The sequence below is a fragment of the Schistosoma haematobium genome, chromosome 3 (assembly GCF_000699445.3).
Source record: "Schistosoma haematobium chromosome 3, whole genome shotgun sequence".
Lineage (NCBI taxonomy): Eukaryota > Metazoa > Platyhelminthes > Trematoda > Strigeidida > Schistosomatidae > Schistosoma > Schistosoma haematobium.
The window spans coordinates 8206384-8494741 of NC_067198.1; the positions used below are offsets into that span (position 1 = coordinate 8206384).

At 34.8% G+C, this 288358-nt stretch overlaps 8 protein-coding genes across 15 annotated transcripts; 4 read left to right on the forward strand and 4 right to left on the reverse strand.

The window, feature by feature from the left end:
* Positions 1 to 40091: 40091 nt before the first annotated feature.
* On the forward strand, positions 40092 to 50544 carry MS3_00004931 (uncharacterized protein). 2 transcript variants are annotated; one of them, XM_051212921.1, is made up of 6 exons: positions 40151 to 40269; positions 40305 to 40372; positions 40406 to 40462; positions 40828 to 40918; positions 41908 to 42135; positions 44047 to 44316. In XM_051212921.1, the coding sequence occupies exons 3-6, from the start codon at positions 40425 to 40427 to the stop codon at positions 44278 to 44280; spliced, it is 591 nt and encodes a 196-aa protein (XP_051068845.1). In that variant the 5' UTR covers positions 40151 to 40269; positions 40305 to 40372; positions 40406 to 40424; the 3' UTR covers positions 44281 to 44316. The 2 variants fall into 2 exon arrangements, with proteins under 2 accessions (XP_051068844.1, XP_051068845.1); XM_051212920.1 differs by adding an exon at positions 44345 to 50544 and having other exon boundaries at positions 40092 to 40269; positions 40305 to 40364; positions 40828 to 44316.
* A 7720-nt stretch (positions 50545 to 58264) lies between these two features.
* Positions 58265 to 59568, reverse strand: MS3_00000029 (uncharacterized protein; the record flags this gene model as incomplete). Its single annotated transcript, XM_051207963.1, has 1 exon — positions 58265 to 59568. A coding segment is annotated over exon 1 (312 nt), but the record flags the coding sequence as incomplete, so codon positions are not given.
* A 5120-nt stretch (positions 59569 to 64688) lies between these two features.
* Positions 64689 to 171873, forward strand: ADAMTS9 (A disintegrin and metalloproteinase with thrombospondin motifs 9; the record flags this gene model as incomplete). The annotated part of the gene is made up of 32 exons (XM_035734055.2): positions 64689 to 65145; positions 75051 to 75217; positions 85061 to 85172; positions 86330 to 86841; positions 91316 to 91402; positions 92665 to 92792; positions 94344 to 94366; positions 95409 to 95514; positions 98456 to 98746; positions 103211 to 103379; positions 106605 to 106706; positions 115665 to 115810; positions 117828 to 117891; positions 120576 to 120666; positions 125486 to 125616; positions 126636 to 126777; positions 126883 to 126993; positions 127695 to 127840; positions 134805 to 135120; positions 137913 to 138373; positions 138943 to 139569; positions 142885 to 143232; positions 144785 to 145027; positions 146625 to 146912; positions 148039 to 148320; positions 151324 to 151500; positions 152728 to 152866; positions 154697 to 154788; positions 156614 to 156705; positions 160530 to 160768; positions 166040 to 166131; positions 171784 to 171873. The coding sequence occupies exons 1-32, from the start codon at positions 64749 to 64751 to the stop codon at positions 171871 to 171873; spliced, it is 6411 nt and encodes a 2136-aa protein (XP_035590096.2). The 5' UTR covers positions 64689 to 64748.
* WDR85_1 (Diphthine methyltransferase) lies at positions 170020 to 194173 on the reverse strand. Of its 2 annotated transcripts, XM_051212922.1 has the most exons (6): positions 190925 to 194173; positions 188568 to 188824; positions 188292 to 188516; positions 185855 to 185920; positions 171738 to 178435; positions 170020 to 170446 (listed from the first exon to the last, which is right to left on the reverse strand). In XM_051212922.1, the coding sequence occupies exons 1-5, from the start codon at positions 191036 to 191038 to the stop codon at positions 178042 to 178044; spliced, it is 1056 nt and encodes a 351-aa protein (XP_051068847.1). In that variant the 5' UTR covers positions 191039 to 194173; the 3' UTR covers positions 170020 to 170446; positions 171738 to 178041. The 2 variants fall into 2 exon arrangements, with proteins under 2 accessions (XP_051068847.1, XP_051068848.1); XM_051212923.1 differs by lacking the exon at positions 170020 to 170446 and having other exon boundaries at positions 177917 to 178435; positions 188292 to 188724; positions 188766 to 194173.
* A 10403-nt stretch (positions 194174 to 204576) lies between these two features.
* On the reverse strand, positions 204577 to 209883 carry MS3_00004935 (uncharacterized protein). The gene is made up of 4 exons (XM_051212925.1): positions 209542 to 209883; positions 209183 to 209504; positions 208854 to 209149; positions 204577 to 206506 (listed from the first exon to the last, which is right to left on the reverse strand). The coding sequence occupies exons 2-4, from the start codon at positions 209336 to 209338 to the stop codon at positions 206305 to 206307; spliced, it is 654 nt and encodes a 217-aa protein (XP_051068849.1). The 5' UTR covers positions 209339 to 209504; positions 209542 to 209883; the 3' UTR covers positions 204577 to 206304.
* MS3_00004936 (uncharacterized protein) lies at positions 206298 to 208695 on the forward strand. Its single transcript, XM_051212926.1, has one exon. It carries the CDS (start codon positions 206653 to 206655, stop codon positions 206962 to 206964), a length of 312 nt encoding a protein of 103 aa, XP_051068850.1. The 5' UTR covers positions 206298 to 206652; the 3' UTR covers positions 206965 to 208695.
* Positions 209884 to 232338: 22455 nt separating the features above from the next.
* Positions 232339 to 243710, forward strand: ABCE1_1 (ATP-binding cassette sub- E member 1). Of its 3 annotated transcripts, XM_051212927.1 has the most exons (8): positions 232339 to 232500; positions 232535 to 232836; positions 234549 to 234756; positions 234806 to 234984; positions 235031 to 235234; positions 238091 to 238468; positions 241011 to 241276; positions 242875 to 243710. In XM_051212927.1, the coding sequence occupies exons 1-8, from the start codon at positions 232383 to 232385 to the stop codon at positions 243032 to 243034; spliced, it is 1815 nt and encodes a 604-aa protein (XP_051068851.1). In that variant the 5' UTR covers positions 232339 to 232382; the 3' UTR covers positions 243035 to 243710. The 3 variants fall into 3 exon arrangements, with proteins under 3 accessions (XP_051068851.1, XP_051068852.1, XP_051068853.1); XM_051212928.1 differs by having other exon boundaries at positions 232339 to 232534; positions 232570 to 232836; positions 232887 to 234756; positions 241011 to 243710; XM_051212929.1 differs by having other exon boundaries at positions 232339 to 232836; positions 234790 to 234984; positions 241011 to 243710.
* A 4232-nt stretch (positions 243711 to 247942) lies between these two features.
* On the reverse strand, positions 247943 to 257804 carry UBE2L3_1 (Ubiquitin-conjugating enzyme E2 L3). 4 transcript variants are annotated; one of them, XM_051212931.1, is made up of 4 exons: positions 257682 to 257804; positions 256040 to 256138; positions 254613 to 254799; positions 247943 to 251305 (listed from the first exon to the last, which is right to left on the reverse strand). In XM_051212931.1, exons 1-4 carry the CDS (start codon positions 257709 to 257711, stop codon positions 251205 to 251207), a joined length of 417 nt encoding a protein of 138 aa, XP_051068855.1. In that variant the 5' UTR covers positions 257712 to 257804; the 3' UTR covers positions 247943 to 251204. The 4 variants fall into 4 exon arrangements, with proteins under 4 accessions (XP_051068855.1, XP_051068854.1, XP_051068856.1 ...); XM_051212930.1 differs by having other exon boundaries at positions 247943 to 253769; XM_051212932.1 differs by lacking the exon at positions 247943 to 251305 and adding an exon at positions 253111 to 253769 and having other exon boundaries at positions 254613 to 254721.
* Positions 257805 to 288358: the final 30554 nt, after the last annotated feature.

The following is a 288358-nucleotide window of genomic DNA, read 5'->3' on the forward strand; positions in this document are numbered from 1 at the left end:
AATTTTGCGATACACTGCAGCCAATCGTCGAAAAGTGTCCAACAAAGGACTTGACCATTCTGACGGGAGACCTAAATGCCAAGATTGGAATGGACAACACCGGATATTAAGGAATCATGGGACGACAAGGACTGGGAGAAAGAAACGAGAGCGGCAAGAGATTTGCAAACCCATATGCCTTCAACAAACTGGTCATAAGCAGCACTATATTCCAACACAAACGCACACACAAAGCCACATTAACTTCACCGGATCACACTACACAAAACCAGATCGACCATATCTGCATCAATAAAAAGTTCAGGAGGGCGATGGAGGACGTGAGAACCAAGAAGGGAGCTGATATAGCATCAGATCATCACTTGCTGGTCGCCAAGATGAAATTGAAACTCAAGAAGCACTGGACAATGGGGCGGACAACAGCACAAAAGTTTAATACGACCTTTCTTCAGGATACTGCTAAACTCAAAAAATTCAAGGTAGTCCTCAGTAATAAGTTTCAGGCCTTTCATGATCTACTCAACGAAGAAGGAACTACTATGGAGAGCAACTGGAAGGGGATCAAAGAAGCAATCACTTCAACATGTCATGAGGTTCTGAGCTACAAGAGGCACCATCACAAGGAATGGATCACTGTTGATACACTGGATAAGATTCAAGAAAGGAGTAAACAAACAAGTGAAGAGGAGCATCAGAACTGACAAACGTAAATATGTGGAAGATCTAGCAATGACGGCGGAAAAGGCTGTAAGAGGAGGAAACATGAGACAACTGTATGACACGACAAAGAAACTCTCTGGAAATCGCCGCAAACCAGAACGACCAGTGAAAAGCAAGGAAGGCAAGGTAATCACCAACATTGAAGAGCAACAAAACAGGTGGGTGGAACACTTCAAAGAACTCTTGAATCGACCAGCTTCACTGAACCCACCAAACATCGAAACAGCACCGACAGACCTCTCAATCAATGTTGTCTCACCAACAATTGAAGAAATCAACATGGCCATCAGACAAATCAAGAGTGGCAAAGCAGCAGGACCAGACAACATTCTAGCAGAGGCACTAAAAGCAGACGTAGCGGCAACTGCAAGGATACTCCACATTCTCTTCAGAAAAATTTGACATGAGGAACAAGTACAAACAGACTGGGAAGAAGGACTTCTAGTCAAAATCTCAAAGAAAGGCGATCTCAGCAAGTTTGATAACTGCAGGGGCATCACTCTTCTCTCAATACCAGAAAAAGTCTTCAACAGGGTATTGTTAAACAGGATGAAGGACTGAGTAGACACCCGACTTCGTGACCAACAGGCAGGATTCCGTAAGGATAGATCGTGTACAGACCAAATCGCAACTCTACGGATCATTGTGGAACAATCAATTGAATGGAATTCATCACTCTACATCAACTTCATTGACTACGAAAAGGCATTTGATAGCGTGAACAGAACAACACTATGGAAACTTCTTCGACACTACGGCGTGCCCCAGAAGATAGCCAATATCATACAGAACTCATATGATGGATTACACTGCAAAATCGTGCATGGAGGACAGTTGACAAAGTCGTTCGAAGTGAAGACCGGTGTTAGGCAAGGTTGCTTACTCTCACCCTTTCTCTTTCTCCTGGTGATCGACTGGATCATGAAGACATCAACATCTGAAGGGAAGCACGGGATACAGTGAACATTTAGGATGCAGTTGGACGATCTAGACTTCGCAGATGATCTGGCTCTTCTATCCCAAACGCAACAACAAATACAGGAGAAGACGAACAGTGTGGCAGCAGCCTCAGCAGCAGTAGGTCTCATTATACACAAAGGGAAAGGCAAGATTCTCAGAAACAACACAGCATGCACCAGTCCAGTCACAATTGACAGAGAAGATTTGGAAGATGTAAAAACCTTTACATAACTAGGCAACATCATTGATGAACAGGGTGGATCTGATGCAGATGTGAAGGCGCGGATCGGCAAAGCAATAGCAGCATATTTACAACTGAGGAACATCTGGAACTCAAAGCAACTGTCAACCAACACCAAGGTCAGGATTTTCAATGCAAATGTCAAGACAGTTATACTGTATGGGGCAGAAACCTAGAGAACTATGAAAGCCATCATCCAGAAAATACAGGTGTTTATTAACAGTTGTCTACGCGAAATACTTCAGATCCATTGGCTGGACACTATTAGCAACAACGTACTGTGGGAGAGAACAAACCAGATTCCAGCGGAGGAGGAAATCAGAAAGAAGCTCTGGAAGTGGATAGGACACACATTGAAGAAAGCACCCAACTGCGTCACAAGACAAGCCCTCACATGGAATCCTCAAGGCCAAAGGAAAAGAGGAAGACCAAAGAACACATTACGCCGGGAAACGGAAATAGACATGAAAAAAATGAACGAGAATTGGATGGAACTGGAAAAGCAGGCGCAGGACAGAGTGGGTTGGAGAATGCCGGTCGGCAGCCTATGATCCATTAGGAGTAACAGGCGTAAGTAAGTAAATATGTAAGTAATGGATGATTTTTTAGAATTTCTTGTGATCGACAAAAGAATCTTCAATTAAATCAAGAGGAACTTTCTGGTTTTAGGAATAATTTGATTTTTAGTAGTTTACAATTCAGAATAATCTTTCAATGTGTATTCTGAATTTCTGCAGGATTAATTTGAATCTTACTAAGAGTTACAATGAATTATATTTTGTGACATATAAACTCAATATGATCAGTAAGGTTAACAATTATAAATCCGATAGATATTTCTTGACATGAAAGTGAATGGACGAAATAAGCCGAAGTTCTAGAGTTACCAACAAGAAATTATCATTGAGTGGAATTGATGAAACTAAAATTACTGGATAACTCACTACGAATTTTATAAATACCATTTATTGAGGCCTACAGAGCTAATAATGGGTCAACAATCTCGGGCAAAGTTTACTTCTGGAAATAAGAAGTGGTATTCACGTTAACCTACCCCAGAAACGTTGCTTGGAAAAAGTAGTTAAATTGTCAGTAGTAAATAATAAAACAACTGGTCAGGTTTAGTTGAATGAATGAACTGTTCACTAGAATTCCTAATTGATCATATGTGATTTTTATGAATTAAGGATGTTAATTTTTATTCATATTAATGAAAACCAGTTAAAAAAATATCTTTTCAGGATAAGACAGAATGGTAAGTAGTAGAAAGCTTTGAAACTTGGTCTCCAGCTAATTTGCACTGATGCTCTTCGTGAGAATCCGGCAGATCAAAAAGTGACTGGTAAACGTTTCCGTGAGTCCTGCATTTGATTCACAGACAAGCTGTGCAGGGATTCATGCACTAAACCATAGAGGTATTTCAAGTACCAATAATCCCCTGAAATTAAAATAGCCTATGAAAAATTATTGCATGTTTACATTGTAGTGTTTGCTGGTTTACTAAATCGCCTATTCGGTTTATTATTTTCCATTTACGCATTATTAATGAAATGTAATTCTCTAACGACTGTTGTTATCCCTTTTGAGGAACTTTCAACAAGATTCAATGTCAGCTTAAATGCAAATGAAGACCAGGATACATTGGATAGGCGTTTCCTTATAGACTGAGACTCTTCACCATTCAGTGATTGTATCAAACAAGGTGCATTTAAATCAGCTAATACTTTATGTAGAATATATTTCAAATGATTTACTACTTATGGTACTCATGATATAAGTAAAACCACACTAAAACAAATAATGATGCATAAGAATTTTAATTTTGTCTTACCTAACAATTCGTAATATAATTCCACATAGTCCGAAATATTCATTAAGAGACAAGGTCATATTAGTATTTAGATAACTGTCATTTGTTGCGAGCTGTTGCATTTTATAAAATTGAATTTCTCATAAGTATCAGATAAGCGTAGGAAAGGCCATTGGTTACATTTCATTTAGTTAAAATCAATAAAAATCTTAGCATTTTATTTAAACTTCATTACCTAGAAGTAAGAAGCGCACCGGCTCTAAACAGTGCTATAGCTCAGCACTTAATACCAGGGTTATTGTTGACATTACACAATCCTTCAAAATAACCAGAAGGCATAAAATCCAGCTTCTCTCCGGTTTGTCGAAGCAGTGGCAATGAAGAAACTCAAACCTAATTTATGTATCCAGAAAGAGACAACCATCAACTTATCACACCCGTGGCAGCTTAGTATTTTTTTAAAGTCAATCTAAACTAGACCACCATAGAAAACCTGAAAGCAATGATTAATATTATTTTTTTGTTATATGTTACTGTTATAATCATTTTACCAGTTTTTATTTATTTTGTCTTCGCTAAACTAATTCTTACTTTGTGTACACCTAAATCACTCCTTCATTCATCGGTTTTCATCCATTTATTTCTCTAAACATATGTAAACTCTTCGGATCCTGTTCAGTTAATACGAAACCCATCCTATCAGTCTCTGATTCCAGTAATCTTATGTAAAAGCCTAACAACCTCTAGAATTATCTCAGTTTATTCGATCCGATTCCTGACTTTACATAAATATTGCCTCACCCAACCATTATGTTTTTTTAACTCTTCAAATAACCTCACACCTGTTCTTACACAGAAATATATATATATATATATAATCCTTATTAATCGTTATTATTCTAATTCTTTCCTCAATTTCTACCTCAACTGTCGTTTGAGCTTCAAATTCATAAAAGGAACCAACTGCATGTCACATAACTTAATTGCTATAAAGCAAACGTACTAAATTAGGCCTATTACACTTCGAGGAGGGACATAGGCCACTGACCAGCAATCTCCAACCAACTCGTTTACAGATTTTTCCATTTGCCATTCATACTTTTGAGGTTTGCTTCCAATTTCTGATGCAATGTGTTCTTAAATCTTCCTCTTTTCCTTTCACCTTCAAATTATCGCTTACTTCGTGATATACTTTCACGATGTTTATATTGTGTCCCTCATCCGCCCCCAGTGTCCCTTTTGAATTTCATTACTAGGTGAAAGCTGGTTTAATCGCTCCAAAATCGTCTGATACTGATAATATTCAGACATTTCATATAGTGAATTTTGCTCAAACAACTGTTGAAAATTATCTGTACTATTTTGATAACGATTGTGTTAGTTTCAGCTCTGATTAATCGAACTGTCTTGACATTCGTATTGAAGATTCTGACTTTGATATTTGTTGACACTTGTTTTGGGTTCCATATATTCTTCAAATGTAGAAATGCTCCACTTACCCTGACAATCCTCGCCTTTACGTCTACATCAGACACTCTTCATTCATCGGTGATTCTGTCCAGGTACTTGTGGGTTTCCACCTCTTACAGAGTTTCTCCATCAAATGTGATTCATTTGGTGTTCTCCGTGTTGTATTTGAGGATGTTCCTTTATCCCTTGTGTATGTTGAGGCCGACTGATGCAGATGCTACTGCTGCTATACTGACTGTCGTGACCTGCATTTGTTGATATGTATAAGATAGAAGGGTCAGGTCATCTGAGAAGTCCAAATCATCTAATCGTATCCAAGCAGTTCATTTCATTCGGTGCTTCCTGTCAGGTGTATAGGTCTTCGTGATCCAGTCAATCAACAGAAGAGAAAGAGAAATGGGGAGAGAAAGCAGCCTTGTTTGAGACCGATCTTTACTCGGAATACATCTGTGAGCTCCATTCAATACACGGGTTTTCAGTCTGATCCGTCGAATGAATCGCATATGATAGTGGCAACCTACTCATGTACACTATAGTGTCAGAGAAGGTCCCATAACGTTCTCCTATCCATGATGTCAAATGCTTTCACGTACACAGGAAAGTTGATGTATTGTGACGAGTTGCATTCAATTGATTGTTCAACAATGATCCGTTGTGTCATGATTTTGTGTGTGCACGACCGATACTTACGAGATCCAGCCTGTTGATCTCAAAGTTTAGAGTCTAGTGAATCTTTCATCTGGTTCAGCAACACTCTGTCGAAAATGTTTTCTGATACTGATTATATTGTGATGCCTCTGTGTTTCCCAAACTTCCTCTCAATTCGGTATCTTGATGAGGTGTCCTTCTTTCCAGTTCATCAGAACCTCTTCTCCCTCCCAAATCGTCCAGAATAGAACGTGAAGCATACTTGCAGTTGCTTCTATGTCTGACTTCAGAGCTTCAGCTGGTATATTGTCAGGTCCTGTTGTTTTCCCACTGTTGATTAGTCTAGTGGCCATCCTGATTTCTTTGGTCTTTAGTGGAGTGCCAACTATAGTAACGTCTGTAGGTCCTGCTTCAATGTCCGGCTACATTGAACCTTTGTAATGCTGTTTGTCCAGTTATCCAATTCATCTTTAGGTATAATTTCAACTTTGTCACAACCCGATCGTGATCTGAAGCTATGTCAGTTCCTCTCCTTGTTCTCACGTCTTCCATTGTCTTTCTGAAATTTTTATTGATACAAATATGATCTATCTGGTTCTCTGTGATGTGGTCCGGTGAAACCCATGTAGCTTTGTGTATGTGTTTGTGTGGAAATATTGAGCCACCTATAACCGATTTGTTGAATGCACATACATTTGCAAATCTCTTCCCATTTTCGTTTCTTTCTCCCATCCAGTCCATGTTGACCCATGATATCTTCATATCCAGTGTTGTCCATCCCAACTTTGGCGTTTAGATTTCCCATCAGGATTTTCAGGTCGTTTCCTGAGTACTTTGCTATGATGGATTGCAGCCTCTCGTAGATCTTTGTTACTATCATTGATGGGTGCATAACATTGGATAACATTCATTGTGGCTCTCTCCTTGTTTGTTTTGAATGACATTGTGATGATCCTGGATCTGTGAGGTTCCCATCTTATGAGTTCGTTTCGTGTATCATTGGACAGCATCAGATCAACTCCTTAAGTGTGTGGAGCATTTACCTCTTTGTGACCGTAGTACAGCAGCATCTCTCTCTTACTTAGCCCTTGCTGTCGAGCTTGAGTGCAAAGGGTTTCGCTGTTTCTCCCCATTTCCGTTGCTATTCGACTGGTCCTCCCGGTCTCCTACATTGTCAGGATTTTCCATGTACCTATAAACATTATTGCTTTGGTTGTTAGAGGGGGAATCGGTTTCGTTACTCTGAATTAATCTTGGCTTCCATCGTGAGGCGTCATACTTCTTCCGCTAACTACCAGGTCAGATTTTAAATGGTTTAATTTGTTTATTCTGACTAGCGCCTTTTTTTTAGCAAGTTTGTTTTACAAGTTATAGTTCTGCCTACCACGCGCTCAACCCTCCTCATTCACGTGTGCTTGGAACCGGCAGTAACTGTAGAAGAGCTATAGGCGAATTGTTTCCGTTAAATACGCTCTTATTCACAGGATCTCATTGCCAATCTTCGTATAATGTTTATTCCATATACGGGAACATTTCGAAAACTTGTATCATGAAAGTTCAATACATACCTCTGTACCCAAATAAAAATTTTCTTAACTGTACGAAGTCAAGATAAATTTTATGCAACTTTGACAATTATAACACGGCCTTAGTTACAAAATTACCCTGAAATAATTCTGTTTGTGATATCTCTTTGAAGCCAGATTTCTTTTAATTTTGACAGTTTAATCAATCAATCGAATTTTAGGTGTAAAGTAAGCATACATACCATTCAACGTCCACTCGAAATTTACAGTAAGATAATGTTAGTTACACTATTAACATAGTGAAGTATTTATGAGCTCAAGGAATACTTGATGAAATTTTGATTAGTAAAAATAATATTTCAACGAAATCAGTAGCGTCGCGATGATAACAGCTGTATATTACAGTATGATATGTATGCTATACATCAAATATTAACCTGAAACCAGTTTATATCTACGTACGAAAATAAAATAAATTGATTCTTATGGGATATAAATATGTTATTTTTATAGGTTTATTTGTATACTCTGTTATATCTAGCTGTCGACATTCATATTCGTCTGTCATGCATTATCTACTGAATTTATTATCAGCATATCAGAAAAGAACCTTTTTGTTTACGTTGAATGATCAATAAATTTAGTTCCAAAATGTCATCTCAATTGACTGAAATGCGTTCATTTCCAAAAAAATAAATAAAACAGCGTAACAATTGGATTTTTGTCAAATGACGAAATACTTTGAGGCTTAATGAATTTTCCTCCAGCTTTGATATATTACTATCAGCAATATGATAAGCCGAAAATTTAGTAAAACTACGCAAGTGCTCACTGCTGATGAATACATACCGGTATCTTTAAATTTTTGAAAATGTCATTTTAGTAAAACGTCACAAAAAAGTTTTAGAAAATATCATTATAATGCTTTTGCTCTATTTTTTGGACAAGGAACTGTATTGATTCAAATTTGGCAATACACAAGCTTCTAATTATTATTGAAAACTTGAATGTGTATGCCGGCTGTAAATGTTGCCTTAGAAAATTATTTTATATATAATACCAATAATATATATTTCTTTGATTTTCGATAATTCAGGAAGAATATTACAAATTAATGTCCTTATTTTGAAGTTAAGTTTCATTAGATACTAAGTTCGCATGAAGAAGTATTTTTTTAAACTAAGAATCAACGAACGACTATTTTTTCTTTATGTGAGATTCCTCAGTAAAATTCACCTACAATCTAAATACAATTGTACCAAGATTATTCAAATCTATTACGTTTGGACTACTTGGTGTGAAACATTTAGCCGTCACACAGAACGTCAGTCTGTTTGCTATATTCTGTCAGAATAGTCCAGCGGAACGATAGATGCTTAAATCAGTTGAAATTTAGGGCTATCCCACTGGTGTTTGCTTTTCATAAGAACTTTAGAGAGATACGTCGAAGTTAGTTCATATTGGGCACACGATCACAAACCCTTGGATTTGAACGAAATAGTTTTTAAACCACAAACTCGTCAACAGACCTGAAGAGGTTCACTGCTTTGTGTGAGTACTGTGTGCACTTTCCTAAACAGTCTCAAATTAGGATGAATTAAATAATAAATACTTGACAATTTTTAATAGTTCTTCAATTGATGTAAGTTCGTGTTGAAAATTAGCTATTAAGTAAATTCATCCATCAAACTTAAAAATAATTTCAATTCAAATCAAATATGATGGACGTACTGGTATATAATTATTAATGACTAGTTCATAGAAATAGTTTTTTTCAAGAAGTTACTTGCTACTTATAAGTAGGATTTGTAGATCATTCCACTTAAAAAGATCATCTCCAAGATCCATCGCTTTACCTCTAATTCTGTTTATAATATAACTTCAATTAATTTATAGACCTTAATAAGCATAAATTTTGTATATTTAAGACAACACTGAATGGGTTATGGATTATTGAATGGTTGTTATTTTTGAATTATATATGGGAAGCCAGGATCAATGGAGTTCATACTGCAGTCCAGAAAAGTCTCAATATTGGCCTCAGATGAATGGCCAAAACTTTAAATACTGACCAGGGAATACCAGCTCAGTGTTCAGTTGGTCACCGAGATTCTTCAGAAATTTTCAGTTTTAATTTAATTAAAGCGTCAAATTAGAACACGATAGTTGTACGTCATGCTCGTTAACTTTAGTTCATGGTGCAAATTAAAAATATGATGAAAAATGCCCACAATAAACAGGCACAAGAAATTACACCGCTGAATACATAAAGATTTTCCTTGAAACTAGTTATTAAATGTTTTTTTAAATAGACATACAGACGATAAATAAACACTAAACACTAATTTATGTGTTTTATATTCCTTTTTCAGTATTATAGAAATTTTAGAACTCATATCAAGCCTCAGTGTGTAGAAACTAACAGTTGTTTATTTTGTTTATTAGTTAACGATCAAATGTACTATGCAGAAAACGCCTGGCCGTGTAACAGTGTTTCGAGAGGGTAAATTGACTCATTTGAATATCGGCATTAAGAGTGAATTTAGGTCTTCCAATATATCCTGAACTAGTTATATGTTTCATATACTCTTTAGACTCAAACAGTTAAACGCACTGCAATAAGCCAGTAACTCTTCAAAAATTACATTCTCAGGTTCATAAAAAATGACGGATTAGTATTCTCTTTTATATCACTTACTTGGAGAATAGGGACCTGATAATCTATGTTTTATCCTACCTGAAACTCATCAAAAAAGTGTGATTTCTTAAATGATTAACGAAAACGCAAACCTCCTTCAAAACGTTAATTCATTTTAATATTGCTACCTTATACCTATCAAATAATTCACAGTCTATAGTCAATATTTCTTGGTTATTCCCTGTTATAATTTGATGTAGAATAAATTACACAGGAATACTGTTCTGTTGCAATTTGATTAACTAAAAAAGCCGACAATAAGATAATGATTACTATTAGAGCAAACGTTGAGTATATAATCTACGAAATTATTTTAATAAAGTTTATAATTTATCTTTACTTCGGTTTTATAATTGTTCGGTAAATAACAGAGACTGAAGAATTCTGTGAGGTGTGTAATTGCGTTTAAAAATTATACACTAAGTATCATATAAGTTATTAATATAGATATTAATGACTGGGTTCAGATCCGAAACTCATCATTTCAAAATAAGATTCAGTCTTTCGTAACGTCAATAAGTAAGTAGGCTACTTCACGACTTCAGAAGTGGTTTCAAGCTTTCATTATTCATCCGAATAGTATTCTACTTTACTATAATCTATTCTTTTCAGCAGTCCAAATTTTATGGCTCTTTTTCCCAAACTCCTAATCACCAACTGTTATATATTGAGGACTGCTGATCAATTTTACGTGCTAATTCGCCAATCGGAATCCTGATTTGAAATTGGTTGGCTACTCTATAGTTCGGTGTTCCCAACTTGACTAATTACACGTCCGTCTAGCACTGTCAACCTAGAGTCAACAATTAAATCTATATTTTGACACTATGCACAAGCTTCTCTCTACCCTTGCCTTGAGTACAGAAGTTAGCAACCAGCCTCTTTTACATTTATATTTCAGTTGACGTTGTTTATGTGCAGACATATCGAGCCGCAACATACCGTAAAATAAAATGTAACAATTATACAGAATCAGGCCAAAACGCAGACTGTAAATTACAGGAAAGTAGCAAAATCGAAACAGGAAATTGTCTAACCGTACCTAAAGAGTTAACCGACATCTTATGTTAGGAAGAATACACATATATAATATTCTATTTACTTAGTAATTATACAGCAAGATTATAATTAATAGTGATTTGAAAAACCAATTTCAACTTCTACAATATTCCTTCTGTTATCATCCAGTTAGTTGTGATTTTTTTCAAATACACAAAACACTTTAATTGTACTTTAAGAAAATTGTTTTGTTTTCTTGACTACTTTTCTTCTGAAATTAATTACCAAATCCTCAGAAATTCAACATGAAAGGTCAAATTATAATTTGATGTAGTTATTCAAGATGGATTTATGATTCGAACAGAAAAATAGAATAGTGAATTGTTCTGACCCGAATAGCTTGTTATTTACTATTCTAGTTGTTTTGTGCCTAAATGAAGTTAATTGATACCATTTCCAACCACATATTTTTGTATGTAAATAGCTTTAGTGCTTAATCAGTGATAATTATTTACAATGTTAATCCATATTCAGAAACTTGACGAACTAACCGATTAGATTACATATAATGGCTGAAGAAACCAATGTAGAACTTAGTAAATTAACTGCGAATAAGTAGTATTTTTGAATCGCTTCTTGCTTATAAAAAATACCAATTGTCAGATAATTTGATGTGTATGAAAAGTAAGATGTAGCTGAATAAAAAACCTACTAAAACCCAAATAAATGGAAAATGGAACCGCTAATTTGAAAGTTAACAATAGAAATAATATGATTTAAAAAAACAAGGTTAGAACTACAATTTTATTTGCTCTGTGATGATAAAAAACTTCCGTTTACAAAGCGATATATTATAACTATCAGGTTGTTGAAAACAGTTTTGCATTTCAAGTGAATTCTTCCATTATCGTGAACTTCTACATGGTGTATTCGATAATAATGTTGCCAAGATAGATAATAGTAACACCGTAATTAAATCATCTAGCCCAACGAAATCAAAAACACTAAATGAAGACAATTTTACGAATTAATACTAGTGTAAAGTATTTTATCGTAGATGACATTAAAACAGTTGATATCCATTCATGAATTACGAAGATCAAGCTTATTTAAATTATCATTATCAGGTAATTTTCCGCCATGAACAATGAACAGTTTACTTCAGTTAAGGTAAATTTAACTTCCGCTTGTTAAGAAATTTATTTTTTTAATTTTAGTAATGATACACCATATTTTATATTGAATAAACATAGATTGTCTGAAATAATATTGTACGAAAATCTATGAAGAAATTTAACCAAATTGGGAAATTCTTATAATGAATTAACATTATCAAAAAAGATTTACATCTTCAAATGTACGTCTGATAATGATTAAGATTTACGAAACAACAACAACCTTTGGTTTTCTAAGTTCATGTATTTAGACGTGAAATGCAGACGTTTTTTGCCATCTACTACACAACTCGATAAGTACGCGAAAAAAAGTAATCAAGCCTTTATCTTACAGAATTCACAGGTGTATAAATTATGTTCAATTGGAAATACTCTTGAAAATACACTTGTTTCATTTATGTTCTTATTGTTTAAAACATCCTTGGAAGTTATAAAATATCAGGCTGGGTATCATGTTCGCAGACCGATGTTACTCTACTAGTGGTAACTGTTTTAAAGAGGATTCTGCGAAAATTTTTGTCAGATATTTGATAAAATTTCGTGCATAGACAATTAGCATAAGTTGAGCTCATCAGAGTTCAGAAAAGACGATAATTTCCTCAACACACGAGAACAATGGTCGTTCAAAATTAACATTCCAACTATCTCACGCCTAAAATTCGTTGGACAATTTTTGCATGTTCTATTTTATTGTTATTGCGTATGATGATAATAATTAATGTTACTAAGGTATAGAATTCCAATTAATTCAAGATTTAATTTGTTGCTTTTTTAAACACGATATTTAAATATTCACCAATTTCAATTTGTTATTTTGTTAATTAATGTCTTTAAACTGGATGTTTAAGTCTCATGATAAAGATTTGTCAATCAGAATGTAGACAATTCTGATATTTGTTTATGTATTTAGCATTTGTGTGTAGGTGGTCGGAATTGTTGAAAGCACAAAATTTAAAAGTACCCATTTTGGATTAAAATTATTTAATACAAGATTGTCTATCTTGAAAAGTTATTATTTAAATATTATTCTACTTAATACTAGTTAGTTAAAGGCAGCTGAACTGAGGTTCTTATAAATTGACAGATATCCTAAGTAGATTAATAATTATCACAGCATTCAAAGTCATATCATTCACTGTCAAACAGAAAATACTACTATGCGGCTAACTGAAAGGATGACCATTTAATCGGTAAATGTTTAATACGATTTAATTTTATTAAATACCTGACACTTGCTTTACACATCAGCAATAAATTCACAATGTTTTGCCAACGTTAAGCAGACATATCTCGTGATAACAGACATGCGTTGACTAATCCAACTAATTTTTTTTTTAAAACAAATGGTAAAGACCATTCATTAGCATACAAAATGTTTTAAACTTAAATATTTACTGACATATGTCCAAACAATACCGGTCCCTTCTCAGCACTGATAAAAAATATCTGTTGTCGTTCATTGCTGACTTCTTTACCCAACTCACTGCATAAGATAATAAATGTGTAATCCGAATTCACATCATAAAGCATAACTGTAGTTCCTTGTACATTTCTCGTGTGTAGATGATTGTCATACATAATAAAATCAAGCCCTTTATCACGCTTATTTAGTGCAATACAATTTTACATAGCAGCCTCATTCCAGTCATATGATGAATATCAAAACATTTGTTTTCGACATCTACAAAGATTGACCGGATTAGTTCCAGCTAATTTGTAACAATATTGCCTAATGTCTTGCAAAACATAATGGCTAATTTTATTTTAAACTGAACGACCTACATTGCGAAAGCCGTTAAACAAAACTGTTCTTTAGAAACTACTACTGGTCATTGAATAGTTATTTCCTCGTAGTATGGAATTACTCAGTATTTTGCTTGCATTTACCAAAATGAGGTGAGATCCTGAAGATATGCGCCTCTCAACGAGCACTTAGCTTTTAGATCATTAAATCGTCAACTAATAGTTTACATATCTAATCTTAAGATAATTGCACAATATATAAAGTTAGGAATATCAAATGTATCCCGACTTAGTGGTTTAGAGTTCAACCGCTCAAGAAATAATGTTTACAGGTTCTTTGCCAGGTGAAGTCTTGGTTACCGGCTACTGAAGATGAAATAGCTGACTAATACGTTTTATTTTTCAATGATTATTTATGATTATTCGTGGTGTAAACTATGAAACTCGAATATCTTCACAGCAACCCTACAGTTATAATATTAATAATTATCTTTACTTCTATAATGTATAAAGAATATTTTGAGTTTGTTTTTTTAGCAAAACAAACAGAATTGTAATCATTAATCTATCAAGTAAGTTATTACAAATAGAAAACTCTAACGTTCATACCTTTTGTGGGATTAGCACTAATACGACTGTTATTACTATTATCACTATTATTATTATTATTATTATTATTAGTATTAGTATTAGTATTATTATTATCAAGCAGTGAGTATCATAAAGCGGCGTCTGTCTTTATCGTGATTATTGGAGCCATTTGAAACAGGAACATGATTACTTATCTTGTAATTATATAACTTGAATAGATTTCGTAATGAATTATGTATCCAATCATCCTCTCTAGCAGTTAGTACATTATATTTCAAGCTAGTATAAATTATGTTGAAAAGAATTTACTTAACATTTTTGCATAGAACATAAACTTATAGTGTGTAGTGATCAAATTAATATGATAAGGTATATTTAATTATTATTATTATTATTATTTTATTTACTAATTAAAATTATGCAAGCAGTTTAGTGGATAAAAGAGTAGGATGGTAACCATTTATCTAGTTTAGTTTAAACAGTTAGTTAAACTCGAACAACTTCAGATTAATTGAGAAACAATCAGATTGAATGTATTTTTATTTTGCTTGTGTGATTTAAGTAGTAATAACTGACAGAAATGACACTTTATTATTGGTACCATTATTATTAACATTAGTCGTACAATAATAATAATAATAATAATAATTATTATTATTATTATTATCATTATTATTATTATTATTCACGCTAACATTTCGACTTAACAATCATTATATTTTCAAGTTAAAATATACCTTTAAAATGTAACTTGTAAATCAGTTATTTTCTATGCACACATCTAACTATAGAATTAAATTAAATCATGTAAAGAATGATCCCTTTACATGATATTCAATTCTAATGGAGTGGATTGTGTTTCAGATGTGAATGTATTGTTATACAAGAACTATTTTGAAACTAAGGTACTGAAATTTAAAAACAGAAATTATTTTATTCTGAAGTTAATTATTCTTTCTTTACCGTCAATTTAAAATAGCAAAAATCATTGATCTGTTGAAATGGATCTGAACTATTGATCAATTTGTATAGAAGAGTGTAATAATTGAGGAACTGTCATGTATTAATTCATAAAATGATCGTAACAAGATTTACAATGAAAATTGGAAAGCTATCCGGTTCTAATATGAGACTCCTAATCAGTACTTATTCACAATTCCAACGCAGAACAATCTGTCTAGTGTGTGAAAAATTAACCTCAAGACCACTGGGCAAGAATTCGAAGGTGTACATGTACGAATTCACGGTGTTGTACAATCACGTAAATAGGACTCCAAGAATTGCATCCTTAAACCAATCAATGGTGAATACATGAATAATATTAGTACAAAGTAGTTTGTGGAGAATGAATAACTGTCAGAGTTAAATCACGAACTGATCTCAGCTGCGCTACCGTTTAAAATAGTGATGTACACTGCTTAGAATGAAACAGCTTACTAATGCTTTCTTGCTTTCACTGATAATCTACCTATGATCAGTTCACCATATAGATCATGAATAATTATTTTCTAATTGAATAAATGAAAAGACTTCTTATAATAATACATAAATTGGATAGACTTCGATTCGGTATATTAATTCTTCAAATATATATAATGATCCACATGTAGAAACCATTTCTGGAAAAAATACACTCAAATTACTAATGTACATATTCACCCTGCTGACACATTAAATATCAGACATATTTGTTTTGTAACTGATTATCATGGATTTTCAACCTCGAATTCCCAACAACGATCATTTGTACAAACAGTTTAGGAACATCTGGTATTGATATTTCTTACATCTATATATTGACATCTGGATTAAATAATGACTCATCTTATTCATCAAAAGAGAGAAACTGTAGAGATATTATATGTATTTCTAATAAGATATTTATACAGGAAGGTGAATGTACAACAACAAAATATCAAAGAAAGCTATATGCTTGTGTTTGTGTTTGTATATATGTGCGTGTGAGTGAGTGAGTGAGTGAGTGAGTGAGTGAGTGAGTGAGTGAAAAGAATAGAAGATAGGAAGATCAAGAAGTGACTGAGTGAAATAAGAAACAAATATATGGCGCCTAAATTACAGATTGAAAATTCAAATCAATTATTACAAAATAGGAATATATAATCATATATCTGAACGTGCAACGTTCATTCAGATAATATAGATGATCCTTTTAAATAGTTTCATTAAAATTATTAATTTTTTTAAGGTTTTATGGTTTTGTGTTTGATGGAATGAAACGGTGAAATTACGTAATAGGGAATGACATAACTCGTAGTGCTTGTAGATATAAAAAAACATACAATGAACTTAGTTGAAGGAGCATATTTCAGGTTTAAAAATTAGATAAAGATACATCTAGACCAGTAGAATTAATAACCACGTATATATACACTTAAATTGCACGGATTTAAATTACATTCAGCCCATGCGTCTAGTCCATCTAAATCAATAACAGTTCGGTTTAATACACCTTTAGTGAAGGCAAATCGGAAACTCAATGAACCGATATAATTTCATGGTATTTTTTTACACTAAAAGAGTGAAAGTAGTCAATGAAAGAACACAAGGTTGACATCAAGTCAGCATCTGCAGCGTTATACAAAAGCCTTGAAGGACGTATATTATGGTTTATTGAAGCCTTGGCTATACGGAAATTGAAACCTACCCTAGAAATACTGATTTATTATCCAGAGTGGTAATCACATAGTTTTTGTGTACTTTATTATTATTTTTTTCTTTGTTATGGTTTACATTAAACCTGTCTAGTTGACCTTTAATTTCCATATAAAATTGTCTTAACAAGTATATGTGTGATCAGATTGTTCGAAATGTATTGCGCAAATATATCACATAATTTTGATAAACTTCGTTATTTTCGAAAGAACTTATGATTAGTTCTTAGAACAAAATGCCTAATTGCGTAAATTATTATTTGCTTGATTATTAAAGCAAGGTTTGTTAAAATAAGTCAAACAGGCAACAGGCATATTATTATACTGGATTGAATATGAGTAGTTACGTTCTTACCCATCGTCGAGAAGCATAGGTTGCCTACTAGCACTCTTCATCAACACTCTCCCAGACAATCACTTACACTTGTTTCCGGTCGCTATTCAACCTTTTGATGGCTGCCTCCAAGTCTCCACGAAGTGAGTTCTTTGACCTTCATCTTTTCCATTTCCCTACAGGATTCCAAGTTAGCGTTTGCCTTGCAATGCAGTTTGATGATTTCCTCAATGTGTGTTCTATCCACTTCCAATGTCTTTTCCTAATACCCTCTTGAGATGGTAGATGATTTGTTCTCTCCCATAGTAGACTGTTGCAGATGGTATCCGGTCTATTGATATTGAGTATCTTACGTAGAAAACCGTTTATAAATACTCATAAATTCTTGATGATCTTTGCAGTAGTTCTCCAGGTTTCAGCTCTGCAAAACAGAACTAGAACTGTCTTGACATTCGTATTGAAGATTCTGACTTTGATATTTGTTGACACTTGTTTTGGGTTCCATATATTCTTCAAATGTAGAAATGCTCCACTTACCCTGACAATCCTCGCCTTTACGTCTACATCAGACACTCTTCATTCATCGGTGATTCTGTCCAGGTACTTGTGGGTTTCCACCTCTTACAGAGTTTCTCCATCAAATGTGATTCATTTGGTGTTCTCCGTGTTGTATTTGAGGATGTTCCTTTATCCCTTGTGTATGTTGAGGCCGACTGATGCAGATGCTACTGCTGCTATACTGACTGTCGTGACCTGCATTTGTTGATATGTATAAGATAGAAGGGTCAGGTCATCTGAGAAGTCCAAATCATCTAATCGTATCCAAGCAGTTCATTTCATTCGGTGCTTCCTGTCAGGTGTATAGGTCTTCGTGATCCAGTCAATCAACAGAAGAGAAAGAGAAATGGGGAGAGAAAGCAGCCTTGTTTGAGACCGATCTTTACTCGGAATACATCTGTGAGCTCCATTCAATACACGGGTTTTCAGTCTGATCCGTCGAATGAATCGCATATGATAGTGGCAACCTACTCATGTACACTATAGTGTCAGAGAAGGTCCCATAACGTTCTCCTATCCATGATGTCAAATGCTTTCACGTACACAGGAAAGTTGATGTATTGTGACGAGTTGCATTCAATTGATTGTTCAACAATGATCCGTTGTGTCATGATTTTGTGTGTGCACGACCGATACTTACGAGATCCAGCCTGTTGATCTCAAAGTTTAGAGTCTAGTGAATCTTTCATCTGGTTCAGCAACACTCTGTCGAAAATGTTTTCTGATACTGATTATATTGTGATGCCTCTGTGTTTCCCAAACTTCCTCTCAATTCGGTATCTTGATGAGGTGTCCTTCTTTCCAGTTCATCAGAACCTCTTCTCCCTCCCAAATCGTCCAGAATAGAACGTGAAGCATACTTGCAGTTGCTTCTATGTCTGACTTCAGAGCTTCAGCTGGTATATTGTCAGGTCCTGTTGTTTTCCCACTGTTGATTAGTCTAGTGGCCATCCTGATTTCTTTGGTCTTTAGTGGAGTGCCAACTATAGTAACGTCTGTAGGTCCTGCTTCAATGTCCGGCTACATTGAACCTTTGTAATGCTGTTTGTCCAGTTATCCAATTCATCTTTAGGTATAATTTCAACTTTGTCACAACCCGATCGTGATCTGAAGCTATGTCAGTTCCTCTCCTTGTTCTCACGTCTTCCATTGTCTTTCTGAAATTTTTATTGATACAAATATGATCTATCTGGTTCTCTGTGATGTGGTCCGGTGAAACCCATGTAGCTTTGTGTATGTGTTTGTGTGGAAATATTGAGCCACCTATAACCGATTTGTTGAATGCACATACATTTGCAAATCTCTTCCCATTTTCGTTTCTTTCTCCCATCCAGTCCATGTTGACCCATGATATCTTCATATCCAGTGTTGTCCATCCCAACTTTGGCGTTTAGATTTCCCATCAGGATTTTCAGGTCGTTTCCTGAGTACTTTGCTATGATGGATTGCAGCCTCTCGTAGATCTTTGTTACTATCATTGATGGGTGCATAACATTGGATAACATTCATTGTGGCTCTCTCCTTGTTTGTTTTGAATGACATTGTGATGATCCTGGATCTGTGAGGTTCCCATCTTATGAGTTCGTTTCGTGTATCATTGGACAGTGTGTGGAGTACTGGTTATTGAAGTACGTCGTCAATCGTTGTCTACAAAATTTTCTCAACAAACCATTGCAGTATTGAATGTTAGTATAACTAACGTGGTATCAGTATTTTACTAGTGTATATGATCGTAATTATCCATCAACAGACTTCATTGAGGTGGAAGAAAGTGGTCCAGCGAAGAAAACCTTTTCGACGATTTCGTTTACTTAGGTTGAACAATCATATTTATTATTAGTTTTTCATAAACAATTCATGACAAGATATCAATTCAACTTTTTTTAATTCTTCAGTTATTTTTTTTTACCATGGACTACTATTTTAACCAAAAGAGATTAACTACCCAACACGATTGTACTGTGGAGATAGGCCTGACAAGCTTATTTTGTAAATAGTTTTCAATGTCATTTGTATTTATTTTGTCAACCTTCCACTGTATTTATATTTAACTTTAAATGACTGTAACTGTTGTTTTAGTAAATGACCTTGAACACACTTTCCGTTGTGATTCTAACATAGCGTGACATATTCCTGCTGGCTAACAAATACATTACTACTCACACATCCCTCGTTCTATTTTCGTTTGTGATTGAGTTAGCTGAAGTCTAATCAAATATTATCATTATTTATAGACTGTAATTGGAAAATATCACATTCTACGTGGGGTTATATCACTAGAGAGTTCGCCAACCTGCTCAGAATCACCAAGTATTTATAATTGTGGTTTTACATTACCGGACCCAATCAGAACACGCAACGTTTGGTCAATTTAAGTAACGTCCCAAATTTTTATTGTATTTGTAACAATTAACTGTATATATTAATATTACTATTGATCTTTCGTAACTTTGTTTATACTTTTCGCGTTCATATCTGTCTGGTCCACCACAGTACAGTCTAAATAAATGAATTTTCTAAAAAGAAAAAAACTATTTACTTAATCGCTCTCATTCTTTCATATCTCACAAGGGTTGTTGAAGGTCACTTCAATTTCTAAATGTCCATTACATCTTTTGGTCAGCCATTTTCCGAAAATTATTTTGCTTATAATTTTCACATCGACAAGTGGATCAAGGCATTAAACAAATATATATTCCTCAAATAATTACAGAGTTCATGCTATCTGGATACCGATAACGTAATGGGTCGATGCATGATATTGGATTTTTTGACCTCTTATGATCCAAAAATTGTTTGATAGTACATCTTTCGCATGTATTCCAACAATGCAAGGTACCAGTCGAGTGCCATTAATTTTTGTCTAAGTAGACATCCTGTTGATGTCTGAACAGTGCTTACAAGATCATCCTCAGTGTCATGACAAATTGGTAATCTACAACGATAACAGAGAGCACAGAAGAACAATACAGCGAACAAAAACAGTGAATGATTTTATTTCATGGATTGATTGTGACAAATTAATCTAGAGTTTCGAAACTTTACGGGTAAAGTAATTTATATGGAGAAAAGATTAGGAATGAGATCATTTCACTAATGATGAACAGTTACGGATGATATAAATATAGGTTTCCGCATGTTGAATTACATCATTGGGTGTAAAAGTTAGTTCATTAAGTATTCTGATGAAAAAGATTAGATTTAGTTTAAGTCTTATTCTATAAATGATTGGTTCCAAGTTTAATGTATCGGGATTCTTACTTTAGGGTACAATCAGTCCAACAGCTCAAAGTGCAAACAGCTTCTGAAATGATTTCAGCCTTAGTTTATTCTTTATTTGAAGACCACTTTGAATGAACGTGAAATATTCTAGGAGTAGTCGGGTCTATAATTTGTACATGACTTGTTGTCATATTTGCTTTGAAGTATAAAACCCAGACGTCGTTGACAATTGGAAGTTCGTTCGTATACCAGCTCTGAGAAAGACAATTTGTGGGAATACATGAGTCCCAAGTTCACTGCTGTATGACACTTGGATAACACTTTATTGTTTATAGTAAATTCCAGGTTAGTAGCGTTAAACACCAACTTCCGTTTTGAGCACCAGTGGGCTATCTTACTGAGCTCCTAATTAATTCAGTTTTGTGAATTCATCGTATGAGGAGAGAATGAAAACACTACTCAAGACCATCTGCATACGGAAGACGCTTACCTATTCAAAAGAGTTTGCAAAAGACCTCAGACACTAACTTAAACTACTACACTTTTGACCGGAACACAGTTCGACAAGAAGCAATTTATTTTGAAAATATGGTATCAGCGACTGAGTAGAGAATTAAGCATAGCAAGAAGCAGGATTCTAACTCCTTAAGATGTTGATATACTATTAGGAGCCGGTGAGTTATCATGTAAGAAGCTTTAGAAATGTCAAAATATAGCATGAAGACTCAGTTTCCTCGATTACGTTGAGTAAAGAATAAATCAAAGAATTCAAACTGACATCTCATACAAGACCTAATGTTTCAGGGAAACCATATTAAGAATCGATGATAAGTTTCTCATAAGTTAGATAGTTGGAAAGTTCATTATCAACAATTTTTTCTGTGTATAGTTCATAAGATAATTTCTTGGATAAATGTGAATTGCATCTTGTTTTGTTTAACAAAATATGCATATTATAGGAAATCAAAAATGATTTTTGAAGTCAAAGATAAACTGTAGGCATAACTAAATACTTTAATATCTTAGTGCTTGAACCACATTATGAAATAACATAGGGCGGATAATCAACGGAAATCAGAGAATGCCTGAGAGCCCATTCAACCAAGCACAGAACTTTTCAGGACTGAGCAACCACTATTTCAGAACTTTCGTTGCTCTAGGTGAGAAAATTATCCTAATGCCAATAGGTTGGCTTTTAACGGTCTATATTTGTAAAATTGATTCAGTAATTAAAAAGTAAGTCGTTAGCTGTGATAAATGATTTTTTGTATTCGAACACTTGACATAATTGTGGGTAAAACTGGTGATCATACCATTAGTGAAGAGAATTATCTAAACAACGTTTACTTTGTTAGAGCTATTATTAAGTTAAAAATATCTATAACTAAGACAATATTCATGTTGAACTGCTATAGTTTTAGAGTAATCAGCACTGTTTAATATAATTTATAAATAATAATCCTATTAAATTCCCATATAGACTAACGTACTATAATTTTAGATAATGTAATTGCCTATTGATCAACATTTAGCTCACTACATTCAGTATTCACTGAGACAGACAAACTATTATTACTATCATATTATAGCCATTAGTGAGTTTAGATAGATATATTAAAAATCAGAGTTTGCACGCAAACAAGTCGAAAGTGATAGAGAACAGACTAAACAATGAGTAATTAATTAATTTATAGTAATCGTTAATGAATCCAATAATTACGCAATAGAAATATATGTAATAATTATCCGTAGAATAGTATTAATAATTACAACTTCAACAATATTAACTTTGTTGTAACAAGCACATTCTACATGAACCTTTTATCAAAATAATTTGAATTTACATTCTTCTTACTTGTTACATAATATATCCATAAGTGAATTATGTACAAACTAACAAACCCTAAATAAAGTTACAGGTTATGTTTACTTTAAAAACGGGTTGTTTTTTTCATAATTATTTATAACTTGTTCGGTAAAAGCATTTTTCATAATAAAAACCCCTTGAAAATTGGAAAAAGGAAAAAAAACCATATTTAACCGAAATTCCATTTACACAGAGCCTTGACAGGAAAACCTCCTTTCATGTTGATATTTATTCAAAGTAAATCTCTTGATGTTATTGTAAACAAAATTTGTTATTAATAATTTGTTCTTGCCAATGATAACATTTTAAATTTCATATCTATCTAGATATATTAGTATAGAACAGAAAGCATAGACAACATGATAAATTATTCTGATCAGAAATATGTTTAGAGTACGATGGAAACTTCATTTTGTTTATCGAATTTGTGATAATGTACAGAATGGTAAGTAAATATATCCCATGATTGTCTAGACAATTTTACTCATATTCAACGTTATTTGATGAAAATAGAAACAAGTTTTTTTGTTTTTTAATTTATTTAATGGAGTGATTTAATGTTGAACTAAATTAAAACATTATGTCTGAATATCTTTCATTGATAAATACAATATAAATGATTATCATTTCTATTTTGGGTAGTATTAAACTAACCGTATCTAAGTAAAACGATATATTTAATTATTCCAAATTATTTGTTGTTGTTGTTGTGCTAATTTACTCGATTTCCTAGTTATCTTATTTGAAGATAGCGAATAAATGAAGGATAGTTGGAGGCCATATGAACTGTGAACCTCGTTGTTTGAAAGCAAATAATTGTCCCACTTTTTTTCAAAACTAGTCCAAATGATAACATCTGTCTTTTATCTACTTTTTTAGTCAACTAGAATAGTTGTTTGATGTTACTGATCATTGATGTCTTTTCCAAGGTTTTAATTTTGTTGTTCAATACTACCCATCATCATTGGGTAGACTTTTCCTAGTACACATCCGAATTATAGTCACTCATCATCAATCTCAATACCTTTCAGAATACGTTTACGAGTATATATCAAATCATTTTATTGTTATTCTCAATACATTGTTTTGATTCTTTTCCTATTCATTTTGTTAATTTCATCTCATCATGATATTGTGGTGTGGCAATTTGAGCATTGTACGTCTTTACCAGTCTCTACGATGTTTATGGCAGATTGATTTACTTAACAAAAGTAGTTATTTGTTCCAAATCAACTTTTGACATTATACAAACCGTAAATAGACACTTTCTCTAATGAAAATTAAAATTTGTATCAATATTTAAGTGAACGTTTATGTTAACTATCACATTTCTTAAAAATATTATTGATCAATTTGAAATTGCAGCAACCTTGTCTACAATCAACATTTACCAGGTTATTTGTTGTATAAATATCGAAACTTGATTATTCTCATGAAATAAAACACAACCAAATGCAGTAAATTCAGTATTTACATAGAACATGATAACTTTAAATAATGAATCGGTGAGACTATAATTTATATAGGACGTTTGAACGACGCTAAAGTGACCTTGAGAGTGTTCGCCTAATAACTAGGACCAAGTGAGGGTTATAAAGCAGAATGAGGAATTAGAATTATGATTTACAGTTGATGGTTAGCCTTAGGAATTAGATTTAGGGTTTTCATCACGAACTGATATCAGCTATAATGCCAAAACTCTATTCAGCCAAATGGATGAGCGAATCTCGCGCCAAAACCCGAGACCTGTTATCTTATACCTGATTATAGTCTGGCCAATGAATTTTCTTATAACAATAATAATCTTTCATGATTTTAAGTACCAAATTATTACGCGCAAACTTAGTCAGACATTTTCGGAAACTAGGTACTAGGTTAGACAGTTGTGAAAAATGATATAGACATTCTGATATAAGGATTTAAAGTTATTTCGGTCTTTACAACTCGTAGATACGAAATTCAGTCCAACCATCTTAAATATTATTAATCTTGTTTATTAAGAACTTTGGCAGGAAAAATTTCAAGATAGTTTTTTTATTCAGTCTGATATTAAAAAATATTTTAAGATGGATTAAAGCTTAGAAGTCGCCAACTAATGGGAGATTCAGCATAAAAGAGAATCTTAGAAATAAAAAACTAACTAGCTATTTAAAACCTAAGTATTATAAGCATTTTAATAAATTGCGAATCTTTCATAAGATTAAAATTAAGACAACATCTATAAATGTTATTCTTGGTAGTCCTTTTTCCACGTACATGTATTTATTAAAGAGAATGTCGAACATATTTCTGACTAAAAATATATAATTTCACTTTTCAGTGATAATTTAAAACAGTTCACAAATATCATTTTGGATGCCGGCTCAGTGGTCTAGTTGGTTAAGCGCCTGGAACGACACTGGTAGCTCCTGAGTTCGAATCTCGCGGGATGCGGGATCGTGGGTGCGGACCGCCGAGGAGTCCAATACCAGGACGAAACGGCCGTCCAGTGCTTCTAGGTTTTCCATGGTAGTCTAGCTTCAACTGACTCATGATTTCAATCAGTGAAATATCATTTTATATGAAATTTTGAAAGTAGTTATGTTTTTTTCAAGTACTAATGGTTGCCTCGTTTTGTGTAATCAGTAGGATTTAATCACCATATGGTCATTGCAAATAAAGAAAAACAGACTACAAGTGACGCTTGATTAAGAAACAAATATCGATAACATTTCAACCCATTTGTGAATGAGACAGTTCACTTATCAATGATGTTAAATAAGAATTGCACGTTTTTACAAATAAACTTTGATTCAACCTGTGAACTACCGGATCGCAACTGAGTAATTTAAATTCATTGTGTATGTTTATCAGGTATTTTTCAGATAATATTTCAAATTAGCTACTTATATCAATAAATATTAAAACAATCTACTCATGGAGTTAATGTTAATTAGAGATTATTCTTTACGATGTATCTAACGCATTCAAATTTATTGTATAAAATGTCGACAATTTACGCCACTCAATGAAAGTGAAGAAAATTATATATGACACTACTAAATCTCTTTCTATCTTTTATCTTCATATATCTACATTTATTTCGTGTAATTTAATAATTTAGCAATTAACACGACATAATAAATGATAAGTCAGATCACTGATAAAATGGGTTTTTTCTTTCTTTTTTCTACACATCTATCAATATTTCACATGCAAAACAATCATTCTATCATGTACAATGTAAAGTGAATTAAAATTTACGAGTAGTTCTGATTGCTTGATTCCAGATTTAAAAAAGAAACATGTTAATCTTAATCATCGCAGTAATAATAATAATAATGGAATAAATAGCATTAATAATTATGCCAGAATGATTTCATGCATTATTTAGTGAGCACATCAAACAGACCCTGCATCATTAGACCTCAACATACACAAGGGATAAAGGAACATCCTCAAATACAACACGGAGAACACCAAATGAATCACATTTGATGGAGAAACTCTGTAAGAGGTGGAAACCCACAAGTACCTGGACAGAATCACCGATGAATGAAGAGTGTCTGATGTAGACGTAAAGGCGAGGATTGTCAGGGTAAGTGGAGCATTTCTACATTTGAAGAATATATGGAACCCAAAACAAGTGTCAACAAATATCAAAGTCAGAATCTTCAATACGAATGTCAAGACAGTTCTAGTTCTGTTTTGCAGAGCTGAAACCTGGAGAACTACTGCAAAGATCATCAAGAATTTATGAGTATTTATAAACGGTTTTCTACGTAAGATACTCAATATCAATAGACCGGATACCATCTGCAACAGTCTACTATGGGAGAGAACAAATCATCTACCATCTCAAGAGGGTATTAGGAAAAGACATTGGAAGTGGATAGAACACACATTGAGGAAATCATCAAACTGCATTGCAAGGCAAACGCTAACTTGGAATCCTGTAGGGAAATGGAAAAGATGAAGGTCAAAGAACTCACTTCGTGGAGACTTGGAGGCAGCCATCAAAAGGTTGAATAGCGACCGGAAACAAGTGTAAGTGATTGTCTGGGAGAGTGTTGATGAAGAGTGCTAGTAGGCAACCTATGCTTCTCGACGAGGGTTGACAGGTATAATAAGTAATTTAGCATTTATGGGTTTACACAGATAGTAAACGATAACGTTTATGTGAAATAATCTGAATGGCAAGATTCATATGCTCTGATGCAAATCAGTTTAAATTTTGATTATTACTATGTTGAATTTAACTGGAGTTCCAGTGTAGTTAAATATAATATAGTTTATTTTCGATTTTCCAATGTATGATGTTTTTAATTTTCATTGACGATAAACAAATATCTTCATAGGTATTATGTTTATTTAAATACATAAAACTATGAACCAAATATGCTCCCTATTTCGTTGAAATAAACTTTACACATTGGATTTCGCCATCGGATTTCTTTACATATCATCGTCATCAGTTATATTTTACCTGTTATTATTATTTTTTATTATTTTTATATTCGACCGCTCGTATACAGTCAGGTACATGAACTAAATAGAAGAACAATTATTTTCTCAATATACGTTCAATGCACAAAACAATTTGTGGAATACATGATGACGAACCTACGTCATATGTAACAAAATTTCTTTAACAAGTGAGAGTAAAACTATTGTACATCAGTTAACCTAATGTATTCGGGTTCTTTAAATTGAAAATATACTTAGTTTATCACAAATTTAAGGCTAGGAGAAAATTCTAATAAATGATGTGTAATAAATCCAGTTACAAACAAGAAATCACGTATTAATTACCATTTGAATTCATGCTGAAGTTGGTTTACTGACAGTGTCTTTTCTACCTAAATATTATCATTGTTCCTAATCATGTCATCTGAACTATTTAGAGTGTTAACGCACTACGGCGTTACTTCAACATCTTAGGGACACATTTTTATGAATGAAAATGTACATCGTGTTTAGGCAAAATGTTGGCCCTGAATTTTAATTTTTCGCAATTTACTGATAACTATTTATGTTATATTTAATGCTGATAAATTGTTTTAATAAGTATTATGCATTGTAAGATATTTTCCAAATTAAATGTACTAATTAGGCTGAATAAAACTGAATTTAAAAAAAGATCTATTATAGTTAAGTCAATTTATGTTTTTGAAAATATTCTAGTAACAAAATGGCGATCGTCATTTATAATTCTTAAAAGAAAATTAATAAACTTTTGATGCCATATGCCAATAAGAGACTGATCAATCACAGTCCTAAACATTAATCAGAAGATTTAAACAAATAATGCAAAAACGAATTAAAACTTCACACCATTGCACAAGCTGACGGCTTTCTGAACTCAGTAGCTAAGTGGATAACGTGATGACGTTTGAAGCGAACAGTACTGGATTCGAGTTATGGAGTAAACATCAACCCTGGGACTCAGCTTCTTCCGGCTGACGAGTCCCAAATAGGATGAAACAAGTATTTTGGATTGCACTACTAGCCACATTTCAATCACTGTTGTTGACTGCTTATTTTGTTAACTAGATGAACCACAACCTGGTCATCTAAAACTGCTAACACAACTAAATTCAAACGTTAGTGATTTCACTATCGGATTCTGCAGCTTTATTTATGTAATTTCTAGTTTTCTTTCAACCTGTTCCTACTGCGGCCAGCAACGGTGATTGACAAATTGATGGTTATATATATAACAGATATTTAAAGCAATTAATATGGACCAGTTTGCATACTTTTTCTAACATCTAATATCGAATCTCAATATTATATGATCGATTGTTCCACAACACTCCTAAAATATTTCGGAGATACATATATTCTAAGATCGTCAACATAACTAAACGTGTTATCTTGTATATATGTGAATATGTATCATTGTATGTTGCAATTATTGTTTTAACTTATTTCGTTAAATGTGTTCAGAGAATAGATTACGTGAATGCAAAATTCTGTGGCAAATGTGGCTGGATAAATAAACTATAGGATATCCAACTACAGTAAGGAATAATTTAATAATAATCATTACATGTAAGAGAAAAGTATCACGAACAGTTGGCAATAAACTTTGCAACAGAGTTTAAATAAACATCTCAAAGTAATTGGATAAAAAATGGTGTTGAATAAACACATTAATTCTTGCCCTTGTTTGTTGGATATTTTGTTTAATGATAAGGTAAATATTTTTAAATACATCCGATAAAACATTTCATTGCTCATTAAATTATAGAATCACATGGAGGTGATTAACTTATAGAGATTACCAAAGTGGTGGAGTTTATGTCACAGACTAACATTGCTACTTGTAATGAAAATTAAGGAGATAATTTTATTTTAAAAAATCAATATGTTTTTAATCATTCATTGTTTTGTTATTAGGTTAGCATTTTTTTTTAGCGAGTTAGTTTTCTACGGGATGGGGTCGCTAACTTCATGCCCAACAATCCTCCTTTACCCGGGTTTGGGACCGGCAGCCACTGTAGAAGAGCTACAGGCGGAGTTGTTTTGTTCTACGTTTTCTAAATAAAATTTCATTAAATCGTGTGAAATAACGAAGTAAAAATTGAGAGGAAATATTCGTGGTATTTAACTAGTAATAATCAATTTATGATGAAGCTAAATATTGAAACAAAGTAAACCTACCTTGATACAATCTCAAATGATATCATATATGTGTAACGAATTTTTTTTGAAAATTTAACCTACTTATAAATGATTAGCATCATTCTGTGAACTTGAATTGATGATAAACTACTTTTCATTATATTCGGAAGAACTGTTTGCAATACGACACTTAAACTTTTGTTAAGTGCATTAAATTTATTTTACAAAACATAAGTAAGTCCTAGTAAACTTCCTTCAACTGCCTCCTATTTATTTCATGTATTTGTATGCAGATGTTACGATGGTGGTTTAGTAAGTAATAATGCTTAGTAGTTGTTTATAAATATTTTGGCTGAAATCAAGTTTTAATGAGTGTGAAACAATATAATTTGAACCCTATAGGAACCAAACTAGTTCATACTACAAATGAACGAAACTGAAGATGGATTGATAACTGATAATAATAGATTTATTCAATAACATAAATCTTGTTAGTGTAAAAACTTCTGATCATCAACCATGAATTATTACAAGAACTATCTTTTTAAGATCAATTTGAATTATTATTATTTAAGGCATATTTGAAAACGTTTTTGATAGTGAATGTCTGCTTGTTGGGAGTTATGTTAATCGCAATACTTAAGTGGTCGAAAAGTAACTATCCAGACGTGAATGAGCGTTATTGTGCAAGAAAATAAAAGTCACCTCATATAAATAGTAATATATAGTTTAAGCAATGAAGGTAGTACCTTCAGGAAACGTAATAGCAACTGGCATTTCTAATTCTGCTTTATTTCAGTGATGCACATACTCCTTGGATAGTTTTATTCATCACAATAGACGGATTCTTCATGAAAATACTGATATAGCAAGGTTAATGACTAAAGGGAACATAGTTTCTTAAGACGAGGTTGAAACTGAATTGCATAACATTGTAATGAACAGTGAGTGTGTATGTAATGTCGCTATAAAATATTTGGTACAATGGTTTAGATGATATCTCGTTTTCCTATTGCCTTTGTTAACAAAATTCTTCTGAGACCTCTATTATTTAATCACTCTTTAGTACACATATCTAGCTTTGCCAAGTAATGAAAAACAGGTGCTTCAACACTTATAACGACCGAAATTCGAACTAATTTCGTTGAATAGTCTTATCATCAAATAATTTCTTAAATTATTTGACCGCTTTAAACAAAATTATGTGAAGGACAATTTGGTATCATATAACGTTGTTATTTATTACTATGGCAGCACTAGTCGATCTACACTATATTTCAATCTTTTTGAAGTCGTTTTACATAGTCTATAGAGTAAAATTAAACAATTTTAAAATTTTGATAAGAATCTTTGATCATAAGAAACTATTTACTGTGTCACGATTGAGATCATGAGTGGATCAATGTTAGTCAAACATAGAAAACCTGGAAGAACTGGATGGCCGTCTTGTCCCACTATGGGACTCCTCAACAGTGCGCATCCACGACCTCACCTCACGAGATTCGAACCTATGACTTGTCGGTGACCGCTTTCACGAGGTATTTTCTGGAGTTCTACTGAGAAGCAGTGACTAGTGGCGTTCAACCGAGTATGTTGTGAGATAGTAACTCACTGAAGACAATGGTGGGTGTGTCGCTCAATTCCGTGGATTAGTTAAAGTTAGACATTAACACCATTCGATACCAGCCAACCCAGTGGTCTAGAGGTTAGGCGTTGGCGTGCGAGACTGATTTGTCTTGGATTCGAATCTCGCGAGCGTGATCGTGAATGCGGACCGCCGAGGACTCACACAATAGAACTAAATGGTCGTCCAGTGCTTCCGAGTTTTCCATGATGTTCTAGCTTCAATTGACTCATGATCTCAGCTATTGAGATTACTATAATGTCCACAAAAACCTCTTCTGATATTTATCTTTTAACTCATTAAGAATCTGAAAAAAATGTCTTAGTTCTTGTCTCTTATATATAAGTGAATTCCATACATTAATACTGTTAGATAGAGATATTATTTGATCATCTAGTAGTCCATTTTCACTTTCTGAATTGAAAATCGTTAAACACAGATGGTTTGATAAAAGAGCAAGATAAAGAAAGAAGTGTATTATCAGTGTATCTTTATTTATACGATTAGATAAGAACTGAAATATTGTAAAATGTTAAGTCGAACGTAAAGTGATAAGTTACCATTCAAAAGAATAACAATAATAATAAGTAAAACAATCATTAATACAATGTGAGATATAAACGAGTAAGATCTAAGAGCGTATTTCAAGTATGCATACGATGTTATAATAAAACTAGAAATTATTTGATATATATAGAGTGCAACGGAAGTAAGTATCTTTCGAAAGTATTTCCTTGTAATAGCACTATGATTATTACAATTGAACATTTAAGGTATTTCTAAAAATAAACAGTTCCTTTCGATTATACGTATTATGGTATTATATGTTATTGTAGTTACATGTTTTACAATGATTTGTTGAATTTATTTTCATTTAATTATTGTATAGTAACTAGCGTTTCGTCGCAAATCGATTTGAGATGTTACGCAATATTTAAACAAACGACATTTTGTTACCAAAATTAGGATACAATTTTTGTCCAGCACTTTCTTAAAGTACAGTTGATGTCCTACAAAACTTTTATTACTTTGTAGTAGCTGTACTTCGTTAACCAATCACACTCGTAACTGTTACAATATAAACTTCAACGGTGTTAGAAATCAGAAGGCAAAGTGAAGCAGCGACTACAGTTTACTAGCAGATATATATATATATATATATATAGAGAGAGAGAGAGAGAGAGAGAGAAATGAATGGATCGTCGAACCGATTAGGCAGTTAATAATAAAGCAAACAGAATGAATATATGCGTAGGAAGTAAGCAATGCCCAAGCATACATGTTCATACATTCGCAACAGTAATAAAGTTACAGTGATATAGATAAGTTGTATTGTACGAATGACTCAGTCCGTTAAATAAGTTAACAAAAGGGCTTAACCAAATTAAATGTGAACAAACTCAATTGCACGTGAGTTGCTATAACAGTTCCCTTTGCAAACAAAGATATATGAAAAAATGTCTGTGTTTGGGCAAAGAATGTTAAACTGAGTAGTGTAGTTACGATCGTTTGAAGAAATCGGCTTATACAAAATTCAAATGAAGTTAGTGTGTGCTATATATTTGGTTCGTGCCTATTCGTGAGGTTATTTAAAAGAATAGTAAGAAATGGAAGGAATGTAGTATCTTTTTTTTCCAAAATCTACACATAAGCGTAAGAGTACATAAGATATGTCGAGTTTTATAGTGTATAACATGAGCTTAGTAATCCGTATGTATACAATGAAGGGGAAGAGTTATGATTAATATTCAAAATAGTAGAAAATTATCAATGGAAAATTGTAGCGACATATACATTTCAACAGCAATCATTCAATGACAATCATTTATACGATCTACTTGGAGTCAGAACTTGGGCCACTAAAGCTTTTAGCCTTGAGCCTGTTGTATCTTCATAACGAAAGCACGTAATTATTATGATTTTAACCAGTTCCATTCACTTCACATGACACTCACTAATCTCATATTTACATCATTTATTGGAATATTAAATTGGCTCTATTGCTATAATGAATGTGATTGATGCTTCATCGAAACGTTTTGTAATTCATTACTTCAGCAAAATTGACGAGTTTGTTTTAATTTTAGTAAGGTAAAATTATGGCTGTTTTCTTGTCACTAGCTTTCCACTAAGTATCATGGAATTAAAAGTTGAAAATATCATCGAAACAATAATACGTTCTTTTAATCTACTGTCAGAAAAATTTCAAAATTTGTGATGTCATGGATTTATAGAAGAATTAACAGTGACTGATAAAGCATAACACTATAACAAAATTTTATGATAAACTTAGACATTTGATGATAGATCGAGTTTGATAATAGGTCTTTCATATCGTATAAGTATTTTGATGGATGTTTATTTTGTTGACTTTGTCACTGTTTTGCAGCTATTTTTCTCATTCAATACTCAAACTTGATTACAGTTTTAACATAATTAAATGATGGATTACAAGATATCTGCTCTTATTAACACCGTGTCCTTAATTTTATTCATTCTCGAAACTCTTTAAATAAACTATTGGTGGACGTTTAGTAAACCCAAAAATGTATTCATGTGGCCACCTAAAAGTGAATGCAACCTATCCCCACCATTGACTCTGGAAAAAAAATGATTTAGCTAGTAAACTACATTCCCATCGGTAAACGTCGTGCTCGGTTTATCGAAGTATAATTATCCTTTAAATAAATTCACTAAAGGCATTAATCAATATTCAAAAATTTAAACATTTATTTTTTGCGTGATTAGAGAATTGAATTTATATTCAAGATCTGTGTTTACAAACAAAGTATTAGAGATAAGTTACCGCTTTCAAGCAACGTTAATTTGATATATAGTGAGTTTTGAAAATTTAATATTCAGGTGTATTACATAATCATAACACCTAAATTAGCTTTATAGGCTTACTAATGTGAGAATGTTTTCGGTATTTTCAACTAAATAACTGAAGTATTTCGAACTATTGGAATCAACGATCAGTTGACAGTTTAAAATATTTTACTGAGTTTAAATTTCGTTGTTTTTCAATCAAAATTCAAACACTATTGACATCTCAATGCTTTTTCACTTAAATGAATTTATTTTTGAAGATTTCAGTGTTAATATTAAATACAAATGAGAAATTCAATCATTATTTTTAAATAAACTAAATATTATTTTGTGTACAGAATGTTTCCCAAATGGTCACTGTGTCAATTTACAACGATCTTAATTTAGAAGTTTGTTTTCTAATAATTCCTGTTGAATATTTTAAATGTTCTGAAACGACTGTTAGTTATAGTAATATGTTTTAGTGCCTTTGTGTCACTGAAGATTTATTCAAAGGCATTATTCAGGAACAATGAAATTAAATGTTATTCGTCAACAGTTAATTACAGAATGTTATATTTATATGTGACGTGTTGATTGTAACTTTACTTACTTACTTACGCCTGCAACTCCTCGTGGAGGAGCATAGGCCGTCCACCAGCATTCTCCATCCATCCCTGTCGTGGGCAATCCTTTCCACTTCTTTCTAGTTGTTATTCATCCTTTTCATATCCGGTTTATTTCCCGACCTGATGTGTTCTTTGACCTTTCTCTTTTCCGTTTCACTTCAAGATTCCAAGTTAGCGCTTGCCTAGTGGTGCACTTTGGTGATTTCCGTAATGTATGTTCTATCCACTTCCATCGTCCTTTCCTAATTTTCTCTTCAGCTGGAAGCTAGTTTGTTCTCTTTCATAGTAGGCTGTTGCTGATAGTATCCGGTCAATGGATGTTGAGTATCTTGCGTAGACAACTGTTTATAAATACTTGCACCTTCTTCATGATGGTTGTAGTAGTTCTCAAAGTTCCAGCTCTGCAAAACAGAACTAGAACTGTCTTGACATTTGTATTGAAGATTCCTACTTTGATATTGCTTCACAGACAGTTGTTTTGAGTTCCATGTGTTCTTCAATTGTAGGAATGCGACCCTTGTTTTACCAATCCTCGCCTTTACGTCTGCATCCGATCCTCCTTGTTCGTCGATGATGCTTCCCAGGTACGTGGAAGATTTCACATCTTCCAGAGTTTTGTGATTCGGTCGGTGTTCTCCGTGTTTTATTTGAGGATCTTGGTTTTTTCTTTGTGTATGTTGAGGCCTACGGATACTGATGCTGCTGCTACACTAGTTGTTTTCATCTGCATTTGTTCGTGTATGATTATAACCTGTCCATTTAAAATACTTTCAGCGGTAATTCTTATGACAAATGATCAAAAAAACTGTTTGAAGAACTTCGCAAGTCAATGAAATGAATATGATTTAAAATATGATCATGAAATCCAAAAGAATGCAAACGTAAAATATTCTCATTTTCTATTACTCTAAACAGCAGCATATTTTTATATTTGTTGTTCAAAGTTTGATCGTACAATAATATGAACTACTATCGGTAGTTGTATATGATAATTCATTTATTGGATTGAACTGATTAAAGTTTTATCTTTTACAGGAATAAACCTCTCAATATCTAAGTATTTAAACTATTTCATTTGTTATTTAGAAATTCTAATAAAAATCTAAAGAAATAATATCGTGAATATTATAACTATTCAGTTCAAGTATTCTAATAGAATTAATAGTTTCTTTCTTTAACAGTGATGCCTATAAATCTACCGTTCTGAATTTGGTAATAAAGTGAACGAATGAAGTAAGTATTTACTTGTCATCTATGTACATCTATGTTCATCACAAAGTATGTTTGAAACAAAAACGAGAAAAAAAGTGCAGAATTTTTTAAAAAAAGAGATTGGTTTTCTGGATAAAATTAGATTTTGTCAACGTGTGATTGATCAGCTGAAAGAGAAGTATGCTCAATAATCATTATCTTTGGATTGTAAGCAGTTTTATGAACTGGGATAACTCACCAATATAAGTTCACAAATTATAATTACTACTTTTTAGCAGATTATATTTACAAACAAATAACAGTTCATATAAATTATATATTCCAATTCGAGATTGTTTTATACAGGTTTCTCTTTTAATAAATGTTAAAAAGACTATTTATCATTAATGTCATCAATATCACTGTTAATGGTATAATTTGTTATCTTATCTCAATGATTCACTAAAATAATATCATGTAATCTTTTGAAACATTCTATGGATGAAGTAAACACAAGTGATATACTTTATAATACATTTCTGCACTGATCTTCATTACAAGGGCAAGTTGGTGATGTCTAACATTTTTTTCTCATTTTTACCTCAGCAGGTTTATGTTTTAAGCGTATCATTTAGAAATACGCATCAGGTGTATCATGAAGTGCCGTTGAAAGTAAACATGACTGTTCAGCAAACGAAGATTGAAACAAAATAGTGGTTGATAATAATCAACGTTGTTATGATCACATATCTCAATTCAGATAATAAAATGTTGGCTATTTTGTTAATATTTAACTGTAATTTTGATTAATTTTTTTAAAAAAACTCGAAGTGATACTCGATGAAATGAAATAGAATATGATTTTACTAGATATCAGGCTATGTTACTGATATTTTTCTGTTTCAGTGTATTAAATATATAAATCGTAGTCTTACTCATGGTTATGGTAACGTTACTTTAAAACGTTCCGGCAAATGTTGCAATTTTATTTTTATATAAGTCTTTGATATACATTATTCATTGTACATGATCAGATTCGTAACCTCCGAAGGAACTCGGCTTTCACCATGAGGCGACATAACTCTTCTAGATGAAGACCTTCTAACTTCCAGAGCAGTGTTTAAATGTTTTGAATTATTTTCTCTGGCTAGCGTTTTTTCATGGAGTTAGTTTTCTACGGGATAGATTTATTAACCTCATGCCCAACCCTCGTCCGTTATCCGGGATCAGGATCGGCAGCAGCCACATAGGTTCTTCAGGAGGAGTTATAGAAATAAGTAAAAAATTCATTTTCTTATATATTTTATTTATGTTCCGAATAGAAACGCCTTTTACTCTAATATGTTGATAATACATTTGTTATCAGTAAAACACTATCTCTAGAAAATTTTTTCAGTTTACAGAGTCACATTAATTAATGAAAATATGTGAAGTAAACTTGAACAAGTTTAATAAAAAGAAACTTAAACATAATTCTAAATTTAACTACTTACTGTAAGTTAACACATCCGATTCAGTGAATAAATATTTAATTGCGTACGTGCATTTAGTGCATTTAGTCTAGAATTAGGTTCGTTGATTAGATTTATCAAAATTATTACATCGAAAAAAGGTGAATTAAAGGGTCAAAAAACGTGATAAACAATTTACAACAGTTTTCCTTTGTATGCTAATAAAAACGCTCACGACACCGATAGGTCGGGAGGCGGGTCAGTGGATGCCCACTGCTCCGAAGTCCTATACTAGGACGAAACAGCAGTCCATTACTTCTAGGTTTTCCATGGTGGTCTAGCTTCAATTGACTCATGAATTCAACTACTAAATTTTTCAAAAAAACTAAAAGATTCTACTAAGTTTAAAGTCCTATTGCTGGGTAAACACCAATAAATATTTAGTAATTCAAAGTGAAAAATTATATTATGCAACATCAGGTTTGTAAATCACAAAGTTTACGTTTATTTTTACAGGCGTTTGACTTGTTGATCTCAAAAAAACTGAGCGTAAGATGAAGTGTTAACAATTAAAATTAATGCTTTGCGAAAAGGATATTCAATTTGATGTCATAATATTGTGGGTTTTAACATTAAAATAGCAACTAAGATTTTCAAAGGAGTTACCTTGTACCTTGTGAGCTATCAGTAATTCATTACCTGATAGAACATCAACATGTGATCTGTGTATATTTAGTACGTGTAAAAATTTTATCATTTATTGTGAAACCACTTCAAATAGTTTGTGAAATGCACTTTATTCGAAATACACATACTATCAAAAACTTATAAAAATTAAGTTTTGTCTATGCTCCGTTACTCTAGAGACAAAGGTACTTTGATTTTTAACATTTAGTCATAGACATGTATAAACCACCATTGATAAGTGTGTGTTATAAATCGTTCAATATTTTTGGCTAATCAAAGTTTTCGTTGTTTACGTAAACATATACCTCAGGATATAAATATATGAATTCTGGCATGAGCTTTACAGACTCAATTCCAAGTAAGTATATTTCCCCTTAATGTTTTAATGTGAAATAATGTTATTATTTTTGACATTTCACAAAAGAAGCATTCCTCAACAATCAATAACTCCTTATTACATATGTATTGTGTCATCGAATCTTGTATTGAGCCATTGTTCTACAACGTTGTGTTAACAACAATTTTGGGGATAGCTCATATTTATTAACAACACTTTTTTGAATCAGATCAGTCTTTAGTTTACAGCAATATTCATATGCATAAAGAAAAAAATATTAAAGCAATTGAGGCAGTTAGGAAGTCAGTGATGAAAATGAAACAGATTACATAACTAGACATGATAAGTATAAAGTAAAAATGAATAGTGAGATGACAGGTGTTTTATTAGTGATAAAAATAAAATGAGCTTAATTTGATTTCTTAGCATAGGAACTAGGTCGGAGACTTGGAAAAAAATTGACATTGGAATAATGTTGATTAAAAATGATTAAAATTACGTAATACTTACTTACTTACGCCTGTTACTCCCAATGGAGCATAGGCCACCGATCAGCATTCTCCAACCCACTCTGTTCTGGGTCTTCCTTTCTACTTCTATCCAAATGTTGTTCATTCTTCACATGTTTTGGTTCAAGTACCTCCAGGTTGTATTTCTTCATTTCTGCAGCAATTTGGAAGACTCTCCCGGTCTCCAACATTTCACAAGCATCCCATGTACCTAAAATAATGGTTGATCTGGTTGTCATAAGGGTCATCATACGCGTGACTTCAGAAGGAACTCGGCTTTCACCATGAGGCGACATAACTCTTCTAAATGAAGACCTTCTAACTTCCAGAGCAGTGTTTACATGTTTTGAATTATTTTCTCTGGCTAGCGTTTTTTATGGAGTTAGTTTTCTACGGGATGGTGTTACTAACCTCATGCTTGACTCTCCTCCTTTATCCGGGCTTGAGACCGGCAGTAGCCCTAGAAGGGCTCCAGGCGGAGTTACTTAGTAAGAAGAATACAAATATTGAGATAGTGAAGAATCGCAAAGCTAAAACAAAAGGGATTGGCATATGATAGCAACAACTATAATTGATAAAACCATTTGTCAAGCCTTATTCTGCCTAGAAGCGGACAGACGTGAAATAAATTTCATCAGAACAAATAGACAAGGACTGTATATCCAAACCTCTATACACTCTACTACAGGCATGAGACTACATTTAACGACGATCAGAAATGGCAAAACGTTATGGTAGATTAGCTGTAAACTGACTTCGTTTTATCTCATACATTACAATACCCAATTCATAGCCAATACATAACAACCAGATGTGATAAGATATAGGTATGTATTCGTCTTACCGTTTTCCAACCACTTAATGTGATGTTCACTTACCTGATTTCCTGTATCATCATAAAATAATCTCACTGTTACACGTTATTTTTTTCTGTCATTTATTTTACTTTTCAAATTATTCTGAAAGATTTAAAGGGTAGTGTTTCATATTCGTAACATACTAAATAAAAACTAATAGTATTTTATCAATAATTATCTTTCTAAAACTACAATCTTTTCGCTGAAATTATAATAGATGAACAAAACGAGGTAACAGTGATATAACGTTTGTCTGGATTTGCATAATTTTCACAAAGAAGGCTCAACGCAGAGAATAAGGAACTTTTTCCATACGATCCAAGATATTGGAAACAAGTGAGCGCAAAGCACCGGAAATCGAAATGTTTCAGGTACTGGTTCTTTTTGGAATTCAAATAGTCCTATCAATCGGAATAACACTTGGTTTGACGGTAATCAAGTACATAAAATTAAATTTATCACCTATTAACAGAATAAATGATAAACCATACATGACTTTAGTCCTGATACTTATTGAGACAGTGCTGGCGTAAGTTTATTTTCTTTAGTAAATGCTTCGAACTAACAACATCACTTCTGTCGTGTGTAATGTTCCTCAATGCATTACGCAAACAAATACAAAAACTAATATTTTTCAGTAATTTGAAACATGACTCTTTGAATAGGGTGAACACTCTCAGTATCATCAATGAGTAGAAACATTGGTTTCTGTTTGTTATTTATGGTTACTATTAAAGATTGTCTTGAAACTGAAATATGTATGATAGTAAATGATTTCAATCAGTGTTATATTTTTTTAAACTTGCAAATGAAGTTTAAGTACATCAACCACCTTATAGATTTACCGAGATGCATCAGGTTGAGTTAATGACGTATTTTCATGATTCTTTTCAGAATATTAAATGATGGGATATTAGTGTTGCTTTTGGTTTCAACAACAGTGCGAAAAAAGTATCCAGTAAATATTGTCCTTTTGATGTTATATGTAAGTCTGTGATATGCAGTTTTCGAGTTATAACAAACTTCCGCATCCGCTTAATTATATAGTCCGCTAATGAAAAAATTCATTCATATTCACATCACCTTTATTGATAAAGGTAAATATTCTAGAAGGAATAAAGGTCTTTCAAATTCACACACTTTCTGGTTACACTGCATGCTACAAATTCACTTAGATTCACTTGGTATTGTTTTGCTTGTATCTTCCTATTGAGGTCTAAGACTGCAAATGATCAGTCTGTCATTGGCATATGTGAATACTGTGCGTATGCCTCGATATTGCCTTAATTCACAAGCTTTTATAAGCAAAGATGGATAGTGGCTAGTAGTGGAATCCAGGACACGCGTTTCGTCCTATTTGGGACTCGTTAGCTGCATGTGCCTGCATCTCAGAGTTGATGTTCACTCTGGGACTCAAAAACAGTACCATTCGCTTGAAACGCCATCGCGTTATCTACTCAGCTACTGAGACCTGATAGCTACTTGCTTGTGCAATGGGGTGAATTTAAATTCACTTGGTATTGTTTTGCTTGTACATTCCCATTGAGGTTTAAGACTGCAATTGATCAACTCTGAGATTCAGGCACATCAAGCTGATGAGTCCCAAGTAGGACGAAACGCGTGTCCTGGATTCCGTTGCTAGCCAGTATCCATCTTTGCTTATAAAATTCACTTAGACTTTTCAACATACACATTTTAATCCTGTTCAAAGAAGCTAATTTTAGTTCTCACTTAGTAAATTTGTGTTAGATCTCGATATTGAGAGTTTGATAATTGTGACATTATTCACAGTTTTAAAGATCGTATATCAGATTAATCTACTGAATAATTTACTATAAACTGATTTAATTATTAAAAAAACCACATGGTTCTAAGTAAGTTTGAGGATATTACAAAGAAATATGAAATTGTACAAACGGTTGGCTTCAATTATTATTAAATATATTCAACTCTTGACTTTTTTCTACGTCTTAGACGGTACTTACTTCAATGATGGTTGCTCTTCCATTCACAAGTTTGGAAATTAAATGGCAACTTACAGCATGGGCAGTTACTTTGTTATCGTTTGTAGTATTTACATTATTAGGAGCATCTATTCGAATACGTTTATTATATACAAATTTATGGTTTATTGTAATCTACACCGCAGCGTTTATTGTTATCATAGTTGCTGTATTTGTCTCAAGATATTTACAACTAAAGGTATGTTTTGAAAAGCTAACTGTGGTTAAAGATTTTGAGTAATTTTTTTCATAATATTTCATATATATATTAGGTACGAAGATTTTATGCGCTCACTTATACAGAGCTTACTATTTCGTTTTAAATGGTGTGATTTAAGAAAATATAACTTTGATGATGCAGAATGTTTTTATTAGCTGACGCTCAAAGTAGAATTTCTGAAAAGTAATACCATATCTACATATCTACACAACACTCAAATTAGATGTATATACATCTGAATTATCAAGTGTTGTATCGTATTATCCATATAACGTTCTTTTCAGATCATAATGATCGTTTGTGCTGTATATTCAGCTATGTTTTTAATCATAGTAAGTTGAATTCACAATATCTCCATTGTTGTATTATGTATTTTCACGTTTTTCATACTGTCATAGATGTTTTTCTGTAATCTATTTTGTAAATTATTGAAACATGAATTATTTTAGAATTCACATTACTAATTGAGCTCACTTAGATAAATGAAGAAAGCAAAAAGGATTTACACCATATAGGACTCTTCAGCTACGCAAATCAATGACAGCACCGATAATCGAACTTAGAAACTTTAGTTAATGAAAGTCGGCTGAGGTAAGATATATAAGATATTTAATATAGCCTTAATGAATTAAAAGACAAGCATTTCATGCTCATCAGAACTCTCATATAATAAAAGACGTTTTGGCCTGACATTAAGCAGATATCCTCAGTGAAATGTTTCAATATATTAAATGGCATAATTTAATAACACGGACAAGTGTATGTCCATTACAACATAATCCGATTGAATATAGATTTTTGTTTAGAGAGTATATTTACAGAAGGCATCAAATAAAAATTGTCCGATATTGCAATCATGAAGTTCATCATACATTCGATTCTTCACTTATTCTAACGTGTACTAAGTACTTAAGCATTAGCTTAGATTGTGGTCGGTAATTAGAGGATTTTTTAAATAGTTTCTTTCAAAAAGATGCAATTCAAATCCATGCAGTTACTTTCTTACTCAAGTTTAACTTGAGAAAGAACATTATTTTAAGAATACAACGAATTCATTGTATTCCATTGATTTATCATCAACTACTTACAAACGTGTTCCTTTAGTTAGATCCTTGACCAAGTGTCCACAGATGGTAAAATAAGGATTGTGTGACACTGCGTTTCGGTAGTTTGTTCTATACAAGTTAAGGGCCTTGTTCAAGAATCTTTATGGATCAACATTTTTCGGTTCAGACAATAAATGTGGTTAATAATCGGCGAGTGGTTAAGTGAAATTTATTCAAAGCAGTCACACTGGCGTAGATTCATGTTAGTTTGTACATTTGATAGTTTATTTACAATTATATAATATATCGTCGAACCGTATATTTGACGTACAAAATATCTCATTTTCGTCATTGCTTGTATCATTTAGGCATTGTGATGCTCACTGTGTTAATTTCATCTGGTCCCAGTCGTGAGATATAGATATTTGAGTTATTGAAATTATGTATATCACTCTGTATTGATTTTACCTGAATGATAAAGTGACATTGCCGAAATTCAATAAAATGATTTATCTATCAAAGAAATACTATTCGACGAGTCTCATGTAACTCACATCCAAATTGAATCGTATCTCTACGATAGTGAGTCGATGACAGACTTAAGTAGTATAAAGAAGTTTGATTAACATGTTACGAGATAACTCAAATTAGTAGTGTACAGTTGTCTGTTACACGTTATACCAGATAGACCGTTCAGTCATTCGTTTCTTTCTGCATGATTTGAAATATTTTCATCCAGACATTACTTTATCAAAAATGCAACTTAGGGGAAGAAATATTTTGCATACTTATATGTTTATATGAAACTATTTAATAATAAAATAAATCTTGCATTTTCTTACAGTTAATGCTGAGTGTAGGACAGGCAACATTTGGTAGACAAGACGTTCGAATTGCCGGTGATGATTACTGTTTAGCTGCATTGATTTTGTACACCGTATTGATGATGGATTGGTTAACAGCCATTCAAAATTTTCAATATTTCACAAACAACACACTGAATGAAACACAAACCAATAATTACAGACAAGTTTCATTCGAAGTGTTGAGATCTAATAGAATGCTATCGTTATATTAGAAACATCATTCAGATTTTACTATACGACTTAATGGTTATATATATATATATATATATATATATATATATATATATATATATAACAATCTTCATGTCCTCATTAGTAACATGGTTCGATAGGAAACTTTCACATTCTGTTGAGAAGTCATGACCAGTGGAGATAAACCATATCGTGTGTAGAGCAGTTCCCCACTGAAGACCATGAGAGATAGTCACATGATATCGTGAACTGATTAAAATTGGACGTCAGTACTATTGGATAATGGCTCAATGATCTGAGTTTAAGCGTCCACAAGCAAGACAGAAAATCATAGGATCATTCCTGCATGTGAGGTCGTGAATGCATGTTTTGTGGAGATCATAGAACTAAGTGAATGTAATCTTTTGGACATGCAACAAGAAAATTCGATTCTAGAACTACCACAAATTTTGAATCGCGAGCTGACCTTTATAAGACTATAATGGGAGTCTTATACTAGGACGAAACGACCGTCAAGTGCTTCCAGTTTTTCAATAGTGGTCCAAATTAGATTAACTCATGACTTCAATGCAATTCGACAATCTCAAAAACTTCTTACTGACAATATTAATGTTTATCAAAAATAATTTAAATTACTCTTGATGTAAAAGAGATCAGATGTGGCTAGTAGTAAAATGTAGGACACGCGTTTCGTCCTGTCTTGAACATGGGAGTTGGATGTACCTGAATGGGATCAAATGACTTTTGATTTCAGGAAGTAGGAATATATCGTTTGATGGTCTTATCATTTTCAGTAGCTACAATTGTGAACCCAGAATACGATTTCACGTAGAAGCGCTCTTATTTTTTAGAATAACTTTAGTACAGGTACAGTAATAAGAATGAGTCAGTTAGCTATGAGTAATATTTACTGACTACCTTTTACAAAATTAGTAATATCTCAACACTTAATAACTATTATAGTGCCTAAGTTCTGCTCAAACCTGAAGTTTCATAAATGTCTAAATAACAATTGCCAAAAAGTTTGATTAGCATTTATTATCTTGACATTATCTTCATGATAAATTTATTACGTAAAATTTCAAGAAATAATTGTCCTTGTCTGTGCACTTACCAACACACTGAAAGTTTGACAAGATATCTGCAGGTCATGTAGTACATCCCACTCAGTTTAAATAAAAAAGTTTCAAATTAAGTAGATGTCAATTGGCAACACGGTAGACATACTAATAGCTGTACATGTTAGTTAGTTATCTTGTTTAATTACCAGATTATTAAAAAACTACGAATAAATGTAACACAATATCAACGAAAATATGTTTATTCTGGTGATAAGTCACCTTTTATATGACAAGCGTTATTGAAATTTACACAAACTATTGACGAGAAGTGTGTTTTGTCGATCATAGTTAAGAGTTTGATCTTGAATAATTCCTTAGTAAATCGAATGTTTTTTCGCGAACATTAACTGATTGTACAAATAACATCTTCATCAACCAGATGAATTCATTCACAATGTATACATATACATATGTATGTACTTATGAAGTACTGCCGCATATTAGTTTTTAAATGATTCGATTTCAGTGATAAAAGTTTATTTATTTCATAATGTTAGGGGTGAAGTTGTGTCACCACTCATCTGTTAAAAATGCTGGGTGGGAGTATAATCTGAAAATCAGAAGGATTATAAGTTGTTCTGATTAGGTTGGTCATATATACGTCATGCTCATCACCTCATGAGTATTTGCCGATTTTATTAAAGAAGGCTTTATTTTGTTTAAAAATGAAGATTGTGACGAAACTATTGAGAAAGTAAAATGTCTTTTTATCCCACAAATATCTCATATATAACGCCTGTAGCTCTTATAGGGTTGCTGCCAGTCCCAAGCCCGGGTAAAGGAGGAGGGTTGTGCATGGGGTTAGCGAATTCATCCCGTAGAAAACTAACTCGCTAAAAAAACGCTTACCAGAAAAAATAATCCAAACCATTTTAACTCTGCCCTGGGAGTTAGAAGGTCTTCATTTAGAAGAATTATGACGCTTCATGGTGAAAGCCGAGTTCCTTCGGAAGCCACGAGGCCGATTCCCCTTCTAACAACCAGAGCAAAAATTTTTATAGGTACATGGAACGTTCGAACAATGTGGGAAACCGGGAAGACCAGTCAAATATCAATGGAAATGAGGAGATACAACTTAGCAGTACTGGGAATCAGCGAAACCCACTGGACCCAAGCTGGACAGAAAAGGCTAGCTACGGGAGAGATGCTGCTATACTCCAGTCACGAAGAGGAAAATGTTCCACACACTCAGGGAGTCGCTCTTACGCTGTCCAAAGTAGCTCGAAATGCACTTGTAGGATGGGAATCTCACGGATCCAGAATCATCAAAGCATCATTGAAAACAAAGAAGGAGGGGTTCTTAATGAATATTATCCAATGTTATGTACCCACCAATGATAGCAACAACGACATTAAAGATCAATTCTACGAGCGGCTGCAGTCAATCATTGAGAAATGCCCAAGGAAGGACCTAACTATTCTGATGGGAGATCTAAATGCCAAAGTCGGAATAGATAACACTGGATATGAAGATATTATGGGACGACATGGACTGGGAGAAAGAAACGAAAATGGAGAAAGATTTGCAAATCTATATGCATTCAACAAATTGGTCATAGGAGGCACAATATTTCCACACAAGCGTATACACAAGGCTGCATGGATCTCACCGGATCACACTACAGAGAACCAAATAGATCATATTTGCATCAACAAAAAATTCCGAAGGACAATGGAAGATGTGAGAACCAGGAGAGCTGCTGACGTAGCTTCAGATCACCACCTAGTTGTAGCCAATTTAAAACTGAAGCTAAAAAAGAACTGGACAAGTGGACAAACAGCAATACAAAGGTTCAATACAGCCTTCCTTTGAGATACTGACAAACTCAATGAATTCAAGATAGCTCTCAACAACAGGTTCCAAGCCTTACGAGATCTACTGAAAGAAGAAGAAACTACTATGAAGGACAACTGGAAAGGCATCAAGGAAGCATTAACTTCAACGTGTCAAGAGGTTCTCGGTCTAAAGAAATACCATCATAAGGAATGGATCTCTACAGAAAAACTGGACAAGATCAAAGAAAGGAAGAACAAGAAGGCAGTAATAAACAACAGCCGAACACGAGCAGAGAAAGTCCAAGCACAAGCTGAATACATAGAAGCAAACAAACAAGTGAAGAGGAGCATTAGAGCCGACATGAAGAAATACGTGGAAGAACTAGCAACGACGGCAGAGAAAGCTGCTAGAGAAGGAAATATGAAATAGCTTCACGATACAACGAAGAAACTAGCAGGGAAATACAGTAAACCAGAGAGGCCGGTCAAAGACAAAGAAGGCAGGAAGATCACTGAAATCCAACAACAGCGGAACAGATGGGTAGAATACTTCGCGGAACTCCTGAATAGGCCGGCTCCAATGAATCCACCGGACATCGAAGCAGCACACATAGATCTTCCTATAGATGTCAATCCACCAACTACGGAAGAAATTAGAATGGCCGTCAGACAAATCAAGAACGGGAAAGCAGCAGGACCCGACAACATACCAGCTGAAGCACTGAAATCAGACATCGAAGCAACCACAAGCATGCTTTATCTTCTATTCAAAAAGATTTGGGAGGAGGAACAAGTGCCGATGGACTGGAAAGAAGGACACCTCATCAAGATTCCAAAGAAAGGAGATCTGAGCAAGTGTGAAAACTACAGAGGCATTACACTACTGTCAATACCAGGGAAAGTCTTCAACACATTGTTGCTGAACTGGATGAAGGATGCAGTAGACGCCCAACTTCGGGATCAACAAGCTGGATTCCGTAAGGATCGGTCGTGCACAGACCAAATCGCAACACTACGGATCATCGTCGAACAATCAGTTGAGTGGAACTCATCACTATACATCAACTTCATTGATTATGAAAAGGCATTCGACAGTGTAGATAGGAGGACATTATGGAAACTTCTTCGACACCACGGAGTTCCTGAGAAGATTGTCAATATTATCCGGAACTCATACGACGGACTACAGTGCAAAGTAGTGCATGGAGGACAGCTGACAGATGCATTCCAAGTAAGGACCGGAGTCAGACAAGACTGTTTACTCTCTCCCTTCCTCTTTCTTCTGGTGGTCGACTGGATTATGAAGACCTCAACATCTGAAGGAAAACACGGAATACAATGGACAGCTCAGAACCAATTAGACGATTTGGACTTCGCAGATGACCTAGCCCTCCTATCACGTACACACGAACAGATGCAGATGAAGACAGCCAGTGTAGCAGCAGTCTCTGCATCAGTAGGCCTCAGTATACACAAAGTGAAAACCAAGGTCCTCAAATTCAAAGCGGAGAACAGCAATCCAATCACCCTCGATGGCGAAACTCTGGAAGATGTAGAATCCTTCACATATCTGGGAAGCATCGTCGATAGACATGGAGGTTCAGATGCAGACGTAAAGGCGAGGATCGGCAAAGCAAGGACAGCATTCCTACAATTGAAGAACATATGGAACTCAAAACAACTTTCAACCAGTATCAAAGTGAGAATCTTCAATACGAACGTCAAGGCAGTTCTACTGTATGGAGCTGAAACTTGGAGAACTACAACAACCATCATCAAGAAGGTGCAAGTATTTATAAACAGTTGTCTACGCAAGATACTCAACATCCATTGGCCGGATACCATCAGCAATAGCCTTCTCTGAGAGATAACAAACCAGCTTCCAGCCAAAGAAGCAATTAGGAAAAGACGATGGAAATGGATAGGACATACATTACGCAAATCGTCAAACTGCATCACGAGGCAAGCCCTAACTTGGAATCCTGAAGGGAAGCGAAAAAGAGGAAGGCCAAAGAACACATTACGTCGGATAATAGAAGCAAATATGAAAACGATGAATTACAACTGGACGGAGCTAGAAAGGATTGCCTAGGACAGGGTTGGATGGAGAATGCTGGTGAGCGGCCTATGCTCCTTCACGAGGAGTAACAGGCCTAAGTAAGTAAGTAAGTCATATGCATCTACCTAGTCGATAAATGATTCATGTTCATTGGCTCATCCATCATCGACCATTCTCGTATCTCATCATTCTAATAACTCAATGACTATAGGTAATATTTACTGATAATTACATGAGTCACATCCACTGACCTGACTGTCGTTATGTATACAATATAAATAAACATATGGTTTTAACATACATGTAATGAGTGAATATAGACCTTTTTTTCTCAAGTGCTTGATCACAGAAATCATTATGATCTGCTCAAAACCATTAAATCTACTCATATGGCAGAAAGTGTCACCTTGCCTTACAAATTTATAAACAAATATAAATACATGATGAATTCTATAATAAATATGGAGGTAGGCTTTGACTACATGACTTGAAATTACACTTACAAGATTGAACAGAATTACTGAATCTTGCTTTTCTAGTTTCCAGTTTTTCACCCTTAAAAATTAAAAATATACTTCTCTAGGCTAACTCAACTATATGGTTTTCTGAAATATAAGTTTGATATAGCGTCAGAAATAAGTGCCCTTTTCTTGAATAGAATCTACATTATCTCAATCTCGTGTTAGCTCATTTGAAGAGCCCTAGAACAGAAAAAAGTAACTGTCGACTGCTTCATATTTTTGACTGCGTGGAAATGGCTCCTGGTGAACTCAAGGATGCTTTAAGAAGCTCTACAAGAGCTGAAGACATTCCATCCAATCATCATTTGGAGAAACGTCTCAATGTGTAGTTTCTCGATTAAACAAATGCTAAAAACTACTTCACTCGAATCGGATGATTGTAATGATTTTATTTTTACTAAAAACTATAAATACCCATTTGAAGTAAGTGGCACTGAATTCAAGTCCTTGAGTGAACATTGACTCAGGAGTACAGTTACATTTAACCGATGAGCCCAATCTTTTCACTTATATTAAAATACATGAACAAAACAAGAGAACATTTGTGTGAATTTATTTGAACTTAAGTATTGTCTATAAAATATGTTTTATGCACAACACAAAACAAATCTCAAATTAATGGAGAATCACTTTTCACCATGCGCTTCTATGTATTGGAAACAAATACGTACAAATCACGGGAAATCCAATTAATTCAGGTACTATTATTTCTTGGATTTCAAATAATTCTAACAATGGGAATCACACTTGGTTTGTCAGTAATTCAAGTTCACTAGATAATATTATCCATCTACAAATAGAATAAAGGATACAAGTATACTTCTCTTGATAATTGTAATCCTATTGATATAAGTTTAAGAATATTTTAAACGAACATTATCATTTATTGTTGCTACTATTCTTATCAAGCTCACTATCTGTCAAAAGATTAACTAGATGATTGAATAAAATGTTATCATTCTGTACTTTGATACACTACACTATAAATAGTGTAAATAATGCTTGTTCAAATTATCTAACATTTGTCCAATTACTTTTAAAATGATCAAACTTTGAAGAAAAGATAAGTAGATAAAATGTACTATAATCCTGCTCTAACTTATTGGTCAATTTACTAAACATGAACTGAGTAAATTTGTTACGTAAATGCGTAGTGTAAAGTGATATATTTTAATATTAAGTGTAGTCCTTGAGAAAATCATGATCTGTCATGATCAGTAGATCGGTAAATGTGTAGTTATTTTAAACAAGTGTACAAATCATATTCCATACTTGTCAGCAAAATGATTTTTTTTAGTTATCTGAGATTAAGTTTGAAGGTTAGTATGAAACCGAAATATGTGGGACGCTGATTGATTTAAGTTCATATAATATATTTTATTGTACATATTGACCACCTTATTGTTTTACTGAAATATATCAGACTAAGTCAGTGATGCATTTTTATAATTCTTTTAAAATTTCTAAACAATGGGATAATAACAATGCTGTTGATTTCTCAAACTATAAGACGAATGTATCCAATCAATGTTGTTCTTTTGATGTTTTACATAAGTCAATGATACTCAGCATTATGCTTTAAAACAACTTACACTCATTTACGTAGTATTGTAATCTCATAACTATACACAATTATTAGCATCTAGCCTACGTTCTATGTAAAACTCAAGTTATAAAGGGCGGATGTTTTTGGAATTCACTTACATCCTTGGGACTTTACATACTAAAGTATTAACACTTATTTCTGTATCATTTTGTAAGAGGTTTACCTTGGTTCTAACATTTTAATTTTGTAATAGATCGCGATATTAAAGGCTACCTAATTTTCACAATTTTACAAAAAATGAATAATAATCGAATTAAAGAAGGAATGAATGTCAAAATGGGAATTTTCACAATAATGGAATTTGTTGAGATACTCACTTTATTGATACTTCATGGTTCAGTTGAATAGGTGCTTTTTATGATTGTAAAAACGATGTATTTCAGGCACAACCTACAAGTATGGTGACACATTTTCAGTTTGTAGAAAATGGTTGACTATATCTAGAACCATTATATTCACAAAATAACTTGCATCTACTTTTTAGGCAATATTTACACCCTTGATGGTTGTACTTCTTTTCACGAGTTTGGAAAATGAATGGCAACTTATGGCATGGGATTTTGCATTGGTATCGCTTGTCATATTTACATTAATAGGAGCACCTATTGGAAAACGTTTATTATGGTTTCTTGTATTGGAAAATATGGCGCGTATTGTAACCATAGTTGCTGCGTTCATCTCAAGCAACTTTGGGCAAACGGCATGTTTTGAAGATCAAACTTTATGTAATTTGCTATTTCTTTTCGCACAATGTGATTTGACAAGAATTTAACTCATACATTGTAAAATGATTTTATTCATTGAAATGTTGCTCATACATAAGTGCTGAGTAATTAAATTCAATGTGATTTATTTAATCGATGTTTTGAGAAATATTTGAATGTTTGTAAGATTTGCAATCTATTATGTACTTCACTTTTGTTTCAGGAAACTATGACCGCATGGTTCGTATGTTAAGTTATATTGTTAATCATTGAAAGCTGAGTATATAATATATCCATTTTGTTATCAGAAGGGGTTTTGTGGATATAATAGTAATTTTTATAGTTGAATTAATGCTTCAGGTCAAGCTAGACAACCATGGAAAACCCGGAAGCACTGGACGGCCGTTTCGTCCCACTGTGGGTGTGCTCAACGGTGCTCATCCACGATCCCGCCTCCCGAGATTCGAATCCAGGACCAATCGGTATCGCGCGCAAACGCCGAACCTCCAGACCACTGAGCGGGATCGTGGATGCGCACCGTTGAGTACTCCCACAGTGCTTCCGGGTTTTCCATGGTTGTCTAGCTTCAAATGATGCGTGAATTCAACTATAAAAATTACTATTATATCCATAAAACTCCTTCTGATACTAATTTTATTTTATTTTGCAATCCTAAATTCACATGCTATAACTTTGAACAATATATTTTGCCTTAATCCTGGTCGCATTTTACATTACTATTGGGGGTTTATAAATAAGAAATCTTAAGAGATTTTACTGTAAAGAATTATTCGTTCATATAAGAGTGTTTTGATTGGTCGTTCAATGATATTACAATAATATTCTACGTTAAATTAGCCGATAACTATTTCATTTCCCCAATTTTTTTCTCAACTCATGAGAATACAGCAGGCAGACGAATGTTTACTTTGATTATACCGCTCTTCTGTGATAATGCATTGTGGTAAAATATATAGTTGTGTGTTTACAAACAAAAAGTATATGCAAAACCAGGGCATTGAACACAATCATTTTTTCAAAACAAGTAGTCCATATTACGTGGTATTTTAATTGTGAAAACCATTTGATAATGTGTTTGATTAACAAAAGCAGTTAAAAATCTAGTTGTTTTTTTTGTAATTTCTTTATATCCAACACCTGTTAAAGTCATTTAAGAAATGAAAGATATAGATCTAAGACGTACGATATATTGTCGAGTAAGCTAGGAAAGAAAATGGCTTCTGTTAATCCAATCAATTTTTCAATCAAGATTTCCTACGTATTCTCAGTACTATGAATAAAGATCAAAACAGCCTAGTAAATATTTGTATCGGATTATATGGGATAAAAAGTAACCGTATACTTAATTCATGGAACCTGAGTTTTAGCCGTTTTTAGATGCATGGTATGAAATTGACAAATACAAGTTTTCTAAACAAAGCATTAAATAATCTTTGAACTCAATAACAAATAAGTTTCAAACTAATACATACATCATCCGATTGGTAGATCCACCAACGTACGGTTCATTTTGCCTTTAGTCATAATTATCATATTTAGTTGTATTCAGCAAACTGTGTTGAAAATACGTGAACAATATGGAAATCAGAATATTAGTTTCCTGTGAAATCGTTGATGCCATTTCTAAAACACATTACATTCATTTGTTTGAATCGTACATTCATATCACCGAAAAATTGATACTGAGCAAATTTTACATACAATATGAGTAATTTACGTAAGATACGGTAGGCTTAAAAAAATAGACGATTGTGTACCTTATTCTATACTTATTTAAATATGAGAGCAACATTAGTTGTAGAATTGAATTGTATATTATTGTATTCTATTGATGCATTTCCATCTTCGTACAATTCGGTGTATTTTATTGTGATTTTTGATAATCTGGGTCTCCGAAGTAGTATTGGCGTAACATGGGTCACCCAGCTGAGTATCACTGGAACTAGACAATAGGTATATGACAGTTTTTGTATCAGCTGGTGATTCTGTTCGAATTTATCAAACTACGTGGCTGAATCATTGGTGAAATGTGAAAAAACATCAACGATTTCAGACTGAAACGTTGACTAGAATGTTTATACGTTGAATAAAGAGCAGGAGTGGTCAAACATTATTAGTATAATTATAAAAATGAATTAAACATCGATGACAGATTTAAATAGTGCATTTCCTATCATGAATACAAAACTATACATCTGAAACCTAAAACATACGAATATCCATCACTTGTAACTATTTCGTTTTCTGTGAACATTTTCAACAATATCCAACCATCTTAAAAGTGCAAAGTCTTACCAAACTTCCAGATCTTATGAGTTATCTCTATTAAATACATTTTTTATCTATAAATACCTGAATTAAATGATATTAGCTCAAAACATGACAGATGTGAGTGAATGACTTACAAACGAGACGTTATGACAGCCTATTGAACTATTGTTACTTATTCTCAATAATTGATTGTGTCACACTAAATTTTAAATGTAAGCCGTTTGACTGTAACTCAGGAGTCTGAATGTAGTACCTAATTTGAAGAGCTAAGTGTACTTAGATTTCTCATAGACGAAGTGATGTTGAGCACGTGACTGAAGTCTCCATTAGAAGAAAGAATTATCTATCTAAAAAATTCATACTTTCAAAGGTTATTTCAGTTGAGTTAATTCTTGACGAAAAACAAACCATATATCTTTCTGTAAACACAGTTGAATCCTAAAATATATGCATGAACTGCATACATGACGATAATCACTATGATACCCAAACTGTTAACTACAATCACTGTTTAGGTAAATAATGTCAGCAAGGCAATGTAGACATTCACTGTATAGTCGTCTCCAACAGTGCTGTCTGTAAATTTTCAATAAACCTTCAAAACATAGTTATATTTAATTACACCAGAAGAACTTGTTGTTTAACATTTCATTCTTATTTAAAAAGATCCGTACTGTTCAGTTAACTTTCAACGGTTTTTTAAATTATTTTCAAACTGGCCACGTTACATAACTTTCCGAGTTTCATTTGAAATAAATTACTGGTGGTTTTTATGATTATGTGTTAAGTTGACGTGATAAATAATTTAATGTCAAAGATTTTGTTGATATACAAAGACTTTCAGACTTTTCTTTATTTATCACCAGTTACGTAACATAGTGTATGTCTAACACCAAGAAAAGGATGAACACGAAACTCACATCGTATTGAATTACATGAAATTTTATAACTCATCCGCATAATGTAGATCACTAAATTAAACAGACGCACTTCACTGAATTGGATAAACATTTCGTTTCACATACTAATTGAAGTGGAAAAGTACTAAACAAAAATTATGAATTCATTTCATCTTCTACCGCAAACTTTATGTCGGTCATTAATAATTGACAGACTTCAAGACATCCACTAATTTCATACAGTTTCCCCATAATTTACAATGCGATGACATCTTGAAACCATGTCATTAGGTCATTTCATGATGAAAAGTTAGAATAATTATAATATCATTCATCATCTTTAGTGTCAATCAAATGTCTTCTTGAAGACAGTTGTGAAATTTCAAGAATTGTTTTCATTACAGAAATATCTACAAGAACTATGAACTTCAAAGTAGCTGTTGAAAGTTGCTCTGTCTTTGTTTGATATTCACTCTTCAGAAGTGTTTGCACATATATGATTTGACATGAGATGAAGATATTGAGCTGAGTCTATAAAATGTGGATGATTATTTCAATCACTAAATAAAACTCGTATTTTTAAACTGAATAATCGATAATTCATTTTCACTCAAAATCTACAGTCCTAAATTTCTAAATCTGTCTGTTATACGGCTGCCTTTTTAGATCAAACATATTTGAAGTACCTCATTACGGAAAACAATAATGTTTGATCCTTATAAATGACTCTATAAAATGAACCATTTGTTGAGTAGTTATGTTTATTTCAACAGATTTATTTCTAATCTTCGAATGCTATGTATAATAAGGATAAGTATGCAGATCAACCACGTAATAGTCGAACAAAACATTTTGCATTGAACGAACTTATTTTAATTTTCAGATGGATTCTGAAAGCTTCAGAAAGAAGTGAGGTCACCAACATGAAACATTTTAAAGAAATAATCGATTTTGTTTTAAACTTCTAATGTTATAAATATGAACTACTGGGTTCTGACTGTTATTGAAATATTGTAAAAAATGAAACAAATATCAGTAATCTCTGGTTGTTGACAGTCATCTAAAATAGACCACTTTGCGACTTCGACAAATTTCAAACTATGTTAAATGTAACAACCCGTCTTTCAACTCAATCGTCTAAATCTCCCTATCGTGTTGTGGGAAGAATGTAAAAGGTTCAATTCATTTCAAAGTCATGTGTGTAGGAATCTTCAGAATCAAAAATTAATACAGTGTATACAATATCTTATATGAATTTGGGTAAGATCATGAAACAAAACATTTGTTCTGGTTAAATTTTTATGTAGAAAAACTTTCTCGTACCCTCATAAAGCATGATCCGCTGATGGCGAGTAAACTCTGTCTTGACCTCTACATCTCATTTCCTAACAAGTGCTATTCAGTGTTTTGTCTACTCCCAATTACCAGAGCGATGTGTTTCCGGTTTCTTTCTTTTTCTTTCATCTTGACTTAGAGCTTGCTTTGTTATGCAGTTTGATGATTTCCGTAAATTGTGACCTATTGACTTCCAATATCTTTTTCAAGTTTCCTCCCTGAATGGAAGTTGGTTTGTTCTCTGCCTCAGTAGGTTATCGCTGATGGGCTCGGGTCACTTGATGTGGACTATTGTGCATAAATAACAGTTTGTGAATGACTGCTTTTCTATGGAAGGAGTTGGCAACCTTATCCCAATTGATCGATCACTGGGTGGTGATCAATGTCATGTTTATCGGGTCATTCTTAGTGTAGATCGAATGCCGTCGACCAAGTTGCAATGTGGCCAGTAGTCTAAGTAACTGGACATTGTGTGCACTGTGTTGAGATAAGAATGTGGTTAGAGGTTTTTTGACAAAGTTTTAGACCTGTTGATAAATCAATTTTACAATACGATCATTCATACGTTTGGAAACCTTCAATATTTTGTGGATTTAATTCGATAGTATTTTCTAGAAGAATGAACCATTTATTGTGTAGGCCATGAATATCACGATTGAATTGTACGTTAGTACCTTTGAGGATATTTTGCTTACTACGTTACACAGTTTAGAATTAAAACATTCGATAAATCATGTATTTATTGAAATAGTAAAGCGTCTATCAGTACGAATTTAGATAATCCTAAGCATGGGATGTTAATTGTATATGACATTATATGACTAAACTTTAAAAAGTAAGTAAACTACCACTTTTTGGTACAGAGTTAATAAACGTAAATATATTTATTATCACGTGTTTATTTTAATCGGAGTTTATTTGACTGACTTTGATGTTTTTACGTCGATGAATTTTTCGTTTTACATGAAGTCTGTCTGCAATATAAGCTTAATCTAAACTTATTTAATCTTGCCTGTTCTTTTTAAGATTAGCATAAGAAATAGAACATACTTTTCTGCATCTTAATGGCACAAATTATCTAGTTGTAACCAATTACTATTGTGTCACATGTAAATTACATTCAAATTTGTTTGGATGCTGAATTCATTCATATATAAGGCGGCCTGCTTGAGCATCTGGGCTACCTGTTCCTGCCATCTAGATATTTCAACAAGTTATCTATTTTTGTTTGTTTTAATATATCATTATGTCTATTAATCGCACAACCTATTCTGCTGAGTTTCTGAAAAGTGTACAACCTTTCGATGTCAAAGTTACAAAAAGCTCAAAAAGAGAGAATGTGGTTGCTGGCAATATACAACGAAAAGAATGTACAATATTCAGATGTTTATTTACTGAACTGATAACATCTAACTGGCGATCACTCAATATTTATCGCGAGGACCGACCAAGAAGAAAGAAACGGAAACTTGTTTAAACACTTTGTGCTGAGAATTCTATATTGTACCAATAATATAACATTGAATAAAGCTAACAATAATAATAATAATTCATTTTTCAAACATCCAGTCAGAAAAGTAGCCGATAGGCTAACACATAGTTCGTATTTTTGACTGATACAACTATATAATTAAGACCTAAGGAAAAACAGAGAAAGGTAACATGAGATTTTATAAAAAAAAAAGTGATACATTCATAATGTTATCATTCACCTTTATGGACAATAAAATACCGAACAATAATTTGTGGAAGAAAAAAGATCTCACTCTTAATGTCGTTGAAAGATTCACAAAAGCTATTGGATAAGTGTTCGTCAAAAACTTACAAGATTTCCAAAATGTACTCTTTTTCTTAGATATTTCAAATGCTTCGCTATTGTGTTTACTCTCTGTCGTCAAATTAGTACACAAATCCATTGAATTAAAAAAACTTGTGACGCGAAAATGCATCTTTTGTTTCTGGAGTTCATCAATACCCGATTCTCTAGCAACAACGGCATTCATAATATTCACAGGCAAACTAAACGAATAGAAAAATGCTTGAACATGATGACTACCATACACTTTTTGAAGACCAAAACACAAATGAACAGCTTTATATTAAGCCTACATTTAGGGGAATAAATTTACGTGTGAGTATCAGCCTACTGTAAATAGTATAACCCATTCATTTTAAAATTAATGACATACAATGAAAAGAGACAAAAGGAATAAAAACGTTCTATAAGCACTTTGAAATAAATAATTCAATATTGCAAAAATCGTAGAGCCGAAATTTTAGCAGAATAAAATTTCGAAATAAGATATTTCACCTTATATAATGTGTATATTGAATGAGTGATTTTTAAAATGTCTATTACCTGGAACTTATTACGTAGAAGTCTTTAGTTTTACAAAGTGTAAAACTGTATATGTAATGATTTATTTGACAAATTTAGGTTAATACTATGCTTAGTTGTCCATTGGCTACAATAAATCTTAGCCACCAACGACTGGGTAACTTTTTAATTATAAACGGTATCTACAAAAACTAGATAAAACGAAGAACACAGAACACCACAACAACAGGTTCGTACTCATTGGAAGGAAGTGATGTGTCAGGACTTTTTGAAACTTACGATGTTTTAAAAGTCGTAATTAAAGTAGGTGCGCTTATGAAGAATTTCAATCACAGGCGTTTAGTGATATTCATGGAATTCATTTTAACTTCAATTAAACATTTCATTTAGCCTGTAGTTGCTGCATATGTTCGGATATTTCCAAACAGCATAAGATGACGGTTTGAAATGCATTAATGTTAGAAAATACAAAATAAGAACGACTGATTAAGTAACAGCGCTCCTAACTTTGCGCGTCATAATGATCAATTATCAACAAAAATGTATGAAAGCCTAAGTTTATTCTAGCATATCAATTACATACCGCAAATAGGTGGCAACGAGTCTAAAACATTTAAGATAAATGAAAACATATACAAAAATTTGGGTAAGAAAACAGTTATTTATCTAACGAATATCAAATCTTGTACTTTCAGCGTGGGACTGAACATCTTTCTTTTTCAATTAAATGGATGTTAGAAGATGAATATCACACATAAAACACTAAATCTCCTTTCAAAATGCTGTTTTCATACTTTTTAATACAATAATTCCTACAGTGTTCAGAATACTTATTAATAGAGATATAAGTAAAAAGTTAACTATCTCATGAATTACCGGAATGGTGTAACACTGATTCAGTTCAAAATAAATGATCTATTTTATTGTATTGTGTATTAAAATCTTCCTCGTATTTGAGCATTTTTCTTAAATTCTAAATAAACACATCAACCCTTCTTCATTTAATAACCATTTATAAGTTCTCCAAGTGAATGTATCCTGAATCCTTTGCTGTTGCAAGTCTTCAGTCAATATTTTGTAAATTTTCATAGTAGAGTGAAATGTTCTATTTCATTGTTCATTGTCCTATGTTCAAAAAAATGTGACTTGGTTTCCATAGAGTATCGTTTTCTTAAGAATTTCTTGATAAGAATAAATATTAGTGTAGAGGATTTTTGGAGATTTTAGGATTTTCTCAGTTTTCTTGACCATTATGGGAAACCTGGAAGCATTGGACGGTCTTTTCGTCTTAGCATGGGCATTCCTTCATTTACACCATTGATCTAGTATTTAAATGTTTTTTATTACGCCACCATGATTATTTACTGCTTGTATTTCTTCACAGAACTTGGGTTTTAAATGTCATCTACACAGAAAAACTGCTTGTGTATCATGATAATATAAGTTCATTTAAAAGAGAGCTAATTCTAATAAATATTTGTAAATCATGAACTAACTTGTCACTAATCTGAATTGAGGATAGATAAAAAAAATATCTTCCGTACTTAAAATATTCATTGTTAGACCTTATTCTGTAATCAAAGTAATATGTAACTTGAAAAAAGACTCTTGATTAGGAAAAAATATTAGTTTTAAATACGAAACAATGACCAATGACTAATCAGTGACCAAAGACAACCCTCCGCATCTATCAATAATGGTCCAATGTTTGATCCCTAGTTACATAGTAGATGCACATCTTTCAAATAGTTAGGACGAAACAGTCATTCATTGTTCTCAGAATTTCAAAATAAAATATAATTATTGTGTAAACTATTTTAAAAGATGTTTCATTGTCTATATGATACTTAACGTTCAATCGTCTCACCTATCTAACGGGGCAAAAAAATTCTGAGGCCTCAATCTACAAAATAAAGAACCAAGGTCAGCCAGTAATCGGACGAAGATTACTGTAATTATTACGAACAATCAGCAAACGGAAATTTCGTCTGTGTTCTCGAACGACATTGTTTGTCAAATAGTCATACAGCATTTTCTGTAACCGTGCTGATTCATTCAAAAACAGAAAATGGCTCTCCTTTCGGAACAATTGCAATTGTTATTTCAGCGACAACAGCAGCGTTTTAAAAAGAATCGGTTAAAATTTAGAGACAAATTACACACATGGTTGCTGAATCATCCATGCGTTGAAGATGTGACGGAACTTAGTGAATTAATTTCTAAATCGCGTACAGAGTTAGAAAATGATTGCAGAATGAATGAATGTGTCAGTGAAGGCCTCCATGAATCAGTAATTAAAAGAAAACAGTATCAGTCATACATGATCCGCTCAGTGGTCAATTTGTTCAGGAGTTCCACATTAAGACAAGTCTTCTATCTAATGCTTCTTGGTTTCCGGCGGTTTTCTTAAAAAGATCAGTTCGTGATATTCATTATTTCAAAATATGCGTTGTAGGATACAAACATCCGCAGTTACACTAGAAAATATTTAACATGTGGATGATTGATCAAACGGCTTCTAAGTTCCAGAAGTGAAGTATAATAAAGCGGAAAGGAACTTCTTTCTAGCTGTTACTGTAATTCAAATCTATTGCATATTATTCATAGTGTTAAAGACTTCATTATGACTACACGATGCAGTTACTGAATAGTAATAACATTCGAATACCATGTAGCAGCGAGTATTTATCAGATTCTCACAGGATGCCAATTGTGGCAAAAAAAGCCCAATAACAATATCTACGGATGTACAAGCAAGCGATATAGCCGACAGATTTTTTCATAAACTGCAAATATACCTTGATGACAAGTGATGACTACCACGAAGACTATTTTGAATAGAGCTTACTGCATATTACCTCCAAATATCTAACATTCTTCTTATATATCTGCAAACATTTTATTGATCAGTTATTGTGTACAAAATATGTCACGAGCAAAAATTTCAAATAACTAAGGGGGTGGATGGTATTTTTATCTTTATTCACCATGTATGGTCTCTGAGAACGGCATCTGCCGTGATATAACCACTATATTTTGAAGAATAAATAAAAGTATATCCGATATTCGTGCTTTAAACATTTGAATCTCATCAAAAATCTTGGATTTCCTATGTTTTGTACATATTTTAGTGGAACATAATAGCTTTTTATCAATACAGAACATTCGGAATGGTTAACCACTTTAGAATTCAATAAAAGTCGATTGATTTAGGCCTGCGACATGTATTACCAATGGTAATGGATGAAGGTTGCGAATTATGGCGAACTGGCTGAAATCATACACACAAACCATTGGATGCTAACATCGTCGCAAAAGTGTAACGTGCAACTAGATCTTGAAATTTGGTAGTGCAACTGATTTCCACATTTGAAAAGCATCATTTTAGAACAAATCAGCTATGCAGTTTATTCTGGTGTTCTGTAATTGTCAACTTCAAGTCATTTAATGATGCAAATACTGCGTCTTTAATTTATTATCGCATACCTGAATGTGGCATATAGTGAGAAAATAATATTGCTGAAGTTTTGCTCCAAATCCAATCACGAACAATTCACGCCATTTGACAACATCCCTATGTTGAAACTATGATTTTTTATTTGTTGAAATTTAAATCAAATTTAAAGCAATACTAGAAGTGTCATAAATATGGCTTATTGAAATCAAATTAATAATGGGAGAATTATACAGATACTTCAATTTAAATCAAAGAACGGAAATGTATTGGAAAATTATTCATAGAAGGTTGCTATACAAAATAAAGCTTGGCTCATTGGTGACAAGAGAACCTATACTTTAGTTTCTACATAACTGGAATCTTTCAACAGTTGTAAATTTTTGCTTAAATGGTTTCAATGTTCTTTCAGGCTGAATATTTTGCAGTAGTTAAGCTCAAAGTATATTCATTTAATATTGATTTTATGCAATTATTTAAACATCCTACCTGCCTAATATTGTCTATGAAAACGGGTGAGTTGAATAAAAGCATAATAATCCACATACTGTGAATTCATATACACTTTTATGAACAACCAATTGTATACGAACTAACGATAATAGTGAACCAAACTTTGCATATCAAAGTTCAAACCTATGTCGTTTTGACTGGAAACCAATGACTATAAACTAGAACTAACCGTCCAGTTTTAAAAAAAGTTGAATTATGACGAGCTAACGGTAAAGTTTAGAAAAAAACACGTTATTTGATCCAAATAATCCTGGAGATAAATGGTCAAGGTTTACACCTTGAGATATAAAGCAAGTATTCAGTATTCCTTGATTGTGCTCTAAATAATCCTCATTTGTACTGATAACACAATATGAAAACAAATAAGTTCTCCTTGAAGTATGTTGTTTTGATTAAGTTTGTGTAAACAGAATTATTTTCAGTCTGAACTGGATTGGATTAAATTTAATCCATAGGGTTTATATGTAATATGTAATATATATACGTATAATATATAGTAGTAATCTGTAGAATAGGTATACAAACTTTTATACCTGTATTTGCTAACGATTGTGCATGGCTGTAAGAAATCAATGCACACACGTATTAGCCAATGAATGTCTGTGTACAAATGGCAAGTAATAAGCTATTTTGATGACTGTACCTGTGTTGGCTTACTTTATATAGGTTGCACTATTGCCTGTACGTAAATGTGTACATGTCTAGATTTAATACACTAAAGTAAACATGATCGTCTAACAAGAAGCCGGCCGGCCGGCCGGTTGCTTTCGTTTACCGGTTAGATATGATCACTATTTACAGGCAGAGGTTGCCTAAATGTCTGCTTATTTTCTGATATAAGTCTGTCACGGATTATTTAAAGGAACGAGTGAAATTTATTGTTAACAAGAACTTGTTTTCTTTATAATCATTTAATTACAAATATATTTGATAACCTTCTTTTTGATTTTTAAGCAAATAAGGACGAACATCTATGTATTGCAGTCACAAAGGATACATTTCAATATTCAACGCTTGAAGCATACCGTTGATATCGATGTTCAATGATAACTAAAGAATAATTACTCAAAATTAAAAAAATTTCACCAAACTATTAATAATCTTTGTAAACGATCTTTAGATTATTATTCTATATGAATTATCTAGAATCTGTAATATTATAGTAAACAAAAATATTATCTCTTCGCCACATTTTAAGAATATCACCATTAAAAACAAATGAGTAATTACGTACAGCTGGCTATACACAAAAAAAACAAGAAAACAAAACAAAAAATGAGTTGATGAAATAAATAAAACTATAGAATGATCATAGAAACCTTTTTCTTTAAATAAAATACAAGTGAATGAAATTCATGCACATGACTAAATCACATGGAGACTTATCAATCTGTCTATCAGTTACTTCAAATTCTCAGTTTACTTCATACAACTTTATTGACAATCTCTAATTATATTTTGCATAGTTGTATTGCCATTAATCATCCATTTGAAAGTACCATTCATTTTTAACACTGAAATTCTTTGTTTATTTCTTTTTGAATTTAAAAACAATGTTATTCACACGTATTGTGAACAATCTTTCCGGAAATAAAAATATAACCGTGTATAAATACTACTATGCTTAAGGACAATTTATTAATTAATTCGTTACTTAGAAAATAAACAGTCAAATTATTTACAGCTGATCATCCAATTATTTTGAGCTTTTTTGATTTCTCCTTCCATCATATGGATGCATAGAATCAGTTCAAGAAATACATTGACATTTTTTACTAACTATTACCTCCATCAGTTTTACAATTCATTATCATAATTGTTGAGAAGAAAACGTCTAATTTGAGCTGAGAATATTTGTTTTTTTAACATTATGATGAAGTACTGTTGGCTTTATAGGAATATTTTACATTTCTTTTGTTTTTCGCAATTATCCACAAAAATTGCATCTATCACAACCCTCCTAACGTACACGGTGTTGACACTAACCAATAACTGTATACATTTAGAATATTTACGTAGAGACTTCAAAACATTTCAATATCCATTTTACAATAGCAATCAAATCATCAATCTGTCACAATCGTATAACATGGTAGAATTTTGTATAAATCCTGTAAAAGTAGTAGAATATTTTCAACTAGAGCATTCTGATATTATATGTAAAACTGAAGGTATCGATAATGCGACTAAATGGAGGAATACTCAATATTTACTTTCACAAAATAATTACTTAATTAATTCAAATTATGATTGCAATAATTTTCAAGGTAAGTTATTTGTTTGTGTTAAATATCCCATCACTGCTCAATATTATGAAGTATTGTAGTATGTAGCAACTCATATTTCTATGTTAATGATGCTATCTAGATAATATGTACTACAATTTTCTAGAGCACGGTGCAGCTAAATACATGTGTTTTATCAATTCACTACACTGTGGTTAAAATATATATCTATTTGAATCAAATGCATTCGTACTCAAATTCCTTACTTATTGTTGGTCACTCACACTAGTATTCAGTATTGTCATCGTTTTATTTGTTAAACAATTAATGACAGTGCTTAACTGTAATATACTTTATTTGCCGAAATTAGGTTTGCAAGCCGAAACATTTTATGAGCAGCCAGAACGGTTATCTTTATTTGCAGCTAACAATGGAGGCCGAGTTGAAACTGGTGTTGTGATGTTTATTTGGTTGCGGATTCATTGTTAACTATTGTATGATCATGCGTTTGTTCAAACATAAAATTTTAGATCAATTTATTACAATATTAACCAGTGATTCTAACGAAATTCACTTAAATGTTGAATAATGAGGTCTGATAGTAATCCGTCCGAAAGCGATTAAGTGCATCAAACTACTAATCGAATGTTACATATATATATATTGCTTTTATATATGTATCCGTCGTATGTAGATTCATTTAAATCAGAATTGATTGACTGCATTTGTGAAAAAGACCTAGTTATTTATTACGCAATCGTATTCGAATAGCAGAAGTACACATCTATTTCTAGATAGATATCCATTTTATTCTTACACACATAACCAGATGTTTATATTTGCGTATAATCTAAAAGAATATAAAGTGAATAACCCTTATTGATTATTTTACAATTACAAGAACTAGTTTGTTGCATGCATTAGTTTATCTAGTCAGTTTCCTTTATTTTAAATTTAATCATCACCCTGGAAAAAACCTAGATATAAATATGAATATATTTCTATATAGTTACTAATTATTTGAAAGTATATGCAAAGACAAGTAGGTATGCTTAAATAAAAGCATGTAGGCTTTTGCGATACGTTATTTTACAAGCATAAATATATAGAAAAATGCAAACTAGAAAAAATGTACATGAAACATACAGAAAATTACCTTGCGTACAAACTAACTATCAAAAATATCATAAGTTAATTTATAGTCAATGTAAGATGTTAACTTTAAAAAATTATGCAAAGTTAATGCATTGCGACTCTGTTGAGAAAGCTAATTAAATTTATAAAGAATGGAAATCGGTTTTTCATACGAAATTCTAATCCGACTTGTGATGATTCTGATAATACTGTTATTGATATTTTAACTGAATTTTGATTAGTCTTTGTTAGAATATGTGGAAGCTGTGCCGATTGCCTTGATATAGACATTATGACAAGTTTTTATATAATAAATGGAATATGGCTGGGGTCAGAAAGCAGGGTACTCATTTCGTCTCATTCGGGTCTCGTCAGCTGGGTGTGGCTGTATCATAGTGTTGATTTTTATTACGGTATTTGAATGGGGTGGCTGTCACTTCACATATCAGTGAGTTATCTACTTAGCTACTGAATCCAGATAACAATTTATTTGTGCAACGGATATGAATTCTAGTTTTATCTGTACTGGTTTCGATTATCCCAAAATTAAGAGTGATAATCCGAATCACATACATTTCAAATAATGGTTTTTGTAAAACCATAAACGCCGGAATCCAAGTACACTAAACCGGGTTTCGAAAGAGACAAACTGTAAACCATCTTTTCTAAGATTAAAGATAATTTTAATTTTCAAAACGTCTATCCAGAAACGAGAAATAATATTTAAATATTCACTTGAGAACCTTACAATCCAGTATGAACCGAAAAATGTAATCCTGGATATCAGTAAAATATGATCAGATCACTTTGTGTGTACGAAATGTTTTCTGACGTAGAAAGAATAAAAAGCTATTGCTTCACGTATTTTTGATGTGTATGAATTTGTTCTGCCAATTATACCTATGAAATATTTGGGAATCGATCATCCCTCATGAAAAACTAGCTGAGAAACAGTAAGATAATTCTAAAAAGAATAGTGTAATTGAAATATATCTACAATGATGCAGTATGAAAATCATGCTAATATTCATATTGCTTCCACCTTTCACATTTAAACAGCAGTGCACTGATAACTAAAAAGTAATATTATGATAAACATGAAGACGATGCTTTGAGTAAATTTACCTATGAAGTTTCTAATTCCTTCAGAACCTTCGGTGCATTTCACACAATTAGTATCCATTCATGGTTATTAGATATCACTATAGTGTACTGAATCCCAGCAATTATACAAAAAGTGAATTCTCTGACACTTTATTATTACTTTTGTTGGAGGTTTCATTTATAAGCGTCCTTTATCACCAGCTAACATTGTCTACAGTACAACTGAAAACTAAGGAGCACTGGATATCCAAGTGAATGCCAAATCAGTTGAACCGTTTACAACAAAATCTCGTTATTCTGGGTTCAGAAAAATTGTCAAAGCCATGTGGGTGCATATTGTTCAAGTATTTCGTTCTAAAATGAAACGATGTTTTCGAAACCCTGTTATTTTTAATTTCTATTCCAATGGATCTCAATATATGACACAAACATTCTACAAACCCACTCATCGATTTAAACATTCTTCTTATTGAATAAAAAGCAATTCGCATGATAAATGATTAACATCATAACGACTGCTATAACATGTAACAGGTTCTAACTACTTTTTTTCTATCAATAGAATGTACCTTAAATTTATAAGTCAAATAACGAAAAGGTCAAATGCTTATTTATATCATTAATAACCTAAACGAAAAAATTTCCAAAAATATTTATTATTTCTATCATTATTATTACAATCAATATTATAAGAATGAAATATTCTAAATAAGTTCTGTAAAAAATAATTAAACAGACATAAATTTTATTGAGATCATTCATCGAGCTAAATTTGGTAATTATTTAAGACCGGGAAGGGCTGTACATCCATTTACGCCTAGCTTCAGACTCTTTTCTAGTACACAACCATAACTTTGATCAAATTCAGTATCTTACTCCTCGTGTTTGCGAACGTTCAACTTCTAGACCACTGAGACAATATATATTTCATTGCATCGTAATTAGCTTTTTGATGAACTATTACAAATAACAAACGTAATACTAGTTTTACATTATAGAATCTCTTGTTTTCAAAGTGCGTTTACTTTCAGCCCCTAAAAACTGAATAAATTATGTGATATTACATGAAAACGTAGAAGTTTTAGTGCCAATTTTGTTGTTAACAATTTTTATTTTGTTTGAGAAAGAGGCCTGAATAAATTATATGATCATTCAATCATTGATAACTTTTATACACACTATATTCAATTTTTTTAATACCCCTTCATTTATTCTATCCACATTTAATCCACTGCAAAAGCTGGTACCTATCTGAACATAGTAGCTAGGTGGATAACACTATGGAGTTTAAAGTGAAAGGTACTGGCTTCGAGTCTAGGAGTGAACATCAAATCTGAGATGCAGATACATCCAGCTTACATGTTTCAAATAGGAAAAGACGCACGTCCTGGATTCCACTGCTAGCCACCATCACCGCATATCTATTTATGTTGCGAAAGAGAACTAAATTACTGAATGTGTTGTAAAAATTAAATTCACATTATTATAACCATGAAAACCATTTTTATGGTGACCAGATGTTTACTTATAGGAATCCCGCAATCTGATACATACATACATGATTAAAATTACTGAGTCATGATTGAAAAATTTACATTTTTGGTCCTAGTTAATTTATCACGATGGTGAGTAAGCCAACTCTGCTTGGCTTCGCTTCTTATTGTGAATGTCTTCAAACGAAACTTGTATTTGGCTTCTTATTAACGTCGTCACATGAACGAGATTAGCCTATGTAATAAATGTAGTTAAATAGAAGATTTATGTTTATAAAATATTCCGACGTTTATCCAAATCGGAGTCAGATTAGTGGGCCACAAAACTGTAAATATACATTTAATGAGATCAGAAATAGACTTGATTTTTCAAAACCCTTAATCAATATGTTTTATTCTTGATAGTAAATTACATTAAAAGATCATCAGTTTAATGATCTATTAGTTATTCAATTAATATATATATATATATATATATATATGAATATGATGGATTTTCATTACGAAGTTAACAAATGAATGTGATTTTGTTTTCATATGAATACAATTTGGATTGACATTAATCTTATACAAATATGCCGGTTACAAACTTAACGTTGTTTTCATTAGTCTTGTTTACATGAGTTGTAATGGTTAATATCTCCTTGAAAATCCATATTCAGTTGGCATTCTCTGGCTGATACTTTTCTTAAACTTTAGAAATGAATGTAAACAAAAGCTTTCTCATAGCTGTAATGAAATTGAATAAAATTACATTCCAAGTTCATCATTTGATACAGTTACCATTGTCACTAGTATGTGATACGCAAAAGCTGAGTCAAAAAATTCAGTTGTTAGTGCGACTGACTAACAAAAGATTAAACATTTCATTTTAATTATACTCTAACACATTCCACCCATAGTAAGGTAAATTACAAGTACTTGATAAAATAAAAAATGACTAGCTATTATTAACGTGTAATAAAATAGATGTAAAAATTCCCAGTACAAGATTCTTAATAGAACTTTTCAAATTTAGAATCAGTATGTAGAAAATATAAATAAAGTGAAAACGTATACATAGTACATAAGCGTGTGGTTATGCACCCGTTCTTCAGGGTTCGACAAATGTACCATGTACATCATTTTCAGGGATTTAATGTGATTTTTATCTGCTTATTATCAGGCATTTTGGGATACTTCACACTCACTTGTTAATAGCAGACAGATGCAAATAACTTCAGATACTCAAAATAATATTTCCAGTAAAAATTACACAAAATTACTCAAAAGCAAAATTCATAAAGCCAGTGGATGCTGTACATTAATTTAACCTTGGAAAACGGATGGACAACTTCACATTTATCTATAATTAAAAAGATTTTAGAAGAAATTCTACGAGATTTTGAATTGATAGTCTATTAAAGGGAACGTATCAGTCTGTTGTTTAGCTCTTTATTGCCGGATCACAGTTGAGAAATCAGAGGATAACATTAGAGCAAATTTGTGTTTATTTAAGACTTTGGAAATTTGTTCAATTATGATTTCATTATAGTAAAATTCAGCTTTCTGTCTAACGAAAAGTTTGCACTTTATTAATCTGATGTACATGTATTCACATATATACATTTACGCAACAATTTCCCACTTGTTACCATAACAATAACACCTGTAAATACATTTATACAATTTAATTATACAGATACTGTAATTTTATTGAATATAATAAGATAAAAATCAATTTCACAGAGAATCAAATTGTACTTTACATGGTGTTATCTTTTTTTATATTGAATATGTAAGCAGTACACATATGTATAATTAAAATTTATTAACTGGAAAATATACCAGGTTGAAATGGAAGTAAAAATATCTTCAAGTTACTACAAGTCTTTATTGGTCAAAAAAGTTTGTGCATGTATAATAATTGTACTGTAAATAGGATTTTGATAGCGGGTAATTATAGCAGATGAGGTCAAAAGTAAAGTGCAATTATTACAAACTTAGTAATTGCCTGATAACTATGTGACCTAACTGTTTACCGAAGTTTAATTTCATGTTACTTACTATGTTAATATAAGATACAACTTGATTTTCAATCTCTGTCAATTCGTATGAAATTATGTAGGCAAATGATATCATACTCTTGGAGTTTTCTAACGTTGATATAAATTTTTAAGCATACAAATAAGTTGTATCTACAGAATATATGGGGTGTGGTCAGCGGTTATATTCACGGTTCACGTATCGTTTTATTTAATACTCGTCGAATGAATGTACCGTCATCCCAGTTTTGATGCTCACGCTGGAACTCAAACCAAATACTTTTCATATTAGACGCCACATCATTACTAACTTACTTGGTGAATATGAAATTTATATTATTAAGTCATTTCTGTTCAAATAAATGATGTAAATAACATTTTCAGATTCGTGATCAGATCTGGATGTACTACACATTAAAAACAAACCTGAATGATAAATTAACTTTTGTTGGTAGCATTCTAAACACAAATTATTTTCATTAAACTACTATTAAAAACCTTTGCCGATAGAATTTGCAGGACAAAAGGAGTTTCAAATAATAATCTACTGAAGGAAATCATGAGATCACGTTCATTTAAATGTATAATAAATTCATTCAAACGGTATATATATAGGGTTTTTAAATCTTAGCTGATAACTTTATTGTACCATGAATATCAGACAATTCTCTATATATTTTGACAATTCTCACCAATAAATCACAGGTTTAATTTGTCAATTTTTATTTGAGTAGGAGTTTTGTGCTAATTTGATAGTCAACACTTAAATCATACAATCTTGTTTTATCCTACTGGCAATTCTATGCTACTTATAAACATATCGAATTAATATGAAATTTTTAATCATTCTCTTTAATCAAATTAACCATTTGCGATTTGCACATTTATGTTTCATTTGCTTACTGGTCATTTAACATCTACAATTCTCAGCTTTACCAACTTGAGTTGAAAGCATTTTTGTATTCTCTGTTTTAATGATCATTTAGTTTTATGTCATTGAAATGTTAACCATTAGGGTGAATATTAATTTACTGTCTACACAAATCAATACAGTCCTTCAACAGATAAACATGATGCTTCGTCAAGTACACGTTTTCTAGCTAATATAATTCCTTCGAACTACTTGATTCATTTTCATGCAGGCGTAAAAGTATGTCAATTTGTTAGCATACATCGTAACCAATGTCAATTCAACAGTTCTATGGTGAATGAATATGAAATACAGTATAAAATATTAACATGCTGAATATAAATTCAAGCAATGTATGGCTATGGCGGATACAAGAAGTATTATGAAATATTCCAATTCAATATATTAAGTGACTTAATGATACTATAAAGGCATGTGCTAGATAAGTCATGTGTATTTAGTTGTAAACTAAGATATTCATGAATTACATGTTAGTTATCAGGGAGAATTTATTTTTAAGATTATACTTTAGATAAACAGTAGATAGGTAGTAGACATTTTAAGGTGTATGTTCTAATTTACAGCATACATTAATAATGATAATAATGAAGGCTATTTTTTGATGCCATATGTTTCCTCAGTAGAAAATAAACAATGTTTCAGCGAATTTATCTTTTATCTTTTGCTAACCTGTGAATATTTAAAAATATCAATGTATAAAGCAACATTTTAACAGTGGTTAGATACCATTCATGTTCTGCAATTATTTTCTGCCTGTTTTACTTCTAAACTTTTTTCACAGAAAAATGTATCTGATATGTGAATTCTTTTTCAAGCGGCTGTTATTACACTAAGAAGTAGTGAAATGGTGATGTAAGGCAACTATCAAAATAGTTCTTCTTGATGCTCGAAGTAAATAGCTTAGTGATAGGTTGTAGTCTTCTTATAACAGCTCGTAATTTGGAAATTTGTGACATTATATACACAGTTGGCTATTAGGTGCTCCCAGAAGATTGAAGTGGCTGCTCAGTGTCAATCAATATAGCACATGGAATTGTCTGAATATTAAACTAATGACATCGAAAACAACTGAACTCATTATTGTGTAGCGAAACTAAATGTTTCAACTTTGTCCAGTAAATTCAGAGATATGTATCAAAATATCTATTTCAAGATTATTTATTGTAGAAATTTCTGAATTTCCAGTTGTTGATAATGATAAAGGTTGTGATTGAACAGTCTCTATGTTGTAAACTGGATATGCTCATTCTGAAACTTTCTGTTAGTCAATAATCAACTGTAGAATAAATTCTTTTTCAATAGGAAGGATTTCAATGCATATTATGAATACCTCATCAAATTGTTTAAATATTATAAACTTTTGACTTGTTATGTCTATTTATTTTTTGTTTACAAGTAGTGCATTTTTGACAGGTTATTATTATTGTTATTCCTTATTCCATTGATATTTTTATATCGGTATGATGTTTTTTCTTGCTGCTGTTTGGATTATTTCATGGAAAGAAACATTTGAGGAAATAAATAACAAAATGAACTGTTTTTGAACTTCAGAATGTTCCTGAAAAAAAGTAAAATAAGTAGGTTTATTTTAGTCTAGAAGAATATCATAGTATCATGTAACTGGTTTGCTTTTAGAAAAGCGATAATATATCTAACTTGTTTAAATAATACTACTAATAATTAATGTAAATACATATATGGTCAAAAAATTATATTATTTGTGGTCATCTGAGCATATTACGTTTTCTGCTTGTTGATTTATCTGTTTAGAATTGTGTAAGGACGTTAATTAATTTGTAAACCTTTATATTCTACCGTTATTTATGCTAAAGTCTGTAATTAACAGGTCTGTACTGATATCCATATACTTCTATTGAACTTCCTCGATAGTTATATTACGTTATATGTTATATGTTGGTTAGCAATATAACCTAGGATGCACGTTTAGTCCTGTTCTGGAATAATGAACTAGACTTAGCTGATCACCAGTGGTAATATTCATATTGGGACGCAAAATCAGTATCTTTCGCCTTAGAGCGTTATTCACTAAATTATCATGTTTAAATAGTCACAAACTTTTTAAATGACTATGAACTTAATTTTTAAGAATGTATAATTCTTCGTTGTTAATATTAGCATATGTACAACCTGAACGGATTGTGTTAACGATGTCATTTAGTTACAAACTTTTTCACGGTTTATTGCATATAAGTCGAAAAAATGAACATTTGTAATTCACTTCCAAACTAAAATGTTGTCAGTTCAAATGAAGAAATAAACAATGATCATTTAAAATAACAGGAACAAATAAAATTTCGTTATAAAAATAGATGCTACTTACTACTGGATTTTACGAGTAGTAATTGTAAATCAATAGAAATTAGATTATACTAAATAACTAATATGACAAGAAATTCCATTGATTTACTTATTACGAATTTTATTCAACATTACATTCGTTTTGTGAGGATTACTCAATGTAGTATTTCCTTACCTTTCTCGTATGATATTTTATTCTGTATATTATACGATATTCTTTTATTAAAAGTTAACATCAACTATACTCAGCATATGATTTGTTATAATTATAAGGATTTTTTATATACCTGATTTTAATGTAATTATTTATCAAAAAATGTGTGGATGAATTAATATAAAAATGAGTGTATTTTCGACTAGACTAGTCGTGGTTGTTCATACTTCTGGCTGATTGTGGGTTATATTTCCCTCTTCCGAACTTGGACTTCTCTCTCTCTACTTAGCGGGCCTGGGACGCGTTGGAATAGCTAGCTTATCTGTCATTATGTCACAGTGTCTTTGTTCCGTTCTCAGATTAAGTGAACTCATAATCGCTTCAGGACTTTTCCAATAACATCATTTAATAATCAGTGAGGTTTCAATATAGAAAATGCCGCTGACAGTATTAAAAACTCAGTCCAAAGATTTTTGTACATAGTCCAAGCATTGATAAGGAGCCTCAAATCAGGAATAAGTATCTGTCCGACGTATCTTACTCTCCACTAATTGTCTGTTTGAAGTCAGTTCACGATACAAGTTGAATAAAAATCAACAATTCAGGTATTATTGTCTAATATTACATTTTATAACATATTGCCGAATGTCATTTTTTCAGTAATAACCGACTAACGATGAATTAACTAGATTAGTTTATATATATATATATATATATATATATATATATAATAAATGAACAAATAATGCATATTATATAAATATATTTATATTTATTTTCCATTTCAGATTGTTACATATGGAATGAACAATCTTCCCTACACTATGACATTAAAATTGATTATCAATTAAAACAAAGTATATTATCACACAATCAACATATGACAACTTTGTTATCACTGATATATCAAGTTTGTCAACCACTTGAACATTCAAACGAGTATCACAATAAAATGGTAAGTTGTTTTTGCTTAAATATATTTACATGTATTCTTAATTTAAACTGAGAAATTAGAAATAATCAGTGATAGAATCAGTGTTCATTGGCTTAGAATGTAGTGTGAACTAATTAAAGTAAATGCTTACATTTGATGTTATCATAGATTATTTGTACAATCGCTAAATTCAGAGAGGGTGTCCCTTTTCACTGAATTTTGTTTACTTTCCTACTTTAATGCTTATATGAGAACAGTAAATCTATTCATGAAATCACTTTATATTACTGTTAGATGAAATGTTCGTTTTTAAGTGTGATAAGAATTCAGATAGATTGGAATTTTCATCTTATGAAGTAGTTTAGTTCCATCTAGCAATTACTCATTTAATAAATGTGAAATTGACGTTCTGAGGTCACTTCAGTTTAAAATACGTGTTTTTATTATAATAAAAGAAGTATAATCAAAAGCCTTGAAGCGTTTTTTTAATATTTTCACCAGGTTTTAGCACCTAAAGCTTCTCACAACTTGTATAAAAGTGATACATATACAGGCACCAATTTTCCAGACTTGGAAAAATTTATGTTATGTATAACTTCTCACTATTTGTCTTAATAGAGGAGATAGATGAATATTCTAAAAGCGTCTTAGTATTCAGACAAGAGTAAATCAATTAAACCACATAAATCATTAGTTAGGACATAAAGTCATAAATCTAATTTCCTTTCATCCATTTTTCCTCATGTCATTTCTTTTGATATTTATTGCAAACTGTCTGAATTTTACTTGTTTGTATAAGTTTTTAATAGGATTATGGTTAGTAAATCCCTAAATTGATCACTATACAATGTTAGTGTATCACAAGATACTATACATAGTTGCTCTAAAAACCTTTTGCTGTAGATGACGAGTCTATAAATAAATTTCATTTAAGTAAATGCAATAAAGCACTTCAAGTGTGGATTTTCATCTATCACTGAAGTACACATTTTGATTTGTTCCTCTCTTGTTTACCATGGTATCAAAATTTGTGGTAATATAAATGAACTTATAAACAGATGTACTTATCTAGCGTATTTCACTTCAATGTAAAATACAAGTTACAAATAAGATCCATTACCTTTAAAAAAATTACGTTCATTTCGTTTATTGGGACTATGATTTGGAGACGATATGTTTGAACAGCTCTTCAAGTAATTTGACTGTAAAATTGGGTAAAAATCCACCTCCAATTTATTAAATGAGTTGTCTTCGTAGATTATATGAGTTTGTCGGTTAACAGAATATTTAGGCTAATTCCCTTTAATCAAACCGGCAATAAAACTTTCAGTGATTATACGCGTGTTTAGGAAGCGTTAGTCCGTTCAATATTATAGATCCCGTCATAGTGACGAGTACTAATTACCACAAATGATAGGTTTAAAACATCATGCTGATTAACTCCAAATACCTATTGTCATTGAATAACAATAACAAAAAGATGTTTGGTATCAGTAATATTTGGATTTTGAAAGTTACCGCCAGTGATGAATTTGCAGGATATATAAACTTAATCTAAGACTAGAATAATTTCTATGGAAAGAGATAAAGTAAAATTCCATTGATTTGTAATTTTGAATTTTGTATATATATATATATAATTTCAGTTTCACGCACGAACATTTAGCAGCTAGACCAATGTATCAGAATCCAAAAGTGAATATTTCCAGCTTCACCAACGAGAACCGATCAATTCAAGCACTGGATAATGTTCCAGTAAAATACTGAGTCATGATAAACATTAATCTTTTTAACCAATTATGACTCTTTGACTAATGTATTGTTTCTGTTCTAACATGGACATCAGCACTAAAACACAAATAAATCCTCAAAAACTAGACCAGGGTAGGATATCACTGTTTGATTGATTTATAGACGTTTCTAAATTGGTTGATTTATTGGAAAACGTAATGCATATCAGTCGTCAAGTATTGGAGGAAAAAAAATGAGTTGCTGACATTTACACCTTAATTTGGGTGGAAAGTATTCTTCAAAGCTTATTAGTATCAAATGTTTAACACGGCTTAAAATAAGAATGCTTCATAGTCACTGATCACCAGTATTCAGAACAACTAAGATTTTATTGATTCGAATTACCAGTTTCCACAACAATAAATTTGTTATTTGTTCCATAATGTATAACCTAACAAAAGTAGGGACCATTGTCACCAAGTAAATGCCAATTCTCTTATCGGATCCATGGACACGCATTTTGATTCAATTTAGATCGCATCAGATGAACTTAAGTTCATCCCACAGGTGATTTTTACTCTGAAATTTTAACTTGGTACTATTCGCTTAAAACGCACATGCGTTGCCCGCTTGGCTATTGTCCAGATAGTTACTCACTTGTGCAACGGCTATGAATTTTTATTTAGTTTTTAGAGACTGCCACTAAGATAGAGATCTTAATAGGTTGTCAATTCTAGGCTGCAGGTATATGCAGATGACGAGTCTAAAATGAGACGAAACGCTGGTCCTGGATTCCACTTATTTTATTAGAACTTGCATCATAATGGTTATATCAAGATGATCCGCACAGTATACACACATGACAACCAAGACTGACCAAATTCCAGTCAAAATATTAGCAACAGAATTGAATTAAGATACCCTTCATTTCTCTGTGTCATAACAATCTGCTAGAAACTTTTACTGTCATTACTGGAAGCTACAACATCAACCTTGATACCAGGATTTAAATATATTCAGTCACCTAATATTAAGGCAAAACTGTTTTGCCGATATCCAGAATCTGGTATTTTACAGTTAACTTTTGTCCAAAAAAAGAGCTTTATTTTAGACATTGACAATATATATGTATGTATAAACATAGCTTATGTGTGATTACGATGTGAAGTTATTAGAAATGTAATGAGTTAGAGTAATAAATATTCAATATTATGCTGTCAGCCAATTATTGTATTTGTTTATGCATATTTACACGAGCAGGCGTTTAGTTCTACTTCTGTCTTGCAAAAAACATGGGTAAATTTTTATTACTGTTCTGTTTTCTTTGGCGCTCTAAGTCTATACAGTTGTTTATTTATTACTTTTTCACTAATCGTTCCTTCCTACTTCATGTTTTTGTTTGAATCTAATTTTGATAACTAGTTCATAATTTGCTGTTGTTGTTTTTCGTGTTCATGTTAAATCTCCAGTTCCATTTAAACTCGTAAACTTTTCTCTATTTATTTCTCAGTTGACTTGCTAAGTTTTTAGTTCGTTAATGATGGACATTTTATAAATTTACATGTATGCATGTATATTTTGTCAAGGTTTCATGAATCATCTTCAGTCAATCGTTTATATAAGTAATTGAAACTTTGTTTTTCTCAGAATTTCGTTTCTTCACTCTATGAATTGTGTGTAGTTTTGTTTTAAAATAATTTTCCAGATACGAATTTTTGCAACCACATGTGATATGATATGTATATGGATACCTAGACATAACATTTTTCAAACTGATTACGACTTTTTTAATAAACAAAGGGCAATCACCATTGAAATGTTCACATTGATCGTTAAGGTTTGGTTTTTCTTAATTCAATTATTGCATGAAACCTTTTGAACTTAAGTTAAAACAAATAAACCATTTTAGTAAGAATACAACAATAACTTTTCCTTTGCACAGAAATCTCAGTAAATTTCGAGATATTTTCATAATACTTTATGATATTTTGTAGTATGCTTTTTTAAACAGGTATATATTTAGAAAATATATAATTCATACATTGTTTTCAAACAACAATATACTTATGAGTATGCTACTTGAATAAAATAGCCTTAATATATAATGAGATCAATACAAACCTCTTTTTCCATCTGGCCAAAATTCTCATCTAAAAGCCTTTGGAATCTTAGTAGAATTTGTGTTAGTGAAAATGTTGTAGCTGTGTCAATACCATAGCGTTTCTGCTAAATTATTCAAACCTATGATTATCCCCATGTAATATTTTACACTATTCCGTCAACTGTGTAGCTTCCTGTTTAGATAATGATGCTAATGGCATCTCATCATCATCAGGAGTTATACGGTAAATCACTATCAAAGCTAAGAAGGTAATGAACTGTCAATCGTTTATTTGGCACTATGTTATAACTTGTGACCTGCGTGTCCTGTTAATGTATAACGTGTTAATACCGCTAATTAGAGGGCAGTGAATTATCGATCGGACCAGTGACAAGTAAACCCGTATGAGCAGTCTAGAGTACCTATCGGTCCTGCTTCCTGTCTAGCCCAGCCACTTAAGTTCATAACACCAATCCGAGCCTCTGCGATATGAATCATTTATTTCAAACATACCGTGTTTATATACCAATTAAACAGACCACATCGTACCATAAAATAGGAAACAACGTTTGTACAAGATTTAGCCAAATGTCACTGTGAATGTGGGAGGTAATGATTAATAGACAGGGAATAATTCAAGAATGGAAAATCGTACAATAATAGTTCATAGGTTAAAATAAAGCTTAGGATAAGAGAGACATGAATATGAATAGTTTAGTTAATTAACAATTATACGATAAAAATACACGTATAGTATTGGTTCATAAATGGATCCCAAAAATTACCAATCATTATTCTTATCGGGATATAACACACTAAATTTTCAGTATATTTATATTATGATCAGAATGGATGTACAGTATTCCTTATTAAATAATTTAAACAAAATGATATTGCATACTGAAGTTTATCTTTTACCATCATTTTGCATTCTATTTTCTGTAGAGAACAATTCTTTAAATTATAAGATGATCAAGATAATTTATTAAATAATCTAAAGATACAATAAAATCCCAATTTTCTTTTTTCCATTTCATCCTCAAGGTTAAATCGATCGACTACTAAAAAAAACATTTATTCACTTATTGATTTTAGCACGTTGGTTAATTATTCTATCTAAATATTAATGTAAGAATATTATTTGATAAATAATAGAAATGTGTAAAGATGAACCAAACATTTCAGACACTTTTTGTTACTTTTAACGTTTTCAATTTGAAAAACACGATCCACCGCAAAATTATCGATAAGTTGGAATTAAACACAAATCTATGGTCAAAAAATCTTTAGGCAAAAATTAAAAACAAAAAGAATCAAGGAAAAGATTATTCACTATTACAAACATACCATACTTATCATAATGTCAAGATATTTAAAAATGATAAATAATGAATTTTTGTGTATATAGTTTATCAATAATATGCAGTCACCTTTATATGATAATATCTTTACTGTTTTTAATTATTTCTATATGGAATACCAGTAAAGTACATGTACTTTACAACAAATCTGTTTTTCACTAAACATAACATATTTTTCATACTTAAACATTTCACTCAAATTGTTCTTTGTTTAGAACTGATGTTTAGAGTTCAATGCTTATACATATTCGGTGAGACTATAATTTATGGACGAACCAATCAGGTGTATAAGACAACAGATCTAGGATTTTGGCGCGAAATGCACTCATCCATTTGGCTAAATAGAGTTTTGGTATTATTGCTGACGTCAGTTTGTGATGAAAACCATAAATCTAATTCCTAACCTTAACCATCAACTATGAATCATAATTCTAATTCCTCACACAGGTTTAAAACACTCATTTGGTCCTGGTTATTAAGTGGACACTCTCAAGGTCAGTCTAGCATTGCTCAAAGGTCGTCCATAAATTATAGTCACACCATATATTCTCTTATTTTGAAACGAGTTATTAACTAACCAATTTGAAACAGATTAAAAGTAGTTATGAAATAGCCTTTATCCAGACATCGAATTATAGTTTTTTGTAAAATTATTTGAGGCATTTCAGTAATACATAACTACCATAATCCAAAGTAAATGAAATCAAATGTATAATTCAAAATGACGCTTTGAACGTAGATTAATTAATTATACAAGATGATTGTCACTTTTTTTTAAAAATGACGACGATTTTGAGCATTGAAGATTGCATTTTTTTCCCATAAAACAAATTATTTTTGTACTTTACGAAATTTTTAAAATGCTACTCTCCTAAACAGTTTCATGAAAATTTCTGCATTTTAACAGTCCCACTGTTTATTTAACTAGAAGTTACGTGAAATCAAATATGACACTACTGTTAGTATTGCAAATATTATGAAACACTATTAAGAAACTTTTTTACATGATTGCTTTAGCACTTCAAATCTCAGATTTCCAACATCACTATTGACACTGATTGATTTACAGTAGAAAAGAAAATATCCTGTAATTTAATGTGTAATTTATATTCAGTGTGAAAATCCTGTTCATTTTGTTCTACCTTACTAATTATATAATATCGTCTTACTAATGTTAGTATTTCAATCCCAATCAAAACAGTGTTTTTAAGGTACGTCAGAAGATCGAAAGTAGTTGTATGTTCTAGGCCAATCCCTTAGCTTAAGAGGGATACACTGATGAACTCCCAAATCACTTCAAGGTCACGGTGTATGCATCATATTGGAACGTTACCTAACTCATGTAGATCATCAGTTTCAGTAGCGAAATCATAATTATATAGCTAGATATACGGTTTTGGTTTAAAATCAATATTATGTTTCAAGATTAAACTGTACAATTCACAATTTATGATTTACATTTAGGATTTAGGTTTAGGTTAAACATTTAGTCTCTAATTGCCTCAAATCCTTATACTTATGTCATTTTCATTTTATTTCCTTTATTACGAAACTTTTATTCGGCACTCATAAATACTTTTGATAAAATGTTAGTGAAATAAAAACTTTCTTTGCTTTTCATATACAAACAGTTTTGTAGATTTATTAAACGGCAGTCGGAAAACAAAATTTTCTTGACTGATCTATTCTTTGTATACTTTACGATTGTTGTTTGGTAATTGCTATCCCGTTCATCAGTTTTGTCTATCGTAAGCTTAACAATTTGCACATATTTTTTGTACTTGGTTACGTCATAACCTCCCTCTCCCTTGTTTTTTCATTTTTAAATTGAACCTGTATAAATATGAAAAAATGTGTATGATCGTTTTTTCATTTATGAACCAAATGACAGAATATGTTATACAAAAAAGATATATTTGATAAACATTTTATTTATTCGTACAAATCGGTGCAGTTGTAAAGGGGTTTTAGAGCTCATTGGATGGATCGAGTTCACCTCAGTTCGCAATGTTTGCCGTTGTTACTTTTCAAAATCTTATTACAAAAGAGTGTCAAATACAAAAAATCATTATTTTTTTTATTCTAATAGCCTAAGCAACTTACTCGTAAATTAATACTTAAAAGAACGGTTGGCACTCAATGTTTTTCATTTGGTGAAATTTTTATTTAATCTAAGGGGAGAAAGTTGAATAACTTAAAAAAACCACAACAAATTTTGGTCTAATGTCAATCAATCAGATATCACATTCTAAACGAAATGTTTATGAAGAAAAAAACGACAAAGGGCATAAAGATGGTCCCAAGTATAATCATTTTCCTAATTATAGATATGCTTTTATGATTTATTCACTTTTTGAACGTGAGTTCTAGCGAGTGATCTATCCCGTTCCTCTTGTACGTTACTTCTCTGGTTGTATTTGTGTTTCCTGATGGATATCCTAAACATTTCTACACTTGGAAAAACTTGAAAACCACACAGTATATTGGAACGATAATAATGATACCACTGAACTGCAATTATTTTGATTACATCCACTGAGCCAATTTACCTGATATAGAGTGATTCATAAGCCGATCTACTGCTAATACTATTGTTTATCTAAAATTTAGCCTCTAACCAATTAAAGGTAGGCCTGTTTTAAGTGAATCACTTCCACAAATAACAGTGATATCTTAAAACATCCATATTCATTTATTATTCACGGTCCCATTATATACCTTTGAATTGAAGAAGCTTATAGCTTATAAGTGTTCATCAAAATTACGCATTACTAGTTCACATATGCTGCTTCGAAATCACCATTTCGAGACTAATGGGCTTGTCTTTATGCCATACATTTACCTTGGTAAACCCATAATCTAAAAAAACTGAACAGCTATAGATTGTAAGTAATTGTGGTAGTTCTATTATCTTTTTTATTCTTTTCTTGATTCTCGTTCGAAACCTGGCCGATGAGAAGTAATTCATATGACATTTTGTATGTTTAGAAACCAATAGCAAACTACTTTCGGAAATACACTTCCATCCTTGTCCATAACGTTCTGATTATCTAGTAGAACGTCTTTTTAACAGAGATTCATTATACATGTACTCTTAAGTCAGTAAAGTTATAGTGAACTATCTCTTAAGTAAATTTTCTCCGATTATATTTGTACCTACTTATCAATTTCTAAATAGACGACTGGTAGTGTACTGATATGACCATAACTTCGGTGAAGTTGTTTCTTTTGAATTTCTCTGATAAAATATAGGTGGTTAATTTTTACTTAAAATTACGTAGGAAATAATGAAAACCTATGTTCATGAGATCAATTTCACCGTAAATTTCTTTCATATACAAAGTCTATTTTTGTGCTACATCGGGTAAACGCCCGACGGAAAGCTGTACCTTTTGTAAGAGCTTTGCAGACAAAATAATTGCATAGAAAGATACTAGTTGATGATGTTTTTTCCTGAATCTTTCCAAGCTAAATTGATTAGTTATAGGGTTCAGTACACAAAAAGATGCTTGAAATCCCTAAACCTGAAACCTCTAGAAAAATTTCTTGAGCGTGTTTTACCTCACATTTTATAATGCTTGAAAATCCTATATGAAGTTGAAGTAAACCACTCTCTATCTCACTAATAAAGAAAATATATTTGCACTGTGTAAAGTTTACTATGCACATTAGATTTGACTTAGCTGACCGTCTGATATGTAGACCGAAGTGAGACGTTAAACTTTTTTAATCAACTGTACTTTGACAAACATATTGCAATACCTATATCCCAAAAACTGTCTATAAATAACATCGTTTTACTCACTGTAAGGAAGATATGTCTTCAGCACGTATAGAATTGTCTTTTTCAGCTCACAATGCCTGATTTAACTGCTGCTGTTTCTTTTGATGTTCTACGGAATGCTTTGCATCATATTTGACTATATATATCAAAAATCCCATTTATAAATGTTTTTAAAGATAACATTTATAACAGTGTAACGTTAATTTAACATCAGAGACACTTTTATCCTAGCTCGAGAGTTTGCAATAATGGGTACTTGCTAAGTTTCAAAGCAAGTAAACCTCCAATGGTATTTCCAACTTAATTGTATTTAGGAAACAACATTATACCAATCTATTCCCATAATTAGTCAATGTCACATCACATACATAGTTAAAATTCACAGACCGAAGCTTTTCACTAAAACACCAGTAATCCATCCCGAAGTAAGTCTCTAATGAATATAATATTGAGATTTGGATGGATAATTTGTGAAGAACGTTGCACGTCTGAATGATCAACTAATGATTAACGTCACATTTATTGAGTCCTTATAATCGAATTCTATTAACCTAGTTGTAATCTATTCACCAATCATAATGACTCCAGAAAACATGAATTGTTTTAAGATGTTAAGCAGCTGGAAACAGCTGGTAGGAAATCCTGGTTACCTCAAACGTTTTACCAGTTTACACTTATAATCTTAAGGAAAGTGATATTCTCTTACAGGTTCGATCCACTACTAAACAGCCTGACAATTATTATTTAGCTATTCAGGCAGCGACTAATCAAGATATTTAGTTAATAAATCAAATAACATAAATTTACGCAAATAATAATTAATTTGTATTTTTTTTTCTCAGACAACTCATAATACGTTTCTTATTTTATTAATTTTTAATTTCTAGTCTCCTGACAAATCTATAAATGTTTCTATAGAAAGTAATGAAGAACAACATACTCCGCATATTCATAATACAAATTTTAATCAAATGAATTCATTTTATACTTCCTATTCATGTAAGTTAATAATATAATTACACTGAAGAACAAATCAGTTTATTTTAATTTTTTTTATTTTCATGGGCAAACTTGCTGTTTGCAAGAATGTGTTATGATGAAATAATCATCAGGTATTATTATTTCAAGTACACATTTTCAACTATAAAAACTATTACGGTTAATAAGTAATAACAATTATAATGCCCCTGGATACTAAAATCTAGTTTCAAAGAAGAAGAATGTTCCCCTGGATCTTTGTCATTTTAATTTGGAAAAGTTAAATTACTGCTTTTTTTTGAAAAAAAATGTCTGTTGATTTGTACATTGTCTGACAATCATGTTTCTTAGTCATCTAAGGTAAAGAAAATTACTACATCATATTTTCTGACCGAAAATGCTCAGTTTGTAACAATTAAGTATGTTTTAACTAATTTTACTGACATATTTTTTTCTCACCGTTGTAAGCTTACTTCCATAGTGCATGCATCCGGAGACAATTCACATAAAAAATATCAGTTAAATCAACCAATATTCTAATAATTATTCATGTAGAAAATACTCTGTTTCAACAACTAACATAAGTTTTATCATAAACTGGAAAACTTAAAACCCCCTCGTATAAAATTCTACCCGTTTTATATGCTAGTGGCTTTCTAGACTCAACAGACCAGTTGATAACATATTGGTACTCAGATGTGGAAAGTACTGTTAATGAGCCTCAGTGGAAACATCAACACAGGGATGCAGGTATGCAGAGCTAGTGAACCCAAAATAGGATAAAATGTATGTCCCAAACGCATTTACTATTCATAATTCAACTTCCCTAAGACTCGTAATTGAAGGCAATGTAGAAACAACTCGTTCACTATGTACGTATACCGAAAGAGATTGATCCAAGTTCAATTTACAATAATAAACCTACGTATATATATATATATATATATATATATATATATATATATATATATATATAAGCAGTTTTTAAACATGGGTCTTCTAAACCAATGTTTGTTTCAGTGTATATTGGTACCAAGTATAATGAATGTATTGATACACCATGAACAATGCTATAGATTCTAAACATTTCTATTAAATCATCATGCGTGATATTTTACAAAACTATCATTGAAGAGATTTGATTTTTTACGCAGATTTTATCTATATTCTGTATATAGCATATCATCCAGAGGAACGCGTTGACACTGAGAGTCATATGATGCTCATATCACATCTTAGTAAACATCAATTGAAACAATTCAGAGACAATCATGATAAACATACCAGATTACAGAAAACTAACTGTAAGCAAACGATTAGAAATCGTACTGCTAGTAATTATAACAATATCTCAAATTACACAATGAATGTATATGGACATAGTCAGTCAGTTCGTGTGGATCAAAAAAGTATTTTCGTTATAGATCGTCCATCATCGTTGTTAAACGTATCATCACCAACAACAATCTACAGGTCGGCCACGTCGATTCATCATGTTCCACACTCATTAAAAAATGAATTATCAGTAAATAATGAAACGAAGAAAGGCAATCAACAAAATAATAATCCAATATTAAGTTTTCAATATGTTGAACCACATACAGTCGAGTTACTTGTAGTTGTTACTGAAAGTATGAAACAACAATTTGGTCCATTAATTAATGAATATCTTCTTTCTACTATGACAACGGTAAGATTGCATAATGATATTGTTTTTTTCTAGAAGAATTTATCTACGATTGTATTGATCCTCTTATAATCATCATATATACTCAACTAACCACAAGTTCGCCCAACCTTCGTCAGACCAGTGACCTTCACTATGGCCAATAAAATGACTTAACTAAAAACAAATGGGCAACGATGTCAAAAATCATTATACCTATTTGTTTAAAACACTGATTTATCAAACCCCAATAACCAGAGTCGGATCACAAACACATCAGGTCAATAAAATTTCTGTTATGATAACCATAAACGCATAAAATTATTTACAATAATTAAGTGATTACAACACATCAATAAGAAGTCATAATGCGCACACTTAAGTCGTAGCTAGTATAAAATGGAGCAATAAGTAGATAAATATTTGACAGTAATTCTGGAATGTGACAATTACCAAGTCGAGTAAAGGCTTTTAAATAGGACAGTATAAAAACCAATAGGCCATATATGTAATATCTATACGATAAAGTGGACGTAAAATATTTCACCATCAAATATTTCGTCTTCCTCAAATACCCATTATGCTCTAACAGATTGTTTGTTAGTAAATAAGTAATGTTTATGTTAGTAAAAAGAGAGTTTATATATATTTTTGAATTCTCCGCTTTACACATCACAAATCAACATTTCCTGGGTAACCACTGAAATCATAGTTATATCCAATCGAGATAAACCATTGGATCTAGATTTCATGCCAGCTGATAGTCACTATCAAGCTGCAATCGTAGTTACTCAACAATCATTGGTCTATGTCAGTATAGAACCTGTCTTACTCACTATCACAGTCAAATTTCATCACTCAGCTATTCAAGTTAGAAGACTGACATAGTGTAGGAATGATATTCTTTTAACGCCGATTGGTTATTAAGTAGAAACCAACGTCATGCTTGTCGAGATTTTAGTACTGATCAAACTGCAATAAAGTCACTATTCTAAACTATTTGAGATCTCTTGTTGTTTAGTGATTGTACGCAATATTTATTGATCGGAAAACCTTGTAAACACACTTTTTTATTTGGTACTAGTCCTTAATATCAGACAATTTTTCATTTTCGTTTCCTCAGATTTTGTGGTAAATCTTTCACATTAATGTATGAGGTAATTTTATTCTAGAGTTAAACGTTTAATCTTATTGTCAGAGGGACGAAAAAAGTTTGAGTCATATTCAGTACAATAAAAACTTAGAATCTTTAGAATGAATTATTCATTGTCATTTTCTTTTCAAATGTAAACCTAATAGTAGTAATATGTTTGTGGTAACCAGTTGAAAGATCATGCGTTTTAAAACAAAATAGAAAACAAATATAACATTTCAATCATTTGAAACTGCGATTCTTTTCACAGGGCATTCTACTTATCATTTTTCTATTCTTTTTGATTAAGATATTAAATCCATGTGGTTCTCGGAAAGCAGTTATTCTTTTTCTAATTCAAAGTATTGATTGTTCAGTACTTTTTATTGACGAATTGTCAAACATCAGTAAGATCTATATTAGAAAAGAATGCATTTAATTAATAAGTCGTTTGGTTGTTGAAAGGTGAATTAAATGTGATTCCATAATCAATTCAGTATTCTTTTGTGTCTCAAGAACCGCAGCGTTCTTCTGTGACAAGTATACGGTATTGCAGTAATAATTAATATCTAAAAAATGGTAAACGTCAAAAACAATAAGAAAGACAGGTTTTTGCAGGAACTTGACAGAAATAACTTAGAAATTTTATCACGTCAAATGCCCAAACGAAACACGTTTATACAGCGCTCAGGATGTTACAAATGGTAAAGAAAAAAATATTTTTTTCATCTTACAGTCAAAACGATGTTAAGTCCATCAAGTAAACGAAACATTCTTCGCAGAACGTGTGTAACTCTAATTCCTAGCAGTAAATCCTCTGCTGCGATCTGAACATAGGGTTTCCAAGCCTAAACTACTGACTCTAGCCTAAAATCCCCAACCTCACTCATTGTCTATAGACTTTCAATTTTAACTGTAAACACTTACCCTCATCTTAACTATAAATCCATAACCCTGACCACAGATTATTTAGACCAGGATTTAGAAAAAACTTTTTCGAAGTAGTAAGCTTAAACACTGATCACCATCTTCATTAATAGTACTATTATTATTATTACCAGTACGCCATGTTGGAACAGTGATATCATACTCATTAACAAATAAATTGGAAGCTAATCACTTATATAGATACTTTGATCTGTAACGTAAAACAGTTAATGTATATCTAAATGTTATAAAGAGCTCTGACAACATAAATTCTCTGATCTTGAATGTATGCACACTTTCAACGTCACAGTTTATTCTGACTAGTTCAAGTATTAAATCGTACAATTATCATTTTTATTTTTCCAGGACAATGATAGTGAAGCAAATAATTTTCACATACACAAGTCTATGTTTATTGCATACATTCATCTACACAGCACATATGTCTACTTGCAACAACATATATACGCTCATTACGTACATACTTTCATTATCGTACACTTGGGCAAACGTATATCAGTATGCGTGTATTTTATGTGAATATATATATATGTTGACACTTAAAACCTGCGCATTTCAGTATATGCGAAATAGATATTATATATCAAGAAGAAAATATACAAACAAGCTATTTGATCTTATTTCATGACAGTTGATGAATATTTCATTATCTTTAATTAAAAATCCATGTACTTCGGTTAAACATTAATGAAAGATCAAGACTGTGAAAACGGAAATCAGCAAAACCAACCATGAAATATCTTTTTCATACGAATCAAAATCGATTTGATAAAACTTAAACAAACAATAATAACTACAGTGATTTTGTTTAAAAATTCTCTATTACTAAATTAAAGAGTTAGGGATTTGAATTCTATTTCATTTACTTTGAGTTGGACAAAGTGTTAGTTTTGTTTGAAGTTAGGTTATATGGTCTTGGTCACGTGAATGGTTTTGGTAAGTGCATTGAATTTTATATTTTACATCACTGACTAACTATAGTTTGACAGCTGTTAAGAAACAGGAAATACCAGACAGCTATTTTTGTCATGGTTTTGGAATCGCCCTTAGATCAGGTGGTTTTGGGTAAAATTCTTTGTTGGATCATAGATATACACTGGAATAAAATGTCTGTTTATTGCTTCCTGGACTACGGTGGTTGTCTAAATAAAGTCATTTTTAATTTAAACCGTAATATGAACGAACACTGTGTAAATAAACTACAGTCCTATTCTCAAGTTTTTATTCATCCAGTATGGTGATTTATTAACGTCTAAATTTCTGTAGTTAGCTTTAAATCTGTCCTCAGAAGTACTTAAAAATTAATTTACACCATTGTAGGTTGCTAGAATAGTCAGTAATTAGAGTTACTTAAAAACATTATTCACTTCTATCATAAACAATGAAGATTGTATTGTAAAATAGTTTCAATATTAATTTTATTGATACAAGTTGGTGATCTTTAGTGTTTGATCTGCATCGCAAAAACAAAAACTATATAATTCTTTAACATGATTCATTTAGATGAAACATAACTATTTTCCATAAAGAATTTCGTCCTTCTGTTGTAATTTGATGGTAATTTTCATCATAAAATGACAATAGCCGGTAAATCATTAAAAACCCGAAAGAAGTTGACAGCTGTTTTATTCTACATCAGAATTCGTTGATGGATTGTCAACTATAACCCTGCATCAGCTATCCAGTTTGGAACCTTTGTGGTATCATTTCTATAATTATAGTTGATTTGTGTACATCACAATCCACTTTCAGTCTTCTCAGTGAGTTACTGTTTTATTCTAAACTATCTTTGGACCATAAGTTATAACTTCCACTTAGAACTTCGAAATATTTTGGAATACTACTCAATCGTCATCTCGACCCTAGCAAAATAGCAGACTTGACCTACTTTTTAAATTCCTTAAGTACCAAAGGTTTAAAGAGAAGTAAACTAATCCAAATCTTGTTAAAATTTCTATTTATCAATATTTTTATCGGTTCATTTTATAAAGATGGGTTAATTTGATCAAACCTATCGATGTTTAGTTAAAAACAAACAGCCTAATAATACAGCCACAAATTAATTATATTTCGTACGCCTTAATTATTCAGCTGGTCATCTAACAGGAATATTTAAAATATGGATATTGCAAAAATGTATCCAACATATTTTTCAAGGAAATAAATTCTTATGTTTGAAATCAACCTGATGTGGATCACAACGACTTAAAGACGAAAATTTGATTAGTAGTTTCCAGTCACATTACAAAGTTATAAACCTTTCACCATTATTCCATGGTAGCATCGAATGTTCGATAGAATTCAAGTAGTTACCCTCTTTGCAAAAAAATATCATGAAAAGCTATATATTTTAACTTTTACATGGAATCAGGTTAAGTATTACAAAATTTAATAAGACTTCTGTTCTTTCCTATTTAGGTTTCAACGCTTCTTCGGCATCCAAGTTTGAAAAATTCAATACAGCTAAATGTTGTGGATATTATACTTTTGGATCCTGTTTACGCAGTAAGTCCAACATATTTTTACGAATTAATAGAACTATCGGCATATAGAATTTATCGCTCAAGACAATGGTAATGATTGGTAGCTCATGGCAAAACCATCAAGATTCGTCCTCGATTTGATTTATTTGGGTTCGTTATAGATTTTTAGTAACGTGACATTCGCTGAGCCGGATGATATAATCATGAATATTTCACTGAGTTCAGTAAAAACGTCTGACATGAGTTGGGTTTGGCGATATTGTCTAGAAACACAATGAAGGCTTTTCAGTCAGATCATCTATCTAAATGAACTTAATACCACATAAGTTATCCTACTAAGCTACAAACTAATGTCACTGTCTGAGGACTTACTTGAGACTTTTACATTCAGTATTTACTTTTTTAACACTTTCCGTTTGTTACTGAAATGACACAGACATATCAAGTTTCATATGGTTTTATATTATTTTAAAGGATGCAGTAGTCAGAAAAGTCTTCTAAACATACTGCTCATGTAAATCTTTTTAAAAAAATGAAAATCTTTAAACGAACTCTGTTAGTAGTTATAAACCCGTCTGGTATCAGATTGTTTCTCAATGTCATTATTCAAGAAGGTAGTTCTGAATAATTGCAATATTTTGACCTTGTTAATAGAACTGTAAGCAGTGGTTTGTCAATTTTTTTTATAACCCAAAGTGAACTTTCATTGCAAAATGGCATTGGTGAGTAAATAGTTAAAAAGCTTTGAAGTACTGTCTTGCTGTCTAGGATTCTAAATTTTCGAATTACATCCATGAAATACACAGTTGGAACTCATCATGAATATTTTCAATTCCAAATACGATTGCATTCAATGTCTGCTAAGTGACACCGTGTTATTGCTAAAGTGGTTAAAACTGTAGGCCGTAACATCCAACAGTAATTTATTTCATTGGATCTTGGGTTAATTCATTAATCGACAGACGCTTATTACTTGGTTAGAGTGCTTATTTTTCTTATTTAGAGATACGTTTTTTATGGCAAAAATACGTTTTTTCTCATAGAACGATATATTACCCCATTTACTAATCCAAATTGTCTGATTCGTGCACATTTAAAGTCGTATTCACTTCAAAATTAATAGATAACCCAATACTAGTCAACATCATAATGCAGTCAACTTTTGGCTGATCAGTTCTTATGAATGAAAGTCTCTCAAAGTACAACTTGTTACCTAATATTATTTCTTGCTATTAATTTTGCTAGTAGTTTATCGCTCCGCCCAATTTATTATTATTTTTTTAGCGCAGACATAATCTTGAGGACTGGTTAAACAGCAAACAAGAACAAGTTATGGCCAGATTTTGCAAATGGGTTAATCGACTAAGAACGCCGACGTACACTTGGGATTCAGCGATTTTATTGAATGTTGGGTGAGGTTTTGGAAAATTAGTTATTTTTTTTCTCAAATGTTGTTAAGAACATGAATACACGCTATCATTTCATACTAATTTAGACAGTAATACCACGATGATAAGTCTTATGATATTTTAATACAATAAACGACATTATTGCAATGTATCACTAATGAATGGCTACGATGAATATTTACGATATGCTTTTATCACATTATTCTGAATAACGTTTATTTGCAAACAATTAGATACTCATGATTTCTTCATCTCAGTGACAGTTTCAATTTTGAGTATAAAATATTGCTATTCAAAACCTCTCTAAGGACTTATCCATTAGTCTAATGGTCAAGTTAACCTATTTACATCAACATTTCTTACACCGCATTGGCACCAAGTCCCTTGTATATATAACTAGAATATATAACTAGAATGTTTTTTAGACATAGTTGGGAAAGAAATTAATAGTCAATCAATCTTAATTTCAGATGGTGGAATAATACCTACTCACGTTTCTGACTTCTCTTTTCTTATATCTTCATGGAAAAGCAATCTACTGCAGTCTGCTGCGCTAATCTCAAGCTCTATAAAGTGTGTATGATGATTTAAAGTTTATAAATCTACATATAGGACAGTCTTTACCTACTTCTTTTTCTCCGATTATAAATAAAGTGAAATTGAGAAATAATCATTACAAAGCTCATTGACTAACTAAAATTATTAGATTAACTCGCTGTACTAGGCTATATTTTATTTTCAGTTATGTTACAAACATTAGTGTCATAGTTGAACGTAAACCTAATTAATTAGCTGTCAGCAAGAAGAATAATATTCCAAATTGATGATGAATACCTTTGCTTATATTTATGGTTTATAATGATGATCCAAAGTTTGATTTTCTTTCCTCGAAAATCAATGACAACTACAGTATTTAGCGTAACAACTTCGGTTTTGAAAATAAATTTTCTTGAACATGTTACTATTCAGACCATGTATTTAATAATAAACTACCAGAGTTTAGGATTTATGCAAATCATCATATAACACAAGGATCATTTAATATTGCTCGAAAAACCTATCGTGAATTGTGGTTTTTAACGATGACAAGAGTGATGACTGTATCTCAGGTGATGCTTAATCATTATCTCACCAAATCAAATCACTCATTCAGTTAGATTGCCTGCCGAGATGCCCGATTGTCTTGAATTTAATACCATATCGGATAGCCGATCCTCACTGTAGTTTTTGTCCTTCAGTTTTCAGAGGACGTTATTTAGTAACGTAAATTATTTTTAAGTGGTATGAATCTTCATAAACCATCCAAAAATTGGTGATAAAGCCCAAATATCATATGAATATGAAATATGTATCTTAGGTAACGTATTTTAGCAGTTACATAGTAATGTTTTTGCTGACCACAATCCTCAGTACAATCGATAATATTTACTTGGGTGAAGCATGTTAATGTTCTTGTAGGACAGAAAATATGTCAGACGTATTTTCTAAAAACCCCTCCATTACCTCTAGTACACGAAAATAATTTTACTAAACAATGTACAATTTCTATTTTAGACATTTCAAATCTACAGCGCTGGGTAAGTTGAGCTGTGCATGAATTTTCTAATGACAAATGTTTATCCAATCTATTATGATCTGATTTTCAGCAACTTGTTGATAACTTTTCCGACATTAAATTCAAAAGGCTTTTAATTCGAGTTTTTAGAAGTTTGATAATTTTTGTTTATAGAACTTCTTAAGTCAGAACAAAGTAGCAGTTAAATTTACTTTTTAACACTGAAAGAAAATTTTTGAACGACATCAGCTCGTGGAAAAATGCTCTATGAAATGTGACAGAAGATCGAGATTGATCAGAAAGGCGTAGGATAGTTGCGACATTTGAAATACTCAAAAGAATGTCTATACAAATAACTGTAAATTTTATCGGCCTTAATATTGTCATAAACAGTTCCGATTTTCATAGCAAAATCAATCAAAGCTATACTGTAATTCCCTATTGGGGGTCAATTACACTTCCAATACCTCATGGATAATGCCTCTGTCTGTTAAATAGAGTGATTCAGGTTCGAACTTTTCAGTGAATATGAATTCTTTCGACATTTTAGGTACACTCTGCGATAACTAACATGAAAACTAGGTTAAGCGTTTTCTCTTGGTTACCTTTAACCACCCAGTATCTCAGCATAGTGCACATGATCCTGAGTCACTCAGACTAGTGGCCACATAGCAACGTTATCCATAGAAGCCACTCAGCATTAAAGAACAAGACAAACTTAACAATGGTCACAGTTCAGTGATCAATCAATTTTGAATTCCTAACTAATGATGAAATTCTGTTTGAGTTCGAAAATAACTTATACCAGCTCTCTAAACAAATCCTCAAAAAAATCCATTCCACCACTTTTTAAAAGTATTCACTGTTGCTTTAAAATAGCAGTTTATGTGCACATCTTTAAACGTGCATACTTACATCTAAGGAGTTCCTGTTGAATATCTTCTATCATTAAATGTATGTTTACCATACTTAAAACATTTTTCCGCTTTCAACAAATTACCTAAAAATGTGTACGGTTTTCGTTTTTAATTTTGATCGTTATTACTTCACACATATTGATGCAGGAGTCGCACACTATCGATCAATGTGTAACCCAGAAAGTTCATGTCTAGCTGTTCTTGATCGCGGATTTGGAACAGGATATATAATAGCACACGAACTGGGACATCAGTAAGTTAAAATATTGTCATTATTACTATATTATGTAGCGATAATTTGACACCCATTAAAACATTTTATAAGAAAACAGTTGTGTTTTGGATAGATAAGAGAGAAATAATTTGGGGTATTTAGGATGAAAAATAGCTCCTGTCGTGTACTTTTGAAAGACAAAGTGGCCGATATAGATGCTGAAAAATATGATAATTAAGACCTCTGCATGAGTGATTGATCTCAACAACACAAGTTATGAAATTATAGTCAGATTATTAGAATAACTGCGACGAATACTAAAAAATTGTCTATTGCTTGCCAAACTATTTTCGAAAGGTTAACTTTTTGTGACCTTAATCTTAAATACATCTACATATCTACCGTACCACTCATTCATCCAAATCTACAATGAACTACATAATTAGGGACTAATTAAGGAATTATGCACAAATGTTATGGGTTACTATGTCACAACAGATGAAAAATTACAAACTATATAATTGACATATTAAGTCTATCCCTCTTGATCTTTTAGATAATATTTTCCACACATCCATAAGGCAGTATATCACTCTCTTACGCTTTTAAATGTATTTACTAGTTATGTTTGGATAGTTATCAAAACTGTATTTAGCTTTTGGAAGGAACTGTTTACTGCATTACCATTATTAATATTTTAAGAGACCTCTGTGCTGACCAAACTCCATTTCGAATACCTTTATCAGTTTTAATACTGATATTTATTGAAAACTGATGCTAGATACTCGGAAATAAACTCAGATAACCGATTGCAATAAATATCAAGTTTAACTAGGGTTTACCAATATAGAGCTACTTTGGGAAAATCTTCAATACGAATGTCGAGACAGTCCTACTGTATGGAGCTGAAACGTGAAGAACTGCTACAACCATCATCATGAAGGTGCAAGTATTTAAAAATAGTTGTCTACCCAACATACTCAACATCCATTGGCTGGTGGGCAGCCTATGCTCCTCAAATAGGAGTAACAGGCGTAAGTAAGCTACTTTGGCTAAGAAAATTGTAAAGACAGATTGAAAAAGATCATAACATTTATCATTATAATCCCAAGCACTGGTCATACTCTAACCAAAATCATTCGTATAATCCATTGACGAAATTTCGCTTTATGTAAACTAAACGAAGTAAAGTGTTAAAGGTTTGGAATGAAAATACAAATTGAAGTATTTTAAAGAAGACTAACAATCGCTGTATTTCAACTACCAAAATGAGTGAGGTGTTGACAATTTTCAGTGATATTTTCATCGGTCAGGGAATTCACAGGACGGTTCTTAAACAGCCAAAAGCGAAAGGCTGAATAGAATTAAAGAGCATAACTGGAACAACAGCTTTTTACATTCAGATTAAAATCAATCAAATTTATGCGAGTAAATCTGATCATTGATCTAAATCACTTATAACTGTTTAACGCAATCAATAATGCAGTAAGTCAAGGATCATAAGGAATGTACAGCTTTAGTTTAACGTGATAATGACTGGATAATCACAGTTTTAAATAGGAATAAATTCGTAAGTGATAATACATGCGCACACAGAAATCCAAGTCATTAGCTGGGTCAATGTATATTTAGTTTGATTTAAAATGGATTGTATTATCACGTTAGTGATATTTGTGTCTGAAAGTTGATAAATCTTACTTAGCACCAACTTTCGGTCAACCGAAAAATCCAGTCCATTTCAAAATGAACTAAAACTCACACACGTCACACAAACGAGTGAGTAACTAAACTCAGTGGTTAAGTGAATAAGCCGCTGAGATTAAAGCTCACGGTACAGGACTCGTTTCCCGGAGTGAACATCAATCCCGAGATGCACATGCATCCAGCTGACGAGTTCCAAGCAGGATGAAACGCGCGTCCTAAACTTCACTGCTTGCCACATTACATCTTTTCTAAAATACGGTTTACTATTCATTATTACAGCTAGAATATACTTAGAGTACATTGATATAAATTAGGTATAAATGTGTTTTACTACTAGTAATATAACATTTAAAACAACAAGTTTTCTGAATTTATCAGACGTTATATAGATATCAAGCTGCTAATTGACTCATTCATCAAACTAAATGAAACACTGTTAAATAAACCTACTAGCCAAAGATATCATTATTACCTTATAAGAAACTTAAAATTTTCAGTAATAATAAACGTGACAAAAAATAACCTATCAGCACTGAATTTAAGAGCCGTTTGAACAAATGCATCAAAACATTTTCTGATGATATTAAAACTTATTTGTATTTAAAGTTTATCAATAAAAAGGTTATTCAGAAAATAATTAATGTAATTTTAATAAACCCATACAAATGGATGGAAAGTGACGCAAGTTTAAACTCTTATGCTTCATTCATTAAGCTATCTAACTACGATGAACAACTCCTTTTCAATAGCTCTCAATTTCGACCATTACAATCCAATAAATTGACAAAAGCCTGTCAGGTCGATCTTAATTCTAAAGCATAGAAAAAGTGATTGCTTGAGACATTCTTGATTGCAAAGTTGGATTGCTGCTAGCGATAGACTGCAACAAGCTCATTTAGTACTACTTGACGGTCGGTAATCAAATATGCTTACATCACACTGTTGTTGTTGCTTTACCAACTAACACTTTACAAATGATCAGATCGCAGCATTGAGACAAGCCATTCAGGATACACATATACCAATCGAGACTGATCATTTGAAGGCATGAATACATACAAAAGGAAATTAATTCTTGTGTATCTTTTCAAAAATGTGTTTGTGCGTAATAAATTAATAAAATAAAGTAGGTTGTATCATTTTCGGATCTAGTTGAATAAACCCTTCAAAGATTTATTAACTTCTTGAATTAAATAATAGAATGATAGTGAATATATTACTTCTTTCAGATACTGTTGTAATATTTCAATCGTCATGTTTATACACGATTTTCTAGGCTTGGAGCCAAACATGACTTTGAATTAAACTCTAGCTGTGGATTGGAAGAACAGAATCATCATATGGTTGATCCTCAAACAAGAAGTAGCGCTCACGATTTAAACTTAGGTACATATCCTTATTATCAATCTGGTGATGAATGGAACTACAGAGAAGACTATCGTAATTCAGATGTTCATCAATACGAATTTGTTCGACGAGATACCATCATGTCTGGTACATTATACTTTGATCAATTTCCTTTAAGATGGTCTGCATGTAGTCGACAAGCTATACACTTATTTATAGAGTGAGTTACAAATAGATTTTTTGAAAATTCTTTCATTTTAATATTTATCTACATTTTTGTTGTTTTCATTTTGTGTGTAAATTGAATTAAATGTCTTGAACATCTACTCTTGGATAAAGGCCATCATACAATATATTTAATTATTATCTGATACAACCTAACATATCTCCGAATTTTGTTCGCTTTTATAAAAATTTAACTAACATATCTATTTATAATGAAACGTGTTCTCTTCCAAAATCACGAGTGGGCACTTTTCTCCTTTTTAAACTCAACACTAAAACTTCAAACTTAATACGTTATCGTATTGAATCTGATTTATCTAAATCTGATTTATATATACAACATTTTAAATAGTTTATGAAACGTACACTCCAGATTCAGTGATTTTGGATGTTATATCATATATTTATTACATTGTTTTAGAAGATCATTATGATAAAACCATGATATAACTTGTCATTGTCTGATGGTAAATTGCACATTTCAACGATCGATAAAGTGTTTAGGCACTTACAATAATTAAAGTTGTGCAATAAAACATTTTGTATAAAAGCTGAACGATCCTAATAACAGTTAAGGTAAGATAAAAATAGGATTCTAAAGTTTGCGGAAGCGATAGACTGAAAATGTAATTCAGACGACCAATATTGTCAAATAAACACTATCATGCCATAGTGAATTAGCTTAGACAATGTGACTATGATTATTAATCACATGAGAATAAATATATCCCCAATTGTAACACACACGAATAATTAGAATGAAATATTAACTGAGCACACTTACACTTTAGACATACTATATTGGTCAAAATAATTATACAAATGAATATTTACTCGAGTGATTCTTTTTTTCAAATAACAAACTGAGAGTAATTCGAAGAAAATCAGTCAAAATGTTAAACAGGATAATATAACCAGCAAGTGAAATTCACAGGCAGGTAATTATATTAAATATATTTGGTATGTAGTTAGCAGTGAAATCCGAGAAGTCAGATTTTTTCTTTTATGGAACTCATCTGTTGCTCTGGCCTTTATCTCACTTTTGATTTTCACTCTGAGATGCGCTTACCACTTAGCTATTGATACTAAATATCCATAATTTAGTCAACAAGTACGAAGGTACTACTAGCAGCATGTAATTGCCCGTTCGTGATACTCAAGACTAAAATTTATCAATCTATTTTGTTTCGAGACGATCCATATGACAACAGATGAGGAGTAGTTGTAGTCTTAAATATTACCAACTGGAAATTAAAAATCCCTACTTACATTTACATTTAACCCATGAGACCGAAACGAAGATGATTATTTTTTTCAAGTGACCGTTTCCAATGTTATATTTCGATTTTAGAAACTGTAAAGCAGAACTCAGATTTAGCTTGTTAATACTGATGAAATGATCTTATTACCATATTCCCATAATTAATGTAAAGTATCTACAACTAATCACTTTTATAAAATCTTTTTTTCCTACACATTTGTATTTAATAATCGTGTTACAGTGGTTTCTAAACTTTATTTATGTGTTTTGTGATTTGTTCATCCTTTTTGTGAAAGAAAATATCTGTTTCATTAGAATAAACAATGTCACATATCTTTCGTGTGAATCACATGTGAACAATCAGATGTAAATTAAGTAAATTTATTTAATAATTTCATAACTGTTTAATGTAGTTAGTATTGTACAAGCACTAGTACGATAGATAAGGTTGATTAATAATCATTACTGATACAAGAAGCTCATCAATATATGATAGTGTGCATTATCAAAACGGTCTTATAATTTCTAAAATGAAAATTATATAATTTTACCTATTTTGATGATATTACTGAAATATTCTGAAAAGAAAAGGCTTATCAATCGATTAAAAAATAATCTCATACACATAGTTCCCTTTGTCATTTTGAAAAGAGCAAGAACAAACATTCTAGCAGAATAGCATGAATTCATTTTATTTTGTTGGTTCTCGTCAGCTGCTTACAACCTCTAATATTTAAAATCACAATTACATAAATCGTTTAAATTACTTACATGAGAGGGTTTGGTTGGAAGTTATAATGATGACATATTCGTATAGTATATCAAGGGTGTAAATAAATTTAATAGACTGAATATTGTAAATATATACCTTATGTAAAAGAACATTCTGCAACATTGATTGTGACAACAGTTCAAACGGCCAAAAACAAGTGATGATATAATGAGTAAACGCTGATAGGAATAAAATTGGTAAAGCTCAGCGAATAAAATTAGATTACTAATGTGGTAGACAATCGAAATTAAAGCACAATGATGTAATAAATGCAAGATAGAGTTAAATAAAGGTTTTAAGATGCAATGAAGGAATATTTGTCATCAAGGCAAGGAATGATTAATAACCATCTCCTTTTGAACACATAAATCAGTTTCTGATGTCGGAGAACAACGGCTTCAGCAAACTTCAGAAGACTGGAGTTTGGCTGCTTACTGATTACCTTGAATGATTGCAGGGTATCGACCGGATTTCCTGTATCAAGGAGATGTTTGGTGATTGCACTGTTTAGAGTCTTGGAGTCTTGTTCTGAGGCTTGTTGGAACATGTTCGAAAAATCTAAGATATGGCCTCCTTTCTGTTCGGCCAATCCAGATTCTTTGGCAGGTACACGTAAATTTATAAATGCAATTGGAGGTAACATAAAAAAGATGCTTATCAACCTTTGATTGAGTTACTGAATATGTTGTTTTGTACAGGATTAGAAGTTTGGCCGTCGGATGAGTTCTGGCTAGTGCAGTATTCAGTCTCCTATTGGTTGTGTTTGCAACGTCATCGCCTTTGGAGTTAAGATTTATAGTTATTGGTTTCTTATTGACCTTAATTACTTCAGTATTGTTTTTTTAGGCTTTTTATATTTGTCAATAAACTTTTGTGGGTAAAAGTTGTCTCGTAAGCATTTTTCCACGTCCATCAATTCTTCTTCAAGGTTGTCAGTGGTACATATCTTTTCTGCCCTATAAAATAGTGTTTTAACTAATGCCTTCTTGTAACTGAGTGGACAAAAACTATTGAAATTCAGGTAAAGGCCATTCCATGTACTTTTTCGATAAACCAAACGTTGGACTGTCCCGTCTCTCCTACGTTTTATGGCAATATCAAGAAAGTGGAACGTGTCATTCTGTTCGTGTTTCATAGTGAATTGTATGTTAGGATGAGCATTATTGAAGAGTTTTAGCAGGAGGATTGCATGCTGTTTATTGTCACAGACAATAAACGTGTCATCAACATATCTGGAGTATTCTGTCGTTTCGTTAATCGCCTGTTTAAGCGCTGTCTTTCCAAGATACGCCATAAAAATATCCGCTAGAATTGGACCTAGTGGACTTCCCATTGCTACGCCATCGATTTGACGATATATGGTGTTATTAAACTGGAAATGAACGTCTTTTGTGCATATTAATGGTAGTTTTTTTGAATTCTGCGGCTAGTAAAGGTAGGAGATCATAATTCGGACAAATTATATCAATAGTCTCAAAAAGTGGTATATTAGTGAACAAGGATGTTATATCAAAAGAAACATTGAACTTATCGGTAACATACGTACGATTTAGTCTTTCAGCAAACTGGAATGAATCTTTTAACGTATATGTTGCTAATCTCCAACGAACCAGTTCTAACTTTTCTGCTAACCAGCGTGCAACTTTATGATACGGTGAGTTGATCATTGATTGGATAGGTCTAAGGGGAAAAATAATCATTGAATTTATTTTAGTACTCAGTTATTGTTGACTGCTTTCCTTGGCTTCATTTTGTTTCAAAAAACATTTTTAAAGATTAGTGTTTAGTCATAATTTAAACCAATTCTTTATTGAATATGATGTGTTGTAACCATTATTTTTTATTCTTTCTGGGATTTTCCATTTTGATTACTGTTATAATTTTGGTTTAATTGATACTACTCAGTAAGATTCACCAATCAGAATTAGAATTAGTATTCACCACTCTATAGACGAATATCATATCATGTAAACATTCACACAATTCGACTGACAAAGATTCCCCATGAGATATGAATTGGATAATCAAACACCTATTGGATCAAGGGGATTTCGTTTCTCTATACCCCAGTCTTCTGTCTCATAAGTAATCACAGAAAGCAGATCTCTATTTCGTTTGTAATAGCCTCTTATAACTCAAACTCATACAATAATAATTACAGTGAAAGCGAGCTAAGCAAAACGTTTGCAACCAATTAAAAAAATAACTCAAACAAGGGAAATTTTACAACAAAACTTTATAAACCAAAAGAAGAAAATATGTAAGCATATAATAACTCAAGTGCCGAATAGCTATCCAACAAAAATGTAAACATTAAGATAACTCCGAAATCTACAATTCTTTCAGCATCCTTTTAATTATGACAATTACTTTTCATTTTTGGTAACAATATCTGTTGTCATTTTTTTAAATTTTAAAATGATTAGATCAAATGCTGCTAATTGTTTAAGACATTTAAACTCTGAAACAACATTTTATTCAGCTGAAAAGTTAGCTAGTCAATCTATGGATAATCGTCCTGGGCAAATATTCTCACTTAATCAACAATGTGAATTTGTGTTAAAAATTAAAGGAACACAATTCTGTGGTCAGATGGTAAGTTAAAAATGTGATATTTTAATTATATAATTGTTTTGTTATAAAATTGTGATATCGTAGGCTGAAAGCAATTCATAATCTATTGAAAGCTTAATATGAACTTAATTTAGCAGTACAGTATCTAGTCTGAAAATTTCCAGCTTTCTATATACCTTGTCTTGGTAAGATATTTCAACGTTATTCCATATGTTATTCAAATATCAAGTCAAGGGTTTTACCTAATAATTTTAACTAGATTTAGCATCTGCTAAATGGATTGTGATAACAAATATATTCATATATTTTTTAAACTGGTTGTTTGAATCTTCCCATTGATGTTTACGTCTGCAAATGACCAATCTCTTATTGGAGTATGTGCATCTTATGCGGACTGCCTCGATATTACCTTAAGTCACAAGTATAATAAGCAGATATGGATGATGGGTGACAGTGGAATCCAGGATATGCGTTTCGTTATATTTGCGACCCGTCAGCTGGATGTACCTGCGTCTCAGAGTTAATGTTCACTCTGGAACTCATATATATTAAACGTGTTTGAACTTCACCATTAACAACATCTCACTGGTACTCTGAGAATATCTTAGTGAGCTAACTACTGAAGCTTATTTGAGGGTATTTTGTAAAGGCCACTTTACTTTGTAGGCACTATTCGTCATAGGTTGATTTCATATGGGTTTTAATTAAATTCTAAGGGCAACTGTTTCACCCCACTATGCAAATCATCAGCAGCAAGCATCCACGACCCCTAATAATTGTAGATTATTTGAACAGATTAGATTAGTAGTGACTTACTTTGGGATGTTCCCCAAGTTCGCCTACACGGTTGTAATGAATGAAATTCAAGAACGCCGGGAATAAAATAGTTGTCATCATTAATAATGTGTGTTCGCAATGCTATATGGCTTACTGACCAGGCTTGAAATTTTACTGTAGGAAGCCAGCCTACAAAATTTACACAACTGAAGAGAGAGAGCTGAAGTTCAATCTGCATTTAGTTCATAAGTACCAATTGTTAACGAATCCTATACTAGAACAAAATACCTATCCAATTCTGCTTGGTTTCATGAGCACCTCAAATAAGATAAATCTAGGTCAAGTGCTACCTATAACTTAAACTGAACGCCATAAAACCTCTTCAATAAAACTAACTACTGTGATATCAGCAGTTTTGCAATTATGGCTAAGATTAGCATCAGTTCTTCGACTTATCACAAATGGATATACATGCACCCCACTGTAGGTATTCCCACCTCCAATGAAACACAGTATTATTTGCTTTTAAAACGACAATACGTTATCTACTTATCTGCTGAGACCAAATAATCACAACGTTTTCAACGTATGTGAAAATACTTTTGAGAAAATAAACCATGTGCTAAATTTAAACAATTATAAAATACCTGGAAACATTGGACAGCCGTTTCATCCTAGTATAGGACTCTTGAGCAGGACAAAACGGCCGTCCAGTGCTTCTAGGTTTTCCATGGTGGTCTAGCTTCAATTGATTCGTGAATTCAACTATTAAATTACTATAATATCTACAAAAACCTTTTTTGACTATTATTATAAAAAGCTTACAAAATATAAACGTCAAATGTTTTTCAGAACTGTTATGGCAAAATACCGAAAAGGATAATCACTTGAAAACATAAACAACACTTACAATTAATAAGTAGTGTTTTCTGATATTCATAAACTGAATACCATAGTAAACAGAAAAATAATACTTGTAAAAAAATGTTCCACATTTGTACAGTATTTACGTTTTATTTTGAAGAACATAAAATGATCAATTTTAATGTAAGTAATATGCATCTTCTACATTCATTCACAATATTAGGTCTGCATTTGTCGGTTACTTATATGACTTCATGACAAATTAATAGGTACCAGAATAATTTTAAATACGTTACAATAAATTTGTGCGCTAGCTGAGCCGTGCCATTTTTAACAATTATAATTACTGGATTCAAAAACTGAGGTGAAACATTTAGGCTGGTTTACAATCTTAGCTAACTATCCTATTAGTATTCAAAAAGTCTAGGATGCCTACTGGTTAAAAAACCTGTGTCTTCTCCCCATGATCTAAACGAGTGAACAGGCTCATCTCAGTATATAATATAACACATCACTGATGAAAACTATTATGAGCTTTTAGTAACTGCTTAGTAACAACCAGTTGGAAAAATCTAAAAACCTATTGCTGCTTGATGCTTAAAAGGTCTAGTCTTTAAATTCCAAAAAAATCCTACTCATGAATTTATTCTTAAAATAGATGGAGATTAAGTTTGCTTGAGCGGATACAATATACTTAGCTAACTGAAACTAAGAATGAACCATTTTAACGTCAAATGATTAAAATCAATCAGATGAAAACCCAGTAAATATCTTCATATCACAAACTTGAAATTCGCACAGTCAGTGAATAATGTTACTCGGTGAGGATACCATTACTTTCGCAACATATTTATATGAGTGAATTATCTGTCAATGAAAACTGAAAAAATGATTTGTACAAAAATAGTTCATATCATTAGCTAGAAAAAATATTAGAAATCAAGAAGCACTGTAGAGTCATCCTATTCTAACCCAAACCTAAATATTATGCAACAACGACATTCGAAAAGATTCAAACCATGCAGTGATTGTCTTTGAGATCGTTTGTCACGTATGAACCGACGCTACCGGACAAATCATTTCATCAACCAGGAGACTCTGAAGAGCTATTTCGTCTTACTTTAAAACTCTCCAGTGACAAAGTCCACCTACTACTTTACTCAGAATAAAAAACGGAATCTTTTAAACTTTATGACAAAGGCGACAGTTTAAAGCTACTTAGTCAAGATTGCTGGTATAATTAATACGAATATATCTAGCTGATATTTCAGTTGAGCACCTGTATTATATTCAATTACAAAAACTACCATAAATCACTAAGATTTCATATGGTGAACTAACAAAAAAAAATAATAATCCATGAATTTTAATGACAGTCAACATAAATATTTGACTTTATTTGTGATTTCAAAAGTTTGTTAGACGATATTCCATTTCGCATTATTTTGAACTTTTTGTAAGCCCTTGAAAATGTTATTGACTATTGATGACTTTGAAGAAACACGATTTCACTTTTTTTCCTTGGCTTGTAAAGATTTGATCTATGTACGGAAATTATGATTTACTTGACTACGTACTAATAGTAACTTTTATCTTAATAATTAGCTTCCGGCTTGTCGCCAGCTATATTGTCAAGATAGTGAACATAGGTCATGTTTACCAATGGAAACGGCTTGGGCTGAGGGAACACCATGCGGGAGCAGTAAAGTAAGTGTTATTTTTTAAATTTTGCAATTCATAATGAATAACGTGATTTTCTCATTGTAAATGAACTAAGCTATGAAAATATCCTTTCTACCTCTCAAGTACGACACCTTAGGCGACACTGAAATTCTTGTGATACCGCCGAAATGGTGAAAACATTGGTGTATACAGTGACTTTATGTGTTTAACAAGTTTTCTTATGTGTTTTGTCACAAATAAATATATGCACGTTGATTGAAAGTTGATAAAAAGCTGGTGACACAAAGGTCTCTTAACCATTTGTTTGTAAATTTTGGGATACATTAAGCCTTTGAATTGAAGCAACTGAAAACCATTATTCATTCGATAATTACTTCACTATAGAATGAAACTGCTTAACAAGAAGCACCCACGACCATAAAAGGGATCAAGGGCTTTTATAATACAGTTTTGTTTAATATACCATGCATCACTAACAACATGGTATCATAGAGAAGTCGCCCTAACCAAGAGAAACTGAAACGAGTTCTGACTGATTTATGTTTCATATGAAATGGCTACAGCAATCGGTAAAGATGTGTTTATGAATAACACATGCTGAAAACTTCATAAAGAAGATCACTTATCAACTTAACTACTAAAACCATCCTGGATGTGTCAAAATTATTCATGAGTCATTAACATAATCTTTACCAGTATATATTAAATTTAGTTATACTCTTTGTATATTTTACTCCATAAGCTAACACAAAGTGAGAACTGTGAACTAGAAGGCATGAGTAAACCAATTAGATTCAAACCTAGTGTATATTGCGTCGTATAGAGACGCTGTGTAACTTCAAATTGATTATTAACCGCTTAGATAATGATTTTTGATTACCGAGTATCATATAGAAATTTGATTCAGTGATTTTAGAACATAAGTAATGCGTGACTATGTATCCTTTATATCAGCTAGTGAAAAAAATAAAATTATACCTGAAGGTGGTGAATTTTAATCAGTGGTATCATTGTAAACGTTTTGTAAGGAGCACCTTAAATTGAAGGAGATATTTTCCACAAACTGTCCTCAATGAAAACAAGGGATATGTGTCAGCTAAAGTGATTGAACGCTTAAGTTAACTCACCAATTTATTGCATAAAATTAATTTATCATGTGACGGCTCATTTTAGTTTAGCCAGTTGCATGCCTCTTAGTATCAAACCAAGAGTATATTTTTTATGTATCCGTTTTTGAAAAAAAATTCATTGATAAACATGAAGTATATGTTCCAAGTCTATTAAAGCAAATGCCGCTTCATTTTGCCTACTTCCATCGATATATCCATTTTCCTTTATACTATTTATTTGCATTTGCAGCCAACGTTTCCCGTCGGTAGAATATGAGTAAATAATCATGTTATTTCAGAAAACACCGCATGTTTGACTGCTATGTATGTATATGCTGTCATTCCAACAAATTCAAATCCACTTTTTACGTTGATGTATTTACTGATTTTATCACACATTTATCTTTTGATTGGTACAATGAGAATGTGTCAAGAATCAAGCGTAATGATACACGTAGTTTATGAGCATATTATCGTAATGTGTTTATTCCAGAGTGTTAAGATACTAGAATATATTGCTATTTTCACAAATTTATGTCAGGCCGTGACATAATTAGTTTTAAGAATTATTACTTAGAACTTCAATAGAAATTCTGCTACTACTACTTCCGAATTCATCTGAATTCTGGTATCTCGTCCCATAAATAATAGTATATCACCTCAGCTGCTAATGAAAGGCTTGGTACTTAAGTTGGTCGTCAAGGCCACATTTCCATCGCATTCTGAAATATCTACTTGTGTAGTTCAGCAAAATTGAACACGTTATTTACATAATCGATTCTACAATATGTAGTAGGCGCAGGATTATTAAAAATAACTTACAGAATTCAATCAAAAATATTAATAGATTCAATACCTTCCACATATATTTACTTCAACTTCACGATACTAACAGTTCCATTATTTTACCTTATTGATTATCTATTTCATATGTTCTATAAATTTCCTCCTTTATTTAAAATAGTGTAATCAGATCTCAACAATCAGTTAATCAAATTCTTATAGACATAATATTTATTTGTTCGACTATAATCTACTACATATACGTAAAGTTGTACGACATTGAAATTGAACTTATCGAAGAAGTTCCCATCGCTGAATAAATTATTTTATGCTTCAATACGTTTAGTTTTATCAATTATTTTGATTTAATTACAAGATTTCGGGAAAATATAATTATCTATAATTAAGCCAAAATATATTTTATAGTATGTTACCCATAATAAAATTATGTTATAAACTACCCCACAAACCAAGAAACAAGATTCATAATTCACTTAGAAACAAAAATACATACTAACTAGTTATACCATTATTTATGAGTGTTATGTACAATATTAATTCACATGATTTACTTTCTTGTTTATGTAGTAAGTCAAATTTCTGCAAAAATTGGTGACTGTCGTCAGTGACAATTATTCATTTATTTTCCAACTTACATTAGAAATTGACCTTGAACAAATATTTGAAGCCAGCATTTGCTGAATAGCAGTTTTGCTCTAGTATAGGACTCTAATAATGCACATTCATGACCCCATTGGGGATCGAACACAAAACATTCGAGCCCTATGGTAGACACTTTAACTTCAAACTACTGAGTAGGTATCGAATGATTGACATTTTAGACACTGTTGTAGTTGTGAATGAGAATTTCTGGAAAGTTCAGTATTAGAATGTAACAATGGTCTAGTGCTTCCTGTTATTTAATGGTTGTCTGATTCAGATTAGTCCATGACATTAGCTGAAAAATTCAATACTCTCAACAAACGCCACTCATATATATTTGACAATATTTGACAACTTGAAATAGGCTACGAGTCAAATAAAACTATGGGAATAATAAGTGACATGAGACGATAGCGATTACTTAATACGTGAATCACGTAATAGATTATGAAAATGAAGCCAGCACATAGTAAGAAAGAAAAATAACCAAAAAGAATGAATCTAATTGTATTGAGTTACTTTATCAAAAGAATGATTATCAACTGACTAAATGTGATGCCTCCAAGAGTTTAACTGTGCTTCTTTTGTATTCAGTGCTTCAGGTCATTGATTCAAATGACAACATAAAGCATTTGAGAAGTGACTGTTTATGGCATACCATTTTTCACACTAGACCTGACTAAGATGCATAAATATCTTCTTCAATATGGTCAGCCTGAAATAGATGAATCATGATCACTATACGGAGGGTTTGTAGAGATTGTCGAACTTTTTATAGTTAAAATCAAGGATTAACCTAAAGTAAGTAGCCGTTGTAAACCGGGAAGCATTGTAGAGCTAATTTACTGTAGATTGGGATTCTTTGGCAGTGCCCATTCAGTACACACTGGTTTTCAGAGGTCATTTAACCAAGATCGCGATGTAAATTATAATAACTTGTTCGAGGTCATAATCATACTTCTGGTTCATCACTCACTTGGTTGTTGATAACCCTTACAAATTGAAATCCTTAAACATTTCATCAAGCATTTTAATAATTAATTCAAGTTAATAAACAAAGAACTCTATGATAATTCTCTAAAAATTTTTTTAAAAATCTTTATAAACCTAAAATGAAAAAAAGGAAGTTTAACAATCTATTTATCAAACACAATGTCATGTGCATCAATGGTGGTCTTTAGTAAACATGATTCACTTTCTAATATTACCACAGACTATGACATAGGTTTGAAAGGGCAAACACATAAGCGGTTAGTTTAATTTAAAAAATTGATTTTAGCATACTACTGTAGTTGACGTACAATACACAAACCTGTTTCCAAGTTCCTTTGATAAAAGGAATAATTCCCTACTGTGTATATAGATAGATGATATATATACATATATATGGATATTTCAACTTACAACAGATTTCACCAAACAGCTTCGTGTTAATTCATGATCTTGGGTTCTCTTTAGAAAGTTAACTTAGGTAAGTTGGGCAGGACATGTATAGTACAATGAACATGTGGCACTTTATTCATTTCTACATATAAATACGTGCAAACGATTAGTTTTGTCCTATTCAAAATATTAACGTTTAAATATTTGGTGAATAATCCATTTATTAGTGAAGAACAAATTATTTTGAAGGTGTGTTCTTTTGCAATATAATCAAACTGGATGTTTGACTGAGGATAAACTACATACTTGCTCTCAATTTCGACCTTACACCTGAAAACCTACCAGGATGAAGTTGGAATTATTATTTACGCTAATGTAAACCATGATTTTTTCTACTTAGCGTTCTTTTAGCGACTGAGTTTTCTGCGGGATAGGGTCGAAACCCCATGCCCAACCTTACTCCCCAATCCGAGCTTAGGACTGGTAGTAGCCCCGGGAGGCTCCAGGCGGAATTTAAACTCTACCCTGGGAGTTACAAGGTCTTCATTCAGAAGAGCTATGACGCCTCACGTTGAAAGCCGAGTTCCTTCGGAATTCACGAGGCTGATACCCCTTCTGACAACCAGAGCAGCCATTAATTTGGATACATGGAATGCTTGTACAATGTAGGAGACCGGGAGAGTCTTCCAAATTGCTGCAGAAATGAAGAGATACAATATGGAGATGCTTGTAATCAGTGAAACACATTGGACGCAGATAGAACAGCAACGAATAGCTTCAAAGAGTCCTTTGTTATGCTCCGGCCATGAAGAAGAAAATGCTCAACATATACAAGGAGATGCACTGATGCTATACAAACAAGTACGAAATGCACTTATAGGATGGGAATCTCATGGACCAAGGATCATCAAAGTCTCCTCCAAAACAAAGAAAGAGGGCATTTCAATGAACGTCATTCAATGCTATGCGCCTAACTACGACTACAATGAAGACGCTAAAGATCAATTTTGCGATACACTGCAGCCAATCGTCGAAAAGTGTCCAACAAAGGACTTGACCATTCTGATGGGAGACCTAAATGCCAAGATTGGAATGGACAACACCGGATATTAAGGAATCATGGGATGACAAGGACTGGGAGAAAGAAACGAGAGCGGCAAGAGATTTGCAAACCTATGTGCCTTCAACAAACTGGCCATAAGCGGCACTATATTCCAACACAAACGCACACACAAAGCCACATTAACTTCACCGGATCACACTACACAAAACCAGATCGACCATATCTGCATCAATAAAAAGTTCAGGAGGGCGATGGAGGACGTGAGAACCAAGAAGGGAGCTGATATAGCATCAGATCATCACTTGCTGGTCGCCAAGATGAAATTGAAACTCAAGAAGCACTGGACAATGGGGCGGACAACAGCACAAAAGTTTAATACGACCTTTCTTCAGGATACTGCTAATTTCAACAAATTCAAGGTAGTCCTCAGTAATAAGTTTCAGGCCTTTCATGATCTACTCAACAAAGAAGGAACTACTATGGAGAGCAACTGGAAGGGGATCAAAGAAGCAATCACTTCAACATGTCATGAGGTTCTGAGCTACAAGAGGCACCATCACAAGGAATGGATCACTGTTGATACACTGGATAAGATTCAAGAAAGGAGTAAACAAACAAGTGAAGAGGAGCATCAGAACTGACAAACGTAAATATGTGGAAGATCTAGCAATGACGGCGGAAAAGGCTGTAAGAGGAGGAAACATGAGACAACTGTATGATACGACAAAGAAACTCTCTGGAAATCGCCGCAAACCAGAACGACCAGTGAAAAGCAAGGAAGGCGAGGTAATCACCAACATTGAAGAGCAATAAAACAGGTGGGTAGACCACTTCAAAGAACTCTTGAATCGACCAGCTTCACTGAACCCACCAAACATCGAAACAGCACCGACAGACCTCTCAATCAATGTTGTCTCACCAACAGTTGAAGAAATCAGCATGGCCATCAGATAAATCAAGAGTGGCAAAGCAGCAGGACCAGACAACATTCCAGCAGAGGCACTAAAAGCAGACGTAGCGGCAACTGCAAGGATACTCCACACTCTCTTCAATAAGATTTTGGATGAGGAACAAGTACCAAAAGACTGGAAAGAAGGACTCCTGATCAAAATACCGAAGAAAGGCGATCTCAGCAAGTGTGATAACTACAGGGGCATCACTCTTCTTTCAATACCGGGAAAAGTCTTCAACAGGGTATTGTTAAACAGGATGAAGGACTGAGTAGACGCCCGACTTCGTGACCAACAGGCAGGATTCCATAAGGATAGATCGTGTACAGACCAAATCGCAACTCTACGGATCATTGTGGAACAATCAATTGAATGGAATTCATCACTCTACATCAACTTCATTGACTACGAAAAGGCATTTGATAGCGTGGACAGAACAACACTATGGAAACTTCTTCGACACTACGGCGTGCCCCAGAAGATAGTCAATATCATACAGAACTCATATGATGGATTACACTGCAAAATCGTGCATGGAGGACAGTTGACAAAGTCGTTCGAAGTGAAGACCGGTGTTAGGCAAGGTTGCTTACTCTCACCCTTTCTCTTTCTCCTGGTGATCGACTGGATCATGAAGACGTCAACATCTGAAGGGATGCACGGGATACAATGGACACCTAGGATGCAGTTAGACTATCTAGACTTCGCAGATGATCTGGCTCTTCTATCCCAAACGCAATGACAAATACAGGAGAAGACGAACAGTGTGGCAGCAGCCTCAGCAGCAGTAGGTCTCAATATACACAAAGGGAAAAGCAGGATTCTCCGATACAACACAGAATGCACCAATCCAATCACAATTGACGGAGAAGATTTGGAAGATGTAAAAACCTTTACATATCTGGGCAGCATCATTGATGAGCACGGTGGATTTGATGCAAATGTGAAGGCGCAGACCAACGGAGCAAGAACAGTGTCCCTACAACTGAAGAACACCTAGAACTCAAAACAAATGTCTGTCAACCAACATCAAGGTCAGAATTTTCAATACAAATATCAAGACACTTCTACTGTATGTGGCGGAAACTTGGAGAACTACGTAAACCATCATCCAGAAAATACAGGTGTTTATTAACAGCTGTCTACGCAAAATACTTCGGGTGTGTTGGCTAGACACTATCAGCATCAACCGGATTCCAGCGGAGGAAGAAATCAGGAACAATCGCTGGAAGTGGATTGGACGCACATTGAGGAAAGCACCCAACCACGTCACAAGGCAAGCCCTCACTTGGAATCGCCAAGGCGATATGAATAGAGGAAGACCAAAGAACAGATTACGCCGACAAATGGAGACAGACATGAAAAGAATGAACAACACTTGGATAAAAATAGAAAGGAATACCCAGGACAGAGTGGGTTGGAGAATGCTGGTCGGTGGCCTATGCTCCATTGGGAGTAACAGGCATAAGTAAGTAAGTAACGCATGATGGTGTGTCTCACTCTTTATCGTTTTAGCTTGCTTACATGAAAAACGTAATGTTTCTCACTACGAAATTACCACTCTATTGTACTACGGAGTTGTCAATTTTAGCGCCGTCAGTTAAGATTGAAGAAAAATTACAAGATTGTAAAGGTCATAACTTTAATTAACTCTCTAATAAAATACATTTCAAAATATCTAATATTACGTGACTAAATAAATGAAAACACGACCGTAATTGCTGACTACGATATACTTGGATGACTTAACACTGTGGATTCTATACCCAACCCAACGTTTTAATGGCGTTTTCATTTATAACCAAGAAGTACCAATTCGATTAATTGCGTTTACAAGCATGGGTATATAGGTAAGAGTAATCCAACAATACAATCAAAGTGTATAGAACATATACCTTAATATACCTTGAGATTCAAATAGTATAAAATGCTCTGATAAAAATGGGAAGTAGTAAGCCCTGTATCATTAACACACAATCATTACAGACCATTGAATTGACACCAACACAGTTCTTAAAAAGTTGTAAAGGAGTTGTTAAGGTCCAATCCTTGAGATTATGGAAAACTTAGCCACTCGGAAATTTAAAGATTAATGAACAATGAATAAGATTGATAATCAGTATTCATTTATGTTACCTAAGTAATTTAAGGTTAATTGTTGAAGTATTTATGATAAAGGTCAATTCTAAGCCCCATGATTATTATATCCTGTTCAAATTTCAACAAAACGGAACTAGATTGTTAATCTATTCTAAGTGTGTACAATGAGGGTCCAAGGTCTCTTATTTTAAAGTATTATCCCAAACACTGAGTAGTAAACGAGCACAAACATAATTTGGTCAGTCTATTTTTATTTTAATTATCTCATGCAGTCAATTTCCGTTGATATAAAATGCTGATTATTAAAAACTGTATAGTAGATGTTTACTCCTAAAATTCGTAAATAATTTGTTTAAATGACATTGAAATTCCTCAGACTTCATAATGAATTTAGATTATTGTAATTTCCATCAAAGTTTAATCTTAAAATTGTTAACGTATATTTATATAATGGATAATTCTGTATTTAGTCGTTGATCACTTATTGTTTTAAGAGAAAAAATCCCCTTTAATAACTAGATGATATCCGATATCGAGGGTTGAGACTGGTCTATATTTCTTATTGTCAAAAGTACTGAGAATCAGGACTGAAATTTACATATCTTTATCGTAAGTTGCGAAACGTAACATGCTAAGAACTTCAACTAAATACAAATTGCTATAGTTTAAAGAAACGTATCATTCTTTTCATCACGAAACCATAAAATTGCAAAATGATGATCGTTTTTGAATGACTTCAGCCAAGTATCATTGTATAAAACACAGTGACAGTGCCAAATACTAATCGCTTTTTCTAATCATTTTTCAAAGTAACTTTACAATAAAAATTACTTCAGATTTTAAATTATTTTGTCTAAACATTTAAGTTCTTGTCATACGTAGAATTTACCAATTTCTCCAGATTATCAGCACTACTTTTTTTCATTTTTAGTGGTGTATTCAGGGACGATGTGTATCAACTAATGAAAATCCAACTCCATTACATGGAAATTGGGGTGAATGGGGATCATGGTCAAAATGTTCACGTAGTTGTGGTGGTGGAGTACAATTTTCCGAACGTGAATGCAATAATCCTGAGTAAGACAGTAATATTTTTGCCAATTTATGTTAGAATTTACCTTATAACTATAATGAGTATGACTAAAAAATTTCTAAATTCGATAAGCTATTTATTCTCACGTCTATGAATAATGTTTACACAAACATCGTTGAGGAAATAATTAAATATTTGCGCTTCAGTATGTTATGGTTTAATGAATTTTTCTTCACCAAGTCTCTATAGGCTCAGACAAATAATGAAAACATTTTATCCAATCACGAGTGAATAAAAGACATCTAGAAAACCGTCAAGTTTCATTGTACAATTACTAATATTGCTATTATATTTAGTATGTTTCGAGGAGTTTCCAGATTATCAGTCATTTGAAAACCAATAAATATACTCTAGTTCCCGTATAAAAATTAACCTTGAGGTAAAACATTAACTCACATTTTGCTCCTTTACTCTGTTGTCCGAGTTCATGTTAACAAGTAGTCTTGGGTTATAGGAAGCAACTAAGATGTCTGCAACAAGTGTTCATGTAACAGACATTTTGAAATGAAGTTATAAACTTTTTCCACAAACAAATGATAACTATCACTGATTAAGGATAACTGAAGATCAAAGTTTACTTCAGAAAATCATTTTCTTGTCTAGCCTGAAACTTTATATTGACGAATACACGAAATCTACTTATCATTGGTGACAAGATTTGCGATGGTGTAGGCTTTTACTTTTAGATGACTAAACATTTGCATAAGTATGAATACACTTATTTTAATAAGTGTCAGCAAACCTCTAATTCAGATCGATCTGCATTTTCTAATGGTTACTTTAAAATTTACAGCTCAAATATTTGAAGCACTATGCACAACCCTAAAAACTAGAGACCATTGTTGTCATATTATAATTAATTGTTTAGATGGACTGGTAATGTTGAAAGCATTAAGCCCAAAGGTGAATTATAAATGCACAACACTGAAGAGTTCTGAAATAGGACCAACAGTTATTCAGTGCTCCCTGACTTTACAATTGTTCTTGAACTGACTTTAGACTCATAAAAATCAAGTCCAGATTAGACAACCTTCTGGTTGTAGTGGAATATGCGTTTCATACGGTCCAGGAATCGTCAGCTGGGCAAACCTTGTTTTCGGTGTTGATATTTATTCTGAGACTAAAATCTAATACTTTTGTCATGAAATGCTAACGTGTTATGCGTTGATCTATCAAGTCTAGTCAACCACTAAACTATCTAACGGGTATAATGTTTATGTCATTATAAGTAGCGATTTGAATTACCTTGTTGTTGATATTCGGGACTGAATTTTGATTGGTCTTCGCCGGTTTATATCAATCGCGTTGATATGGCATTTCTGTGGATGCTAGCCACAATCCATCTATTCTAAAATACTTGTTATAAAATGACCATATCTATTCTATTCATACATGTTTCACATATCAAAAACTGATCAGAATCCAATCCTGAATATTAACAACCGGATAATTCAAGTCTATTCTAAAGATTATACAACTTTAGACTGTTGAAAAAGAAGCGATTTCTGTAAGATTTACATTTATCACAACTTTATTTCTTATTAATCAATGAATTCGTTAGTCGAAATATGAATTCACTGACTATAAATGATAGTTTTTATGGTTGATTAAGATTATGCAGTATGGAAGAAGAAATAATTACCTAGGCAACCAGTATTAAATTATGAGCTTTAATACAAGAAACATAATTTAAAAAATTTTGTTAAAACATTTTCTTATCGACTATACGGTTGTAAGTAAAATTTTCTTAGTGGACTCAGTGAAAACTCCACCGTGTCAGGAGGTTTTCAAATTAGAAATGTAATTAGTTGGAACTAATACGCATGAGTACATTTTCATCACTACTGTTATTTTGACATTCATCAATGAAATGTGTATCAATGAACTCCAACATTAAACATGCTATTTCGTTATAATCAACTGGTACCTAATCACTAAGAAAATTTAATTCATCAAATTTGCTTTTTTTTACCACACATTCTTCTATACGTCCTATTCTAGACCTCAGAATGGTGGTAATTTTTGTCATGGAACACGAACTCGAATGAGGTCATGTGGAACTGAGGTAAAGTTTATGCTAATTCACTGATTTTATACATGTATTACACAGATTTTGACTTTTTACAGAATTCATAGTATCTTTGGTGTAACAGGTTTGAGGTTATCGAGTTTCGTAGTTTACATCATAAAGTGATCATACTCAGACAGTTGTTGAAAATTAGCGCTTCTTGATTTTCAACAGTTGTTTAACTCAGGTCAGTTAGTCATGTAAACAATGAAAATTCGAAAATATCCTCAAAACGATTGCACTATTGGTAACCAATCGCTCACTAATGAATAACTTCGAGATTCGATTTCAGAAGTTCTAGTGAGGAGCTGTGACCAATAGAGTTCAACCTTATCAGCTATGAAACAGTTATTCACCAGTGCATTTGTAATATTATTGCGTAATAACGCTAATCGACTGAAGTTAGATATGCACAATGGTGAGTGCCGTGTTAGTGGTCTAGGGACTAAGCACTCTACATGAAACCGGAAAGTCTCGCGTTCCATCTCTGTAGAGATCGTAGGCACATACCATTGAGAAGAAAACCGGAGAAAAACATCAGACCAACGCTTTCTTATGTTAAGTAGTTTTTTTACGTCAAGTCATTTCGTGATGTAAACTATGAATCGCATTTTGCTCTAAAAATGCATCATATGATATTTAAGTAGTTTATCATGTTGAAATCAGAATAAAATGACTAAACATTGATAAACTATATTACCAGTCACAATAACTGAAACAAAGGATTAAAAAATTATAGATTTTTTTCATGAAAAGGATGCTGTATTTAAAATACTATAAAAACTCAAAAACTCACCCTTTTTGAAACATGTTATCCTTGTCAGATATCATTTTTGATAATGGTAAAAACATTCTAGAGAGGAAATTAAATGGTCTATGAAGTAAATCAAATAAAACAAAGGGGAAATATTCAATCCAAATTTAAAATTCTATAAAAGTTTGTCGAATAAAATGTTTTCAATATTATATAATCCATTGAGAGGTTAGGCTTTCAAAGAGCTCTGAACCAATCAGATTTAAGAACATGACTTGGGGTTTTTCCGGAGGTTTTATAAAGCAGTACTGGTTATCATTCAATTTTTGAGTGATTTCAAAAACGATATCTTCTTGCAGTCAATAAAACTCTGTGAACTAATGAGAATCAGCTAATTGTACCACCATACAGTATAACTGACATTGGACCAATGTAAAGATCCTCGAAATCTATTTGTTATTATGAAACAAATCTGTGGTAAAGTTTGAACAATTAAAAACCCATGTAAAATGTTGTAGGTATTCTATACTCATCATTCATTATTACCATATTATTTGTTCAATCTATCTACATGATCATAAGTTAAGAAAATATACAAGGGAATTATACTCAGTGAGTCATTCATCTTCAGCAGTATGGTACAATTGTACCTTTTGTATAAATAAACTTAACATAAGGCAAATTTTGGGAAATATGGGTTTTAGATTTGAAGAAAACGAACTTAGAATCAATTCCTTCAATAATTAAACTACCTACCCAAACTATTTGTCTTTTAATTGCCTAACTTGGTATAAGATAGGCAATGAAACGGAAAATTCTTTGGTGGCAAATAAACGAACAAACAGTTTAATTTGTCTCATGCAGTTAGTACCCTTTATGAATTTAAATAAAACCAGAACGAATATTGATGCAGAATAATATGAATTCATTATATTTCATGGGGTTTTTTCAGCTGCTTACAACCAAATATGTATTAGAATTTAACATAGAGATAAGAAATAGTAATGGTTTCGAGTTTTCCTCTTGTTCGTCTCCTTGAATCAATTTCTATCAATCGTTGTTGGTATATGTGCATTCTGTGTTACCCAACTTAATATGGCCGTTTTGTCGCAACTTTTATAGAAGAGATAAATTATGGCTAGTAGGGGAATTTATCATAAGTATTTCGTTTCCTTTGGGGCTTGTCAACTGAATGTACTTATATCTTCAAGTTGATGTATATTAAGGTCTCGACTGATCAAAATTTGATGGAGAATATCATTAACAAGAAAACTCCAATGCTTTTGTAAATCAAATTGAATTCATACCCGTTGCACAATTAGATGGATACATGAACTCAGTAGGCTAGTGGATAATTCACAAGGTACTTGAAACGAAAAGCATTTCATTTAAATCTTCGTGTGAACATTAGTACTGAGAATCAGGTGCATCCTGACAAGTCCCAAATAGGTCGAAACGCACATTCCAGTTTTAACTCTTAGCCAAATTCTATCGGTTCTATACTATTTTCGCTGGTTTCCTTCACATACCAAATCGATAAGTTCAACATACGAATTATTGTTTTCTTAAGATAAGTGCTCATTACGAAACACGAAATCATGATTTTGATTGTATGTGGGATAATGCATGTACACTGTTCCAATCAGTTTCCGATGCTCTCTAATTTTCAACGATTTTCCAGATAATGTTCGTGTGTGGTAGAGATTATGTGGAAGTTGAAATAAATCTTCACAAAACACTCAACTAAACAATAATTTCTCAACAATATTAAAGAATCCTTACTATTGTATAGATATTCGTTACAATTGTTTTTCCGTTTACACAATTAAGTTAACTTTCTATGTTTTGTAATTGACAGCTTTTGTTATCAGCAATATAACAATTACCCTGTTATCTTTTATTTTATATATACTGCTAATATATGAAGCCTTGTGAGAAGCAACTTAATATTCGCCAAACGTTATGTGATAAAATAGATGGACAATACAAAGGTCAATTACGAGCTTACTTTCCGAAACGTAAGTTAAAATTTTTTTTAAGACGGATAATAACAATAAAGTAGATGAATTGTAACTATCAGTAGTAGAATTCAGGACTCATGTTTCGCCCATTATTTCAGTTGGATGTAACTGAATCCCGGAGTTGATTCTTCCATTGGGACTCAAACCTAGTACCTTTCTCTTTAAACGCAAACTTTTCATCCACTGATCTACCTTATACAGACACCCGCCAACGTAGTGCGTATGTACCGAAAGTGACTGATAAAACATCAGTATAGGATTTCATCAAATAAATAATTCAAGCCCTCACTAATAAGGATATTTTAATGCTTACTCATTTATTTTGAAATCACTTTATACACATTTTTTTCTTTTAACTAATAATAATAATAACAACTAGACATAAATATGGGATTCCATTGATTGCTAGTGAACAGAAATAACAAAACAATGATCGTCATAGTCTAGCTGAAAAGGTTTTTAGGAAACTTATATAATATGTGAGTTGTGTGTCACTGTAAATTGATATCATTAAGGGTACTGTTAAAAACCAGGGAGCACTGGACATATGTTTCATTATAGTGTAGGATCACAGCACTAGAAACCTGTGGCCCCACCAGGGATAAAGTTTAGGACCTTCAAGGCTGGTTATGAACTCTTAGAAGTCTTATACAAGGATCCAACACTCCGTGGTTTTAAAATGTACTCCGACTGAAATCAATCCTTGATGAATATAACCAACAAAATAGTTGTTTAGCCTGTTTATATTATTAACATTATGCCATATTACAATGAGCTACATTAAATTTTCACCCTTGATTCATTGACTAATCAACTCCTCATTAGAAGTGTTTACCGACAGTTTAAATTTGAAAAGCTTTAAGCATTTTGTTAGTATTTATAACATATTAATATCATACACAGCTTTCATATTATTTCTTTTAACATTACTGGAAATGTCGTTTACTTGTAAGATTTTACGATAAAAATAGTAAACATTGAGACATAAGAGTGATTTCGTTTACACCTTTTCTACTCCTAGGGAATTGAATAACTTATGTTCTTTACTAATAATATGTTTTAATTGTCGATTTTTAGTTGTTTTAACTAAAAGTAGTTTCAGGAGTAGTAAAACATTTGATCATACTCAAAAAATGAATTGAAAACTGATGTATCAAAACTGTGCTGGAGACGCACATGTCAACCAAATCATGTTTGGGAAAAGTTAAGTGTAAAAATCAAAGTGATAAAGATCAAAATTTACTAATCATTTTACTTATCAACATCGGAAGAAAGTTGACCAATGTCATGAATTGAATAAAGTTAGGAATATGAACTACTGGAAGCAAACTCAGCGCTCTTAAAGGTGGTGGGTTTGATCCCAGGTGAGGTTTTGAATGTGTAGTATTGAAGAGTCACATACTAAAAAATGACAGCCAGCCCACTCTTTCCTTGTTTTTAGTAGTTCTCTAACTAAGGTCAGTCTGTGGAGTAAATTATAAAAATCAAAAGTTATCAAATATAAATATATCTCATTCCTTTTATGGAACGTTCACTTATAATATTGGTTAAAGTATCCTGATCAATATTTATAATTTTATGAACAACTGTACAAATTTGTCAACGACAGACTTTTTCCTAAAATAATTTAGAAAATGTTAATCAGTGTGTTAGGATGAAGTGGTTTGAGTACAAAAGCGATAAGTTCACCTCAAGACAAGTAAATACTTTGCCATTACCCTCATTTCGGTAAAAGAAATATAGTCCACATATACGTTATTTCTAACCATCTAATTGATGCAGCTTCACTATCCTCATCTAGTATACCGCCTTTCCTGTTACGTGAACATCCGAAAGTAATACGTTTTATCATTCAGTACGTTTTCAAGAAAAATAAAAGTATTACATAGCTCATATACTAGATTAAGTTTTAAGAAACGATTTTAAAAAGAAACTATCAGGGCAGAAGCTCTAAGCCTTTATCTTCAATACCAAATGACTAAAAATAATCTAAATATTATTAATTTTTTTGTTACAAAGTCCTACATCTATGTTAAGTTTTTAAATGTCATACGCTCAGTATGTCACAGCAAGCGTAGAACAAATTAGTAATCAGTTTAATAATCAGCCATTCAATGAATGTCTCTCAGCATCATCTTACTTAGTCGATGTTATTGGACACATTTTGTTGATTAAATCCGTAATTTGATCACTAAATCAATTGAATAAATGTTGTGTTGCACAATGGTTGATACAGTATTACAAAGTGACGAAATCTACTTACTTGTCTTCTATCACCTGTAGAAAAACTACTGTTCACCATATTGCTAGTAAAGAGTGATTTCTCTATATGATACAATTTCTGAAATAGTTGCAATCGACAACGAAAAATTTCGTGTTTTCGACTTTTTTTCTATTTCTTTGTGAAGCCCTTTTTTAAATTTCTGTAGCTTACAGAATTAACTTCTCAAGTACTTGACACAGTTTACATAAATTTAGTTACAATCTTTTCAAAACAAGTAACTATGACAGTAAAGTATCCATTCAAACCTTGTTTCTCCTATTTCACTTGAAGCAACCGCGTCTCATTACTATCTATCTCACAAGCAACCAGAACCTAACTGTATATATAAATTTGATTTTGGTAAATGAATTACATTGTTATCACTTCTTGTTACGATGAATCAGACATCCAATTATAAATTCAGATCACTCCTGCAAATGTAATTCACTAAGCAACAATTTTCAAGTACATTATAATAAATACAATAACTTCGTAGTCTCTAAATTATTTAAAATCGTGTATTTTGATTTAACGCAAAACAATATAAAGGATTTGTTAGAGTGTATCTAAAATAGTTCAAACCTGGAATTCGTCAATTTTCTTTCTCAGATCCGACACACAATAAGCTAAGAGTGGATATTGACGACCCTGGTATTGAATTACTTTTTGCACCAAAACTATGTAGAAAATAAGAAATTGAAATGAAATAACGTATATGCTGATAGAGACATAAAAACGGTACGAGCGACCAAAACAAGATATGTATATATCTAATTAATCTAACTATACATTGTTCAGATAGACATTTATAATGCTGTGTGGTTGTGTCCATAAAATATACAAGTATACATTGACAGTAAGTAATATTACGCAACGAATTAATTCATAGGTTTATTCAATGATTATTGTGAGAAAATGTTATCTGATGATAACAACTGAACGGACAGTGGATATTTTGTGACCAACATATTATGTTTTTTATCTATAAAATGAATATCATTATGTAATACATAGAAATGACAAATCTAAACAGTGTCCTTTGTAATTTTATTTGATAAACAATTTATTTAAAACTCCTCTGAAGGAATTTAGCTGACAGAATAAACGTACATAAAATATTTGTGCAAAAATTAATATTCCATCATTTCCTTAATTGATTAGATAAAATCATTCACTGGATAAGAATGAAATACATTTAATGGTAGAGTGAAGGAAATAAGTATAAAATATACTCCACAAGGTAGTATATGAAATAAATAGACTGAGTTATCGAGCTCCATATGACTTGAAAAAGTATTGAAGTTGAACAGTTGTTTCCATGGTGGTTCAATAAGGACCACTTTGTGGTCAAACCTATGGAGATTCTACATTCTTGACAAATCTTGCTTTACCAAAATTTATAATGTGAGAACTATTGGCTAGTTTCAACATGTAACTCCTGGAACTCTTGGGAGAATTCATGACTAGTGAAGTTCGACCATGTCAGATATGAGACGGCTATCCACCACAAACAAGGGCTGATGGGTGGTTGTCCAATATCATGAATTGATTGAAGTTATTCTTGTAACCAGTAGATTCCGGCCCAGTGGTATAGAGGTTAAACATTTTCCCGCAAGAGAGAAGGTTCACTTTCTGGATGTGGGTCGTGTATGCACACAGATGAGGAGTTCTGTATTTGGATGAAATGGATGTCAACTGCCCCCAAGTTTTCAGTGGTAACCTAACTAAGACCAGTTCATGATTTAAACTAAGAAAACTATATAAGCCTTAAAAGTCCAGAATTAATTATTTTGCTTCTCAGCAAACGTAGTGAGTTTTATAATATTGTATTGTTGAGATGTTAAAAAATTTAATGTAATAGAGCAATCTTGACTGTATGATAAGTACTAAAATGGTTTAATAAGCATCTCAGATACTTTATTCATTAACACAATGAGGGTTTATTCCCCAAGACAGCTAATTAACTAATCAATTCAACTTAATTGACTGCCATACGATTAACTATTATCCCGACAAGCCTTGTATTTTTGCCCTGTGTCCTGAAATCACATGTTTTTTAGGTGGAGTAATCAAAATACGTAAGTTTAGCCTGAGGTAAACTATTTCTAAAGCAATGGAAAGTTTGAAACGTTGAATGTTAGTCGGTCACTACTCAGTGATTGATAAATTACATACATTTCAATCCTACAGTTGTTCAGTCGCAGCCCCAATAACTCAGTGTTAATGCCCCGTACTATGAAGCCAAATAACACTGATGTCAATACTTTACTAGCCATCATTTACCTCAATGTCACTGATATACCTTGCTGATGAGTATCAACTTTCACGAACTCCATGTTCAAGGTTTCCTAACCACTACCTCTAACAAATCTAACCAATTTTTATTATGATCGTTACGACAGAGAATTTGGTTTAGATCACTCATAAAGTTAGATTATAAACTACTAGGTCATGAAAATAATATTTATAGCAGACTTTTTTAAATTATCTGTGATGAATGAAGTTTTATCTATTTTCTTTTTTCTTTAACAACTTTCATTTTCTTCATCGTAGTTGGTGAGCCTACATCATGCAATTTGATCTGTTTGTATAATTCCCATTCTGTATCCCATGGTTTCAGCTTACCAGATGGAACACCATGTTATACACAAAGAGATGATATATGCATAAAAGGCAAATGTTGGGTAAGTTGATAATTAAGCATAAAAAATAAATTTCCGATTTCATCTATAGTAGGATTTTTTTATAACTAAATATCGTTTTTTAATAATAAATATATTTTTTTATATCCCAACCTTGATATAGATACCTGGAAATGTAGTTTTGTTTTTTCTCCATTATTAAACAAAAGTGATAAAGTGTACAGTGTTTTCAGGGTGAAAATTGTATTTAAGTGATCGTGCAGCATATCTTAAAAGTGAAACTTTATTTAGTTACCTACAATCCAGAAACACTTCCATTAATTATTAAAAACAGGTGTAAATGCTTTATATTATTTTTACAGAAATATTTTGATCATGGTGTAAGAAGAAACAAGGATCATTCAAATATAGTTAACACCACAACATTATCTCAGTTGGACAACTACTGCAAACCAGGGAGCACCGGATAGTTGTTTCGTCCTAGTGTGCGACTCCTCAGAAATATACATTCACAACCCCGGACTTAATTCATCGCTTTTGGGCACTCAACCTCTAGAATCTACATAAGACTTAAGAAATTAATGAATGACTGAGTAGCGGTTGAGTAATACTGTTAATTAATTACAGTTAGAAATGTAAATCATTTGATATCAGGTTAGCAGTCACGTTGATACAAGGTCTGAAAGTGATGAATCTCCGATCCCTGGTACAGTGGTCCTGGACACACACGGCTGAAGAGTCTAATACTAGAGTGAAACAGATGCGTAATCTTTCCTGCCTTGTAATAGTTGTTTAATTAAGGTCAATCTGTGATATAAACTCTCCACTTTTTGTTTGTTACACTGCATCCTTCAGTTTGTAGACATAAGTGACTCTGAGTCTACTACTAAAATGTATACACCCTTTAGATTTATTCGATAATGAATATGAATGTTTATATGAGAAAATCGGCAAAGCGAAATCTTAAATAAAAACCTTCTACGTTTTCATCTTTCCCATCTGTGTGAACATAAGGCTGTAGATATATCATTAAAGTATTATTTTATTATATTTTCTTGCAGGAAACTGGCTGTGATGGTATTTTGGGCTCTCGATTACGTTTTGATCGTTGTCGTGTATGCGGTGGAGATAATAGTACTTGTGAGGAAATTAAAGGCGTTTTCAATGGAAATACATTAACTCCACCTGGTACTTATCCACGTGGTATGTTTGATTTATAAATTAACAAATTTAATTAGGCAGAGAAGCTTTATTTGTTTAAAATAAAAAATCAATTTTGTTTTTCAAAAAATCGTATTGTTTTTTCAGGTTTAATTACAGCTGTACGTATTCCGAGAGGAGTTACAAATGCGTTTGTCAGAAAAGTTTCTGATCGTATTATTCCCTACTCCTCAGATTCGTATGACGATTTTATGTTGTGTAAGTTGAAAAATTTAACTATTTATAAAAAATAGATCATTTCGTTCCTTTACTTTCTAAGGTATATTGCTATTTTATCAACTATGTGAAGTAATGTATGAAATTCATCAGTGTTAGATTTCAATTTAGTGATTCATAGATGGTTCCTGATCTAATATTTGTGTAGATTTCTTATCCATGGATTAAATTTCAAACGCGTGTACACATGTTGATTACCAACTTGCCATTAATCTTATGTATAAGATTTTATCGTTGGCCAAAATTTTAGATCAAAGAGATCTAATGTTACTTTTTAGATAATTAGCACACTTAATAGAAAGAATCAACACTTTAGCAACCCATGATTTTCGAAACCACAAGAACTAAAGGTATCAACAAAATATGTCAATGAAAAGTCAATTTGAGCATTTAACTACTCACCATTTCTACCAACATGTATCATTAATTAACTTATTCAACACAAAATTGATTATATTTACTTACAACTAATATCTTATATTGTATCTCATTTAAGTTTACCAAACTTTCCCGACAGTAATCGATAATTCATATTGAACTGTATAGACAGGTATCTGAACCGTAAGAAAGGATCAGCCGTTAGATATTTATTCAAATACTGAAATGAAAATGCGTTATACTTTCTAAAACAAATGAATCTATCTCCTTGCATAAACGAATTTTATTATTTCTCTTCAATCAAGTGATATTTGAGGAATTAAAAACTCAAATACGTAGAGGTGAAACACATGAACCATTTGCTGGAGCCGAGCTTTACTACAGTGGTAGTCGTAGTCGTGAAGAAATTGTTTCAATTACTGGAAGGCTCAATAAAGATGTGAATATTGTTGTAAGTAAAGTTTATGTTCATACTCATTTTTATATCCCTCCTATAGTTCAAGACAAACATAAAGAATATAAATCTATTTTGAATTCCATCCATTTTTCGATAATAAAAGAACTAGAACCAGAATTCTGTTGGGAAACGCATAATGTCTTAAAAATTCGACCTATATCAACGAATTATTTTATAATTAGGTAATAGTATTTATAGGGACAATCTACAAAAGTATCTTCGATAAGCCTACTACCACTTTTGAGGCAATTAGAGAACAATATATATAAATTAATACTTAGAAACGAAGAATATTTGAACAAATATTTGTGTTTATTAACTCCGTCACCAGGCTCTACAGTTATAAGTCCTTAATTATTGTGTGGTGTTTTAAAATTCAAAATAAAACCTCTTAGTACGTTAAATAATTTTATAAGTTAAAAATTCTTTTTGTGTTTTTATCTTCCCTGCCTTTTTCTAAATTTACATGTTAGTGTTTCCAAATCTACATGGATTTATTAGCGTAGTTACCTTGACATACCTTACATAATATATCCCCACGACATTATTATTATCATTATTATCATTACTGATATCCCCATTAACCCGTCAGAAGTCTCCTACTTTACACTTTATTAGCATGATTTATTTTATTATCATCATATCGATTATAACCAGATACCTTACAACGAAACATTCTGATCTATTTTAAATTAACCATTCTAATTTACAAATAAGTTCTGTATCAGAGTATTTCGAGTTGCATTGACTTTTGTTCTGATATATTGATTTGCACAATAACAAGCAAGTCTATAACAACATGACAAATTTCAAATTTTCGCACATATTTTCAACATACTAAAATTGTATCGGTAGAAAAATCAAACAAACCAGACCAAACCTCATATGTTAAATAAGTAAAATGAAAATAAAATTGTTCATGATGATTAAATCACCACAACTAATTCCAGGGCAGTTTTTTAATCTGTCACAGGCAAGATAAATGCTTCATTTTACATTCTTTCAAGCACATAAGAAGTGAGGGATTTCATTTCTAAAAAATTCCTTTTTAATGAAGCCATGTATTATAAAATTAGTTTATAGAAAAATTCAACCCAACATGTAATAGATTTGTCTAATTTCCCAAGTCATCATAAACCTGACTAATGTGAACTTCAATACTAAACTTATACGACCTTATCAACTGAAATAAACCGTTTTGAACAGGAAACCTTCAGAAAATAGGAAGTTAATATAACTTCATATCCACTGAATCATATGTTGAACGGTATGACAGAAGAAATAATTTGATACCATCGATATTAGTTAGCGTAGCACTGTACAATTCATACAACCTCTGTGTGGGAATATAATGCCGCCTATAACCAGTTTGTTGAAGGCACATAGGTTTGCAAATCTCTTGCCGCTCTCGTTTCTTTCTCCCAGTCCTTGTCATCCCATGATTCCTTAATATCCGGTGTTGTCCATTCCAATCTTGGCATTTAGGTCTCCCATCAGAATGGTCAAGTCCTTTGTTGGACACTTTTCGACGATTGGCTGCAGTGTATCGCAAAATTGATCTTTAGCGTCTTCATTGTAGTCGTAGTTAGGCGCATAGCATTGAATGACGTTCATTGAAATGCCCTCTTTCTTTGTTTTGGAGGAGACTTTGATGATCCTTGGTCCATGAGATTCCCATCCTATAAGTGCATTTCGTACTTGTTTGTATAGCATCAGTGCATCTCCTTGTATATGTTGAGCATTTTCTTCTTCATGGCCGGAGCATAACAAAGGACTCTTTGAAGCTATTCGTTGCTGTTCTATCTGCGTCCAATGTGTTTCACTGATTACAAGCATCTCCATATTGTATCTCTTCATTTCTGCAGCAATTTGGAAGACTCTCCCGGTCTCCCACATTGTACAAGCATTCCATGTATCCAAATTAATGGCTGCTCTGGTTGTCAGAAGGGTATCAGCCTCGTGAATTCCGAAGGAACTCGGCTTTCAACGTGAGGCGTCATAGCTCTTCTGAATGAAGAACTTGTAACTCCCAGGGCAGAGTTTAAATGGTTTGAATTATTTTTTCTAGTTAGCGTTTTTTTGTCGAGTTAGTTTTCTACTGGATGGGGTTGCTAACCTCATGTTCAACCCTCCTCCTTTATCCAGGCTTGGAACCAACAGTAGCATCAGGGGGTCTTCAGGCGGAGTTACAGAGTTTAACCAACGTCAGTAAAAGTTTAATTAAGAATCACCCATTTGTTTATATCATTAAAACTAGTCGGTAAAGTACAAATCCTATTGACTGTATTAAATTTGATCATTATGTACAATAGCACAATATCTTCAAATTTGTTGATGAATGATCATACTTACTAAACTATAAATTTTTTTATCATACAACTGAGTTTATAGGTCTGAGAAATAATCCTGTCAATATATGTATATCGTCTTGCTGATGGTAAGAAAGGCTTTATAATAACTTAGGTATTAAAGAAAATTGTCAAGATGAGCTTGTGGAGACTGCGGAATTTCATTGAAATCACGAATTGATCAAAGTTAGACAACCTTTAAGAACATGGAAGCACTGAATGCGAGACTCGTTTATTGACAGCTAAAGTTCAACCCTGTTGAATGTGAAGAGAATGCCGATCAAAGACAGTAGAAGGTCGTGCTATCGTGGATTGATGAATGTTAGACTTGTGCATTATTGAGTACTGGCACGACAGGCTAAAGATTGAGGATTCTCGAGCCCAACCGATGTTCTTGGATTCTCAATGCTGACAAATCGGCCACCCAATGTTTCCAGGTTCTTAATGGTTGTGTAACTTAGATCAGTTCGTGGTTTTATTAATATAAGGATATGTTAACTTACAATTTGTTAGATATACACCGTATAACAGTAACGTCATTTTTCATCGTAGTTTAGTAGTTTAAAAAACATCTTTATTGAGATCATAGAATTGATCAATCGGTACTCTAGTATTCTCATAGTTTAACTAGTAAATGTTTGAAATCATAGAGTTAATAAACTAAAAGGTAACTTTTATTCCGAAATATACAAAAGTTCTATCTCTCCATTCTAATGTTTTTTGTCACGGAGTAATTAATATTCAGAGTTTTGTATAAGTTATTTAATAGTTCATAAACACTATTAGATTTCTTAGCTTGAATTTTTCATTAATATATATGAAAGGAATATTGTGCAGGCTACAGTTTCAAGGTACGTTCAATACTATATAAACACTACTTTACTGTTTCCTCTATCCTCCATTCACACAAGATAAATGCAAAATTTGTTCAGTAAAATGAACTATTGAGTTCTGATTCACTAGTCGAATGATAACGACTTTTCATCAATACCTGAAGATCCAGAGTTCGATGAGTAGTAGAGTAGTAAGTGTGAACGGTTGAAGTAGATTAAACTAGGAAAAAATATGTTCAATACTTCCCAATCTAAAAACAGCATCTCAGTTGATAGTCATCCCTTAAAAAATGGAGCTCCAACTAATCCTCATTTAGCTCTCAAAATCACACTTACTAAATATTCTTAAAAAATTGTATCAGTCTTTTATTAAATTAATAAGGTTTATAGATGGGATTTGTTGAGTTTTTGAAGAAAATAGTTAGTTGAACAAAACAAGTAAATATAAATGATTCGAATATCCCCATTTGGGTATTAAAAATACGAACTGAGTGGAGAAGTACTGCTTACCAATGACCTCTTTATTATCATAATCTCAAAATTTAAAAAAAATGCATTTGAATGTAAAATTAAAATTAGATTATGTGAAGTGAACTAACATAGTATTGATAATGATAAAATGAAATACAAACTGACGAATTATTGCAATCTATTATACACGACAGATGTATAAAACGTCAGTTTAAGTTTGGATTCAAGAATCAGTTTTAAATATCTTCAAAGGTGGGATAGTATGAAACTTTATAAATCGATTATTTACCCAGATTGATTACATAAGAATAAATGGGGGGATGAGCATTGGACAGAGAAAAATACTGAGAAGCTTCAAGTCTAATTAACACGGGATATTACGTCAATATAATATTTGGAATTCAAAGAATAAACGCTGTATTATTCAGTTCACTTTATTTTGTTAGATATCGTTCACTACACACAATGAATGTCACATGGAACCATTTAAATAAACCTGAAGTTTGTATTCAAAAATCCAACTCTAGTCATAAAATTAGTTATCATTTTTAATCATTTCTAATAATTGGCTGATTAGCGATTTATAGGTTGCTTTCATCACAAACTGATGCAAACAACTGAACTCCGAATCTCTAGTCCAAAGATTAAGCGCTAACAGTAAAATCTAAAGGTCTTGATTTTGATCCCTGATAGGGTATTAAGTAAACACTTTCAAATAGTCCCATACTCGAATAAAACTGTGCAACATAGTTTTCAATGGTTACATAGTGTTTGATTCAAGCTTAAAACAAAAGACGTTTATTGTTCCAGCATAATTGAAAAGTTTTGTTATCTAATTTATTAAGCTGTCGAAATCAACGATTAAAATCAATTCAATTCTGGATATTTGTTTCTCTAAAAAAGAAAAAGTTAACCTATATAACCAAACTTTTACAAAATAAATTTATATCCATAGGGTCGACATCTTTAAATATCATATATTTTACAACAAGTAAACATTACAAAACGATAATAAAGTCTGAAAAAATATAACAGATTAACTATAAAATGCCAACTGTCAATGGAGTATAGAGAATAGACGAAAGACTGGTTAAATGTCATTCCAGATGAAAAAATAACTGGCCTTGTGTATACAAACATAAAGCAAAACATCTTAGTTTAGATCACGACCACTTCTGAAAACCTGACAGTACTGAATAGCCGTTTTTTCCTACCACAGAACTCCTCAAAGGTTAGCATCGGCGACCTTGCACCCAAGAATTGAACTCAAGATATTCGGTTTCGAGCACGAATGCCAAAACTGTATACCACTGAGCTGGTATCCAATGATTTACAAGAATAACTTCAATTAACTTACTATACTGAGCGACCACATTCCATTGTCTGTGGCAAATAACTGCCTCACATCCTACATAGCTGAATTTCATTGGTCATGGCTTTTCACTAGAACTTCAAGAGTTGCATCTAGATGATGGAGAAGATTTGTAGCTCAGGTGGATGATTTTGATGGAGTTTTGTTCTCTGAGTTGGATAGCTTGGTCGTGGAGCTTTCGTCGTTCTTCTAAACGACATCATCAGCACAAACGCTTGAGAATTTTTATAAGCCTGGCACTCAGGTCAACCAACAATCAACAACCACATTGAAATCGATCCAATTTATCAACCAATCAGGAAAATTATGCACAAATATAGGAACAAAAATCAAAGGAATGGGAGACACACCCAAAACAAAGGAGTAAACAATGACAAATTTAAGGTCAATAAGAACCAATCAACGTCGAAGTGTACAGAACAAGCTGTGAAACGCATATGGAGAAATTCGAACACTTCACTGTTATCTGAATTTTGTGCTGATGATGTCGTTCAGAATAACGATGAAAGCTCCACGACCAAACCATTCAGCTCAGAGAACAAAACCCCATCGAAAATTTACATCTAGAAGCTGCCCACTAACAAGCACATAATTATTAATTGTCTTTAGAGTTTCAAGGTTTTCTAATAGTGGTCTAGCTAAGATCACTTCAGGATTCAAACTACGAAAATTCTGTAGTCTCCATCAATTCCACCATACTAAAAATAAGGAATAATTAATCTGACTTTCATAACGTTAATGGTAGTCCCTAAAAATTTCTTATGTCAGTTGATAAAAACGTTTTTAACATGATAACTAAATGAGGTAATGACTTTGTACGCATTTAAAACTAGTTATTTACTTATTAAGAATACAATGTCAGTCACATGTAATTCAGTGAATGTAGTCTTTTCAATGAAATCATAATCAAATTATACATTCATGCCCAGTCAGTGAGTTAATCATAATGAACATTAGAGTTTAGCACAAATTAGTATCGAGCCAAATAATTATAACGTATTAGCACAATGAGATGAATAACTAAAGAATTGAAATAATGTAGTAGTTATAATGATGAGAGATTAATTATTGAGAATGCAGTTGGAAAAGACAGAATGAAAGTTTATGTGTGAAGGAATGCTGAAATTCAAGATATAGAGTACGAGTGCATTTGTACCATTCCTGCCGATCTGAGTCATATCACCCAACGTCTTGAACCACTGATCATTGCTATTAAGCCGACTCCTACCAGATGATTTGCATCTGCCAACAAATCTCAGACCACCCGCCAATAGTTTCACAGACTAATGCCACGTTTTAATTTGGACGCTTTTAGAAATTATCTGACTTAACCTTACACCAATTAACATTGTCCGTCGAGGTGGGCACTTGTAAGATATATGAAACATTTATCCCAAGAAACCTCAACATACAACGATTCACTACTTACTCACTTACTTACACCCGTTACCCCCATGGAGGAGCATAGACTACAAACCAGCATTCTCCATCGAACTCTGTCGTGGGCAGTCTTTTCCAGTTGCTATTCCCTACATGCTATTTACATTTTTACTTCATATGGTTCACACTATCGTTTTCTACAACAGAAACAAGTAATTTTTCGGCGTTATTCCTTATGTTCCCTTTACGTGATGTAATAAAAACGTCGATTACTTTCAAATTCCACGTAAAAGCCTGATAGTGTTTTTCCTAATACTGGTTGGTTGGTCTTCAAGCATACTTTCACTGTTAGACGAACGGAATTTCTCTGAAATATCTTTCGTTGTAACCAAATACAGTATTATGATTTCAATAGTCTATCAAAGCCATGTAAATATCCTTGTGTTAGCTAATAAGACATCATTAGTTGCATACAACGAACGACTTCATTTCTTCAGAAATGTTGCAAGATTATCATAAATAATTTTCTAATTTTACTTATTATATTTTATTAGATTCGTGTCGAAAACTCGCATACAACTCAATCTTTACCAAGAGTGGAATACAGTTACTTTATTGATAAATCACAAAAAAATAATTCACTATATTTCATTGCGGAAAGTGAAGCACGATTAGCTGAAGATAGAATTAATCGTCGTACCGGAAGATCACAAGATACTCACTCATCATATGAAACAGTTGATAAATTAATTAATCCTGTACAGCATAAACCAAGTGAATTGGATAATCGTAAAATTAAGAATGAGAAACCAAAAATATATTTCGTCTGGAGAATTAGTGAACTACCCACAGGTTGTACTACGTGTGCAGGTAACTGATGTCAATAATTTTTTTAAAAATTCTGATTACGGAAGATTTAGTAAATATTAGACATTTTAAATATAAATTTATTAGAACACTAAAGGACACATAAGTTAGATTTTTTTATATGGAAATAAAATAATTCATATTTATTGTGAAGATTACCATTTCTTTAGTTAATAAATATTGTATATTAATCTTCAACAACCAGATTGATTTTAGTATAGGAGATTTGTAGAGATTGTTAAATTTATAGTTTACATCACAGATTAAATTTGGCTAGAGAAAGTGAAAGCGTGGTACAGAGGTTTCGACAAACCATGGGATTCCGCAGGAGTACATATACCTTCTGTAGTAAAAGTATAGACATTCTACTAACTCTGTATGAGCAACACCGAAAGTAGTTTAGCCAATAAACATACATCTAGTTTTCATTAGGAAGATGACCTAAATATTTTTACGTTCTTTTAATCAATTAACTGACTGTACGAAAAACTCACTCATTTTTAGACAATACTATTATTGGTTCGAACTATTAAACAGTGTTTACTCCCAAACTCATACAATATTAGCAACAGGACATTTACATTATTCATTTGTTATCTCTTAAAACCGTATCACATAACTACAGTTACTACAACTGATATTCTATGATAAAACTAAGTTATTTTGTCTTCTTTCAGCTTCATATGAGTAGAACGAAAAAAAGCAGAAAATCCTTCAATCCATAATATTCACTCATTTTATCAATTACTTTGAATATTAACTGACTTTCATTGTTTACTTATTCTGAGCAACTAAAAGTCTCAAAACATTTGGATTTAAACTATTTGTATACATAAAATTACCAGATTAATCAGATGTTATTTGCTGACTATATATATTGTTTGTTTCTGTATATTAGGCAAAGTGACACTTTCAATCATTAACTGGGTGTGGATAATAAAATGTAGTGTTAACAAATCCAAGACAATTTTACTGAATGATTTAAACACCTGTAGTCCAGTTCTGTCGTTCGTTCACTCATTCATACATTTTGTTGTTTTGTTTTTCTTCGATTTTTACATAAACATTTCTGTTTTATGTTCACAATTCAAGTATTTTTGTGATTTAAAACTAGAAAACGTTAATCTAATTATTCTTGCTTCCTTTACTTAGTGACTTATTTTCTCTTTATTGATCTAGTCCATATGTCTACTTAATTAAGGTAATACATTATACATATATATCACATTCCCTACTAAAACAATTATAATAATATCGGAATGGATTTTCCGGAGATTGTAGTAGTGTTCTAGCGATTGTGTTCGCGCACGAGACTGGTAGTTCCTGGGTTCGAATCCCGTGGGTGGGATCGTCAATGCGTACTGCTGGGGAGTCCAATGCTAAGACGAAACTGCCGTCCAGTGCTTCCAGGTTTTACATGGTGGTCTAGCTTCACTTGACTCATAATCTCAACTATTAAGATTATAATAATGTAAATTAGCAAATTTCAATTACTAAACCAACAAAGATGTCATGTTTATAAGACAAATGATCATCTTTAGAAGAGATACACCACAAATATTTGATTTAGTTGAAAAATTTGTAGACAACGATTTGATTTTTAAGATTGCACTTGTCACTGACATCATCTGTGGGGACCTATACTAGGTCAACACAGCTGTTTAATGTTCTGTGATTTCTAACGATTCTCTAGCTGATTTCAATACATAAAGTAAACCACCTCAATAATTAAAATAATTTCGACAAATCTATTAGCCAAGCAGGAATCACGTACTCATTATGAACTCTCTTCTAGAAGGATTCCTAGGACTTTGATTAAAATTAGTAACTGATCAAGCCTAGAATTGTTGCAGGTTAGGGAATTACCTTAGAATGGTGTTAGATGACTAATGTTCTGTAAGACCGATTGATTGAAATAGAAAGTGAGGAAGGTTGGATGACATAACACATTGCTCTACAGGTTAAGGAATAAATTTTGAGGTCCATGGTTCAATTTTTAACAACTTGGTATGTATGCACCGTTAGATTGGTTTTCGATCAGAAGACATAATATATGACGAAATTATAATCACTTATCATTTGAAAGAGTTTGAGTGATATTATACTTAAATAATATCAGTTACTTTTGTGAATGTTATCAATAAGCAAACAAAAATACGTTACAGAAATGCAGAAGGTTATCAGATTCATACCATCTTCGACTTTCGTTCTAATTCATATGATGAGCAGTGAAACTAGTACTTAGTTAAACTGCGAAAGTCAAGGAACAGTGACTAATGAGGGATTATATGAAAGGGAAGACCACTCAGTAAGTCACGCCCATTCACATCAACTATAATATTGTGATGAACCAGAACACAGGTTGGAACAACCGATTTTATCACAAAGTTACGGAGTGCCTTGATAAAATATGAGAACTAAACATTGAATACTTCATTTGCAAATTTCCATCATTTGTCTTTCATATTCTGTATCCTTCTTCCTATTTACAATTCCTTTCCATTTCCCATTCTATTCTCTTCAACTTGATCTTCTTAGCCTTCTGCTGACAGGGCTTCCACTTCCGACTGGTGTTAAATAATACTTATATTGACAGGCTTAAGTAGTAAACACCACAATATTCCCGTTTTAATCTACGTTACTACACTGAGTTTTAGATTACTTTTCTAAGAATTGTTGAGTCTGGCCGTTCACTGTGTGTGCTGTACAGAAACTAAGCACCAAAAGTATTTGCCTGAAAAACTATTTTATTCACAAGTTCACATCACAAATAACACAATTTTTTGCTTCCACAGGAAACGTCACAACACCTGCAGAATGTTATCCATTAGTTCCGAAAGATACTGAGCAAAGTCAATTTTCACAGTTTGATCTATTGCGACCAGTAGCTGATTATCTATGCGCCTCTATGCCAAAGCCTCCATCAGTTTTCAGACGTTGTTCCGACTATTGTGGTGTACGATGGTCAGCTAAACCAGTTCTAACAGGAAAAACATCAAATGGTATTCATAACTTTTATACTAGTAGCTGTTCAGCACGATGTAATGAAGGTCATGAAGCTGTCGAGTATGTGTGTGAAGAATATATTGTACCTGCTGAACAAAAAGATAAGTCAAAAGGAATTTGGAGAGTTGCTCAACTAGGAGAACTTGTATGCCATAAAGCAGGCTTGGGAAAAGCTCCACCAAAACCAGCTTATGTTACATGTAAAGGTTCATGTTATCCTGTGTATTGGATTTTATCGAATTGGACAGAAGTAAGCTTAGTTTACAACTTCATCAGACTAACTTTCCAACTAAACTTTAGGTCGTTTGATCATTAGATTTTTTTAGTAAAACTGTCTACATTTTTGCCCACTTAGCAAGCCCTTCTATGAAAATATTAGTCCAATCGCTCTTACTACACAAATGGAGTTTAGCTAATCTACCTCCCTATACTAGTTATTGTTTATAAGAAGTCTTCGTTCCACAGCCAATTTATGATATGAGTGTTGATGTTCAGTTGCTTGTCCATAAACTCAGGCTGGTTTCTAATTAACTTCATGATATTTGGTAAGGAAATATCACTGAATGGTTTTATAAATGTGCAATGATGAATCGTGACAATTTCATCGTCCTGTGCTAATGGGGCATGACAGCCCAAACTAATATACACGTGTGCCATGTTCTACTTTGTGTCTAACTGACTAACTACATTGCCGCTTTGCAAAGTTTCTAACTCAGCTTATTATTATACAACATTTCTATAAAAGCTTTTGGCTAAAATACATGAGCAAACACTGTATTGAAGTGTCAATTATCCTAAATAACTTTTTATTTGTTTTAGTGCAACAGTTCTTGTGGAGATGGAACACGTAAAAGAATTCTTTACTGTCAAGATGAAATTGGGCAAAATTGGCCTCTCAATGAATGTATGACTTACGGTGAATCAATGATTTACCATTCAAAAGCTCCAAAACAATCTGTCACTATTCATTCAGCTCAAGAAATCATTCTACTTTATCAACAAAATAACAATTTCCAACTATCGCTTGAACACAATTTATATATTGAACAATATGATGAATGCTTTTCTTTATCTAAATGTCAAAATGATATTAATTGGTCTACAACTAAATGGTCCGAATGTGAACCGTTGGATGAACAGATGAAGTCCAATTGTCGTCTAGTTGATAACATTACGGATCGAAAAGATTTAATCAATAAAATTATTGGTGTTCGTTACCGGAATGTTTCATGTATCATTGATAATAATGATAATTATCATAATTCACTAAACAAATATATAATGCCTAATCAATTGACGTCGAGTTATTTTATGAAAAGAATACAATTAGATTTAAATTTTTGTCGTAAAGCTAGTATGCTTGGGGAGCTAGTGGAAGAACCATATGGTAGAGAAGCCTGTACTCAACCAAAATGTTACAGATGGGGAAATGGACAATTGTCAGCGGTAAATAAAGCAAATTTAGCTATTTTTCAACTACTATGCACTTTAAATTCACTTGGTGTTGTTTTACCTGTATCTTCCAATCGTTATTTAGGACTGCAATTGATCAGTCTCTTGTTGGCGTATGTGCGTCCTGTGCGAATTGCCTCGATATAGCCTTACGTGACAAGCTTTTTAAGTAAAGATGGATGGTTAAAATAATTTAAGGATAAAATAAAATACTTCTAAAGATAACGATCCGCAATAAGCGAGCTCAGTGGATATGAGTACATAGAACAGTAATTAACCTTTTCTGGATTCTTGGAATACAAGCTTCAAGAAACAAATTATGATCTCAATGTCTGCAGTTTATAAAGTCTTGTCTAATTACATGTAGAGCATCTAGATAAATTACAGTTATAACATAATTGTTATGATAGAGTTAATAATATACTACTAACTTATGGTTAATTTAAAGTACTAGAATGAACAAAATCATCAATTTACTTGGGAAAGTACATAAAGTAGGTATGGGATAAATTGATATTGAGTCAGTCAAAGCTGTAACAAATTATCAAACTATGTTAACATTTTTTATTAAAATTAGGTAGTAGATAACAGCGGAATCCAGAACGTGCGTTTTTGTTCCTATTTGAGACTCGTAGGCAGGATGTACCTGCACTCCAGCGTTGATGCTTACACCGTGATATTGCTACTATTGTTGTCTTTCTAATTACGTGTTATTACAGTGTCCTGGATACTAATTGCTATTTTTTTATATATGGGACGATAATGACAAGTAAAAAAAGAGGAACTAAGCTTTTATAAACCAAGGTGTGAGCATGTAAGCCATGGTTTTACCACCTTATGATGAATTCATAAATCAACGTTAATGTTATAATTTATTAACTTAAATAACACTAATTAGTAAAATCTCATAACACAAACAAGTATATGTCATTTTAGATCATTTTAAAAACTCTACATTTCACAGTATATCTCATTCTGTCAAAACAATAAACACTAAAATGGTACCTTTACATAAAATAATTAGCATTTAATTGTAAACTATTGATAAAGTTTGATATATTATAAATCTTAATAAACAGAAAATAACTGCGTATTGTACTGATCTATAATTTTCAGAATGAGTTAACTTACATTTGTTTAAATGAGGAAAGAATATTTAAATACTAATTCCAAGCTAATCGACATATGCTATCTAACTTGGGAATTTTCCTCGTAAGTTAACCAGTTGATTATAATCAGCGTAGGATCAGAAACAAATGTTTCTCACCATAAAATATTACACTTTACACTACCATAGTAGAAAAGGACATTTAAAGAATGTGTCAACAAATTAAAAATACCTATGTTAGTAAAAGGAGTTAAATATTGAGGATATACTATCTATTTATCACTAACGCTTCAGGTGTTAAAGATGTTACTCATCAGAAGACCTTAAATTAATATAAAATCTGGGTGGGATGAGCTAAGTTCACCAAACTTTCAAGAATTGGTAATTTGTATGTCACTGATCTTCAAAGACTAATATTTGAACAAAGAATATTCTTTTCGATAAATTTTCTTCAGGTTCTACAATTTCATATCCAAATTATTTATCCGAAAAATGGCCATGCTAAGGGCACAGTGCATCGTTTAAAGTTAAACCATGTGAATTTAGGATTGCCAAACAAAATAGAATAAAATGCTAATGTTGATATAACTCGAATGGAATGTTAACTTGTTAAGTGAAAATTTAAGATGTAACTTCATTACTCACAAATGTTCCACTCATAGAGACAGTAGTACATATATGTGAACAGCTGAGTGAAAAAGAAATCGAAACTACAGTTCTTATCAAGGTCGTAAAAGAGTTCTTACTGAAATGCAGAATGAATATGAAATTCAAGTTCAACGGAGAAATCTATAGACAAACGGATGGTGTTGCAAAGGGTTCACCATTGAGCCCTATGCTAGCTGACATTTTTTCGAGCCAAACTAGAAAATGGTCCACTCAGAAAGATTATTCAAAAATTCACATTTTACTATCGATATATGGATGATACGTTCATCCTCCGTAAAGATAACACATCACAGTAAGAGGTTCTTAGGCAGTTTAATGAAGTACATCTAGCCATTCTATTTCCATCTGAAAAAGAGAGTGATGGTAGAGTAGCCTTTTTGGACGTTCTTTTGACTAAGAAAGCGGATGAATTATTAAAAAGGAAGTTAAACAGAAAAAATACCCGGACAGGGCAGTAATTAAAACTCTTAGTTACGGAATACACACAGTATGTTCTATGGACATAGTTGAAGAAGAGCTGAACACCTTGTGTTATACTCTCAGGGAGAACAGATACCCTAGAAAGATTATAATTAAATACGCAGTTATTTTCCGTTTATTAGGATCTAAATTTAATTAAAAGATTTTCATATAGGTAGTACGCGTATATATTAATCCCCAGTTTAACGTGTTTTAACTGATAAGTCGATTGTTATATCTGCCTCACCACTGTTTTATGCACATTGCCATCTGCTATATCTGAAAGAGACATCTCCGCTATGTTAGTATCAACTTTGTTGAGTTCATTCATCTGTAGTGGTAAAAGGAACATAATTGCCGCATTGAGTAATAGGTCATATTTGTCATATAGAGCAGAGTTTATACTGCATTGATACAAGGAAATATTGACCTGAAAATGTCACACTGAAAAATGTTCACACCTGTCAACCTGGCCGAAATTCATAACAAAACACTGGCCTAATTAATGTCATCCTCTTATCTAGTCTTCTCACAATCAAAAAATTTCAACATAGTGTACTCGATCTTCAGTCACTTTGACTAGTAATCATATTTATTTCTTGATCGGAGGGATTTAACCAGCACCAGAGAAGTAAACAGACATGACATTTATCAATACTCAGTGAATAATCATCCATATATATATCTTCATCCTACAAGAGAATAATCGTCGCCCCAAAATGTCATATAAGCTTTAGTCCGTGAGGCTAGGTGATATAGTCTCGAGTCTCACAATGCTAATCAGTTCCCTCGAGATTAAGGATACGCCTTTATAACGTGTGCCGATTAGAATAAAATCAAAGCCCTAGATTTCCCATCGATTACATTTAACTGCCTAATGTTTGTCAAAATCACTTTAATTTAATACACTATTGACATTTATTAATCAATCTATAAACTATGTTAACCTGAAATTATTAGTTTCACAAGATTTCGATCGATAAATGTCCTTAAGATTCCCCTCAATCTTTATGTTTTATCTACTTTTTTAAATATAACACATATTTTGGTTCCTTTTACGTCTGCTTCTTTAGTGTTCTGTAAATTGCGGAAGCGGAGTGAAACAAACTCGAATATCATGTGAAAGTGTTATATTAAAAGATGATTTGGATACAAGCTCTAATGAAAAAAATGTTGTTTTACAAGGAATACATATTGTTGACAATGATAAGTGTTTGCAAAATCTTCAGTATATGCCACGTTTATTTACTGATAAAACAAACGATACTATATTTGTGGAAACTGTTGAACGACGGATAAATAATGATCAAGAGATGATACCTATAAAAGTTGACAATATAAACGAGCCTGTTGTGCTGACTTGCAATGAAGCTCCATGTGATTTGCGTGTACCAGCTTGGAGAACAACATCATGGAGTGCAGTTAGTATACATTTGTTATTTTGCCTAACTTGAATGATTCTCTAAATCATTTTATGCCGACTTTAAGTCGTTTATTTTTCATAGTTTTAAATTGGAAAGGAATATTCAGGTGGACTATCTCGATCCATTTAAGTTAATTAAACTATAGATAACTGACAAAATTAAGAACACCCGAAACGTTGGTATGAATTCTTAAAGATGTAGAAATAAGCAAATCAAACTACTGAATATATATATATATATATATATATATCATAGTACACTATAGTAGTGTTTGTGAAGATAATAGAGAGAAAATGAGTTCAGTAAAATAAAGCGAAATATTAAAATAAAAACTCATTCTTTGATGTTAAATCTATGTTTCTAAAACATAATAGTAAATTTATCAACATGTACCATACTACTTTAGTGGATTTAATGTTCTGATAAATAAACCGACTACTCAGTTATATAAACTGGTGTCAAGTACTAGACAATAGTTCACCGTCAAATTAGTGATTACTGTATAAACATAAATTACAGGTCCTATTGTATTATTCAACTTCTGAAATGTATATATATTATTCTCCTAACAAGAAGTTCTTTACCATGTTAAAATAAATTCACAAATCAACTGATAAGATAAAGATTAAATTACATAAATACATAATACTCTTCACAAAAGTTAAAATACCTAAGGACATTTTAGATCAAAAATCAATAATTGACGAAAACGTGTCACAGTAAGTTTTAATCTGATTGAGCTTATTGTTTAGTAGGCATCGGATAACATTTTAAGTAGTATAAAGTGGTAAAAAAAATTCTTTTTTAGATTGTACTGAATTTTTGTAAAATATTTTAAATTATTTGACTATAGATTTGCTTGTCAAAATATTTTAAATACAAACTAGAATATTGAAATGAATAGATCCATAAGAAAGCCTAATATTAAAAGACTAAAAGAGTTATCATAGAGATTATTTGGTCAAATTCTTGTAAGTTTCTAAAGAAGGTTTAAATACATTTATTCTAAATATTACTGCAGATTTAGGAATTTACCCCAATACTTTCTGTATAAAGATTTGCAAGTTGTTTTATGATGAATCATATAACAGTTGATACCATTCATTAAATTTATCTCATACGATAGTTCATGTTCATTAAATAATTGCATGTTTACATCAAAAACATTCGGATTTTCATAGATCGAGTGTAAATTTTATCACTGTAACAACTTGGATTAACCCATTTCAAATAGTGTCAAACGCATAAATGAGACTTAATATCTCATTGGCAACATCTTTGATTCCCAATCACACGGGTTCGAATCCCATGAGAGGTTCCCCCAAGAGTGAAGACAAGTAACGAGTTGCATAAAATCTCAGCCCGTAACATCTTGTCAACCGCCTTTAACATCAGTGTATAAGTTACTTTAGGATAATTGAGTTACTTCATTGATAGTTGCTGAATGTAGCTCATATCTTAGCTCTTCTATTGACAATTTTAGATTATTTGACATTGACATACGATATTCATCCACTTTTATTGGTGCTTACTTTCTACTACATTTCAGTGCTCCAGTTCTTGTGGGCTAGGTGTTAGACAAAGAAACGTTATGTGTGTAGTCGAAACACAAAATGCGAATCTACATAAACGTCATTCAGTATCATATACTTCTATATTTACGGCGAGTCGATCCAATATTGAAGTAGTTGATTCACAAATATGTTATAATGCATTATTGCCTGTGCCAACGGAACAAGAAACGTGTCTTGAAGCTCCGTGTCCTATATGGCATGCTGAAGAATGGCAAGAAGTAAGTTTACATTACAATAATTAATTGAATAGATGTTTTCTAAAATCTCACTGTTCCAATTTAGAAGAGAGGGAATAATTAGCTTCAACACATTCTTCAGTTCAAAACAAAACCTTCAGTTATTGTGAGTGTTAAGAGCAAAAAATTGAAACATCAACAAAGAATACGTCTGTCAGTATATGAAAATTTTATCCTTACATAGTAATACTGTTCTAATCGTTCAGTCACATCAATAGGACTTCATTTCATGAAGTGAATATGAACTATCTGATTAACCAGTCCATAATGATATCACACGGTACTTACCATTTAGCATTAGGTATAGCCAGTTTAAAAACTTTGTTAATCTGTAAACAGGACAAAGTGATGATCACTTAAGTGTTCAAAGTTTAAATGCTGACAAGTTAGGAATGAACTACCTGCAGCTTTGATATTCAAGAGTTCTGATTACTAAATTCTTTGAGTAGGAACCCGACACTTTTATATGTAACAAATTCATAACGTCAACATTTATGAACTAGTTAAATATTTTACTTTTTTAATCTGCTCTTATTCTAGACAAAATAGTACGTCGAATAGATTAAGACTAGAAATAGGTGACATTTGTCACAGACATTTCAGTCAGTGCTCTATTGAAACTTTGTTGATTAAATCATTACTCTTTTAGCAAAACTTTAGTTCGAACTCAAAGTAATTCATTCAGTAATTCGATTATACTCAATATGTTTATCTTTGGTATATTGCCATACGACAGTGAACTTTACATGCCTCCACTTTCCAAAGTAGGATCAATAAAGTATTTCGACCAGAATACTTAGCGATTTCATCTATTTCCTCTGTATTAATCCTCTGATTTATGAAAACTAAAATAGATCGTATACAGAGAAAAAAATATACTTTTGCTCAATAAGTATTCATTGAGCTAGAATCAACTTGACTTCAATATAATTATATTCAACCATTATTTTTAATTATGTATACTGAGATTTAAACTAAAAATATTTTCAGCATGAGATTGTGGAGATGATTGAATTCCATTGAAATCAAGAGTTGATCCAAGTTAGAAGGAAGTCGCCCATTATCATGGATTGACTGAAGCTAAACTTCTACACCACTAGATTCCGGTTCAGTGGTTTAGAGACTAGGCGTTCGCTGAGAGATGGAGGACCCTGTGTTTGATTCTTGGTTATGGATTCGTGGATATGCTCTGTTGAGGAGTCCCATACTAGAACCACTCGGTGGTCTAGTGCATCCAGTTTCCCAACAGCTGTCTAACCTTTATTGGGTTTGTGATCGCAAGAAAAATGTTTTTAAGAATTGATGAATTGTTGAGCAGGAGTATACTGTCTTATGTGGAACTTGACAGCTGGACGTACTTAGATCCTAGTTTTTAAGCTCACATCAGGACTAGAACCCATTGCACTTTGCTTCAAACACCAGCGCACTATCCACTGAGCTACCGAATAACCACTTACTTGTTCAATGGGGATGAGGTTTAGATAATTATTAATAAAATTTTGGTTGATCCTGCCGTTGATTTTCAGGACGATTTTGTCAATAATGAATGACACGCATTTTATCATGCTTTTTATTACAGTGTATAGGTGAGTGTGAGTACGGAATACAACATCGAAAAATTAGATGTATCATTGAATTGGCCTCTTCACAACAAATAAATAATCATTTACAAAAGTCGGAAGATGATAGTTCATTACGTCCATCGATAAATCATCTTGATTCTTCTTTAATTCGTCGATCACGTTCAGCAAATGTAATGGATGTTGATCATGAGCGTTGTCGAAATGCCGGTGCCAAACCAATATTAGAAAGACCATGTTTAATAAACCTAAGTTGTCCTTATTGGTATAAAAGTGAATGGTCAAAAGTAAGTTCAGTTCTTTAAAAAAAAACTTAACTAACAATCATTCAATTACATTGAAAATTACTCACTGTCAATTGTGTATTCTGATTCACTTAGTTATGTAACTCAGCTGAGATGCATTAGTTTATGCAGTGAATTTAAAACTGTCAGATTGTAATTCTGAAACTACAGTGGATCTACTTGTATTTAGATATCCAAGTACAATATTTAACCTTTATATATAAATCGTCACTTCACACTTTGATAAATAGACTTACACTGATTACCGAGTATTGACTGTATTTTTGAAGTGTACTATACTGTCGATTCGGATCATAATACAGAATGTGTACTTTTGAGTAAATAGCGTATTCACAATACACTGAATTGATAGGAATCATTCATTTGTGTGATTGAAAAAAGAGATGATATTACATAAATCCAAATATATTGGAGTCAAAAATTATGTTTAAAGCGTCAGTTAATAAAGAGTTATTTGATTTTCGTTTGCTCATAGTTTACTTTTACACAGTTGATGATATAAGTAATTCATTGTGTAGTAGACATTCTTGTGAAGTATAGATATCTTAACAGTTTTTCATGTATTCAAAAATCCTTCCTCCTGAATAAAGCTATTTCAATGACCCATTTTTCATGTATACACAAAACAGCGAAGTAGCTTTATGAAGTCATTCTGTAAATTAACTACAACTATAAGGTATCAAGAGAAAGATAGGACTGAAATGAAAATGGACTGGTTCCTGTGTCACTGCTTTGTTAGCCTTAACGTGAGGAATTAACTGTGAACACGATAATATTTATATAAAAACACCGCACAAGTTTTATTTTCCTTTGTGTTTTACAGTAAAGTCTGAGTATTACTGATAGATATTCGTTAGCTGATACGGAGTATTAAAAATCTTATTTTTACGCTGAGGCAGTAGCATGGTTTACTTTCACTGGTGAAACCTAGTTATTCACAAGCTACTAAGTAAGAATAAAGTTATTCCTCATACAATTTATCTCAAAACTGTTTCCATAAATTAGATCTACTCATGAGTTCAACTGTTCATTAATATTTTAGAATTAGAATTTTTTATAATCCCTCATTAACATTTGTACTAGTAGTATATAAACACTTTTATTTCAGTGTTCAGTAAATTGTGGCATGGGAGTACGATCACGTCAAGTTGTTTGCCGATCTTCAAATGGGACTGTAATTAATGTTGAGACAACAGATGATAAACAAGTATTTTATTACAACACAGAGACATCTCATGTAAATTCACTTCAATATGCCATACAGACTATAAAAAAGAGTGCCACAACAAGACGCAAATGTCTAAGTCCACGTCCTATTGATAAAGTTTCATGCAGAACGCGTCCATGTACAGGATTAGAAGTATTCTGGTGGCCCGTTACATCATCTGAGGTATGTCAGACCTAAACATACATTCAGCTAAACAGAAATCTGAAACTATTTGATTACTTTTTACCAACTTTTGGTTTCAATTGATACCTTATTCTCATTTATTTCTTTATTTCAATGTGTAGGGGATGCTAAATAAACTGTCTTTATTCAACCCTATACTGGTCTAATTGCAATATTTCAAGCACTGAAAATAGACTAATATTCAAATATAATAGCTAGCATACTAGTGACTTAATTCAAAAATGTACCTCATGTTCTAGTAAAAAATCCCGACTGTGAGAGTTCGGAAACATCACGTATGTAACACTTTCCACCAGTGACATTGGTTCATTAAATATGGTATTGGACTACTGAAAGCCAACCCAGTGGTTCTAACAGTTAAGTGTTCTCCACGCGACCCAAAAGCCCTAGTTCCAATCCCTTATTGTGCCGTGGATGTGTACTGTTGAGGAGTTCTATGCTAGAATAAATCAACTTTTTAGTAATCCCTCCTTTCCAATGATCGTCTAACTGAGACCAATAGTTGATGTAAGCTACAAACTAACAAGATCATTAGTTGAGTAAAATTTAAACATGTTTGAGTTTTGAGCTCTTTATTCAAGCACCATGTGTTTGCATATTATTTAGTTTAGCGTCCGAGATTGACTAAACTATAGAACTAACATTCAGCTGTAGAATAAGAATATTGCTTGATTGTTGAATTCCCTCACATACGCCAGTGATCATATCAAAAATGTAAGGTGGACATGAATATTTAAAAAATCTAAATAATAAAAATCATCCGAAGCTATTCTCTATAATAATTCTGGCCATAATTTTTATTTTTCTACGACTTTATAAACATGTGAAATTTTTTTTAGTTTCATGTCTATTTTCAAATGTGTTAATTCAAAAACGAGAACCCTTTATTGACAATAGACTAACACATTTCACTGGTATAAATCGAACAAATACTAATTGTCAGAAAATTACATGACATATTTTTGAATGGATATTCATATTTCTTATTGTTAATTTATGAGAACTCAGTGATTAAGTACTGATTATACTACTTACTAAATATAGTACAACAGGTTCTACCAATATAGTGGGTCACGATATATTTAACACTTCGTTCTTCAAATAATCCGGTAATACAAAACACTAAAATTTGAATCGCTTAGACAAACTGGTTTGTTCTTTTTTATAAATAAACCAACAGAGTTTAGGCAACTAGAGAAAGCAACTTCTTCAGCAACGAATTATGATCATCAAAATATGTCTTTCATATTAAAACTCAAAACAATTGACTTGTAAGTGTACATTATGAGTAGTGAGATTTTTGGGAATCCGTTATCATAGTTGTTTACTTAAGAAGAAGTCTCGTATAAGAAATATTTATCCTATCTAATTTCATGAATCTGTATACAATAATCATTTGTCAAGTGATATCTAATAACACTTTTCATATAATTAAGATTTGTGGTTTGAAGGTAGTAAATATAATTAACTAACTTAAGTAAGACAACCATTGGAAATGAAGAACCAATTGACATTTGTTTCATTCTATTTCGAGACTACGCGGCAGCTATTAACCACGAACACATCCGAGATAAAACACAGAATATTTCGTTGTCGAGAATAATATATTATTGTAGCACCACATGATCTCAATTCAATTATCTAAGTTTCTAATGCAAATAAATTCTTACAATACTGATCAGTTATTAGTCACTATCACCAATGATATTTATCTCAAAGATAATTATTAGTGAATACATGTTTATTATTAATATAGTTCATCAATGAAACTTGTTCACTATGAAGATTTCATATGAATGATTGTAGTTGGCCATAGTAACTGAATATAACAGATCACTAGATATTTATTAGTAAGCTCCAGCAATTTGGATAAGCCTCCCGGTCTCCCAAATTGTACAAGCATTCTATGTACCTACATTAATGGCTACTATGGTTGTCAGAAGGAGTATCAGCCTCGTGAATTCCGGAGGAACTCGGCTTTCAATGTGAGATGTCATGACTCTTCTGAATGAAGAACTTGTAACTCCCAGGGCAGAGTTTAAATGGTTTGAATTACTTTTTCTGGTTAGCGTTTTTTTATCGAGTTAGTTTTCTACTGGATGGGGCTGCTAACCGCATGTCCAACCCTCCTCCTTTATCCGGGCTTGGGACCGGCAGTAGTCTCAGAGGGGCTCCAGGTGGAGTTTTATTAGTAGGCTAGAAAATGTTAATATTAAAATAAAACATATTCTATGGAAGGATATTTACTTAAATCGCCTTTAAATTTGATCTAAAACTAATTTTTGCATCGATCAAAAATAAATTCAGAATTTCTCAGTATATTGATCATAAATAACGGTCACTCTTCACTGTTATACTGCCGTGATGAATAATTTTGCATTTTTCGGTATGATGTATTTGAATTATTGCTTGTTTTTACCTCACATGGCATACTGATGTGTAAAATAAATCCGAAATTATTCAACAAATGATAGACCCATATTAGAACTACTAAACTTCTAAAGTCCTGTTCTTGAATTTTGATCATCTAACGTCATTCTGGATAAATTGACAAGCGTATTCTTTATCATTTCATTAGAAAATGTCGTCGAAACATAATTTATACGGTAACCATCACTTTCAATGATGGCTTTTTGATAGTTATTAACTTTTATGAATAAATGCATAGGCTGAAACCGATTTATCCTTCGATAAATTGGTTGATTACTCTGCGTGAGTCGTTTGAAACTCTCCCATTAGCCCTTAGAAAAATAGGTGAGATAATATGATTTACGTGAAAATAATCCGTCCATCAGAAGCATAGATAACGAATCGTCTGACCAAAAAGTCTTTTAATTTAGTAAGCACTTGAAATATACTTGCTGAAGTTGAAGTGTGAAAACCTTTAGTTTTACAACTGAAAATTACTAATAACTTTTCTGACTTTTAAGAAGTTCCGTGTTGATCTCATATGATCTTCAAATCATTTTTTCTATCTTTCAGTGCAATATAACGGGATGCGAATTGACCAAACGTGAAAGAATAATCAAATGTATCAGTCCAAGACGTGGTCCAGTTCATGATGCGGTTTGTAATCATTTAGAAAAACCATTGAACTGGACCATTTGTGAATTGTTCAAATGCAAACGATTTGAATGGAGTACAGGATCTTGGAGTTTAGTAAGTCAGAAAATCAACTCTTCTATGTAGTACTTAATTGTTTTATGTTGACTTGGTCTAAATAAAGGTATTGCGTCATAGGAAAATGGTACTAATTAATAGTTCCTTGCAAACTACACAATATTTTTATTTAACCTAATAAGACTCACTAAATTTCTAAATATATATTTATCTTTTAGTTACTTATAACTGATTGTAATATTTGTCTGGTTGAATTGCTAACTAGGTATATGAATACAATTCTACTACTGCTCTAGTCCTCACAGTTCATATGTCTATGTAAATATGATAAGTAATTGCTACAATGTTCATAGCACTTAAACAAAGATATCGTTATTGACTGTCATGAAACATTAAAAGTATCATATACGCAAACATGATGTTAACTTGGAAATAGAATTTACTTATAAATACGAAGCAATTTAAAAAATTTGTAGTTACAATTCCGTTTCAATTAGGGAATAACAGAACAGGTAAAAGTATGATAAACGAACAAGCCAATTAGAAAAGATCTTTTGAGCTCAATTTAAGTATCATGTTCAACGAGTGATAGAAATATTTTTATGATCTCAAAACGTTCAAAATAATAGGAAAACATTACGGTTTGTAACAACAGAGTAAAAATGTTAGTGTCGTTGTAGATTGTATATAACAGGCAAGTCAAAACCATTAAATCCTAAACCCTTAATCTTGAAACAAACCCTAACTCTCGTTCATTCATATGGCTACCGAGCATTTTTACACTATAGCTGATGTCATTACGGGATGAAAACCTAAACCATCAATACTTAATTTTTCCCTAAATATCTAACTTTAATAAGGAACAGTATAAAGACCCACAAACCTGATCGAGTGCTTATATAGGTTCGACAATATAGACAATCTACATCCGTAAGAATGAGTTTACATTATCGTTGTTGCTTTGGTTTACAGGTAGAGTAACTTGCAGAAAACACTGATGGGATTACTAATTACGTAAAATCGGTTTACTCCGTCCAGTTTTATCGTTTCCTTTTTGGCAAACTATCTATTTACAAAAGCTGTTTTCTTGTTGGCTAGAAACCAGTTGGAATTCTTTTTAAGCTCGTCCCTATCTATACTTTTACCACCGTCTTTTTTCAATCAGTTAGCTAAAATAATCAAACTTTACCAAGTTCGTCTAACTTACAACATTTTTAAAGCTAATCATTTTTCCTCTCTTTATTTTGTTTCATTTTTTAATCTTAGTGTCCAGATACTTGTGAATCAAGAATGAGATCTCGTCAAGTAAAATGTGTAGATGATTTAGGTAATGAATATTCAGAGACTTTATGTCCAGCGAATCTGAAACCCAGTAATCGTGGTGTATGTCCAAATTTATGTGCAGGTATGTGTACAGATAATTTGAATATTTATAGTTGATATTGATAAACTAAGAAACTTAAATCTACTTTGAAGATAATTGATAACACGAATTGATTCTGGTTAGATAAGAATCAAAAACCAGAGAGTGTTTGGATAGTTATTTTGTCATAGTTTGGAGCTTCACAACAATGCTCGTCATTAATATTGTCATAGGGAGAGCCCAGAATCTTCAGGCTTGAAACAAAGGATTTGTAGTAGCTTAGCTTCGCTAGTCAATCACCTTGATAACCGTTATTATATAAACTTCAACGGTGTTCGATATCAGAAATCAATAAGAAGCGGCGACTACAATTTATCAGCGGATAGCACAGATTACAAAGCTATAAGCACGCCGAGCGAGTTTAAATCAGAGAGGCGAATAGGTGTATGCGAGCAAATGCAGAGCCGAATTTATGGTCAGATCGAATAAGGGCACAGTAAGGGAAAGGCTAATAATAGAATTCGAGTATATATATAGAGAGAGAAGAGAATGGCTCATCGAGCGATATTTAAGCTATAAACATTTAAGCTTGAGAGATATATGCATAGGCTGTCATGTGATCAAGCGTACACGTTTGTACGGACAAGATAGTGATCATAATAGTACAAAGAAATACATGAGTTGTTATTGCTCAAATAAAATTGTCTGTTAAGTTAGTAAAAGGGCTTAACAAAAATTAAAAATAATCGAAATTGATTGCAGGAGGGCTGCGATAGATTCTTAGACAAAACCGTAGACCAACTTTCTATAGTGTTCATTGTTTGTCTCAGTTAAATTTGATCCGTAAGAGAAACTGTTTAAGAACTGTTCAATCCTTACAAAATTACCATTCTAGTAAAATTACATTAATGACCTATGAATTATGCAATCACACATCAAGCAATCAAACACAAAGCAGAGCTTGAGTTTCTAGACACGAAATGTTAAAATTTTCACATCATATTGGATGCATGTAAACCTATAGGTGATAGAACAATTTAATTTGTGTAAATAGTCAAAAAATGGCTTTAAACAGATCATCTTCATTATTTGTAAGGGTTTGAGTCTTTCCGTTGATCGGTATTTACTGACATATGCATAACATCAGCACCGAAATGAAGGTATCACTACTTAAAGAGTTCCAAATAGAATGAAACGTACATCCTATATCCCATTTCTTACCAATACTCAATTTTAATAAAAAGGATTTTTATTACTGTTCAAAACACACAACTTATTCTATCTCTAATGGGAATTAATCATTGTTTTGTCTCGAGAGACATTAATTTACTAAATATATTGAATAGTCACAAAAATCATGATCAACAAAGAAAACATAATAATAGTGTGTAAAGTTTGATGCTAAAACGGAATTGTCAATGTGAGATATGTCAGATTTTATTAATGTTTAACTCTTCTACTCATTTAGGGACATATTAACAACAGATACATTTCGAATTAACTGTATTATCTCAATAATATTTTACACTGGAGGTTATATGGCATCCGTTGTTAAACTCATAAAATATATATAACAAGGCATTGATCTCCACAGATCATCGAGTCATTCTTATTTATCTATGAGTTCATTTACGTTCCGTTTTTGTAAAGGTAGCGAAATCGAACACCATTACTTTTAATTCATATCAAGTTATTTAGTTAATTTTGCACAGGTTACCTTAATAAAAGTTTACAAGTTCGTAAAGAAGATTTATCTATCACTTCTAACAAATGTGGTGAATAACATTACAATTTTATGAGTTTACTCATTTAATGTTTAGAAAGCTTAAGAAAGAAACTGTTTTGTACTCATTTTTTCTCTTATTAATACAGATGTCCCTAAAAGTTGTCGTGAGTTAAAATATCGTTATCCTTCAGCTGATGATGGCACATATCAATTATTAATTGAACAATCCTTAGTTTATGTAAGCTGAATCTTTCCCTTATTGTCAATGCTTGCTTGTAATATGTATAGATTCCTACCTAATTTTAGTATACTTTTTCAATTGTTAATTGAATGTTTAAAATGATAAGTTTTGGTAAGTTTAGTTTGATTAATATTTACTTCTTTAATTTATCAATCTGTATGTATATCGTACTCTTTACTAGGACTAAGACTAAAAATCTATTAACACACAGATTATAATGAATCTCAAATTCTGTATAATAATGGTATAACACTGAATTATTTTCATTTATTTAAACTAATATGATTCGTTTATGATTGACTGGTCACTGAATAGTGACCAACGTCATATTTGTCTAGTCTTTTGGTGCCTCAGGTTTCAGTGTAGCCATCAATCTACATCACTCGACTTTTCTTGCACTCATTGTGTGAAATGCAATGTAATTTAGAACAGTCCATAGAAAACTCTGAATCTGTGTTTCGTTCTGGTCAACATTTATCAGTCAGGTGTACCTCTAATCTTTAGGGAACTGGTACTCTATAGACGAGAAATATTATCCAGTCGACTGTCTAGAGAGCTTTGAAATGTATCTGAGTGATATTGGCTTATACAAAATCAAATTTTTATGACAAAGTTAATAAGTGGACATTTATTAAAATTAGAACTGGACGATCAGCCAGTGAAGAGAAATTGCTTACATTTACTCAGTACTAAATATAAATATATGAGATATGGGGACAACTAGAAATGATCGAAACCGGTAAACGATTTGATCTATTGGCAAACAGTTGTAGCCAAATTTCAGAGAACACCCAGTAAACATGACTCCAACTATTTGTCAAGGTCATATAACTAAGTATACTTTTCTTATAAGTGTATCTCACACATGTTGTTTAATGTATTATGCATAATTTATTTTCATTACGGAAATTATCTCGAATCGATAAAATTCGCAAGAATCACAGATGGTGAGTATTTGAGGAGTTAGTCTAAAAAAAAGAATAAATCCCCATTTACGACCAATGATTAGCTTCGAAAAATTTTTCGAAGTTTAAGTAAGAAATTATGACCAATAAAGTTCAACTGCGAGACAAATGTTGCCAATAATGGTGGACGATTTTTGCAAAATATCACAAATTGATTGAATTCCGACTCAGTGTATCAATATTTATCCTCTTACAAAGAAATTTAAAGGTCTTAGGCTGGTCCCTAATGTTGTCATGGCTTTATGTCGTTGAAGAGTTACGGGTTAAGAAGAAAGAAATATTTAGTACTCCCTACTTCATAATGAATCACCCACTAACATCGGTTTGTAACGATTTCAGCTTTGATCTTAGTGTTGATTTTCACATAGAGGCTTGAAAATAGTGGTTTTAGCAACAAACCTCCTTTGTGTGATCTAGTGATTTATTAAGTCCAGATAATCAGTAACTCGTTCAAAAGTCTGCAATTTCTCGTTGCTGATATTCATGACTCCTGTTGATCAGTCTCTGTTGCCATACGTACATCCTGAGTAAATAGCCTTAATTCACATTATATATTAAAGCTATATTTCATTGACGTATATATAAATTCAATTTACAACCGAGAACTTATTTTTTAATAAATCAAACAATTAAAACCATACTAGTGATTTTACTAGTATAAATGTGTATTCGCAATATAGACTGACTGATTGCTATTTCATACAGTTGAAATAGTGAATATCAATGCAGAAAATGTATTAAAAAAAAAAAAACAACTGAACTAGTGAAGACCATCAACGGTTGAATTTTAATAACAGAATTTCATAGTCTTTTACTGAAATTTATTGAAATTCAATGTTTTTCTCCATATTTTGTAGATTTATTGTGCAAACATGGAATCTTCAAATCCATCTGAATACATCACTTTACGTCAGATTAACTATGCTGCATCATCAGAATTCTTACAACCGTAAGTAATAAATTCTTATTTATATTTTTTAAGAGAAAAATCCTTGGAATATTTTTTCAATGACTCTAGGTTTATTAGTGGAAGTTTAAGTTGGGAATTTGAGACGAATCCCATTGGGGACCTCTACACTGAGACTGAGGTATGTCAAGCTGAGGAGTTCCAGTTAGAACAAAACGCATATATTGTATTCCAGTTTTAGCCAAAATTCATCAACTCTATAAATCTCGTGATAGAGTTGAAATGTCGAGACACTTCTAACAGGAGGCAGTATGTTAGAGAAGGCTGATCGAAATTCAATTCTGAATATCAACTACGGGATAACTCAAACTACTACTAATAATAATGCAAATTGGATTCAGATTAATCCTTGGACCCGTTTTAAATACATATTTAACATTGGAGGAGAGAGTGTTTACTAACTGTTCTTAATGTTTTACTAGGGTTTATTTGTAAAATACTGCCTTACATCGGACTTTGTTTAGCAATTTACATGATGATGTGTGTAATGATATGCATTATATGGAGAGGATTAGTAGTGATTTACATAAAATTATGAATGAGCGTGCACCTGGATGGTTTCAGGAATGGAAAACTCACAGTTAGAGAATCTGAATACTGTTTAATGTAACTGTGTGTTACTCTTCCTCTAAATATATTATTGAAATTTGTTATTGGATTGATATATAATTTACCCTCTGTAGTGTTGTTATAAAAGTAGTAATTTGCGACAAATAATTATATTAGAACAACACATATAGGCGAACAATTGTTTTCAATTAGATCGTCATCAGGCTTTACTCTAATATACATGAGTAGTTATGCGAAAATGTTAAACCAATCATAATGAAATAGAATAGGTCACCACACATAATACGTAAAAATAGTAGGGAGACAGGTGTACTGATAGTAGTAAGAATAATAAAATACGATAAGTCTTATCAATAGTTAAACATTGGAAATAGAAGGTCAAACGTGGGTAAATCTCCCAGGGGGCGAGGTCGTGAATGCGCACTGCCGAGGAGTCCCACGATAGGACGAAACGGCCGTCCAGTGCTTCCAGGTTTTCCATGGTGGCCTAGCTTCAACTGACTCATGATTCCAACTATTGAAATTTCCAAAAAAATCTCCACGAAACCCCTTCAAATAAATAATAATAAAATAGGTCGTTTGTTAAGTTATAACTGGCCATAAAAGGGATACGGGGGTTACGAATTTCTTCTGTACACATAACCTGGGGTTATATGTACTAATTCCTATGGCTTCGGCGACATGTAGGAGGAGGGATCGGACTCCGTTGTGAAATGATGGAGCTATACGATAGATCACTCGAAATGCTTACGATTTATCTACAGTATAACCGCTATCGATAAGATGTGCCAAGATAGAACTGCATATTGTATTATCTGGCCATTTATAAACCAAGCTGATAGATGTTCACTCATTCGACATCTCGACAGGAGCAGCTGTCCATGAGTTCCGTACTCTAGCGAAAAAACTGTGTCACTGGTCAATGGTTTTCAATTGATAATTAGTTAATATCAATTTGTGACTAAAGCCTCCATCATACTAAACAATGTACATAATACACTCAACTAAATTCTTACTGATGTGAAAACAAATAAATTGGAAAACGTCGATAATCCACATGTTAGAACAGAGTACCAAATCATAACTGTACAGTCGTTATAATCCTTATGTAATTTACGGAAAATTGACTAGTTTATTTTCAAAATAAATCCATGATAGCTTATGGAACCATATTCATTTGTACACTGTGTATTAGAAGTACGAATATATTTTCCCTTATAATTTTCAATTAATCTTCTAACTTTGCTTTAATGTTTGAATTAAAACTGTGGTTACCCGTATTATTGATCAGCAAAACTGAAAATAAATTACTTTAAAACATTTCAAATAAATTATACAGTAAAATTCCAACACTTTACACTCCTATCCTGATTTCGATTGAAATTTTCGCTTATGTTTAGGATATTTTTACGATATATATTTGTTAGAATACTATTGAAAATCGTGTGTAATAGGGTAACCAACCACTACTTTGAAACATCAACCATTGAATTCGATGAATGAATAAGTAATTCCAGTTCAAGTAATAATTCTCGCAACCTCACTAGTGATTTTATTTGTGGTGAGTTCCTGAAGTTCCAGTAAGAAGTCATTACTGTCGTTATTGATGGCGTTTGGTAATTGCCCCTCTATACGGTGAATCGATTGAAGCTTAAAATATGTGCCGCTGGACCTCAACTCAATGGTTTTGTAATGAAGAATCTGAGTTTAATCCCTGTTAGGGTTGTGAGTGACCACTACTGAAGAGTCATATTCTGACACAAACTGGCTATTTATAGGTCTGTTTTAAACATTAGCACTAATATAAGGAATGGTATATACCTATGTTATAATGAAAGATAACTGTAAGAATAGTGTCGATTGCAGTTCATCAGTTGACTGATGAGAATGGTGTGTTAGTGATAGTTCGTCAGTAACGTCGAATTACTAGTTCCGAAACCTTAATAAAATGATGACAAATGTGATTAACTCCGATGAAAATTACACTACTGTATGCAGCACTCATCGACTAAATGAGAGGAAAACTCCTCAAAATTGCTAAATGTTGGATTTTTGTTGAATATCGGAGAAAAAGATGTTTAGCCTCACGTATTAAATTATTGAAAAAATAAAAAACTAAACATATTTAATGTGAAAAGCTTTCGGTTCATACTCAGATTACTTATCACATGAAAACTGGGAATTGTATTCCATCGATTTTGCTGTGAATCTTAAAGTTTTTATTTTACAAGAATTAAAAATTGCCTTTTGGATATTGTGATTATTCAGCCTACAAATACTTACACTTTTTTCACTTACACATCTTAAACTTGACTTAATTTGGATTATATACAGTAACTCACTTCTTGAAAATATAATTTTCAAAAACTAATACAAAGATTTTTCTCCTGTCTTCACGCCAAACTAATATTAAAGGTTTAGACTACCTAAGCAATTTTTAAAGCAAATTAAGAATTTCTTTCAAAACAGTGTGTCTATAATGATGAATGTTGCCACCATAAATATCAAGACTAATCGTACAAATACTTAAATCAAGTGGTAAACTCAGCTGCATTTATCATATAAAAGAGTCAGTGAAGGTGATCTATAAACTATCGAGTAATTAACTACTGATCTCTTGCACGCCTAACTCGAATGAGTCTCATCACACCACAAACAGCTAATTCCGCAACCTGTTTGTTACAGAACGCCATATCATAAGTACGAAATTGTTATGTTTCGTTAACTTGAATGCTACTACTGATGCGTCTTACTCGAACAGAACGAAGGATCAATGATTCAGAGACTCGATAGCTATCCTGGTCCGTTGTCCCCAATTCTGCTAACTCGATCAAGAAGTCTGGGTAAGGTATAGAAAGTATATTCTACAGACAAACAGCAGATAACAAGTCAAGCCAAGCATACAAATCAAGCGTATTTATACAAATATTTACAATCGATATTGTCATGGAAAATTTTTAAACATTAATCAATAAGTTCATCAATTGACCTATTTGCACATTTAATCGATAGGTTCATCGATTGACTGCCATTCAAACATTTAATCGATAAGTTAATCGATAAGATGAAATTACAAAATGTGAGTTTTGGGGATCTATCGTCCCCAACAGAAATATTAGTAATTTATATTTATTCTGTAATGAGAATTGACATTCGTCTCATATAGATATATTGATGATAATAGTATTATTTCAAAATGGTTGACGCATAATTTGATTTCTTATTTATATACAAAGGTATCCTGATTTAAAATGGTGTCCTTCAGTCAATCAAAACACCTCAATGTTCAATATATCTAAAAATATTTACCAACCAAATTCAAATTTTGATTCATCAAAAGATATTCCTGAATCACTTCTAACTAGTATGGAAGTTAACAACGTCAACTGTCCGAATTGTCCAACAGTGTCGAATTTAGCATCAAAAACATTCTATAACAAAATCCGATTGGATATATACAGTTTAGAAGTAAAAAGTTAGTTGATACACTATTTTCTTACTTTAATGATGTTTGGAGATACATAGATGTATAGATAAATAATTAAAAGACTTACTATGTTTGAACTCCACCTGTAGCTCTTCTAGAGCTACTGCCAGTCCCAAACCCGGGAAATGAGTAGAGTTGGGTGGGTGGTCGGCCATCCGGTCCCGTAGAAAACAACCTTGCTAAAAAACGCTAATCAGATTAAACAAATTGAACAATTTAAACTCTGCCCCTCCCCCCAGTTGAAAGAAGAATTATGACGCCTCATGATAAAATCCGAGATTCTCCCAAAGTCATGAGGCCGTCACCCCATATAACAACTAGAGCAACAACTTATATGGGTAAATGGAATGTCCAAACAATGTGGGAGACCGGGAGGACCAGTCAAATATCAACGAAAATGAGTAGATACAACTTAGCAGTACTCGGAATAATTGAAACTCATTGGACCCAATCTGGACAGCAAAGGTTAGGTACGAGAAAGATGCTGCTGTACTCTAGTCGCAAAGAGGAAGATACTGCGCAAACTCAGGCAGTTGCTCTGACGCTGTCCAAATATGCACGAAACACATTTAAAGGATGGGCATCTCATGGATCCAGGATTATCAAAGCACCATTCAAAACAAAGAAGGAGGGGATCACAATGAATGTTGTCCCGTGTTATGCACTCACCAATGATAGAAACAACGACGTCAAAGATCAGTTCTGCGAGAGGCTGCAATCGATCATAGCAAAGTGCCCAGGAAAAAAACTGACAATCCTGATGGGAGATCTAAACGCCAAAGTCGAGATGGATAACATCGGGTAAGAAAATATCATGAGACGACATGGACTGACTGAGAGAAACGAGCGAGAATAGTGAGAGACTTGCCAATTTATGTGCATCCAACAAAATGGCTATAGGTGGCACAATATTCTCCCCCAAACGCATACACTAAGCTACATGGGTCTCACCAGATCACACTACAAAGAACCAGATCAATCATATTTGCATTAGTAAAAACTTCACATGGTCAGTGGACGACGTGAGAACCAGGAGAGTAGCTGACATAGCTCCAGATCATCACCTGGTGGTTTCCAAGATGAAACAGGCTAAAGAAGCATTGGACAGCTGAACAAACAGCATTATAAATGTTCAACACAGTCTTCCTTCAACAGACTGACAAACTCAACCAATTCAAGATAACTCTCAATAACAGGTTCCAAGCCTTACAGGATTTGCTGAAAGAACAAAACACTAATATGGAGGACAACTGAAACGGGATCAAAGAAACATTACCTTCGTCGTGCCAGGAGATAACGGGCCCCTAGAAGCATCATCACAGCAAATGGATCTCTATGGAAACCCTGGGCAGGATTCAAAAAAGAAAGAACAAGTAAACAGCAATAAACAACAGCCGAACAAGAACAGAGAAAGTCAAGTCACAAGCCCAATACACGAAAGCAAACAGGCAAGTGAAGAAGAATATTAGAGCTGATAAGCAGAAATATGTGGAAGACATAGCAACGACAGTGGAAAAAGTTTCAAGATAAGGAAACATGAGACGATCATATGACTCGACGGAGAAACTAACAGGGAAATATAGTAAGCCAGAGGGACCAGTCAGTCACTGAGATTCGTGAACAGAGAAACTGATGGGTAGAATACTTTGAGGAACTCTTGAATCGGCCAGCTCCATTGAATCCACAGGATATCAAAGCATTACCTACAGGCCTTCCTATAGATGTAACTACACCAACGATCGAAGAGATCAAGATGGCCATCAAACATATCAAAAGTGGGAAAGTAGCAGGACCTGACAATATACCAGCCGAAACACTAAAGTGGGACATAGAAGTAAATACAAACATTCTTCGCGTTCTATTCAGGAAGATTTGGGAAAAAGAAAAAATGCCGATGGACTGGAAAAAGGACATCTCATCAAGATACCAAAGAAAGGAGATCTGAGCAATTGTGAGAACTACAGAGGTATCACACTACTATCAATACCAGGAAAGGTTTTCAACAGAGTGTTGCCAAACCGGTTGAAAAACTCAGTAGACGCACAACTTCGAGATCGACAAGCTGGATTCCGTAAGGATCGGTTATGCACAAACCAAATCAATTGAATGGAACTTCTTTCTATACACCAACTTCCTTGGTTATGAGAAAGCATTTGACAGTGTAGATAGGAGAAGACCGGAGTCAGACAAGGCTGCTTACTCTCCCCCTTTCTCTTTTGTTAGTTGACTGGATTATGAAGACCTCCACATCTGACGGAAGGCACGGAATACAATGGACTGCCTGGATGCAACTAGACGATTTGAACTCCGCAAATGACCTGACCTTTCTATCCCAAACACATCAACAAATGCAGGTCAAGAAAAAAAGTGTAGCAACAGCCTCTGCAACTGAAGGCCTCAACATACATAAGGGAAAAAGCAATATTCTCAAATACAACACAGAGAACAACAACCTAATCACACTTGATGGAGAAACTCTGAAAGAAGTGGAATCTTTCACGCACCTGGACAGCATCATCGATAAACAAGAAGGACCTGATGCAGATGTGAAGGCGAGGACCTCATTCCTACAGCTGAAGAACAATTGGAACTAAAAACAACTGTCAACCAATATCAAAGAGAGAATCTTCTATACGAATATCAAAACAGTTCTACTGTACGGAGCTGAAACTTGGAGAACTACCACAACCATCAACAAACACGTACAAGCGTTTATAAATAATTGTCTTAACAAGATACTCAATGTCCGTTGGCCGGATACCATCCGCAACAGCCTACTGTGGGAGAGAACAAACTAGCTTCCACTTGAAGAGGAAATTAAGAAAGACAGTGGAAGTGGATAGAACACATATTGAGGAAATCATCAAACTGCATCATGAAGCAAGCGCTAACTTGGAATCCTGAAGAGAAACGGAAATGAGGAAGGCCAAAGTACACAATGCGCCGAGAATAAGAAGCAGACATGAAAAAGATGAATAGCAACTGGAAGAACTGGAAAGGATTGCCCGGGGTAGTCAGTCAGTCAGTAACAACGGAGAACTTCGTACGTACGTACGTACATCAGTTCGAGTTGCCACACCACCTTAGCACAGAGATGCAGTTGTCGATTCAAATCCCGTAGTGGTAGAGGTAGCAAGAGTATAAGCAGTAATAGGGAAGATTAGGGTTTGGAGATGTTATTTAAAGAGTATAATCCAGTGAAATAAATTTGGAAAGAGGAAAAAAGGGACATGGAGAATTCAGAAGATTAGAATCTGGGAGAACACAAAGAGTGGATGCACCTGCGCCATTGCAAACGATTTTGAGCCATGTCATTCAGGGTGACCTATGCTCCTCCACGATGAGTAACAGGCGTAAGTAAGTTAGTAAGTAAGTACTTCTGATGAATTGCACGAAGAACAACTCGATGCTTTCATAAAACAAAAAGTTTGAAATAAAATGCTATTCAATTCTTTTTAAGATATCGAATCTCTTCTCTTGCCACGACGCATTCCACACCAATGACTCATTTTTACACGCATTTGAATAGACTTAAAATTCAATAAATAAATAATATATTTGTAATATCCCAATGAGTAGAAAAATTAGATTTTCTGACGTTTCGTGACTTAGTGTAAGTCACTTCTTCAGAGAATAAATAACCAAATTAAAATTAATCCAAGTTTAAACTTGGAAGAAGTGACTTACACTAAGTCACGAAACGTCAGAAAATCTAATTTTTCTACTCACTGGGATATTACAAATATATTATTTATTTATTCATTTATAACAATCTACCGAATGCTCAACTTATTCGAAATTATCAAATCAAACCTTGGTAATGATACTTAAAATTCAATATTCTGAAAATGACTGGTTGCTTCATGAACCTATTTAAGTTTTTGATAATTTTGATTTTTGATGATTTTCCTGAAAATGCTCGGGACAGACTCCCGAGCAATACATGGAGGTCATTTTTCAATTACAACAGTTGAGATTATCACAAAAATAGATTCCTTTCTGCTGCTTACTAAACATTACAAATAGTCGTATATGAAATTTTATAACAATCTATTCTCCATCACTCTTATAAAGGTTGATGAATTTGGCCCATCTAAGTTTTGCGTTTTATACATAAATGCAGATTCCATTCAACAATAGCAGTGTTCATTATTTTTTGAGAAAGAAAGCCCTTCCAAATCTGCAGTTTTTCAAGAATTAAAGTTTTTCTTTCAATTACAGTCCGATTACTGGTTATTCATTAAACAGATGTTTATCAGTGTGGAGACCATCATAAACCATCATGGAAGCACCGGACAAGTTTTCCATTCTAGTATGGAGACGCTTCACCAGTGCACATCCACGATCCAGGTTTTCAGTGGTGGTCTATCTTAGACTGATTCGTGATGTCAACTGTGAATATGTATGTAAGGCAAATATAGATGAGAAAAATAACCAAAAGTATGTCTTAAGAATTTCTGCAGGATTTTGTTGTAGAAACTTTTAAGAGGAAATTTTAAACGCAATATCTGAAGCCCGTCAAATAAAAGACAATTCCTTAAAAGTGGTAATAACAAAAAATATTTTAACACAATGAAGGATAGCTGAAATAAATAGACAAGGGGCATGAAATAGTTGTTTTTATATGCTCAATGTGCACACATAATCACGTACATGATATTTTCGCTTTCTGAGCTAAATTAAGTGGATCATCAAATCTAGCCGGATCGTCTCACTAGACTTTTCTTATGTTTAAATACCAAAGCACAACTCCATGAAAGATAATTTTAAATGTTTGACATCAACAACCACTACTATTATTATTTGATCACATTTTGTTGACTGACATGATAGGCAAGGTTCTGATTGGTCGGAATGGGAGTGACCTATGATACTGATTTTCTCTATTTGCCTATGATATTCAATCATGTTTGCTTTTCTGTTAATATTTTGTAAGATACGCATGTTATTTTTGATTAGAAAAATGACCTATTCTACAAGGCAGCTGTTTTGTTTCCTGGCAGTACTTCAGCTAAGCAGAGGATATATCAATTATTCAATCTCTTGACTGACCATCATCCGACCAAATCGTAGTATTGCATAATGTCTGTCGATTCTTTTATTTCGTTTCAACAGTCGGAGATTCTTTCATAAAATCATATTACGTAGAATTAAATCAGTAAAAATATCATCTACCACTTGAACTATGTCTTTTTTCTGAGTTGTTGCACATAATAAAACTGATTTGTTTGATGATTTAAATTTTCTTAACCATTTTAGTTGATGATGGACGATTTTCACATACTCTCGGTTCATCAGTGATGCCGTACGGGACTGCAAAAGATTGTTTCTCATCAACCGTTTGTCCTCAGGTTAGAAGTGTAATATTTATTAACTAGCTATGAACAATATCGTGATAAATCTGTTTAAAATCATGATTTCATATTCACTCTTGATAAACTATATGATTGTAAACACACTATGAGAAAGACTCTGAATTACTTGAAACAAAGGCTATAACGGTAGGTATTTACGGTTATGAAAAATAATCATTTAGTGTAACTACGTGACAGAAACGAACCAACAGTGATTTTTTAAAGACCATTTGATTATGAAGCTAATTTTCAGCCAGTAAGTAGAAAGTCTAGAAATCAAAAGTATTTTACCACTGAAATAGCAGTGGTTGATAGAGTTTAATGTCTTAAAGAAGTCTAATTTTCCAATCCTTACCATCACTTTTCCAATTTAAATATCTTGGAGATATCTCTACACAACCTCATTTATCTGAGGGTGAATATATTCATATTAAATAAAGTCTTTGTAAAATCGTTTTTATGCTTTAATTAGATTTATAGGAAACTAGCTAAACAGTTGGATAAATGGACTGTTAAGATAACGATGTAGATAAGTCATCCATTTAAATCGCATCAGTCTTAGTATTTCTAGTTTACCAGCTCGCCAATTATTCGTTGGACCATTTTGACTTGAAGACGACCGTTTTTAATATTTTAAGCACTACAAAATGGTTTTTTTGATGTTATATAAAATTTATTACTGAATTCCAGGTAGAACTTCATAGTGGTTTTCTCCCCTCTGTGAGCTCACTCAATGATCTTTCCAAGGTTATTTAGATATCAGATATATTCTCATAATTCAGATTACAAATTGATCTCGGCTAAACTACTATTGAAAACCTGATAGCACTGGGTGCCCGTTTCTTCCGAGCATCAGACTCCTCACCCGTGCCCATTCACGATTCCATACCTGGGAATCAAATTCGGGACCCTCGGTCTCGCGCACAAACACTGAACTTCTATAACAATAATCATCATGTACTCATTAATGAACAGCTTCAACATGAGACTCCTGGAGTTCTACTGAGGGGCCATGATCAGTGAAGTTAAGCCACGTCAAAATTGAGATAGTTATGCACCTCGGTCAATAGATGAGGATTGTGAAATATTACGCATTGGTTGAAGTTAGACATTAACACCGTTGGATACTGGCATATAGGTTTAAAGGTCAGTTGTTCTCGTGAGAAACCTTAGGTCCTCAGTTTGACTCCATGTGGTGAGGTCGTCGATATACATTGCTGAGGAATCCCACACTGGGACGAACTGTGTCTTCAGTGGCTCCAGATTTTTAATGGTGGTCTGGCCAATATCAATTCGTGATTTAAACAATAGAAGTTCTACAATCTGACCAAATCCTCTAATGATAATAGTATCAGGTATATGCTATATAACATTTTCATTACCCGATTGCCATCAGTTTAGTGTACTATAATATCACATACACTGTTCTGTTAGTTAGGCAGACCATATTTTACTGAAGATATCCTTTTTAGTCATCATCTCTTAACTCACTCCTCAACCAATTGAACAAACCAATTGGGCGGTGTTATGTAAATCTCAGATGTATGTAGGCATTTATTCACAGAATAATTTAATGTTTTGTTGATTAATTTAAGAGAGTAATTCAATTTTGAGGTTATTTTTATCATTCGCTTAATGAGGCTTGAGGACCGTTGAAAACTAGAAAGCATTGGATTGATGTTCCGTTTTAATCTGAAACTCCTCAGTAGTACCCAACACAACATCGTCAGAAATGGAATACAGGACCCCCGGGTATCCTGGTGACCGTATTGCCATCCAGATGACTGATTATAAATCTAATATTCCACACTTTTCACTTCAGACAATTTTCGGCACTTTCCCGAGGTCAGTTCATGTTGTAAGACCAACTCAAAATTATTTATCAGTATAGGGCTGTGGAGATTGCTGATTTTCACTGAAATCATGAACCGATCAATTTTAGACCATCATTAAAAACCTGGAGGCGCCAGACACCCGTTTCGTCCCAGTACGGGACTTCAGTGCTTCCAGGTTTTCAATGATGATCTAACACTGATCGATTCATGATTTCACTGAAACTCCAAGTGATATAACGTTTCTAATGAACTGATACAAACTATTAGTTCAGAAATATACTTTAGTTAATCCATGAAATTTTTATTACTATTCCTCCCTAGTCCTTGAAGTCGGAGCATTCCATTTCCCCAACACTTTAGACATAGTTTTACATTAGAAAAGCAACATATTACTCTTGTTGGAGGTAGTATTAAGGTTTGGAAAAGTATTCTACTATGAGAAAATTAATTAAATACCATCATTTGATTATAATTTATTTGTAATCATCATAAAAAACTATGACAAAGTACTATCATATCTAATTGTCACGGATAAGTCACAGTTGAGTTACATCCCCTGACTTTTAGTTATGAATTATCAATGCCGGTTGAAACAGAGCATCCAGACAATTGTTTCCAACAAGTGTATCATTACATGTTTAACCGTATAGAATAATGGCTATATTTCACTTGAAATGATTGAATTCAGTTAACAGTTAGCATAAAACAGAAAAATTGACAATATACATTAATAAACGACGAATTTGTATCAATAAATAACTAAAGGAAAACAGTATAGTGACCAGTTTAGCCATTTTAAATCAATGTTCATCAACAGCGTTTTTAATGTGTGTCACATTTCAAAAAAGAATATTGTAAATTGTGAGATCAGTTATTGAAAATTCATTATTAATAAATGCTGATTTGTAATTACTAGTTAACACTGGCGCCTTTGAACATTTAACACTTGATTTTTTCATAAATTCATCTTAATCAGGGGCAATTTCAAATCGATTTGAGAGGTACAAATTTCAAGGTGAGCGTTAAAACACGTTGGATCATTAATAAAATTAATGACGGTGTATCTCATATTCATCGATTACAAGTACGTCCATTTGAATATAAAAAAATATATGAAATGATGAAATTATGTATGTTAAATGTTTCAGTCTTATGTTTGATTTCTTTTGAAAGAAGACAATTTTTTCACCTTAAGTCGGTATCGATAACGTAAATCTAAAGTAGTTCAGCTTCTATTCAAGAACAGAAAGGGATATTTGGGAAGTTAACTGATTCGCAGGAATTCAAACCATAAGTTATCGTCCAATCACAAGAAGTGATCTTGACTATTATTGTTATAATTACTAAACCTAAGTTCAAAATAAAAGAAAGTTCACCTGATAAGATATTGCTTTAAATGATAACATTTACTAAAAATGCACAATAATATCTATAGGTATCCAGTGATAATCATTTTACTCAGAACCATGTATATTTATTTGATTGCACTAAAGAATTGATGATATAAAATATTCTATATTATAACACTTATCTTGTAAATATATGTATAAAAAGTTTCTCAACAGTGATTAGCTGCCATTTATCTTCATTTCCAAGCATTCTGCTTCTGTGACACTATTTTCTCAGAACAATGTGGTGATTTCTCAAGACTTTTCCAGTAATTAGAACAATAATATGTGAGCAGCTCAGAGAACGTCTAAATACATTTGGTTAACATGTACAGTTAACCAGCTAGAACAAATCTTAAGAAAAAGCTTTATTGCTACATTTTTCTGGTCCGAAAATGTACGACCTAAAAGCTTGGACACATAGTCTTCTACTATATATATAATTAACAATCTGTTCAATAATTTTAAGTTAAACATTAACACCGTTAGATCCTGGTTTAGTGGTCTAGAGGTTAAACGTTCGTGAGCGAGACCGAAGTACGTGGACTAGACTCCCACTTACAGAGTCGCGGGTGTGACTTGCTGAAAAGTACCATACTAGAGTAAAAACAGATGTCCATCGCTCTAGAATGTAATTATTAGCATTAAAATTAACAACAAGGGGGTACAGACTCACCTGGGTCATTGTAACGTGTTCGATTGTTCCAACTGACTAGTATATGAATCATTGATTTATCAACCTTTTTTAGCAGACGTTTCGTGGATTGTGAGAAATCAGTTCCTCGATAGTACGTAATATTAGCAGACTGTAAACCTTCCATATTTGGACGAACATGTTTCTTCGTACGGTTTAGCGATACTGTACTGAAAGACTATCCTTTCTCTTCTCCGGATCTTTGAATTTTACAGCAATAATAAAACTGATGTTCGTTTCAAGGTCTTGACATTTTCTGCTTGAGCATCAGCATAAGAGAGCTTTGAAGTTTTGCATAAATTTCCGCACTTCGATTAACAAGATATCGAGGACTTCACTTGAACCGTGCTCAGTGATCAATAAGGAAAGCTGCACGCTAATCATTGTTAAATTCTCTAGACCCAGGATAAACGTTCCACAATCAATGATAAGGAATTCACAATGTAAGATTTATCATTTCTAATCAGCAAATTACAACACTCAAGAATTGAAAGTTTATGACCAGTAGTACTCGAAATATAAACTTTAGTAGGCCTAATTACAGCATCGGGATTTAATGGTTTTAACTTACCAACTGACATGATGGATTTGATACTACTAGTGTCAACAAAAAATCGTGAAAAGCACCACTAGACAAATATAATCGTTTATGAATATGAAAAGAACTATTGCATGTTGTAAATAAGGATTTTATATGACAATTAGATAACCCAAATTATTAGGATTTGAATTACAAAGTTTAGTATTACTTTTGGCGAAATGAAGAGTAGTTTTACAAACCGAATCTATGTGACCCATTTTATCACACTTAAAGCATTCGGCAGGATGAGACACACGAAATACGTAATTGAAATTAAGCACAGGATAAACATTTACCGAATTTGTGCTCAACCACATAACCTGCTTTGAAATCCTTTTTTGAGTAGTTTTTCATATTTTTCACTAGAATAGGAACCATCATTTAACAAACTCGAGCTTGAGAGACCCTGAGAATGTTGTCCATCACGACGACTAAGCAAAGTATTAGAGACTTTTACTAACTGAAAATCAAGCTCATATACTGCCTCATAGTTAATAAATGTTGTTTTAATTCCCTGAAATGAACTTTTGAATTTCTGAATAAATTCTTTTCTAAAATGATGAATACTTGTAGCAACAATCAACCAATCACGATGTTGAGTTTTCAATTGACCTCCACAATTGTACTTCGCGGCCTGTTTCTATGATTCAAGTATAAAGTCTTTAAATTTCTGATCACTCTATCGCATCATCTTATGAAACGCAGATCTTTATTCATTCAAAGCTACCACAATCGACATGACTAAGTAGTAATTCCTTGAGAGATTTGTAAGACAATGAAATTGGTTTCTCTGGAGAAGCCATATTCTTTCAGTTAGACACTTTTTTCCAATGAATGTCACCAAATTAGCTGTAAATTTATCTTCTCTAATATCTTTTCTAGTTATGCACCAGATTTCGAACCGCTCCATGCAGTGTTCGGAGATATTTCCACAAGATTTGACACCATGGTGACGCCAATATGATAATTAGAAGTATTCGACTAAAGTCAATATCTAGTGAAAATATTGTAATTTAAGTTCTGCAGGCAACTAGTGAAGCCTATTGTGATAAAAGGAAATATTTGAGTAATATAAGAAGTAATCGTATATATACATACATACATACATTTGTATTTATATATTCGTGATACTTGTTCTATTCTCTGCTTTAGGATGGTCAATTAATATATGGTCGCTGTGGAGGACACTGTACAGGATGTTGGCCTCAAACTGGATTATTTCTTGAAGTCAAGCCAGATTAAAACTCAAGTTATTCATTGAAGTACGCACAACTGGATAATTCTCATAAGATAATTCAATAATTTGTACACACACAGACAAAAATATTCATAAATTAGGCAGCTTTGGGACACTGAAAACAAACCACATTGGGATAAACAAACTCAATGAACAAATTATATTTTAAACGATACAAGAATAGGAAATGAATCCTTTTTTTATTGTAAATTAAACTATTGGCAATCAATAGTCATTAAATTCATTGTCGATTAAGAGTTAATATAGTTCTAATTTCATTTGTCTATTTAGTTGCATATTGTTGAAGTTCTTCTCCTTCTGTCTAGTTTTATTTTAATGAATTAATATATTTGAACAAATAAGACAATGAATTAGGTAGCATAAAATATAGTTTCTTTTTTTTCTTTATTTCATAAAATTGACTTTTCCGGCTGGGTATAGTTATCTTCTCCTATTCTCAAATGATTCATATAAATTTTATTGTTTTTTTGAAGATTTCATAGTGCATTATTAAATTAAATATTTATTCATGGTTAGATTTAAAACAAAATATTATAAACATAAAACTACCTCTTTTCTTGTTGAATTGAATTTTAGACAATCATATTCAATTTATTCATTAAAACAAAAATAAAATTTTATCTTATCCTTAATTAATTCTCTATTTCATATTAGGTTTAAATGAAAGCATTAATATACAATAACATTTTATAAAGCTCACTAAACTAACCTAAAGCATAAGAAAAGTTTTAGTTGATTAAAAGTTACAAACTTTCATATTTACAAAGCTTTAAATAATATTTTGAAACAAATCAATTGTTCCAATCGAACAATGGTCCCTAGACAAATGAAACATGATAATGAACATTATTATTATTGTCTAATAAAAAAATGTTACATTCCAATCCCATGGGACTTGATCAATTGAATGTTCAGTTGTTTTCAAACTATTTAATCGATGTCAATATAACACACAAACATATTTTCTTTAAAGAAATAATCAAAACTGATGAACATTTAAAAAATAGTACAACTAGAAAAGTATTCAAATTGTCTTTATGAAAGCAATAAATAAAAGTGATCAGGATTATAAATACTATAATTATTATTAATTGTTTATATTATGGGGCTTGATAATGTTTTTGTCATATTCGTTACTGTTTATTCTGTATTCCTTACTATCACTCCATTTAATCAGTTTCTTTTCACCTTAATATGAATACTCTTTGTTGTTAATGTGTCTTATTTACTACGAATTATGAAACTGGTTGAAGGACTGCCGTCGAAATAATTTATGTAAACACTAATTCAATACAACTATACTATGATTACGTTACTCGTTTTTATTGTCCTATTTACACTGATCTTTTCCTACTGTCACAAACCGATACAACAATTCAGTGGTGCAAAATAAAACATTTCCAAATTTAGGTGTTATCTTCCGCGTTACCTTTGTCCTAATTTTCATTTTGGAGTGTTGAATTTTTACTAAAACAATTTTGTTGCTCTTTTTCAGTTTTTTTTTATCAAGAAAACAAAGTAAAAAGCTTGTTTTGATCATTAGGAATATTCACTTTTCTAAATGTTCAATGTGAAATTATTGAACGTTGAACCTATGACTAGTGGAAACCTTTTATGTTTTTATTCATAATGTACGGTTTTACATATTTGTATGTTAATAGATATATTTCTTCTATTTCACTGTGTGTGCAACATAGGTTTATATGTATTGAATAACGAATATTAATTATATTCTGTATACATATTCTACTGTGTACTATGAATATATATATATATATAAATATAAGTGGACGATAAACTGACACTTGCTTTTGCTATTTACCTGATATGAGTATTGTTAATAAACCTAATAAATGTTTTATTCGTTTTAAACAGTTATAACATCATAGGAAGAGATCAAATGACCTGTAACGACTAGAAGACTAAAAGAACTCAGATGACCGTTATTTGGTGACTAGTTAAAGTAAAGTTATTTCATAACACTAAAAATACCTTATCTTTAGTCAAGTGCATATAGGATTCTTACGAAAATGCTAAAGTTTGTCTAAGGGTACCGTAAAGATAAAAATGATATCGTATCACAGTTCATTAGTGTGCCGACTGCACTACTACTTAGTTCTAACAATATTTAAATGCTATCAAGAACCAACTACGTATTTTTAAACATAATGCTAGAGACAGGTCGTTTCATGGTGTAAAGCACCAGAAACAATGGTTCGGATAATTCTAAAATTTACTAATATGTACTGACCGATATATCCCTTTTAAAGAAGGGCAATGAAAAGATTGACAGTACTTTACAATTACCCCATTTAAAGAGTAGTATTTGTTTGTTGCAACAAAATAATAAACAATCTTAGAGGAGAATCATATAAATGAATTCGTGATTATTCACAATCTACAATGAACAAGATATTTAGTCTAAACAGCATTCCAGTTCAACCCGATATGGCAGCTAAACTAGGCACAGAGATGAATGGAAGTGAGGTTGGATTGATCCACCAATTACAACTCACACCGAATGAACAAGGTAAACGAGTAGATAATTTCATGAAATGTGTGCTCCTTCATGATTGGCTAAATCATTATTTTGCATAAATTAACATACTGTAAGAGCATAAACACAAAAGATTATCATCAGTTACAAATAGTTTATGTACTAACAAACTTTATTACCCGAACCTCACATTTTTATCTTAATAATCGAAAGGTAGGAGAATTGTTGATCAGATTAGGGAAATTACATGGAAGCGTATAATATGTATACCCGATGGGTATAGGTGGTCACACAAAAGTCAGCGTTATAATCGCAAACAACACCCAAAAAGGATCCCACTTATAAGCATCCTGCAAAATAAATATTGGTCATTCATACAAAATTATCAGTAACACCGTAATGGCAACAAATCAAGGAAGTATTGCCTAGATAATTAAAGATTTCATTTAACTTTATCTGTTCGATCCCAGAATTAACCCTAAACGAGCCGACTGTAGGTGATAATCATTATATCCATCAAAAGCTTTGAATGATTTACAAATACCAAATATTCTCTTTTTGTCAGATCTCAGGGCATAGGCATACTTCGCGACCGATGATTGCTGTATTCATTAACCTTAAGGCGCGAATCGACGCTATTATTCGGGAGACTGTGTGGCAGTGTATGTCACTAAAATACGTCAGTCAGCTACAAAGTAGGACCAGGCACATATACACGTCGGCCCATGTTGCCACACCTCATTAGCACAAGATGAACATCGAATTCATAGAAGTAGTTACTTCAGTGGTGGTAATATATAAAAAAAGATAACATATAAGGATATAACACAGAAAGGATTAATTCGTAGAAAGTAAGGTACCAAGTAATTCTAATCTCACGGTTTAATAAAAGACAAGAGTGTATACACCTAAACCGTTGTGATAGATTCTGAACCATGTCACCAAGAGTCTCCAACCATTGGTCACGATAGTCGCGCGGACCACAACCAAGTAGTGTGCATCTACCAACATGGCTCAGGCCAGAAGTTAGTGACCTCAAGTACTGATTGGACGTTTTGGTTTGGCCACCCCTAACTTCCTTCCAACCGTCTCCAACACTAGTCAGCATTGTGGTAATCAGTGTTCAGGCATACGTAACACGTGACCCAACCATCTCAGTCGATGAAGATTCAATCTCATCAACTGATTTAACATCGTTCCCTAATACTCTGCGTCTAACCTCACTTTTACTTACACGTTGATACCAGCTGATGCTAGCATTACTTCTAAGATATATTTGATCAAATAATAGTAACTTAAGAGTATCTTATACTTTAAATGGCCACGTTTCGCATCCGTAGATTAGAACAGAACGAATTGCCGTGCAGTATACCTTTTGCTTACGTTGTTGCTCCTCGTGGAGGAGCATAGGCCGCTCACTAGTACTCTCCATCCAACCCTGTCCTGGGCAATCCTTCCCATTTGTTATTCATCCTTTTAAGATCTGCTTCTATTTCCTGACGTAATGTGTCCTTTGACCTTCCCGTTTTCCGCTTCCCTTAAGGATTCCGAGTTAGGGTTTGCCTCGTGATGCAGTTTGATGATTTGCGTAATGTCCTATCCATTTCCATCGTCTTTTCCTAATGTCCTCTTCAGCTGGAAGCTGGTTTGTTCTCTTCCACAGTAGGCTGTTACTGATGGTATCCGGTCAATGGATGTTGAGTATCTTGCATAGACAACCATTTATAAATACTTGTACCTTCTTGATGATGGTAGTGGTAGTTCTCCAAGTTTCAGCTCCGTATAGAACTGTCTTTACGTTCGTATTGAAGATCCTGACTTTGATATTGATTGGATGTTGTTTTGAGTTCCGGCGGAAACTTGCCGCGCAATATGCTCATCCCTTAATTGATGAATGGAGATCTCGCCTTCGCCATAGGTGACGTAATTTGGCAAAAGCCAAATGAGCTTTTTCAGTCCATGCAGATTTCGTCAGACATCAACCCGTTAGGGCTCACTAAAAATATACACCAAACGTGTACACTCTCCAGATGGAAAGTACTGGCCAGGTCACAGCTTATGGCAAACTGTTATCAGGATTATCTATTTTAAGATGTGGTCGTCACTGCTGTATCCACTCATATTTAACTTCGTCACAAGTATTGTTGTAGAGAAAAATCTCATATCACTTTTCAGGGTTTAATCCATTACCGGTAGACTCATTGATTTAGAATACTCAGACAATATAATTCTATTTGGCGAAGACGCTGACAAAATGCAGCAGTCCTAACATGTCTGACATGCGATTCTCCACTTCAGGTCTGAGCGCCTGAATTAATGATAGAGTGAAATAGCTGAGTTCGTCAACCACTCCACTTATCTTGGGAGTTTCATCAGTCTTGATGGTCTAGTCTGACGAAATCAGGGCACGGATCCAAAACGTTAGACTGGTTTTTGCAAACATGCACTACTCGTGGCGTAGGAGACATGTCTGCCAACCAAAGTTTACTGCACCGCAGTTCGTTTTCTTTCAGTTTTATGGATGTAAAACATGGCCATTAAGAGTAGAAGATATTCGCAGGTTATTAGTATTCGATCACACGTGTCTTTGAAGCATCGCCCGCATAATTTGAGACGACTGAGTAAGCAATCCCAAAGTTAGGAATATGGTACTAGGTAGAGGCGGTAAATCGATTGAAGGTAGTAAATCTTCATTAACTGAGGTGATTGGAGCACGAATTACGTATGCTTGCCCCCCTCACAACCTCGACGGGGGATGCTATCTGATGCAGGAGTAGACTGAAAGAAAGCCAGGTGCACCCAAGTCCATGACGTCACTGACAACCGAACTGAGCCATGTCAGTAGATGCAGACTACTTGGTTGTGGTTCATGTGATTATCGTAACCAATGGTTAGAGGCTTCGTGTGACTTGGTTCAGGATTGTTTGAAGTGACACAGGTGTGTTCACTCTTTATATTCCTCCAGTCCATGAATCCCAAAATTTCCTTATATATTTTCTTCCTTTCTCCATACCTGATCTTTTCCACTACTACTGCTCTGAAATTTTTCTTGATAACTTTATCTCGCTGTGCTAATGTGGTGTGGCAACCTGAACCGATACACTGATGGGTTAAATTCTAGTTTCACATGGCTGACTGACAGAAATCAAACACAAATCCAATCCGTAACCCTAACCAAGAACAATGTGGGAAACTCTTTTGTGTTCTTACAAGAACTCAGGAAGACAGATTTTCCATAGACAATCATCTTTGTCATTTTTTCTTAAAAATCTATGGAAGACTTCAGTAGATTCATTATGTAAAATCATCCTAACATTCTTGTTCTTCCCTATAGACTATTCAACTGAAACAAATGTTAGCTGATTAGCTAGAAACGAGCTAAAATTCGTCCCGATTATTTCAAGAATTGCCAAGCCCATCACTCACTAAATTCTTATGAAATATCATTTATACTTCACATAAAATTTGGACAGTCATCCAACACTTACAAATTAAAATACCTTTTGGTATAAGATCAGAACACAAAACAATTAATTAACATGAAGAAATAGCTATACACAAAGAATAATATGAAATATAAATACAAATACCCAGCTATCAGTTTACTTTGTACACAAACACAATATTTGATTGGGTTCAGATAAATATTAGTGATTTATAACTTAATAATAAGTTCACCGAATTCTATAGTATTGTCATAAAATGAACAACAAACTACAGTTGATTTCATAAAATTACTTTCCAACTGGTTAATTTTATGATTGAATGACCAGTCAATACCATAGGCTAATTGTCCATTGGTCGAACGAAATTTATATACAGAATCCTCTTCATCTGCTTTGTGATTAAAAGGTGAACGTAATGATAGGTGTGCAACAGCGAAACCATCATGTATTGCACTGACTATAACATAATTTTGTGGACCCCATTTATGACGCCAAACTCCACCATTGAACTGACATTTCTGTAAAGGAGTAGTGGTAGTATTGGTGACCTTGTCAGAAGAATGAATCATACGTAAATCCCATAAATACAAAGTATCATCGTAACTGTGAAAGTGTACATATATATTGGAAAACAAAGCGAAAATTAGTTAATGATATTGATAATAATATCTGATTAAATATAATATTGATATTAGCTACAAGAAAAAGATAATCCTTTAAACTATGGAGTTTATTATCATTGTCTAAGTTCAAAAAACATCGATACTTCAGACTGACAAAACTGAAATGTACCGTAACTAAATGTAATCATTAGTAGAGTTCAGGTAGAAATTTTTAATACATAGTATTGACAGATAAGGTGGAATTATTCTATTAATTCATGTACCAGGCTTTTGGTCACACTCTAAATATGTGAGCTAGATGATACCAAGTGGTCATCTAAACAGAAATAAGTGGAGTTGAATTTAAACCTGCGACTCAGTGTCAGAGAATTGAACCTATGAACCAGTGATTTAATATTCCATATTATGATGAAACACGAATCGTGCAAGTACGAGTTTGATTGTTTTGTATCATGAAATAATTAAATTCGGAAAGTTCTACTTACACGAAAGTCCAACCTAGTAGTTAGACAGGAATGTGATAACCCTAGAAATCCAATCTGATCTCGGAAAGTCCAGTTTGTTAGAACATAATAATATACATACATATATTCAAGAGTATTGTAAGTTCTAAAGTTATTATCTTCGTCAATTCAGACCAGAGAGAAACTTTATCTATAAATCAACTAAAAACATAATTTCATAAAATAACACTTTTTTTTTCTTTGACAGATAACTCCTGTCCGTTCGGAGAATGTAATAATCACAAAGAACATTTATTACTTATGTTTAACAATAACATGGTCAGAATTTTTAATTTTCTATTCAATTTGCCGAAAAATTTAATGTTTGGCTGAATTTAATCAACTGTTTTATAATATTATCATACAATAATGATACTCATAATGTAGAAATGTTTATCATGTTTCTCCTTTCAAATAAACATGTTTCAATAAGAATTAATAAAAATAATGTATCCCAATGAGTAGAAAAATTAAATTTTCCGACGTTTCGTGACTCAGTGTAAGCCACTTCTTCAGAGAATGAATAATCAAATCCAATTAACCGAAGTTTCAATAGTACAAAGGAATATTCAGTGCGATCAAAAAAGTTCTAACCAAGTCAATGTCACGTCATTTCGGTCAAGGTGATTTATGTGAGGCATGTTTTTACATTTCTATATGTTAAAGGATGAAAAATATGACTTTTTGGTGTGAAAAGATAGAGTTGAATTTGTGTGATAATGCCGTGAGAAGTGAGTAGAATCAGATATTGTAGCTCGAACAGATGGTCCAAGTCGGATGAATAGTGAGGCCTTCTTTTCTATTGAAAGGAGTAGGGTTAAGCAATATACGGAGAGCTTCAGTTACTCGTCTTTCATTGTAGTTGGGAAAGCCTTTTTATATTGTTTTGATGTTTTTAATATCGACTTGGTTGTTGAAAATTGCATGAACTGCTATTGCCGATTTAATTTGGAGTCTTTCCAGCTCTACGGGATTATTATTTGATTTCCTTGTGTACCTAAGATGTTGTTTGTCTCGAGTGAAGATCTCACGAGATGACTACTTAATAAAGACTGCGTCACAATCGACACATCTTAATTTGTAGATATAATTCTGAGTTGAAATAAAGGGGACTTTTTCCTTTAGGCGAACTAAAGCGTTTCGAAGGGTGTTTTATCTATTTATTTATTTGAACACAAAGATTGGTACAAAGGGGCACCGAATACATATGCGCCACACGAGTCACTTGATTTGTGTGTATGCTGTGATATTGCCCGGGTGCACAGATAGAAGCAGGTGGTTTTCTGTGGTGTCTTAAGACTTATGGAGTTTTTCTGTTGTACCACGGCGATATGGTAAAACTACAGTACCAATTAGTCAGCCAGCCAGTAACAACGTAGAACTTCGTACGTACGTACATCAGTTCGAGTTGCCACACCACATTAGCACAGAGATGCAGTGGTCGATTGAAACTCCGTAGTGCTAGATGTAGTAAAATTATAAGCTGTGATCAGAAAAATTAGGGTTTGAAGATGCTATTCAGGGAGTATAATCCAGAGAAATGAATTTGGAAAGAGAAAAAAGAAAGGGACATGAAGAATTCAGAAGATTAGAGTTTGGGAGAACACAAAGAGTGGATGCACCTGCGCCATTGCAAACGATTTTGAGCCATGTCATTCAGGGTCTCTAACCATCGGTTGCTATCATCTCGCGGTCCCCAACCAGGTAGTCTACACCTACCGACATGACTCAGACCACTTGTCAGTGACTTCATGGACTTGTGCCATATTTTGGTCTGGCCGCCCCTAGCTTTCTTCCAACCTACTCCTATACCACTGAACATTGCACGTCGAGGCAGTCGGTCGTTGCGCATACGTAACACGTGTCCAAGCCATCTCAACTGATGAAGTTTCACTACGTCATCAATTGATTTGCCATCCTTACCTGGTACCCGTTTCCTAACAACTGCATTACTTACTCGATGGTCCCATGATATACGAGCAATATTTCGAAGACACCTATGATCAAATACTAGTAACCTACGAATATCCTCTACTCTTACCGACCATGTTTCACTGCCATAAAGTAGGATGGAACGAACTGCTGCGCAGTAAACACGTCCTTTGTTCGATAGATGGATATCTCGCCTACGCCATAAATGACGCAAGTTGGCAAAAGCTAGTCGAGCCTTCCGTATCCACGCTGAGATTTTGTCACACACCAGACCACAAGGGCTGATGAGACTTCCAAGATAAGTGAAGCGGTCGACACGCTCAATTACTTCACTCCCTATCATTAGTTCGGGTGTCAATGCAACCCAATCCTGAAGCAACATTTTGCATTTCGAGGGGGAGAATCGCATCCCGAACATGCTTGCATTGTTGCTTAGTGTGGTCAGAAGACTGCATTTTGTCAGAGTCTTCACCAAATAAAACTATGTCATCAGCATATTCTAAGTCAACAAGTGAATCACCTGGTAGAAGTTCAACCCCTGGAAATTTAGATGAGGAAAGTGTTATCCTTAAAGGTACGTCAATGACAAAGTTAAACAAAAATGGATAGAGTGGGCAGCCCTGACGAACACCACTTGAGGTAATCAATTCTGATGACAGTTCGCCATAAGCTCTCACTCGACCAGTTGTGTTCGAGTAGAGAGCCTTTACAACGTTGATGTACTTCTTTGGTACTCCTTTCAATGACAAACACTGCCATAGAACCTCACGATCAACAGAGTCGAATGCCGCCTTAAGGTCGAGAAATACTATGATTGTGGGGCGCCTGAACGAGTGTCTGTGTTCTAGAACCTAACGTAGTGTGAATATCTGGTCTACACAACCACGTCCAGGTCGAAAACCAGCCCGATTTTCTCTAGTCTGCTCTTCACGAGCTTTAGTTAGGAGTCGAAGTATTATTGAAGCTAATATTTTAGACACTGTATTAGTCAAACTGATTCCTGTGTGATTGTCACAAGAGGACTTTTGTCCTTTCTTATAGACTGGCACAATCAGTGAATGAGACCAGTCAGATGGGATTACGTCCAGTTCCCAAATTCTACCTAAGACCTCAGTCAATCTCGCTGCTAATACTGAACCACCATCCTTAAAAATCTCAGGAGTAAACCTGTCAGGGCCTGCTGCTCTCCCTCGCTTCAGATTTCCTATGGCTTTTTCAACTTCTTAAAGAGTCGGAGGACCTACACTAACTTGCCATTCAGGTTAACTGGAGATCGTGGGAAACAGAAGTGGGGCTGAAGGCCAGTTGAACTGATCCCTAAAGTGTTCTGCCCATCGATCCAATCTCCTGGATTGAGAATGTATAATATGTCCATCTTTCTCTAAGATTGTTTCGCTAACAGTCGGGTTCCTAATGCCGGTTTCCCTAACGACTTTGAACAATTGTCTGCTATTACCTATTGCCGCTGCCTTTTCCATCTCTCTTGCTTTCGTTACCCACCACTGTTTACGATCATTGCGTAGGCTTCTTGTCAGCTTGCGCTTAAGCTGACTCCGCTCTTTGCTATGCTCAGAGCCAGATGGAATGAGTTTTTGAGCATCTATCAGTGCGGTAGATGCTGCTGAGATTCAGTGTTTCTCCCTAACCTTACGGGTTACCGTACTAGCAGATATCACTGCTGTTTCCACAGCTTTTCGGATATCATTCCATGCTGCCTCGGGGTGGGTATCACATACATGGCTGCCTAACAGTTTTCCTAGTTGTTCCTGAACTATACTCTCAGCATGACTATCATTAAGTAGGGTCCTAAGAGGTTTCCTTGCAGCGTCTTTCCTACATCCAGCAAGACGCAGACAAATACTCACCCGAGCATAATCTGAATCTAAGCATGTCCTCCAGAATGAGCGGTAGTCTTCTATTGAGCCCCTCCATCGGTGGCTGATAGCGATGTGATCTATTTGGGTCCAACGTTGGGACGAATTAGGGGGTCGCCATGTTAAAAGATGTTTTTCTTTATGCTTAAAGTTATTATTTGCAAGAAACAGGCGGTTATCTGAGCATAGCTGCAACAGACGGTCATCATTATCTGTTCTTTGAGCCACGACGCTATAAGATCCACCTAGGTGTCTTTCCCTTTTGCTTAGTTTACCTACTTGAGCATTAAAGTCACCAGCCACTATTACTACATCAGAGCACCTAGATTTTCGAAGATCAGAGAGCTTTCTGTAAAACTCATCTTTTACATCATCCGAGCTGCAGTCAGTGGGAGAATAGGTAGAGGCAACGACGAGTGTCCCTATCTTTCCGAGTCCTTACTGTTCCGTTTAGTTGGACAGCGCACAAACTACTGTCTACTGGGATCCAGTCTAAGAGAGCTAGTTCTGCCCTAGGACTCAATGCTATACCTACGCCGGCCAGTCCACGAGAAGCAGCATCTGGGCTTCCAGATACACGAATTGTGAATCGAGTTGGTTCTTTGTTTTGACATGATGATGTCAAATGAATGATGCTACTCGGATCCTGTATGCGCGTTTCGGAGATGCAGTACACATCGATGGCGCGAGATTCTAAAGTTCTAGCTAAGGAAGCCTGCTGTCCTATTTGGCAAAGTGTTCGTATGTTAAAAGCTGCTACACGTAGTTTAGAGCGTGGTATCAGGAGACCAGGAATAACGTTCCGCGTACTCGAATCGCTTGCCCTAGCGGTGCGAGGTGAAAAAAGGACGTGAGAAGGTTTAGTCGTGGAGATAACAGAGTTATTAGGAGGTGTAGGAAGGATTTGAATGTGACCAACTTGGTCTCGTGTGCTGTTACGGGTATGAGGGCTGATATCACTTCCCGGCTGCCCACACTGTGGAAGGGTATTTCTTGAGGAACCTGAAAAGGAAGATGGATTAATGTCGGCCTTAACGGCCCGGGAGCGTGACCGCAGAACCCAAGGGACAACTGCTCGAGGCCGGTCGTGCACGGCCTTTTTGTGGGAGGTTTTTGACGTGTTAGCTCCGTCCTTCAAAGGACCTTACCACCGGAGACGGAAATCCGTGAGGTAAGGTGTGGTGTGACATTTTTAGGGTCGACCTTTTCTAACCCCTTCCTTCCTTGTGAGAAGGCAGCATCACTGTAGATGCTGGTTGTCCGAGGGAAACACCTTACTGCTGTCACATCCCTCTACAGTCAGCAGTACGACTTCGCCCTCAGACCTTAAGTTGCTGCTTTTAGTGTTACCGTTCTCCAACCAACCTGCCTGGCATGGTAGGACCTACAGGAACATATGTTCCAGCCAATATAGCTCGGTCGGGTCATCGCGATAGGCAAGCCCGACCACCGCGTCAAGGCAGCAGCTACGGTCGGGACAATACCAATCCATGGTATACCATTCGGACTATTACTTAGCAGTAACGCGTTTCGCTTTATGGCACTTTTAATAATCTTTATATGAAAATTACTTAACTGTAAAGTGTTAATTACATGCTTTCGTTCATTTTGTTTATCCTCTTAAGATGTAATAATCATGTTTGTACTTCTTAAGACATTTAAGGCTAGAACTTTTTGCACTGAATGGATGTCCTGAATTGAAATCGATAAAACGATTTGAGTGCGTTGGTTTTCGATAGATGGTTAGATTTAGAGCTCCACTTAGATTTCTTCTAACTAAGTAATCTGAAAATGGTAGCTCACCATGTTCATTTCCATTCTCGTACGTAAATTTAATGTGGGATGAGAGTGTATTAAACAATTTAGAAAAAGATCTTAAGTGAGTCTTTTTTATGACAGAAAAGTATCATCTACATATCTGAAGCAAGTTCGTAGTTTAATGTCATTGGCGAAAATATTTGATTCTTTGTGTGACATAAACAGGTTGCCTAAAATCGGGGACACGGGGGATCTCAATGCTACTCCGTTTTTTTGCTTACATAATGTCCCGTTAAAAGTTAATAGAGTTGAATTTCAGTAAATTTTTTAGGGACTTCATGATGAGACTGATAAAAGAGACATCTATCAGATAAGAATTAGCCTATTATAGGATTTCTAGAATTTTTTCCCACTTATTGAGTACTCCATAGCCAACATGCAAACTGGCATATATATATAATTATTAAAACTAGTGTCAGAGTAGGAGTAACAGCATCGATAGTAGTAGTAGTGGTAGTAGTAAAATACGGTAACGACAGACAATGTGACTGGACAGTAGTGAATAAATTCGAGAAATAAGTATGGGATAATTTTGGAACTCAGAATCTAAGAGAAGACAAATAGTGAATGAATCTGCACTGTGACCGATTCCGGACTATTTCATCCAACGTCTCCTAACATTAGATACAACAATCGTGCAGACTCCAACCAGGCAGACTAAATCTACCTACATCACTCAGACCAACAATCAGTAACTTCATGGGCTTCCATCCCACGTCCTGATTTGACTGCCTCTAGCTTCCTTCGAACCTACTCCTACATCAGTAAACACCCCTCACTGAGGTGAGGTAGTGGTTGGATATGCGTAACACATGACCCAACCGCCTCAGTTGATGAAGATTCACTGGCTTATTAATCAGTTTGCCATACTTACCTACTATTCTATGCATTACCTTAGTACTGGTCACTTAATGGTCCCAACGTACGCGAGCAATGCTTTAAATGGGTAGATGATCAAATTTATTTATTTTATTTGAACACATATATACTGGTAGTAATACAACTCACAAAGTACAGACTCCCCCTGTCACACTCTGTGTCGAGGCTAGTAATACGACCTGGTTGCCGAAAACAAAGTAGGTGAAGTCGGATTCGTATCTCTGGCCTGGTGACTGAAAGTTGGACGCTATCTGTTTAACACAAATGACCTATGAATATACTGCTTCTGAAGACTACCTTTGATATCTTAAAGGTAGAACAGAACGAATATATTCTGTTACTTAATAAGTATCCAGAATTGTATTTCTCTTTGTAAAGAAAAGAAAAACTAACCTTCCGGTAGAAATGGAATAATCTACGTCAGGATAATTTTGAATGCTGCAAACACCCACACTATGTCTGAAAGTAGAGTCAAACAAGAAAAAGATATGAAAGAGCCGTTAGTTTAATAACTTTTCAACTGAAATCTAAATCACGTGGAGTAAAATAATTCGTATAATAACTGAAGGAAGAAAACTCTATATTCGGTAGTTGTCTAGATCCAGTTAGGAAATCTTTAGTGATATATTTAACAGTTTAACTGTGTATTTTATAACTCAATGTGAGCCTCTTTTTCAAATTCATTTGGAAACTAATCATTGAAACTTTGTAAACTTTATACTAAATTCAGTCACTAAATGACAATATACGATTACGCATTTTGCTGGTATATAGAGAACTTTTATTGTTACGAAAATAATATTCAAGATTATTTGTGATTAGGACCAAAAAGTAATAGGTATTTGTTTTTTCCTAACATTTTTGGAGGGGATATCGGTTAAACAGTTACGAGAATCTTACAAAACCTGAAGATCTTGAGTTTTGAAGAATAAGACGAAAACAGGCTGGTCATAGCGTTAGTACAAGCCAATATTTCTTAATAATTTATCGGGTCAGTAAGTTTTTGCCAGTCTATCAGATTCAAAGTCCTTTAGACGGTAGAAGCAATAGCCATTCAGAGTAAAAAAAAGTGGAGCCACATATTCAAAAGAAATATGTCTAACTGCTTTTCTTACTTTGGCTAACTTCAGGACCACCTAATTAATAGTAACCTCGATCATTGAGTAATGTAGTTTGACTAAAGTACAACCCTAATCAAATATAATTGCCTTTGTTATCCTTATTCACATAGCTTTGTTTTGTTATCAGTAGTATTAGTATTGTTGTTTCGACATTACTAACACGATTAATCTACTCAGCACTCACCCTATGTTATTATTTCGTAGACTTAATATCACTTTATGCACAACATAGTCTTCCACCAAACACTTAGTCAAATTTGTAGTTCCATTATTTTCTTCACCCTATCTGACCTACATTTATTCTGATCATCAATTTCACAATTTCATTTAACGTATAGGCTTATTCACGGGCTTGAACCTCGTTACATCTAGTCTGAATTCAGCTGCCGAATAGTATAACAGATTTACTCAGTGACTACATATTTATGTATTCGGCTTTTAATGACAATGTTTTAAGAATGAATCTACCTGGCTTCACAAAACTGAAATAACGGGGTACCCAGTAGTTGAAGAAGTCGAATACCACCGTGTCATAATTAACTACATACAAAAAGGGTAGATTATTATACAGTACAAGAATATACATTTGGTTATTACTAGACGAAGTTACTAAAATTATACAAACCCTTCATTAAGTGAATACATTTGACTTGATATGCATCAATTTGACGTCCTCTAACATATTTCGGAATAGGATTAGCTTAAAACTATCAGACTCAGTGTTACTGATCCAATCAGGTGATCAATATCAAATGACAAAGACTTTCAACGTGTTTAAAGTTAATCAATCATGTAATGGCAACGTAGTTGGCAAAACATACAACCACATATTTTTTTTAAAAATTCAAAAAATCCAGTGATAATAAACGTACAGAAGTTATAACAGCACATTTATTTGACATGATCACATGTCTTAGAAGTATTGCCAGCATCAGCTGGTATCAACGTGTAAGTAAAAGTGAGGTTAGACGCAGAGTATTAGGGAACGATGTTAAATCAGTTGATGAGATTGAATCTTCATCGACTGAGATGGTTGGGTCACGTGTTACGTATGCCTGAACACTGATTACCACAATGCTGACTAGTGTTGGAGACGGTTGGAAGGAAGTTAGGGGTGGCCAAACCAAAACGTCCAATCAGTACTTGAGGTCACTAACTTCTGGCCTGAGCCATGTTGGTAGATGCACACTACTTGGTTGTGGTCCGCGCGACTATCGTGACCAATGGTTGGAGACTCTTGGTGACATGGTTCAGAATCTATCACAACGGTTTAGGTGTATACACTCTTGTCTTTTATTAAACCGTGAGATTAGAATTACTTGGTACCTTACTTTCTACGAATTAATCCTTTCTGTGTTATATCCTTATATGTTATCTTTTTTTATATATTACCACCACTGAAGTAACTACTTCTATGAATTCGATGTTCATCTTGTGCTAATGAGGTGTGGCAACATGGGCCGACGTGTATATGTGCCTGGTCCTACGTTGTAGGTGACTGACTGGCATTTAAAATATTCATCTTGAAGATATTTGCGAACATAATCAAAGCCTTCAACAAAGCAAGAATAGACTGACAGCATTAACCAACCAAGCTGAAAACATTTTCTACGATACTTAAAATTTTCTAGAAGCTGAAAATTTGCATAATAAAATACTTGTACTTAGTCTAGTCATTGAAATGAACTAGAAGCACAACTGACTTTTACCTGATGATATTTAACGGCTTTTTACATCCTTCACGTAAATCCCAAACACAACATTTTGAATCATCACTACCTGTGAAGACTATTTCACTGTTCCATTTATTTAAACATGCACACCAAGCTTCAAACTCATGCCCAGGCCACTTATTAATTGATTGAGGATTTGAACAGGATGATGCGTCGATCTTCCACACACTAATATTCCCACCTGAATCACTGAAAACAAATCTGCAAGGATTTTCAGATTCACAGTATTTATTATTACTATTTTAACCTGACCTATCCGAACTCGTATCGACAGATAGTAGAATATGATCAGATACTGGAAAATCTATTAGTTCATTTAGTGAGGGACCATCAATAGTACAGTTCCATAGTTTTGTTGAACCATTTGCCAATGCACCGATTGCGACATTACCATTTAGCCAACTTATATCTAATACACCAGAACACGATATATTACTCGATAAAACATACTGATAATCAGTTGAAACTCGACTGAATAACAGTAAGCCACCGAAACGCTCTTGAGTATCCTGAAAGAGTAAGACAAAACAAAAAGTAACACCACACTGTTCAGATCATAATGTTAAGTCTAGGTTTAGGAATAATGATTACTCATTGGGGACATTAACGAAGGAATATGATAAAATTTGGTGAACTGTTGAAACATACTCATCCAAAAGTAAAAATAACTAGATGGACTTCACAAAGGGTCACAGCCAAAATTAACATTAACTCCAACTTGTGACTATAGGTCAGTATAAGAATTACAGTAAAATCCTGGAATGACCACAACATGACACGCCACTCATGGGCAGTCTGAGATCCATATCCTGACGATCCAACTCTAATGTACTGGTTGAAACATTTGTTTCTTTCGTTCGAACATACAAAGTAGGTCGGTTAAAAACCAATAATACTAACAGCAACAACTCAAAGTCTGAGGGCAAAATTTTATTGTTCACTGCACAGAGATGCGAAGGGACTAAGGTATTTCCATAAAACTACAATCAATAAAGACGCCTTGGTACGGCCGAGAGTGGTAAGAGTCATCTTCTCGAAATGCTCTCACATGACCACGCGTATACAGCTACTGCCAGGGATGTCTTACTTACTGCCTTCTTGCGGCGAGGGTGTTGTTTACCAACTTGAGAGAACGAAAAACGAATGTTCAGCGCTTTAACCTGGTTGGTGGACACAGAGAGTTTACCTAGGGGAGTTTGGAAACCCTGATTACAAACCAATGGTGCACATGAGCTCCAGTATTCTGAAGGAAAAAAATGGTGTATGAACCAATCGTTGGTCACTGGTTATCATGAGACTGCGTCTCCTTACGTTCCTACACTGCCTTGTGGATCAGACCTTTAGGTCGAAGGCTCTGGGTGTGACCCCCTAAGAAAACCACCTGCTCCGATCTGGGCACCCGGGCAGTATCATAGCACACACACAAACCAAGAGACCTATGTGGCGCACATGTATTCGGTGCCCCTTTGTACCAATCTTTGTGTTCGAATAAATAAATAAACTGCTGAGACGCCCTCTTCCCACAATGGGAGAGAGTTGGAAGTGGTCGGGGTTAGAAATGGTACGCCTCACCTCGACTTACGAAATCCCGTCGCTACCTGTAAGTCCCTCAAAGTATGGAGCTAGTACACTAATAACTACTCGCAAAAAGGATTTGTATGCACAGTCTCAGTAAGCTATCTGTGGCCACACGTCCAGGTCTCCAAGACCACTACTAACCCAGTCTTTTCTAGGTATTTCAATAGGTATCTCCTAACAGTATGGGCAACCATGGAGTGGCAACCACCAATAGTCCTAACAATACTTCTTCACCGTCAAAAGTGAGTCTGAAACGCATGCTAAATCCCCATACTTACTGGCTAAAACCCGCAAGACAGAGCGAAACTGAACAAAATCAATTACGACAACAAAATAGCATTTGCCATTATCCTACCAACGAGACACTGATTTCTTATTTTATCTACCTCTTTTCGCCTCTAGTTTTCTAGTGTCATTCTTTCGGTTACAATAATAAGATTTGAGAACAAAAGTCGATTAATTCGTCACTTTTGTTTATTTTAGTCAGTGATTATGGACGAGTCCTTGTCCTGAATTTCAAGGAAAAACGCATGCAATTAAAACACTGTTTCGATCCAGCAACAACCCACTATATTTCTGTGACAAAATATAGGTAAATAAGGCGTCTTCACCATAAAAAAGGACATAAGTGGTTAACTATAAAAATACAGAACTGGCATGAAAATATTGGTATATTAGCATAAATCTAAGAATTATCTACTCATCAATCAGTAAACCTAATGATGAGACTAATTTCTGGAAGAATCGATTAGATCTAATATAGCAGGTCTAGGATTTAGGTGCAAAATCCATTCATTCGTGTGGTTAAATAGCATTTTGACATTATAGCTTATGTCAGTTCATGAAACCCCAAATCCAACTGCAGACCTTAACCCTAATTCGTCACAAAAATTTATAACTCTCATTTAACCCTAGCACGTAGGTGAACATTTAAAGTAACTTTTTAAAAGCCACTTCAGCGTCGATTAAACGTCATCTGTAATCTATAGTCTCACCAACTTTTTCGTTTAATCTAAAAAACATTAACATACACTGTTTAGTTCATAACTGCCACACAGAGCCATTGATCCATCTGAGCAAAACTCAACTGTATCGGTGTGGTATTCAGCAACATATTTACTTTGTTCTTTCCAATGGAATTTCATCTCGAAATTGTCTACAAACTAAAACAATATGACTTACTGAATATATAAACCAAACTTTTGAATTCGATCAGATAATTAATTAAAAGTAGATTCATACAATGCAAGGGAACAATTCTATAAAGAGCTTCAGTTTGAATTTCAGAAGTACTACGTCCAGGAAATTAGGGAAGCAGAATGCTTTGAATAAATTTTGAAAGTAACAAGAACCACAGAGTAGGGATTTGGAGATCAATAATTGAGATTTACGTGAAAACCTGAACATAATTTTAGGGCCGATAAAAAAGGCTCTAAGCGACTAGATTTTAATTAAATTCATATCGAATCTAATTACACTAACTCATGTCTTTTCCCGACATTCATCTCAGCGTTTAACTAATTACCTCAATAAAAATCACTTAGATAAGCTTCAAAAATATATTCCATGCATTTCCAGAACAATCAGTCCAAAGACATCTTTTAACTGTCTTTAGTAAGAAACAAGGGCTGACCAACCAATCTGATATTATTTACCACTACGTGATGGTAAGTAACATGTGTAAAGATACTCACTTATTAAGACAGCGAACCAGAATCGGTATTCAGAGTTGGAAAATTAAGAATTTGAGTAACGGTTCTTTTCAGCTATGGCAACAGTTTCAGTTCCGGATTCACATATCAACGCTAAGTATGAGCGGTGTGGATGATTAGATCAAGAGACATGATAAGGTGAATGACTGGCTTACAGTTACACGCAAAAAAGTAGGGGAACAGAGTGAGACACTCAGGTCCGACCTCTGACAGTGAGATCCATTTGTTCAGTTTCTTACCTAGTAGGGCTGACAAATCAAACCCTAACGATGGTGGGACCATCATATACACGAAAGGTACCTTAACCATACGAGCTGTCGAGACAGTGGCACACGACTCAAGAACATGTGAACCGGTGGGTTGAAGGCCGGAATGGAAACAGCAAGAAGTTGAATTATTTGCAGCATAACGCAATTCAGAATGATTGGCGGATGACTTACTACTGAGCAAGCATAAATCTTGGTCGAACAGGTGTAAAAGCCACGTAGTAGGTGATGTTCATGCACCGTCCATACTTTAAAACTTAGAAGCAGGGTCATCAAAATCTGGGGATCGCTGGATCTCTAAAGTGGGTTAAAATTTTTTGATAGGCCGTAGACAGGAGGTAAGAATGAATTTCAATTGCTCCACCCGGAAACGAGCATTTAGTGGAGTACCACAAGACTGTCCTAGGTCCTTTACCTTTTATACTGTATGTAAATGAACTCTCATGTATAGATGAATCCCCGATGCTACCACACGCTGATGACGTAAAAAATCTGACGAGAAATAACAAGAGACGCAGATTCATGTGCACTTCCAGCGGACTTATATGTTCTTATTAGGGGGCGGCCAGATCAAAATATGGCACAAGTCCATGAAGTCACTGACAAGTAGACTGAGTCATTTTGGTAGGTGTAGACTACCTGGTTGGGGACCACGAGATGATAACAACCGATGGTTAGAGACCCTGAATGACATGGCTCAAAATCGTTTGCTATGGCGCAGGTTCATCTACTCTTTGTGGTCTCCCAAACTCTAATCTTCTGAATTCTTCATGTCCCTTTCTTTTCCCTCTTTCCAAATTCATTTCTCTGGATTATACTCCCTGAATAGCATCTTCAAACCCTAATTTTTCTGATCACAGCTTATAATTTCACTACATCTAGCACTACGGAGTTTCAATCGACCACTGCATCTCTGTGCTAATGTGGTGTGGCAACTCGAACTGATGTACGTACGTACGAAGTTCTACGTTGTTACTGACTGACTGATTAGGCGGTCTAAAAGATGGATGATACCTATCAACGCGGCCAAGCGCCTACACGCATATTAGGAGTATAAAGGTAAATAGATGTAGCATATGAGAAGAGCCTGTGCCCATAGTCCGGTTTACGAGGATCTTCGGGTGATAGTGAGCCATCATCTTAAGACCACGGCCCACTGTTGTGAGGCCACACCTAAGCGGTTTAGAACCCTATGTGCTTTAAGTTGGACATTCACCAAGTTAGATACTACTATGTTCTCCAGAGTATACGCAACCCTAGTAAGAACTAAACTTCAAAACTGCGTTCAGGCTGCAGGCCCCTGTTTATAAGTTGACTCGGACATCCTGAAAACGTACAGAGAACAGCTACTCGTGCAATTCCGGAACTACGGAGCTTACCATACGAAGAGTGGTTTGAGAAGCCAGGCCTCTTTACTCCGTCCTACCACTTATTAAGAGGTGGTCTGATTTCGGTGTGTGGAATACCAAGAATTCCATTTAAATGGTTTTTGACCCAACATATTTTGTTGAATTATGATTCCTTACTGTCAAGTGTGATGTCCCAAACCAGCGGTATTGATACTAACTTTTATCTAAATTCGCATTATAAATGCCTTCTTAAATCATGTTTGTGACGTTGGATTCCTTTTTCTCCCTGCAGATTAACTCTATTACAAACAGAACTAGAAAATTCGCTGGAACCGAAGCCTACTCATGACACTATAAAATCTATAAAAATAAAAACGAGAAGCCAGGCCTCTTTACTCCGTCCTACCACTTATTAAGAGGTGGTCTGATTTCGATGTGTGGAATACCAAGAATTCTATTTAAATGGTTTTGGACCCCATATTATCCTCTCTTTTTCTTCGTACCAGATCGTGAAAACTCAGAGGACATAGTAGGCGAGTAGAAAAGCCAATAATGAAGGAAATACTAGTGGCATACTGGTTTCCACACTGAGTCACCAATTCTTGGGACCTGTTACCCGATGCAGTGGTGTCCGCACCTTCAATTGGCTCACTCAGGAAAAGACACTCGCAGAATCATTCTCGGAAAGGAATAACATATGCTGTAAGCCTTCTGTTTTTACTACACAAATCTGAATTTCATCTGAATTAGTGACGTACAAGCAAATTCCCATTTAATATTTTCAACCGAGGTCAAATACCAAACACATCTATCACGAGTTAGTTTGATTTCTTTGCGCCCAATTCTTGTTTCTCCGGCACGGTTTCAAGTATTTATACTGTTCAATGGATGATAGTCTAACCACTCGATTAGACTAATTCTTGTCAGTTCAGTAGTTATTTGTGCATTTGGATAGTTTGTAATCCAAGCGAGTGAGTTTGTCTCAGAGTAGCAGGGTTTCTGTGTACCCATCAAGTGGTTTAAGACTATCACGTGGACGGGCAACTTTAGGTCCCAGCAGGTCGTCCAGCTGTCTCATACCATGAGGAACTTAAAAGTGAATGACGTCCCTTTATTAAGCTGCTGTGTACTTTATGGGGAATGCTATTTTTATTCATAAATCCCTTCATTTATTCATTGGTCATTCGTTCCATCACCGACATATTACGAGCAATGCGACTGGTCTGTAGCAGGACGAGTCTTTTCTATCCTCTTTTTTGAAGACTAGGGGGGAGAGCAGACTGTTTTCATTCCCTTTGCAGTTGATTTAAATCTAGTAAGCAACTGAATATGTCACACAGTGGCCTGCTAATAGCTATTGCTCACTGTTTCATGATTACAGTTTGGATGTTGTCAGGTTCCGATGTTTTCCCTGGTTCAGGGATCGTATTTTCTTCAGTACTAATTCTGGAGTTAGTTATATATTACCCAAACTATCAGCTGGCCCTAGAGTTGAGAAGTGTTCCTTGTAGGTTCCTGGTTTAACTGGTCGGTGTATTTAGCATTAGAGATCCCCCCCAAAGTAGTAAGATCATTGCCATTTTTCCCGTTTGAAAGCATAGGGCCCCAGATTTATCGATTCCCTTCTGGCCGTGAATTTGAAGAAACATTTCGAATTAGTTTGTCTTTCGGTCGTTCGGTTGGGCAAGAAATATCTCCTATCTCTGAACTTTGAGCAACTTGCGAATTATGCGCCTCATACTTGGAACAAGGACTCACTGCTTGAATCCCATATTCCAGGTGCGGTCTCATGAAAGTCGGGTATAACACCCTAAAAGATCTACCAACAGCCCGTAGTTTCCACAAGCCTTTGGCAGAAGCAGTCTTGTAGTTGCTCGTAGTTTAAAGGTCGCTGCCTAATAGGACTCCTAAATTTTTATAGCCCATTACTATGTGTGACACTACTCGGCGTATTAAGTAGTGTTACGAACCATCATAATTACCTAATTACATCGCCACCTTCTCATTGGAAGTCACTTCTCGTGACCAGATGCCCATCAATGTCACCAATGAGTTGCGATCGTCATGTAATACTACTCTATCTCCATATCTTTATGTCATCGGTGAAGAGTATAACGGATGACTTTGCTACAGTTGGTAATTCCTTAAATAAACTAAAAAAGAAGTAGACAAAGAATTGTACCTTAGGTAACTCCACTTTTTACAGGTTCACGCACTGAGAGAGCTACGAGTTATATGTATGTGGTGAAGACAAAATGAATCTGAGAATATGATTTATTTAGGTGTGACATAAGATAATTTGCTTTTAGTTACTGATCTTGGATGTTTAGGAATAAAAAATAAGAAATGCCGTCTATAAACCGGTAGACAAGGACATAGTTTGACTTAATGCGTCTAGTCCAGAGAGGTTTTAACTCGATTTGTTGACATCTTTTGTGGTAGTCCTTGTCGTCGGAATACCCCACAATAGCTTTAGTGAGTCTTCCTTGAACATCTTCAATTTCCATCAAGTCATTATGCCTGGAATTACATTTTTTGTATAATAAAATCTCTATTCGGTTTTATTGAATTCTATCATTATGAATCTAATGGGCCTTCTAGCTTCGGATACGTCAGATGCTATGTGCTCAGAAAAGTTCAAACAGTTGCTATATCTTAAACCCAAGTCACGAACAGTGTTAAGAGGTTTCAGTGTATGTTTGTGTATAGCCAGATTTAGGTTAAGGCAGCGGCCAATGTGAATAAATCCACTTTTGTCAACATTAAGCGAAGAATTCCACGAAACAGTCCATTCATATAACTTGTTTATTTCTTCTTGGATTACCGCTGAAATATAGCTTTCTTTGGCGGGAGAAGAGAATGAATAAACCATTTTCATTGGCAAAGAGGAAAGGTTTACCATACTGAAAGAGTAACACACGTCATTGATAAAAAGGAGAAAGAGTAATGGACTAATCGCACTTCCTTGTATAACCCCACCGGTTATATTCACAGGCTTATAGTAGCAAGATGCAAAGCGCACGATTTGTCTACGTTCTGCTAAAAAAATTTGAACCAAGTTGAAAGTGGATTCTGTATGCTGAATGAAGAGATTTTTAGAAGAAGAAGTTTGTGTGAGACACTGTCGAAAGCCTTACTAAAATCGAAGTAAAGAATTATCACTGACTGACCAATATCTTTTCTCTGGGTGATTTGATCAAAAAATTCCAGGTGCGATATGAAGCATGAGCGTTTAGTCATAAACCCGTGTTGGGATAGGCTAATCAGACTAGCCGAAAGTAAAAATGATAATAGCTGTTTGAGGGTGATTTTTTCCATGGTTCTTGACAGTACGAACGTCAAGTTATTGGGCTACAATTAGCAATATCACCACATGATCCCGTTTTGTATATAAGGTTGATAAGAGATGTTTCCAGTACAGATGAATATGTTCCAAAGTCCATGGATAGGTTGAACAGTTTTAAACAAAATAATGAGAATTCTCTACTACCATTTTTCACAAATGATGAAGGAATCCCGTCAGGTCTAACAACATAAGACTTTTTTAAGGCAGTTATGGCCTGCTTGATGTTGGGGGTATGAAATCAATTTTGGATAGGTGTCTGGATGGCAGCATTGGAAATGCATTGATGGAGCTCTCAGTTCCAGTTTTGTAGCATTGCGAGAAGTGCTTGCTGAATTTTTTGCAAATAATATACAGGGTCGTCAAAAATGCTTTCGTTAACTATGAAGAATTTATTCGTGTCAACAGATAATTCTGGGTTTCTACTACCTAGGGCTTTATTTTCTATATTCATAAAATGCTGACGTTTAGATGAACCATTTCTGTTGATCAAGTTAAGTGTAGTTTGAAGTGAATACATGTCATTATGCTCGTAGTAGCGGCGTTTTAATTTCCTTGGCCTTCTTTTAAAAGTTTTAAATGTGTTCTGGCCCTTATTAGCATTAAAACCTCATGGCCAATAACTGGAGCAGTGCAGTCAAGGCAATACATCAGGTTGCGGTATAGATTGACAAGCGCAATTTCAACACTATCTGTGGTAAAATAAGTTTCCCATGGTAGACGTTGGATAAGAGTCTCAGTCCTTTTCCAGGTTTGTTGATCAAAATGTCTGCTCTGGCACATCACTGAAGCTTTGGAGTTCAATTGTATGGCGTTTAAAGAGTGAATAATACTCAATACAACTCTATGATCACTCATAAAAAACTCATGACTGATATGCACAGAGATAGAGTCTATGTTGATTGTAAACAATAGATCAAGTATATTATTCCCCCCTAGTCGGTTCTCAGACCCGTCGGACCCATCCACAAATTTCTAGTGTCTCAACTAGCTTGTTATATCGACCTGGTACCGGAGTCAAGCCCCATGTAATTTTTGGCAGATTAAAATCACCTCCGATGATTTTAAAAGTATGCGGTTGGTGCGAAGCAATGGAAAAGATATTTGTTAGTAATCTGTCAAACTTAGTATCCTCATGAGATGGTCTATATATGCATCCCACCAGTAAATAATTTTGGGATCCACAGTTTACAGTAACTCAAGTGGAGTCGTATATCGCATCAAGGGATTTACCCTCAAATTTGTATGTTTGAACGTCTGAACGGACATAGATAATTGTACCGCCTCCTATTCCATAACATCTATCGGTTGTAAAGAAAACGTAGTTATCTACATTCAAGTAGTGATCGGATACAGATTAATCGCATCACGTTTCCGTAATAAGTACAATGGTTGGATTTGCAAGGAACAAAAGGGTTTTAAGATGAGAAATCTCATTGGACAGAGAACGGGCACTGAACGAAGAATGAGAAACTGCTATATTTGTCTCACATTGTTCCTATTTGTTCCCTTTCTACTCTTTTGTATATTGTCTTATACTACTTATTTACATTCAGTAAGCAGTTGTATTCCTAACAATTTTCACACTTATGTTGTAACGCAAGTTTTACTGTAATATTCTGAAATGTTCACACATACTTATAACGTTTATTGTACTTATCATTGTATTTATAATTATAACTGTATCTCAATCTCTGTAGCCGTTATCCACAGTTTTGTGCATTTGTTTAAACGCAACAGTACCTATATTGTTTGCTCTTGGTTCGGGTTTCGGTTGTTCGTAAACTGTTGTCAAATTTAGACACAGCTATCAGCTGTCCTTTGTACTATCGAAGCCTTTGTTAGATTCATTCTTGAAGGACGCGTTTAAATGCCTAGACACCTCACAAGTTCAGAACCGCTATTGTAGACAAATCGTTGTTTTGGAAACTTCGGTTTTGCGCGTATCTCAATCAGGTGACTTGGACGCTTCGATAAACTTAACAGAAACTCAGAGTTATCATGGTGGAGCAGGTTAGGGTATAAGTCGTATGAATACTTGTAGGTTTGGCTAAGGTTAGAGTTGTGTTGCGAGGGGAAATAGATTCAACCACTTTGTCATCATGTGAAATATGTTTACCGTTGCCGGTAGTAAAGCCGGCGGAATTACAAAAAGTCTTCTGATCGCTGTTATATATAACATCTGATAAAGGCATAGTGTACATATTGGGAGCCGGACTAAGAAGGCTATCTAGTCTATGTGTGCAACCAAGTGGCCAATGACAATTCAGATTACTATTTATATCTGACGTATGAGTAACATGTTCCAGACGTTTATTTCAAAGGTTTGTGGTTAATTTCGGCTTCTTCATAACTTGGAGAGGATGGTGTGCTGTTAAACATACTTAGGATGGTTTGCAATGTTCGAATATATCGATGTTAAGTGTGTGGTCAGTTATATAACTGTTATGAATAGTTTTCCTATTATCTGTTGCACAGTTATTGTAAATGGGTGTTGCACTAACAGGGATTTGGACTGTGTTATCCCATTCTTCATCAGTACAACTACTTCGGGTTGAATCTAAGTCAACATTCTTAAGAGGATGGACACCACCTACATCGTGATTACTTTCTTCTGGGTTTTTAACTTTAGGAGACTCAGAAGAGTTTTTCGGTGGCGGCATACTTGTAAAGCTAGACATCCTCTTAGAATCGAACTTAATTTTACAGCCGTTAGGATTATGATGCGTTCAGGAGTTTGACGCTGGTGGTTTGTAGTTATCTCTTCCTGATTTTCGCAGGCATGCTGTTCTATGTAGAAGAATCTTGATTTCCTTGAAAATCTGTTTTTGTTTCAGTGAATTGGAGGAAGTTAAAAATTCACTGGCGTCTACAGATGAATTGAATTTAAACAAGATCCGTGAGTGCATACCAGGTCGACTTCTTTTTAATCTTGTGAATACACATGGAAGGTGTGTCGTATTGCTGGATCTAAGCAGACTAGATTTGATATTTTTAAGGGTATATGTGTCCGGTATAATAAACACCATTGCATTGCTAGATCGTCTTATTCCTTCAAATACCTCGGATGCAACACGATCTAGGAAAATATTTATGTCATTCATTTGATCTGGAGTCTCTGTGAGGTTGGGGTTGATGAGATATTTAAGCGGATTGAGAATTTTCATGTCTACTTGCAACTTTTTTATATCATCCATATGATTGCAGTTGCGATTATCATCACTGTTTACCAGCAGAGTTTTCAACATGTCTGGAATGGAGACATCTGGTAAAAGCTTGTCTGCTTCCGGATGAACGGAGTGGCTCGTCTCCTTGAAACTGTCGGAAATCGTGTCAGTAGTGGTGTTAAATTGTGCCGTTTTCCTAAGTTTGGCTGGACGCCTAGAAGTAGGTGTCTTTATTTTCTTTTGTGGCATGATAAGAAAGTGACGCATAGCAAATGGATTGAACAAAATGTTGGAAATAGAAATAGGTGAAAAAATCAATGCCGAGAGCTCAAGATAGTCTGGAAATCAAAACCTATGTTTTAACCAAGAGTGAATGTATCGTGACGATTAGTGAAGGTATCAAAAACGAGAGATGAGAATGGCAGAAATATAGTAATGGCGATGTAGTATGTATGTCATTATCTGTGTGGAGGTAAAATAATACATCAAGGAGCACGTTTGTAAAGTTTAACATATATATTACAGCGAAAGTTAGCCTTATATAATAAAGCAATTTAGAAATGTCGATAATTAGTATCAAACAATCAAAGTGAGTACGGTATATGATGCATATATAAACTGAAAGTCCGCATTAGTAAAAATTGGGAGGTGCAGAAATAAATAGTTTAAAAGATTATTACCGTCTAAAATCATTATGTTGCTTTATAAACAAATATGTGAAACAGCTTTTTGAATAAAAACTATGACAGACTCACAGATTTAAATGATAGTTCATAAAGTAGTGTGTATAGTGCTTTATCATACACGGTTATATATATTTCTTGATATTAGGTAGAGGTGTGAATAGATCCTGTAAATACAGAAAGTACGTGGGTTATAGTATCCAAACACAATATAACTATATATTACTCAAGGAACAGAATACAGATATGAAATGCAATTCTTCGTAGAATATGACAGTGTGTGGTTTTAAAAATGACAGAGCATGGCTTGATCGTATAGCCAAAATGAATACATGTAATTATATGATGATGAATTATTGTATGAATATGGTCATAAATACCATGAATAAGTTAAACTCAAGTCTTATCATAAAGCATGAAATTCACAGTTTATATGTTAATAGTTCAAAATTGAGTTATCTTCAATAATTCCAAGGAAAAACAATCCATCCAGCTCTGCGAGAATCCTAGAAAAAGAAAATTGAAGTCCTCGGTCTAAAAGTACCCAAGCTGCCAGCTTTGGGGAAATTTTGAGTTTACCGTCTCATTTTCCCAAAATTTACTATAGTGGATTCCCCAAAATGGACCAAATTTTCCCCAAAGTTGGCAGCTTGGGTAACATCCAGTTAGTAGCGCCCTACAAGTTTTAGTGGGTCTCCCTCTATACTGTTCACTGAGTATGTTGTGAATGGAACCTCAGCTTCCATGTCCGATCTTGGCAAGCAGTCCGCCATTACATTTTCCTTTCCTGGAACGTGGCCGATAGTGAAGTCGTACTCGCGTAGACATATCATCCACTGCATCAACTCCTCATGAGGTCTCTTGCAGTTTCCAACAACTGCAGGGGTTTGTGGTCAATCTTAACAGGGGATCGTCTACCTAGAATATTCGGTCTCCATTTCTACACTGCCCAGACAATTGCTAAACATTCCTTTTTGATCGTTGAATACTTCCGTTCAGAGGATGTGAGGACGCAACCCGCGTACACTGCTACTCTAAGTGACTGACTCAAGACGGCACCTATACCATGATCATTTGCATCTGCAGTCACTGTAAACGGTCTCTCGAATTCAGGCAATCTGAGCGTCATCTGGCGGTCGCCTAACAGGTTTTTGTTCGGGTCGAAAGTTTGTTGGGCGGTCTCTGGCCACGTAGACCAAGTGTTACTTAACAAATTATATAGTGGTGCTGCTGTTTCGTTGAAGTTCCTGAAGAACCGACCGCAACACGCCGCCATCCTCAGGAAGTTTCTCAATTTTCTTTCCTAGTTAGGTACGGTAATGTTCTTTACGGTTAGAATTTTCTACGGTAGTGATCTTATTTTTTCCAATTTATGCCCCAACAACGTGACGCTACTTCCGCTACCTGCGACTCATCCTTATTAATTCGAAGTCCAATTTCCTCAATTCGCTTTAAGACCGCTTCCACATGCTCGATGTGGTCTGTTTCTCTATGTCTGTACACAATTACACCGTAACCAAACACCTCGACGTTATCTAGATCCCTGAACAGCAGCGTCATTAATTTTCTGAACGCAAACATTGCACCCACCAACCCAAACAGCATTCGTTTAAATTGATACTTTTATCACGTACAGTAGATACTTTCTTGTTTCAACTGCTCAACTGCCAATAACCTGACCGCAAATCCAGCACTATGAACACTGTAGCATTCTCCAAGCGATTTAGTATTCCCGACACGGTTGGCATTGCACGTGGTTTCAGTTCTGTTATTTAATTCTTTAAAATTGACACAGAATCTGTAGTTTCCATTCGATTTCTCTACCAAGAGTACTTATGAGCTATACGGGCTGTCCGCTTACTCAACTATACTTTATTTCGTCATCTAAACTTACCGATTTACCTCACACACTAAATGCACAGGGACACGACGCGTTTCAAATATAGTAACTCCGTTGTTCCATTTTGTGCTTTGCTTTGTCACAAAATCCTTACGGATCTCCATCTCACGTAAGCAGCTTCGTATACTTTGTGCACCACTCGTTATTGCTTGGCTCATACGCCAATTGTTCCCGCAGGATACTGGAGCCAATGTGCACCAGTGGTTTGGAATCCGATTAAAGCGCCGGACATTCGCTTTTCGTCCTCTCATCTTCGTAAGCAACACCCCCGCCACGAGAAGGCAGTGAGTAGGACTTCACTGGCAGAGGCTATATACGCGTGACCATGTGAGAGCATTTGGAGAGCGGACTCTCCCCACTCTCGGCCGTACCAGGGCATTTGGGGGTTAGGTATAAATTATAAACGTTAAAATACATCTCAACACTTAATTTAGTGAGAAAATAACTCATGGTCGTTGCCACACAGAAATATCACAAAGTAAATATCTGAAGGAAACATTAAAATGTGTACAGACTAATTTACTAGAGAGAGTCACCACCCAAGTTTCATGATTAGCTTTCCCCATATCTTAACTAAGAATATCTAATAATTGCTAATTCTTAGATTGGCGTATGAGTATTCGCTGGTGAATCTGCTTCCAGGAACATCTAAAAGCCTAGTATACTTACAGGGATTTAATGGTATTTTCTTGTATTTGACAATGAGATAATACAATCTTGGCCTATTTCCCTTAATTATGACCGGTATTGATATTTAGCGTTAATAGGAAAATAATGCCCGCATTATTGCTCTAATGAGTGTTCTGTACGGCGGAATTCTAAAAATCTTAACAGATATTTGTAGAAAAACAAAATCTTATATGACATGTTTAGCTTACAATTCATACCTGATGATCTAATTCCAGGGTATGAAGCTGAAATACTTCCGAAATAATAAAATTAGTTTACATCAATTCGTATCAGATCAACTAAAAATGAGATGACTAAGAAATTACAGACAAAAATCGAGAACAGAAACCAAACAAGCTACTGTTAAGCGCATACAGTGCAAAGTCATCGGGGAAAATGTTAGATTTAAATCAAGTAAGATATATGTGCTAGATATTGATTCAAATTATCATATAACTACTGATTCCGGATACTGTTTGACTGAAGGAATACAAACAAATTAGCAAACAGACAAGGCTTGTCTACTACGCACATCTTCAGTCAGTAATCAGGTGTTTCATGACGTCTAAATTATTTCGAATAATCTATCTTGAATTGAATCTTGTTTTTTTTACAAGTAAATCCATAATTAAGAACATATGAACAGGCGTGTGAGTATACCCAACCACTTAATGGCAATCATATACATAGTCTGGAAAACAGGTAAGATTTGAATATGATAGATGCTAAATTACTAACAAGGTCATATGAACCCGATGAATGACACGATTCTGAACACAGATTTCCAGCCACATGTATTATGTATATATGTTTGCATTGTCGTTCAGTTTTAATTTCGAGAGCATCAACAACTTTCTGTTTTCGCACTGGCTTTCTGGGTGAATAATAGCCACATTTACAACCATTTTTGTCAGTGTCTAACGGTAGGATCTAAGGAACGTTTTCCTTTTATTTGGGAATGTTTGACTGAAATTACCTCTATCCCAGTATTGCTGCTCTTAACTGAACTCTATCTCGAATGGATTTATCTCCCTCCAAGGTTGTAAACATGAGTTTCGAAATATAAACAACAGCTATCCCTCAACCACTGACTTTACAGCTTTTCACCCCAAAGATATTGATTTGATGCAATGGTAATTGAACTAACAGCTAGTAAAACACTTTACTTACGCACTACAAACCTCAGTGAACCACAATCGACAAGAAAGACGGTCTCGACAAATGATTTACTATGATCTGAATAAGCTGACATGTTTACCATGTAACTTTTTACAAAAGCCGATATTAGACGTCTAAATCATGACAACTGATCTCCAGTCATAATACATACAGGATGATTCTCAACAGATAAGGACTACTCTAAAATCTGATAGTATATATCCATCTACCACAAACCTATACTACGTTTCAATCTTGTAAATGTATTCGAACAAACAAAATTATAATTCTTTTGTAAAATAATTCGACTTTTCGGGTTAAAGTCCCTTACCGCAGTACTATAATCTTAACTAAACTTAAGTTTGATGCGGAGAATCTTAGACTGATTTTAGATTTAAATAGAAAATATATTCCATGTTCGGGTGCCAGTAACTCTAAGTAATAAGCATTCGTTTGAAGAAAAAAACACCACTTCGAAATCAATATACTTGATTCCTTTAAATAACTTCCGCGAATAATTCCATGTTAAATCTCAATGATTATAACACTATTAGGCACAATTAAGGGATATGTGCGGCGTTTGATATGTTCTCAGTAAGCAAATATTGACCATTATCAAATTAGATAACATCATGTATTTGCAGACAACAGTTTTCATGAATCAAATTGATAACAGATTTAATATTAGACAATAAATGTTTAGATAACAACCAGACGGCCTCTTCATTGTATTGCATAACATTTGAAACCAACATTCTCAAGGATTATGATTCATATAGCAAAAAGATATCAAGGATACCACTAATTTCTATTATTTACATAATTTACTTAAATAACTTAAGATTGGCGAATGCACCTGTACCTATACATGCATTAGTTACTAAAGAAGTTTTAATAACCTTTGTAATCTAACATTGCAGATTGGGTCAAAAATTCCACCTAGTGGGATAAAAAACAGATCTTAAAGTCTGATGGAAATAATACATTTGTATAGAACTATATAGATAGTCCAATTATCAATGGATAAGTAGACGACAAGGCCTAATTTTTGGAACGATCGGTACTTCAGTGAGGTTTTAAGCGTTCAAAGATCCTCTATGTCTGAAGTAATTTACACAATCACTGACATCATTACTTCTTGAACCCTCTAAGTATGGTTGTTATAACTAAAAACTGTCAAGTGATATCTTTTTCCTGAGAAATACCATCTCCAACTGAACTATCCCTAGCCAAAGATAAAAATCCAAGCTGTTGGAATTTCTTCGGACATTTTTCAATCTACCTAACTACCACTGACAAAGTATTGACTCAGTCTATTACAATAAGTCAAAAAGTGAACTCTAAGAAATAATAAAGTAAACCAAACCAAATATGAAACCAGTTATTTACGAGCTAAATTAGCATGCGTTATCGATAAAATAAATATTCCTCATCTTTCAGATTACAATCAGGACCCCTACTATTTTTAATAAGCTCAAACTAACAGTAACTTAATGCTTTTCTGTTATATGGTTTATACCACAGATTGATTACATTTAGACAACCATTGAAAACTAAGAAGCACCAGATAGATATTTAGTTTTACTACGGGACTCCTTAAAAATGTGCATTTACAAACCCACCATAGATCAAACCCAAAGGCTTCAGGTCGCATAGTTATAACTCAGCCTTTACATTATTCCGTCGGCATTTGATAGTTAACATTTCCAAATTTAATCGATTCTCCATACTTCCCAACCATCGTCCAATACTATTAGTGGGTAACTGCCTCCCGCTTCATATGGTTAAACTCCACTGGTTATAGTTTCTCACTAAAACTATATCATGTGCTTATTTGACCATAAATTAAGGTTTATTTCGCTTTCCCTAATTTAGTTGCTGCCACGTGAGACATAACACAAAGCCACTAAATGTATATATGCTTATTCTCATTTGTTTATCGAATTTCAATAAAAAAAAACCCGAACACTGACAGATTCAAGTTGCACAAGCTTAAAAGTACAGATACAAACATATGCAAACTAACCGGCCCTAATAATAATTTAAGTACATGATAAGTCGTAAAGTAATTCTGGGTTGACATATTAAAGTAACTCTTCAGTAGTGGTCTCAAACTCGAAATAACTATTTTAAGAAAAAGAATAGTGCAGTTTTATGCATCAACTTATTTGGAATTGTAACATGAATTATGTTGGTTTTTAGGGTTTTCTGGTGATGTCTGAAACATTTTAAATATTAACTGTTTAAGCTGTGAGTGTCGCATGTTTGGGTTTTCAGCTTTCAGCTGCGGCATCAAACGCTCTTCAAATGCCTGATAAGCAGCTTTTAAACGTTTCTCTGGATGTCGATCACCATCACCGTTAAAACTAGAGGAAAAGAAACGAGGTTAAAAAAGGAATGTTAACTTTTATGAAAATAAGAAGCAGAAGGCAAATAAGCTTCGGTAATTGTGTACGCATATTTAATTTGATTGTTTTAAGACTATCGCCTGAAAGCCTTGAATCTATGTTTTATGCTCCTTCGTAATCACCGAGATTTCTTAAAATCAACCTATGTACATTTCAATTATTTAATTTACTTAGTTAAGCACAAATATTGGTACAAAGGGGCATCTAAATATATATATGATTGTGAAGATAATGGTCAGCATAATAGAAAAAAGAATAATGGACAGGAATTAATGTATGAGAGTGGAAGGAAAAATAATATTAATGAAAGAAGCAGTTTAATTAGGAAAAATACAACCAGGAAGGATTCTTTTAGTGATAGAAGTTCCTCACACTTACATCAAGGGACTAAAACACTACGGCAGGACCAGCACTAGTTTTTCTTCTGGTCCATTTTTGATAACGTCTTAGGTCGCTGTTGCACTATCTCTAGGACTCCAACCAGGGAGTCGTTAGGGGACAACGGATGCCAGTCCTATACAGCGCTCTTTCATATCACGGTACCATGTACGCCGACCACCTCTAAACTTTTTCCAACCAGTCGAAGAGTTGAAAAACAACGAACGATATGGAATTTGTTGGGACGACGTTTAAGCCACAGAAGTCGGTGTTTTGAGATGGTGAAGTCACCACTGTGACCGGACCATCCCACTACCAACATAGTGTTACTACTGAATGTCATTAATACTTCCCAGACAATGATGATTGCTTCACATCATCAAATCGGAGAGGTCGGGTTTCACAAGCATAGAGCGAAACTGCCCTCACTGATGCGTTACAAACTCAATCTCTAACAACCACACTGACATTATGAAGGTGTCCAAGATGGGCCAGACTAGTAAACGCCACTCTGGCTTCCATCATACGTAAGTTTATCCCATCGCTCACGCCACCACCAGCACTTAAACAGCTACTTAGATACACGAACCTCTCAACTACTTGCGACGGTTTGATACTAAGAGTGGGTGTAGGTACAGAGTTTCGTATAAGTACTCTACACCCTAACCAAATGCTAGTACACCTGTTTACTAAACTTTGGGCTATGTGTATAGCTTGGAGGATAGTAGTAGTACTACTACAACTACTTATTTTCCAAAACAAAGGCAGGTAGATTGGGCTTCGAGCTATGTTCAATCGAATAATACAGTTTGTGCCAATAATAAGAATTAAAATTGTGGTATTTACCACAATAAATAAGTCATTTCAATTTACATTGATGCTTTTAGGATTGAATTCAATGAGATATTGTAACTTCCGCATAGGTTGTAATCATAATAGGTTTTATTGATGGATATAATTTAACTAGTTACAAGAAATAGAGAGGTGATCTAAATACATGGTGGAAGTGGGTTGTATACACTGTTTGACCCGATATATTAAGACAGGCACTAAACTAAAATTGCAACACGTTCAGATGAATACACCTATAAGGAAAAATGAAATTTATCCGAGCAGAAGCTTACTAAGCGTTATGTAAGTACCACTGGTTGCAATCATAATGCTCAATTGACTAATACGAAGCGGGTAGTTTAAAAACTACAAGAAAGAAGTGGAAAATCTAATAAACTGACAAATAATCAATCATTCTGGTAATGACAACTACCTACCGCATAGAGAGACTACTAATAAACTGTTATCATCACCACTTAATTGGAAAAGATAAATACACTGTACAGACGCGATAGTTGGTAACTCATGCATTTTTTATTCTTGCTACATTTTACCATTCAATATCATCCATGTGGACTTTCTACTTGCTACACACGATGAAAAATCTTACCCATAATTTTATGATATCAATACTGACTATCCATACGGAGGATCTAACACTGGTTGAAAACATTCTAAAGATAAATATAATCGGTCAATCAGTTCTAGTTTCTTTACTAAAACAGTACACAAGGAATAAAAGAGGTTCTGAGATGGATTGGAGAAAACAAGGAATGAATGCCTCCAAGATTTCGCAAACAAATTTAGACCATGTATGTTTTTCCTATACCTATATCAAACATCATGTGAGTCAGTTAGCTAAGAAATCGATTGGGCAACACATCAAAAATCGTTCCCACAAAGTAATTCGACAAGACACCATTCAATCTCCAAAAGTCATTGGAGAAGATTCATAGAACAATAAACCGACTAAATCTATGTTCAGCTTTAAATTGCATTGATGACCTGAAAATACTAATGGTGATAGCATAATGGTGGGACACTCTATATATGAGGTTTGATAAAACGTCATTCACTTGAGGTATCAAACGAATACCTTAGTATGGTGATAGCTTCTTCAACGGTACGAGCTTCTAAACCATCTTTCTCAGTTCGGTTTGGGTTAGGAGTCAATTCCGCAGGTTCAGATTTCTGAGTAGTTTGGTTTAAAGCTGATAGCTGAGCCTCTAGTTTCTTTTGGGCTTCAGCAATTTGCGCTTGTGTAAGCTTTGACGGTTGTTCTTTAGTGACTGTGGATTTAGATGACTTGAAACCAGCGATTTCATCATTATATAGCCTTTCTTTTTCCTTTTTTCTCTCTATTAGCTCCAGACGCTTTGAGTCTTTCTCTTCCTGTAGTGTACATTACATGAACTAAAAGCTCACTTTCCGTTGTTGTTTCTTATTCAAATGTTTGTCATCATCTCTCCAATACTCATCCTCAGCCTTTTTTAGTGTGATTTCTCGCTCTTCTCGCTTCTTTTCGGCTCGTCTTTCTCGAGCCTCCAATGATTTCGGACATGTCCCGAGTTTCTTCGGCATGTAGTGGGTCCTCTAGTCGGTAATGAGCGTAAATTTCGTCGAAAAATCTAATAACTCAGTACAGTAATCTGGGAATACAAGAAGAAATGTAACCAATTGTCTTTTATATTTGGTTTATAAGGCAGAAACAATCGGAATATACATTGAAATTAGATCGTGGTTAAATCTAGGTTGAGGTGTCTAAAACACAGAGGCTAACTTACATGTTGTAATAATATAAGTTGACAACAACTAATAATAATGTGAATTTAAGGCCAAAAACTAGACTCGTAAACGGCGCTGTTTCTTTTCTAATGTCCAATCCTTTTTTTGAGTCATTTATCGGTAACTGCCAAATATCAAACAATTTGGATAGATTGTAGTGGCACTGGATCCCAACTATGATCTTTAAAGTGGAATACGAGACAATTGAGAGAGTAGATATTCAACATTTGACTCGGAGAAAAACCCAACGATTAAGAAGTCGGGAAGAATAAATTCAATTGATTAAAATTCGACTGATTGGATGGCATGGCTTGGGCTTGCAGGTTTGGTCATACTTGTGCAACGTGACCTTTATCCATGTTAAATATATTGTACTCTGTCCAGCCTAAATGAGTTCTTCATCATGTATTGATGATTATTACAATACGATGAGTCAAGGTAGACAAGGATGTGAATTTCACATAAAATGTTAAAGGTTAGGCAGTTACATCACGACAAATCTATAATTTTAGGATTAAGTCTATTACTGGAGCAGTTCTACTATAGAAGTAGACCATAACTTTACAAATTCTCCAAGTAATTTTAAAGCTCTAAACTATCGCATTTACTTCATTTTGCTCTACATATCTTGATATCCTCAGCATATGACAAAACCTATGATGATAAGAGACTAGGAATGTTATTTGCATACAAGAGGACCAGCAATGGCTTTGAGACACTCTGCTAAGCATAGTTTCGCATTTAGACAACTTCGAGTTCATCCATACTCTTTGTTGACACCCAAATAGGAAGTTGTTTGTCCATATTAACAAATTGCCCCCAATCCCAATATTAATTGACTTATATCACAGCCGGTTGTGAAGGATTTCGTCAAGGGTCCTGCTGAAATCAATTAAGGCTACATCTGTAAAGAGCATTTTATATTTAAGAGCACACTAACTTTCACGGGCTACTCGTGAGTTTGTGAGACATGAGTAACTTGTTCTAAAGCCATGATGCTTTTGAGGAAGAATCTAGCTCTCGTCAAGATACTTGAGCAACTCCTTCTGAATACTCTTTTCCAACATTTTAACAACCACTATGATTAGACCTACTAGTCGAAAGTTCTCAGGTTTATGTCTCTTGCCTGTTTTAAAGATAGGACTTACCATGGCATTACTCCGGTCTTTTGGTAATCGACCCTGGGTTACAGACAGTCTTAAAAAATAGTCTTAAAAGTTTCGCGACAAAATTAGCTAGTTCCTCTAGCAACCCAGGATGCAGTTCATCAGGTCCCATGGATTTGCCTATATCAAGCCCATTTAGAAGACCAAAGCCACCGAGTTCCTCAACTATCACAGCGTCCAGTATGTGCATGGGGGATATATGAACTGAAAAGGAGGACATTTCTACGATATATACATTGCTAAAGCATTTCAAGATTACCCAAGTTTTACCACAATCATCCTCCACTAGTGTGGATACTCCGGTTCTATTGACCAATCTACTGAGGATCCTGAACGTATAGTATCGTATTTATTTGGTTTTCACTTGTCTGATTTGGCTTGAACTGACATGTGCTTGTTACTGACAACTATATGGAAATAAAAGACCAGAACTGCATGGTCGCTTTTACCTAAGGGTGGCATATAATGGAGGTTTGTGACGTCATCCTTATAATGGGCCAATGTAAGATCTAGTTAGACCTAGTTGCTTTTTTCACATGTTGCACTAGGTAAAATGTGATAATCGTATTAACTAGTTTTAGTCCGAAAGAATTTTCCGACCATTCAATCCTCAGATTACTCCAGTCTACCGTATTTGCATTAAAGTCTCCTAAGACTAAAAATCGACCACTTGATGACCAAGTGTTTAAACCGCACAGCAAGACCTCGTTCACTTCATGGTTTAGGATGAGGTGGACCAAACCAATCAGCAGCTCTTGCCCTTTGCGGAAACTGACTATTTCGTATGTCCTATTCTCATGAGATTTGTCATCAATAACAGTAAATAGGATAGTATTTCTAGTGAATAGAACCACTCCTTCTTTTGAGCTTGTGTATTCTATCGGCTTTTACCAATACGAAACTCGAGACAAATTTTCTACTGTCTACAAACCATATCAGTCAATTTTCTGTCACTGTGATTACATCCGGTCAGGTAGAGTCTATCTGCACATCCATCTCCAATCACCTGTTGGGCATGCTCAGAACATTTGTATAACATACCCGAAATCTATTTAAATGACTTCGTTCTGCTTCTAGAGTGACTTTGGCATCATTCTCTGCCAATATCCAAAACATTTGTCACAATCCTTCCTAAACCGACTGACTTCGCGCACGCTTCTCGTTGTTTTTTGGTACGATTCCAGGCATTGGATAATGTCCAACAGGTAGTAGTCTGGCCACTCAATTGTACTAATCCTAATCAGTTTGGTAATTATTTGTAAATTTGAACAGTTTGCAACTCAAGTGAGTGAGTTTGTCTCAGAGCAGAAGGGTTTCTGGACATCAGAAGCTGTCACATTACCAGGTAGGATTTTGGTTTGTTGCAATTCAAAAATAATAAAGTAACAATGTCAATACTGGTCGTAGACGATTGTTTCAAGAATAAATAAAAAAATTTCGTGTTCGGTAATGTGTGAGAAGATGGAATTGAGGGAACAAAAAGGTAAATGAAGATGATATTAAGACGGATAGGAAGTAACTACTGGTCTGCGTTAGTAATAATGGTAGGTAAACTATGAGACATGCATCATGTGTAGCTGGTCCAAGCTAGAGAATTTAACCCATTGGAACGTCCTTGTTCGTCTCTTGTTATTTCTTCTAGTATATTATGATTTTTCTTTCTTCTGATGTCCACGTCCACAAAGTGCAATCAGGGACTATTCTTATAGCTACATCTCTTCTCTACTGATATGGATTTAGCTAAACTAGCTGGTAGATCATTCCTGGCAACAAATGTGAACAAACGGTCTGTCCTGAATGTCTCCATTTTAAACTTTCATTATACAGCAGTTCCCTCCTATATAGCCTTAGTGGCTAAGAGATACACTACTCCATTTAGTAGAAAAATATGAGTATGGTATTTAATATAGACTTGTTCGATCCACACAGCCGGATGGTCACTCTAGAACATAAAATCTGACAGATCATGCGACAGTCAAAGGCATAATATCAATTTACTTATTTAACTGGTGTTTGATCATGTGGTTGATTGGAACTGCCGTATCTGAATCCTTTTAACACGTCTGTGTTTGGTTGCCCGTCTATCTATCTGTTACTCATATTTTATTGTTATACTGACTGACAAATATGTGAAAATAAATCCTCAAGATAAACGGTTCTGTAATTCTCCGACATTCTTGCTGACTCCGGTAATTGTGCTGGGCATACGCTAGCTAAAGACGCTCGATCAAGTGTCCAAACCAGATCGTCGTTGTCTGCACCGTGCTACAGTCCCCTTGCGACAACTAGCTAATTGCTCGATAAACTGACTATCGAATATACTTCGTACTCTCTCTTTCCTGACCTCTGGTTTGATTAGGTTCAACATCCTCGATTATAAAAACGTTACGGACAACGGCGCTGTCAAGCTCTGAGTATCAGTGACATTTTTCAATATTTGTGATATACTGACTCAGTACAACTCCGGTTACATTGTACTTATTTTGACACATCGACGTCTAGATCAGTCTTTTGATACAGTTGCAGGTGATCCTGATGCCGATCTCTTAATGATGATTATAAATAAATGCTAGAATGGAAGGGTATTTAAAATGTTTTTGTAACACAGAAAACGCTGAAAACCCCTCCACCGCATTTCATCGGACAGTATTGTTATTTATTTGTTTCTTCCCGTTGCTATGTACCTTAACCCTTATTCAGGTCTCCCGTTAACCACACATTGTGTTCTTCAGTTTTCTTCGTCTGATCTTTTATCATGAGACCCTGACTACAGACTTGACTTTTGCTACCAATTATTTCTGTTGCAGGTTACCGGACTATTGGCAATAAATTCGTGTCTGACTAGCTGAAGATCACGGCACGGTTCAGTGCGTGACTTTCAACATTTGACTGTCTGCTTGGGAAGATTGCTGAAATCCCTGCAGATAGGCATCTGTTCCCGTCTTGTTGGGAATATTTTACTGATTCTCAGGTGTTGAACTCTTGTTTATTAACTATTTCTTTTGTTGTTTAGCACGCTGATTTGTGTTAGAGCAACCCTTTACTGTATGGCACAGCTGTACCGTTTAAGGTATTCTCCTTCTTAAATTAGAACCGTTCAAATTGAACACAGAATCTATGTTTTGGTATAATTTAATACGAGAAACTTAGAAACGTTTTGTTTGCTATGCATAATAACGTAGTGTAGTCTAATCGAATAAGTTCTGATTCGTTAGTTTGTCGTGATATTGGTCCTAAACATACAATCCTCAAAGCTGAACGTGACATAACTGGGAAAATTCATACTTAACAATTAGCATGAACAGAAGGTCAACAATGTGGAAGGCGGGAAGAAATAATTGAATTCAATAGGGTGGCAGTCACGTGGAAGTCACATCATTTTTCTACACTGGCTCGTCCTATCGTGATAATCAGAGATGTGACAACTAGCACTTCTGACGAACAAATTCGAGCCAGGAGAGAGTAATATATTTGATACGACAAGCGAAGGGATGTGATCAAGCATGCATGGTCATGCCATTACATTCCATCGGTTGTTACCACGTTTGGCATTGTTGACCTCCTGTTAATAATAATAATAATATATTTCTGCAATGGCAGGTACACGCCATCTTTACAGGTATGATCTATAAATTACAACGTTTATTGGTCCACAGTATGCATGTTAAATAAGTATAATCTATAAAAGTGAATATCGGTTCATTCCTTCAGATATACTGAGTAGTCGTCAAAATCTTCCCCAAAATGGCATTGCTTCCACGTTACACACCAGATCCAATCTCCACATTATTATGTTAGGATTTCGGTCGTGCTAAGTATTTATGCAATGCAACTTTTTAAGTTTATAGTTGTTATGAAGTAGAATTGTAGAGCGCTTGGTGTGAACTATGACCTTGGGAAAACACGGACGTCTAGTTTGTTCCAGATGTCAGACGTTCCACAGCTGTGCCCTCAGAGCAAGATCCTGAAAAAAAAGTGAAACCGAGGAGCAGCGAGGCACTTGGATATGAACGATAAACAATACTTAACATTTTGTAGTGGAGCAGACAGAAGTATGATAAATTATTAGATTAATTTCGTACTAGCTCTTGTAGCTAAAGTGAAATATGATCAGAGGCTCCAGATAAGAGAATGCAGTAATAAATAACAATGAGTTGTGATATTTGGTGAGGTGCAGTAAGTTCAAATGAAGGAAGGGAAGTCAGAGTTGGAATAAGGAAGGCTGTCTATCAGAAAAGAAAGTGCATATAGAGAGCAGTGTTAGGAAAACGAATAACTATGTCTTTTGTTATTAGAAGGGGTGATGTGGAGATTTTTTTAGAAATCTCAATTGTTGAAATCATAAGTCAATTGAAGCTAGTCTACCATGGAAAACCTGGAAGCACTGGGCGACGTTCGAGTCTCGTGGAGAGCGTGATCGTGGATTGGCACTGCTGGGGAGTCCCATACTAGAACGAAACGCCCATCCAGTGGTTCCAGGTTTTCCACAGTGATCTAGCTTCAACTGACTCATGATTTCAACTGTGTATTTTATTGTCTGATTTTTTTCATCCGATGCCTGCCACACAGTCTTAATGTAAAAGCCGAGTTATTATGTTATGGGTTGTCTTAGTAGACTAGCTGATCCAGCATAAAATTGGAAACATGAGTCTGAGTGGTGAGCGTGGCAGAAAAACCTTAGATTGACTGACTTGTCCCCAAACATCAAGAACCCGATGCAAACAAGTGTTCTTCCCCACAAACGTGGGTGGTTTGGAGTCATCGCCCTCACCTTCAATGCTTGCTGGTCAGCAACTCCACCCTCCCCTTTTTGTGATGTTAGGCTCAGTTAAGCTTATTTTTGGTTATATGTCATACCTCACACAATGCTCTGTGTTTCACATCCTGTTGGAAAACATTATTTCTATAAGTACCATTTTACAAGCTTATCAGGCAGTCACAAGTGGTGGACTGTTGTTAAGTCATCGATGCAATGCTTTAATTGACTGTAGTATAAAGTATAGCTTGCCGATCAGAGTGTAGATTTTAAGAAGGGTATATTGTAGGGTAGTTGTTTGCCAAAGTAAGCGGAAAAATATAGAAATATATGAGTTATAGATAAGGTAATGTGTGGTGAGATAATATTCATGGCAAGTCAACATAGTGTACCGCAGAGTGAAAATCCGATAAAGAATAGACAAGAAGAAACTCAAATTAACTTAATGTTGATGTCATTTCGTTCTATCCTAACCGGCTGATGGGTAACAGATTCCACAGGTGCAAGACCACTGGTAGTAGGCAGTCGATTGTGCAGTTCCTTTGACTTTTTAGGGTAGTAGTGAGCGTCTCTTAGCGACCGAAAAGCGATAGGCCCGGTGTGTTACCCGTCTACTTTAAGAAAAATAATTAGGGTGGAAAAATTATCTAGTACAACTACAAAGTAGGAAAATAAGGCAATTCGGTCTATACATGTGGAGAGCTTATAATATCTGAGTGGGACGCAGATTTGCTCGTTTGTGCTAGATTTGTGCAAGTGAGAACTTGATCAATAAGTCTTACAAACGTATGTAATTCTCCTGCCATGCGTATTTCATAGGGAAGACTGTTCAGTATTAATGCATACTTAATGAGGAAGAAGTTTTCCCGAGTTATTGACCTGTATTTCTCAACTTTGACAGTGAATACTTTGTCTCGAAGGACGTATTCATGTGTGTCTTGGGCAAGAGCTATATTACATGTGGAATAAGTAAGGTTTTTGAGTGCTGTTCCTAAGATTTGGCATCGGGAACTGTTGTCAATGACTCAGTCAGTCTTAAATATTTTACGCGTGAAGTCTCGTTGCATTACTTCCAACTTAGGTATATCAGATAGGCGTAGGTTGGAAAATAAGAACGAGCAGTATTCAATGATAGATCTTACACAAACTTTATAAAGAAGGATTTTAGATTCATGTTGATAGAAATTACGAAGAATGAAGCCAAGCAATTTCCGCATTTCAGATGCTTTGGCTGAGATGTGTTCAGGGAAAGTAAGGCTGTGTGAGTAATTTACCACTAGATCAGTTACTGATGCCAGTCTGGGCAGTGTGTGGTTGTTAAGTGTCAGTTTTATTTTAAGAGACGTGTCTCCTATACATAACCAGTCGCATTTCTATGTGTTGAGCTCTAACCTCCAGCGTTTACGCCAGTCGTCTACCACGTCGAGTTTATAGTGACCTACTTTTGTCAAGAGAACGCGATTGGTTTAATGGAAACAATTATTATTATAACCAATTGTACCAGTTGGAGATGCCACAAGTATTCAGTATTTGACAATGCTTTAACCAGTAACACCTTCTAATATAAAGCGTACTCACCAATAGAAATCAAAAGACAGAATTGAGGAGATCAGAAGTTGTATTTAACGATTGTCAATATATCGGAATTGTCTGATCTAGTCTGGCTAGCGATTGCAGTAAATGTTGAGCACGGCGTTCTCACTCGTGATCTGGTGCGGATGCATGACCGAGCGCCTTCAGCTAGGTGAGTTCACTAAAACTAATCTGGTCACCATCCAATGTCGAAAACTTACAGAGCTATTTATTTTGGGGATTTATTTACCGCTACAGGTCACACCCTAAGACGTGGCCAGCCAGAAGTTTAAGCCCAACGAGTTTTGTCGCTGGTAAACACTCTTCTTATAGCTTGCTAGGTTTGGCAGCGTCTGATCGTCTTTCCTTACTCTATAGGACCATGAAGGACAGTATAGTAAAAAAAGAAAAAAAGTACAATGAAAATTTCGGCTCCTCGTAAACTTCATCGTTCTTTTCCAGCCGTCCTGGAAAAGAAAGAAGAAAATGTAAGTTCATGTCGAAATAAACTCGTACGCGCGTAAAAACATAATACCGGCGAAAAAAGTGGAAAATAAACTCATATACACGTAATATCGTAACTCCGCCTGGAGTCCCTCCGGGGGCTACTGCCGGTCCCAAGCCCGGATAAAGGAGGAGGGTTGGGCATGGGGTTAGCGTCCCCATCCCGTAGAAAACTAACTCGCTAAAACAACGCTAATCAGAAAAAATTATTCAAGTACACGTAATATAGTCGAAAAAGGATTTTTAGAATGTTTTTTGTCTGGTTCTGTTTTGAAATAAAAATGAAAATATATAAGCATATGAAAATTGTCTTTTTTAAAAAATATTACATATGGTAAAAAGAAAAATCGAGATAATATAAAATGTCAAGTTGTGCCTTATGTGCAATAATCGTTTAAATGTTCTGGAAATCTTACTCTTCTTCCAGAACGCGTTGTTTTAGGTTTATTTTCTGATACTGCCGAAGTATCATCGTGGGCGTTGCCTGTCGGTTGAGGTATTATAAGTGTACGAGTCGTGTCGTTTGATAGTACCGAAGGAAAATCGACGTGTATAGGATTTCCTGCTAAATACGCTGCTTTTAAGCAATCGATGCTGATGCTATCGTTTGTTCCGTTCTTGTTGACTATATAGTACTTAGATTCACGTTGAAGAACTTTGAAAGGTCCTTTCTATGCGGATTCGAAAGGTCGTCGACGCGAGCCTTGACGTACGAAGACGTGTGTACTATATCGTAAGTCAGGTTGAACGGAAACATCAGTTGATTGAGTTCGAGTGGAAGCAGGTTTAACTGAACGCATTGCGTTTGTAAGCTTGTTCGTGTAGGAGGTTAGATCCATGTTCACTGAAGAGGATGAAGGATCCACGAATTCTCCTGGAAGTCGAAGTGTCGTTCCATAAACCGGTTGAGCTGCAGTGTATTCAATATCAGCTTTCATTGCATTGCGAATGCCTAGTAAGACGAGTGGAAAAGCATCGGTCCACTGTGAAACGTTTGCAGCTGATAGTGAAGCTTTTAGTCGTCGGTGAAAGCGTTCTACTAACCCGTTTGCTTGTGGGTGGCAGGCAGTCGTTCGGAATCGAGTGATTCCTAAAAGTGTGGTCAGACGACGGAAAAGTTCAGATTCAAACTGACGTCCGCAGTCTGTAGTGATGGTTGAAGGGCAGCCGAAGTTTGCCACCCATCGTTCGACGAAGGCGTGGGTCACTGTTTCAGAAGTGGTGTTCTTGATAGGTACTGCTTCTGGCCATCGAGTGAAACGGTCTACGCATGTTAAGAGATAAGAGTATCCATTTGAATCTGGTAAAGGTCCTACCAAATCCAGATGAAGATGGTCGAAACGAGCATCGAGAGTATTAAATGAGCCTAAAGGACACTTATTGTGTCTAATCACCTTAGGTTTCTGGCAGCTTACACAGGAGCATGCCCACTCCCTCACGTCTTTATTCATGCCAGGCCAGCAAAACCGTTCTGCTATAAGTTTGATGGTTGCACGAACACATGGATGTGAAAGTTTGTGCAACGTATTGAAGACGTTGCGTCGATAATATTTCGGCACGATTGAACGATTCCTACCTGTAGATGTGTCACAAAGTAAGGTTTCCTTACCTGTTCCCAACTGTTCGATGCGTAGTTTGAGGGTTGTAGACGATAACTTGTGCTGAAGATCAGTGTCTTCTTTTTGAAGCTGGGCAAGTTTCAGAAGGTCGATTCCTTGGAAACTGTTCAAGGAAGTTATTCGAGACAAGGTGTCCGCGACTACATTGTTTACTACAGAAGTGTGTTGGATGTCTGAAGTAAACTGCGAAATGTAGTCCAGTTGTTGAGACTCACGAGGTGAGTACTTGTCAGAGTAAGAGCTTAACGAAAAGGTAAGCGGTTTACGGTAATTGAAAAGGGTAAATTCACGGCCTTCGATGTAGTGTTGAAAATGCCATACAGCACAATACATAGCTAGGAGTCCCCTACCGAATATGCTGTACCTCGATTCGGTGTCTAGCAACCGTCTAGAGAAAAATGCCAATGGCTGCCAGTTTTTGTCAACCCATTGTTGTAAGACTCCTCCGATTGCTGAGTCGGATGCGTCTACTGCGATACCAATGGGTGCTTCGGTGTCCTGATGAGCAAGCATTGTTGCTTTAGCGATAAGTTCGGTCATAATATTTCACACCACCGTGCAGTAAGGAGTATATCTTGTGTTCTGCGTTCCTTCATCTGCGTTTTGCAAGGAGACGACGCAAAGTTTTGGCTTTAGATGCAGCAGCGAGCGTAGTAAGTTTTTCTGCCTGTTTATGTTTGTTGTGTTGACTTTGCACTCTTTCAGGTACAGAGTATATCTGGTTCAGGGCACTGAAGTCCTTTGATGTATAGTACGTCCCTTTTGGTTTTCGCAGCTTAAACTTAGTCTTTTGGTTGACATAGGGATTAATTGTTTTAAAAGCAATTTTAGGGGAAATGGTAGTGTCCAGTGTGGGTTTGGTGGTAGTATTGAATATTTCTAATGTTTCTAAGAGGTTATCACTGGCAAAGGAACTGCTCCAGTCAGAATGATTTTCTAGAAATCGAGTTTTCTCAGTCAGAGTGTTGAATGCAAATCTTTTCATCAATTATAATAATAATAATAATTTATTCTCAAATAACAGTTTGTTACATGAGGCATGCCAGTTTACAGGCAAGATCAAATTGATACAAATGATACAATATACACTGTATTAAATTACATAACTGGGTTGATAATTTATAAGATATGAATGTAGATGGTTTTAGTCAGTACTACAGTTGGCGCGCTTCACGAAAGTTGCGTTGCGAATGTGCAACTGATGGTCAAGGATAGGTCCATTGAAGGTGGGAGCTTCTAAATGTCACAACCTTATATCCCTTTGGAATATCTAAGGCTTTGAGGATGGTGCAGGATGAAATCTTTCGTTCCATATCACAAGGGGGCTGGAAGAGGGAGCAAGTAAAAGAAAGGACGAGAAGCAGAGTAGCCAATATTCATGAAGGAATGTTTAAGGTATGATTACTCAGTCTAATTTTCTTTTATTAAGGTATTTGTTAAGAAAGAGCATTTTAATAGGTTAAAGAAAATAAGTGTTAGCAAGGTGTGAGTGGACTTACAACTAACGAATGGAGGCGATTCGGAAAGGAGCTGAGAGTATGGGATTATGTGTGATTATAAAATAAAATATAGTGCTAGAAACAGTATTGTGATATAAAATTAGCTGTCTTCCTTTTATTGTCGAAGCTATTAGAGCCCCTTTCGTTTTTTTGTATTATTATTTTTTTCAGGTATTATAGGGTCTTGAGTAGGCTTCGTATATTAGAGAATTGTCTAGTTTGCTTGTAATAGGTGTAGGATCCAAACTACGGTTTGGATGTTGAAGAATAGCCTCCCGTGACTTTAGACACGCGCCCTTTCCCGTCGAAATCAGAACAAGTAATCGGGTAACTAGCGGTTCTATAATTCATAATAAATTTAATGTAAATCATTACCTAAACAAATATTATCACCCGGCTATTCAATCAATGATTGTTCAATCAATTAAATCTAAATTACAATAAATCAAGAAGTCGATAGAAGATGCAAGAAAATTACCAATCACCACAAATAAATGTTATTCTATCCTGTCTGGATAGATCACGTACAGATTCGTTCAAAAGGTAATAATTGGTCGCTCTATAACACAGTGTTTTCAATTCTGGAAGAGTGCTTCAATTCACAACCAAAATGCACAATTCCAGTCAACACAGGTCAAGCAATCAAAAGCAGGGATAAACCAAAATGGCTGCCGCCCAGACTTAGTATAAAGTAAAACAACATAAGTGCAGTTCGGGAAGAAACATGGGGAATTGGTGAAGGTGTAGTAAAAACGAAACTATAATAAAATACAAATATTAACAATTCAAATGTAGTCAAAAAGTTAACAATGTACAACTAAAAGAATCAATAGGGACAAAGTGTAAGTATATACATGGAGGGATTTTCACAAACACACAAAGCACTCAAAATGGATCTTACACCGGCCCCCAAAATCCCTCCATATCACACAAGCTACCTTGATGCCTATGGTCATGGTTCATTATGTAGCATATGACACTATAGGAACGAGTAGGACTTACAACAGTACGCCTACTTGACCTACCTACATTAATAACAACAAAGACTAATCCGAAGCTTCAAGGAGACCTGTTTCACTTGTTCTCTGGTGTTCAACAATAACACTCGTGGTATAGACTTAGTCACTTTTCCCCGAACTCCACCTATGCTGTTGGATGAGGGCCTCGCTGACAATTCCCTATTTATCTTCTGCTGATCCGACTGTTGCACAAACTTCCTTAACTCAGAAACTGCCCACACGAAGCTTGACGCACTGTCACTGTAAATCTCCGGAGGTTTCCTTCTTCTTCCAATACAACGCAATAAGACAATTATAAATGAATCAGTAATCAAACTACACATCATTTCAATATGTACTACCCATGTTTGCAAACAAGTAAACACATATCCATACCCTTTTTCTAATGATCTTCCTATGTGTCCTTGTTCTTTAGGACAATGTCTACTTATCATTGCCGTCACTAAGGGTCGACTGGGTAAAATTACTGGATGTTTAAAAGCATTTGGGAAATCTGAGTATCTTAGTCGACCTCCAACGCAGAGTAACCCATCAAGCATTATCGGTGATAAGCCCTTCAGATCATTGTGACTAACTACTTTACCATTGTTTTTAAATCCACTAAGTATTTCTCCATACACTTCTTTCTGAACCATCAATAAAATCTTACGCTTGGCGATGTCAATCTCTTTGATCTTTAAACATCCTAGATGAACGGATCCTTCATGACTCGGGGAACGAAGTACCATCAGGAATTCTATGAACCTTCTAAGCCAGGCTACGGCCCTGACTAATTTCAACCACTCGGAGTAATAAGAGAGAATAGGTGACATGTTGTACTTTATACTACTCAAGTTAACCACAACAGTTTTTCTAAACTCACTATCGTCAGAGAATATTTGTGCGGTCTTATTGAAGGCAAAGTTCACACGAAACGGCGATAATGTGGCACCAAATGCATGAGTTGTCATTTGAAACTCAGATGGTTCCTTCGACATGTCCCCCCCCTGCCACCACAGAAATCTTGAAGATCCTCGACCAGACTTAGGGAACTTCACTTGCATGAACATTTCTTCAACATCTGCAGGGATTGCAACTGTCTCCTTGCAAAAACTTAATAATATGCACATTAACTCAGCAGTGGTATCGTGTTCTTGATAAATCATATCATTCATGGAAACCCCTGCAAACTCGGCGGCACAATCAAGGACCACTCTAAGTTCTTCTGGTTTCTTCATGTTTAACACTGCATGGTAAGGTAAATACCCTCGAGGGCGATAATTAGGCTGCAAATATATTTCAAGGACCCTCTTCGCATAAGTCTTAGTAAATTTACTCTCAATACTGTTGATATACCTGATGTGCAGACTGGCATCCTTCGACAACATACCCTTCAAACTTTGTAATCTACGGTTTGCTACTTCATAATTATCCACTTTCATATTTGGATTCTTTTTCCACGGTATAGAAACTACAAAATGACCGTTGTCGAAGCGCGTGCCTCCTTCCACAATCTTTATAGCCGCCTTGTCGTCTACTGATAATGATTTATCACTTGAATAAGCATCTGAAAACTCTACATCATAAAGCTCACGTATTTCGCTCTCTAATGTCTGTACCTTACTGGTATGGTTAACAACACTTCTCCTATATTCCGGACATGACGCAGGTCCGAAAACCGTCCACCCCAGCAACGTTTTCACAGCGTACGGGTTCTTCCTTCCACCCAATCGTTGGTCTAACACCCAATGTGCTTCTGGTACGTCGCAACCAATCAACAGTAAAACTTCTTCAGAGTCCAAGTTATCTATCGGTACATCCCTTAAATGTGGCCACTTAACTAGGCTGTTCACTGCCGACTTTGTTGGCTTATGACCCGGTATACCTGCCACAATCAGAGCTCCTTCAATCGTAACATGTTCAGATCGATCTAAAGAATATACCTCAAAAGGCGCACTCGTGACCTTCATTGTTCTATTACCACCCACAGTCTCAACTACCACTGATGCTTCGTCTTCGCTCAGCCCGAGAGACCTCAAACAGTTTGACTTTATCAGTGTCGCATCAGAACCGTTGTCCAACAGAGCATAACCCACAATCTCGGCTTTTCGCGATTTCAACCGTACGGGAATCATGCCTAAACACACTTGACTGATTAGTGATTTAGTATATCCGCAACAACTCAAGATACCAGGTTTCTCACTCTCGCTGTGCAATAAAGAATGGTGCTTCTTTTCACAACCCTCAACGTTACAGCGCTTTGTCATCTTACATTCCTTAACTCTATGTCCTTGTCTAAGACAGACGAAACAGATACCCTTGCTTTTAGCGTGAGACCATCGGTCTTGAACTGTAAGCGCTAAGAACTGTGGACATTTATCAATGTCATGGTAGTAGGAACACATACTGCATTTAGTTTTCCTTATCGAACTATTCCCTTGCTCTGATTGCACGTGACAGTTCGTCTTTACGTTATGTCCTTTTCTAGAACGGTTTGCTAACCGTCCAAATCTACTACAAGCCACTCTCGCACGCGATGCGATAAACTGAGTGAGCTCGTCGAAGGTCGGTTCCCTGTTATCTTCAGTCAATTTATCCACCCAGTCCGCCCACTGGGCTTGCATAGGTTGAGGCAAGAGTCTCACTATTCTTTCCAAGGTAACTAAGGAATTTAGATCAGAAGTATAATTCATCTGCTCCAAGACCATGGCACAGTTTTCCATTTTTATAGCCAAATTTGATAGTTGGTCCCTGTCAATATACTCAAAATTCACAGTACTGAATAAGTCCTCTAGTGTTTCTCGAGCAATTACGTGAGACTGTCCGAAAAAACGTTTTAAAGTCTCCCTTGCTCTTTTATAGCCAGAGGATGCCTCCATCATGACGCAACCTTCAATAGCTGTTTTAGCCTTGCCCTTACAGTAGTGTATCAAATAGAGCAAGCGCTGGCTATCATCCGTGACTCTTGATGCTACATACGTCTCAAATTGCCTTATAAATTTCCAATAACCTCTTGGCTCTCCATCGAAATAACTCAGTTCAACCTTTGGTAGCTCTGGGCCAACAACATGGACTATAGGCGACATGCTCTTTCCTAGTAATTCAGGCCTTTGCTCCTCCTTTAAACTAAGATTTTTTACATCATCTGACATCGAATTAAGGCTAGAACCACTGCCATGATAATTAACCCTATTTAAGTCTGAACCATGACCCTTAAGGACGTCAAAAGGCACTTGCTTGACAATAGGGGATTCTTCGTTAACATCGACGAACTTTGAGCCTGATCTCCTTCGACGATTAACTGGCATTATAAGGGACACGACCAATTATTTCCAGAAAATCCGTGAACGATTACCAAAGGATTTCGACCAAGTAATAATTGTTTAGAACTGTAGGATCCAAACTACGGTTTGGATGTTGAAGGATAGCCTCCCGTGACTTTAGACACGCGCCCTTTCCCGTCGAAATCAGAACAAGTAATCGGGTAACTAGCGGTTCTATAATTCATAATAAATTTAATGTAAATCATTACCTAAACAAATATTATCACCCGGCTATTCAATCAATGATTGTTCAATCAATTAAATCTAAATTACAATAAATCAAGAAGTCGATAGAAGATGCAAGAAAATTACCAATCACCACAAATAAATGTTATTCTATCCTGTCTGGATAGATCACGTACAGATTCGTTCAAAAGGTAATAATTGGTCGCTCTATAACACAGTGTTTTCAATTCTGGAAGAGTGCTTCAATTCACAACCAAAATGCACAATTCCAGTCAACACAGGTCAAGCAATCAAAAGCAGGGATAAACCAAAATGGCTGCCGCCCAGACTTAGTATAAAGTAAAACAACATAAGTGCAGTTCGGGAAGAAACATGGGGAATTGGTGAAGGTGTAGTAAAAACGAAACTATAATAAAATACAAATATTAACAATTCAAATGTAGTCAAAAAGTTAACAATGTACAACTAAAAGAATCAATAGGGACAAAGTGTAAGTATATACATGGAGGGATTTTCACAAACACACAAAGCACTCAAAATGGATCTTACAATAGGATTTCTGGATAGGAAGTGAAACCAATTCAACGTTCGTAACACGGTTTAAAGAGGTATTTTGCTTGATAAATCAGCATCAATACCATAAGTTCGTGGCATCCCACTAAACCATATATTCTCGACTTCAAAGATCGAGTGATTAAGAGAAAATATCACTACAGAATTACTCAGCAGTTCAAAAGACAAATGGTCTCATGACGTTGAGAATGGATGCAATGTGTAAGATTGTTAATGATGTTGGTTTTTCCAGAATTGACACTAATATTGCAATGGACAGCCTGCCCAACATCACCGTTTTATCAGCCCGTTTGCATTATCGAATCTACGAGATTAAAATGTTATCATATATGATGTACTGCTGTAAAACGAAGGCCAAGACAGTTTTTGAGGCTTGCATCTCTTTATCTTGGCATCTGAGTTATGACGGAGCAGAACAAGTTCTACATGATCTATTTGGAAGGGAAAATTCGATAGCTTGTGAACTAACCATGAAGTTGCTTGACGATAAACCTGTGGATTATTCATAAGATGACCTGACCAACTTCTCGTTTAAGCAACGAATTATATGCATAGAACATTGAGACAAGATGTATAAATTTCTAGTGCGAACTCCACTGCTAAATTGAAAATAACTATATCATGCACACCACCGTATTTACAAAACAAGTTAGAAGGAGCTGTCGTTAAGATGATGGATGCTAAAGTGACCAACTTTAAAGAATTGGTTTCCTTCGTGAGAAAAGAGCTATGGTAGCTTGAACACGGTATGTGGGGCTGACACAATGTAGTCCAAAGATAAGCAAAAAAGTTTATGAAGGACAAGTTGATAGGACAGAACACATCAGTGAACCCGGTCATTTGATAAGCTGATACAGAAGAAGCGAAAATATATGACTGGATGGCCGTTTCATTCAAGTATGAGACTTCTTAGTAGAGCGCGCCCACGATCCCGCTCGCGGAATTTGTTTTACTTAACATCTTAACCTATTTGGTCATAACTTTGACCTTGGAAACTTCGATTTCCTCCCGCTCTTCGCTTGGCATTTTGAAAATTCTGCTACAGAAACCTAAAAATAAAGGGTGTGTCTTTCACATGTTATGATTACTACTGGACTGATATTTATGGGTTGATTATTTGTTATCTGCGAATAAACTTTGACACCTGAATAGGAATTTGGTTCTGTTTTTGAGGTCGTAAGTCATAAATGAATTAATCGGCCATGTTTCAATAATGGACTAGAGCAAAATTTGGACGTAACAATAAGCAACTCAACTAAGTTTGTAAGATGTGAGTCGTAAAACAGTGGTTACAAAGCTACCAATTGTATGGGGCTGCCGAAACTTAATCTCATAGGGAAAAAACGGGAAGCAAAAAGTCGTGGTCTGTGTTGTCAGTGTTTGCGAAAGGGTTACATAGCCAGGTCATGTAATTCTCTAATGTAGTGTGATGTCAACAACTCCAAGATCCAAATTCATTCAGCAATGACATCACTGGTGATAATAACCGTGTAATCAATTTAGCGAGAGATTTGAATTCTACGGAGGTTTATACGGTAATTGTTCCGGTCAAGCTACATAGTCCCAAAAGTGCTTGGAAACCTTCACCCTTCTAGACAGCGGTTCTGACACTTCCGCCACATGGGAAGAAATAACTGACCAAATGATCCTCAAAAGTAAAGAAGCATTGGTAAACATAATGACTGTGCATCTCACATTGCCTATAAATGTTTGAAGGTGAATTAAATCATATGTTATTTGGACGTTAACAGACCCATAAAGATTAATGGAACTTATATGATCAGATGTTTATATATGTGGAACCTCTAATTGAACGATGGTTGGAGCGATGGAACCATTTAGAGGGCAGAACTCTTTCGAGGTTCTGTGAAGCACACGCAAACTGACATAATCCAGATTATATGTCCGTAAAGGTCTCAGACTGGTTGATCGTATTTAGAGACGATCAGTAGAAGCATAAATAAATGAGCGCCGCCGAGACAGTGAAAAAACCTTATGCTTAAGGGTTTGTACATTGTAAAAGTTCAAAGCGAAACGACTCCAAAACACTTTCGGCAGTACGGGAAAGTTCTTCACGAAATTAGAGGTGTGCTGTACAAATGCTCGCAGTCTACTAAATAACATGGTGGAACTCAAGAACATGGTGGACAATGAAAACCCTGATGTCACTGCCAACTCAGAAACCTAGTTAGATTCAGAGGTGTATGACAGTAATATCCAGTCGCATGGTTTCTTACATAGTGGGGCTGACAAATCAAACCCTAACGATGGTGGGACCATCATATACACGAAAGGTACCTTAACCATACGAGCTGTCGAGACAGTGGCACACGACTCAAGAACATGTGAACCGGTGGGTTGAAGGCCGGAATGGAAACAGCAAGAAGTTGAATTATTTGCAGCATAACGCAATTCAGAATGATTGGCGGATGACTTACTACTGAGCAAGCATAAATCTTGGTCGAACAGGTGTAAAAGCCACGTAGTAGGTGATGTTCATGCACCGTCCATACTTTAAAACTTAGAAGCAGGGTCATCAAAATCTGGGGATCGCTGGATCTCTAAAGTGGGTTAAAATTTTTTGATAGGCCGTAGACAGAAGGTAAGAATGAATTTCAATTGCTCCACCCGGAAACGAGCATTTAGTGGAGTACCACAAGACTGTCCTAGGTCCTTTACCTTTTATACTGTATGTAAATGAACTCTCATGTATAGATGAATCCCCGATGCTACCACACGCTGATGACGTAAAAAATCTGACGAGAAATAACAAGAGACGCAGATTCATGTGCACTTCCAGCGGACTTATATGTTCTTATTAGGGGGCGGCCAGATCAAAATATGGCACAAGTCCATGAAGTCACTGACAAGTAGACTGAGTCATTTTGGTAGGTGTAGACTACCTGGTTGGGGACCACGAGATGATAACAACCGATGGTTAGAGACCCTGAATGGCATGGCTCAAAATCGTTTGCTATGGCGCAGGTTCATCTACTCTTTGTGGTCTCCCAAACTCTAATCTTCTGAATTCTTCATGTCCCTTTCTTTTCCCTCTTTCCAAATTCATTTCTCTGGATTATACTCCCTGAATAGCATCTTCAAACCCTAATTTTTCTGATCACAGCTTATAATTTCACTACATCTAGCACTACGGAGTTTCAATCGACCACTGCATCTCTGTGCTAATGTGGTGTGGCAACTCGAACTGATGTACGTACGTACGTTGTTACTGACTGACTGATTAGGCGGTCTAAAAGATGGATGATACCTATCAACGCGGCCAAGCGCCTACACGCATATTAGGAGTATAAAGGTAAATAGATGTAGCATATGAGAAGAGCCTGTGCCCATAGTCCGGTTTACGAGGATCTTCGGGTGATAGTGAGCCATCATCTTAAGACCACGGCCCACTGTTGTGAGGCCACACCTAAGCGGTTTAGAACCCTATGTGCTTTAAGTTGGACATTCACCAAGTTAGATACTACTATGTTCTCCAGAGTATACGCAACCCTAGTAAGAACTAAACTTCAAAACTGCGTTCAGGCTGCAGGCCCCTGTTTATAAGTTGACTCGGACATCCTGAAAACGTACAGAGAACAGCTACTCGTGCAATTCCGGAACTACGGAGCTTACCATACGAAGAGTGGTTTGAGAAGCCAGGCCTCTTTACTCCGTCCTACCACTTATTAAGAGGTGGTCTGATTTCGGTGTGTGGAATACCAAGAATTCCATTTAAATGGTTTTTGACCCAACATATTTTGTTGAATTATGATTCCTTACTGTCAAGTGTGATGTCCCAAACCAGCGGTATTGATACTAACTTTTATCTAAATTCGCATTATAAATGCCTTCTTAAATCATGTTTGTGACGTTGGATTCCTTTTTCTCCCTGCAGATTAACTATATTACAAACAGAACTAGAAAATTCTCTGGAACCGAAGCCTACTCATGACACTATAAAATCTATAAAAATAAAAACGAGCTGAAATGTCTTCAACAAAATGTGGAGATAGCCATTTATGTATCAGAATACTGTTTTCAGTACTATATTTTTGAATTAGGCGTTACCTATTACTTCCTGCTTCGTTTTGACAAAACCCCATATATACCGTTCGTTTTTCATTCATGCTTTATTTACGCTTGTTTTCTTTAACCTATTAAAATGCTTCTGCTTAAGAAGTACCTTAACAATAGAGAATCAGACTAAGTAGTCATACTGTAACTATTCCACCACAAATGACTCGAGTTCAGTTGTCGCGAACATTGTCTGCTCTGACTCTTGTCCTTTCTTTTTCATACTCTGTTGCCTGAACTACCGTATTCTGGGTGTATTCGCGTCGGAAACATTCCTAAGAAATCTCGCCAGACGTCTTTTCACGGAAGAAATATCATGGTGCAAGGTGTGCCGGAAAACACGAACCCTGACCACATAGACTCTGATATTCGAGAATGGAAATTCATCAAGCAGTCCTTGAGGCTCAAAAACATATTGACCCAATAAGTGATGAAGCTAGCCAAGAAGGACAGGGATTCTAGACCTCAACTGGTGAAGATAACCTTTACATCCTCCCCCATAACGACTGAAACTATCGAAGCATTTCGTGACAACGGACGCTACTTGCCAACTACAATCCACTTACATCCGGATAGGCCACATGATGGTAGGATCAATCACAGGAACAAATTGAAGCTGATCATTCCACTTGTAAACTGCTAAGACCATGAAGGAAACGTAGAAAGAACAGGGACTACCAACTCGGAAAACATTGTGTAGATAAGGTACCTGTCAATTCATATAAGGCTCAAACAGATAAACAGGATGGAGAACCTCATGCGTTTTGAACTGAAGCATAAATTAGTTAGACATAAACGCCGCGAGTTTACCAAATAAAATGGATGAGCTGCATGAACTCAACAGTACTAATGATATTCATACTATGGGAATATCTGGAACATTTTCTCAATTTACGGACCGGGAGCTAGCAATACTAGGGATATCTTTATTTCACAACGACAGAAAAACAGGAACAGATGCGGAATAGCTATGTACATGCGATCTTGCTTGGAAATACATCAATCTTGATGCATCTGCTGAAGTTGCGAAAGGCATTACTGTGCGGAATACAAACGAACTGGTAACAACAGTGCATACAGGCAATTCAAACGAATAAGGGACACATACACAAGAGCGATAAGAGAAGACGGGCTTCAGTCTCTGGAGTCTTTGATATGCGACGGTATACACGACTATTTATCATTCTTAAACTTCTCACCACAACAGCATGGTTTTGAAAAAGGTCACTTTGTATAACCGACCTGCCGACTATGGCGAACAAATGAACACCCATCCTTGATCACAACAGGAAGGTTGACGTCATTTACCTTGACTTCTCAAAAGATTTTGATAGGGTCAACCATAAATATCTTGTCAATAAGCTCAAACGACTAGGTATCAAATAACCTACAATTGATTGACTGATTTCACATCTAAAAATGGGTATTTTGGGGGCAGGGCCAACTTTACTTTCTCTCAGGTTATGGAATGTCCTAGTGGGGTCCCCCAGGGTTCAGTGCTAATACCTCTTCGTTTTTTGATCTGTATAAACGATCTTTCACAGCACGTATCATCAGGTTTATTATATTTCGCTGATTATGTGAAACTTTGTACATAAGTATGCAACCAATAGGATAAACTGGCAATTAAAGAGTATCTGACTGGACTTTAAAGTTGGGCAGATGATAACGAACTTACATTTAACATCTTGAAGTGTAAAGTAGTCCATCTGAGACATGTAATAGACTACAAATGCAACTAAGGCAACTCTTTTCTAGATGCATCCCAAGTTGAAAAAGATATAAGGGTGTTGGCACCCTACGGTCTGAAGTCTTACTCTAACTGCAACAAAAATGCCTTTCGAGCAAACCTTGCACTGATAACATTGAAGCGCGTTTTTGGCCAGTTCAACAAAAGAACTCTCCACATGATCTTCAACAGTTTTATTACACCCCATTTAAAGTTAGGAAACATAGTATTTCCTCCCTCACTCCAAAAGGATAAGGACACTCTGGAACGTATCCAACGTCGAACCATGAAATCAGTTCGAAGACTCAAATTCAAGTCTTATGAAGAGCGCCTTCAATAACTTAACATTTACTTATCAGAGAACATGAGTCTTAGAGATCGCTTACAACATCCTTAACATTTCTGGTTATCCCCTTAAACACCTACTTTAGCTTAGTGTCTCAACACAAACTTTAGGAGGAACACCCAGAAACTGGAGACACGACACATCAGAACGGACTGTAGGCACACTCTCTACTCCTTAAGAGTAGTCAAACGCTGAAATTCGCTGTTGACTGAGGTCGTCTAAGAGACTTCTCAGGAGTTATTTAAGAGATAACTTGACATATTGTTAAGGACCAACGACAGTAACTTACTATGGCATACCAACCATTTCTTCTTTTACCCATTCTATCGTTAATGTACTTGGGTTGATTCCTGGAGGCATCGGTACTTCAATGCTACTATATACGGGAGCCCGTTAAGCTATATTTTCTTCTATTCTGTTCTAAATCACTTGACATTTTTTAATCTGCGGAGTTTGAATTCTGGGATACGTCAAGGGCGTGTTTACGTCCCAAGCATGACGCAACCCCCAACTCAAGAAAAGCTAACACGTATCGCCATCGTCAGCAGTGACAAATGCAAACCGAAAAAGTGTCGTCAAGAGTGTAAAAGATCATGTCCTGTTGTGCGCATGGGTAAACGATTGTTGTGGTAATGTAATTCTTGAAGGTAAACTGTGCATTGAGGTCACACCAAACGACAAGATCGCATTTTTATCAGAAGAATTGTGCATCGGGTGCGGCATTTGTAGCAAAAAATGCCCTTTTGAAGCCATCTCTATCATAAATCTTCCTAGTAATTTGGAAAAGGAGGTTACCCATCGTTATGGTCCGAACTCATTTAAGCTACATCGTCTGCCTATGCCGCGCCCCGGTGAGGTTTTGGGATTAGTTGGAACCAACGGTATCGGAAAGTCCAGTGCTTTAAAGATACTTGCCGGTAAACTTAAACCCAATCTTGGCCGGTTCAAGGTTTGTTAATGAATTTTACACTTCATCATTATTGGTTTTTCGTCGTATAGTTGGTCTGTAATTTGGTTTTTGGTATCAATATGCCCTAGTAAGTGAACAAAAGGACTAAGGCGATAACTTTATCACGCAATTCATTACTCGCGTTAGGAGTGTTTTTCGTAATTGCCTTACATCATAATCCACCGTGTAAATTTTTAGACTAACTTTATAAGCTAGTTTGGTTTTTTGATAATCTGGTCAGTATGATTTATGATGCTTATGTCTTTCCTGTTCATATGCTCATTTGAACCTGCGGTGAATTGTAAATATTTCTCGGTGACACTATAATATATAGAATACCTTTGAGTGATGCTCAAGTAACCCTGAAAAAATTCATCTGCTTAACAGGGTTACGTTTTCTAACCATTTGGTTGCAAAGTAAATCTCCATTTTATCTCCAACATTGGCAAGCAAACAATATAACTAGCTCCACCTAATTCTTGAAAAAAACATATGTATACGTATCCAATCTGTAAATTGGTTTTTTAAAGAATTTCGTACCCAATCCTTATTAATATCGCAACGAGTAGCTACGAAATCATAAAGGACATTCTTCAAATTAAGACAAATCTGGAACTAACTGAACCATAAGTTCTTATTTGTTGTAGGGTCTGTGGAGCAAATTTTTGAATGTTTACTCCGGTAGAACTTCACAACTACATGTTTATATTTTTACGAGTTTATAGTACTAAGTCAGACTTATAGATTTTCTGCATAACATTCTGCTATATTCCCCGATAGTTCCGCAAGTTTCCAATTAATTAATGATATTTGACTGACCACCTTTATCACTACGCTTTGAGAAATCCGTCTATCCATCAAAGTTGCAAACAATTGTTAAATAAAGGTCTCATCGTTACTTACGCGCATGATCATGATCAGTTAAGCATGTTCACTTTTTAAGTGACTGATTTACGAAGACATCTTGGTACCCCGTCTAAGTAGCATTTTATTGAGTTAAATAAATTTTACAACCAATTCAATTCACCAGTACTCAAGCTCACTGTCGATTTCAGTCGTTTATGAAATTCCAAGCGTCTTTACTAGAGTGCGTTAAATATTTAAAACCAATAGTTACAGATCAAAAATGACACGAATAACGGTTAGGCAAATTTATTCATTGTCTTGGGGAATTTGGAAACATCATCGTCTATGTGTTTCCTATCCATTTATATCACACACTCACTTGGTACTTCATTTTGTTTTACTTCCCTTTGTTTTAACATGCCAACACCAACTGACTTTTATTGCTAAGTCTCATGTTATTTTATTACACCATCACCGTTGATCCTCGAATAATAAAGAATTCTTCCCTAGAATCTGTTGTATATAATTATGGTGTATAGGTGTTTTTATTTGCACTAATCTGTTTTCAGTAATCAAAGAGTGTACTGTAATTTTACGGAACTTTGCAGAACCTTTAGAGAAGTTTAAGTTAATAAATTGAACTGTAATCAGATAAAGTAAATTCCGTGAAATATTTTACTTGTGTTGTTTTCTATTAAAAATAAGTTTCCGTTTATGTTTCAATGTCAAGTCATAAATGTGAACATCATGAGAAATCCGACGTCTGTCGTCTTATACATCTGTTTATCGCTGCTATAAGTGAACACCATGATGCTTATTGACATTCGTTCACTCGGATATATTTGTCTTTTTTTCTTTCTCTTTAGAATCCACCGGATTGGACTGAAATATTAACGTATTTCCGTGGTTCGGAACTACAGAATTATTTCACAAAAATCTTAGAGGACAATTTGAAAGCTGTTATTAAGCCACAATATGTTGATCAAATCCCTAAAATCGTATCTGGTGAGGTTAAAACCTTACTTAATCGAAAGGACGATAGAGGCAACCAAGATCACGTTTTAGAAATGCTTGGTAAGAAAACTTATTCTCGGATGACTAATCTAGTATATTATAAAACTAGATCTTCAAGTAGTCACTGAACGTATGGTAGGCGATCTATCTGGTGGTGAACTTCAAAGATTTGCTTGTGGAATGGTTTGTGTCCAAAAAGCTGATATATATATGTTTGATGAGCCTAGTTCTTACCTGGATGTCAAGCAGCGTTTAAAAACAGCTATAGCTATACGTGAACTACTGGAGGTTTGTAACTTCATTTCATAATGTTTTTGACCTTATATTTCGAAAGGGTACAAATTATGTTATTGTTGTGGAGCATGATTTATCTGTTTTGGATTACTTGTCTGACTTCATATGCTGTCTTTATGGTGTCCCAGGTGCTTATGGGGTAGTCACTATGCCTTTTTCCGTTCGTGAAGGAATAAATATATTTTTGGATGGTGTGGTCCCTACGGAAAACTTGCGTTTTCGAGAAACACCACTGGTTTTCAAGGTATGGTTTTTTCTGTTAAAGACATCTTATTTGATGGTTTATTTGGATGTTTATTAAACTTCGGCTGTTGTTTTTTGATTTATCTTTCAAACCGTCCCGTTGTCACTGTAGTTTGGGACATTAATCTGTATCTGATCACTTCACTGACTTATTTTTAATTTTAAGTCTGTTTCGATCGACTCGTTAGACGTAATTCTGTACACATCTATACAGTAGAAGATTTAAAAAATTTCATTCTCCGTCTAGCGTCAGTCAGTCAGTCAGCTACAACGTAGGACCAGGCACATATGTGCATCGGTCCAGGTTGCCATACCGCATCAGCACAACAAGATGAACACCAGATTCATAGCAGTGGTTAGGTCAAAGGTGGTAATATATAAGAGAAAGATTGCATATAGAGATATAGTACAAGAAGAAAGAATTGGTTCGTAGAAAGAAAGATATGAAGTGATTTTAATCTCTTACTTCTTGTTCACTCACCTTACCAGCACTCAAGACTATTCATATTCGAACTGTTGGGGTACTTTTAGAACTTAATTACCAGATGTGAAAGCAAGCATATGTTTAGATTAATCTCATAACACTTCTTTCCTTGCTGATGGAGCGAAACGTCATATACTTAATAACGTATCAATGTGCTGCGAGTGCATGTTGAAGGTTACGAAATCCTAGTGGACTACTACACAAGTGTTACACTTGATGATGCGATCATCTCTGAACCGTGGTATACAGGCTACGTCTACTTAAAATCTATATTTCTTAGCTTAGTCGGTTAACTGGGATTATGCTTGTCTAGCACCTTATACTACACTTTCATAAGTATACCAAAAACTTTAGTGTCTAGAAAACGTCGGTCTTACTTCACTTGTTCCGTACCTACCATTAGTTGTAGTTGAAAAAGAAAGTAGTTTGTGAGTCTCAAATATCGTTTCTTCGTCGGGGTTCGAAAATCTATCCTCATGCCTAAAAATATCTTAATTATATACAGTGATGATAAGTGCGTGTGCAAGTTGGGTCTTGGTCTCTTTATTAGTTATTTTCGGTATAAAATGTTTCTACTGCCACGACCAAAACACATCCTACTTTGTACCGCTATAATCAACTAGCTTACGGAATCAAAATCATTCCAGTAGTGTTCAACAAATCATCGATCCCATTATTTTAGGCATTATCAGGACTGTTACACGCCTCGATGATGTCAATACATAGTTCAAAATTACAATTCGAAAGATATTTTTAAAGTATCCTTGTTGTGCCAAGGAGCATGGTCACCAGCTGCATCCCGACCGACGCTACTTTTCTCACCGACCAATTAAATCTCTAGGATTTATTTTCAATGTATCTCGTTCAGGTATTGAGAGTTCCCATGTAATTCAACTGATAACATCACTGAAAAGTGTATCTTCATTATGATTATTCTTCAACTAAGGTATAGTCCATTTTCATCACCACCAAAAAGTGTACTCACATCTAAAGGGGCTGTAAAGAATACTCGCGGTAAGCTGGTTTATGGAATACGATCACGCTCTCAATAACTTCAGCTCTGATTCTGACTCGAATTCCGGTAATCTTTACGGCGGGTGTATCAAGTCAGGTAATAGTGTAGATGAATTAATTTTGAACATTCCTTCTTGTAGGATGTTAAAAGGTTATAATGCACACACATCTAATTAAATCGAATAAATAGTACTAGTTTTGGTGTTTTCTACTAAGAAGATGGATTATGGTTGTTACTAGTGCTTACTATCGGATCACAAGCAGATTCCATTTCCTGTTACAAATAGTGGTTCTGTCCCAAATAGAACGAAACGCGCGTCCTGGATTCCACTGCTAGCTACTATCCATCTTTCATCTAATCTGTCTTGTCAAACATTCACAGCTGCACTCCTAGTTTTATTCAAGCTACTTTTGTCATAGTTACTGATATCAAGAAACAAACAATTAGTAATTCATTAACAAGACAACAAACCATTTACGTGGAGCATTGATGGCCGACAAACCTGGATAAGAGAATAAATGATGTTTGGTTTTTATTTATTTCAGACTTATGTTCTCTTATCGGTAATAGTTTCAACTTTTGCTAACTCAGATATCGTTCGACGTTTTTTACACTGGAAATTCTGTAACCTGGGGCACGGAATGTAATCAGTAGGACCATATTTCTGATCATAAACACGGCCTGAAGAGTGGTCGGGAGTAAATCCTCACAACTCATATAACAGACCCATCTACTGTCATGTGCCTGGAAAAGATTACTGGTCAATAAAGAACATAGGTTACTGGTTGTGACTTTTAGCCGGTCTAATATCACATGACTTAGTCGCCAATCGAAATACGACCTATACAATTCTAGCGCTGCCATACCAAACATGTATCGGCCGGTATGAGCAGCCTAGCGTCCTTATTGGTCTTTTTTCCTCCTAGTCCTGCCAATTGAGTCCAGAACACCGATATCAGCTTCCGCCATATGAATCATTTAGTTCAAATATACCTGGCTTATATACAAGTCAAACAGACCACATCACACCCTAAAATAGTAAATAACATCTGTACAAGATCAAGCTAAAAAGTGGCTGTGAACGTGGGAGACTATAAATAAAAAACTTGACATAACCTAAGAATAAGTCGTATTATAATAGTCTATAGGTCAAAATAAAGCTCATAACAATGAATGTGAACATAAAGTGTAATTCACTGTAGATGTTCAAAAATACTCTTCACAAAAAGTTTACTACTTCTAAGTAGTGTTGCAATATGTCACATCAGAAAATTACCGTAATTTAGGTGTGCTAGTTGTATTATTTCTCTATTTAACAAACTTTGAAATAATTTGTGTTATTTTTTTGAATTTTCAAGGTGTCCGAAACCGGTAACGAAGAAGAATTAAAACGTACAGCTCGTTACGATTATCCAACTATGTATAAAAGTTTGGGTTCATTCGAATTGACAGTGGAGGCTGGATCATTTACTGATTCTGAAATTATTGTAATGCTTGGTGAGAATGGCACTGGTAAAACTACATTTATTCGCATGTTGGCTGGTAATCTGAAACCTGATGGTGATGAAAAGTGTCCAGTTTTACATGTATCATATAAACCGCAAAAAATTAGTCCAAAATCAGAGAAAACAGTCCAAAATTTACTTTTGGAAAAAATCCGTGATTCATTTACACATCCACAATTTTCAACAGATGTGCTTAAGCCATTACAAATGGAACGACTTTATGATCAGCAAGTAAGCGATAAGTTTCTACATTGTATTTCAACATGACGTACTAATATGTACCGATTGTATTTTCTTTTTCATAGGGATAACTAAGTAGTAGAATAGGCAACTTTATGTGGCAGAGTTTCACTACACTAATACCGAGTTTTACAAAACGTACTTAGATGTTACTTACTATGGCATTAGTGAAACAGAAATGGTATGTTTGTTTATGTAAATAGGTGGGCGAGTATTACGTTATCAAATGGATATACGAATCTTTTCATATGAACTTTTACGTACAAAGAAATAGCATGAAGCCTTAGCCACGCTCCTTCATTTCGTTAAATGTGTTAGAACCAACGAGGTCAGTACCAAATGTCAAATAGATAGTAAATCATTTGTTTCGATGAATTATTCGTAATTGTAAGTCTAAAGTTACTAAATTGATTCACTCTTTACAACATATTCCCTCTTTTATACCAAAACTTCTAAGTATAAAATCGACTTGAAAAAATTATCAGGAGTGTGTTGTGACGGCAAAACCAATAAAGAATTATTGTCCGATACCAAATAAGGTAGGTAATACAATATAGTTTATACAATAACACTAGGCTGAATAGTAAGACTATGCACTCTAGACCATAATACAGGATAATACATCTTAATACACTTAGTAGAAGCTTGGGGACTCTATCGATACACTAGATAATTACACCACTACTGTATTAGATCACGTGGTATACATATACATAATATCCGACCTATAGTTCAGAACAAAATATTAGATCAGAATCATATTTATTGACACAAACTCTAGAGCAACCAGTTAGTGTGAAATCTAAACAGTTACAATGTAAAGGTAGTGATTTATGTGATAGATTACAGGGTAAGCAGCTGTCCGTCTTTTACTCAGTGACCAATCACACCTCAATGTTATATCAGAATGTGAACAGTATCATACATGAAATGGTGTGTTTGCATATAAATCCGATATTATAATCTTTTATTCGGAGAAAATTCCAGTCATACATATTACTTGTAATAATAACGGTTCCTCAAGTCTGTGTTCACGTGCAAGGTCATCTAAGCTTATGATGCTATTTTTAGGCTTAGATCACTGAACAGTTTTCTGAATGACCACTATTTAAATAAGTCTAATTTACACTAAACATTTAAAGTGCTAGATAGAAAAAGTAACCCATTCAATCAGGCTTTTCACTAATATCGACTTTTTTAATTTTCTTAGCCCACTTTTGGAATTCATAGCAATTTAAATATATCTAAACATCTGTTCTGGTCTATTCGAGTATGAAAAGTACTGGTTATATTTAGTAGAACAATATTTGTGAATATAGGGTATTGTGTAAACTGTTGAATTGTGGTCTTGTATTACTGACCGTACCCAGAGGAGCTCTGAAAACCAAGAAACGTTGGATAGCTTTAGGCTCTCCAATACTGGGAAGAAACAGATGTCCAGTGTTTTCTGCTTCTCTAATGGTTCTCTAAATAAAGTCCGGTAGTGATGTAGAACTACAAATTCGACAACCTCCACAACCACTGATGTTAAAAGTCTTCACTCAAATGATCTTAAGCGATAATTTTCAGAGTTCTAGTGAGAAGCTGTGACCGGTGAATTTCAACCTTATTAAGGGTTAGACAAATATAATCGTTAACAGACGATGGTGGTGGCGTAGTATCACCAATTAAGTAACGTTGTCAATTGTAAACCATTAATCCTTAACTGGGTGGTCAAAAGTTTAAGAGCTCTCCGCAAGTGCTGAATGTCTCAGGTCCAACCTCAGATGAGATCATGAATACATACTTCATGAGGTCTAAAACAATGACAGAACAGCTATTTATTGCTTCCCGATTTTCAATAGTTCTCTAAGTGGTTTCATTCTGTAATGTATGGAAAAACAATATCCCCCCATTATTTAGTAATCTGTGAGAGACAATAAGGTCTTTCTAGTCGATAGGTGAATTACATCAACTTAGTTTTTAACTTATCATAATACTGTCTCGTTTTTTTGCTTAAGACTGACATTCAAAACCAGTCAGCTTCAACCAATAAGTAATAAATGTTTTATTCTCGAAATCCTCCGAACCACGTACTCTTTATCCTATGGTCATGTAAGACTGTTAATCAAAGGTTTTCCTTAAGCAAAAGACAACACTGTGGATTGAATATATAAATTAGTTAGAAATTGCCAATTAATTTCACAAGTTTATTATCTACAAAACGGTGACAGGTTGCATCTAGCAGTGGGATCCAGGATGCACGTTTCGTCCTGATTGGGATTCATCAATTAGATACACCTGCATCCTAGAGGTGATGCTTATTTCGGAATTCACTTTAAACACCAACGAATTATCCACTTAGCTACTGAGTCCAGATAGGCACTGGCTTGTGCAATGGGCTGAATTTTAATTGGTTTGTGTTAGTTGTTTGAATCTTCCCATTGATGTTTATGACTGCAATTGATCAGTCTCTTTAGATATCTTTGCATCCTGTGCGGATTATCTCTAGTCCTCTTAATCTCATACATTTATTGTTGTGTTTCTTTTCAAGGTAATGAACTTATCTGGTGGTGAATTGCAACGATTAGCTATTACATTGTGCCTTGGCCAACCAGCTGATGTTTATCTAATTGATGAGCCATCAGCTTATTTAGATTCAGAACAGCGTTTACATGCCGCAAAAGTTATTAAACGATTTATACTGCATGCTAAAAAGACAGCTTTTGTTGTAGAACATGATTTTATTATGGCAACATATTTAGCCGATCGAGTTGTTGTATTTGACGGTCAACCTGGTGTTAAGGCTACAGCAACAACGTGAGTGTATTCGATGGTTGTTAGTTTTTTTTCTCTCTAAAGATATTTCTGCATGAGATGTTACGAATTCAACGTTCCTAAATCCACTTAATTGGACTACTGAATTATCGAGTCCGCGTACGCCAAATAACACTAATGACCTTTATTTAACTCATTTGCCCACCAAGTGTGCTGGCACTGATTATTACCCCACGCAACTTCATTCTGCCCCCCCCCAAACTTGCTCAATCAAAACACAATAAAAGCTAACCGACGTACTCTGTATATTTTACAACTCAAACACAATCACAACTTATTTAAAAAAACTGGATCATTTGTGATATAAAACTGATTGATAAGTATATAATTCATTAACTATAAAAGGGACATATCATCAGTCAATGATTATATAAAAACTTACAATTTGAGCAATATAAAAGTATCATAAAGAAAATATTTAATAATTACATAAAAATGTATATGATATTTTGCTTTAGAATAGTTCTGAAAATTCTAATCTTTTCGACTTATTCACATCTAACATGTGTGTCTCCGGCAGAAAACGATACAAAATTAATTCATTCTTCAAATTGTTAAATACATCATTATATTTTGCAACTCATTGATAAGGTTAACACTTGAGACTGCACATTTTTATCGACTGAGTTAGCCAGGACACTTATTTTCAGTTATCGTCTACCTCAACGGGCAATGTTAACTGGTGTAGGGGTTAAGCTAGAAGAAAACCATTCTGACAAACCAAAACATACCACTAGTCCATAGTCATTGACTGTTGTTCTGACTCATGTTGACAGGTGCGAACTATTTGATTCAAGTTCACTCATTAACTACGATCAGTGTTTGAAGACACTGGGTGACATAGCGTAGATGCACATACCTTTTTATCGTATAGATTTTGAGTCGCATTATTCCTTCATTCTTTCTTTTTTATATCACATTCTCGAAATTTTCCCTTCATTATAATTGCAACTACGGTTATTTCGACTCCTTTACTATTCATCTTGTTAATTTCATATAGTGTAACAATTTGAGGTGACGTACATCTGTGCAAGATTCCATGTTGTTTATAACTGATTTCTGTTGGAGCACTTTCGCGAGGCTTAACATGTAATTCGGTAATCTTAGTTCTTAATTAGTAATCTACAGCTATCTTCTGACGATTATTCATATTTCACTACCTACTATTACTAAATAATTTCTATTTCAATGCAAACCAAATATCTATACTAAATTTAAAATTGTGTTCATAAACTACCTAACATCGAATCCAACTTCATATCTGAATAACTTCGAAAATCAATTAAGTAATCACACACATACACACTCAAACGGAATACAATTCTTGTTCATTGTTGACATTAAAATGTACCAATGTATGTTTCATCCTTTTTGTGAAGTTCATTTTTTGTATCAAGATATAACCGATAGTATATAGAATGGGGCTATCATTTTAAACAGTATTATTTATTAATTGAATACCTAATTGTGTATGAGTGCTCGACAATCCCACCAAAAAATGGAATACAATGATTTACTTCTATAAAAATCTCTATCACATGATGTACTCTAATTTCTACATTTTTTCACTTTGATTATAGTCCACAAAATTTAGTTACTGGTATGAATAAATTTTTACAATCACTTGACATAACATTTCGACGCGATCCAACCAATGCTAGACCAAGAATCAACAAGTTGAATTCGGTCAAAGATGTTGAACAGAAAAGGAGCGGCAATTATTTCTTTCTTGGAGATTAAATTTTGTTTATAGACCTGCCTATCTTCTCACTTTTTGCAAGTTTTTCAACAATGCCTGTTGGGTTTTGCTTTTCTGTCAGAAGTCTGTGTATATGGTTGGTGTAATATGTGTAATGATTTAATTTCTCTGACTAATCACTTGCCTATTTATTGACTGACTAGGTTATTAATATATGATACAATTGTTGGAACAAAGCTTTTTTCAACTCAAATCTTGTCTTGAGAAGGGCTCTTTTCGGAAATATTGAAGTGAGTCTTAGTTTGTTACATCAATTTTAGAACTATCAGTCAGTTAGTTAAATGGGAAGTGAAACCTGGCATATACGTTTATTAGTTCAAGTTACCACATCATATTAGATTATCGGGATGAAATAGTCAGCGCAAACCCCAGAGTATTAATAGTATTAGTAATAATAAGAAAGACTAAAGATATACCATGTGACTCCAAAAGAGTAAATTGTTGGAATAAAAAGTATAGGATCATTTCGGAACTTAGGATCGAGGGGAATACAGAGTAAATGGGTCTGTACCATTGTAGTGAAGGAGAACACGGGTGAGGACAACCAAATTGTATTTAGGACAAATTACAGAATTACTTGGTAAAATAGAAAAACCATATAGTAAATCGTTAATTTGCAAAATATTATTCTATCATATCAAACCGGACTGTTGCTTTTGCAAACATCAATCCATTGTCTCGCATTTCATTGTTCATGCGATTTCTTACAAATTCCATTGTTTTCTCGCTCTTCTTTTCTTGATCTTCTCCATCTTCTGCTGCCAGACGTAACGTTCTTTTGACTCACGTTATATACTACTTATATCAATATAAGTAGCACGCACCACACTCGTCCCCCCTTTTAACAAGTTGCTGTCGTAGTCTTTCTGATCTCCGTACCGCTGTGTTCTTTGGTGCTTTTCGTGATTCACACCCATGATGATCTTGAAACCATCTCTGTAGTTGACTAGCATTTACGCGCTTCTGCTTGTCTTCTCTCCGGATCGTTTAGACCGAGCCGCGTCTCTCCGTGATAACATACGGTCCTTCCCATTTTGGGGCCAGCTTCCCCGACCCTGCTCCCCCTGCTATGTTACTTTTTCGTTCTCTACACTTTACTAGGTCCCCCACTGCAAAGGGTTTCCACGTTCTCCTCTGTTGTCCTGCCTTCTTTGTGTCTGATATTTGTTTCTTTTCCACGTTCCTTATTGCCTCTCTCCTCTCTTTTCTTAACCTTGTTGTCGTCCACTTCTGTTGTTGTGGCCAGGTCTTATTATGCATTGGAAGTCGTGGTTGTCTGCCATACATGAGCAAGAAAGGTGACTTCTTGGTTGTTCCTTGTGTGGAGGAACGATGTGCCAGCAAAATCAATGGTAACTCTTTCTCCCAATTTCCTCCTTTTGATGCTAACCATTCCTTTAACGTTCGATTGTTTCTCTCTGTAAGCCCGTTTGTCTGAGGATGATGCGGTGTAGTTCGTATTCTCTTGATGCCAAACTACTTTAAACGGGCTTTAAACTCGTCACTTTCAAAACAGGGACCCTGGTCAGTTAATATCATCTTCGGTATTCCGTGACACGCTACAATATGCCGGATTACCACCTCGGTCACTGTCCTTGCCCGCTGGTCTGCAATGGGTACGGCATCTACCCAACGTGTAGCATGTTCCGTCATCACTAACAGGTACTGGTTACCGCTCGCCGTCTGTGGAAACGGTCCCATCACATCCACCGACCATAGATCACCGACTGCGGTTACTGGGATTGACTGTAATGGCGGTTGTCTGTATCGATCGTTTTTCATTAGCTGACACTGCTGGCAGGTTAACACGTATTCAGCCACATCGTCTCTCGTGCTCGGCCAGTATGCACTTTGTCGTAGTAAGTCCGTCGTTCTTGCGATGCCTGTATGTGCTACCTGGTGACACTCGTGTATCACTTTACGCCGCCAGTCTTTCGGGATCACCGCCACCCAATTCTCATCATCGTCCTGCCAGGTCAGCACTCCATATGAGTTCACTCTCAGTCGTTCCTTTTGCCGAAGCAGCGTTATTACCTCCTTGTCCATTGTTCGTTTATCTACGTCTGCTCCCTCTTTTATCACTCTGATTACCTCTCGAAGGTTAGGGTCAGCTTTCTGCTGCCGGACGAGTTCTAATGGGTCTCCCTCTAAACTATTCACCGCGTATGCTGTTAATGGCAGGTCGGCTTCCATGTCTGGTCTTGACAAGTAATCCGCCATTACGTTTTCTTTTCCTGGAACATGGCCGATACTGAAATCGTATTCTTGCAGGCGTATCATCCATCGCGCCAACTTCCCTCGGGGGTCTCTTGCTGTTTTCAACCACTACAGGGGTTTATGGTCGGTCTCAATGTGAAATCGTCTACCTAAGAGGTATGGTCTCCATTTTTCCACTGCCCACACGATCGCTAAACACTCCTTTTCGATGGTTGAATACTTCTGTTCAGCGGGTGTGAGGACGCGACTCGCATATTCCACCACTCTATCAGCCTGACTCAACACAGCACCTATACCATGATCACTCGCGTCTGTGGCCACTGTAAACAGTCTTCCCGGTTCAGGCAGTCTGAGCGTCATCTGGCGATCGTCTAGCATGTTTTTGATTCGGTTGAACGTTTGTTCGGCAGTCTCAGTCCACGTAAACTTGGTGCTGCTCAATAACTTATATAAGGGTGCTGCTATTTCGTTGAAATTCTTGACAAACCGACTGTAGAACGCCGCTCTTCCCAGGAACTGTCTCAACTTCCTTTTCGAATTAGGTACTGCAATATTTTTTATGGTAAGAATTTTCTCCGGCAATGGTTTTATTTCTCCATTTCCCACTTTATGTCCCAACAATGTGACGCTACTTTTCGCTATCTGCTACTTGTCCTTATTAATCCGAAGTCCAAATTCGTCAATTCGCTTTAAGACCGCTTCCACATGCTTGATGTGATCTGTTTCTGTTTGACTGTACACAACTACATCGTCGCCATATACCTCGACATTATCTAGATTCTTGAGCAGTAGTGTCATTAATCTTCTGAGCGTGAACGGTGCACCCGCCAACCCGAACGGCATTCGTTTAAATTGATACTGTTTATCACGTACAGTAAACGCTGTCTTGCTTCGATCACTCTGTTTTATAGGCAGTTGCCAATAACCTGACCGTAAATCCAGCACTGTAAACACCGTGGCATTCTGTAGCCGATCTAATGTTTCCACCACTGTTGGCATTGCACAAGGCTTCAGGTCTGTTATATTATTCAATTCTCTGAAGTCGACACGAAATCTATACTTTCCATTTGGTTTCTTTACCAAGAGTACCGGCGAGCTATATGGGCTGTCCGCTTCCTCAATTATACCTTCTTTTAACATTTCCTGGACCTGACGATTTACCTCGGCCTCTAAATGCACCGGGACACGACGTGTTGCAAATATATTTACTCGACTGTTCTTTATCGGTATTTCGTGCTTTACTCTGTCACAAAATCCATACGGCTCCCCATCTCCAGTGAATAGTTTCGCATACTTTTTGCATAACTCGTGAATGTTTGGTTTCTTTGACGAGACATCCGCTGCAACTCTTATTTCAGCCACTTCGCTACTTTCGTGTATTGTCAATGAACCATATTTCGTGACCACCTTACCGCTTCTTAAGTCAACTATCGCTTTTACTTCTCTTAGGAAATCTGCTCCTAATATCGGTCTCGATAAGCTTGTGGTTACGACGAACGGAAAATTTATCTCAGCATCCCCCAACTTTACGATACTGTTAGATACGCCAAACACCTCTAACATATGGCCCCCTATCGTGTGGACAGCTAATGTACACGGCTTGATTCTCTTACATTGCTCTTTGCCTATTAACGATACTGCTGCACCTGTATCGATCAGACAAACTAAATCTCGCTCATTTATGTTCACTCTCGTATATACTGCCCCTCTGTCTACTAACGCAACAATCCCCAGATTCCTAGGATAGAAAGAACACTCGTTGTAACGTCTAACATATCTGCGTCTTCGTCTTGTTGGACAGTTTATCTTCCAATGTCCTGTCCCTCCACAAGCGTAACATTTATCGTTCCTTTTATTGTTCACTCGTATTGCTGCAATCTCACGCTCCAGCTCCTCAATCTTCTTCTCGACATTACTCACCTCCTGCTTTTCGCACCCGACCGGAGCTACTGTTCGCGTCATCAGCTGACGAGTCACCGCCAGTTCACTGATATCCATCGGTTGCGCTGCGTTCACCAGTTTCAGCTGTTGGGAGACGGTGGCAGGCACACTCTCGATAAACTGTGACGTCAACAACTGTGCCTCCGACTCCTCATCCAGACTCGGCAGCGCACGGCGTAACAATCTGGTAAGCTCCACAGCCAGCACCAGTGGGTCACCATCGACCGGCAACCTCGCCAGCCGGAACTTCTGCAGCGCGTCCTCCCTGTCCACCGGGCCGTCAAACTCCGCCGCCAACCGCTCCGTGACTGTCTCCCATGTCGTCTTCCCGCCAGCACCGTCCAAGCTGTCATACACAGCCTTCGCCTTGCCTCTCAGAAGCGTCCCCAGCACCACCAGCTTCGCCTTCGGCTCCTTCACTCCCACCAGCTCCGCCACGGCCTCAAACTCCTTCAGGAAGCTCAGCACATCTCCGTCCTCAAACTCCTTCGGCCATGGAATCCTCATCCTTAGTAGAGGCAGCGACACCAAATGTAGTGAAGGAGAACACGGGTGAGGACAACCAAATTGTATTTAGGACAAATTACAGAATTACTTGGTAAAATAGAAAAACCATATAGTAAATCGTTAATTTGCAAAATATTATTCTATCATATCAAACCGGACTGTTGCTTTTGCAAACATCAATCCATTGTCTCGCATTTCATTGTTCATGCGATTTCTTACAAATTCCATTGTTTTCTCGCTCTTCTTTTCTTGATCTTCTCCATCTTCTGCTGCCAGACGTAACGTTCTTTTGACTCACGTTATATACTACTTATATCAATATAAGTAGCACGCACCACAGCATCATTACCAATTCTGAACTATGTTATCCGACGTTTTCAACCACTGTCAAAGATAATCGCCCAGACTCCAACCAGCTAGTTTGCACCTACACGGCTTAATCTAACAGTGAGTTCATGAGGTGATGATACGTTTTGTTTTGGTTGCTTCGAACGTTCAGTTAACGTCGTCTATTGACGTGGTGTTTGAGAAGACACGATACATGTCCAACCCACTTCAATCGATGAAGATTCACTACCTCATCAAACAAGTGTGATATCTGAATTATTAAAACCATAGATCGAGATACCCCTATCATAATAGATTGTGACGAATCATGGATGCGTGGGATAAGTATTCTCTTTGGTTTTATGAAATTAGTTAATTGACTCTTCCTTTTCATCAATATTTTTATTTAGAACAATATTGTTTTCGATTAGATCCTAGTCGAAAACAACATTGTTCGCTTATATATGTTGTTCTAAATTTACAATACGGGAATATTCCAAATATTCTTATTGCCAATAAGTTCTCGAAATTATGTAAGATTCGTTTTGTTCATTAAGACTAAATTAGTTAAAAGAAATCTACATTTGTTTATCATCTAACCCCCAAAGTCTCTCAACTACATGTTATTATCTGCCGACATATCTAAACTGAAAGTTAAGACACTTTGGTAACTGAGTGGTAACTTTAACAGTAAATTCCTAAATAATTGATTATTTGAAACGTGTTTTACTATATACGGATTAACAAATTGGAGACTTAATAAAAACGTACTACGAAAAGCATTGTGATAATCCCTCCATGGAGCTTAAAAAACAAAAGTTATAGACTATTAATAATAACCAAAGCACACTATTCAAGTGGATATACCTTTGATCATTACAACTTAGAACCATGTCAACCACATTATCTACTTGTGTTAGTCACAGACGATTAATCTCAACCAGATTAATTGATATGGTGATTAAGACTAGGAGATACTACCAACAGGACTATATTAAGCAATTATTTCTATCATTTTCGTCCAAAGGTATGGTAAAGCCATACAGATCGAGTCCTAATGCTCCCGGGTATTCGGATATAATGCGATAGAGCGCAGTGATATCGTCAATATTGGTTATATACCACTCAAATGACCTTAAAATACAGATGAGCACATAAGACATTAAAACAGCTTACTGATCATATATTTCGGTAGCAATACTGATAATAATTACATGGTAATACATCCACAAGTATTTCAGAGTAAACATATCCTAGTTACTAATGGAATATGAGTTAATTTAATATTATTTTGTATAATGTGAACTGTATTCACGCTTAGTAATAACGATTCTAGCAAAGCTCACAGCATTTTTACATACCATTTAATATCAAGTTACGGGAAAGAATTACAACTCCTAGCTTGCAGTTCAATAAGTTAGAGGTAAATATAATAAGCTGAGATATGATAATTAGTGACTATTAAGTGAACAAAGAGAAGCATGAGAGCAATAGATTACCGCATACAGAAATCATTATTCTTTATTAACATTTTATAAGCCATGCAGTGATCTAAAACAGCGCGATAACTACCGTTAATGAATTAGCACATAAGAATTTGTAAGCGTTCTGTCATGTTCATAAAACACTTACCTAGTTATATTTATTTGCTTACAAGATGTCAGTTAACAAAAGAGTTGATCGAAAGAAACTAACAATCACATACTAATTAATACAAGTTCCTTATAAAACAAATTTCTCTACTGTCTAGTATCCTTTGGATATCATGCTTCACCCAAAACTCGAGAAGTCAAAATGAAGAGGGGACAACTTACATTTTGATTTATTTCTTTCTTTCAACATAAATATTGGTACAAGAGGTCACCAAATATATATGCGCCCCACCATATTTGTGTGTGTGTGATACTGCGCGGGTGCCCAGACCGAAGCAGGTGGTTTTCTTACGGGGTCACACCCGAGCCTTTGACCTAAAGGTCTGATCCACAAGGCAGTGGAGCATCGTGAGATGCATTCTCATGGTAGCTGGTGACCAACGATTGGTTCATACGCCATTTGTCCCTGCAGGATACTGGAGCCCATGTGCACCATTGGTTTTCGATCTGGTTAAAGCGCCGGACATTCGCTTTTCGTCTTCTGAATTTTGTAAACACCCCCACCACGAGAAGGCAGTGAGTAGGACTTCACTGGCAGAAGCTGTATACGCGTGGCCGTGTGAGAGCATTTCGAGAGGGAGGGCGGACTCTCCCCACTCTCGGCCGTACCAGGGCATTTGATTGAACAAAGAAAGTTATAAAAATGTACATAAGAATCACTTAACCTACCGATTCGTGCACTGGCATTGACTAGTTGAATATGGACCAATCAGTGTATTCCAACTTGGTCGAGATCAAAGCATACAACAGTCGAGACTACATCATTCTAATTACATTGTATGGGTAGAGAGTATATATTTACACAAGAATCTTTTTTTTAAACCTGGAAAACTCCAGTACATTTTGAACTGCACTGAAAAAATACCTACGATAATTCAGACCATCGTTTTTCAAGTTTTGGTCTTCAGTCGAATCCATTAAAATTTCACTAACCCTCTAATACAGTTATAATTACTGAAAGACAAATATAGAGGGCATTGAGAATCTTTTTACATCGAAATGCTTCCATGAATATCAACCATGTATATTTTACTAATTAGTTGATGATTGGAAAAGTCATAGCAACCTGAAGTGTGATTCATTTACACAATTATTAAGACAGATGATTTTTTAGTATACCATTACGAAATTTACTTAACAACGATCAATCATTCATTAGTAAGTAGACATCTACTTCAAACAGCCCAAAGGTTATTTGTTCGAATTCTGATGCAATTAAAATCCCCTTTCAACCTCGATCGTTATCACTGCATATTTCAGATAGCCTAACTGAAATTATATTTTGTGCACATAATTTTATATCAAACGATATGTAGCACTCAATACAATATTTCAGTACATTGATCGATGAACAAACGCATACATGTACATGGCAAGATTGGAATTCCAAGTATATTCTCAGGGATTCAAGTAATCAATTATTCAAATAAGCACATGATGGATAGCATTTAGATCCTATGATCAAAATGTGACAGTCAATTGATCAACGGCCCACCTGTGATGTTTCTCAGATAATTTGAATATGGATAAAACTTGATTTCAGGAGGCTATAACGAAACATACCTGAACAAATTGTTTGGTAATTTTTCAAACGCCTGTTAAGAACATCTAGAGAAATAAAATTTTCAGAGAAACATAGATATTGGGTAACAACTGACAAACCATGATTTTATCAAAATGAATAGTAGATTGTTAGTTACTTAGTTTGATTACTTGTTATGTTACTTTGAACTTATTAAATGTGACTGTAAATTGAGGTAATGCAATCACAGACACAAGCGAGGTATGCAGGATAAGTGAATTATTTAGTGAACCGAAAGTTAATATCCATGGTAGCTGAACAGCTATCAATGAAAGTACAATCGAGGTCAGAATTTTAAGTTTAGCACGTGGTGATACTTAATGCAGACACTATGATTTTCTTTTCGTGAGTTGTACACACAAGGTTAAGTACGACAGCTTCAGAAACCAACAAACAATATTCCTCCTGTTAAAAGACGTAACCATGGTTTACTTTTACGAACAATCTAACACCCGAAAACAGCTTCTAGGACCCTCTGTTCGAAATAGTTGGAGTTGGTGTAAAACCACTACCTACTGATCCGAAAGTATGCTCTCCATTGGACGATTAGAGTAACGTTATTGATTAGTCTAAGGGTAGTGAAGAGAAGAGTACATCAAAACTCACTTTCACACACCTAAAATTTTTGTTACATATAATTCAATTTAGATTTATAAACATACAGACAACTTATACACACTTTATTGAAATTAGTCAAGCGGTATTAATAATCGTCACAGGATTCAACGAATATCACCTTATATCTTATATTAAAGTATAGATTTAACTGTGTCAAGTTTTACAACCACTTGATACGATGATATTTATCTTACCTTTATAGGGTTGAAATTCACTGGTCACAGCTTCTCACTACAACTCTGGAAATCACCGCTTAAAATCATTTACATGATTTGTTAACATTAGTGGTTGTGGAGGTTGTTGAATTTGTAGTTTTACATCACTTACTTAAGCCTGCTACTCCTTGTGAAGGAGCATATGCCACCCACCACTGGTCTCCGTCCTGGGCAATCCTCTCCAGTTGCTATTTATCCTTTTGATATCTGCTTCTAATTCCTGACATGTGTTCCTTGGTCTTTCACTTTTCCCTTAAGGATTCTAAGTTAGCGCTTCCCTACAATCGCCTGGATTGATTATTTATTCTACTCTCTTGAAGCAACTTTCACATTTCTCACATACCGGTTTTATGATAAACGATAATTTTTGAGATCTTGTTAAGAAAAATCACCCTTAACTGATGAGTACCAGTTTCAACATATATGACACACCACAAAGCTTATCTGCTTTCTAAAGGTAAAAATATATCATGATTTTTATTTATTTACCCCCATGCTCATTAAAAGAAACCTGAAGTAAAATAAATCGGATTGATAGAGACTTTGAGAAGATATATGTTGCACTTGTTTTACACGACCTAATGTTTAGATAAGAAACAAACCCTTAAAATTAATTGATCATTGAGTGATCTATGTCGTATATGTTAAATTATTCTTAGTGCCAACTGAATTCTATTGGTCAAGTTGCAATGTTTCGCACCATTTGACACTTGTTAGCAGGGTGTATCTGTAATCTTGAGGGAACTGACCCACCCTGGGGAATTCGATTGTGTCACCCAGCTTCACAGACGTCACCACTGAGCTATTCGTGATGAGATATATTTACGATGGACTGATTATTGAATAGTGGCCAATGTCAACTCCATCCTGGTGCTAATCAAATTCTATCGATTAAACGGATCGTTTATTTCGCGGTCCAATAAAGAAACCGTTAAAAAAACCTCTAACTTCTACTCTTTAACTGGTCTGTACCCTGATTGTAAAACAGAGCCTTTGAATTATGAATTCAATAAGTTGGAATTATATGCATTCATGTCATTGGTATATGCAAGTATTTTTGTGCACTTTAAAGAAACGTAATGCACTGGTCAAAATAGAATAAAAGCTTGAAGAGCAAAAGATTTTGAAATATTAGTAGCATCAAGAGAAGTATTTGAAATAATGATTTAAATGAAATGAAATTATACGTTAATTTATTTAGACATTTCACTGTTTTTGAAGATCAGTGATGTATTAATCACTCTATACCTTTTGTCGGTGATGTGCACTGTTCTAATGAACTTCGCCAAAAGCTTTCCTAACATTAAAAAGAAAAATGGCAATACAGGCACTAACTAACATACAGCTGAACTGTGTACAAGCCAGTGTATACAACATAATTACGAGTGAAATAGTGTAAGTTACAAAAAATACTTCACGTTGGACCAAAGAAAAAGAAACAAAATAAAAGATGAAGTGATCATGAAGAGATTATCAAAAATTTGTAATAGTTATTACAAAATTTACAAATTTGGAATTTTCTCCGCATATTTCCGTGTAAACTCTTCAGCATTTTTGAAGAATTTCTTTTGATCCTTAGCATATTCTTCAGCTAAATCTGAACGTAGAGCATGTTCAACTTCCGGTGCGTGAAGCATTGCAACAAGTGCTTGAATAACTGTAAATAAAGTGAACACCCAGTAAGTGTTCTCAAACATTTTTAAAGCGAATGTGATAAGACTGAAGATTTAAAGTGAATTTTAAAATCATTTTCCGAACCCAACAATTTAAAAATAAAATATATCAGACTTAAATCGGACACATTGATGACCTAGATTTTTGAGGTTTAATTTATTCCAAGTACATCTTTATGTGGTTAAGCCAAAATTCACGAGTGCAGTGAAGCTACGAACAACAACTTCCTCAAATGAAAATGAAGCAATGTTTGAATATAACAGTCAAGTACCGATTAATTTACTGTGTAAACCTACACTTCATATGACCGTAACAGGACTCATAACTGATGAGTTTTAAAAATGATGATAACTTACTTTCTAATTCTAGCCAAAACATTACATAAATTTGACTCATCAGTCATATGTAGTTATTGCATGTACTAGATAATGCAGATAAAAAACAACCTAGAGTGAAAAATAATACCTCCTTGATCAAATATTTAAGATTAAATATACAAAACAATGAGCTGTAGAGTAATGGTTGAGCTATACTCGAAAATGCATCTTACTTAGAAATACATTGAATAAGGTGCATGAATCTCAAGCTAGTATGAAGACTACTTAAAAGTGCATTTAGGTAACAGTTATGTGACAAGTCTAGAATGGAATAGTTACGTATTTTACACAGCCCATAATAAACATGAAAAATATCTGAACTCTAAGGAGATAGATTAAATTTATTTGCAGAAAACAACGCAATGAAATATTGTGCATAAAAATACCTTACCATTTCTACACGAAACTGAATATTTCCTGAGCATTCACATACAATTATCAAAACTTACCGTGTTCTACTTTAGTAGCAGGTTTCCAGTTTTCCGGGTTAATTATTGGTAGGCATATTTGACCTTTCTCATCAATATTTGGATGATATATGCGTGTTTTAAATATCACCTTAGGAGGTTTGAAAGGATATTCAACAGGAAAAGTGATTTCAATTTTGAAAGCACCCTTATTATAGGGAGGTTCGTCCTAAATCACAATAAATATAAAAACACGATACCTTATTTATGTAAACATATTTTCCATTGTTTATTTTACGGACGATTCATTCCGGAGGCACTAGACTTTTATGTTATGTTTGTTAAGTGCAACGTGCAGGCTGGTAACGATTTTACATGGAGTTTTTTCTAAATAACTTTGTCCCAACATCTGAAAAACCAATCCTAACACAATGAATGTTGGTTAGCTTAGCTATAATTCCACGTAAGAGTCATCGGTGTGACCAAGTGTATCAATACATAAAACTAATAAAAATATGTAGGTCTAACGATTATTATGTGTAGGGTAATTGTCAGTACCACAAAGTAGACGTTTAATGATATATGTATGTATACGTCATTATAAGTAGTAGATGTATATCGCGTTATTATCCTACTCACTGCATTCTTGTGACGAGGGTGTTGTTTATTAAATTGAGAGGACGAAAAGCGAATGCTCAGCGCTTTAACCTGATTGATGGACACAGAGAGTTTACCTAGGGGAGTTGGAAAACCCTGATTCCAAACCAATGGTGAACATGGGCTGCAGTATCCTGAAGGAACAAATGGCGTATGAACTAATCGCTGGTCACCGGTTACCATAGGACTGCATCTCTTTACGTTGCTCCACTGCCTTGTGGATAAGACCTTTAGGTCGAAGGCTCCGGGTTTAGCCCCCTAAGAAAACCGCCTGCTTCATTATGGGCACCCGGGCAGTATCACAGCCCACACACAAATCAAGTGAACTATGTGGCGTATTATATTCGGTGCTCTTTTGTACAAATATTTAAGTATTCAAATAATAATAAATGCCTAACACAAAAAATCTATAGTAAGACTTCATAGATTAGTCGCTGCTATACTGAGAATGAAATCACTTTATATTGCATACTTTCTTGGTATGGGATGTGGTAAACTATTTGTCAAATGCATGTTTAGACGTAAAAATTACATTATAACTTTCTTCATCATACAAGTACGCATAATTTGCGAACAAACTGATAGCCTCAAATATGTTAACATAATTGACAGCTAAACACGCTTAACATAACAAGAAATGAGCAAATAGTGTGAATATATTTTAAGTCTCCTGGAATAGCATTTACGCACACTTTAAACTCTAATGAAATTGGAGTACAACAAATTCACCATCATTTGTTGCTAAAGGCAACTTAACTAATGTCATATTTATCTTAAATCGTGAAATTGTTTACGTCGAAAACTATGCTTACCAAAACTATGAATCCGGTCCATGTTAGGAAGTTTGGTTCATCATATGTTACATTTCTAATCACATTTTTGATGCTTGAGTTGATAAGAGTTTCATATTCCTGTAATACCCCAAACAAACAGAATTTGGAAAAAAGAAAACGGAAGAACCTAATACTTTTTGAGTAACGATTATTGTATAAAGACTACAGACTGTCATTAAGAGTCAAATTTCCAATAACATCACATCTCTTGACTCTTTAATGTAGTTACTTGGTGATTCACCAAATAACTGGAAGGATTCTCACCCTGGCAAGAGAATGAGTAGACCTAAATCATTGCACCTCAGTGATCTTGAGTGCTGTTAGAAGTATGAGGGCGATTATCACACCACGGTCGCCCGCGACGTAGAAGGGTTCTCCCAGAAATACCTGAAAAGAAAATTGGGCTAGAGGTGGTTTTAGTGACCTGAGAGCGTGACTGCAGTGCCCAAGGAACAAGTGTTTGAAGCCGATCACACACGACCTTTTTGTGAGTAATTTTTTTGTTAGCTCCATACTTGTTGAGACCTTACTGCCGGAGACGGATATTCGTGGGATAAGGTGAGGTGTGCAGTTTTAGGGTCGGTCTTTCCTAACCCCACTCCTCCTTGTGGTAAGGCAGCATCGCTGTTATGCTGGTTGTCTGAAGGAAATATCCTACTTCCGTCGCACCTCTGTACAGTCAGCAGTACGAATTCGCACTCAGTCTTAGGTATGCTGCCTTTAGTCTTACCGTTCTTCAACCGACCTGTCTGGTATAGTATGACCTTGAGGAACGATTGTTCTAGCCAGCATAGCTCGGTTGGTTCATTACAATAGGCAAGCTCGACACCACGTCAAGGTAGCAGCACCGGTCGGGTTAATATCGTACCTTGCAAGCACTACAATTAGCCACTTGAATTTAATGTAATTTAGTAACCGAGTGGTGGATAAAGTGGGTTATAGAAAGGCTAGGTGTACCTGGATCCATGTACAACAGAAAAACTACCGTCCGTCGATTTGGATCGTGCTGGCAAACTCAAGCTACCGGCCCGCATTCCTGGAAATAACTACCATTATTGAATTTAGACACTGAGTGATAAGATTCAGAATTGACTAAAGTGGTGCAGATACACACAGAAATTAGCATTCCCAAGATCTTAAGTTTTAGTACATTTTCATTCATGCCCTCTTCTCAAACCAACCAGGTGTTCAGTGTCCCTCACTTTTAAAAACACGAAGTGAGAATTGTTTGCTTTCGGCCTGCTTAATGATGTGACTCTACACTTACATAAGGTTTTATAAATAGGTATAAAATTAATGACAAACACATTGTGGTGCAATACTAACCAAACGATTTAAAGAAGTCTAGAATAATACCTAATTTACACCATAAAACAAAATTCCTCATATTTATGATGGAGATTAGTGACTACAACGTTAGATAAGAAATCCAAATTTATAATTTTTACTCGTGAACAATGGATGCAAACAGTGTAAATGATTTTCAAGTGAATAATTAGCAGTGCGACTAGAAGATGAACGTCATTGAGCAGCTTGGAAAAGACACCATGAAAACACATAAATAGACACTAAGTGGTGAGTCTAACTAATGATGAAAGTAAGTAACACACCCACATCTAACCTTTTTTAACCTACGGACTGCAGCAGACATTAGCGCCGAAAAACCTAACGAAACCTAGCGCTGAATACAAACACATTAAAACGAGCATGATATCTGGTTTCTTATATATATTAGGCTTGTAAGGTATATCGTCGACAAACTGAAAACAATGCCGTAACCCGAAGGTAGGTGTGACTTCAAGAATTTATTAGTGGGACAATTATTTCCTAATTAACATGAATACAAACCCTAAGAATTTCTTAAACCGATGTAGCAAAATGCTGTATCCATGTGACCCACGCCTGAGTTATTAGAAAAGATCAATTATTGCTTTTGTTTCTTAAGTACACAAAAGGATGAATTATGAGTAAACGACAGAAATGATTGAAGACTATCACAAGGACTAACCACTCTCAATGTTGTTGAGATTCGAAAAGTCCTGTAGAGATAGACCTGACAAGCTTATTTTGTAAATAGTTTTCATTGTTATTTGTATTTATTTTGTCAAGTTTTCACTGTATGTACATTTGTCATTACATGATTGTACGTGTTGTTTAAGTGAATGACCTTGAGCACACTTTCTGTTGTGTTACCGACATAACGTGACATACTGTTGCTTGCTAACAGATACATTGCTATACACACATGCCTTGTTCTACTTTCGCTTGTGATTGCGCTAACTGTATTCTAAATCAAACATTATCTGCATTTATAGACTGTGAGTCGGAATATATCATACCTAACGTTGGAGAAACTCCGCCTGGAGTCACTCCGAGGGCTACTGCCGGTCCCAAGCCCGAATAAAGCAGAAGGGTTGGGTGTGGGGTTAGCGTTCCCATCCCGTAGAAAACTAACTCGCTAAAAAAAACGCTAACCAGAAAAAATTATTCAAACCTTTTAAACTCTGCCCTGGGAGTCAGAAGGTCTTCATTTAGAAGAACTATGACGCCTCATGATGAAAGCCGAATTCCTTCGGAAGCCACTAGGCCGATGCCCCTTTCTGACAACCAGAGCAACCATTTATTTGGGTACATGGAATGTTCGTACAATGTGGGACACCGGGAGAGCCTTCCAAATTGCTGCGGAAATGAGAAGATACAACCTAGAGGTACTTGGGAGCAGTGAAACACATTGGACACAAGTTGGACAACAACGACTAACTTCAGGAGAGCTTCTGTTATACTCCGGCCACGAAGAAAAAAAAATGCCCCAAATACACAAGGAGTTGCATTGATGCTGTCCAAACAAGCACAAAATGCACTTATAGGAGGGGAATCTCATGAACCAAGGATCATCAAAGCCTCTTTCAAAACAAAGAAAGAGGGCATTTCAATGAAAATCATCCAATGCTATGCGCCTACCAACGACTACAATGAAGACGCTAAAGACCAATTCTACAATAGGCTGCAGTCAATCGTCGAGAAGTGCCCAACAAAGGACCTGACCATTCTGATGAGAGATTTCAATGCCAAGGTTGGAACGGACAACACTGGATATGAAGACGTCATGGGACGACACGGACTTGGAGAAAGGAACGAAAATGGTGAGAGATTTGCAAATCTATGTGCCTTCAATAAGCTGGTCATAGGCGGCACCATATTCCCACATAAACGCATTCATAAAACCACATGGACTTCACCAGATCACTCTACACAAAACCAAATCGACCATATTTGCATCAGTAAAAAGTTCAGGAGGACTATAGAGGACGTGAGAACCAAGAGGAGCTGACATAGCATCAGATCATCACTTGCTGGTCGCCAAGATGAAATTGAAACTCAAGAAGCACTGGACAATGGGGCGGACAATATCACAAAAGTTCAATACGACCTTTCTTCAGGATACTAACAAACTCAACAAATTCAAGATGGTCCTCAGCAACAAGTTCCGGGCCTTTCATAATCTACTCAACGGAGAAGGAACTACTGTGGAGAGCAACTGGAAGGGGATCAAAGAGGCAATCACTTCAACATGTCATAAGGTCCTGGGTCACAAGAAGCATCATCACAAGGAATGGATCACTGTTGATACACTGGATAAGATTCAAGAAAGGAGGAACAAGAAGGCAGCAATCAATACCAGTCGAACAAGAGCAGAAAAAGCCAGGGCACAAGCTGAATACACAGAAGTAAACAAACAGGTGAAGAGGAGCATCAGAACCGACAAACGTAAATATGTGGAAGATTTGGCAACGACGGCGGAAAAGGCTGCAAGAGAAGGAAACATGAGACAATTGTATGACACGACAAAAACTCTCTGGAAATCGCCGCAAACCAGAACGACCAGTGAAAAGCAAAGAAGGCAAGGTAATCACCAACATTGAAGAGCAACAAAACAGGTGGGTAGAACACTTCAAAGAACTCTTGAATCGACCAGCTCCACTGAACCCACCCAACATCGAAGCAGCACCGACGGACCTCCCAATCAATGTTGTCCCACCAACAATTGAAGAAATCAGCATGGCCATCAGACAAATCAAGAGTGGCAAAGGAAACAAGACCAGACAACATTCTAGCAGAGGCACTAAAGGCAGACGTAGCGGCAACTGCAAGGATACTCCACATTCTCTTCAGCAAAATTTGGGATGAGGAACAAGTACAAACAGACTGGGAAGAAGGACTTCTGGTCAAAATCCCAAAGAAAGGCGATCTCAGCAAGTTTGATAACTGCAGGGGCATCACTCTTCTCTCAATACCAGAAAAAGTCTTCAACAGGGTATTGTTAAACAGGATGAAGGACTGAGTAGACGCCCAACTTCATGACCAACAGGCAGGATTCCGTAAGGATAGATTGTGTACAGACCAAATCGCAACTCTACGGATCATTGTGGAACAATCAATTGAATGGAATTCATCACTCTACATCAACTTCATTGACTACGAAAAGGCATTTGATAGCGTGGACAGAACAACACTATGGAAACTTCTTCGACACTACGGCGTGCCCCAGAAGATAGTCAATATCATACAGAACTCATATGATGGATTACACTGCAAAATCGTGCATGGAGGACAGTTGACAAAGTCGTTCGAAGTGAAGACCGGTGTTAGGCAAGGTTGCTTACTCTCACCCTTTCTCTTTCTCCTGGTGATCGACTGGATCATGAAGACGTCAACATCTGAAGGGATGCACGGGATACAATGGACACCTAGGATGCAGTTGGATGATCTAGACTTCGCAGATGATCTGGCTCTTCTATCCCAAACGCAATGACAAATACAGGAAAAGACGAACAGTGTGGCAGCAGCCTCAGCAGCAGTAGGTCTCAATATACACAAAGGGAAAAGCAGGATTCTCCGATACAACACAGAATGCACCAATCCAATCACAATTGACGGAGAAGATTTGGAAGATGTAAAAACCTTTACGTATTTGGGCAGCATCATTGATGAACAGGGTGGATCTGATGCAGATGTGAAGGCGCGGATCGGCAAAGCAAGAGCAGCATATTGACAACTGAGGAACATCTGGAACTCAAAGCAACTGTCAACCAACACCAAGGTCAGGATTTTCAATACAAATGTCAAGACAGTTAAAATGTATGGGGCAGAAACCTGGAGAACTACGAAAGCCATCATCCAGAAAATACAGGTGTTTATTAACAGTTGTCTACGCGAAATACTTCAGATCCATTGGCCGGACACTATTAGCAACAACGTACTGTGGGAGAGAACAAACCAGATCCCAGCGGAGGAAGAAATCAGGAAGAAGCGCTGGAAGTGGATAGGACACACATTGAGGAAAGCACCCAACTGCGTCACAAGACAAGCCCTCACATGGAATCCTCAAGGCGAAAGGAAAAGAGGAAGACCAAAGAACACATTACGCCGAGAAATGGAGATAGACATGAGAAAAATGAACAAGAATTGGATGGAACTAGAAAAGAAGACACAGGACAGAGTGGGTTGGAGAATGCTGGTCGGCGGCCTATGCTCCATTGGGAGTAACAGGCGGAAGTAAGTAAGTAAGTAACGTTGGAGATCCCAACAACCTGAGCGGAATTACCGAACATTTATAATAGTGGATTATTAGTAACAGACCCAATCCGAACACGCATCAACTTTGTGAACTGAAGTAAAGTCCCAATTTTTCTGTTGTATTTGTAACAATTCACATTATTATTTACTCTTAATAACTTGGTTAATACTTTTTCACGTTCATATTTGTCTGGTCCACTACAGTCCAATAAATGCAAATAAATCAATCGAAGGAATCACCATGAAGTGATACGGTCATCTCTTCTTGTATTAAAATACGCAAGTCACAGACTAGAGTCACTAAAAATCGAGTACTTTCCTTCATGATTTAGCCTAGATCGACCCCATCTTAGCTGTAGTTTAAGACTGAAATGTATTAATATCTCCCTTATTCATCAACACTGTTCACTTTGCGGGTTACGTGCCTCAAAATCTGCTAAGCAGTGTGGTTCTGTTACTCCCCAAAACTTTTTAGCTATTCTGTTCGTTTCAATGGAGCAATTTTCTTCTTGAGCATCGGCGACACAAAATGGTCCTTCCAGATGAGTCTGTAAAGACAATTGTTGTATGCTTCTGGGCAAATATGGGAATAGTCCTTCCATTTCCGTTTTTTACATCGATTATTTCCTTTCGTCTCCTGAATATGTATTTATCTCTTACGGTTTTGTTTTTTTGTATATTTGTTCACAGTTTTGATGGCAGTTAAGATTACTATATTACCTGCAAATTCTGAATAACAAATTTTTAAAATTTCCGATTCAGATTCGTGTATTAAGAACATTATGGCTGCGGTTCGAATTGTTTCTTTTTCAGCAAGCTTCTGGGTGTCAAGTCTTCTCGTGGATAAGTTCAACTGAAGGTGCGGACACCACTGCATCGGGTAACAGGTCCCAAGAATTGATGACTCGGTGTGGAAACCAGTATGCCACTAGTATTTCCTTCATTATTGGTTTTTCTACTCGCCTACTATGTCCTCTGAGTTTTCACGATCTGGTACGAAGAAAAAGAGAGGATAATATGGGGTCCAAAACCATTTAAATAGAATTCTTGGTATTCCACACATCGAAATCAGACCACCTCTTAATAAGTGGTAGGACGGAGTAAAGAGGCCTGGCTTCTCGTTTTTATTTTTATAGATTTTATAGTGTCATGAGTAGGCTTCGGTTCCAGCGAATTTTCTAGTTCTGTTTGTAATATAGTTAATCTGCAGGGAGAAAAAGGAATCCAACGTCACAAACATGATTTAAGAAGGCATTTATAATGCGAATTTAGATAAAAGTTAGTATCAATACCGCTGGTTTGGGACATCACACTTGACAGTAAGGAATCATAATTCAACAAAATATGTTGGGTCAAAAACCATTTAAATGGAATTCTTGGTATTCCACACACCGAAATCAGACCACCTCTTAATAAGTGGTAGGACGGAGTAAAGAGGCCTGGCTTCTCAAACCACTCTTCGTATGGTAAGCTCCGTAGTTCCGGAATTGCACGAGTAGCTGTTCTCTGTACGTTTTCAGGATGTCCGAGTCAACTTATAAACAGGGGCCTGCAGCCTGAACGCAGTTTTGAAGTTTAGTTCTTACTAGGGTTGCGTATACTCTGGAGAACATAGTAGTATCTAACTTGGTGAATGTCCAACTTAAAGCACATAGGGTTCTAAACCGCTTAGGTGTGGCCTCACAACAGTGGGCCGTGGTCTTAAGATGATGGCTCACTATCACCCGAAGATCCTCGTAAACCGGACTATGGGCACAGGCTCTTCTCATATGCTACATCTATTTACCTTTATACTCCTAATATGCGTGTAGGCGCTTGGCCGTGTTGATAGGTACCATTCATGTTTTAGACCTCCTAATAAGAACATATAAGTATGCCGGAAGTTCACTCGGTTTCGTTCCTTTTATTTTTCTGGGTGTGACTGTAAGCCAGCCATTGACTTTATTATGTCCTTTGATCACATCACCTACACTACTCAGGCTTTGATCTTCCAATGTGTTTTGTATAGATATGTGAATCCGGATCTGAAATCATCGACTCACATACCTTAGAGCTTCGTATAATACCCGCTGTTTTCAGTGAGTGTTCAACAATAAGGTTAATATGTTGCTGGACCTGTGTTCACTTTCGCAGCTTGTTTTATATTGAAGGTCTAGCTCCTTGAAAATACCTACTGATGGATCTGATATCCCTTGTTCCCGTCACTATATACTCGATGAGAAAAACGGAACCGGACTCTGAGTTTATTAGATCATGATTTCTTAACTCTTTGGGTTTGGTCTCAGAGATAATTGGATCGATGGAGAACAAAAATGTCAAACATATCTGCGCCCAAATTTATATTAAAGATGTAGAATGCCAGTATAAGGCCACTTCGCGTTCTAAGATACAATAAAGCTTTCAAGAGCTCGGCGTAGGGGAGTTTGAAACTTTATCCTCACTTGTTGAACATACTTTATTGTGAAAATATCCTAAATAATTATTGACTAGCTGCTTGGACACAATACTCTAGGCGTGGTCTCACATGGGTGGTACATAAAATCCGAAACACATTCTCATCAGACCTTTTGAATCCTCGACGAAGTATCTGTGCAGCTGTTGATTTCTTCGAGGCTGCTCCTTAGTGTTTTTGTATCTTCCCATATCATTCCTAGTGCCCAACGAGTGGGAAACCTAGTCACCTGACTTTATTAGTTCTAGTTTGTTTGGTTGTAATCTGTGAGGTTGTGTATATTTCATCTCATTGAGTAAGTTGGTTTCAAAGCACTAAGGTTTCTTAGACGAACATCCATCACACTACCATGTAGAAGGTTTGTTGGTTGCAATGCAAAATATTGTAAAACAATAAACTTAGCTGCAGAAGAGTGTTTAAAGAAATGAACCAATAAATCAGTCACTGATGTAAACATCGTAATTTGACAGTAGTATAAGAATAATAAGTAAACAGATATGATAAGAAACGAGATAGAAACAAACCGATGGTAGGTGATTGCGGTAATCGTAGATAAGTCGTGAGACATTCATCATGTATGGCTAGTCCAATTGGAGGATTGTTATCTATGGGTGAGTATGTATTTATCAAGTCTACTTTTGAAGCTGTCCTCCACTATGAGGGCTATGGCTACTTTGTCTGAAAGAGCATTCCATGTGGGAACAACTGGTGATGAAAAACGTTGAATCGTACCTGAGTTTTTGCCTTTAATGTGCAGTTGCTTTGATGAGCGCATTGTTGATTTTCTCTCAGGGTATTTGTTATGGGGTGACTTGGTTTACTTGGTAGATCGTGTGTCATTACTAGATCCCCTCAGTGAGAATAATCCTGAATGTCGGATTCTATGCGAGTAAGATTTGTGTCTTAGACTAATCATTCACTGTTGCGCACCCTTGTACTTTTTCGAAGAAATATATATGATTGTTGGAGATCGGCCTGACAATATTATGACATTCGAGGTTAATCTGCGCGTACTTTTCGAAAAGTATCAGAAATAATTCTGAGATGAAAACACTAAACTGTCTCCGTAAGAGTAGAGAGTTGAATTTTCTTTGGCTATGTCTTTGGTGTAGTTCGTGTTGGTGTGTATGCTCTTTGTGGCTGATGGTCCTAGATTATCCCCTCTGGGGTCGACTCGGAGAGGATGCTCATAGAAATTGTAAGTCGCCAGTGTACTTTGTGGATGAATGCTCATGGAATGACAACTTGATATGCTAAATTTTAACCCATTGTCTATCATCCATTTACCTGAAATTGTGAGATCCTTTTGAAGCTCAAGTGAATACTACTCATTTCTTACAGATATCCATATATTTTCGTCGTCATAATGGATTAGGGTAGTCTAGCTGGTTTTACCTAGAATTTTCTTGATGAAAGCGGGCGTATGAGTGTAGGGTATATCCTACATATGTCAACAGAGATATGCAGTATGTAAAACCAGTCAGAAATGTAATGCCTGGCAGCAGAAGGTTGAGAAGATTGAATTGAAGAGAATGGGAGTATAAACAGAGAGTAATTTTAATAATAACGGAGGAACAATGAAGTCTGAGGTAATTAATGGAAGATTAGCAAGTGAGATATTTTGTGTACGGTTCCCACATTTTGTGAGGAAACGATGTAGTTTTGCATTAAACAGTAAATGGGTTGACTTCACTACAAGTCCACTGCAAGTAGATCTAAAATGGTCCTCTGTGAGATAGCATATTTCACGATCCTTCAGCCTGTGAGGACTTTGTTTACCTTAGCACTGAACATCAGGTTCACAGGTAATTCAAAAACTCTTATGGAAGTGGGTTAATGAATTCCACCTTTGCAACCTTTATTTCAGTGAGTGCGTGGAGTGCTCTGTCAAACGCTTCTGTGAAGTTGGAGAATGCTACAAAGACTTACATCCTTTGGTATCAGCCAGAAGTTCAGACATGAAGGACCAATTTTTTAGCCTGTATTGAGCTTCATTGGGGATTACCTTGTATTCGCAAGTTCCTGGTTTATATGATTGGCATAAAGGAAAGTTGAAATTCCTCCCATTTAATAAGAACTTCATTTCGGTGAGTACCCCTCATTATACTGATAAAAAACTAGATTAGTAGTGAATAGTTCTTCATATTCAAATCCTAAAAGGTGGATTAGGGTGACAGGTTCCAATCTCAAACCCAAAATGCCTTTCAACATTTAGTATGAAATAATGGGAAATATAATCCCTTTACAAATTAAGGGAGCGAATGGATACTTGAGATTTAATGTTCTGACATTTACTTAGATGTTTGTAGTTAACTAATCACCAATCAAACTGAGTTGTCACAATGGTTTTCTCCTAGAATCGAATTCCATAGTAATGTTGGTTCCAGAACATGTCGATTCTGTTTCCGTAGCCTAGAGGAGCATTACTAATTCGTTCAGTGTTCGGCTTTCAGTTAACGATGACCATAACCTTGTTAGCATCCTCCGACATTCCATGGCTGTTATATACTTAGCTAGCTTGTTATCTTATACCGTACCATTTAATTTCTTCCACAACTACCGCTCATCACTTGCTGAACGTGTCCTCTATACGAAGATCAGATCCTGTAAGTGAATGAAGGGTAAGCAAATGAAACGGTAATATCTCGGGAAGTGCTGCGTGCGGGCTACTCAACACCATGTTGGTGAGATATGATTTTCTCATGCTCTCTCCGGCTCTCAGGAGTTTACTTACCTGCCTCTAAAGGTGCTCTCAGGTCAAAAGTAAAAAGGAATCTTCTTCCAAGAAAGAATAGTTAGTCAGACAAACCTGATGAAATGCTACACTATTTGTGTAGAATAATCAGGCTAAAAAAAGTGCAATTAAAAGTGACAAATCTTCGGTCATCCATAAGCATTTGATTTCCAGAACGGATCGGCAATCTGGAAGGAGATAGACAAGGTGTAGAAATCTTGGACATGAAAATGCATGGAAGACGGAAAGTTACTGTTTAACAAATTATGTAAATGTATAAGCCTGCCAGAAGTTGAATTCATCGCCAAACTAGATGAAACATATGACCTTGGGTCTGTGATTATTGCCCTCGATAACCGAGTTCGTAACTGCAGGTACAATAGTGTTCGCTGACTAGGGAAATTAGAACATATGGTTACGAAAAAAAATACTAAGAGTACTAGAATCACTGACATAATCAGAGTCTTATAGATTATCCATTTCATTGTCTTGATGTGATTGTGTATTGATATTGGTCTTAATCCCATAACCCTGAAAGTTGAACATGAGATAACTGGAAAAATTGATACTCAACCTTTGACATAGCGAGAAGGCCAAGAACGGAGAAGGGGAGGAACAATTAATTGAACTGATACACTCAACTGGACATCATGAGTCAGCCTTGTAGACTTGGTCATTCTTGTGTAACTTATCTCTTATATTCATAATAAGTGTATTGTTCTATCTCCAGCCTAAATATGCACATTAGAATTGCCAAACATTATATTGCTGATTGTTACGTTACGACGAATCAGAATATACAATGATGTGGTTTCCACATAAGATCTTATGGTTTGGGTTTTCACTTCATGATAAAATCTACAATTTCAGGATTGGGTCTATTACTATAGTGGTACTAATAACAAAGTAGACCATAATGCTACAAGTATACATGTTACGGTAAAACTATTTCATAAGTCACCTAGGAACCGAGCTGGTTTGCATCTTATAAGTGTACCAGTCTTATCAGTCAGGATTATCGCTAATAACCAACCAATATAAGGGAATATTGTGTTCAAGCCCACTGCGGACCGATTTGGTCTGTTGACTAGGCTCGTGGTCTAACACATGAGAGGACGGTGGTTCATGTGCATGCTAGGGCGACACTTTTGTTTACGAAGTGAACATCCATACGATGTTCGATGGCTGTAAGTTACTCAGACACAAAAAGAAACAGAAGAATGGGTTGGTACACAAAAGTGCCCCAACAATCCACACTGGAATGCAAAGTGTTAGCTGACAGATAGCCGCTTAAGGTGTGAACGGCATGCGTTCTCTACCTGTACTAATAATAGATTTCGTTTTCATTAATGATGTGGGTATATATGTGACTCGTAAACGTGCTCCATTGCCTAGCTCGGATCACTGTATAATTCGTGTTCTACCTAAAGCATATGGAAAGCATGGGAAGCGTACACTCTTACATCAAACCAAGGAAGTCAAATATAGGAATTACTCAGAAGGAAATACCCGAAATCTGAAAAAGATGTTTCATACGACGAACTGGGAATTATTTACAGATGACTCGCTGAAAATCACTACTGATGTTATCACTTGTTAACTTAAATTCTGTTTTGATATTTGTTGTCCCACCGAAACCATTTTTGTAAGTTTTGATCGACTTACATCTTCACAACTAAAACGACTACGGAGGGTGAAAGAAAGAATGTACAAGAAGAAGAACTCTAATGAAGTTCGTAAGCTAAATGGTCTGATAAACCTAGAGATTAGACGTCTCAACTCTATGCTTACTCAAAAACTCTTGTCTTGCGAAAACCCTCCAAGTATGTGGAAACTCTTTAAAGAACTTACCGATGACTGACAGATTAGGAGCTGAATGTTTGTGACTTAAATAAGTCTTTCGTACGTCAGTCATCTGATGTAATGCTCCCTTCATCCACAGGTTTAAAAAATAGCTGTGTTCCTAGTTTCACTGAAACTGATGTCCGAAGATGTCTCCAGTCACTTAATTTATCATGTTTAGGACCTGATGGTATCCCAAACCTCCTTTTTAAAAAAATTTGCTGACGTCCTATGTTATCCATTCACGACTATCTTTAACAGACCCTTCTCATCTTATCTCATACCGAAAATGTGGAGAAACATGAAGATAATTCCTGTACCCAAGAAAGCATCTGGTGATAAGAATGTAAAATTTAGACCTATTGCAATAACTTCACCCTTCCTCAAAACAATGGAAAAATTATTAATACTTACACTTCAGCCTGCGATGAAAGAGCATATTGATCCGTATCAGTTTGCTTACAGATGCAAAAGAAGCACCTTAGATGCTGTTGCTGTTCTGCATCACAACATGGTGTTCAACTTAGAAAAGGGTAAGAAGTATGTTCGATGATCTTTTATGGAATATACTTCAGCTTTTGATTCTATACCAAGACAACGTTCACTTAACAAGTTGATCAGCGTCAACACTGACAGCTGGATAACCAAATGGCTATGTTTCTACCTCTCTGGAAGGGAACAGTACGCTGTATTTCGAAGAAAGTGTTCAGAGTCTCTACTGTCTCATGAAGGTGTACCATAAGGAGCTGTTCTTTCACCTCTTCTTTTCACTGCTTTTCTGCATGATCTGATATCTTCCACAGAAAACACTTTTGTGAAATATGCGGATGATCTCACTGTATGTATGCCCATCTCTTCCTATTTACATTCCCTAGAAATGAATGAGTTTCTGTCTCGTATTGATTGTTGTTCTATTGGTAATGGTCTCATACTTAATCCGTCTAAATTTCAAGCTGTTAACTTTAGCATGAGACATGAACGGCGTCTAAACACCATTTTGAGATCCCATAATGATTGTGCTATTGGAGACGCTTTTATAAACAATGTCGAAGGTCAATTATCTTGGTGTTACCTTTTCCTCTGATCTCTCTTGGTCTTCTCACGTTTTATTATTATCGAAGGTTTTCCGTCTGACTTATTACATAGAGAGATTGCATGCTCTTGGGATTACGCGTCATTTACTCTTATAATTTGTCATTTCTTGCATATTACCCATTATTCTTTACTGTTCTCCATTATTCTTTCCCGGGCTTTTGAGAAAAGACTTTGCTGTATTGTGGGGAGTGCTGAAGGCAGTTAGCAAGATGTGTGGTGAATCTTTCGAGGTCATAATTAATATTGTTGTGGATAGACATTTAAGGTCATGCAAACTCCTGGCAGGTGTTATTTTATCAGATACTAACCACCCCCTTCACTATTATCTTTCTCCTTGTATATCTTCTGGTAGGACGAGACGTAATTACATTAAAATCCATGCACGCAAGCAAAAGTATAAAAGTTCTATAATAACCTACCTAGCAAATATACTCTGTGACAAATAGGTTGTTTGAGTTAACCTGGTCAATAACCTGCATTCTTAATATGTCCCTAATTTGAAAAGTTATACAGTTTTTCAGATTTTTTGAAACGTTTTTTCCCTTTTTGTCTTTGTTTCTGTTTTTTGTGTGTAAGAAACTTGTTGAAATACCCTGTTCTGAGAATTTCTATATTGTACCGAAATATGATATTGAATAAAGCCATCAATAATAACAATAATAATAATAATAGCCAAACATAAAAGCTACATGTGTGGTAGTTTTTAGTTATACGACAAGACAAATGTGATATATACGAACTGTTATATACATAAGTTTTTGTCAAACGACACTAGTGGTTATTTAAAGAATTTTGTATGGACGACTAACAGTAATTGGTTCACTCAGAGTGCAGTACTGAGAGTCATGCTGTTAACTCAATGTTCTGATTACCTAGCTGACCAGTTATCGATATTAGTGTTTGCAGACGGATAGTTAGAAATAACGGCACATACAAGACAGTTGTGAGCATTAGGTTGGACACAAGCTATAAATCAACCATCTTGAAATTAAGTATTTGAAATCGATACAGCTCACCTAGTGCCCTCAAAGACGATGTGTTGTACGATGTCTTCAGTTAATTGAGTGCTCACAAGTCGACAAAGTGAGAGAGAGCCATGTAATTATCAGAAAGCATAGGTTTTAGTTAAGAGGAGTATAGTTCTCAAACGATTTCTGTGATAATTCTATTAGATTTTAGTCAGTGTTTATATAAATACAGCACTGATGCTTTCAGGTTGCAGATTTTCTAGACTACTGACAATGATGGTTTGCACAAATGAATGTCGTCAAAACTCTAATGAAACTTACAAAGTTCCAAAGTACCTATGAAGGGACCAACTGATAGGAAAAATCTCTTTTTTTGTAACCACGGGGAAACAACATTATTATTGGCAAATGTGAATACAATACTGGTCGCCATCCATCTTTGCTTAAAAAGCTTGTGACTTAAGACAATCCGAATAGGATGGACATATGCCAACGAGAGACTGATCAACTGCAGTCCTAAACAACAATAAGAAGATGCAAGCTAACAACACTAAGTGAATTTAGTGTTGTCACTTATTTTTTTCTTCCTGTTATCATGTACCTTAACCCTTATTCAGGTCTACCGTTAACCACACATTGTGTTCTTCAGTTTTCTTCGTCTGATCTTTTATCATGTGACTTTGACTACAGACATAACTTTTGCTACCAAATATTTCTGCTGCACGTTACCGGACTATTGGCAATAAATTCGTGTCTGACTAGCCCAAGGTCACGGTGTGGTTTAGTGAATGATTGTCAACATTTGGCTGTTTGCTTGGCAAGATTGCTGGAATTCCTGCAGATAGGTATCTAGTTCCGTCTTGTTGGGAATATTTTATTCATTCTCAGGTATTGAACTCCTGTGTATTAACTATTTCTTTTGTTGCTTAGCACGCTGATTTGTGTTAGAGCAACTCTTGACTGTGTAGCACAGCTGTACCGTTTGAGGTATTTTATATTTTTCATGTAGTTTGTCCACTTTTTTCAAATTAAGACGGTTTAAATTGAAAACAGAGTTCGTGTTTTGATATAATTTAATACGAGTAGCTCAAAAACGCTTTGTACGTTATACCGAAGGTCATAATCTCGTCTAATCGAATAAATTTTGGTTCGTTAGTTCTGAGTTCAAACCGGATACTGGCATTTTGGCCTTTACAGGTATAAATGACGCTCCCCCAGGCCCTATGCTCTGGTCTTCTATGGGAAAATGTTGTTTGCTAGTGTCACATCCTGCTACTGGGAATAAGGGACTGTGTGTTGCGATCTCAGGTCATTGGTATCTGGATAAACCCATGGTTTGGTCAAAGTGATATCACCTAGTGTCTTTTAATTTCTGTATATTAACACCTATGGAGGATGTCACATTGCTTCAACTAAGAGCTTTGTGCCATTTGAAATACTAGTAGGTCTCCGTCAACTCGGTCAGTTTGGTTTTAGGTGATATTTTCGCCATCTCTGAATAGTCATTCCAATCAGCATAGTTGACCGATCTCAAGTAGGACGAAGTATTTGTCGCACCGCCGTCTACTTGCTCTGTTTCCTATGAAACCAACCATCAACACCGACATCAAGGATGCTCAGGGAGTTTGCATAGTATCTTTTTCCCCGAATGTTCTGTGCAGTCGGAATTTTGCCGCTACAGTTACCCCTACTTACAGTCATTCACCTTTCTTTCCCATTTTCAGTGAATGAGGTGTATAGAGGAGTCGGGATTTATTTTGTGGATTCATTGTGTTGATACAGTGGTTTGTTTCGATTTATAATTGGCTTGTATTTGCTCTTGTATTGGTCGTACTGGTGAGAATGACACGATTTTTCTGTTGCAAATAGGGCTTTAAGATTTGCTCTCTGGTTCTGTTTGTGTAATTGTTACATTCCAGATGTGCGTACAAGAACCATGAGTATCTGTTACTTAACCCCAATCACTAATATTGCTCGAGCACTGCATCATCACAGTTTATGTGAGCTTAGCTATCAGAATAGCCACATTAGAATACTGAGTCGCTGGTTATAATTAGTGATGAACAAACTATGGAGTTACCATTGCTGTCTTCTCTCTGTAGATGGTGCTTTCGACAGCCCAGTTTTGGAAAGTCCTTTCCTCATCATCTTCACTTCTTACTAGTGTTATTGGGAATGAGAATCTGTAATGGGGTGTGGATATTGTGGCATGATGGGACACCTGCCATTGTTTATGGGTTGTATGATAACAACCGTACGCCATAGTCCCAAATGTTTTTTTGAGTCTAACTTCGCCCCCATCTGTTGTTAAAGCACAATAGATTAATACACTGATAAATTGTGAACTGAATTGCAAAAATACTGAGTGCAAATTCAGGTACCAAAGTTTACTCAAAAAGTACGAGGAATCAACTTAAATATATTGTCCTTCAGCTTTTGAGTTTCTTAGGCAAAATTTCCAAAATACCAGACCAAAACGGCGTAGAAACCGAAATTGTCCAGGGTCAAAATCATGGAAAAATAAGCTCGAAGTTTTAGTAAAACATATATTTAAATTACGACGAAATTAATTTTATTCATAATAAGAGCCAGCAAACAGTCGAGCATTTTGAGTTCAACGTGTGACATTATCGACCAAACGAACGTTGTTTTTTTTCACAGACGAGTAAACTGAGATCATTTGTCTAGGTGAGAATAAGCATCACAAGCAACTAAACAACTATAAAAAATAAACTGACCTCAAGGTTTGCAGCGATACGCCTGAAGAAATACTTGACTACCTGATCCGTATGACTGATACCAGTACGTCTAGGGATCTATGTGATCTACCATCTACTGCCTCACTAGGACAGTTTTCCAGTGCCTCACCAAGAATCTTTTCCATGTTCTCAACCCTACTTGTCTCACCAGCCTATCTTTACTGAGTATCACTCACTACAATAGACCTAATGACCATTTAGTTCTCTCGAAGAAACCAGAACATATCCCTGCCAATTCACCTTCTCTTATGCTGCACGCCACCTCTAGATGCACAGCCATGAGTCTTAGACTAGTAAATGAACGAACATGGCGTTTGTCAAAACTCTCACCCCGGATTACCATAAAGTGTCCGAAGTAATCTACCCTTACTGTCAAGAAGTGGTAGCCACCATCCTTTACTCTGCCAAGCCACCCCTTATGATGAATAACATATATTTTGTTATCTGCCATTTTTTCGCTAGCCTCATTTTTTCACATAATGCTAGTTACCAAGCCATAATGTAAAAGCTCCAGCTAGCATGTTATGGGTTATCTTCGTAGAATAGCGGATCCAGCACAAAATTGAAAACATGAATCTGAGTAGCAAACATAGGAGAACAACCTCAGTATCACTGGTTGGTTGCCTTGTCCTCAGTCAAAACGATCCCGAAACAAAAAAATGTTCTGCTCCACAGACATAGGTGGACTAAAGTCATCGTTTTCACCATCAACGCTTGATGGTCGGTAAGCCGAACCTCTCTCCTTTTGTTATGTTATGCCCATTCAGGTTTATTTTTAGATCAAATGTTACGTCTCACACGACTCTCTGTGCCTCACATACTGTTGGAGAGCACTTCAATGAGCACCACCTTACAAGCTTATCGAGCGGTTACAAGTTATGGACTGTTGTTAAGGCATCGATATATTGCTTTAGATGACCATAGTATAAATCACAGGTTTCTGAACAAAACGAATTTTAGCCAAAGTAGGCAAAGTGTGGGAACATAATAGTATAGGTAAGATAATGTGTAATAAGATCAAATTAATGGTAAGTCAAAAATATGCACTTGAAAGTGGCAAAACGATGAAAATAGCGCTCTTTGAAAGAACAGAAATAAATTTAATACAGACAAATTTAACTCTAACCCTGAGCGCACCCACTTGTAAAGACAATCCACTTAACTCCTTACACATCTCGATAACCTCCGGAACTAAACATTTCTTGGTTACTCTTGATATCGTTGTCCCTAAAATGAACAATTGCAATTTTATCCACTTTGCAAAATATTCTATAACCCATAGGAGCTCATGCAAGTTAACGTAAACATCAGCAGTAGTTTAAAATCGTATACCAAACTGCTCACATTTTTATTTACCGAAAATGTTTCCCAAATTTTTCTGTGCCATGTTTTTATCAGAATAATCCTTGGACTATCTTTAAGAGGACAGTATGTACTTTATTCCATGCACTAAGCTGGCAAGTCCTTCTACTGAAAGCGCTGTTACCCCAAGTCATGTAGAGTGTCTGAACTCGAAATTCAGCTGTGTTCAAATGCTTCAAGCTTACTGATCTTCACTATATTACTCATCGGCTAATACTTCGACAATACGTGACGACACTTGATTCTAGTTATACACCTAGGTTTTCTAACTACGTCACACAAAAACTGACGTGCAAAGAATTAGCAACATCTCCATACATCTTAGCACATTTAGGTATACCATGGTTAATCATCAAGTTGGACAGGGAAACGTCAGAAACTTTACTATTCACAAATGTATCGTTCTCCATGCAATCACAAGGAGCACTGAATTCTCTAATAGATTATGTAAAATTGTCTCTATCCTTGTTCTAACTTATTACACTGTCAGATTTTTCAATACTATATGCACAAGAATAATCGCACTACATACCTTTACTCATATTTTAGAATTCATACAAGAATGACCAAGTGGATTACTAGAAAAACACAAATCCCTTTTATTCGTAATTATTGTCCATAATTTACATCGTGTGAACCATTGTCTGGTATAAATGCTACATATGCACATTGTAGAACTCAATTCTCATATCGTGAATACATATGCAGTGTTAGTCAGTTTTACTTAAAGTCAATTAAATGACACATTCACAAGGGAATAAACTTGTATGTTATTGAAAAATTTCCTGAATTCCTTTTTTCATGAAGTTCCAGCGTTGTGACAACCCGTGAATCAAGTTAACTATGTTTATCGATTCAGTCTGAATGAGACCCACATCCAGATGATAAAATTTTTTCTACTCCAGCTTGATCCCTTGACAAAGTCTCAGTTTCATTTGGACTCATTTTTCAGGAAATGTCTTTGAAAGTCAAAGATCATCGTTAGCAGATAATTCGGGGTATAGTTTCACATCAGCGGCACCACTGCCATTCATCAAGCCTAAAGAGTCATAAACTATTTCTAAAGCAGATATATTGATCAATGTTTGACTCGATGATTTCAAATAAATTGAACATTTTGCAGATTGTTATTAATGAAATTGATATATTCGTACTATCCCGATTAGCGGAACAGTTAAATTTTCCGACGTTTTATGACTTAGTGTAAGCCATCTCTTCAGAGAATAAATAAGCAATTTGGATAAACCCGACAGATCCGACCAAGTCAGCATCATTTCACTGCGATCAAGGTGATTTGTGCAAGACTTGTCGCCGTATTTTCGTGTGTCAGTGGACCGAAAATGTGACATTTGTGATGCGAAAAGATAAAATGGAGTTTGTATGTATGATGATGTCATGAGATGCGAATAGAATCATATGTGATAGCTCGCATAGATGGTCTAAGCCGGATGGATAGTAGCAATATATGAAAAGCTTAAGCTACTCGTCTTTCCCTGTAGTTGGAAAAGACTCTTTGTGTTGTTTTGATGGTTAGTGAAAAAGTCTGGACTGTTATTGCTAAACTAAATCAAAGTCTTTTAAGTTCTCCAAAATTGTTGGGTGATTTTTTACGTACTTAAGATGTCCGATGTCACGAGTAGAGATTTCACGAGATGACTCAAATATAGAGGGCACCGTAATGTCACATCCAAATTCTTAGACACAATTCTGTGTTTATATAAAGGGGTTCCTATCCTTTTTGAGAAATACAGCACCTGGTAGGGTGTAAGTTACTTTTTAATATGTCTTGATTCTGTGTTGTTTTGAGACTTTTTGAAGTTCTGTTGTGTTACGGGGATATGGTAAAGATACGGTACTCACACACGGCGCTTCATACGAACTATCATTCAACAGTAAATTGTCCCAAACTATTACATTTTTTGTAATTTCGTGGAAAAATCATTAAATTGCAAGATATTATTTATATGCCTTTGTCAATTTTATCCTGTTGAGATGTTGTAATTTTGTTTGGTCTTCTAAGAAGGTTTAGGCTGAGTAGAAGTTGATATAACGGTTCCAGTATGTTGGTTTTTGATAGACAGTTAGATTTACAGCTCCACTTATAGTTCTTTTAACTAAGGAATTTAAAAGTGATATCTCACCGAGTTCATTTTCGTCCTCGTAAGTAAATTCAAACTGAGATGAATGTATATTAATCTGCCGAGAAGAAGTTCGTGAAAGAGTCCTTTTCTTGACTAAAAAAATATCATTCACGTATGCGAATCAAGTTCGTGATTTAGTGTTATTGGCAAAACTATTCCATTCAATGTTTGTCATAAGCAGGTTGGTTGCTATCTTGGACACGGGGGGTTCAATTGCCACCAGGTTTGTTTACTTGTATAATATCTCGTTGGATGAAAAAGGGACTGAAGTTAAGCTCTGTTTTAGGAATTTCATGATAAATTGATGTTTAAAGGGTATCTAGTAGGCCACTTTTAAAGTCTAGTCATCTATCAATAGAAATACCAGCGCATAAGGATACGACACCACACCTTAGTGTGACTTCATTTTTTAGATAGGTAATTTTGATAATTTTGGCTAGATGTCATGGGAATCTTTTGGCAAGCCATGTAAGTTGTGTTGATTCGACTTCAATATACTGCTCAGACATTACGATAAAGCATATTTGGGCGTGTTCATTGTGGATCCCAGTGAGATATCAAGTTTTCGAATCTCGACCAAACCATAGAAACGTGATACAGTGCATGATTTGGGACATAAAGTATTTCTGAAGCTCTCTTGTCCCCGAAAGAATGTTATCTGAGAAGGCCCTTTAAATCTTCGTACCCCTGTTTATGCTATCTTTATGGGCCTCGGGACATATGGTGAGTTGGAGAACTATGTTCCTGCCCAGCTCAATGTAGTAATTTGTTTCTTCCCCTGGGACCTGTGATCAGCCAATCTAGATGAGCAACCACACGAAGTGGATGTTTACTATCTCCCATACGTTGCTGCAAAATCGGGTGTGCTTCTGGAGCATCTTATTGGATCAAGACACTAACCCGACAGCTTCATAACCTCGGAAGCGTTCTATCCTTGTGATGGTTCCGTCGTTCCAACTGTCGTTTTACACCATTGATCAATTAGCCTTTGATCATATAAGTTCCATTAATATGTATAGGTCTGTTAACGTCCGAATTAAATATGTCTGAATTCACCTTCAAACATTTATAGGCAATGTGAGATGCACAGTCATTATGTTTGCCAATGCTTCTTTACTTTTGAGGATCATCTGGTCAGTTATTTCTTCCCATGCGGCAGAAGTGTCAAAACCGCTATATAGAAGGGTGCATGTTTCCAAACTTCTTTTGGGACTACATAGCCTGAGCGGAAATTATTCTATGGATAGTAATGGTATCGGCAAGTTCACACAAGCTTTCTATTGCGGACAAGTTTTAACTAAATGTTGTCATGTACCGAAGTATCCCAATGTTTTGTTATGAAGAACAAAGTGATCATTAATTTATTGTGTAATAGTATCACTCTCATCGATTCTCTTCAATGAGACGAGTAGCGTTTGTTCAGTTGTCGGATTAACACTATTACTTTTCTATGAACTTCTTTCAGGAGAGCAATATCCTTGCTGAAACAAAAGAAATAGATGGAATTTCTATAAATGAAGTTTTGAGTGAATTTCAAAGCTGGTTCAGGATGTTTTAAAGGTCATGTGCAAGCTTTCGCGCAAAGCTGATGAATTGGCAAGTCTAAACTTTAACAATCAACATATTTTACTGGTTAGCCTCCGATCACATTTCACTCTAGCTACAAGAGCTAGTACGAAATTAATCTAATAATTTATCATACTTCTGTCTGCTCCACTACAAAATGTTAAGTATTGTTTATCGTTCATATCCAAGTGCCTCGCTGCTCCTCGGTTTCACTTTTTTTTCAGGATCTTGCTCTGAGGGCACAGCTGTGGAACGTCTGACATCTGGAACAAACTAGACGTCCGTGTTTTCCCAAGGTCATAGTTCACACCAAGCGCTCTACAATTCTACTTCATAACAACTATAAACTTAAAAAGTTGCATTGCATAAATACTTAGCACGACCGAAATCCTAACATAATAATGTGGAGATTGGATCTGGTGTGTAACGTGGAAGCAATGCCATTTTGGGGAAGATTTTGACGACTACTCAGTATATCTGAAGGAATGAACCGATATTCACTTTTATAGATTATACTTATTTAACATGCATACTGTGGACCAATAAACGTTGTAATTTATAGATCATACCTGTAAAGATGGCGTGTACCTGCCATTGCAGTAATATATTATATTAATATATTAATATATTTGATGAGCGAGATTCAACTTACAGTACCATTGCGTTCCGTGGAACTTAACTAGAATGATATTTCTACCACTTGTAGTAAGCAGCATTGCAGTAGGTTCATATACCTTCAGAAATTAGAGTTTGACAAACGAAAATTTCTTCAGAGACGAAAAATAATAACTCGTGTTGCCCTTAACTGGGACTGGCCAGCACAGAACTGAACAATACTTTTTATACCACTCATTCATTGGACAGGATTGAAATCGGTTAGTCGCTATCACTACTAACAGGCTGTTAAGGTAATACAATGATTTAACTTATTCTGCTTTGTAGTGCCTTTGTATTCCTTGTGGAGCCAACATTTACTTTTATGGTATGGTGAATAATTTTTTTGAGTGTTCATTCTCCCATCGTGCCCATAAAATGATAATATGTTTTACCCCATTTGCTGACGTATGTTTGGTCACTTGTACATCAGAATTTCACTAAATGACAATTTTCTGTGAGGCAAACCCTATGGATTCATCACTAATGATATTGTCTCGACTTGGTGATAATTCCCAAAACCTGAACTTTTCTGAAGGCAGCGGGAAAATCAAGTACATGAATACATTGGAGTTCGGACTACCATGAATGTTTTTTTACAGCTCTCATAATTAATCATGTTACTTAACTGCTTCACATGTTTGTTAGCCTCTATTAAGGTTAAATTTTGATTTTTTTAAAACCAAACACACTGGTCCATCTTAACTGCACCAACATTTTTATCTTGATAAGTAGACATCCATCGTACAGCCCAAGAACTACTTAAAATTCACGATTCAGAAATGTGATATAATGTGATATTTCCGTTAGGGCAAGTGCACGCCTTTTTCACAGGCACGATCTACAAGTCACAACATTAGTTTGCTTACAGTACGCTTCCCAAGTAGGTTCGTTAAGATGAAGTCAATAAAAATAAAATACATTGCATTCGTGCACAAGCCTCAAAGTCTTGATGATTGAGCTTTTGTTTTATTATTGCACTTAGTACAGTTTTTTAAATATTTTTCCCAAGTGGCATTGAGTTTACGTCGCACACCAGATTCATACTCGGCATAATTGTGTAAGAATTCTGGTCGTGCCAATTACTTATGTAATACAACTTTTTAAGTTTGTAGTTGTTAGAGATTATATTTATAGAGGCCTTGGTGTGGGATATGACCATGAGAAAGTGAGCACATCAAGTATGTTCCAGGCGTCAAAAGCTCCATAACTTTCCTGAGTGTGTGATGCTGAAAAAAAGAAGCAAAGGGGAAGGAAGGCACCTGGATATGAATGCTAAACAATGCCAAATATTTTGTAGTTGAACAGACAGAGGTACGGCAAATTAGTAGATCAAACATATACTAGCTTCTGTTGCCAGAGTGGAATGTGGTAAGAGCTTCTAGACGAAAGAATTTCTGCGATAAAGAACAATGAGTAGTGATATTTAACAATGTAGAGTAGCTGTCATTACCAAGGTTTGATTTGATGATCTCGAATAAATTGAGCATTGGGTAGATTGTTATAAATAAATAGTATATTTGTAACATCCCAATGAGTAGAAAAAGTAGATTTTCTGACGTTTCGTGGCTTAGTGTAAGTCACTTCCTCAGAGAATGAATAACCAAATTAAAATTAATCCAAGTTTAAATAGTACAACTCGGATCAATCTTAATTTCACTACTCATTGGGATATTACAAATATACTATTTGTTTATAATGTAGAGTAGGTTCAAATGATGGAAATGAACTTGTAATCAGAATAAAGAAGGCTGTTTATTAGAATGGGACGTTCATCAAGAGAGTAAAATGTTAAGAAACATTAATGACCATATTTTTTGTTGTCTAATTTTTTAACGCTGTTTTTAATCTGATTCTAGCCACATGGTCCTAATGTAAGAGCCCAAGTTAGTATGTTACAGATTGCCTTAGTAGTGTGGTTGACCAGACAATATATAAACGCAAAAGGTATCAACAAAGTTAGTAACAATCAATAGTAATATTAATATATACAAGTTAAATGTTACAAATACAATAATAATTAAGGACGTTACTTAAATTGCCCAAACGTTGCGTGTTCTGATTAAGTCCAGTTATGTAAATCCACAATTATAAATGCTTGATGACTTTGAGCAGGTTGGTGAACTCTCTAGCGATATAGTCCAACGTAGGATGTGATATATTCCGATTATAGTCTATAAATGTAGATAGTATTTGATTTAGACTTCCATTAACTCAATCACAAATGAAGATAGAACGAGGAATGCGTGAGTAGTAATGTATTTGTTAACCAGCACGAATATGTCACGCTATGTAGTAGCTCAACGGAAAGTGTCTTCAAGATCATTGACTAAAACAACATGTACAGTCATTTAATGATAAATGTACATACAGTGAAAAATTGACAAACAAATACAAATAATATTAAAAACTATTTACAAAATAAGCTTGTCAGTCATATCTCCACATAGCTCCCCCCAGAGTGTCCGGAGGTAACACTGGTTACAATAGCAATAAGAAAAATTTTATACAAAATAATAATAATATTTGCAATAATAACCAATTAACAATGTGGAGATGCGTATGACATGTACGTTAATAATATACAGTGTGTTATTGCGTGAAACTAGCGGTGATGTGGCATAGCATGACAAACAAAAGTAATGAGAATACCGTCATTTAAAATCTTGGTTTGCTAACAATGATAATAATGTACAGAACTGTTAGTGAACTCAAAAAAAAAGAACTGCTTATTTTTTTTGTGTGTGTACAACAAATGAATAATTAAATAGAGTTTACTCGTTTATTATTGTAACAAATTTTTTTTATAAAAAAATGTGACAAAACGAATAATTGTGGGAAAAAAATATGGTTAATTATGTACACTGTAAAAAAAAGAAAAAAAATCATAGATTTTGTTGGGAAAAATCGGGTGAGTATAATGGTATAGTATATCAGTAATTGTTTGTTTAGATTTTTTTATTCGGCGAAGTGTACATAGCGTTTGGGTTTTTTTACAGCTCTGCCTGAGCGCGTTAAGCAAGTAGGTTTGATACTCAGTTTTTCTTCCATGTCTGCTGTAGTGGTGGTTGCTGGACTGGGTTGGTTCAGTGAAGTAGTATGTTCTTTGTCGTGCTGTGCCTCGTAGAAAGCAGGCTTTATTCTATCGATAGCAATAGTCTCTTTCTTTCCACACTTGTTGATTATGAAGTGTTTGGTCGTTCTTTTAATTACTTGATATGGTCCTTCATAAGGTTGTTTCAATGGCTTTTTAACAGCATCAACTCGAACAAAGACAAATTTGCATGTTTCTAGATTTCTGTTGAGTTGTATTCGATTGTTATGTTCACGAGGCGGTATAGCTTTGATTCGTTGCATGGTTTGCAGCAGTTGGCTAGCAAAACGACTTGGGTCCGTTGGTGTTAAAGTGTTTGGGTCCACTAGTTGACCTGGTAATGTAAGGGTTGTACCGTAAACTAGCTCAGCGGCTGTACAACCTATATCTTCCTTTATAGTTGAACGGATACCCAGGAGTACAAGTGGTAATGCGTCACTCCATTTTGTCGTATCATCTTATGCCATCAGCGAGCTTTTCAATTGGCGGTGAAATCTTTCGACCAAGCCGTTAGCTGCTGGGTGGTAGGCTGTTGTTTTGATGTGGTTCACGCCCAGAAGTCTTGTGAATTCCTGAAATAAGATAGACTGAAACTGGAGACCACGGTCGGTAGTGACGATAGAAGGTACTCCGTAATTCGCTATCCAACGGTCAAGGAATACGCCGACTACTGTTTCTGCGGAAGTATCAGCAATAGGGCATGCTATGGCCCATCTTGTGAACCTGCCCACCGCAGTGAGAATGTGCGTGAATGAATTAGATGGTGGCAATGGACCAACTATGTCTAAGTGGATATGCTGAAAACGTTTTTCCGGCAGGGGATACTTGCCAACTGGACTGATCGTGTGCTTCTGAATCTTGCTGCGTTGACACTGTAGGCAGCTTCGCGTCCATCGTCTTATATCTGAATTGATTTTTGGCCACACAAAACGCTCAGTAACCAATTTGATTGTGGCTCTGATTCCTGGGTGAGAAAGGTCATGCAGTTGACGAAATACCTGTCGACAACATGCTAGAGGTACAAAAGGGCGATTGTTACCCGTTGAAACATCGCAAATGATAGATGTATTTGAGAAAGGGATGGGTACTGGTTTAAGGTTCAAGTTAGACTTCTCCTGGCAGACCTTCAAATCTGCATCGTCTACTTGTAGTTTTGCGATGGTTTCTAGATCGGTGTCTTGTTTACGTAACAGGGTATTTACGTCCTTACGTGACAATGCGTCAGCTACGACGTTGGTATGTCCTTTGACAAATTGGATATCTGTCGTAAACTGGGAGATGTAATCCAGTTGTCGTGCTTCGCGAGGTGAATGTCGGTCGTACGATGTGTGGAATGAGTAACATAAAGGTTTGTGATCGGTCATGATGGTGAAAGTTCGTCCTTGTAGTAAGAAGTTAAAGTGTTTAACGGCTAAGTAGATAGCAAGTAACTCCCGTCCAAAAGTACTATAGCGTTCCTGGGCTGGTGACAGTCTTTTGGAGAAAAACGCTATGGGAGTAGTCATATTGTTTACCTGTTGTTGTAATACTGCCCCGACGGCTTTTTGAGATGCATCCGTACACAGAATTAAGTGTGTTGTGGGGTCAGTATTTAGATGTTGTAGCATGGTGGCATTAGCTATCATCGACGTTGCTTTTTCAAACGCTGTTTTGGCATCAAGAGATAGGTTGAATGTTTGATTCTCCTCTCTCTTCGTACCTTTTTTGTCGGCTTTCAACAGATCGGTTAATGGCTGTAATACTTCAGCACAACGTGGTAAGAAGCGGCGATAAAAATTACACATACCGAGGAAGCGTCGTAATGACTTAACCGAGGTTGGTTCGGGGTAGTTAGTAATATCTTCAACTTTCGTCTGAAGTGGTTTGATCCCTTGTGAGTCGATGTAATGTCCCAAAAACTCTAAGGCTGGGACTGCGAATATGCATTTCGAAGGATTGATGACGACGCCATGTTTTTTAAAACGATCAAAAAGGATGTGGACATGTTGGATGTGCTCTTCTAAAGATGAGCTTGCAATCAGAACATCGTCGATGTAGGCAAACACGAAATCAAGGCCTCTTGTTACGTTATCCATGAAGCGTTGGAATGTCTGCGCAGCGTTTTTTAATCCGAATGGCATCCTTAGAAACTCAAACAAACCAAAAGGTGTGATTATGGCTGTTTTCTCAATGTCTTCCGGTGCCATTGGAATTTGGTGATATGCTCGCACCAGGTCGAGCTTCGAAAAAATGCATTTACCGTGTAGGTTTAATGAAAAATCGTGTATATGCGGAATTGGGTACTTGTCGGGAATGGTTTGATTGTTTAATCGTCGATAGTCACCACACGGACGCCAATCTTGGTCCTTCTTTGGCACCATGTGTAACGGAGAGGCCCATGGGCTGTTGGATGGTCTGATAATACCAAGTTGCATCATATGTTCGAATTCTCTTTTAGCTACTTGCAACTTGCTTGGTGGTAGTCTCCTCGCCCTGGCGCTAATAGGTGGGCCGGTGGTAATGATGTGGTGTTGCACCTGATGTGGGTTACATTCCTTTTGATAATCTGATTTTGTGATGCACTCGTATTCTGACAGGATGTCGTTGAAAACGTTGTTCACAGGCTTCATTATTCGAACACCATGGATTTCGTTGTCGTTGGAGAGTGTACCATTTACCTGTAAACGTGTGTTTACGTCGATTAATCTCTTGTTGGTCATATCTACTAACAGGTTGTACGCACTAAGAAAATCGGCCCCGAGGATGGGTCGTTTGACTTGAGCAACTATGAATACCCATGTGAATCTTCTGCGGAGCCCGAGATCTAATATAAGTGATTGCTCACCGTACGTTTTGATAATTGATTCATTAGCCGCTACTAAGGACAATTTAGTGATTGTCGTGTGTTGTCTGCGTGAGAGATGGAGTGGGATGATGCTGATTTCTGCTCCAGTATCGACTAAGAAGTCTGAGCCAGAAATACGATCCCTGATGTGGAAGAGGCGGCTGACATGTTGGCCAGTAACAGCTGCCGCTATTACTGTCTGGCCACTTCGTTTCCCTGATGGTCTGGCTTGCTTGTCGTGAAGTTGCACGGTTTTGTGCAACGACGTGCTTTCTCACCATAATTCGAATGATACCAACAAATTCCGGCTGCCCGCTTAGGTGACCTAAGACGATGTCTGGATACTGATCTCCTTCTGGACGTAGATCTGGGGCGTCGAGAATGGATGGTGGAAATAGTCGCCTGCAGCGATGCTAGCTGCTGCGTTAAGTGTGCCATTTGTTGCTGAATGTCAAGAGGAGGGTTCATAGCGTCTCTACTAGAGGATTGTACTGCGTTAATTCCCCGACTATCGGGATATATTTCCATCATCTTATCAGCCATATCAGCTAAATCGTCAAGAGTGACAGAAGTTCCTGAAATACTGAGAATTTGTCTAACATTATGTGGTAACCTTTGTAACCACATTTGCTTAAGCAGCGTTTCGTCTAATTTGTAGGAGCCTGCCAGTTGTCTCATATGTCTAAGCAACTGTGAAGGTCTTTTGTCCCCTAACTCGCATGCGGTGAGTAGTTGCTGTAAGCGTTTTTCATCAGACTGCGAAGTACGGTGGATTACTGCGGCTTTTATTTTGTCATAGGGGTCCGTCTCTGGTACGTTATCTATCAGGTCTCCGACTTCTGCTGCCACTTCTATGGGTAATGCTCCAACGATGTATGCATATTTTGTCGCTTGCGAGCGTATACCTCTCGACAAAAATAATGCCTCAACCTGTGCAAACCAGATCCTGGGATTATTAACACCGTACGTTGGTAATCTTAGTTCAGAAATAGCGTTGATTGAGTTTAAAACATTATCTTCTGGCTGTGATGAATGAAAGGGGTTGGTTGATGGGCTATCTATATCGATAAGTTTATTAGGAGAGTTCATAATGCCAAAAACAAAAAAAATGGTGTCGTGCCAATTAATAATAATAAAAAATTATGTAGATATATATAGTAAATGTCTATAAAAAAAATAATCGAGGCTCACCAAATAATTGTGGTGGACCAGACAATATATAAACGCAAAAGGTATCAACAAAGTTAATAACAATCAATAGTAATATTAATATATACAAGTTAAATGTTACAAATACAATAATAATTAAGGACGTTACTTAAATTGCCCAAACGTTGCGTGTTCTGATTAAGTCCAGTTATGTAAATCCACAATTATAAATGCTTGATGACTTTGAGCAGGTTGGTGAACTCTCTAGCGATATAGTCCAACGTAGGATGTGATATATTCCGATTATAGTCTATAAATGTAGATAGTATTTGATTTAGACTTCCATTAACTCAATCACAAATGAAGATAGAACGAGGAATGCGTGAGTAGTAATGTATTTGTTAACCAGCACGAATATGTCACGCTATGTAGTAGCTCAACGGAAAGTGTCTTCAAGATCATTGACTAAAACAACATGTACAGTCATTTAATGATAAATGTACATACAGTGAAAAATTGACAAACAAATACAAATAATATTAAAAACTATTTACAAAATAAGCTTGTCAGTCATATCTCCACAGTAGAATAGCAAATCCAGCAGAGAATTGGAAACATGAGTGTGGATAATGAGCGTAAGAGATTAACATCAGTATCATTGAATGCTTGCCTCGTTCTCAGTCGTAAAGCGCCTGATACAAACGAACTATTCTGCCCCACAACACATGGGTGGATTGAAGTCATCGCCTTCACCATCAACGCTTGCTGGTCAGTAACTCCACCCTCCCTCCTTTTGTTACGTTAGGCTCATTTAAGCCTTTTTATATAGCTATGACACCTCACACAATGCTCCATGTTTCACATACTATTGAAAAGCACCTTTTCCATAAACACCATTTTACAAGCTTATGTGGAGGTTACAAATTATGGACTGTGGGTAAAGCATCGGTGCAGTGTTTCAGATAACTAAATTATAAGGTATAATTTGCCAATCAAAGTATAGGAAATAAGAAGGGTATAATTCAGGATAGATGTTTACTAAAGAAAGCGGAATAGTATAGGAATATATTATAGATAAGGCAATGGATGGTAATGCATAATTAATGGTAAGTCAACACAGTGTACATGAGAGCAGAAAGCTGATGAAGAATAAAATAGGGGCTCACATAAACTTGGTGTTGATGTTGTTTTGTTCTATCCTAACTAGTTGATGGGTTACAGGCTCCATAAATGTAAGATCGTTGCTGGTAGGTGGTCGATTGTACGGTCCACTTGACAAGTCTTTAGGGTAGTAGTGAGCGTCCCTCATCGACGGACTATAGTTGAGCAGCATCAGTATGTCGAGTGAGTTGCCTCTCTACGTCAAGTAAAAATTAGGGATTGAAGAGTATCTAATACAAATGCAAAGAAGGAAAGTGAGGGAAATCGAACATGGAGTCTAATTTGGTTTATAAATGTAGAAGGCCTGTGGCGTCTGGGTGGGACGCAGATGTGTTCCATCGTACTAGATCAGTGCAAGCAAGGGCTTCACTAAGAAGTCTTAAAAACCTATGTGATCCATCTGTCATGCATATGTCGAAAGGAAGGCTGTTCCATATAAGTGCACACTTGATGTGGAGGAAGTTTTCCCGGGTTTTTGATCCGTATTTTTTTTACTTCGACCATAGATACCTTGTCTTTAAGGTCGTATTCATGTGGGCCTTGGGAAAGAACTATATTACATGTTACGTAAGGTTTTTGAGGAGTTTGGGGTAGAGAATCAACATGGAGCAAGCCTTCTTTTCCGTAAGATTTCTAGTCTTATGATATGGTATCGGGAATTGTAGTCAATAAGTGAGTCGGTTTTAAATATTTTTCGGGTAAAATCCTGTTGCATGCCTTCCACCATAAGTATGCCGGACAGGCGCAAGTTAGAATATTGGAACGAACTTTGAAAGTGGTAACATTTTTTTTCACGTGGTTTAGGAATTCTTCGACTTGCTCTTTTGTAGGGTGTATTATACTGTGATTATCTTCCTATCCTGTACATCGGGAACATCTCACCTCGAAACATAAGAAAAAAACTTATTTTTATTCGACGG

What these genes read in the sequence shown, in the direction of transcription:
- MS3_00004935 (XM_051212925.1), bottom strand. Translation starts at nt 209,338, where the DNA reads ATGCCGAAGAAACTCGGGACATGTCCGAAATCATTGGAGGCTCGAGAA. An exon ending in ATAAGAAACAACAACGGAAA is followed by an intron (nt 209,150 to 209,182) that starts GTGAGCTTTTAG and finishes TGTACACTACAG; the next exon opens with GAAGAGAAAGACTCAAAGCG. An exon ending in GAAGCTATCACCATACTAAG is followed by an intron (nt 206,507 to 208,853) that starts GTATTCGTTTGA and finishes CTTTTCCTCTAG; the next exon opens with TTTTAACGGTGATGGTGATC.
- WDR85_1 (XM_051212922.1), bottom strand. Translation starts at nt 191,038, where the DNA reads ATGAAATTCCATTGGAAAGAACAAAGTAAATATGTTGCTGAATACCAC. An exon ending in GTCGATACGAGTTCGGATAG is followed by an intron (nt 188,517 to 188,567) that starts GTCAGGTTAAAA and finishes AAATCCTTGCAG; the next exon opens with ATTTGTTTTCAGTGATTCAG. An exon ending in AAGCCGTTAAATATCATCAG is followed by an intron (nt 185,921 to 188,291) that starts GTAAAAGTCAGT and finishes CTCTACTTTCAG; the next exon opens with ACATAGTGTGGGTGTTTGCA.
- MS3_00004931 (XM_051212920.1), top strand. Translation starts at nt 47,738, where the DNA reads ATGAATCCACCGGACATCGAAGCAGCACACATAGATCTTCCTATAGAT.
- MS3_00004936 (XM_051212926.1), top strand. Translation starts at nt 206,653, where the DNA reads ATGCTCCTTCGTAATCACCGAGATTTCTTAAAATCAACCTATGTACAT.
- ABCE1_1 (XM_051212927.1), top strand. Translation starts at nt 232,383, where the DNA reads ATGACGCAACCCCCAACTCAAGAAAAGCTAACACGTATCGCCATCGTC. An exon ending in ATGTCCTGTTGTGCGCATGG is followed by an intron (nt 232,501 to 232,534) that starts GTAAACGATTGT and finishes TAATTCTTGAAG; the next exon opens with GTAAACTGTGCATTGAGGTC. An exon ending in AACGACTTTATGATCAGCAA is followed by an intron (nt 238,469 to 241,010) that starts GTAAGCGATAAG and finishes TTTCTTTTCAAG; the next exon opens with GTAATGAACTTATCTGGTGG.
- UBE2L3_1 (XM_051212930.1), bottom strand. Translation starts at nt 257,711, where the DNA reads ATGTCTGCTGCAGTCCGTAGGTTAAAAAAG. An exon ending in CAGTCCGTAGGTTAAAAAAG is followed by an intron (nt 256,139 to 257,681) that starts GTTAGATGTGGG and finishes GGGGTATTACAG; the next exon opens with GAATATGAAACTCTTATCAA. An exon ending in TGCTACTAAAGTAGAACACG is followed by an intron (nt 253,770 to 254,612) that starts GTAAGTTTTGAT and finishes CTTTATTTACAG; the next exon opens with TTATTCAAGCACTTGTTGCA.